The sequence below is a fragment of the Passer domesticus genome, chromosome 5, assembly GCF_036417665.1.
Source record: "Passer domesticus isolate bPasDom1 chromosome 5, bPasDom1.hap1, whole genome shotgun sequence".
Taxonomy (NCBI): domain Eukaryota; kingdom Metazoa; phylum Chordata; class Aves; order Passeriformes; family Passeridae; genus Passer; species Passer domesticus.
This window is the reverse complement of record NC_087478.1, coordinates 23,499,857-23,779,569: the sequence shown is the minus strand read 5'-3', so window position 1 is coordinate 23,779,569 and position 279,713 is coordinate 23,499,857. Positions and strand designations below refer to the sequence as shown.

General features: G+C 37.8%; 2 protein-coding genes and 4 long non-coding RNA genes across 12 annotated transcripts; 4 read left to right on the top strand and 2 right to left on the bottom strand.

Moving 5' to 3' along the window:
• Window positions 1–52,611: 52,611 nt before the first annotated feature.
• TFEC (transcription factor EC) lies at window positions 52,612–142,281 on the bottom strand. 4 transcript variants are annotated; one of them, XM_064422337.1, is made up of 8 exons: window positions 142,039–142,281; window positions 92,250–92,495; window positions 89,997–90,092; window positions 71,771–71,885; window positions 70,862–70,918; window positions 66,667–66,742; window positions 58,392–58,539; window positions 52,612–57,473 (listed from the first exon to the last, which is right to left on the bottom strand). In XM_064422337.1, the coding sequence occupies exons 1-8, from the start codon at window positions 142,237–142,239 to the stop codon at window positions 57,093–57,095; spliced, it is 1,320 nt and encodes a 439-aa protein (XP_064278407.1). In that variant the 5' UTR covers window positions 142,240–142,281; the 3' UTR covers window positions 52,612–57,092. The 4 variants fall into 4 exon arrangements, with proteins under 4 accessions (XP_064278407.1, XP_064278408.1, XP_064278409.1 ...); XM_064422338.1 differs by having other exon boundaries at window positions 70,862–70,915; XM_064422339.1 differs by lacking the exon at window positions 142,039–142,281 and adding an exon at window positions 110,093–110,227.
• On the top strand, window positions 100,895–153,007 carry LOC135301852 (uncharacterized). The gene is made up of 3 exons (XR_010363583.1): window positions 100,895–100,965; window positions 147,045–147,182; window positions 152,776–153,007. It is a non-coding gene; the product is annotated as an uncharacterized LOC135301852 (long non-coding RNA).
• A 15,504-nt stretch (window positions 153,008–168,511) lies between these two features.
• LOC135301287 (uncharacterized) lies at window positions 168,512–179,175 on the top strand. The gene is made up of 3 exons (XR_010363026.1): window positions 168,512–168,647; window positions 177,333–177,396; window positions 178,868–179,175. It is a non-coding gene; the product is annotated as an uncharacterized LOC135301287 (long non-coding RNA).
• Window positions 179,176–202,011: 22,836 nt separating this feature from the next.
• On the top strand, window positions 202,012–229,296 carry TES (testin LIM domain protein). Of its 2 annotated transcripts, none has more exons than XM_064422335.1 (7): window positions 202,012–202,172; window positions 212,895–212,980; window positions 220,874–221,126; window positions 222,270–222,605; window positions 225,939–226,154; window positions 226,676–226,834; window positions 227,836–229,296. In XM_064422335.1, the coding sequence occupies exons 1-7, from the start codon at window positions 202,146–202,148 to the stop codon at window positions 228,025–228,027; spliced, it is 1,269 nt and encodes a 422-aa protein (XP_064278405.1). In that variant the 5' UTR covers window positions 202,012–202,145; the 3' UTR covers window positions 228,028–229,296. The 2 variants fall into 2 exon arrangements, with proteins under 2 accessions (XP_064278405.1, XP_064278406.1); XM_064422336.1 differs by lacking the exon at window positions 202,012–202,172 and adding an exon at window positions 205,772–205,807.
• Window positions 229,297–247,666: 18,370 nt separating this feature from the next.
• Window positions 247,667–256,072, top strand: LOC135301848 (uncharacterized). Of its 3 annotated transcripts, XR_010363580.1 has the most exons (5): window positions 247,667–247,749; window positions 247,852–248,071; window positions 249,282–249,318; window positions 250,930–251,197; window positions 253,866–256,072. It is a non-coding gene; the product is annotated as an uncharacterized LOC135301848 (long non-coding RNA). The 3 variants fall into 3 exon arrangements; XR_010363579.1 differs by lacking the exon at window positions 247,667–247,749 and having other exon boundaries at window positions 247,762–248,071; XR_010363581.1 differs by lacking the exons at window positions 247,667–247,749; window positions 250,930–251,197 and having other exon boundaries at window positions 247,762–248,071.
• A 13,321-nt stretch (window positions 256,073–269,393) lies between these two features.
• Window positions 269,394–277,853, bottom strand: LOC135301286 (uncharacterized). Its single transcript, XR_010363025.1, has 2 exons — window positions 277,640–277,853; window positions 269,394–269,584 (listed from the first exon to the last, which is right to left on the bottom strand). It is a non-coding gene; the product is annotated as an uncharacterized LOC135301286 (long non-coding RNA).
• Window positions 277,854–279,713: the final 1,860 nt, after the last annotated feature.

Below are 279,713 nucleotides of genomic sequence, written 5' to 3'. Positions count from 1 at the left end.
TGCACTGTTCATTACAGCTAATAATTTGGGGGAGGATATGAATGCTGATGCTTATTGACAATCCCTGTTACCTTCTATTTTACACAGCAAAATATTGCTTTTTTATTCTTGAAGTTGTGTGTCTTCTCTTTCCTCCTCTACTAAGGCTTTCTTTGGTGGGCAGGGATTACCACTTACCATCAGCTGTATGTCACAACTGGCTTCATCCTTACTGAGGCCTCAGCACAGTTCCATTGAGGAGAGTTAATAGGCAGTATTAACTCTGGGGCATTAGCATATGTAACTCAGTACCAATCTGAAACAGTAATTCTTTAGATTTTTCGTAAGAGTATGACAGAACCAACTAATGAAAAGTATACAGCAGGAAAATACTAAGATACAATTACACACAATGTAATGGTACATAATATTGCACAATTTAATGGCAAAATATATATTCCTTATAGAATTGCTGTAAGTACTGTCAGGTCTAATTTTGAGAAAACAGTTACAGGAGAAAAATATTAGAATAAAGACAATGAAAAAGTCTTAGGCTGGGGGAGGAAATTTTCACAGAACAGATTCTCTCCTAGGCTGATCCCGTGAAGTACAGGGAAAGGACAATAAAGTTTAAGTATCTCAACAAATAGAAATGTTCATAGGTTTGAGTAGACCAAAGCATGTTGATGTCTCTGTATTCTAATCTATGGGGAATATGAGAATATCACCTTTGGAAACAGTAATAAAAGAACTGTTTACTGCAGATGAGTGTGAACAGATACCAGCAATTCTTCCTATTTTCACATGAATCTTAATAACACATCTTCACACACTGCTATTATACCACGAGGTTTTCCAACCAAGCCATAAGAAAGGCTTCCAATGGATAAAAATTGTCAATTTCTCTTAGCATTGTCATATATCAGAAAAGCTGTTCCTGGAAGTGATGATTTACATCAGCACAGGACCCTGGGAAAAAAAAAAAAAAAAATCCCAAAAAAAAACAACAACAAAACCCCTGCTTTTCCAACCTTAGACATTTCAAAATTCAGATAAATAAAATAATAGGAAATATTAACAAATCTTACATCTTAATTTTGCCCTATTGGTCCTGGTCATGATTACCAAAAGTTTCTTCTCAACAGGATTTCACAGGGAGTGTAGTTGGCTTTGAGTTGCTTGTGTAGGTGCACAGAATCGGAACCGTCCTTGTTTCATTCATTGTGAAGCTTCTTGGAAAAGCTCTGGGCTTTCTCAAATTGGGCTGTGCATCCACAAAAAAGCTGCACCTGCAAATGAACAATGTGCCTTTCTTTTTGTATTATGCCGATCACTCCAAATTTGTTATCACAACCAGATTCAGATGGTTTTCTTTTACTTGCATATTTTCCTGTAAAATTGCTGTATTGAGTCCACCAGTTTATATCAATGTTCACTTTCATATGAAACAGAGGGTGTTCTGAAGTGAGTATAATTCTGCCATGAGTTGCTGGAGATGTCTTGCACATAGCTGTGAAAACTGAGGAGCTTAGAGAGGACTCAGTATGTGATGGATATTTAACCATTAAGAGTCTTGTTGCCAGGATTTTTAGTGAAAAAGCCTCTGCTAGAATTTTCCTGTCCTGAGGAGGTGAGAGCCTCAGGAAAGAAATGTAAACAATATCTGCTGCTGTGGAGTGCCACAGGTGAATCTTCCATTGATCCATGTGGATTGGATTGTTTTCAATCAGTGACCAATCACAGCCACCTGTGCCAAGGCTGTGAGCAGTCACAGGATTTTTGTTATTCATTCCTGTTCTATTCTTGTCTTTGTAGCCTTCTGATCTTTTTCTCTCTGTTCTTTTAGTATAGCAGTAATGTAGTATTTTAGTATAATATATATCATAATAAATCAACCTTCTGATCAACATGGAGTCAAGCCTCGTGTCCTCGCACCAGGGGTGTCAGTCAAAGCAAGAAGTCTTAAGCTGAATGTGGAGAAGCTAGAAAGAGAAACAAAGATCCTTGAGGATGAGTGGAAGAAATTTCTCAATGAAACAAGGTTAATTTTAAATGCAGAAAATGAGAAGCAGCAAGAAGGTCAGTGAAAGAGAGCTGAGAAGAGACTACAGAGAGGAAAGGGAACAGGAAAAAGATAAGTGAGGTCTGTAAAGAGATAAAGTTGACAGCAAGGGAAATGTGCACCATGAATAAGACTCAGCTGAGAAGCAAACATTTGTTGGCAGAGCACATCAAATCACAGAAAGGTGAGTGGACAACAATGAGGAAGAACAGCCCAGCAAATGGAGACATATTGGAAAATGCACATTTTTATGTGCACTCTTTCTTATCCCGACTTTTCTGCCAGAATTACACTTACAGTTATTGTAACAGATCAGATTTAGAATATGCCATAAAAAAATGTTTTCTCTGATGGTAGGTCTCAGTGACACAAAAGAGGAAAAAATTCTTGGTTTGCATAACTCTGAGACAGAGTGGCAAGTGTAGGGTGACAAACTAATAATGATTTCTGGGATGAATGAGGAATTTTGTAATATAGCTATGTGCACATTGTGGGTAGTAGATGATTTGCAACTAATTAAGGTGTTTGATTAGTTACCACAGAAAAAAAGAAGATGCATGTATAGGAAAGAAGACTGTCGTTGATACAGAAATAGTAGCAACATCATCCTACCAAAAAGATCTTGGTTTTCTGAAAACAGTTTTTAGTGAATATCTCCTACTTTAAAGTAACAACAAATTGAGGAAAGGAAATGTTGATAACAAGGGAATTTTTTTTGCAAGTTTTCCATTTTACTCTGGAGAATCCTTCTTCTAGGTAGCATTTTACCTCCCTGGGACGATCATCACAAAGCTTTCTTCTCAGCCTTGGGTAAAGGAGCCTACAGATTCTGGCCCAGATTCTACTACAAAGCAGATCACCTGTCTCTCTCAGCTGAGTAGTTTATATACCTAAATACCTAGGCAATATATAAATAATCTGAGGCAAAATCCTCAAAAGTTGTAAATGACAAACATCTTTCTGCATTCCTGGAAATAAGCTGATTAACTGTAGTGTATAAATCTGGCCTGTTCAGTGGCAGGAAGGTAATAGAAATAGAAAAGCTACTTCTATTAGCTATAGAAAGCTAATAGAAAACATCCCATTTTTGGGAAAGGTGCAAGGCATCAATGCCAATGCAATTTCTTATTCAGGACATTTCTTAATTTCTCAGAGAGCCAGCTGAGGGGTTAGAACTGCAGCAATACACTGTACTACACTGTTAGCTGGTCAGTGTATTGCTATTTGTACTGAAGCATTTCCCAAGCATAAGAGGAGGACATTTTGTGATTAATATCTATCTACTATAAATATGAGAAGAGTAAAGAGGATATGCTACCACAAAATTTTTGAATGCAGTCCTGTAAGACCATCTGGACCTTTCAGTATTCTAAAGAAATGTCAGTCAATGAAGGGCCTTGAAAAATAAGTATTTTATTTTATTTTGTAGATAATTGTAATTATTAAAGGTGTTTGAGAAAAGTTTAAACAATTGTGGCTTAGGAAAAAAATGTGAATGAGTATATTTGAAATGTATCTCATACTTTGGGGACAGCATTGTAGTATGTGTGGTTAGTTAAAGTGAGACATGTATATTTATATTCAACAGATAAGAAACATGTAAATGTGCCATTCTGCTATCTAAAAGTTTCAGCCTCTGTCACAAATAAGATGTACTCAGCACAGTAAAATATGTATGGCTGTGAACAAGTCTAAGCCTCACAGATAAAGAAACAAGAAAAAAATGTGCTTACTCATCAAACTATTACTTGTGCTTACTAAGAGAAAGGTGTGTGAGCCAGTGCAGTATGTTTGAGCACAAGCATTTTTCTCTAAGTTGGAATGCTCTGGACAACCAGAATGAGGTACATGCAGTGTCAAACTCTGGAATTGTGCTCCTTCCAAGGTTTTATAATTGGGAGGTTTTTTAAATTTTCATTACTAAAACTACTTTTTTGAGTCTTTGACCCCCAGAAGGGTAGGAAGGGCATATGAGCCCTTAGAATCAAGTGCAATTGGATCATAACTCTTTGTTTTCCAATTTTTCCTTCCTCTTCTTTGTTATATTTTTTATAGCTGAAAACTGTTCCTCCTCTTTCAATTTGCCTGTTATACAGAGCAAATAATTTTAAATCATTTTTGATTCCATTATGTAAATGAAATTAAAAATATAGCAAATTGAGCTGGAATTTGAACAGTGATGCTAGAGGAATTTCCATCTAAATCAAGATAATCAGAATTATTTTTATTTAAGAATAATTTTTACCTTTCAGATCCTTACCTTGTGTAATTTATACAGTGCTGGCCTCTATATCTTTGTAAAGATTTAATTGCTCTTCAGGGGAGCAGTGTAGAGCAATTATACAAATGATACCAGATATCAACGATTTAGGTTATAAGGAAAGACTGAGAAAGTTGAGCATATTCTCAGTGGAAAAGAAGAGACTTCATGTAACCCAATTGAAGTTTTAAAAATTATGGAGAAGACTGATAAAATTGATCCAAGCAGGCTCTTTACATTTGCAAGACCACAGAAGTTAGAAGACATGATCTAAAAATTAGAAAGTTGGGAACAAGAAAGGAAATGCTAAGGCATAACTATCTTACACAGAAGGATTAGAAGTGTGTGGAATAAATTACTATAAAGGGCCCCTGAAGCAAGAAGCATCATGGAATTCAAGAGGGAATGAGATGAATTTCTAAACAAAAGGAGCGGATAGAGGGGTGGTAGGGGAAATATTCAAATGAAAATATGGGAGACAATAAGAAAGAAGCAAGGAGAGCATGAGACCCTTTTTTCTCTTATTTCTCTGATTCTTACTGCTGATATTAATTTTTGGAAATTTATTTACTATTATCTAAAATAATGCAGGAACCGTGTAGTACAAGTCAGTCAGTCTTTTGCCAGAGACTATTTTAAACATTTTTATGTAATTAGGTGGTTCCTGGATTCTGGACCCTGTCATCTTTGATCATAACTTTAACTAGTTACTGACCATAGCCTACTTAGTCCTATTGGACAACTATGTATCAAGGAACCACCTGTCAATGAGACACGGTCGTACAAACTGATCAGGAGATCTTTTCCTTTCCAGAGTTCCAGCTACTGCTGGCAAGTGCAACTTATTGAAATACCCAGCACCCCTTTCCTGGGATGTTGTTCTGCTTAGGAGATGGAGTTCTCAGAGCTGTCTTTTACTAATAAACACAGGGAATGCAGCAACATGAAGTTTTTGGTTTTTTTTGTAAAAAGGCCAATTTATGAAATTCCAGTTTCCAACCATGGCTACACATTTCAGACCCCACGTGATAATTTACTGTATTCCCAGGAAGCAGCAGTAGAAATTTGAGGTTATCTTACAGATTCTGATTATATATGTTGTTTTAATTTTCCTGTGACTGTGCAAACCAATAGGAAATAGCAAAAGCTCTGAAACTGTACATACTCAGGAAGACATGATTCCATTGATTTACTTTCAGACAGGTGTATTCAGAATGACAGCTTTAATTACACAGGAATGAATGGCTAGAAAGCCCACATGCACCTAAGAAAGCTTCTTGGGTTTCATTGTTGACTGATACCTACATCCACTTTTGAATCCTAATTATTTCTCAACAATATTAAATATTTAAAACCTAATTATTACTCAGTTGCTCCATTCACTTCTAGTCTCCTCTACCTGTTTATAATTTTTACATATCATGCACGTTATCATGTCAGAAAAAACCCAGCATGTGAACAATAACGCATTGAAATCCTAGAGTTTGCCTAATTAATTGCCTTATAGCTTTCAGAAATGCACCAAAAATGACAAAAAGCTTGGTATATATGGTAAATAGTAATAATATAATCTTTTTTGTTTTCTTGGAAAGTGGGGGATGTTGGAAAGGATTAGGCACTTTCAACTTACAGCTTGAATTTTTTTTCTTGAAGAAAATGTACAGTTTTTTTCCTCTGCATTTTAAACATTAATTTCCAAGGTATCAACGGCTAATTATTCAGCAGTTACTTTAATGTTTCAGATAGGGAATAAGTAGCCTTGGGGAGAACATATCCTGCTTTTAAAGCTAGATATAGTAAAGGATTATTACTAGAAGATATCCACTGCATATAGTCATTGCTATTTCTTGCTCTGTTCAAAGATGGAAAGCAGTGATAAAATCAAATTTCATTAGAAAAAATAAAAACAAATCAACCAAATCTATATGTTGCCCAATATCCCTATGACCATAGTTGTTGTTCTGAAGTACAGAAGGATTTATTACCATCAGCTGTCGACCACACCTCATGCTGAGGGCGGTGGAAAGGGAAATTCATTTGCTCTTTCCTACCTGTGTCACACTTCAGAGTCTTTCTTGACCCACCTTCTCTGGTCTTTGGTGAAACCATAAAATATTAGCTGGACAGCTGGCAGCAGCACAGCTTAGGGCCCTCAGGGAAGGCTTTGGAACACCCCAATAGCAAGTTCTCTAGGGCCAGGAGTACCAGAGGATTGGAAGTAAAGAAGAAAACTGAAATAATATTTCAAAGAAAAAATGAACACTTTCATGTGCTTATATCATTGATTAAAGCCTCCCACAAAAGTGAGCAATCCAGGTGGTCCTTTGTTACATGTGCCTGTTAAAAAACTGTTAAATGAGAAGTAACACACATCTAAATTCTGTCCAACAACAATCCTATTGGATTGTTTCCATATGAAAAAAGGAATGTCAAATGACAGTGACAGCAGTCCTCACTAGGAAATGGAATAATTTTTCACAATCCTTGTAATGGACAGCTCATGTCTTGTCCTCTCCATTGCTCTGTCAGACAGAGAAAACAGCAGTGACCATGGCCCAGCTGCAGGTTCTTGATCAAACTGTGCCCCCTGATTCCATTTCCACTACATAGCTTCTGGATCTCCTCTGGAGTCACTGAATGTCATAATCATAAGACATGCTGATTACCTGGGGTGTGCCTTCCTCATTTCAAAGTTCATTAAATAATGTGAATGCTCCTCTGCAGCCTGGCTGACTAGCAGGTTTTTAGTCCAGAACAGGTTACTTATTTTCACACCTTCTTATGTGGGATTAGAACAAGTGGGTCTTTGGAAATTACAAAGATATTTGGGTTGTTTTGGAGGACTGTATCATGGACAAGAAGCTAATCATGTTGGAAATATTTTCATACTCCCTTTTTGGGGTTGTCTCCAAGCTGTGCTTGTTCTAAGTGTCTGAAGATGCTTGGGAAAATGCTAGGTGGCAAAAGTCGAAAGTGTACAATGCCATGAGTGACAGCAGGCCACAATTTAAGTCTGTGAACTGAACCTACTACAGCAGGAACTACTATAAAACCAAGATTACTTAAATATTTTCCTGGAATACTTCTGTGTATTCCATTTTGATATATGGTTTCCAACTTATGTCAGCATTCATTATTGTGTCACCACAAACTTGCTTGAGGTATTTCAGTTAAACATCTGTGAAAGAAAGCAAGCATTATAAGTTTTACTAATAAAATATATTGGTAAAATCATATCTATGTCTGGTTTATAGCAACTGGTTTCCTTACATTTAGCTTACTAATACAGACATAGCCTCTGAGTTTGAGATGGGAGTTCCAACAGAGGAAAAATCTCTGTTCCGAAGTCTTTCCAAATTTGGACAAGGATGTTCAGGTCAGGCTTGGAGCCTGCTTTTCCCTTCTGCTAGACCTTATGTTATGTTTATCATAGAACCATAGAATTGTTTAACTTGGACAAGACCTTTAAGTCCAACAAGTCCAACCATAAACCTAATAGTGCCAAGTCCACCACTAAACTATGTCCCTAAATACCACATCTACATGATGTTTAAATACCTGTGGGGATGATGACTCTACCACTTCCCTGGGTAGCCTGTTCCAATGCTTGACAACTCCTTTTTTTCCAATGCTTGACAACTAATTTTTTCCTAATATCCAATCTAAATCTCCCTGGCACAACTTGAGGAAATTTTCTCTTGCCCAATCACTTGTTACTTGGGAGAACAGAACTGACCCCCAGTTTGCTATAACTCCCTCTCAGGCAGTTTTAGAGAGAGGTAAGGTTTCCTCCTATTATTCAGGCTAAACAACATCTTTCTTGTAGTGAGGTGCCCAAACTGAACACAAAATTCAAAGTGCAGCCTCACTAGTGCTGAATACAGAGTGACAACCATTTCCCTAGTCCTGCTGTCCAATAATTTCTTACACAATCTACAATGCCATTGATCTTCTTGGCCACCTTGGCACATTCTGGCTCATGTTCCCCTAGCTGTTGACCAGTATCCCCACGTCCTTTTCCAACAGGCAGATTTCCAGCTACTCATCTCCCAGCTTGTAGCCCTGCATGTTGTGGTTGTGACAACAACCACAGATGCAGGACCCAGTACTTTTCCTTACTGAACCTCATACAGCTGACCTCAATCCATCAATCCAGTCATTCCAGATCCCTCTGTGGAGTCTTCCTGCCCTTCAGCAGGTCAACACACCCACCAGCTTGTTGTCTTCTACAAACAGATGGATCATCCATTTGATCCCTGTGTCCAGGTCATTAACAAAAATCTTAAACAGGACTGGCCCCAGTGTATAGTCCTGGAGAACACCACTGGTAACCAACAATCAGCTGTACTTAACTCTGTTCATCACCATCCTCTGCACATTTTAATAGATATGTGCCCTTAGCTAATCTTGGGTCTCAGCTTGGGGGCTAGTGAAGACTCTTTTCATTGCAGCAGATGTTGCAGAGGAATGCAGGAGGGTAACTGGATGTCTGTAACTATCCTGTGATTCCCAGATTGTGGAAGAGGCCAGCAAGGGGTCACCAAAGGACAAAGAAAAGTGGTAGGAACGATCTTACACATGATGTCAGGAAGCAGGGCAAGACTGTTCCCCTCTCTGCTCCTCAGTCCACAATTAGTTGGATTCATACATCTAAAGCTTGAATAGAAATTTTGGTTCGTGTTTTCTTTTCCTATGTTTTCACATCCATTCCTTCTCCCATTATAACCACTTATTAAATGGTGTAACTGTCCAAATTACCATAATCTAACCAGTAGAGTACGTTTCTAGTCTGAGAATAGACACATTGATATGTTGGTCTGTTTCCTTTTAATTACCTGAGAAAGAGGAAAGTAATGACACAATAAATGTAGAAGAAGCTGAATTTTTAGGAGTACTGGTTCTCCAATCTATTGTTAAGCAGCACATGCAAGTGTTTAGTGTATGCTGAGACTAATTTTCAATACACAGCTTCCCTTGGGATATTTATATTCTTCCAATAAGCATAGAACTGTCCATCAAAAGTAACTTTATATACCCTCACAGCACACAAACATGCAATCATTGCCACAAACTTTTTGGGGTTTCTTCTCTGAAGAGCTGCAAATATGAGTAACATTTTCTCTGCACAATGTCCTGTTAAAATACGTGGGTGCTCATTTCAACAGGCAATTGTAACAGAAGTACTCATTTTTTTCATTTCCTTTTTTTTCCTGCCTTTCACTTTTGCAAACAGTTAAGTTAAAAATCTCTTTTTCTGAGAGGTAGAAACTATTAATGCAAAGAGGGAAAAAATAATTTCATAAGAGATGCTTTAGAGTCCAGCCTATTTTGGTTTTCTTACTCAAATCATTTACTTCTAATTAGATAAGAGAACAAAAAAAAAATCCAAAGGGGAAAATACTTTTTTTTTCCCCCACAAATTGCTTCCATCGTTTCTGAACTCTGCTAAGCATTTTTAATAGATATGTGCCCTTAGCTCAGCTTTTGCATGCTAACAATTTAATCTGAATACCAATATAGACACAAAATAAACGATTGTTTCCTGCCAGAGGTATCTGCAGAAGAAATCTTGGAGTAAAACATTGTCTTTGCAGCTCATTGTGTCTCTAATTAGACTGGAAGGAGGCAGAAGCTTGCTGGTGTCAGTCTGTGTTTAGCATGCCCTGGAGCTTCAAGCTCCTGTGGGTATCAAAGTGCACTAATTAAATGAGGGGTCCACAATACCGCACTAAACATCAGAGTGAGAGAAAGAGTCCAGTGTCCTCAGTGCCTTTGAGAATCCATGGCCCACGCTAATTACCCATTGTTGAATTGACTTCCCATTCTGCAAGGAATGAATGGTGCTTCTCTCCCCCCTTTCCCTGTCCTCCCCCTACCTTCCCCCACACCCCCCCCCCCCCCCCGCCCTTAGATTTTACCATCTTTGCTTTGGCCGCCTAATTAATCTTATGGAAATCTCCCGAAGCCAGATTCCAGCAAGGTTGCCCCGATGTTTATAATTTGATTTGTGATGATAAAAGTGAAGACACCCGGTGATGGAACAGTGTCATTTCCAACACTCTTGAGAATCGAAGAGGCTATCAATCTTTCCCACGTGCATGGCAAACTGATATCCTAGAAAATTAACTTCAATTAATAACAGAAATCCCCAGACGCTCAGGGAAGTAGAGACGCTTTGAAAGAGAACCTTCAAAGATGTCTCTGGATTGTCTTTTATATGCAGACTCTTCTTTTTATATAGAAGAGATTCTCAATAAGGGAACGTGTGGTGAAGGGGGGAGTTCCCCCTCTCCCCTTTTAATCTGAGCAAGATGAGGTAACATTTTATATTTGGTTTAGGAAGAAGTTAACCAAAGGTCTGTAGGTTAAATCTGTTTTTATTTCCTGTCTGTAGATAGGATTGAATAGAACAGGTTATGCTACACACATCACTGAAGAAAAGAAATGTAAAATAAAAATGCCTTTACCTTTATGCTCCACCCCCTCCCCCCCACCGCCCCCAAAAAAAGTGCTGTGAAGTTAGGGGTTGGATTGCTTGTCATTGCCAGTTGTCTTTGCCTTGAAAGGTTTTGTGATCTAATGTGGAATATTCTATCAGGAAAAAAAAGACTTGTTAAGGTTTTACATGTTCTAATAACTGCAATGACACAGATAGTAAAGACTCCTATAAAAGCCAGTCTAATTTCTGTGAAACTGTGCAACACATGAATTTTACTCTACAAATAATCTGTCATGTCTACATTTGTGAGTGGCATTTCTATATTGCTATTATTTGGAATAGTTGATTAGACTTCAGACAACTTCAGTACTAGAAAAATAGAAATATAAGTAACACTTCCCCACCTGCTATATCAAGAAACTCCTTGCTAAACAAACAAACAAACAAATAAACAAACAAACTTTAAAACATCATCCATAATAATTTCTGGTTTGGTTTGAAGCTTTTTGTATGTATGTCATCGACAACAAATAAAAAATTCTGATTGACAATTACTTTGAGGTGATGCATAAGCAAAACTTACTACCCAGTATCTTTCCTAAAGTTTATCATCCAAGTAATTTTCAAGGTAGCTTGAAACAAAGCTAAGGTACAGTCTTAGCATAGCAGCAAGAATGGGTTAAGTTTATTGCATTTCAGGTTCTTGTTATAATCGCCATCACGTGAAGGAATTCATGTTGTGCCATTTCTTGCTCTCATTACAACCTTTGTTACGAGAATGAGGTATTAGGGTTTTAAAGCCTCATATATTCTGTGAATTATGTTAGTGTGCTGTACTACTTTGACCTTTTAAGTATTCTGTAATTTGATTGGCTGGTAATTCTAGTCCTTTTCCTGTTGACAGCCTCAATAACCTTTCAGACAAAAGTGGAATGGCAATCCAATCAAAATACAGAATATTTGAGAGTACAAAATATGTGGTATAAAGGATAGTTATAAATCTCTGAGAGGAGAAAAAATTTTAATTCTTCTGGTGTTTAAAAATTGGGAAGTAAATAGAAAACAGAACTTATAATGCACTCCAAGGATAAATGTTAGGATAGCATATAAAAGTGATAAGATGGGAGTTTTTAAACTTACCTTGTGATATCTTTTGATATTTTCTAGGGTAACTCTATTTGATAGATACATGATAAAATTTTTGCACCATATTTTTAATATTTCCATAGCATAAGAAATTTTAATAAATGAAAGTTTTATTTCATGTCTTCAGTATTTAGATCTATGTTTTATTATTTTTATCAAATTTTGAAATCAGTAAGTAAGTATACACTAAGATGGAGCACGTGAATACTTTTTTTACCACGTAGTGGTAAAACGAATCCATACATCACATGCTAGATGTACAAAGTACCATGAAAACATAAAAAAGTAGATGTTTGTTATTCTTTAGTATTATCATCTGCACATTTGCATTTGGTGATTGGAAAAGGTTATCTATTTGTCAGAAACTGCCATTTGGGTCTAGGTTTTTTTAATAATACATTTTGTATAAAAATAGCCCTCAATGAAAAACAGTACTAATTAGAATGAATACACATTTACATTTTCTACTGTATGAAAAAGAGAAAGCAAAATCATTTCACAGAACCTAGTAAACTTTAAACCAAAAAAAGCCAGTTCTTTTCTCCAAATGAATTCTTCCTCTTAATCCCAAATTATTTTTTTCCCTGAAATCCTTGTTCATGAAAAGAACTAGCATTTTTTTTAATAATCTGTAAATACATTTTTTCCTTTTTTTTTAAACTGGTGGTTTGGGGATGTTATAGAGGTTTTTTTTTTCTCTTTGGGGTTTGTTTTGGTTTGGTTTTTGTTTTGTTTTGGTTTTGGTTTTGTTTTTACTTTGTTTAAGGATTTGTTGGTTGATTTTTGGGTTTTTTGGTTTTTTTTAACCTTCAATAGAATTTTTATGGAGAACCCACATAAACATTAAAAATCTTCAGGAAGGTTTCTGATTTAATATCTTTTAAAATCTCTCCAGATGCTATGGCAAACCCAACTTGATATAATTTGAGGTTGACTTGCTGTAACTATACCTATAAGTAGATACAGTTTGTCTTTTTTTGTTTGTTTGTTTTGCTATTTCAAGCACAGGGGTTTTTTGATTAGCAGTTGTAGCTAGCTTTCAGTTTTGTCCATGAACTCTGTATGAGGGTTGAAGTGGCATACTGTTTTAATGCCACTTCAGGGAATTCTTTTTTTTCTCAATGAAGGAAATAAAAGAATGGATTCTTCTCTTTTCCATGAGGCCACTTGCCAGCTTTGTTTAGAGAAGGAAGGATCCTTTCAGGATTTGTAGATGAATGAGGTAGAAATTTCCAGCCAGCTGAATTTTTGTATTCTTCTACTTGCCAAAGAAGAATTTAGGTCAGCTCCAGGGACCACAGGTTAAAAATTTGAGGAACATAAAAGGGTATACCATTGATTTCTACAGTCCACTTCTATGAAGAGAAAAGCTTCAGATATATACCACTTTCATATATCCCCTTAGTATGATGTGGCAGATTTCACACAGCATAATATGGAGCCAAAATAAGACAGATACACAAGTTGTTCAGTAAACTTTCAGCCCTAGTTTTCTAGAGTTGTTGGGAAGCCTCTGAATAATAAGCAGAATTGTCAGTAATAGAAAATATTACACAATATTATCATCTGTAAATTGTGGAATTTTAAAAGCCTGATCAATATTTTCTGGTATGCTAATGTGACTAAGAAGTGGCAGAGAAATCATACTTTTTTTGTATTCAATGACTATGCTTTTTAGTATTGATGGAATTGATTCTTTTTTCTATCTAAAACATGAATTTTCATGTCCAAATGCAACATTTTCACCATTTTGCCAGCAGGAGGTCACCTCCACTGAAATTAAGGCCGTTTAATAAACTGAAAATTAAATAAAAAGGATAATGTGTTGTAGTAAAAAGCTTTATATTCAGTAAGATAACCACTGTACTGCATGTACTCCTTCTTAATTTGCTTGTTCCTGTCCTTCAGAGGTCACCTGTAAGTAGTCTGGCAATAATATTCTAAACTTCATAATTTGTTCCCTTAATAACTAGCAATTTATGTATTTTTCTGTGCTGATATGTGATAATGCAAATCAGTTCCATGTACATAGTGGGAACCTGGCAAGGAAGTCTGGATCAATCTTTCTTCTCAAAACTGACTATTGAGAGAACTTAGAGTCAAGTAAAGAACTTTAGAAGTCAGTGAAGGCAGAAGACTCAGAATAGAGAGAGTGACCAACAAAACCAGACTATTCAAATATATTTCCTCTGACAGAACTGTTGGCTTCACTCTTTTTCTCATTTAAATTTGGAACCAATCCACTCATGTCATTGAAGTTATACTAATAAAAAAAAAACCAACAAAACAACAAATTTGACCTTTCAATTGGCTTCAAATTGGACCCTAAATTGTATAATTTATTGTTCCAGGAAATTATCACCTTTCTTTTCATTGATCCATCTGAAGGATAAGTAATACCTCATATTATACTTCAAGGAAAGAGGAAAGAAAACAAAACAAAAAACATTTTACATTTATTAAGAATTGGGACCTCAGCTCTGATCTTAGTTTCAGATAATAATATGGAGATCGGAGACTTTATAGTCAGATAGTTCAGATGAAATATGAAGTTCCTAGATATATAAACAAGTTATCTAAGGGTAACATATTCCTGTGTACCCACTTGGTAACTACAAAAGTTCATACCACTGATCCACTCATGCATCATTGCTCCCTTTGACTCAGTTTCTGAAGGTCTGATTTGTCGAAGTGCATCATTCATAGCTGTGCTGAGGCACACAAGTGGGCTCCACAACATAGTCAGGAAGACCTCATTTTGCGACCTTGTTGCTTTTCAAGGTATTTTCTTCCATGTACAGAGAGTGCCTTTGTATTTAAACCCATGATGTATCCAGAGAACTTACCCAGCTGCTCCATACCTTACACATTCTTCATTGCCTTTCAGAGTGAGAGAAATACCTGAGCCTGTGGGATTAGAAACCCTTGCCCAAGCCTCTTCTGCCACTCTCTTCCTAAAAATATGTGTATCCACAGGAACTACCCCTTTAGGAACAGCTGTGATTCTTTATGTTCTGGGACTATGGACGAGTGAAAACCGGCCAATATTTCTCATTTGTCCTTGAATTTACAATACAAGAGGAAAGAAAAAATTCTCATCAAAAGTTAACAGATAAAACTCAGTAAAGGTAGATAAATTTCTCTTCCATCTACCCACACATAGCAGCACGGAAGTGCCATAATGTCAGAAGTCACACACCATTTTAAAAATAAAGGAGTACATGAGTCATGACAGCTGTGACAGACATTTTCACTTGTACTGATGAAGAATTAAAAGGTTGGAAATGTGGGGGTTTGAGTGTTTAATTCATATCCTTTTTTTCTTTTTTACGATAATTTTTTCAAACTATTTAATACTCTAGAAAATGTGTTGCCCACATAGTGTTTAGTGTTCAAACTGGAGTATACAGCAGCCACAGACACCTCACAAATAACTGCATTCTTGACAGGACACAAAAGAATATAATCACCAGTAAGGCCTACAGGAGGAGAAATGAGGTGAATGTTTGTTAATGAAACAAACATTTTGGTTAGAACTTCTGCTGCTAATCCTTGAGGTATCACTTTCAGGGAAAGTATTCTAAAATCAAGGATCAGAAGAGCTACAAGTTCAGGTGCTTATCACGGTCTCCAGGCATACTCATTCCAACTTGCATCTTAATATGTATGATCCTTAAGTTCTAGTGCATGCAAATACAATTCTTTTCAAAATCAGATCATTCAGTGACCTTATTTTGATAGTTACTTTCATACACTTCTGTATTTGAAACAGCTTGACATTTTTTACTGCTTACCCAAATTCTGCTTCTTCATTGCAGTCCCAAATGGACCACGTTGAAGGGAACTATTTACTTTGTCTTCTGTCAGGAAAGATCTCATCTAATTGCACCTGTAAATGAGATCAAATCTGGCAAAATAAAATCAGTTGGCAAGACCATTTTACCTGTTAGGATTGAAAAAAAATAGCTAAATCTATATTATAGTCATGTGTAAGGTTTGCTGGCTATTATATGGAGACTATAGATAAATCATGATGGGCCAGCTGTATGTTTCATGTTACATTGAGAACACCAAGATATTATGTTTAAAACAGTCTGATTAATCCTGTTTCAGGTTGAACTTTAGAAAGTGGTAAACTACCACTTTATCTTCAGGCAATCCTTGATAAAACCTTTATTACATAAGCAAACAAAGCAGTTAGAACTTCTCAAAAGAGCATTAACTGTCAGGAAGAACAATTATACCTGTTTTATTCCTTTTCTTATGTAGAGTACTAAAAAGTTCCTCTTTTGTGGAACTCTGAGATTTTAATTGGAATAGAATAAAATACTTTAAAGAGACAGTGACTTTAAGATATTCTGGAGGTGCAAAAGGGCAAAAAGGATTTTTTGTTATCAAAATCAGTTTCACTGAAAAAACTACTCTTTGGATTTTTTTTCCATCGTACCATATTGTAAGTTCAACAAGTGCAGTGTAGTATCTCAGAATAGGTCCCCATGACCCATTCGGTTTACAAGCATTATCTTCCTGGTGAATACTTCCATTTCATATTCTCTTCATCTCAAAATGTGCTACTTTTTATTTTTCTACTTTGTCTCTCACCTGTGTGAACTTATTTTTACTACATTTTATCAAATTTTGTAGATCTTCTATTCTTACAACAACTTGCAACAACTTTAAATTTTGTATAATCTTCAAGTATTAACTCTTGTTGAGGCTGTTTAAAAGAATAAAAGACTTTAACAGAATTAAATAGCCTCTGTCTATAAAGTAAAGATCCATGTTTATTAAACAACTCCGTTCTAGTGCTAATGTGATTGAAGAGCAATATCAAACCTCCTACATCTCAATTACAAAATGGAAGAATTGACAGGTCCAGAAAAAGCAAAGCAAATTTAGAACCAGGAGAGTAAGCAATGAACTCAGAATATCCACTACTACTATTTGTTCAATACACCTTGGTGAAATGCAGTCATTCCCAGCTCAAGCACCGACCCATAAAGATTTTTACCTCCAGCCCAGCTAAGAAGAAAGAGCCATGGACAAGGGGGAAGTTTCAGAGGGCTGGTTGTGCACAGATGCAGCAGTCAGCCCCCATCCATGTTCTAGACAAAGCAGCCCACAACAGAAGAAATAATTATACATGTGGCTGGTTTAGAGCTTAGTTACATTAATAATATATTATCAAACTAGCAATTGTTGGCATATGCTTTTCAGAAAACAAGGTTGTTACACATGGTTTTACAAAGAATTGAAAAGAGAAAAAGTTTCCTTCTGAGACTGTAAATTGATTGTAAAATATTCAGCCAATAATCTGCCTTTATATACTATGGCTGTTTTACTTAACATACTGAGATAATAAATATCTTCAGCTCAACTTCATACAAACATGACTTTACCTTTGGAAACAAAAATTAACAAAGTAAATGAAAACTATCCCACAGAAGCACAGTGGTGTTTGAACATCAGTTTGACAAGTACTGTAATTTCCCTGTTTAGGGGTTCTGAATATCATACAGGAGTATACTGCTGCAACACTATAAGAATTCTCACAGAAGACATCTGAAAAAGAAATGTTTTAGTACAAAGCAAAGATGGTAACGGAAGGTGGATGCAGTCTGATGAATTTGAATGATGCTCCAAAACCATGACCTTGACTTATTTCTGTTTAGCACACATCTGTTCTTACCAAACCAGTACCAAACAGAAAGTTAACTCTGTAAGAGATTCACTCTAAGCAGTGCTATGTCATCAGCACACATTTGTATGCGAGTGACTAAAATCAAAACATGTTTAGTTCTAATCTATGCCTTCCTTACTATTTTATGTCTAGGGAAAAGATGACAAAAGTGTGCACGAGAGTCTTTGCAGATCCCTTTGTAACAGAAGCCATGAATGCAAAAGATGACACACATTTTATTAATCTTCTCTCAACACCTTCTTTTATAATGTATTCAGAGTTTTGCTTTTCCATATTTAAATAGTAAAAAATGATTTGGGCAGTGAAGAAGGGCTGAGGCGGGGTGGGGGGGGGGGCAGAGGCAGCTGCAAGCTTTTTTATTCTTTCTACAGAGATTTTTCCTTCTCATTCTGCTTGATAGTGTGCCAAGAGAGAAACTCATAAAGACGCAAGCATTTGCTTCTTCTGCAGCATATCTCAGTACTGAGGGAATAGGCCTTTGACTAAATTAATCTTCATCCTCAGAATACTCACTGCTGATGGCTATCAAAATTTTTGGAGTCTAGTATATATATACATACATGCATATATATATTCATCCCATTTATTATTTCCAGCAATTTGTGCCTTGTGTTAAACCTCATGTCTGAACTTGCCATAGAGAGCACAGTAGCTCTGCAGGCTTTGTGATTCTGTAAGAGCCCAGGAAAAGATGGGAGCTTCCCTCCATCAAAGGTCTCCTGCAGCAGAAGGCAGCAGGCCATTTTTAAACAACACAGTTCCCTGGGAACACAACTGGTGATCTACTTTGCAAGCCGGCATTCTCCATCCTAACACAAAATTCAAAGATTAAAGTCCATCCTGATACTTACAGTCTCCTGCAGGAATGCGGAAAGTTATCTGAGAAGTTCTACTTTCCCCTTCAGAAATAAACACCTCGTTCTACAAGCAAAAGATTGCAAGCCCTGGAAAATGAGGTCTTAAGGATCATGAGAGATCCTGTGAATTCATTCACAATAATCATGTGAATAAAAAGGGGTTTTAAATATGAGGTGTCCATACTTTTTCAATTCACCTGTCCTGAATGAACCCATTATTTTACACAAGTATGCATCCATAGCTGACTAACTTACACAGGCATGCACAAACCTATCTACCGCTTCAAGATTGAGAAAAAAAGGATAACAGAAATGTAGGATTTTTACCTCCTTTTAAAAAGCTAAAAGGGATCCTTGGAGACACATGAGCCATATGCACCTAGATAGACCAATAAACTTGTTGACTAGTTAGATAATATTCCTAATGTTTTATTTTTTCTTGCAGACCTGGGACAAAAGCACTGTTTAAAGCAACACCAAACTTTGTTGAAATTCAGAATATGATGGCAATTGCAAGTGATCATGCTTCATGTTTTTAAAATATGTCTTTGATATTAAAAAAATATTGGCTTACATTAGAAGTAACAGTTTGGGATTTTCCGATGTAAATTGTCTTTCTGAAATTGGCTAAACATTTCTAAGGATTGAAAGCTTTTAAAAATTCGATTTTTTGAATTACTTATGGGAATAAATTATGATTCCCTATCACATTTCCTTATAAAGTAGTCATATGGTAAAATTAATATGGTGCAAATGAAACCTGGCAAGATTTAGATTAAATTCTGAGGGAAACAAAAAGTGAATGAACATGGAAATCAGCTTCTAGTGTTTCAATCCCTTGTAAATTAAGAATGGAACAGACATTTGGAAGAGTATTTAGGAAGCATGTTCTTCATATGAACTTCACTTAAAATCAACAGTCACCATAGAGCACCTTCCAAAGTCCTTAACCATGGACATGAAGGGTCTATCCTTTTAAGAGGCTTCAGTACATTCAAAGAGAAAAGAATGCAACATCTCTGAATGAGAACTTGGTCATTGAAAATAATATGAATTTTAGACCAACAATGCCATAAGAGAATCTGCTGAATCTGTTCATCCTTTCCCAAGTAGCTCAAAGAGCAAAAGTATCATGAAATGTTCTTTTTCTTTCCTTCCTTCCCTTTTCCTCTTCACTCCCCCTGCCTCTTTCCATACCCCTTTTTTTTCCTTCCTTCCTTCCTTCCTTCCTTCCTTCCTTCCTTCCTTCCTTCCTTCCTTCCTTCCTTCCTTCCTTCCTTCCTTCCTTCCTTCCTTCCTTCCTTCCTTCCTTCCTTCCTTCCTTCCTTCCTTCCTTCCTTCCTTCCTTCCTTCCTTCCTTCCTTCCTTCCTTCCTTCCTTCCTTCCTTCCTTCCTTCCTTCCTTCCTTCCTTCCTTCCTTCCTTCCTTCCTTCCTTCCTTCCTTCCTTCCTTCCTTCCTTCCTTCCTTCCTTCCTTCCTTCCTTCCTTCCTTCCTTCCTTCCTTCCTTCCTTCCTTCCTTCCTTCCTTCCTTCCTTCCTTCCTTCCTTCCTTCCTTCCTTCCTTCCTTCCTTCCTTCCCTCCCTCCCTCCCTCCCTCCCTCCCTCCCTCCCTCCCTCCCTTTGAATGCAAAGAAAGATGCTGTAGCTTTTAAATCAAATATAATAAGACTCAAGAGAGAATTGTGGCTTCATTTAAAAGGCGCATTTACATCAGTCTGGTGCACTTTGCTCAGACACCACTTGAAGTCCTGAACAAGAGAAGAGTTGACTTTGAAATGTGGTTTAGAAATATTTTTCTACATTTTCAAGAATCAGGAAGGACTAGAACACAAAACTGATCACATATTCTCTAGATATCTGAAAAATATATTTATACTCTTATTTTTTCCTACTGTAATTTTATTTTAGGACATTAAATTCAGAAAATTACTTCTCTGGAGCATTAAGGTATTGGGACAGCTTATGTGCACACTCTCACTCAACCACAATGCTTTTCCCAAAAGAAAAATCATGCCCACTTTATTGCAGATGCTCTCTAGCCTTTTGGACTGGTCAGAGAGAAAAACTAGGCTTTAGGGTCCTGTCATATCAACAAGAAGTTTGTAAGACTTTTTCTAAAGTAATAATTTCTCTGGAATAAGGATAAGCCACTACAGAGACATATTTCAATAGATTAATAGAGATTTTTGGGCCACAAATCATAAGACTTGCATCATATCAGGTTCATCTAATAGCTCACTATTTAGAAGCAGAACAGAGCTAGACTAATTGCCTTATAATATTTAACAGTTAATATAAATAATATTCTACTACATCAAAGGTGAATTCATACAGCAGTTAAGTATACAAATGACTTCTAATAAAGTGGTAATTTTTCTGTAGTGTATAAATGCAATCATATTAAACTCAAATCAGTGAAATGCTAATTCACTTTTTAATGAGTTCCTTTCCTATTTCATATTTTTAAGCAACTTTCAACTGGTTTGGTTAAGCATAGTTAATAAGATGAAAAGAGTGGTTTTTTAATTAACTCAGACAAAATATTCCATTGTATATATGCAAGTTTTTAAGGCAATGTAAAGTATGATTAGAATTCAGGTTTTATTCTATTTCATCTTCTTGTGAGCTCTGGAATTTGAATACAGCCATCTGAGGCTGTGGAGGAGAGGTATCTTATTCTTCTTCTAAAATTTTTGTTTCTGAAGAAAGCTCTTAGTTTTCCTTTTGGGCATGGCTACATTATTCTTGGCCAGGACATATTCTTCTTTCTAATCCATGAGAAAGTGAAATGACTACAACTCTTAAGCCTGGTTATCCCACAAAACCTAAGTGGGTCATTATGAACTTCTGCCATGACTCTCACATTGTACAGAGAGACAGAAGATAATTTTTGAGGTCCCTTTAAGGCATATGCCCTAGTTCATAGATACTCTGAACAAAAATTGATTTCCCCAAGCTTAGGAAGAATAACTTATACGTGCCTCCACCTGTCTGCTGTCTGCAAGTGTGACTGAAAATTGACCAGAATCAGCTAAAATCTTGAAGGTGATTTTCTTGGGATGTGTGATTATATGACCATTTTCAGTCTAGGGATGAGAAAAACATGCTCATTAATTCCCATTCCATAAACACAAAAATGTCTTTTTTTCATATGTCATTCAGGTCAGGCATCAGAATTGTATCTATTCTTGATTTTCTCTGAACCACGGTCCTGGTCCACTACAGGAATTGCACTGTGCAAGGGAGCAGAAACTCACTCTTTTTTGTTAAGTTAATGCTTGTTGCCAACTATCAGAGGATTCTCTACAGAGAATAAAGTTGGGGTATCAGAGAGACCTGACAGTGTGCAGAGTCTTCCTGTGTTTTCTCCAGCACAGCTGAGTTTAATAATTATTCAAAATAAAATGTAATACTTTAGAGTGAAAACTTATTTTTTCACATTCCCGATTTTCTCATGCCATTTGTGTATGAAGGTTTAGAATCACTAATTCAATTAAACAATAGATCTTATTCATATTTCTCTGCTGTTGGATCTGAATCTGAAGTCCTCCCTGGTCACCCATTAAAGAGTTTTAATGATTTGGAGTTTGAATGAAGGTCATTATATCATATCCCACATTACACGCAGGTAATAAAATTCTTTCCCTGCTTTGATTTTAGTTGAATACAATCTTCTAAGTGAAACTCGATATCAGAATGCCTTGCTTTGTCTAAATAGTAAACATAACCTATTATTTGCCAATTTTATTGTTATTAAATGTTTTTGTTACATAAACTCAATATTGTTTCATTTTCATGCTCTCAGGCAACTGATCAAAATATTTTGGAATATCTTCAAAACTCGGAATATTTTTCCTGCAAGATGAGAGTCAGGATTCATGGTTTCTTTACACAGCAACTAAACTTTGCATGCCAGGAAACCTCAGTATTTTCACTGATTTTCAGCTTCCCTCCCTCCTTCAATCCTCACAAAACACTTGGTTTTAAAAAAAACTCCTTCAGGCTTCAAAATATTAGTATTTATTTGGTTTGGATTCTCATCTAATTCTGAAAAGACAGATGACTCGCAGCACTACTGGCATAATGTAACCACCATTTGAAAAATTCCTAAAAATCATGGTAAGAAGCTCTTTAGAAGTGGCTCTTTCCCCTCCCACAGCCAGTTGGCCCCTAGCATCTGTCTCCCAGGAGCACCGTGGCTGAGTGTTTGGGTGGCACTCTGGAGTCAGCAAACAGGTGAGATAATGTGCTCCAGAGCATCTGCAAAGTATTTGTCAATCAGATCTTCTGTTACCTAATACTTTTAGCTAAACCTCAAGGATTGACAGCTGTGAACCTAAGCCTGCAACTTATGTTATTCCACATCCACTAGATGAATAATGATGCAGAGCTCCTTGTTTATTTGCTTATTCTGAAATCAGATCTTGTTTATTCTGCGCCCCTTTCTAGTCCTGATATATAACTAATTGTTGGCAGATGTGGCAAGTATCTACGGCCAAGATATATTTGTTTGCACAGTCTGATTTTTGAGACTCAACCAGTATCAGGCCATTGCAGCTGGTTTTTATCAAGATTCTGAGCACTGCAGACAGTCCACCTGGCAAAACATGATTTGCCCATATGACCTTCACATGAAAGCTTTAAATACAGGACTTCTGCTCAAAAAATATTTAAAATATCTGAAAAAAACCTAATCAAATTAACAAATTGAAGTGAAATGGTAATCAGTGTTTGTACATGTAAAAATTGCCCTGTGGTTCATATACAACAGGGTGACAGTCTTATTTCTAATTTTGATTTAAAATCTGAACCATATAATAAGGGTGCTAATTGTCTGAGAAAATCTTTCCTTTAGCAAGCTAGCTAGTGCCTACATTTAATCATCTTGCTTGAAACAAAGCAGAAAACTAGCATTTGTCTAATGCTTGGAAGAAAAGGAAAAACAACAGCAGCAGAAAAATAAATCAACATGAATCCAGTTTAGCTGGCTAATATCAACACTTCTTTCTTTTCTGATGAGGATCTCACTCCTTCATTTTTCCCAGATGCCAAATTCCTCTTTGTGAGTTGTTTTTATGACTTTTTTCAGTTTTTAAAAACAAATAAAAGATTAACATTTGAGTTAGCTTGTTTACTTTTAGGTAGAGGTTCTCTGAGCCACAGTAGTATTCAAGTTTTCAACTTCTCATGTTTTTTTATCAGTGGGTAATTGTAGTTGACTTGTTACATCCATCCAAAATATTTTAGGGAAGTAACACTGTGGAAGATTGTTTATTTGAATTCGTAGTGAATAATCTGGAAACTCTGTCTACACAATTGTCTTCACTAATAAAATAGAGAATCTGTATTTATTTTTTGTTCTGTATTTCTTCTGTCACTGTGAAAAGCAAATCTGAGAAGAGGTACAGGCTGTTTAGGATTATGTCAGCTTGTAGAGAGGAAATCCTTCACAATATATGAATGAAAATATTCCATTTATTCTGATTTTAATGGCACCTATAATTTCACTTATCATGCTAAATTTAAAAATTAATTAAAATACCACAAGTGCAGTTAGAGAATCACAGGACAAAATAATAATGTGGAATCCATAAAAGATTTTCTCTTTTATCTTGTACCTTAAGCTCAGACAGCAGTCAATATTTCTAAATTCACTCTGGAAAGTTTTCCCTTCCCTTCCCTTCCCTTCCCTTCCCTTCCCTTCCCTTCCCTTCCCTTCCCTTCCCTTCCCTTCCCTTCCCTTCCCTTCCCTTCCCTTCCCTTCCCTTCCCTTCCCTTCCCTTCCCTTCCCTTCCCTTCCCTTCCCTTCCCTTCCCTTCCGTTTAGAGGGGGAAAATAATGGAATACTCATGCAAAAGTAAGAAAGCAGATCTTTTGCCACTGTATTCCATACATTTCACAACAATACAATGTAAAAGAAATGCTACAGAAATGTCAGAGAATCAGACAGAAAAGTAATTAGAAACAGGCTAAGAATTTAGACTCTCAGTTCATGACTTCTTCACTGATTATAATAGCTGCAATATTTTCCTCAAGATTAGAGCACCACAAAAAAAAAATTGTTACTTTAGGCTTGAGTAACTTCCTAAAGATCCCAGTAGGTAAGTCTGGAGTTCATCAGGGAATTATGATTATCAGGGATGAGTTAGGTCCCTATAGACTAGTACCTTTATTAGTGTCACAAAAGAAGGAAGAATTATCTTCTCCTGGTCTAGTAACACAGCCTAACCTGTGGGAGTTTGCCACCTATATACCAGAAAGGACAACTAAGTCAGACAAAAAGTCATAGTTCCAAAACACTACGGAATTTGGCTTTGGGAAGTTTCCATCAGATCCCTCTCCAGGTACATGAGGTCACTCCTTCATTCTCTCCCCTCCACTACAGAGCAAGCAGTGGGCTTTCCCTGTGACTGCCCAGAGCCAGCTGGCAGCATGGACCCCAGGATCCTCCACTGTGCCTCTAGGACATCTGCAGCTCCTCTGCTTGGCAAACTGTCCCCTGCCCTGGCTTGCTCTGCACTTCAGCAGGGCAGCTCTGCACAACATGTACTTTGTCCTTCACATCCATTTCCCTTGTAGAATATCCCATCCCTCCTTAAACTGCAGAAAGTGCAGCTGACATGTGGACTAAAGCCTTCTTCTATTGCACATTTACAGCAGAAAAACTAGTCTGCCATGATCTGCCAATCCACCTCACTGTTAAGCTCAGAGTAGAGTAAGGAACAGAAATACGTGCTTGCAAGGAAGCATGTTTGTCATTACTTTTCCAATATGTTACACTTTTTTAATTAGATGTAATTTTAAAATATGAATACTTTAGTTCTAACTTCATATGTCTGAGGAAAAGGGAAGAAGTGACCTTCTCCTGGAGGCCTGGACACAATTGGTTTATGTGTTCATATGTGCATAAGGTGTTCATCCCTGGCTGCTTTAGCATGTCTGCCTAGTAGTACGAATTATAGCATGATACACCAGTCTCTGTTTCTAAACCACTGAGTATGAGTGCAATACCACAGCACGTATCTTCACTTTTAATGGATCTGCCCTCATGTATTCCAGCATGGCTTAGAGAATTTCCTCTTTCTCTGTGACTGAAAAAATGAACTTAGTTCACTCTTATGCTAGAAGAAAATAATGCAAGACCTCAGTAATTAAGCATGTGACCCACAGAATTCCTTTTTCTTTTGTGTTTTGTCCACAGTCCATGAAAAATTGATGCTCTTTCAGGTAACATGCTTCTTTTTATCTACATACAACACATTGATCTCCTTTCAGTTTGGAGTTAGCTTGTTCCTTCTACTATCATTCCTGAAGTAACAAATTATATTTTCATAGGCATGGTTAGTAATCAATATACACAAGTAACTGTCATTGATCTGAGTACAACCCTTGATCTAGAAGATCACCAATTTAGCTATTTAAAAGTGATTCAGTTGGATTAGGTGGAACCCAGGGAAAAATATTGCCCTGGCAATTTACCTAATCATGTTAAAACCAAGGCAAAATAATTTAATTAGATAGCTTTTATAGACCAACTTGTAAAAAGACCTCTCTGAAGAGTATATATCTTGAACTTCATGTATAAATGTACAACTACCGTTGCCATACTTAGAAACCTACACAGAATGAAGTCTAAATTTCTTATTAACTTTTTAAATTTGTACTTAATGCAAACAATTCCATGTAAATATCAATATAATTTGGTATATTGCAAACCTCTATACGGAAAAATCTGAGCTTTTCTTTTAAGCTTGAGCCCCCCACAGCATGCCTCATTCTGTGTGTTCCAGCTGCAGCTATCTTGCAAACACATGAGTTCCTTAGACCTGCACAACTCAGGAAAACAGGACTAGAAAATATATATTTCATAACCCTATACAGCAATACAAGCTACGATAAATCACCTGCAAGTATTTAACCATATAATTCACACTCACTTTAAAGCCCCTTTGCCCTGCCAAAGATGTTTAAAGGGGCTTTAATAAAGCAGTGAATCAAGCCCAGTGACCAGCTGTAGTTTGGTATTTCCAAGCTTTTATCAGTTTTCACCACAGCTTTCATGTTATTTTTAGAAACTGGCTGGAATCAGAACTCAAGTCTGAAGTTGTCTGGGTTTGCAGCAACTGATTTTGGCTCCATTTTCTTTATGACTGTAACTAAATAAATGCCACTGATTTTCCTCAGGCATCCTTTTTGTCTTTCTCATCTCCATCAGGCTGCATACATTCTGTAGCCATGGACTTGGTTCCAGGAAGGTTAACAGTCTCCATTTCATTCACCATTTATAGGAGCTATTTTCTCCTTTTTAGCCAATAAATGGCTGCAGGTTTGGATGACACCTCTGTGATCTGTATAGAGTTACACAGCTGAAACACCCACGCACAGTATCCCTTACACGTCCTTCAGTACAAGAGAAAGATGATTTTAGATTTCAGGGATACCAGGGGACCACACAAAATACACAGCACCCTGAAAGACAAAGAAGGATCTTTCTGCAAAGAGACACAGGGAAGTTCAGGGGAATGAGCAAGTAGTTTTGCAGACTTACCACAGGAAAGGAAATGTTTTCCCTTCTCAGCATTGCAAAAAGAAAAATTCCTACACAAAGCCCAGCAACAGGGGCTTTTTGCCAGTTGGGGAATATACAAATTCTCTCTTGAGTATTGTAATAATTCATTACTGAGGAGTGGCCACTGCTGATCATGAGACAAGTGGTCTCACTGTAAACCATAAGAAAAAGAAGAAGGAGGGTGTAAGAGTCTAAGAACTATCGTTTCCGTGCAGCTCTCAAAATATGAAGCAGATTGACATTGCTCAAAACTAACATTTGTTTCCAGCTGAAAAACTAGAAATACTATTTCAGGTAAAATAGTCAAAATATTTCAGTCAAAAAGCTGATCATTTAAGCAAATCTTTTCCTTCTCATTTTTAAAATATATTTTCCGGTTGCTGGTTGCTTTTTTGTTTGTTTGTTTGCTCTGTAATAAATAAAGTAAAAATAGCAGAAACTCTTCTACATCTTTAATATCTTTCAACTAGCCGTGATTCTCTAATAACAGATGCAACTTCTTCCACTTACTTTGCCTCTCTTATTGTCTTAAACTATTACAGACACTATGGTCCAACAGGGAAGATGAAAATCAAATTCTTTACTTAGGCAAAGGCACAAAAGTAGATTAGGCTGAAGAGGGCCTACAAGTTTTAATAGCAAAGAACAGTATGGGACCTGAGAGGAAAACAAGATCTACTTGAACTCCATTTGGAAATGACATACAGATTATGGAGATGATGCTCAATATTTATCTGGTGCAAAAAGTCTTCCTAAGGAAAGAATACATCAACATTAGCCCCAGTATTTTTACTAATTTAGTCTCATCATATCTGAATGAATTAAATGTAACCACCAATTAATTCAAAACTCATGAGTTAAACTACCTCCAGGGATTTTCTGCAGCTTGTCAGACTTAATTGTTTAGGGACATTACTACCCAAACAGCCCAGTCTCAAAGGTGTTTGCTTTCACTTTCTTCCTTTCCAAGCTGTTGATAGGTGAGTTTGTTCTACAAAAAAAAATCACCATGATGTGTTTGACCTGCCTATAGTACCAGTGAGTTTAATAGCATTTCTTGTTCCATGGCCACCCCTGCATTTCCGTTATCAGTGGGCAGGAGGTGTGAGTGCCCAGCTGGCAGAATGGCATCCCTCTCTGCAGGGTCTGGATCAGGCTGAGGCTGTAAGGTGAACCTGAAATATGGTCACACTCCCAACAGCTGGTTATGGTAGTTGTGGTTGCACTGGTGTGAGTGGGTTATAGAAAGAAACTGTAGAAGGCATTTTTCAGAAAAATGCTGGTCCTCAAAAGGCCTTGGCCTCTGGCTCTGTGGGAGGGTATTAACATTAGCTATCAAGATCTCCAAAGTATTACTTGTTTCAGCCTGCTTAGGCAGAAGATCTAATCTCTGAGTTTCCTTGACCTTGTGATCTTTTACCTCAAGTGAAAGTCTGCATTCCATTTTAGAAATGTAAACATTATTAGTGCATATATGAAAGACCACCGCTGCTCTACAATAGAAGATAAATAAATCCAGAAGAAATGCCCAAGGCTTAGACTGAACTACCTGTATGTATCATTAGCCAACATGTTGCCACAAAGCAAAAATATTGTCTTTATTAGGTTATATGAAAACAAAGAATGGAGAGAGTTAAACTGAGAATATTGCTGAGTTAAAAAGTTTTATAAAATTTAACCTAGACACTGCTTTCAGAAACCTCAGCTGCTCACTTCACATGCATATATTCTACCATTTTTATATATAGAAGTATATATGTATATTTAATCCTGTGTTTGGTCTGTCCAACATTTAATGATAATCCATATTTCTTCATTGTCCATCAATATATTGCTACTATTGTAGGTGAGAACTATGTATATATGCATGTGCATCTGTCTAGCTGTCTTTTTACTTTGGTATAAATCTGATGAGTGATCTTTGTTTTCAACAGCTTTTGTTTTTTTACTCCTAAATCCATAACAGTATACAAATTCTGCTCCCAAGAAATCACAAAAAATAAACAAACAAACAAAAAATTAGAGTATTTGATCTCCCAAAGAAGAGGAAAACCAGTCTCAGTGGAGCTGCACCATAAAGAGACAGGGTCCTCACAGAGGCCACTCAGAAAGAGGAGTTCACCTCAGCATCCTACACCTGAAAGGAGATGTTTGAGGGGAAAAGCAAAGGTATCTCATTTGCCTTCACTTCTGTGCAGTCAGCAGTTCCATCAGTGCAGTGCAGATAGCATTTCTCCTTATCCACAGGTATCTCCCATGTCCAGAGGTGTGGAAGGATTGACAAGAGGTAGTGGAACAGGTCCTTGGCCAGAGAAGTTGCTGTGCTGGCCATGCCCTTCCCATCACAGTGAGGCCCCACAGTGCACAGCCCTGCAGCCGCTGTGCTGTGAGTGGCCTGGCCATTACTCAGCTCAGCTCTGCTAGCCAGAAAGGGAACAGTGGCAGAAGTACCTGTGATTTTTCAACAACTCTTCCTAAGGCCTCTTTCATTCTTATTTTCCTGATAGTAATCTCCAGTTGCATTGCACTTACAAAGCCCACTGAATTTGGAGTAATGCTGTAATGACTCAGAGACATTAAATTAAAAAATGGCTGCATTTGTGTAGCGTACTCATCACCATGTCACCATGGTGATATCATCCCAAATCACAGTCTAATCTACCAGTTTGGCCAAGCATCTTGGCATTGGATTATGGCACCAGTTTGTCATGGATTTGGAGAATCATTTTTTCAGTTTTGCTGGGAAACACAGGGAATCATGCAGAATGCTGTAAATACTAAGGACACATACTAAATCGCCTAAGTAGGACCCACCCACTCCAGATGCTGTATATAGCATCCAGACCTTGTTCATTGCCACTTAATACATTTCTGAAGGTATCATTTGGATGTTACCTCAATTTCTGTAAGAGCTGTTTAGGTTCAAGTAGCATTTGTATATTTAATTATGTCACATATCCTTGGTGCTTTTAGATTCAAAACTAATTAGACAACATATTTCACCAGGGTATCTTTCCTCTAACATACAAAGCTCTGCTAATAAAATGCATCAGCTTGGGAACCTGAGAATAGAAAAATTGTTTTGGATTGAGTTTCTAACTTTTTTTCACTTGAGAAATGTTCACAAAATACCAGGTGAAGGATGGATTTGAGGCATAGAAAACCTGACATAGTGGCCATCCTAGTTTGTTTACTATTTTCAGCTCTGTTGTGGAGGAGTCAAAAATAACAGTGCTTCTCTGTAAATGCAATGTTTTGCAAGCCAGGTGAAGACAGAGCAACTCTGTTTCCAAAAAGTTTAATTTCATAAGACATTTTGCTCTTCCAAGTATTCTGTGGTCACTGGCAAGAAACAAAAATGCATCTCCTGCATATCATATTAATGAAGCCAAAAGCTTTGAGGGTAGGGCAGTGCGCCCTGAAAGAGTTTGAAAGTTTAGCCCTGATACCCCCTGGAGTCCATTGAATCTGGGGCAGAAAAGGCAGGGCACTCTCAAGGTTTCAAACCTGGAATTTTTTTTCCTGAAGTAGTGCTTGGAATAAACTGCTTACAGTAAATTACTGTAATACTGCAGGAGTTTTCACTGATAGAGGAATGTGTTTAAGACACCCTGACATAAAAAATAAATCAGCTTTGACTTCAATTATTAAGTGCTAAAAGAGAGAAAAAGGGGTGGGCTTGCTGTTTTTTGAGGACAAATATGTACGAAAAAGAAAAACATCACCATGGAAACCAAAGTATCACCATAGTTTTTCATACAGAAAAATGTTACAATGGAAACTTGTGTTCAGTGCAAAAACAAACAGCTTGAAACTAATTTGAAGGTACTATTACAGCACTGTCAACCTCTTCAGCTTGGGCTCCTTTGCAGTTCATTTTCTTTTATCCGTCTTCTTGTGTTTCCCATCTGGATTACAATTACAATGTCATACTTCAACCTGCTGTCTAAGGTGAAAAGTTTAATATTTTTCCAGTTCAATAAAAGAAAAACTTTAATAAAGATGAAAGGAAGATAAGCATCCAAAAATGGTTCTCTTCACCTGTGTTCAATCATAATAACAAAAACTACTTAAATCAATTTTAAATATTAAGCAAACAACAAAAAATTAAATTAAAGCACTAATCCTACAGGCACAGTTCTTCATGGGTTTAAACTTATAAAAAACTTTAGTTGTGACTTGTGTCTTTGTAATCAGTGAAATGTTTGTGTGACTGTTTATTAGCAAGATCAGGACTTCAATGGATGAGAACACAGAAGCTCAGAGATGCCATTAAATTATGTAGTACATCAGGAGGGAGAAAACAGTAGGAAACTGAATATTAATCTATGAAAACTGCATCCACAAATGCTGTCAAAGGCTATAACCTTCTGTTTGGTATATTTGCCCCACTGAAGACAGTCTCTTTGGTAAACAGAGATGATCAAGCACGTGCTAATTTGGAAGTAGTGTAAATGCCTTTCAGCATGTCTCATTTGCCAAGACTATAAGTCAATTTGCCAAAACACTTTACCACAGCTGGGCAGCACAATGTTGCTAAATCTTACTTTCTTGGAGTCAAATCAAGAACCCATTACCCACAGGCAAGTAATGCTATTCTCCCAAGGAGTCCCTTTGGTTTTAATAGGACTCATTGTGTGAATGAATAATCACAGAGGAATGTGAGCAGGAGGCTAAAAATCTGGCTGTTGAATCTCCTCTTTGCAAGCCAAGCAGACAGCCCAGGTAGGAGTGAGCTGTGGTGTTCTGTGGCATTGTTCCCCAACCTATGAACCCACATGCCATGGGGCTTTTCAAATATCTTTATGATAACTTAGCTGACTTCCTATTAGTAACTATTTTATTTCTTCTGTACAGCATAGGAGTTCTTTGAATTACTATGGGCTATTATTTAAATGCATATTTAAATTCCTGCAGACAGGAGATTTTTAACCCCAATAGACTACAACTGCTCCATTAAATCAGTTTCAGAATTTCATGTCTATTTGGCTGCTGCACATACGGAACAATCTGTGAGCAGTTATGAAATATATTATTTTTAAAATTAGGTTTTGGTTGTATCTGTGTATAAATGACCAGTTGGAAAAAAAAAAAAGAGTTTTCTGGCATTTTCACAATAGCTCTTAAAACTTCTCTGCCTTTAAAAGACTAATGACCTGAAAAATTTAATTTTAATTTTTTTTATTTCATAAACTAAAAAAGGCATTTAATATAACACCATTCCCATATCTTTCATTTATGCAACATCATAACAACTGAATTTTTTTGTTTGTTTGTTTAGGCCAGCTACATTTGAACTTTAGATCCTATAGTGTCATCCCAGAGAAAACTCTAGCTTTGGACTTATACATATACCCAACCTTAATTCCATGAGCTTAGTTTTCCCATTGCAGTTAGCCTGTCTAACAAAACCGAGAAGGTCACAGCATTGCATTCATGCTTAACTTTACTATAAGGACAATGCTGGGCACTCAAGTTAAGCACATGTATATGTTTTTTTCCTGTGCTCGGGTCTAAGACTTTTTTACAGGACTGGACTCCTAATGGTTTAATCATAAAAATCTAAAACAAGGAGTTATAAATGAAAAATATGACATAAATGTACCCAGAGTGACACAAATGGCATCATCATAGTAATCACACTAGATATTTTCAGGAAGCAAAACAATATAATTCAAATCTTTCTACTGAAGAAAGAAAAAGAGTTAACTGAATAAAGTACTTCAGAGGATTGTAACTCACTTATGTTTTCATTTAAATACACATTAAGATTTTTCTAAAAAGGCCAAAGACAGTTTTTGTAACACCACATATGGATGTCAGCAGTGTATGCAAAATGGAGAGAGAGCAGTTCATTCTCATTAGGTTTAGTGCCATATTTTTCCAGGTAAGATCAGCTGTAATAGTGGTATTTCATTGTGATTTTGAACCATTAATTTTCTCAATAAAAAGTGCTAGATTTTTAATAAATGCAAACCTCAGAATGCATGCATTTTCATGGTCAAGTGCCAAGCATTATTTAAAGAAGGCTATTGTAAGTCTACTTTTATTGTTCTTCACAGACCACCAGGATCAGATAGTGTGTGGCCTACAGAGCAATTAGAGATTTACAAAGGATTCTCTGCTGGAACAGCATGCTCAGAAACAAAAGAAAATCTGATTTGTAAACAGCAAATACTCAAGGCAGGAATCTGTGCTGAAGTTCTGTCTCTTTATAGTCCATAAAAATAGATGAAAAATTATTATGTGCAAATGAGAGTGGTTATTGAAATTTTCTTCAGGTCACATAGCAGTGGAAATTGATCATAGTATTTTGAGTAGGGATGAATGCCTGGTCCTTGTGCAGCTGATGGCAGCAGCAAAGTTTCATCTCATTTCCTCCCACTTCTCTCCAAGATCCAACACCAGGCAAACCAATCTGAAGCCTAAATGCTGCTCCCTCTGGTTGACCTGGACAGCTGTACAAAGGGATACATGGTGCTTCTCCAAAGGCTGAACTAGGACATGTCATTGACCCTGTCATCCCTAAATGTGATGATATTGGCTCTCCTTCAGCAGCTGATGCACAGCCAGAACATGCACGCTGGATGTCTCTTGTCCATTTTTATCTGCACACCAAGGGGCAGGCCTGCTCCACAGCCTGGCTGCAGCATTCCTGCATCTCTCAGGAGAACAACCCCTGCCTGAAACAAGAGCCATATTTTTCTGGCAGCGAAGTAAGCCCTTTACACAGACTCTGAAGGGCCATCACAAACTTCTGTAGACACACTTCATCTCATACATTGCTGCTAATAGCACACTTGGTCCTTATCACCATCCCTCAGCAATGCCAAAGACATGGTCTTATGTCACTGGAGGTATGTCCCTATTGTGTTCCCATCAACAGCAACACAAGGGTCTCCAGGAAAATCCATATACCAGTGCCTAATCAGGGACAGCATTTAAGGTGACATCAGAGGGCTGTACAGAGGGGATCATGGGCAGCCCAGCTTCCTACTACTCTCAGTTAAATAAAAGGATTTTAGTGTTTCTTGTAAACAAAGACTTGGGAATACAAACTAAAGTAACAGCAATTCAAATCAAACATCCAGTCTATACAGTTGAGAATCTGCTCCAGTGTACATATTCTTTAAAGGCTGTACCCACCCACAGGTTAAAGGACTGTTAGGGTCAGAATAAATGGCATTAAGGCACCATAGTCTGATGAATGGAATCAAGCTGAAAAATACATGTGGCTTTTAACTGTTTGTTTATATTCCTCTTAATTTAAGTGAAAGTAAAAATTTAACAGGCAGAATTATAGCTGGTATAGATCTGTACAGCTTTGCTGACTCCTGATTTACATCAGCTGGGGATCTGGTCCACACTATTGCATTGTCAAGGAAAACATTTTGTGTTTGCTTGATTATTATAACCAATTCATTTTTTTACAATATGAAAACAATTTCCTTTCCTTTCCTTTCCTTTCCTTTCCTTTCCTTTCCTTTCCTTTCCTTTCCTTTCCTTTCCTTTCCTTTCCTTTCCTTTCCTTTCCTTTCCTTTCCTTTCCTTTCCTTTCCTTTCCTTTCCTTTCCTTTCCTTTCCTTTCCTTTCCTTTCCTTTCCTTTCCTTTCCTTTCCTTTCCTTTCCTTTCCTTTCTCTCCTCTCCTCTCCTCTCCTCTCCTCTCCTCTCCTCTCCTCTCCTCTCCTCTCCTCTCCTCTCCTCTCCTCTCCTCTCCTCTCCTCTCCTCTCCTCTCCTCTCCTCTGTTAAAAATTTCCAGAAACACAAAATGCAACTTGTAAATAATTTTTGTCTTGGCAAGCTCTCATGCACTAACGGTTTACATATTGTTCTGATTAAGCAAGCTAAACATGGTACTAAGTATGCAGACGTGTTTCAACTCATGATGACAGCTTGTGTATGATTTACAACACTGGCTGCTAAAGGCAGTTGTTCTGGTTCAATATTCCTATTTATTTATGCCAGCATTTTGCTGTAAACAAAGCCATTTATGTATCAGATGGCTACTGACAAAGAGTTTTTTTGAAAGCTCAGTGCCAAGAAATGTGCAGACATATATCCACAGTTTAAATAAGTATTCTGGCATTCTTTATACATTTTTGGATTGAAATGAAACTGAAGAGAGATGTTTCTATAGGAATTCAGCAGTTCATTTTGTCTGATTCTCTTTCCTTCTTAAATTTATCTTTAAATATAAATTTTATGCCAACCCAACAGGCTGAAAATATCCCAAACGTGAAAACAATACAAAGTGATGGGTAAAGAGTCTCCACAGTGCAATGGAAACAAGCCATCTCCAAATACTTCCTTTAAGTCAGAATTAATATCATGAGAATTTTGTTTCCTTATATTCACAGTGGATCTCAGCTGTAATATTATTCCCTTACTACTTATTCAAACCTATACATAAACTGACTGATAGTTGGCGTTAACACCCTTGTGAAGCAAAGTTCAATATCCTTCCATTCTGCTGCAAAATTCTAACAGTGTGACCAGAAGGCAATATTCTGCTTTGCAGAGGCAGAATGGGTAACTTCTACTAACAATTAATGTCAATGACAAAATCTACTTTTCTTTAGTGCAAAAATTTGTAATGCTTTCAGCAAGATGGATGAAGGTGGACTCTGTCTCAAGCTCTCCATAGGTATTGGATCTTGGACCTTTGGTGGCCTATCACATCTAGTATTTCCAAGGCAAAGAAGTTTCTATATGCACAGACTTTTTCCTAGGCTGGTAATTGTAAAACTTAACCCATACTTCAGTAAGATGAATACCTGACCTGATCTTGCCAAAATACAAGTATGTTTTTCCCTATCCAGTACCATTTTCATTTGAGCATTTTAATTTGCAAACTTCTCTCTCCTTTTTTTATTTTACAAAATGCAGACGTCTTCAGACCACACATGTTCTCCACAGCAACTTGAGAGAGGGCCTACCTTCTGCTCTGGGTAAAGTGAATTTATACATGATGGCCACCTTCTCAGAAGCTGCCCTTGAACATTGACAGTTACAGTCTTTCCCAGAGATCTCCACCAAAGATATTGTGGGGTCTAACATTCCAAGGAATGTCCTCCTGAAGAAGCAATATAGAAGCCCTTATGGGGACCAACATGTAGAGAAATATCTTCCAGAAAATGGTAACAAAGAGTAACAGTTTGGTCAGCACTGCAGTTAAAGAACATCATCTATAAACCTGCCATGCTGACCAGGTATGTTTTGCTCTATGTAAATGTAACAGAAAACCTAAACTCCAAAAAACCCCAAAACCCAAAACCTTGGAAATCACGGATTCAGGCTCACTGAAAGCTATAGCTACTACTGAGAGCAGGTGAGGGGTCTGCAGAACAAGGACATTTCCAGAGATAATACAATCCTTTCTTATTTTATTAATTTATAGTAATAGCCAAGCCAGAGTCCAGGAAAAGATGAACTAAAAATATTGAGGTCATGGGTCTATTTAATGCAGCAGTTAACAGCAATGGATTTATGAGACAAAATAAGGGGCACATACTCTGGGTCATGAGCTGAAGAAAATGCTGCTCTATGTGTCAGCATGGCAGCTGTGTCCAGCTCTGGCTGCAGATGTGGCAGCCCTTCCCCATCATTTACTAGGCTGGGATGTTTCCCCAGACAGGGAAGGATTGGGCCCTCGGCCTCTGGCGTCACTTTGCAGTCCCTGCTCCAAAGCAGTAGCGGCTCTGCTCTGCCCCAGGAGAGGGGCCAGAGCTACACAGCCTTTTGGGCAGACACTTGTACTTAATGTATTTCTTATCCCTGATGCACACCAAAGGCAGCACAGCCCAGTGAACACACTGTGAATGGGGAAAACCGGATTCTGTGTATGACCACTCTGTCTCTCTGGATTCATTCCCTCTCCCTTCAGTACAAATGAATAATGAATCTGGTCTTTCTTTCCCCTTCTGTAAGCCCTAGCAGTAATGATAGCCCTCAGGCTACAATGATCCGTGTGGAACTACTGTAAATGATGGTGAAATTAACTGCATTGAATGTCTACCAGGATTTCAAAACAAAAATGACCTCCTCTTGCCGAAGGAGAAGATGAAGAAGGGTTCTTAACACCACCTTCCTTCTACATAATGGAAAGACACTTGCAGCCACTAGGCTCAGAGAACTATGCAAACTTCTCAGTCTCATAGGATTTCCATTAGTCAGGGAAGGAGGGATTTACCTCTCCACACTGAGTCAAGAAGGAGTTCAGTGCAGGAAAGCTCCAAGTTTAGTGATCATGCTCTTCTACAAGCTAGTGGTTTTACTCTCAGCGTTGTCTTCCCTGATTTCAAAAATCTACTTCTTTCTTCACTTGAGTAATTCAGGTCATTGAACTACTGTGGTGATGAAACAACAGTGTCTCACCAGACACCAGCAGCTTCAATAAAGTAGACCAACAGCCTCCCAACATGTATCAGCCTACCAGAGCCTGGTCAGGGTGTCTGACTCTGCAAAAGCCTTGCAGTAGGAGAATCACGGTCCAGGTTTTGGTCTATTAAAGATTTGAACACCATAAGTATCCTAAGAATTATGAGTGCATGATGTTCTACTGCTTATCACCTGCACAGTTTTATGTGCTTAGACAAACAGAATGCCACAAGGCAACATTGGGCAGATAGTATTCTACATTCACTCTGGAAATTTGAGTGAACAGTGAGGGAGATGGAGCTGGAAATTGAAAATAAGACACTTTAAAATCTTTGAAAAAAAACAAAAACGTTTTGGTCACTGAACAAGCAATTTGGAATCATAAAAGGAATACTGAGAACCTCTTTGCTTTTTAAAATCCCAAGTGTGATCTCACAGGACTGTAAATAAGTAGTAACTCCTGTGAGATTTCCAGCTGCACTATAGTGGAAGTAGTATAAGTAAAATCAGAATCCAGACCTACACTAATGTTTTAACAATCCCAATAAGATGTTGTGGGGAATATGTACTCGCACTGTAACTCCACTTATCAGTTTGTTAGTAGGAAATAGACCTCACCTTGAATTCTTTCAGCATAGCCTGAATGGTATGATTATGGCCCCATAACATTTCCTTACAGTGCTTTCTTGCTCGTTGCTCAGCTATTTTTGATAGAGTATTCTGGGATTCTTTTTGTCTCCCAATTTTGGCCATGTTGTATCATCCTCTACTTCTATTTCAAACCCCTTTTTGTTTCCCCCCACCTTTGCACAGCGTCTCCTTCTCTGTTTAACAGGAATCTCCTCCCTTATTCCGACTACCTTCAGCATGTTACTGTCAATGATTTGTTGCAGTATGTTCTTCTTTACCTCCCACATTCCCCACCCTGTGCTAAGAAGATTCCCTCCGCCTGTCTTCCTCTACCGTCCTTAGAAATCAGAAAATTCTCTATCCCATGGATCTTTATATTCCCTTATAGCTGACATCAATTTGCTTTGCTGTGCTTTCTTCAAATACAATCTGCCTTGATCATGGGGATGGGGTTGTGTTTGCATTTTGTTCAGTTTGCTTCACGGCCTTTGCTTTTATTAACATAACATTATGTCAGTTGGATAGTGTTGTGCCTTATCTGTGTAGCAAGTATAAGGAAAGCAACATCATCCAAGCATTGAAAACAGTAAGAACATAGTAAACAAAGAAGTTTGATAGGGATTTTTCATAATAAGGTTACAGTAAAAAAGATGACTACCATAGTCAATATCCCACGTTTTGTTAAAAGAAAAATGCACGAGAAAGTGGAAGTAGTTATTCACTAGAACTTTACTGCCAACTTATAGGGAAAAATATGCCTTTTTTTTTTCCACCCGCCCCCCCCCCCAAAAAAAAAAAAAAAGAAGGAATAGAAATTACTGTAACAGGGTTCACATTTGCAATTATGGCATCTAAGTATATACCAGATCCTAGGTGTCCTCATGAGAGTCTGAAGTTTCATGCTGCCTTTTTCTCAATAGTAAGGCCCTTTTTTAACCCGGGCATATTGTCTTATCTGGTCAAATTTTCAGCCTTTTGGAAGCCAAGGTGAAAGCTCAAACTTCTCTGCTAAGGTATATCCATTGTGTATTAAAATATCCAGGATGATTCATTCAGTCAACCCAACATCTACTCATCAGCGGGAGAACAAGCTAAGGAGGCACTATATCTTTCTCCAGCACGCCGCTTAAAATGAGGCATTCCGATCGAAAAGGCAGAATTGTTCCTTTGAGTCAAATAATTACCGGGCGCAGGGGCGGCAAAGCTGTGACGAGAGAGACCTCTAGCGACGGCAGCGCCGCGCCGGCCCGCGCCGCTGCGAACTGCTCCGCACCGCACCGCACCGCACCGCACCGCACCGCACCGCACCGCTGCGAACCGCACCGCACGGCACCGCACCGCACCGCTGCGAACCGCACCGCACCGCACGCACAGTTCCGCACAGTCCCGCACCGCACCGCACGAACAGCTCCACACCGCTCCGCACCGCTGCGAACTGCTCCGCACCGCACCGCCCCGCACCGCTGCGAACCGAACCGCACCGCACTTCCCCGCACGGCCGCGAACCGCATCCCCCTGCACGCATAGCCCCGCACCTCACCGCACCGCTCCCGCCGCCCCGCACCGCACGCGCTGCCCCGCGCAGCCCCGCACCGCCCCGCACGCACCAAACGCGCCGCTCCCGCTGCCCCGCACCGCCCCGCTCCGCTCCGCTCCCAGCCGCACCGCGCTCCGCCGCACCCTGCCCGCGCCGGACCGCGCGGCTCCGCGCCCCGCACCGCGCCCTGCGGAGGGCGCGCGGCCGGGCACGGGGCTGCGGTCCGCGGTGGGAATGGCCACCCGCACCCCGCTGCTGCCACAGGATTTTATCGAGACAAAAGTGCCTTTCTTTCCCTTTTGGGATCTAATTTACCGCATTACGCAGCAGTGCACTGCGGGACGTGACATTGGAAACTAAAGTTGCTATAAATCTCATGTGACTTTTTTAAAATATAAAATATTTCAAGTCAGAGAAAATTTGGGTTGCTTTGCTGCTTCTGTTGAGACCCCTGACCTACTAAAGTGAGGAATTTGGGGGAAAAAAAGGTGATGCAACTTTGGTTCTTGCCAATAAGAAGGTGCTGTCACACCTTAGTAATTCCATATATTTATATCCTGTTGCTTTTCTTGTTTATGGGAGTTGTCTTGTATATTTTTTAATTTCTTTTTCGTCTTAGCAGCCCAAATGACAACTATCAAGGCATTTGCAGCTACAGTCACTATTGAAAGTCTCATCTCACAAAGTCTTTCCTCTGGATGTACTGATCCTGCTGCTGCCATGTCTGTAAGCATGGTGTTGTGTCCATGGGACAGCTCAGCTGTCATGCCCATTGCAAAGAGTTGCCACAATTAGGCCCAAAGTGTGTGAAATCTAGCAAAATGTTAATAATATTAATCAGAGCTATTTTTGGTTTTATAAGCAGATTCAAAATAGTGCAAGGGCAGAGAGAGAGGGGACATGCACTGTGTATTAAGTGCAGGTTATCGAAAAGAAACTTGTCTCTGGATTATGTACAGTTTCACTTGACTGAAGCTTCATGGAAGATTAAGCTTCTTTTGTTCTCTGTGCTGTTTCACATAGATCAGTTGATGATGTGCAGAATAATTTTAACCACATATTAAACAGTGGTTAATCTAAGATAAGGAGATGAGCAAATATGAAGAGTGAATAGTGTTTTTAGTGTTAATGCTAATTAGAGAAGGAGCAAGCAGTTAATCAGAAATTTAAACTCTTTGTGCAGGGTTCTCAAAAATAAAGGTTTAAAGAGAAGGCCTGTTTACTATCACAGTGTTTACCAGCCAGTCTGCCATGTGGTACACATAATTTATAAAGGAATCAATCACTCCTCTCTGATTATGGAGAACAATAACACCGAAGGGACTGATTTCTGGACCTGCTGCAGACATGGAAAATACAATAGACAGAAGGTGTTAAAATCCAGGACACTGTGTCAAAAAGTTTTGAGTATTAAGCTATTTGGGTAGCATTTGTAACAGGAAAAGGAGGTGGAGCTGTGGAGTTCCGCAGCATATAAAAATAACACATTGTATTCTCCCTAATTTATGGTATTTCCAGAATATTACACTTCAGATTTTTGCTGGCTTCACAAGAGACCTCTTCAGTGCCTTTTCTCTTGTAAAGATTTAATTGATCTCTTTTGAGGCTAGGAGAGATCTAACATTTTGCAGATCTATTTTTATTTTCGGCTTTTGCCTTAATCCCCTTCATACACCTTTAATTTCGTCATTTGAATTAATTAAGCTGTCCTCAGATATATGAAGATGATGTGATTTCTCGACCCCATTCATCACACAGGTTATTCACAGTTCTTTCATGAATTTTACCAACAGTTTTCAGCAATTTGCTGAGATAACCCACTTGTTACTTGTGTGTAGGCATTTCAGCAAGACCATGAATTGGACAACTGGCACTTTGGAATTTGCAATGATGGCATTTATCTTTTCTAATAGATTCCATTTTAATAACATAACATTTATTTATATAGCTTTGTTTTCTAGGTGACAATAGTATATCACTGAGGAAACAAGTACATAGTGGTTTGGGTTAGCAAGGACACTAAAAAGGGAGGAAATCCTCAATTTTTTTAAACTTTCTGTTTTCTCTTTCCTTTTGCAAGACAAAAGACAAGTTAATGGTATAGTTTATATGCTGTATTTTCTCCTCTCAGCCACCTGGTTTTGTGTTCTGATCACATTTACTCTTATATGTTGTATCTTCAATTTTAATTTTTCATCCTTCCAATGTTTATTGCATGAAAACAAGTCTTATCAATCAGTTCCTTGAATATATTGCTTATGGCAGAAAAACTACAGAGTCTACTTTAGTGAATAACTTCATCATCTTTGCCTCATCATCTCTGATCAGATAGGTGTCTGGGCTACTTTTCCCCTGTAGGTGGACTCCTCTCTAAATATTATTTAGAGTATTGCTGCAGGTGGTCTACTGCAGAAATTTATTTGGCACTGCAATCTTTGTGCATAAAATATGTGCTGATCTTTTAAACATGAAAAGATTCATTGCTAGTCCTGCAAAAATGTTTAAAAATCGGGGAAACATACCATATTGGGGATGAGCAGGAAGAAAATGGTTAACCAAGTGTAATTTACCAATCATTCCAACAAAGAGGCACATGGTTTCAATTTTCTTACTGAAATTGAATTACTGGTTTAGAACAGGTTGGCAGAGTAAAATCATTTCATATGTAGCCAAACAATACTCTCTCCCTTTCTTTTTAATCTCCAATACATGTGGCAAGTTCACAGATTGTTTCCTGGAATTTAGGAATCCCAAACCAAAGGATTCTCTCACTGTGCTATTTTTTTCCAATTTTTTTTTTTAATTTTCTTATGATACAAACAGATAGAACTTTGTGAACTTAAAATAACAGAGAATAATTTTTCTTACATTTTGAGTACATTTTTCTTAAACATCTGTGAAGTCAAACACTGTTCTTACGTCCCTCAAATGAGAGGAATATGCAAGGGAGTATACTTTTTGTATAACCATGTATGTTATCATTACTTGAATTGTCAGGGAAAATACTTAGAAAATATTTTGTCCTTTTTATCACTATTAAACCACCAGGCACAAATATTCCAGTGTAAACATGAAAGAATGCCTCAGTAATCGTTAAATTTATATTAGTGTTATTGAGCACCTAAAAAATATCTTTAAACATCTCAGCAATATTTTGTGGTATTCCCAAACCTCTGCTCCTCTGTCTCCCTAGTCTGTACGTGCTTCATATGCCTGCACCACGGAAGTGAGACATTTGCTTGCAAGGTGTGTGTGGCTGTTTCTGAGGCCATTGCTGTTCACCTTCCCTACAGCCTCTACAGAGCTTCACTCAAGTGAGCCTGGATTTCCTTGCACCTGAGTCCACTATTGGAATTCCTGCTAAGCCTGAAGACTGGCTACCAATGCTTGAAGTGTGGCTTCAACTCAAATTCCTGTAGCTATTTTGCAAACAAGGTTATGCCAACACACACTGTTTCCTTTCATGAGCATGCACATACCTTCCAAATTCATGGTGGTCCTCAGACACTCAGGGCACCTGTTGAAATCCATGTCCTCCTCCTCTTGGCATTGTTGGTTTAGCTATGGTTTGCAATAAATTATGTAGAGAGGCAAGCTGGAAGGTCCCAGAGAAGAAGGGAAAGGACATGCAGTGAGAATGAACTAATAGTGACAGCTGAGAAAAGACCTCCCAGCTGGATCAACAGAATCACAGAACCACTGAACAAGCTGAGCTGGAAGGGACCACAATGATCCTCGAATCCAGCTCGTGGCCCTGCACACAACACCCCCAAGAGTCACACCAAAAGCCATAAAAGAATAGATGGAGCAAAGTCATTACTGCACAGGCTTTATTCCCTTACATCCCTGACTCATCATAACAGGTGACATCATAGAGATGATGGTGTTTGAACTTCAGAATACAAAATCAGAATTTTTAATGGAAATAAACAAAATAGAGCAAGGAGAAAAATAAGATCATGGCTCACAAACAATAGATTGAAAGCTGAAGGTTTATTTTTCAAATTTATTTCTTTATTAATGCCACTCAATATCTATATGAATAAGTTTTTCTTCATAAACTACAGAGTGACTAATTAATAATTTTCACTAATTCAGTCTGGGAGCAGGAATAATTATGTCTTGGCAAACAATTGTTGGCATGAAATAAAAGCTGTACAGGTGAGGTAGAACATGTGGGAACAGATAATGGGCTCAAATATATTTTGATAATCCATATAAAACTTGGGAATTACAAATACCACTGTAGAAACCAGGACTATGAAATAATTCCCAAATGAACAAAAGCTAGGAACACTTTTGTGACCAATTAATCTAAGTGATTTGTTCTAATATATATTATTATTTTCCCAGGTAGATTTAACCATATGAAAAGATGAACAAAATTACTTTCATAATAACATACGTCCTTATCGTGATGGATAACATTTCTTATTTACTTCATCTTATACTTCATTAACTCCATGAATGCTTCCAAGTTCCAAAAATTAATGCTTCCCAGGGTTAGAGTCTGTTAGACAAAGGATCTGAGAACAAAAATGAGCAAGTACATTGAAACTAAGAGGGAAAATCAAAGAGAAGGGTCAGGAATAGTAGCCATAATGCAGGTTGCTCTCCTACAGCTGGTCCCATGAGCTGCTGCTGTCACCCTAATGCTTTATCCAACTTGGGTTTGTCTCCTCCTAATTTTTTTAAGTATTAGAAAGTAATTTTAGTTTTAGCTATAAGACTGCATTCTAGACAACCCTGACAATGACTGTTATTTCTGTTGATTTCTGTAGATGTCTGGAATTATTGAAAAATTCATGGATCTTTATACAGGTATATTTTTTTTTCCTGTATTATAAAGCTTCCCCTGTAGTAACAGAAAACAAAATTATTCATAAATATAAATTATAGTGTATTTGAGTGAAACTCAGAAACCTTAACTATATATATACTTTCAAAACCTTGAAGAGGATATTCTCCCTAAAGGTGGAATGAGTATTTATTTCTCAACAAAATGTATTTTCAGCAGCACTTTCTAAATTTAAATAGACTCTATAATCAATTTGAACTGTGGTATATGCAAATGTAAATAGAATTTCATCTCATAAAAAACTGTATTTGGTTCATGAAAACTCCTGTGCATGAATGAGAAGGTATAGACAAATGAAATGCTGAAGTGGAAGCATGAGCAATTCAAAATCTGCCTTCCAGACTGACCCACAGACACAAAGTTCTGCTCTGAGACCCTTAGAGGGAAATTTGCCACTTGTCATATTACAATCATGAGTACTCTTTATTTTACAGCTTTTACTGAACATGTTGAAGATACTCATGAGCTGTTTTGGCAGATACTTATTGATGCAGTTTAAGTCTTCTGTTAGCTATAGTCTTTAGTCATTTTAGTACACTGAGAACTAATATCCAAGTCTGTCAGTCCCATTTTGCATTACAAATCATTTGTAGTTTTATAACTGTCATTTCCAAGGACATCTGGAAAAGATGGATTTATGAAAGGTTATCGTGCATTCTAAGGAGGCCAGGAATTAGCATGACTTTGTAAAGGTTCTTGTAAATTGAGCAGCAGCCATCACTGGCAATAAGCTGTTTTCTGCTCCAGTCAAGTATCTTTATTTAAATATTAAGGAAGAGGTGTGACCTTTGGCCTTAAAGATGACTATGATACAGCAATAGCACAATCTATTAGCTGTCAATGAAGTATTATGGCCCTGGCTCTCTCAAGACACCTATTTGTGGACAGTGTTATAATAACCCTTCCATTAGGCATCCCCAAGGCAAATAACCTTGGCTTTAACAGAGTCAGTTTAAAATTCCTTGGAGTAACATTAAGAGAATATCTGGTTTGTGTCAGTTTAGCATCAACTACCAGCATTAGTCCCATTCTGTAGATTGTAAGTAGCTGTGGATTTATTAGAATTTTCTTATACATGCCCACAGGTAAATATTAAATACAAAGAATGTGAAAACTCATATTGCTCTCTACGTCCTACATGGAATATATATAGATTAATGGACATCTGACAGGTTGGAGCATTTTAAAACAAGATCCATTTTCTACTGTATACATTTAATTTCTTTGGTTGATGAAAATTACACAGTGCCACTAGAATTAAATTACACTGAAAAAAATAAATAAAACAGTAAAAGCAATAAAAAGTAGCCTAGATAACATTCCTGGGAGTTGATATGTTCTGCTATATAAATTGTTAGGTACAATAGGATTAGAGTGCTATCTAAAAAGCCAAGAAATTTTCACATGCCATGTCTTGTTTGCCTCTGCTGCATTTTGATCTCAAGGTGTCAGTATATTTAATTCTCAAAGTTCAGATCAAGACAAAGTATTTTCAAACTTACATGGAATGTTCAGAACAAGACTTTTCTTCATGTCTCCTTTGTTGTTTAGACAAAATTAATCTGATTATTCCCTCTCCATTATCAGCTGAACACCCTTGAAAACTATAAGATATTCTCTCCATATATAAAATCTGCTAAGGTTGTGTTTTGCACCTTGTGCAGAGGAACATCTCTAAAGTTGCCTTTCCTCAGAGGTAACAATCAAGGTAAACTCCATTTAAATATTTACAAGTGCATGCAAATAGTAAAAAAAAAAAAAAAACACTAAAAAATTCCTATTAACATTTCAAATATTTGGGCCAGTATCCTGGCTATAGTGTATCTTCTGAATCCAGCTTTAATATCTTACACAAATGGCTTTGTAACACAAACAGCTGAATGTGCTTGCAGTTCTGAAATCAGAAGCTTGTCTGGTTCTGTAAGTATAGCTTCTGTAAAACTTCATTTTCTGTTGATTTTTAGTGGTGGAATATAATTTCCTAGACAGGAAAAAAAGCATTCATGTGGTGGGGAACCACATGAGCCTCCCCCAGCAAGATTCAGTGCCCCAAACGTCACCTCCCTGTCCCCGGAAGAGCTTTGATGGAGCCAAGACAGTAATGGATCCCCTCCAGCCACAACCCCCAGGAGTCCTCTTCTCAAGGAAGGTTTACACATTGCAGAAGAAGAAAGCACCTGAATTAAAATAACTCAGTGCTAAATTGGCCAGTTCTCTCTGCCAGTTTTGAAGAGTCCCCTCACCACCTGCAGTTCTTGACCTCCTTAGAGGATTTTACAGGAGGAAGACGAATAAAGGGGAAAAAAAACTGTGGAGGCAATAGCCTACCATGCTGTGATCCATCTTCTAATGGGTGCATTGGGATTTATCCCCTTGCCTAACAAAGGCAGACAAGACAACTTGTACTTGTACGTGGGTCAAGACTGGAAACACTCAAAACTGTCAGTGCAGATTCATGCTGCAGCCAAGAATATTTGGCTCTTTTACAAGGGCCATCACTACTCTGGGCAACATGGGCTTCAGGATTAATATTTTCAGCCTGGGGGCTCTGCTTCTCCCCAACAGGTCGTGGCATGGTAGACAGTCCCTGCAAGACATAGAAGATCCTGAATCAGACTGGACAATTCAAAAATGTTCAGCAGGTATTTTGACCCTGACATTCTCAGAGTTAAAAGCTGTGGGTCCAAAAAGTGCAGCACAGTGAAAGATGCACTCACCTTTCTTGTGACTCTGACAAGCTTATCACAAATCAGTGTTAGGGAGCTCCACACAGTTACAAAGCAAACAGTTAAGTTGAGGATTGCAGCAGTTGTTTTCAAGTGTTCAGTTCTCACATATTGCACACCATGAAGGCAATTTTCGCTCTCAATAAAGGGCACTTGACTTTTGGTTCATTCTCCCTTTAGCACTCCTCTTACACTGATATTGGATACAAAGCCATTTTCTTTCATAGGGCAATACATGGCAGAATCTAGGATGTAATTTAAGGTGCTCTATTGATATCATAAATTACAACAAGTCTGCTGAAGCAGTTTATGAATGGCAGTAAAAACCTGAAACTGAACTACATCATTAGAATCATCCATTGCATACAGGTATTATTATTTATAATACAGACCTAAGTATCCCTGCATTTTATAGACAAAGGAGATAATGCAGGACCTTGCACTAAATGAGAACAGGGCTTCCACAGCCTTCTTGATAGCAGATGTGCTCTAATAATGGAATAGAAAAGTGATGTAACTTTAGGAAGTTACTTCATAAGTGAGAAAAGAAACAAGTCTGGGAAGGTGTGATACTGCTGCAAGGTTTTTTATAAGATCAGTTTCTTGTGCTGCTCTCTGGGTAGCTTCTTAGCTCCACATACCAGCAGATTGAATTTGAGAGGGACACTTAGGACCTTGATTATTTCTGTACACAAAATCTGTGTCCATATTTTTCCATATATTCCAAATGTCTGATTTGGCTGTAAACTACATCACTGTCTCTACTTTTAAATTATTTCACTGCTACTGGCATCTGGCAAAAACACTTCTTCAATACAGTTAAGCAAAGAAAGAAAGAAAATTAAAAAGCTACCATCCCCCTGAAACAGTCTATGAATAGTCCTGAATCACTTGCTCTCAGTTTGCTTGAGAACTTAGTTCTTCAAAATGAAGTAATTCATAGCCTGTATTCCAACTTCAGACATCTGCTTCAGGAAATGGACTTTGAAGGGGAAAGTCCAAATAGGCACATTTTTGCAAATATTTTAGCCTGTAACTTATTTCATTCTCTGCATTACTTCACTGTTCAAAGCAGGACATGAGGCTGATGGTTGCAGTAATAACCACATTTTTCTTAACTATCCAAAAAATAATTTTGAAAGTGCAAGAATGAACCCTTATTTAGAAGGAAATCCTCAGTTAAGCCAACATGCTCTTGATGCAAAATCTGGTCCCACCAGCAAGGCTGTCAACAGGCCATGAGCACCTCCTAGCAACAACGAGTGCCTGAAGCCAACAACCATCCAGTTTGGGACTTCAGGGGTCTGAGGGAAGGAAATATCTGTTTCTTACTGGATTTCAATACACTGAGCATCAAAACTAAATTAGTTCTTCTGAAGCAACAAGGCTTAAAGGGCAAATATGTTTATTTTATTCCCATGCTTGGTAGTTTTAAGATCAAGATATATAAAAACCCAATCTGGCCTTTTGAAATAATCACATAAATACTTGTCACAAGTAATGTATTCATATTCTTTCAGAGCTACCAACATGTTAAATCACTGACTGGTCTGGCAGGTTCACCTGGAGCTGCAGCTGCTCCCTGAGGAGCAGGAGGAGCTGATGCTCCTCACACTTCCACCAGCCTCTTAGGAACAGTGAAGAAGGGAGGGGACAATTTACTTTTTATCTTTCAGAATGAGTCCTCATTTGAGGAGGGAGAGAATAATGTGAGAGGTGGGCAATTAGGGGTACTCATAGCTTACCCTAGTGAAAGCTGCAAATACCCTGAAATAAGCTCCCTTCTTTTCCTTTGGGAAGGGACAGGTTCTGCCAGAGCCCAGCCTCCTCTGCCTGCTTCTCAAGCTGATATTTGCCCTTGAGCAGAGATCTTCCTTTGGGTGTACCAAATCCCATTTGTGACATTTTGGGAACAAAAAATGCATCTTCCTTTGTTTTCTGTGCTCCTTAACTTCAGTTGTCTCATGTTTTGCTTTCACTTGCCCGAAAGATTATCTGCCCACTGCAAAAGAGCAAGTCAAATTTAAAGTAATTTGCAGTGTAAATTTCCAAGTGGAAACTCTGCCCCTTGGGTGCTTATTGCAGGAGCCAGTTCTCTGGTCCATGCTTAAAATTGACCATGCTTACTTTACTTTGCAGTAAGACTAAATTGCTTTTTGTCAGTTTATTTTTATAGCAAGCTAGCTCTGTATATTAACTGTTCTACAGTAGAAACTATTTTCCAGAGGAAATGATGAAATGGTATTTCTGCAATTAGTTTTGTTATTGCCTTTATTTTCCAAGTGGCTCTGTAGAAATTTTTTTTTTTGAAGTTCCTCTCCCTAAATGACATAAGGTGCCCATGTCACAGAAAAAACAAATTGATAAAAAGATATTATATTAAGAACTTTTAAGGTTGTCACATTACATTTTAGAAATAAACCTTTCCTTTAACTCAACTTATTGCTGGAATAGTATGTAAAGTACTTTAGCTAATACAGTTTTGTCAAATTCTGAGTATTAAACAGTTTTGAATTTTTGGGAACTGAAGACAGGCTCATTAGAAGTAAATACAATGCACAAACATGTTTTTCAATAAAATGCTTAAAAATAAAAACCAATCAAAACTCCTGTTAACCACAATTAACAAAATTAATGTTCTCAGCAGATTTGTGGGAGGGAGTGCCTTTGGTCTGAGGTTTTGGCTGCCCTATTGTTCAAATCTCCTTGGGCTCAGAAGTGTGGGAGGTCTGCAGAAGAGCTCAAGTTTGTTGCCAAATCCTGGCTTGTATCATGGGCCAATACCAGATTGTGTAATGTCAGTATTATACTTACAGATTTTGAACCTGTTGGATGTCAGCAGGATTGAAAAGTAACCCAGCTCTGGATTTGAGGCAGGATAATTCAGCCATCTGAAGAAGAAATCCAGATGAAAAGGGAGACAGGGAAGAGATGTCCTTCCCTGGAGAGATGGGACCTGGAGAGATGGACTTGTTTCATTTGAATCTTCTGGCAGTGGGACTGGTTGCAGAATGGAGCAAATGCTGTTCCTGCTGCCTCAGTTTCACAAACACGTGGTCCTGAGACATGCCAGAGGTATCATTTTGTGGTGACTCAGGCCACATAAATGTTACATTCTAGAATTCTAGAAGCCTGAAAGTAAATTTCTAATCCAAGGAGTATGTTTTAAGAATTCAAAAGCACTTTGAAGAGCCACTGCTTTTTGAATGGTTCCTCTTTTGCAAGCAAAACATCCATCTAGAAATATTTATGCATTCATTCCAGAAAATTAATAGATATGATATCACTCAAATCGAGGACCTTCAGAGAAAACACTGTTTATTGCCTCCTTTCACACAGAGGAAAGTTTCCAACAGTAATGTGTCTGCTAACCACAGCAATCTGTGGTGTGTAGCTTTCTTGACAACCTAGCATAAAAAAAAACCCAAACAAACAAACAAACAAAAAAAACCCCAAAAAACAAAAACAAACAAACCCAAAAAACCCCACAAAATTTCGATAACTGACAATTAACATCTTAAGTCCCTCCTGCAAATCCAGGGAAAAAGGTCTCAAGTCTAGGTCTAGGTGCTAATGCGAGGACTGATAGGTTTTCCAAGGAGGCAAGATAATTAGCTAGTGAAATCTTTTGAGATTTAACCCTGATATATACTGCTGTAAAATAGGAAAGTAAAGAGTCAGGAAACTTCATAGCAGGTAAGGATGTCAACATCTTAAAGTGCATGAATAAAATCAATGTATTAAATACAACCTTAGGACTTAAGTACATATACTTATATACAGGGATCTTATTTGGGCAGGAAAATGCAGTTTGGGGAGACCGAGATTTTATATCTTAGTGACATTTGAAAAAAAACTCACTGGTTATTTCTGTGATTTGAGGCATTTCCCCTGCTTATACAAAGTGTTGTCTTGAACTCATAAGCATATGAATCTCTTTGACTATACTACTCTTTAATCTGCCTGTTCATAACTCAGCTTCTTATTCCATTATAATGCTTGAATGATTCACATGCAAGGTTTCCAATCCACTTTTCCTATCTTGTGAAACTTTTTAACGAAATGTTAGCATTTGCAGGCACCAGATGTTTTGACATAAGGAGAAGCAATATGTAAATTTTAATCCATGGTAGGAACAATAGCCTGGAGGCACCTTCTTCTTATTACATGAATCATATACTTAACCACAATGTGGTGGATTATATCAAAATCATCACCACTCTGAATATAGAACACTTGTCTTGTGGTTGCCAATTAATGAATCTGGTATATATTTAACTTGATGGGTACCAGTGATTTAACCAATAAGCCTTGGCATACTTCACTGCTGCAGTCCCCTTTATAATTAGACTTTTGATCTGATTATTATCACAACTTCATACATTTTCCTCTAATCTCCCATTGGCTGTCGCCACAAATGATGCTGACATTAAATCTGTTTGTCTGTCAGTTGCAAATGTCACTACTTTTAATCAAGCAGTGTATCACATAGGGCTTTTATCATCTCTGAAATAACTTCTGGTTTTATTTTCTGATGTTGTTTGTTTAATCATTAGGTGTCTGAGTCCTAAACAGGATAAACATTGGCTTTCTATAAAGCAAAGTGGGAGCTTTCAGTCCCTTCACAAAGGAGCTGAGTACCTTTTATGGTCAAATCCTAAGTACATAATAAATATGTAAAAAAGCAAAGCTTCTTTCCATAGATAGTCACTGAACTTTAAATAATATTTAGAATAATATTCAGTTTTAATACTGATGGGGTGTCTTAATGATTTGACAAAATAAAGAGACAGAAGAAATCTTTAGTACAATTAAAATGTTTATCTGATGTACACAAACAATGAGTACTATTTTACATGAAATGATAAACTATTACAAAACTAGTTGAAATTTGTATTACTACTCAACATCTTTTACATCATTTCATGCACAGAAAGCACCAAATATCTTCTAAAGAAGGCAGGACTTTTGTTATTAGGAATTTAAAATGAAATCCGAATCCTTAACTAACTTCCTTAAGTGAGTATCTTTTAGTGCCAAATGCTACCTAATTATCAGCTTTAAAAAATGTTTTACATCTTAAAATACAATATTCTGTTTATCCTAGATTGTCTGGGGAACATCTAGTACATTAAAAGGTTTTTGTAGAGCTTCTTAGTGATTTAACTGATATCATCATGCCTGCTAGCAATTTTGCAACATTCTGAAAACACTTTCCATAAATCAAAGCCTTAGCAGCAGGAATAAGCAGATGGCAGGAGACCATATTAAAGAATGTATCAATTATTTTTATTAATGGGATGCTACTGGATCATGATGTATCATAATGGACTAAATGTTTAGCTGTTGTGAAGTATTTTGTCTGTTGGTTATCTCAGTTGTTCTTACTGGATGCTACTAGATTGACTTTTGGTGGCATTTTTGAGGGTCTGGACAGTGAAGTTTCACAAGGGACATATAAAAAGATGTTTTAATTTCAGTCCTTTAATTATATTCATACAATAAACATAAAATGCCAGCAAGTATAAAATGTAATTGTAAAAAGATTGCATATATAGTGTGCAATAAAGTACATTCTGTCTGCATACAATGACTTAGAAAACAAGATACTATATGGTTAACAATGAAAAATAGCAATTATTATAAAAATATTCTACAGTCTCATAATAGCAATGTAAATGCCTTTACTTATCTAAGAGACTTAACATAATTTTAAATTACAATAATTTTACATCCTCCATTTATATATACAGTTCTATTAAATTCAGAAAGCATTATAATATCAATGTTCTTATTAAGATTAAGCAACTGAATTATACTTAGTTGTTTTATTATATAAAGCAACTGTGTTTCTGCTTGTTAAAACTGTTTTCACTTACTGTACCTTTTCACACTATCCATGCTATGCACAATGAAATAATTTAGTTTTCTTTTCTTAGTATAGTATCTATATCCATGTCATGAATTAAACAGGATCTTAATATTTCAACTCCCTGTCCTTTTGTGTAATTATCAGTTTGTTGTTTTGTGTGTTCTGTAGGAATATGTCCACCGGCTTTGAACAGCTGGTACTGAAAACAAGCAATATCTCCTCATCTTGACAAAAATAGCCAGTTCTTCTACCCCCTGCCCTGCTTGAGGTCAAGTTCTGTTAAGACTTCAATTTTTTTCTAGGTCCAGAGCCACGGGCATATTATGCATCTCCTTCATGAGATTTCACTAAACAGATCTCTGCTGGAAATAAATAAAAAGTGTATTTTTCTTGCACCACAACTCAGCACAATAAAACTTACATGGACAGCAAAGAAATTCTGCCTGACAGAAATGTCAGGATTTGTCCCTGTAGTTAGGAGGTCCCTTTCCTCTGCAGAAGCTGGTAGGACTGGGTAGGTAGGGCTCTGCCCTAGAAATCCTCTCAGCTTCACAGCATTGTTTCCAAGCCTGTGGTGGGAGAGGGAGTGTTTACTCCAGAAAGTCTGGGATGTAACTACGAGCACATGCATCTCCTAAATACCTTCAGTAGCATCTATTAATTCCCAGAATGTGCTGGTCTGGTTTTGCAGTCTGCACCACCATTTAATTTCAAGGGTGAGCCTGTAATCCAGGTTATAATTATTAGCTGAAATACTAATTTTGATTACTTCCGACTAGAAAAAAATGCAGTGTTGGTGAAATACCATTGCCATAGTAAGCACCTAGGAGGATTGATAAATTTATTGTTTACGGCAAGGGAGTTGGGAGTTTTGTGTGAAAGAAGACAGCCTGAATATGTCTAATGAGAGATGCAATACAGTGCCTTGCAAGAAGAACATTGACTATCTTGAGTTTCTCATGCAAGGAGAGAGAGAAAAATTCTTCTGGTGCCTTAGACTGAAGCAATTGTCAGAAGAATGAAAATCAACTTTAAAAAATTTAATGGATGCACTATAATGTTTTTTTAGAACAGTGCTTATAAAAGTGATGAAATTCAGGATGTTATTTAAAGTCAGTATAGTTCAGAAGTATGGTCTAACTCACATGTAAAAGTTCAATGGGAAAATCATGTATAAAATTCATATTTAATTTCTTTTTCTCCATTATGAGCAATCCACATTGGTATATTTAAAACTAATGTAGTAGAAACTGCAGTACAAGGACAAATGGCATTTGATATTAACCAAATAACCCTTTTTTTCATCTGCTGAAATGGACAATACTCATACTGGGCTAGATATAGTATGGGCATAAAGGTTACTTTTGATTCATCATGTTTTGTATTTAGATGTCAATATTAGCAATTGTCTTTGACAAAACTATAACAAAGTTTCTCTTTTAATTAACCCAGTTAAAATGGTGGTCAGCCCTATATCCAGTTATCTTTGGTTAATACTTGTTTGTGTTTCTGATGTGCTATAAAAACAAAACACAAAAAAAAGGCAAAAAAGAACAAAAACCAAACCAGAACAAAAAAAATAAATAAGCTCAACCAAACAAAACAAACAAATAAAAAAGCAAACAAAATAAACAAACCAAAACAAATGAAAATTACCAGAATGTGTCTGTTGTCTGGATTTTTCTCCATGGCATGTGCGTGTATCAAAGCCTCTTCTAATGGTCAAGTCTGTGCTTACAGGTCACCTTACATCCAAGTAGTTTGCACAAACTCATAGAGAACCTTGAGATTCCTGAAGTTATAAATATTCTTGTGAAATTGGACACACCATCCTCTTTCATAGACCTCTGAGTTTGATTTATTATCCAGTTGCTAATTTTCCAATTATGAAACTAGTGTGACACTGCCAGGGTTGGTCAGGCATGTGCTATGGCCTGGCAGGAACACAAACCTCACAATGACTGTTAGGAGGGCCCACGTACCAATAACAAAAGAGGCAATTGTAAGAAACAATTGCTCTCATTTTGGATAGCATGTTTTTAAAAACTTTAAATATGCATGCAAAAGGTAGTCCACTTTAATCTCTTCTTACTATTTCCAAACCTGTGGCACTTCTAAAGTGAGGCTAATACACACTTTTGAAACATATTTTGAATCATTACAGAACTCCTGTGGTGGTTTCAGCTGGGGTCATTTTCTTCACAGTGGCTAGTGTGGGGCTGTATTTTGGATTTGTGCTGGACAGAGATATTTTTGTTGGTTCTGAGCAGGGCTTACACAAAGCCAAGGGCTTTTCTGCTTTTCATACTGACACTCTGGCAAGGAAGTTGGGGCTTCATGGGAGGTTGGGAGGAGACACAGCCAGAGCAGGTGACCCCAACTGACCAAGGGATGTTCCACACCATATTAAATCATACTTAGTATACAAAGTGGGGAAAGAAGGAGGAATGGGGGGACATTTGGAGTGATGGCATTTGGCTTCCTAAGTCACCATTACATGTGATGGGGCTCTGTTCTCCTTGAGGATGGAACACCTGCCTGCCCATAGGAAGCAGTGATTAATTTCTTGTTTTGCTTCTCTTGTGTGCACAGATTTTGCTTTCCCTATTGAACTGTCTTTATCTCAACCAAAGAGCCCTCCAGATTTTACCTTTCTGATTCTCTCCCCAGTCACTCTGGCCGGGCAGTGACCAAGTGGCTGTGTGAGGCTTGGTTGCTGCCTGGGGTTAAACCATAACTACTCCCTAATGGGATCTTTTGGCTTTGATTGAGGAAGAGCTATGAAGAACCTGTTCCAGTTTATTATCCTATGTTTTAATATTACAATTGGAATGATTGCACTTCATGTTCTTTAGGAGCATACATCACTCTCCAGAATTTCACTATGTATAGAAGTGAGTTTTCTGAATGCCCCCTCCCAGCAAGCTGGTTATGAGAGGTAGTGCATCACATCGGTGTTTCTGAATATTGCCTTCAGTTTGACAAGTCTTCCTTTCAAGCTTTTCTGCAGGGAGTCCAAAGCCAAATACAAAATTAAATTCTTGTTGTTTGGAGTGCACAGAATGGGAATCTTGTAACTTCCCTCTGCTTCCAAATGGATCAAAAGCACATGTACAGAGTCTCTTTGGAAAACCTCACTGTGCTGTCAAAGGACACTGAAAGTGTCATCCAGCAGCCCAGTATTGTATCTGAATTCCAATTTCTTCCATATAAAAAAGGACACAGTTTGGATATTCTTGGAATAAGTAGCTGACATAGCACTGTCACAAGCAGTGCTTGTTTTAAATTGTGCTAAGTGTAACATGAAGTGTCTGTGCTGTCTTGTATATCCACACAGTCTTTCTGCTGCAATGCTGTGTCTTTTTCTGTCTGAGTTCATTTGAATCACTGTCATTATGTTAGTTTCCATTTTTCTTCTGTGTCATTAAAATAGATACTTAAAAGAGTGTTCTTTTTCTACAAATGAAATAAAACAAAAAAAACCAAAAACCTAAAGGCATTCCATAGAAAGCTTAATGGATTTTCTCCTTTTAAAGGGAAGCCCACACAGTTTAAACTTCATGCTTGTGTGAAAGCATTACCATCTGATGTTTTTAGATTTTAAAACCTGTAACATCTCTACAGTTCCCAGCTTAAATAGTTCTCTGTTGCTTCACATTTTGTAGAATTTTTAGTTATAAAAAATAAAGAAATTAGCAAATTACTAAATCTCATATTTGTAGCAGAGAAATGTGTGAGCAGATTGAAAAGAGTTTGAATACAGTTTTGCAATATGAGTATTCCTTTTGTGGTAACCATTTTCATAGTACTGAAAAAAGTCATGAAGTGATAGTAAAAATATTCCCAGTGAAGAGAGATTTATGCAAATGTTGGCTGTGAACAGAGAATGAATTTGGGGCAGAGTGATATGGGTTCATGTCCATCTTATTTTCTTGTGAAGTAAGGGCTGATTGAAATCTTTGTCATGTAGTAATTGATTTTTACAGTGTCTCTCCTTAAAATAAGAGCAAACACCATGCTTACATTTAACAAAGTCTTTTAGCAAGTGTTTAGAGAAGTATGAGACCCTTCCTGCTTTTATAAATCATCTCCATCATCTGTGCTAAAGCTGCTTCTCCTGCTGCTCTCTTTTGATGCAGCTGGGGATGTGGAGGACAAGAGTGGGTCTGTTCCAAATGGTGACACTGTGTCGTCCAATAAAATTTCCTCTAGTCGTTGTTCTTCTTTTAAAGCTGCGCTGAAGGACAAATCCGTGAAGTGTGAAAGCGGATCAGAAAAGGCTGTAGATCCATCACAGACATCAGAATTTTGTCCATGTACCAGAGGCATTGGTTGAGAGTAGTCCACAGAGTTCTCCTCTGGGTAAGACTGTTGCTTGATGACCTGTGCAGCTAAATCGACAGCACTGAGTGAAGACATGACTGGAAGGCCGTGTGCACGTGCCTGGATCTCCAGTTCCTAACATTTCAAACAAAAATAATTAGACAACAATTTTAAAAGACAAAACAGTCTCTTCAGAACAATTGCAGAAAGTACACAAATCATGCATGAAAATTTATTATACCTGTTGCTCAGTTCTGAGATTAAATTTTAAAATATTAATTTTTTTATCTAAGAAGAATTGCCAAGTATTTTTATATTCCTTTTTATCATTAAAAATCTATTCTATGGGAACAGAAGAGGTAGGACAGCCTTCCTCTTTCTTTTCAGTATTGCACACTGAATCCAGTGAAGGTAGCAGAAAAATATTGCAACTTGATAGTTCATAATGAAACTGTTATCCAGAGAAAAAGAAGATTCTTTACTTGATAATGCTTATATTATACAGATATATAAGTAAACCAGCATATTAAGATGATCGGTTTTATGTCTATCTACCTATCTACCCATCCCATTTCCATAGGTGTGTGTCTATATTAGAATCTTTTTTTTTTTAAGTCATGAAGGGATATATTCTACCTCTTAGGGTCAAAAGCAGATATAACAAAAGACAGTCTCACAGGGGAGCGTAATGCATTTAATAGTTTGAAAGAGAAAATTAAAATACTGAAGGGAACTTTGTGACCAGTATTGATTTTTGGCAGCAAGAATATACTTATTTCCTTTTTTTTATCTTTGTTTCTAACACATGCATAATGAAACTGTTTGTACAAATACTTTATTATTTTTCCACTGGTTACATTATGTAAATTATAAATATTAAAGACATTTCCTAGAAATCTAAAGAATACCCCCTCCCCATATACACAGAAATAAAAAGACAGTCAATTTATTTTTAATAAACATAATTTGAGGAAAAATTATATCAATTAAGAAAATGTAATGGGGGATAAGTACTGAGAAAGCTTTGTAGTTCATGGCAACGCTTATACAAACCTGAATTCGGAGCAGAAGTCTTCTGTTAGCATGCTCTAATTTCTTCTGCCTGTGTTCTAATTCTCTGGCTCTCTGTTGTTCTTTTTGTAGCCACTTGATGTACTCTACCGATGCTTTTAAAATAGTTCCTTTGTTCCAGCGCATATCACTGCAGAATGTAGAGATAACCTTTTCACAATTGTGCATGTCAGCAGAATTCATAAGAACTTACAAAATCTTTTACATTAATATGAAATAATGATTTACATGACTATTATTCACTCTTAGATATTATTGCTTCTGAATGGAAATTTTAATAGAATAGTTAAGAAGCCCTTATATAGTAAAATTAATCCCAGAATGAAAATAAGTGTCAAAAGAAAGTAATAAAGTGACTTTTTGTGGGAGAGCTAAATGCAATATCATGATTCTACCATTACAGTTTTTATATTTTTAGTGAAAATTGCTTTTATTATTAACTCTGAGATTAAAATCTATGTGCAGTATTTCTGCATTAATGAACTAGGAAATATACATTACTGAGGACTTAAGCCTAAATTTTTAAAGATCATTTTGAATATACTACTCCTTTTACCTGACTTACTAATGAGGTTGCTTTTATGCTTGTAGAGACAAAAATGATCTGTGCTGAATGCCAGTCCTCACTGATGACAGACCAGAAAAATCACACTTTCATAACCATAATGACTAGGGAATTACAAAAATCATGTTCAAAAATCTTGAAACAATTTAAAAAACAAGTTAAAATCTACACCTACATGCAGACCCCAACCCAAAAGAAAAGCTTTGCAAAAAAAATTAGATTAAACCTATGCATTATTCAGGAAATAATGGTTTGACTTCCAACTTACAAGCAGTCTCACTAGCAACCAAACACTTGTTCAAATTAAACTATCCAAAGACTTTCATGTATCCATTTATCAAATTTTCATGCATTCCTTTAAGTAAGGTCTTGGAACAAGAATTAATTTTACTAAAAATATTTAACTTTAATAAATTTCAGTATTTTATGACACAGGATGGGTTCACTGCATTAAATATATAGTTATATGAGCTTTACCCAAGCTATCTACTTCACTGCAAGATTGCTTAGGCTAAGCAGAAGGTTGGTCAAGCTTCTAGTCCCAAACCAACACAAAGCTGTTGTAAGAACACATAAGAATATGATGTTGGGAGAGACAAGCATTTTTTCAATACTTCTTCCAAAGACATATATGTACATGCTGCCATTTATGGAGAAAAAATAAAAAAAAATATATGCCCAGCTATTATCACTTTCCCCTGTTCACTGAATCATAGAATATGCTGAGTTTGAAAGCATCCATCAGGATTAGTGAGTCCAACTCCTGGCATTCACCAAAATTCACACCATGTGCCTGATAGCACTGTCCAAACACTTCCTGAACTCTGCCAGGCATGGAGCTATAACCACTTCCCTGGAGAACCTGTTTCCAGTGCTCAGCTACCCGCTGGGTGAAAACCTTTTTCCTGATATCCAACCTAAACCTCCCCTGACTCAGACTCATGTCATTTCCTTGAGTCCCGTCACTGGTCATGAGAGCAAAGAGATCAGTGCCCGCCCCTCCACTTCCCCTCATGACGCTAAGCACCTTCAGAGATTTCTGCAGTCATTCATCTTCTGAAGGTACAGTGCAAAAGCCAGGCAGGTACAGGATTTAGGAACCCAGACCACTGAGATTTTCCAGATGCTTCACTAGGGACAAAACCTTATGTAATTGATAACTTTAAGACACTAAGAAGAATACACAAAATTAGTCGTGATAAAGCATCACAGTGTTTACCCATGCTATAGAATTCAGGTAATTTGCAAGAGATTTGGGAGTAATGCTTTTTTTGGTCCAAGAGTACTCAAATTGAAATGTTAGTTACTTGTGGACAGCACACAAGCTGTGAAGTTCCTGTATACAGGGACCTCGCCTTCTCTCAGTGCTGCAGGCCAGAAATGCACAGCTTTTGGTGTTAAAGGTTGAGGGTATCAGAGAGAAAATAATTGTTGTCTGTAACCTTACTGTCTACAAAGACAACACATAACATATACATACAACGTATGTATTGTGATTTAGACATTGCCTGGTCAAAAAGCTAGAGCAGAGGTGGGACTGGGAGCCAAGGGCAGAATACATCCCTCCCATGATGGCTGAATCTTCTCTTGGCAGTTCCTCTGCCTTCTCCTTCCTGTCCCTGTACATCTTGAGCAGGTGGGAGGACAGAATTTCTTTCCAGCATCCCATAGGTTCCCTCCTAGGAGAGGACTTTCTCCTCTAAAACGGCTTACCTATGTTCAGATTGTGAAGGTTAAAGAAGCTTTTAGTATGCATATTTTCTGGACAATCTTTGACTGCCATCATTATGTCACAGACTCATTTTCTTCACACCTCTCTGGAAAGTTAGGTAAAATACCGAGTGATCCCAATTTATGACTAAATTTCAGTGGAGTTTGAAAGGCAGTAAAGTGTCTGTCTGTCTATGCCAGACCACTCATGAATAAAGCTAAATAAAATAAATAAAGTTAGCAGGACAAGAAAATTTTCCACTCCCATATCAGGTATGAGCTATATATGCTATATGGAGAAATACAATCTGCCTTGACAAGGAGGATTAGTCCCTAATAAGTGTTAAAAACAAAACTAAGACAGGTTTGAAGTGATGGTCCGAACCTAAAGATACTGTACTATGAAATTAGAAATAAACCCCTATCTGGAAAATGGAAATAATTGAGGAAATGTAACAGCAGTAGAAAAATCTGAATATATCACATATTTAGAAAGTATTTCATGGTGTTTTCACAAAAAAATTAATGAATTCAAAATTTGACAAGACTATTTTTTGTTGTTTTTTCTGATTGACATATGAATAAGTCATATATTCATTACTGCATTTGGAATATTTTTTTATTAAATTCCTTCATGTTACACTTAATATCATCTGGTGATATGGCTTACTTTTAAGTAAGAAACATTTTAGTTCATGTTGCCTTGAAAGTTTTTGTTTTTATTTCTATGGCAATTTTTTTTTTCATACTTTTGAATAAATCTTCACTGAAAGACTAATGCCTGGCTTCAAACTTCCAGAGAGATGGACCTGGTCAGCTTTTGCAGGAGATACATGTGGATAGATATCTGTTGTGGTAATATTTACATATCTGAGAGGGAAAACTGTAATGGAGAGCTAGAATAAAAATGCAGAGGTTACTATTGCTATTTAAGAGACTGTTCTTTAAGCTGTGTACACATGCGTATGTGTTTGTGCATGTGCGTATACCCCACATATAGTTCTACATCTCTTCTCATATGTACATACACTGGTTAAATGAAGAATATTCTTATTAAATGGAGAATATTGAAGTTGAACCTTCCAGTGTCTGAAGGCAACATAGCAAAACAAAGGAACAGCTGGTGACCTTAGAAGTCAACGTGTATTTCACTTTGTGTCTCTCTTTACCAGGATCTAAGGAAAATCCTGAAGGTGTCTGTGCTGATTCTGCATCACAGGCACTCTTCCTTCATTGTAGCCCAGAGACAGCAGTCACAGGACAGTGCTGCAGAGCAGCAGAGGCTCTATGCAGATGTGCAGGGCTGGAAGAGCAACAATGCAACTGGTGAGGATGAAGGCAGATTTGGGCTGGTAAAGGTGAGATTCCTGCATACTGATAGTCTGAAGTGCATCTAGCTCTACATACCAGGCAGGCAAACAGATTCGTCTATGATGGGAAGAAAAAACAACTCGACATTTGAAAATGGATTAACTCAAAGCACAAGAAGTGCATAAGAGGAATTCAGAAATTCTCTGATCAGTTCTTTGGTTTCTGTTATTTCTCTGAAAACAATGAATTCTAAATTTGATATAAGTAAAATTACCTGAAAAGTTATAAAAATGTCACTAGGAAATCATAGTTTTTGCTTTTTAGAGATTTGTAGATTGCGCTTAGAGATAAAAACTGAAATGAAAAACCCTACAAAGACATTTTTAGAACTTTTAAAAATTGAGGAATCACTAGCAGTTGTTACTAATTTAATTGGAAGTTTCCGTATGAAAACAGACAAAATACTTGCATTCTTAACTGGTTTGATTCTAAAAACTTAGCTATAGGCCTACAGATCTTCAGATATGGCAGGAATTCTTCTCTTGATTTTGATCTTTCAGTTCTATTAATTTGCTTTGCTCTCGGTTTTTTTGCTTTTCAGTGTTTCATCATTGTTGTTAGGTTTTTTTGGTATTTATTTTTCTTAGTCATGATTTATATTAAATGCATGCATGGCACTATCCTGTAAATACTGAAATGCATGGGAAATTTTGCATTCAAGCCAAGCCATTTGAAAGCAGTAAGATGTTTTGTCAATCTGGTCATCAGAAATGGTCTCTGCAAAGGAGAATTTCTTCTTTATTCCTGTGTGTCCATGTGGTAGAGCAATTTGAAGTTTCTAGCAATCCACAGATATGTTAGTGAGTTTAATTAACAGATGCTTACCAAAAATAATAAGATTTTTATGAAAAATTTTAAAAAAAAGTAAAAAACACGTTATGTTTTATTAGTCTCTGAATCCTGTCTCCTCCTAACTTTATCATCTGAATCTCTACAAAACTCAAATGCCAAGAACAAAACATGTAACACTCACCAAGCAGAGTTTCCTATATTGGAGAAACTAAACATGGAAAAGAGACTGATCTTCAGCTCATTTCCATTAATTTAACTTTGTTGAAGTCAAAAGAGCTTCACTAGTTTACAGAATCTGAACTCTTGTAGGAACTGAGCACCTGGTCATCTAAGATCAGAACTAATTAGTAAAAGCATTGTTTGAGAGTGTGATAGTTACAGAGTTTGCCAGACACAGGCCAGTTACTAATAACAAATACATTTGCAAAGTTGAAACTGTGTTTGCAGAACATTTCTTTCCCTGTTTTTGAGAAATTATCTTTAAACTATAGAAATTTGCTCAAGGAAGTACTTGGAAGGACTTTGTACTTGTTTTGAGGACTTGCACAATTGTGAAGTGTTTTATTCTGAAAGGGGCAGCAAGTTTCTACTTTATAACAGCATGAGTGTACACAAGATTTCCTTTGCAAGAAATGTGTCTGTGCTGGCTGCTAGAGGGTCTGTCCACAGACAGCACAGAGGTCAGGCACAGGTAAATGCAGAGAGCAAAAAGGAAAGAGTGAGAGAATCCATGCTTCTACCCAAATCCTAAGTAGTTCTTGTAACATTCCAGTTCTGTAACATTACTAGAATTCTTTTTTCTCAGGTAACTTTCTGGCAATTTCAGTCCAACTACCATTAAACTGTTCTTATGTAGGCACTGCCAGACTCCATCACATAAGGAATCCTGTTAACAACCTAAAAAGTTGATTCTGAAAGGTTGAACACAAATAGAAAGGCAGGTATAATTAAAGGAGCAGGTTACGAGTTTTTCAGCAAAATATGACTGAGTATTTCTGGCATTTTTAAATTCTGTTTTTTGATTTTGTTCTTTAAATCTGATTTGCATTTCTGAATCATCTAGCACTTGGATATCTAAGCATTGAAAGTTAAACAAAAGAGTCATAGTTCTTTGTAACTTACACTTATCTTCATTTTCTAATGCTGATGAAGTGAACTTAAAACACCCATTCATTTATGTAATGTAATCCACACTTTTCATCATTAAATTAAGAAAAAAAAAAGAAAAAAAGTGAAAGAATAGAGGTTTAATCCAGTCAAAAGAAAGTCCCTGCAGAAGCTCTGCAGGAGCCAAACAAGTTCACTACATAACCAACAAAACAAAAGTGAAATAAAACCCCCACACAGCACTTCTAAGAAATATAAATCACAAAAGGTTTCCAAATGGCATAAAAAATGTCCTTTTCTGTTTCTGATTCTGAATATAATCTTCTTGAAGCAAGCCATCTGGGACAGGCATGCTCACCACAATGGCTTAGTTATAGTAGTATTTGCTCTTCTATGCAGAGGCTGATTTTCTTCACTGTCATTAGTCTAAGCATCAGTAAGTTTTCTCCTTTTACAACTAAGTTTTCACTTTAAAAAGAATCTTCTAAAATCAATTTGAAGCAAAAATGTTATGTGTAATAAAATGTTACAGGTAAAGTATTGTAAGCCATGATAAATCTCTTTCTTTCAAAGAAGAGGGGGGCAGACTGGGGGCACAGTAAGGTGTGATGAAGTAAAAAGCAAGAACTGAAAGAGAGAATAAGGTTGCTGAGTTATGATTTGGCAAAACAAGACCATACCAAAAGGTAACAATAATTTTGATCTTATCAGCCAACAAAACAATATGTTCAATTTAATATATTTCTGCCTTAAAAAAAATATACAAAAAAAACCCCTACTTACATTTCTTTGAATTAATTTATCCTTGCACTAAGCTATAGCAAAATTGTGTTGCAAACTGGTTTTCAAAAACCCTACAGATTTTGATGCCTATTTTTTTCTTAGCACCAACTTAAAAGCTTTTCAGTAGGGCTGTTTTCCAAAGGAGTACTGATTATCAGCCTTTTGAAGACAGCAGTCTTCAGAATGTGAGATACTTAAGTTCACCTAGTGCTTTTGCAAACATAAACCACTCTGGGTCTGGTCACACTGCTGAACTCAGTCATGGGTTTGCAAACTAAAACAAGATAAGGCAATGATTTCAGAATCTATACCTGAAACATTTTCATCAGGCAACAACACCAAAAACTGAGGGTGAAGCCCATCATCCTCTTACTGGAGTAAAACTGCGGGTCCAGGTAAATCATTTTAAGAACAGCTTAAATGATTAGTCTAGGTTTTAATGTTTTGATTAAGTTCACAAAGTCAACCTGAATCCAGACCAAAATATGTAAGTGAAACACCTTTATAGACAATCAAAAAATGCAACTGGAATTTGTACCCCATGCCCATCTCTAATTGCAGTATAACCAGTTTCTATTTTTGCTTTATAGCTGCAAACCAACAGTGCCATCCACTGTTTTTCTGAGAAATCTTTCCATTACTTCCCCAAATGGTATTGAATACTGAAAGATGCACCAGCAAAATTAAAACACTTCTGAAAGATGCACCAGCAAAATTAAAACACTTCTATCAGTTTCTGCCTGCAATGGATCACATCCAAAACTTTGTTTAGGTATTTAAAGTGCTTTTTACTTTAATTGAGCTTTAACACCTAATTCCATATTAATAACAAAAAATCATGCACATTTATCCAATCTTTGGTGGATGCTACAGAAGGAGCTGAGTTTGTGAATTCTCTAAAATGGATGCAGTATGTTAACTTTCTCTCTGGTGGCTTCACTTCAAATAAAGCCAACCTTCTACTTGTGTATGTCTCACACAGCTTTGTATTGTTGCAGAAATCCTTAATGTAATCAAAAGTTTCTTAGTCCTAAGGTTTAAAAAGCTGAAATATCAATTGATGTTTTCATTTGAAGTATCATGCACATCTGTATTGACATGCAAATGATAAAGACAAAATCTGTATAATCAATTTTATGCAAGTTACAATCATGCTGCTGCATTGTCTTAAGTCTTCCCTGAGAGACAAGAGAAATCTAAGGCTAAAGTTCTGCATTAAAAATCACTCTGAATTGTTATTGTTAATCCTGCAATGGGCTTTTCTCCAAGGCAGCTTTTTTTCTGTTGATGACAAATATAAGCTTTAAGGGAATGCACATATAATTCAAGCAATATGCATTTTGTGTTTCTGTAAGTATATGCATTAGTATAAAATGACATTATTATAGCAATTATAGCAATTATTACTTTTTTTCTTGCATTTTAGGACTGGTGCTTTCCCTGCACTGACTTGAGAACTTTTGAAAAATGCTCAGTCTACAGACTCAAATTGATTTTTTTTTCTCTTAGAGGGCAGACAGTGACAACATAAATTTTGTGTTATCCCACTAGAGGGCCATGGCAAGAGCTGAAAGCGCCTCTACTTCCTTCTCCAGAGACACCACACAATTGTGCTCAGGGACAGAGAGATGGACTTTCTGTTGTTTGGTTTATCTTTTGTTTATTTGTTTGTTTCTTTTCCCTTTAAGTGGCAGTTTCTCTTAAACACCCTGAAATTGCTTTCATCTTATTATGCTTTCACATAAGTTTTTCAACAGGCAGGAAAAATCTGTCAAAGGTTTGTTACTTCAACAGCCTGATCTGAGCCAGTGACCTGGTATGGAAGATTTTGTGTCCCATTTCTCAATCCTATAGCCAGTATACACAACTGTCTCTTTTCTCCTGTGTTAATACTATAAACATTATTATAGGAAAGACAGTTGAACTCACGGATCATTAGACTTGGGGATGAGTGTGCCAAGCTCCTTGATTCGGTAATTAATATTATACCTTCTTCTTCTCTCAACTGTTAAAAAGAAACATTTACTATTTTTATGCTGAAATATTTTTGAAGAAATTACACATAAAACATTTTAATTAGTTAAAAACATGTTAGTCAATGTACAGAAAAATTCTCCCTCAAATAGCAGTCCCAACATGAGCTCCTACCTGTCTCTGACTTACTCTCAGAACAAACTCTATAATTAGTACCATCTGTATCTTACCTTAACTACAGGGTTTTCTCCCATTTACAATTAGATTTCTAGAGAATGAAATAGTCACATATTGTCTATATGTGAGCTAACATTTCTTTTTTCCTAATGTTTATATATTCTTTCTCCACCATGCTCCCACAGAACAGATTTCAGCTTGGTGGAGTCTTGCTGGTGAATCCAACAGGGATACAAGACAATTAATCCAGAAATTGATATTTTGGCAGAACTCCTGTTACAAATCACAAGGTAACAGCTTCACTATCCCTTATTTAGAATTACTAGCATTTAAACCCACAGAGAGTACATAACTACAACTGTATCCCCCTCACTAACACAGAGCAAGATTATGTCCCAAAACCACTTCACCCCTGTACATCTGTTTCCTTTGATGATGGACAGCACAAAAAATATTTATGATAATTTTTAAAACATAGAGAAAATGAAAATAAACCCACCATGGTTAAAAATATGAAATATATTTTTTGGATTTAAATTTATCCTTCTCCTAAGACAAGCTATGTAGGGTATCTTGGTTCACTTTGTAGTTTAGTTAGAAGAAAAAAAAAAGAAAATAAATGTCATTTTAAAATTAGTACCCCCTCTGTGTGCTCTCAGTTCACTTTACCAGCATTGTACTGGTATCCAGGCTTGTGTATGTGATCCTTCAGAAACTTCATATTTTTCTAGGGGATAGGTCCAGAGAACAGTTCATTGCTTTGGGGAATTACTTCTATATAATTCTGACACAGGAAGTGCATTCAGTGAGAATGTAGCCCCATTAGGGTACTGCTGGGTGTCAGACCAGCAGTCTCTACTGCTGTTCTACTGGTGTCAGCTCACATATTTGTCCACTGCCTCCACTTTAACTCAAACCAAATCTCACTGAATAAGCAGGGTTCAGCTTTTCTCCATCACTAACATCACACTGAGCTCTTTCTCTTGTGCTTTGCATCCTGGAAGACCTTACCTTGGGCTCAAGATGCCAAAGCCACTGTACTCTGTCATTCCAGCCTTGTCCAACCTAGCACATGGGCAGAATGGATACATGCTCTGTGTTTGGAGATGGGCCCTTAAAGTCTAATGGCCAAATTTTGAATATAAATACAAAAAGCCCGGTAGAGCTAAATTATAAGTGTTCAGCCAAGGGCATCCTAGTGGGTCTTCCAAGGCTGACTTCAATCTTCTCATAGTCATATGAGCATGTCACTTTCAGCCCCTCCATCTGGATCACTTTTAGTCCTCTTCTTCCTGTATTTAAAATGCTTTGCTTCCTGTCTGTGTGAGGCTCCTAGGTTTGTGTAGCAGTCAGCTGTTTCCTCCCTAGCAGATTCAAGCTCCAGGAACAACCTGAGTGTTGTTATTTACTCTGATTAAGTACTCTGCCTTGGTGGGGTGCATTATCTTGTCTTGCTTTCTATAGAAACAGGAGTTTCACTTAACAAATTAAAGCATCTCAGGTTTTTTGTGTGAATTCACATATTCAGAAGACAGGGTTATAATCCTCCTGACTGTAATGCTCAGTGAGGCCCTGCATCTCATTGGAATGAATGTGCTGGTTCTTGTAGGAGAGCCCAGTGTACAAAAACACAGAGGAACGAAAAAATTTAAAATATATATTTCAGTTGTGTTGGCAAAATTATGTCATTGCAAACAAAACTGAAGAATGTGCTTTAACTACACTGTCCTATGGTAAAATAGCTGCTGTTTAATTAATATTTACACTGTGGACAACTCTGTAAGATATTCATCAAAAATAGTCAACTAAGCATTAGCTATAAAACAAGGGAAAGAAAAAATATCTTTACAAGTGAACACTTGCAGAATTCCTTTTTCTTTGCATTTTTGCATTTTTTTCTGAAAAGAAACTTCCAGTTGTTGTGTCAATGAGTTAGGGAGGGAGATTTTTAAGCTTGGAAACATGTTGCAATGGAACTTTCCTGATGTATGTCTGAAATTTTCCAGAGAGATCCTGAGTTATCAGTAATATTTCAAGAATCAAATTATACATAAGCCAAATCAGAAAATTATTTTTCAAACTGCATGGACAGGATTATAATATAACATTCTCTGTTTGGAAACAAAAAACCCCAAAGTTAAGAAACATTAAATAATGTTTTAAACTCTGTGTGTTGCATGAAGGGGTTCCACTTCTTACATCAAAATCCCTTTTCATGTTTTCATTCAATATAGTCTTTCAAAAGGAACTTTTTTCCAGTGCCTTTATTCCTCCTTGTTATGAAAATGTACAACTTTTCTGCAAAATGTAGGCCTTAATTCAACCTGAAAATTGAAAGTTTGTATAATTCCAATCAACTTTCAAAAACTGATTTTTCAGACCAACACTAAGAAACCTGATCCCCTTAAAAGAGTAAATCACACTGATAAAGCCTTTATATGCAATGCATTATTATGTCCAAGACTTTAGAGCTGTGTCCAGAGAGCCTTTGAGCTCTGCAGAGTACACCTGGAGCCAAGGCAAAAGAGATGCTGCCTGTCTGCAGTGGCCTTCAGTTTAGTTGTCAGTGGTAAGGGAAAGTTCTCAGACATTTCTTCTGTGATCAGGAAGGACTGTGATAAGCCAAAGCAAACAGTGGAGGCAGTAGTAAGACCTGGCATCCCTGATGTAGCTATGATGAGCCTCTCTTTCCCTTTGTAGCTCCAGGTAATCCCTACCCACCCCCTTTCTTAGTCCAGCAAAACTCCCCATTTCTGCCCTAACAAGACAGAGACCAGCTGCATTGGCATTTCAGAGATTATGTGCCAGCAACACGTCTAAAGATCTTCATGGTCTGTCTGTAACCCACAAAAAATTATAGACAGATATAAGGATGCCTTCTGGAAATTCTAAGCAGCAGAATATTGTCCAGTGATTGCTAGCACATTTTGCCAGTGGATGTATACTTTCAGGAATGTAATTTCATGCAAGCCATAAGTCCCTCTTTGATTACTGGAAATCAAATAGCCAGAGAAACAAGACAGAAGTAAGGGAATAAAGATATAAATAGAGGCTATTAATTAATTACTAACTTAGGTTTTGATTTTTAAGGATCATTGAATCCAACTACCATACTATTTCTGTTGGAAGATCTGGAAAGGAGAACTTGAAAATTTTAACTGCTTTATTCAACACTTTTCAAAAAGAATCCTGCAGCCTTTTTGTTTCAAATTATGCTTTAGAGGGAAAAATTGTGTCATTTTATAGGCAATCTCCCAGTAATGAAACTATTCTATACAAATTAAAATGGTTTTTATTTTTGTAATTCTAATATTTAGACACTGAACTATGAATTTTACTGTTCTAAGACTGTTCCTCTAAAATCAACATGCCTATCATCTGTACATATCTGCACTGTTGTCCTTAAAGAAAACAGGAGGGTACCCCAGATGACAGGGGTTATGGGGCTTGTGTGGCAGAGTCAGAACTCTGGTGAGTCTCACCAAGTCCTGTACTGATCTCCTTTCATTTCAATAACTTTAAGAGCTTAGCAACCACTTAAAAGTTATCTGATGCAAATTTTTTTCCTACCCCATCACCCATAAAGAGATACAGCCTCTTGCTTTGGCTCTTCAGTAAAGATGGTGTGAAGACTGGATTTTCAGTGTTGTTTTTCTCATAACCTGCCTCCTTTCTTGTCTGCTTTGCACTGTAATTCTTAGAGAAAACATCAAGTAAAGTGTGTTACTGTGAAAAAATAATAGCAGGAGATTATATGGAAATAAATTAATTGCAATATGCAAAGTATTTTGAAAGTCAGAGACAATAATTCATTTCAATCAAGAAAGCTTTATGGTCAGCTGTTTTTGCAGTCTGAGTTAGCCTGCTGAGAGCCTGGTCTAGGAGAGGAGCAGAGATGTGGTAGCTAATGTATCATAGTTTTGCATTCTCCATACATTTCATTTAATGAGATGGAAGATGAACATATACTTACTGAGATTGTGGTTATCCTTTTTTTGTCTCTCCTTTGCCATTGCTCTTGTATCTGCTTCTGACAGAAAGTAACATTTATTAAAATAGTCCTTAAAATGCAATTCCAGTACTTCTTTCATCTTTTGAAAATGGCCTCTTGTCACAAAGACCAGACTTCCAGTCCTTTTACTGCATTACTTTTTTTATTATAAAACAGATCATAGGCAAATCTTTATTCTACCAGTACTAAATTTTAAGCAAGCCTGGCAGGTTGCTTAACATTTTTAAGGCACTTTTTTTTTAAATTTAAGAATGTAGAAATGCTGTGGAGGGGTATTTTTCTCCAATTTCCTGTATTTTACATTGGGATAAAACTTACAATACACTAAGGTGAATATGGATTTTCTATATCCCATAATGCAAGAGTTAATCAGATTTGTAAGATATTGAATAAACTCACTGTTTCCTCTGAGTGACATTAATAAACTGTACATGATTTTATGGCATTCTTTGGATTAAATGAATGTAACTTTTAAAGTTTGTAATCTACTAATATAACTTTACCTTGAATAGCCTTATTGTAAAGTTTTAAAAGAACTATTTGTTCTACCCTGGGACAAATTTAATGGACGATAATTTATTTATATTGTTGATCAGAAGCCAACATGTGGAAGAATATACTGTTTTCTAAAATATTAAGGTTTTTAGATATTCATAAAAACAGGAGGTAAACATGGTTTCTGAATTTCTAAAGAGAAGAGCAGAAAGAAAAGATTCCTTGCTTATCTTTGTTCTTTTCCTTAAATGAAACCACAGACTGAAAATTCTCAGGAATTTAATTATGGATATCTTTTTCATGGATAAGATTCAACTTTTAAGACACACATCATCACTTATGCAGTTATATACTAAAATCTCAGAGTCCTTTTACCTGTGAGCTCCCTTTTTACTGGTAGATTAGCTGGGCAAGAAGCATTTGTGAGACCCATATTAGCTGGTGCCATTCCCTGGTCACTGTTATATATATCCAAAATGCTGCTAGATAGCTTGAGGGGTAGAGAAGGAAAGAAGAATAAGGAAAAAAATTAAAATAAGTAAAATAGTTAACAGATTTTTAAAAAAAAAACAATGTATGCAAGGAGCAAATATTTTTGTATATGAGTCTGGTTTTCTTTAGAAGGAGTATATGTACATATATCTAAAGAAAAAGATTCCTATTACCCAATATTAACTAAAATTGAAAGCAAAGAATCACTGTCTGACATTTTTGTGGGCTTCAGATCAACAGTGATGACAAGATATGAGCCACAGTGTCTGTTTCTCAATTGCTTCCAAATTGCATTTTCTAAATCCAGTGTTGCTATGTCTGCACTTCAAATATCCGTTAGCCCGAAAGTCAACTTTACCACGCTGATTTTGGCCATAATCCCCAGTATGATTTTTTAACCACAACTCTAAACTCTGGATTGGTACTTCATACAGAGCCTGGTCTAGCAACATATTGAGGGACCTAGTTATGTGTAATAGTTAAAATTAGAGTGGAAAGAACATCAGAGAATATGCATTGAGAAAAGGAACTGTACTCTTGTCAGGTTAGACCAGATAACCTAATGGTTCTAATATGCATAGCATATAACCATGTATACCAGTATCGTTATTCCCTTAAAAAATATAATATGATATTAGCGAAATAAGCCCATAGAATGCACACTAAGTAAGGCTAAAGTATGTGGATTTCAGGTAATTGTACAATTTCCTTTATTTGAATAACTTCACATACATGAAATAACTGTAAAATATGCAAAAGTTTACTGAAGAACAGTTCAGGCTTTGCTCATTTTCTATGACCCTATGACCAACTTTTCAGCATTGATTCTTTGCAGTAAAACAAAAACTTTTTTTTTTTTTTATCATGCATATAAAATTTGTGCTGACATCTTTGGGGTTTTTTTGTGGTCAACACTCAAGGATTTAGAAACTGAGTTTGGGTCCACATGGCCAAGATAACAGAAAATAAATCCAAAAGTAAACAAAAGAAAAACCAAAACCAAAAAAAAAAAAAAAAAAAAAAAAGTGGGTGAAAAATAATGTGGATACCATCACTGACTTGAGACAGAAAAGCATGAAAGGAAATTAAATTAGGAGGTATTTAAGAAAATTGTTTTTCATAGACAAGAAAATGTCTTGTCACAGATTTCCCCATCAGCTATGGATCCTGAAACAACCTGGAATTTTCCAGGCAGGTCATCAAGACACCAGCCATAGGTCTGCTGGGAACCAGCTTTTTTCAGACTTTTGTAATTTCTCTTTTTGTAGAGACTGTGAGCTTCATCACAAGTTATTTTGAATGGAGACAATTTTCTGAATTACTTTCTCATTGTGAAGTTGTTCCATGGCTGTGCTCCCTGTATTTTATATTAAAACTGAAATTTTAAATTAGCTCTATTTTTAAATAATGATTTTGTTAAATTAACTAATAACTTCACTAGATCATCTAATAATCTGGTTTGAGTTAAATTCTCCTAGTTGTATTACATACTATTTAATGGAGCAATCAGAATTCTAATTGAACACACATAAATAACATGCTCATTTTTAAACTAGAGCTTTATTACTTAGGAAAACTGAAAATTCTTGAATACCATTAGAAATCACAACACCAAGTCAGTTTTGCAAATCTGCTTATACATTTGAGCTCTCAATGAAAATACTTTTTAAAAGAATGTTTGGAATTCAGATGAGTATTACTCAGAACAAGCTATGTTTAATATGCAGGATTTGAATGTTAAGAGCATTCTCACTTTAGGTACCTTTGTTTCATTCGAGGGGTAAACTGACAAGTATTACAGAATTCACTGCAGTTTTACCTTTGCATTTTCTTTGTTCCAGTGATAGGATAACTACATTACAAGAGTGAACTCATATTAGCTCTCGTCATATTTAATTACTTCCTACATTCATGTAAATGAATTTAGTTTATTCAAATGATATGAAAACAGAATGACATAAAAAATTGAGAGTCAGTGTGACTCCTACACCTCCAAGTTCTAGAGGTCTTTGGCAAGGATGTTATATGACTTAGGCTACTTTTTTTGTGAAATGCTAGGAAATAGTAACCACTGAAAATAATATAATCTAATAAATAATCTAACAAATGAGAAATACATATCTGTCATTCTTTATGTACTTCAAACAGCTGTGTACATAAGTTCAATAACTTGCATTAAACTGGTGGCAACCTTCAATGTAGTAGATTATCAATGCCATTAATGGAAGCACTAGGCTTGTTAAACAAAGTTTAATGCAAACATGAGATACTTAATTGATTAGTTCTAATTTTCAGACAGAAATTCACATTTATCCTTGAAACACAGTCTATGCACAAAGCTACGGATTTAAATGACAATGCCCAAATCCAAGAGAAAAGTTCATGACTGGCCAATTTAGCTGGCAAGGAAAAAATTATACCAACCTCAAACTCAAACGCCTCAAAGTTCAAAATTGTGTGATAGTTCAAAAGAGCATGAGTAAATTCAACTTTAAAACACAGACAGACATTTCAGCTGAGTTCAGTTACACAGCTGGTGAAGGCAATTCCATAAAACTGCCCAACAATCCTCTCCCTTGCCCCACTAATGATGCTGTGCCTGATGCATCCCAGGACACAGGTGTCCCTCCTGGCTGCCAGGCCACTGCTGACTCGCATTCAATTGGCCATTGACCAGGACCCCAAGTCCTTTTCTGCAGCCCTGCTTTCCAGTATCCCATTCCTCACTTTGTACACACGTGCAGGGTTGCTCCATCCCAGGTGCAGAATTCAAGACTTGTCTTTGTTAAACTTCCTTCACTGACTGTCCAGCCCCCTAATTTGTTTAATTGTTTGCAGAGTGTCTCTGCCAAATGTACCATACTTTGTTTCATGCAGATGCTCTCCAGGATTCTTCCCCTTGTCATTTCATATTTACCAACTATTAGGAAAACAGCATCACCACTCCACATGGAAATGATAAAAATGAAGCCCAAACCCAAGTCATTCAACTACTGATAACAACAAGCCTATCATCTCACTAATTAAAAGGATTCACATAAGCATTACTCCAGAATGGATGGGCAGGGAGGAAGAGACAGTGGGGTAGCTCTGCATTTTAGAGAGTGTTTTGATTGTGTGGAGCTTAATGATGGGGATGCAAAGGTTGAAGGTAAGAGGATAAGAATCAAGGAGAAGGCCAGCAAGGCACTTTTCCTAGTTGGACTTTTTTATAGACCACCCAACCAGGATGAAAAGGCAACTGAAATATTCTATAAGCAGCTGAGAGAAGTCTTGCAATTGATGGTCCTTGTTCCTGAGGGGGACTTCCAACTTCTCACAAGTGTTGTCTGGAAGTACAACAGCCTAGAGAAAACAACAGTGCAGAAGATCCCTAGAGTGTGTGACAGGATCTCTGGAGCTAACTTCCAGACACAGCTGGTGAGCAAACCAGCTAGGGAAGGTGACCGATGGATCTGCTGTTTGTGAACAGACAAGCACTTGTACAGATGTGACACTTGGAGGCCACCTTGGGCACAGCGATCATGAAACAATAAATACAATAAAACAATAAAAACAAAGTTTTTGTATCTTGGGGAAGTGAAGAGAGGGGTCAGCAAGACTTGGATTTGCAGAGGGCAGACTTTGGCATGTTCAGGAGACTGGTTGAGAGACTCCCTTGGGAGGCAGTCCTGAAGGGGAAAGGAGTCCATGAAGGACACCATGAAGGAAATGCTAAAGGAACAAGGGCAAGACATCTTCATGTGTAAAAAGATGAGCCACTGAGGAAGAACTGGTCTGGCTGAACAGAGATCTTTGGCTGGAACTGACGGGAAAAAAGCATAGTGGAAGAAGAGGCAGGGAGCTAAAGAGGACAGCAATGATTTTGTGAGGCTATGCAGGGAAAAAATTAGAAGGCCCAAAACCTAATTAGAACTTAATCTGACCACTGCTGTAAAAGACAATGAAAAATGTTTCTATAAACAAATCAGCAACAAAAAGGGGGATAAGGAGAATCTCCCTGCTTGTATTGGATGTGGGAGAAAATACGGTGACAAAGGATGAGGAAAAGGCTGAAGTACTTAATGCCTCCTTTGCCTCACTCTTTAAGAGTAGTACTGCTTGTTCCTTGGGTACCCAGCTACCCGACCTGGGAGACAGAGCAGAATGAAGACCTCACAATCCAAGGGAAATGGGGAGTGCCGTGCTGCACCATTTAGACAGGTTCATGAGGCCAGGCAGACTGCACCTAAGGGCCCTGAGGGAGCTGGCAGAAGAGCTCACTGAGCCATCCTGAGCCATTGACCAGAAGTCCTGACTAACTGAGGAGGTCACAGTTATTGGAGTAAACGTGATGCCCATCTACAAGGTGGGCCAGAAGGAAGATGGAGGAACTACAGCGGTGTCATCTTGATGCAGGTGGCAAGAAATGTTATGGAAAGTTAGTGCCAATTGCACTATCAACTGTCTCTTTCTTCCGTGAATTCAGTAAAAATCTGAATTATATTGCAATGGCCACTATGTCACATAAGTGGCTTTGTGGATAAGGCCACTGGTGGTTTCCCTTTGACACACTCATTCACAGTTAATACAAAAAATCTCCTATGAATTAATGTGTAAGGAATAATTCTCAGTGTCAGGATTCAGGATCAGGAGAAGAAATAGAGAGTGATTAATGTGACCTGTTTTGGACACTTGAGTGTGTCCAAATGAACTGAATGATCTCTGTCTCTTATTCTTGACTCTGAAGAAAGTTTGGGGTGAATGTTGCAAGCCTCCTATATGTACCTTCTCAGGAAATCTCACTGGGCTCCTAATGTGAAAATTTCAAAATAAACTCTTACTTTGAAAATCACATAGGTAAAACTTATTTTAAAATTAATAATTTTTCTGATTACCAGAGATTTTTATAATATACAGTCAAAAAATGTGTCAAAGTATTTTGCTGAAACTGTCTACCTGAATTTGCTCTGCATTGATATCACACATAGAAAATTCCAAGGAATTTCTTTGCCAATGTTACTGAACACTTAGAGCAATGTTATAGTAGAAAGCGGCCAATTTTGATACAACATGAAGAAACATACTTTTTGTCTGACAAAACAGGAAGTTCTTTTAGAAATGTAGACATCTGTAAGCAACTAATTTTCGAACTATAAAATCAAAACATATAGCACAATATATTATAGAAATTGTGAATCCAAACATATCTAGCTGTTTGGATATGTATCAAAACTCCATACCTCATAATGCAATTTATTGCTTTTAGTGTCATTTAAGCAAGGAAAGTTTTTGCAGAACTGAGACTTCAAATACCTTCCAAGCCTACATTAAAAGATAAGTTTATATATATACATACACATATAATTTCACAAAAATTCAACACAATGTTCCTAAAGGTACAAATCACTTGCACAATTATACAATATGTATACAATTATGATCTTACAATTCTATAGCACTGGGAGACTTGATGAATTCCAAAGCTCTAAAAACCCAGCTGATTCCACCATATCAAAAGCATGTCATTGTTTTCAATTTAGATGTGGAAACACAGGCATTTGGGTATGAAAATTCCTAGGTACCAGCAAATCATTTATCTTGCAGGTGTCATATTGGTTCCCACCTGTGTTGTTCTGAGAAGTCCTTGTAAGTCACATAATTTCCAAACCTTGCATTCATGATACTTATGTATATGTATCTAGGAATGTAAATGCAAGTGGCTTATAAGGAATGAGAACAGAAATATTAAAAATAGCAGAATATAATATGCCATCTTTCCCATTTCTGAAATACAAGCAGCTTTGGACAAAATATCAACAACCTTTAGCACAGCAAATGGTTAACTGGGAATAACCAGTGACAATGTAGTACAGGAAGAGAATAATACAATTTCTAATTAAAACTGCAAGGAGCATTGAAGAAAGCAGGCTGTAATTAACAAAGTTAGCATTTGGCAAGGACACTGGGGTTAACATTCTTCCTTTTGTATAAAGTGTCAGGGGATCTTCAATGCCTGTGTGCTAAGACTGGAACATGAGAATTTTCATTCATGGGGCTCAGTCCTGAAAGATACTCAACTTTGAAGCTTAGACCAATTATAAAAGCAAACTTCAGCTGGACTACCTGAGTGAATACACCTCACAGGCCTGTGACTTTGTGCTTGCTGGCAATGTCCAAGGGAAGTACTATGGAGGTCGCATCGAGAGAAGATTGCCATGTCCAATACTTGGGTCTGAACTGCTGTGCAGGCAGGATTGTGCAGCAAATACTAAGGGTTTATTAAGAGCATGGATGACTAGGAATGGACAGCTTTGTTCACAATTTGCAGTCTCTAATGCCAAGTTTGGGGGGTTTTATAAAGGAAAACATTACATTAAAGGCATTGCCCTATGAAAGGAAATTATGTGGTATTCCAAATCTTATAGTATGATAGTTGTTGCTAAACATAATGTAATTTTAAGGAAGACTTAAACCAATAGCATTTCCATATCTTCCAAGAGAAGGATTTTGAATGCAGCAATAAAATGCATGAATACAGGTTGTCTATGCCTGTAGTCCCTAAACAGGTCTATGCCACAACAGTGCTCACATGCACGATCACCTATTATTTAAGTATTTTTCCATTTTGGCTAATCTTGCATGATGTGTTTGCCTTACAGTAAAATTCAAGTCTGTAAGGGTCATGGTTGTATCACAATCAGCATTACACAGCTAGAAAATAATAACCAAACCTTTTTCCAAACCTTTTTTTTTGTTTTGTTAAAATAAAAAAGTTTTTAAAGCTTTTTTAGAATTTTCTTAATTTGACAATTCTGCTGAAAATTTCAGTGTAGACTAGAAAGCATTTCCTGGATATTGAGTTAATTTAACATATCATTACATATATTCTAGTACATGAGCCAATAATGCTCTGTCTAAAATCAATTAGGTTTCACATCCAAATATTTTTATTTAGAGTATGTAAAAAAAGTTGAATGATTGCAATTATTGTCAAAAAGTTTATCTTTTATTTCCATTTGTAGACAAATTTTATTTTATTTTCTGTTCCTTTAAGACATATGTCATTGTTTAACATCCCCCCCAGGTGACTACTGGGAGTGAGCATAGGTCCTTGAGACTTTGCTTTGCTAATTTGGACAGGCTATGATTCTTCAGACAGACTTCCCATGCAATGATATGTTCTAACAATGGCCTCTCCGTACCTTTTCTGCTTTGAATTAGTTTTTCTGAAGGGTGGACACCTTTTTTTACCAATAGCATTCAAAGAGTTTCATGCCCAGTGAATCCCACACTGGATATTTCCTCATGTCTCTTGCAAATCAGTCTCATGATGGACACTAAGATCATATTTATCTCCTTTATGCAGTCCCATCATTTTGATGGCTTATCGTTATCCCCTGAACAACTAATGTAACTAGATCTTTTTCTGTCATCTCCAGTTAATGAGTTCTCAGCTTACTGCAGACATTCCTGTTATTAGTATTTAAATGAATGACCTTCCACTCAGTACTATTACATTCCTTCCATTTAGACCATTCTGTCATCACAGTCATATAATTCTTCCTCTATGAGATCCTCATCCTTCTCTGTATTGCAATATTTATTCTTTTGCTACCTCAGTGAAGTTTGTCAGCATAAATGTATCTTTTTGTTCCAAGATCACTAATGAAAATATTAAGTAAACTGAGATCAAGGATTGGTTATTGGTAAACTTCATTAATATATTTTTTGTTTTACATAGGAAAACTTTATTATCTCTTTAGCTTGCTCCTTAGCAAGCTGTTCAGTTACTTTCTAAATAACCTGTACTGCATTTTACTAAAATGTGTTCATACACAGGGTTGTCAACAGTGAACCTTGTATATGCAGGACTAGCTAAAAAATATTAATTCCAGGAGGAAACAGCTCTCCATACACCCAAAGGATGTCATTACTCAAGGATGATGCAGGGTGTGTTTATCTTTAAAAAGCAGACACCTGACATGTTCTAGTTGTCTAAAATGGCCAAACTCTAGGATATCAAGAGCCCTTCATCAAAGGTATCTGGACTGTCCTGACAGGTCAAAACAGTTCATCAGCTAGCCTGCCTCCCCTTGAAAAATGTGTATAGTATTCAGGGGGACCCCCCCCCAGAGTGGGAGAGGAATGACACATCTGACTCCATGGATAGCAGAAGGCTAATTAATTACTTTATTATACTATATTATTCTATACTATACTACAATATATTACATTACTTCTAAACTGAATCTGCCAAGCACTCAACTGCACTTAACTGCACAGAATCTTGTGAGTGTCTCATGCCTGCCCACCAACAGTCCTTATGCACACACACACACCCGGCCCTGATAGACCAAGGAAACAAAACACCATCACTCTGGGTAAACAATCTCCATACTGCATTCTGCTTTGGCACAACACAGACACAGCAAACGAGATAAGAATTGTGTTTTCTTTCTCTGATGTTCAGAGAATGTGAAACCCAGAAATATTCTTGGGAAGAATTGTGCCTTGCTTTTCTCTGTGAAGAGAAATGTGGCGACAAACGCAAACAGACAACAGGATAGACTGTCCTGTTATCCAGCTGCCATTTCTCCAAGGGGCTCTCTTCCTCACAGCCACACTCACAAGCCTGAGTGTGATTAGACAGGTCAGGATGTCCCCAGAAGGGACAGAGGTCAGGACCAGACTCCCTCTACCACACGTCTTCATTATGCCTGGATCAGAAGTACTCACGAAAAAAGGCAAGTGAGAAGCAAGTTGCAGGAAGCAAGTTGCTAGCAGGAACTTCCTTTGCTATCCTTTTTTCTGGGGTTAATAACCGCAGACAAACAACCCACCAAGTGTGCCTGTTTCCTGCAGCAGCAGTGTGTGGCATGTTTCCACAGCAGCTGCTGTGCTATGCAGACCATTCTGAGGACAGTTGACACATGGTCAGCTGGCCTGTACTGCACCTGCAGGCTTGGCAAACTTAACAGGCAACCACAACACATGTGGCTTTACTTGTCACAACAAGAGAGCTGCCTAACCTGAAAGGCTGAGTATTGTATCTGCAAGAGAATATTTGTTTTGGTTCTTGGTAAAAATTGGTACTCTCTCAGACTGCATCTAAAACAAAAGATTAGTGAAATATTTTGTCATTTTCCACCCCTAAATATATCCCACTTAAATCATGTTTTCACTAGCTTAATTGATAGCAACACTTCAAGGAACAGTTTTGTAAAATGAGGCTACTTCTTCTTAGCCACAAAAAAATTTGGCACCCATCTATTTCAATGTGTTTCTTGCTTAATCATTTTAATTAAAGAAAAAAGAAATCCACAAAAGTAGGAATTTTGCACAATGTTTACATTATTATCCCATATATGTATCCCAAATACAAAAATCTCAATATGGAATTGTGTCCACAGTTCATTTCACATATGTCATAAAGTTTGTGGTTTTGATACTGGGGTACCAAACATAAAAACAGTTGATTGCTTGTCATGCCTTTACAATTTCTTCATGACAGGTAAACAAAACCTTTTTTCGATCTCTCAAGTTCACAGATTGAACTCAAAATATGCACTGAATTTGGCCAAAGACTGCATTGATCAATAAATTTATATTAACACATATTAACAAGCCCATTTTCTAAATGACAGCACCTGGTATAATGGGTATTTGCAGGTTTTGACAAGGGGAAAACGGGCAGTTCTTGTACCTTCAGTGTGGGTTTTAATAAATTCTGACTTTTCGTCTTTTCAAATTTATTGCAGACAGGATGCATAATCTTGTCAATACAAGTACTAGAAAGACTAGTGTTCAGCTTTCTTTCTCAATTGCTGTGCTGCTTGAAGAAAGTTGAACATAAGCTGTATTATCCTTTTTATTTGTAAGGATGTGTTTACAGTATCAATTGCCAAAGAAGTTGTAGTATGCTGTTCTCAGAATCTAGAAGATCCCATTTAAAGCTAAATATTCTTGGTCTTTTTTGCAACTGCAATGCAAAATACATATATTTGAGTACAAATGGTCTTCACCAATAATGATTCAAAAATGTTCCATACATTATACAAAGAGACTAGCAGAAAATACTATCCTTCTCAGATTTGTTTTCATCTGAACAAATTGTGTCCCCTTCTATATTTATCTTTAACATGTTTCATAATTACACAATCCTCAACCAGGGACTTAATGTTCAGATATATTATATCAGATATTATATATTATGCATGAAAACTGGTTCATTTTTTATAGTCCAATAATGATCATCAAGATGGTTCATTATTCATCAGAGAAAAATGAACTCTCTTCATATTCCAGTCATAGTACATTTCTGCCCTGATCATATTCTTAGAAGTCCATTGTCTAGATAAATGTCTGATCAAACATGACAAAGCAAAGGAATTTTCTGGAGAATCAACCCTTTGCATGATGTATATACTCTTTCAATTACTACCTTTTAATTGTATGTTTTGGCTCTTTCTTACTTTTCTGACCACAAAATTAACAGACACAGTCCAGAAGTTAAGTGATGCTGTGACAATGTCATCATCCAACTTGCAGCTGGAAATCAATTCAAAATACTACTGCCCACTAAACCCCAGGTTATGAAAACAAAAGATGCCAATTAAATGATAGATCTGTTAGCTATTTTACTATTAGTTCACAAGCAACATCAGCTAATGCACTAATCCCTGGTTCCACCTTACTTCAATTTTGTTGGATACAGCATGTAAATGCATATATCAAATCATTCAAATCCTTCCTCTGAAAACAATGAAAAGCACAAAAAAAGAGGAAAAATTAGGCTGAGGGAGAAGTGAAAAGCACATTTACTTATAACATATACTCTATATAATTTATGTTTTATATTATGTCCTCTGAGATATTATCTAACATCTAAGTCTCTAAACATAATGCAGTAAGGTTTCTGTGTTCTAGTGTTTCCACATGGGTGTACCATGCAGAATTTCATTTTGATTGAAAATCCTTTCTATAGTGTTGGATTTCAGATAAATTCACAAATTCATATTTCTAGTGTAAATATAAATATATATAAATATAAATTTAAATATAGAGTAGTCAGCTACTTAATAAACTACTTTACACATATATTAAAGGTCATTGAAGGCCTAGGCTGATGGAAAAGCAAGTGCTAAGATGATCATTAAAGCTGTACTTTTGGATGTGTATTTATCAAAATGGACTTTGAGAAATCCTTGTTTTCCACAAGATAGTTTTGTCTTGCAGTAAAAAGCTTCACTGCCCCTGGAGAACAAAGTAGCCACCGTTGTTGCCTCTGAGCTCACAAGTCTTTTATTCAACCTATGTAAATGCCATTGACAGAAATTCATAAAGTTTTTCTCCAGAAGGCATCATTACCTGTATGCTGCAGACAGCAGTGAGCTAAATATAATCTTCTTTATGGCCTGCCACGTCCTAAGGACTTCAAGTCTTGCATTGCTGTATACAGAGAGCAACGCAAGGTGCAGCACAGGCTTTGGGATAAAACAAAATCTTCTTGGTGGCCCCAAACAGCAGGAATTTGCTGGCAGTGTCTGCTGCACATGGGCTTGGAATTAATAAGGAATTAATATTGTGAGAGTTAGAAACCTGTTTTAACTATCCTTTTCTCTTACTACTGTTAAACTGTTAAATGTTAAGGTCTGAGATAAAGATCATGTTTCTAAAAGGTACTTGCAACTATACAAACAACTGTATATTTTTTAATAATACTTTCATTTCTGTCAGTTTACCTTTTAGAAAGAGAAAAACAGAGAGGAAAAGAAGAAATGTTCCCTTAGTTTCCGAGTTATGGGAACTTTACTACAGTTGCATGAAGAGTGAGTCTTTTGGTTCCCTTCAGCCAGAGTTCTACCCCCAAAATAGAGAAGGATTAGTAGACATTGGTCTGTTAGAGTGCCAGAGACAGAGCTGAGCTTTTTGGTAATTTTGCACTGCTTTTGAATGCTGCAGCTATGTAAAAGTAGATCACAGTTCTTCTCCTGACCCAAAGTAATGCATACTCTGTTCTGTGAAGACCTTTCCTACAGCATGAGGTAAATTGTGCAGGCAAGAGGGCTCTACACTGCCCATTTCCACCTCACACTACTCAATTGTGTGAAATACCAAAAGCAAACCTTCATCTGACATTCGTATGACATTCAAAACAGCAGTGGCAGTGATAACAAAAGATACTTCCAGCTGCAGGAAACAGGCCTGAGGAATTTTGAATTTGTGCTTTTCATAGTTAGTTTTTTTTGCAACTGAAACAACTGAAAGACGCAATTTCTTACCTAACACTTTCATAGTATTGAAGGAAAACAAAGAAAATATTTGCTCACCAGTTTTATTTTTGAGGCGTCTATAATTTCCTCAATAGCTACTGACTGTTCCTTCTCCTTCATTTTTCTTTTTTGTTAAACTTGTAAATGATACCAGAGAGTGCTAGACAGAAGTTTATATACTTAGGTGAACTTTGATTCTTCCTTGGACTTTAAGACTAATCTAGTGTAGAATGTGATTGACAAAGCATTTTCATTGATGTTATGCAGCCTTTTCAAGTTAGCCAACCTAAGCAAATGAAGTTGTTAATGTTTACTCTGGCCCTTTCTCTAAAATGCTTTTGAACTTTAGCAGATTTTATCATCTTATAAGGGTTGCCAAATTACATCAGTATTCACTAAATAAAAAGTACTTGTGATTATGCAGTAGGGGGATGCCTAGGTCAGCAATGCTACATGCACCTCTAGTGGAAAGCTGGTCTTACTTAATGACTGAATAATAGCAGCACTTGTTCAATAAAATACTTTGGAGTATGCCTACTTGAATTTCTTCTTTCTGTATGATTTCTGAGAATGGGACAGACAGCAGGTTTTGCAATCCGTCCAGATGGTCACCATCAATATTTAACAAATAATTAATACAAAAAAAAATTATTAATGTAATGACGAGAAACTGTGATCTCAAAGACCTTATAATAGCAGTGAGATTTTGCAGACAGAGTGAACTATGCTTTTCCTAATAAATAGTGTCTCCCTACAATCAAATGCAGAGTTCAGATTTAATCAGAATTTATACCAGCTGTAGTTAATAGAATCATAAAAATTAAAGAAGGAAAATATCTATCTGTCCTATCCAGATCTAACTTCTACTCCCTACCTGTTTTTTTTTCCAAATGCCAAAGGAGCAAAACAAATACAAGCAAGCCCTGCAGTGACAGGATTTTCTCCACAAGCCCTTTTCCTGCAAGAGTGGCACAAGTGAAGCAATCCTACTGACTTGACTCCCAAGCCGACTGGAAATAAGCAGTGGCTCCCAATCTTGGTAGAACAGTGAACTATGAGTCTATGAAATGAAAGTGAAGCAGTGAAACCTCAGAAGATCCCTGAAGAGGTGACCCATTGCAAGGCACCACCTTTAGAGGGTATTGCCACCTTTCCCCTGGCCAGCTGTTTCTCACAGCTGGCACAACCCCTGACTTCCATCATGCCCAGGTGTTTTGGCTTCCTTTCTCTGGTACTGGGTTAATTCTTCTTTTCTCGACATCCTTGCTGCTAAGGTCATTCAAGGGGATAGTTTAAGAAAACATTTCTTAAATATTACAAATAAATCATAGTATCATAGAATGTTAATGGGTTGGTATGGACCTTAAAGACCATATGGTACCAACCCTCCCTGCCATGGGCAGGGACACCTCCACCCAAACCAGGTTACTCAAGGCCTTAATCAAGCCTGGCCTTGGACACTGCTGGGGTTGGGGCATTCACAACTTCCCTGGGCAACCCGTTCCAATGTCTATCACTCTCACAGTAAATAATTTCTTCCTACATCAGCAAAGAAATAGTTTTTTCTTGGCTTTATTTGGTACTGGATGTGGGAAAAAATTGAATGAAACTGTTTTTCGTGAAGTAGCTTTCCATTTTCTTCCAATCTGAAATTAACTGCTGCATTTAGTTTAGTCATTCAGAATTGACTACTCCAGCAACATGGAGCTGAACTGATTCAACATACCAGCAGCTGGGCCTCTCCTGGTGGCTTTTTGAAATCCAATTTCATGGTAGTGCTGTGTCTGAAGCATTGCTCTGCAAATACTTCTTAGCTCTCATTGCCAGCCATCTAACTGCTACAGAGCCTCTCGCCACAGGCTTCTTCAAAATCAGTGCTGAAAGCTCATGTTTTGTGCACCAGAAAAAAAGACAACTTAGAATCCTTGAAAATGTTCACAAGATTAAATTATTTTTCTTGCTGATGCCACCCAGGTCTGTTCAAGAGAGGCCTGTGCCATTGCAGAACATTAACTTCCTCTCACTTTATTCTCATTCCATTCAACCACTCAACCAGTCTCAACCAGTCAAACTCCTAATGCATTTGCCATAAGTTTTAGTGGACTGCATGTCAAGTAGTGAGCATTATCCCAGTTGTACAGTGATTATTTGGACTGCAACAGTTATTTCTGAATGAAAGTACTGGTAAATTACCAACTGTTTTTATACAGATCTCCATTGTGGTTGCTAGATTACTGGGTTTACTGATGAGTGCTAGGGCTGTATATGTATATATTAAAACAAAACAACATTTAGTACAAAGAAGTGATTCATAACATCACATGCTGTTAAATCACACCTTGAAAAGCACAGTGATCCAATTTTTTAACTCTGCTCTTTCCTCTCTTCTCTGTGACTAGTGCTCTGAACATCTGCTTTAATATGTTTCTTAAATTATTTTCCTTTACTAATATTAAACACAGTGTAGAGCAGAGCTTTTTACTACCTGCCCTAAACTATAAATGATGGTGTAATACACACTTTGTATTAACAGACTTAAACATCTACACTTCCTGTGCTCTGAACATTTGGAAGTACTAATATACTTTAAATTCACTACAGAATGTTAAATAGATTGTAAGGATTTTGAATAAGAATCAACTTCTGATAAGTATTTACTTTTCAAATATCTGTCACCATATCTGACCTACATGACAGTAATTTACTTCTAAAACTCACCTATATATTATTTGTTTCATTTTTTAAATTATTCTTATACTGTCAGGAACAAACCTGCTGCTCCTAATATGATACTTAGAGAAAAAATATTGTCTTATAATAAACAAATACTCTGCTGTCCGTTAATTAAAATTTCCTAAAACTAAATTATTACAACAAGGAAAAATGACTTTAAATTGATACCATCTTCAATGATGTCTTTTTTTAGTTAAATTTTACCTTCTCCATAATGAACAAACAGTTGTCATTACATGATAGTTCATAAGAATAGTTATGATTTTATTTGTTATGCTTTATGAACAAAGATATAATTTGTTTTACAAATTCTTTCAGAGGAATCAAGACCTCTTGCATGCAGGGAAAAGTAGTCTACATTTTAAATGAACTTCTAAAAGATTGTTATAAAAATAGGTTTCTGCCATTAGGGTATTCTGAAGAGCAGTAGAAAGACAGCCAGAATACTCCCTAGTTTAAGCAATTCTTAAGTGACCACCCAAAACCAGACAGTTTCATGAAATTATAAATTTGAGTCCAAACACAAGCCAGATAATCCACCCCTCAGAAGCTGTAATTATTTTAATGAGAGATGGAGGAATGTTCTTATTTTCACTTCTCTGATTCTACTAATGCATAACTGTAATTCATTAATTCAGGGTCAGACAATGAGCCTTTGAGCAATTATTCACATGAGTGGTCTCACAGAATTCAATGTCTTCATTTAATGTGCCATTAAAATGGTACATGGGTGCATTTAACTGAAGTAAACATGAGTTCACTGCAACACACAACAGGTTGCACCGTAAAAAGTGGAAAAATTGCTCAGCCACTGAGTAAGCCATCAAGAACAGTGAGACAGAAAAATGTCATCATGAATTTATCTTTTTCAAGAAAAGATTTTGCTGAAAAACTACCTGAGCCTTTTACTGCATTCTGAAAACCAAGTCAGCCCATTTCAGAATTTCAGAGATTACTCTGCACAGTTTGCAAAATCAAGAAAATCCCATTTAAGGAAAGTCTAAAAAGAATTCTAGAAATACTTAGGAATTATGCTGGAGAATTTTAAAGAGAGAGCAAAAATCAGTCAGATACAGAGGCAACTCAGTGTCACCTGTAATGTCACTTACTCCACGATTGTGTCAGACACCACAGCAGGCACCTTGTGCAGATGTCAGGGCTACTATGGGTCCTTGCTGAAGTGCAGGACAAACCAAGCACATCTCAGGGAAATTAGGTGTTCTCCCATTCTTGATCAAGCCTTCTAGTCCAGTACTCTTGTAATACATACATGTTTGGCTCAGATAAAGAAATTTCTTCATGAAAAACTAGATATAGAAAAATTATTTTCTACCTACATCTCTATCTTTTTCTATTGCACAGCTTATGACCAAAATTTGCTGGCAGATTTAGGATGTTGCCTGAAAGATGGCTTAAAACCAAGTGGTATGAGCTAAATGCCTGAGATCATCTTCACATGGCCAATTCTTTTGTATATTTTTTAAGTACACAATTCTAAAAGAGAAAACAGCAGAAACAGAGGCACCACTCAATTTCCTCACACCGATGCAGTTTGCTTCCCTTGATGAAGGCAGGCTTTATTTTGCCACAGTATTGAACCGAGCAATTTGGAAATTTGTGCTACTCCCTGGCTTACCTAGCAGCCTGCTGCTTTCCTCAGCACAAATGAAAATCCAAAGACTATTACTTGTCCCAGAGGCACTCCAAGAGTCCCAGATCTTTGCAAATACAATACCAGCAAGGTCTAAAAGATATTGCATATTTCCTTCCTCATCAAGAGTAAGGTATTCAATAAATTTTAGAGACAAATGTCCTTCAAGGCTGAAGATAAGGGCTAATGAACCTGGAATTAGGACAGATTAACAGCATCCAATTTTAAAAGGTTTTGAAGGGAGTATGACTTCAACCCAAAACCCAGAATTCATGCCTCTCATCACCATCCCACACTATCATACCAGAAATTATCCTCCCCTGCCTCACATTAATTTGAGCCAAAATATTAATTCACTCCCCGGGGACCATTTCTTTGCTATTTTCTGTACAGACATATGTGTAAATCAGTCCAGTTGCAACAGTTCTGTAGTTGGCATGCAAATAGCAGGTGTTCATGGAAATGTTAATTGGCATTAATGCTGGACTGTACAATGGGCAACAGAGGAGAGTAGAGGTCTTGTCTCCTAAGGTAGTTTTGGGGCGAGGGAAGTTCTGTAAATCGGAAAAAATATGTTCCTCCAGAGGGCGATAAAGAGGAAGCACCTGTGTGTATTCTGATGTGCCCTTGGTGGATTGTCAAAGCCTGTGACAACCCTTCTGCCCTCCCCAGGGTGAAGTTCCCTTTTACCAGTGTACAGTTTAAAGCCCATAGGACAAACAGATCTGGACATCAACTAGGGTAGTAAGGACAACATATATCCTCCTGGAAAGTGCATTACAGGTACTGATATGTATTACTTTAATAAATAATAACATTCTATGTGGTTTTGTGTCCAGAAAAGCTCCATCCCTCCTCTTCAAATATGTAACATATATGGAAACATAAATAGCCTTTGTTAGTCCTCTCACATTTATTCACAAAGAGACATCATAAAATTGACGTTTGTTACATTAATTCTTGTGAAGAAGTAACATTCCTCTTATTTGTCCTTGAAATTATTCAGCTAAATGCCACTTGTCTGTATGAAAATCCAGAACTAGAGCCTTGCTTCAAGATAAGGCACTGGAGAAACCACTGTACCATAGAAACTATTACACGAGGATGTTTTGAAATTTTTTTAGTTGAGGTAGAAGGATCTTCAAGCAAGGCTTTAAACAGCCTTCTAGAGTCCAGAGGCTTTTTATCCTTATTATTTTTAGCACTGCACCAACATCAGTAACTCCAATGGGTTATGCACCAGACATTTCACTGGGCTAGAACCCCAAATGCTATTCAGACCACTTAAAATAATCGTGTCCCACCACACTGATGCCCTTTTCTGTAATAATTATTGACAAAAAGGCAATCAGCTGAAGAGAAAGGAGAACAGTCCACTGATACTATTCCTTAATCTCTGAACTGTGATGTGCTTGAATCACTCAAAGCTTTCTAGTATAAAAAGCAAGATGAAATTCAACAAAATACTTACAGTTCTTTGCATTAGTAAAGGAGTTTCAGAACAACCTATCCCTTCATCATTAAAATTTGATTCCATATTGATTATGTCTTCAATAACTTCTTCCATCTGATAAAATAATATTTTAAGACAAATCAGTACAAATAATAATGGAAAATATTATTTTTAAATATAGAGGAATTCATCTTGAATATCTATTACAGCAATAAAACAACTTCAGAAGTTTATATCTTACAATTCAAACAATTCAAACAATTCTATACAATATTCACATTTTTACTTCTTGTGAAAACAGTTGTGGTTTATCAAGATACATCTTTCTCTTAAACACCAGCCCATGCCAGTATTTAACCCCTTATTGCAGCACCTTGGGCAGATGACAGGAGTGCATTGTTAAGCTGTAACTGCGACCTGTCATCTTGATCAAATGTGTCACATCCACAGTGCATTGCTGCATTGGCGCAGGAAGCCTGAAAAGAACCTGTGGTTCTGCACTGGTATGAGTCACTCAGGGTTTGGTGTTACATGCTGCCCTCTTGGGCAGGTAGAGGTTTCTTTGTTTTCTTTGTTAATTTTTCTTTAATTGTAAGATATACACTGGATATATTCCAGACAGCCTTCTGGTCACACTTTTGATCTAATCTGAGCCAAAACTGCTGAGGCAGATGGAATAGCTCAATAATTACTAGGTATGAAACAATAAGTACTTTGAAGGCTTATAGATACATATAGATTTGGACAAAGTGCAACATGAGTTTTCAATGATAATTATGGTCTGATTCCATTCACAATAAAATTTTGGGACAGATCCCATGATAAGCATGTCACTTTTAACTCTACTATCTGCAGCTTTTGGAAGCTGAAGAAATTGTAGATGGTCCTGTGCAATAAAAGTATCACAAAGACATGGGACCTTTCAACACAGACATTTTTGGCCACGTGGCCTAGCACTGCTCATACATTCATTCCTCTCCCTCTCTAAAACCAGAGAACACAGAACTACTATGCCAGCAGTTGTGCCCAGACTTATCTAGGAAAGCACCATCAGGGGAAAAATCATACCAAGAAATGCTGGCAATTAAGCAATATGAAAGAGTGCAATTTACTGCACCAACCTGGGTATTGGCTCTGTATTATTTGCTGATATATCTATAGCCTACTCTCAACCACGGGGCACACCCACATTAAGAAATTCCACCGTGACAGTCATCCATCCCCCTGCGTCTGAGCAGATATTGTTGAAATCATTGCAAAGCTGCCAGGATCATCCCAGTGCCAGGTATCACCCTCCCGTCTTCACCAGGATGGAGAGCAGTACAGGGCAGGCTCCTGATCAGACCCAAAATGCCTGAGAGCAGTTTCAGCACACTGCACTTTGCCAGCATGGTCACATAGGTGTCCACAAAGGCCATTTAAAATAGCATTTTAAAGTAGTTCCAGCAATCCATAAACCTGACTTAAAATGTCAGTTGTCAATGCAGAAGGAATGGAGAGGCCCCAGATGAACTCTCCAGGAAGCTTTATGGGCTCCCTCATGCTTATCTATGTTAGATCCAAATGCTTGAATGAGTCATGGTGTATTTGTAAGATTCTTCTGTTCTATTAAAGCACAAGACATAAAGCATCTCCATTTCTCATTTCTGTAGGAATTCCCCTCTTACCCAATAAACAGTCTCTTTTGAAGTCTATTGAAGTATTAAAAGCCATAATGACCTATCTCTCATACTGGCTAAGAATCTGGTATTGTATTATAGCTGAACCTCTATTAAAATCAATGGTGGTACTAAAGTTAGCATATCTTTGCCAATTTACTCCAGATAACCCACATAAAAATATAGCAGCTAACTGAAAAATGAATGAGTGATTTTTTTCGATTATGTATTGAAGGTGATCTGTATTTAACATTTTTTACGCAGCTAGGTTAATACCTTCAGACAGAAACAACAGCCATCTGGAAAAAGGATGTTTTTCTTTGCAAAGTGCATATTCAGAAAATGTACAGCAACGTAAGATGTATATGTAAAAAGATGCAACAATACATTTTATCTGGCAGCAGCCTAAAAGCTTGATCCTGCAGTAAGCTATTCACAGGCACACGAGGGAACAACCCACATAACTCAAAAGGATACAGAAAGCAAGTGCCATAACCCCTCGAAAGTTAAGAAAGTCATGTCTTGCCCACTTCTAGTGCAGGGTGGGTGATGTAACATTTTTATGGAAGTAGACAGAGCCCAGTTCCCCTTTCTTTACCCAGCTCTGCCCTACCGCATTTTCGTGTTGGCCGCCGAGGGCCAGCAGCTTGGTGACAGGGCTGTGCGGAGCGCTGCTGGCTGGTGGCATGTGCGCGCTGCGCAGGACAGAGCTCGCTCCCACTGGCTGGACCGCGTGAGACTGGGACAGCGAGAGGGGCTGGCTGCACAGCTTGGCATCGAGGGTCACGTACTGCTTCACCTGGTGCCTCTGGCTCTGCTGTATGTGGTATCTAGACTGATTGTCCAAGTGTGTTTGTACCTGGGAAGGAATAGAAATAATTGCTGAAGTTTCAAGGTGTTAGTATCAGTATTTGTACATATGCTCACTTAAAAATATTTCAAATCAATAGATTCAGATTTAATAATATTTGCATGGCTATTTGGATAGAATGATTAAATTTTTTTCAGTTTTACACACTTACACATTTTTATTTCTTTACTATTTTCCCCTTATGCAGCTGAACAAACACTCCGAATAATTATAAAGAAAAACAGCATTAGAAAAGATATCCATGTTCCTGAGAAATGACCAGAAATATGCTACACATTTTTCTCAATTAAAAGTGATCTTTCTTGAGATCACTGCAATCAAATCCACAAGCATATAGGAACTCTAAAATTAATATTGACTCTTTTGTACATGAAAGAGTAAATAAATGCACAGAGAAATATCATCCAACCAATTTTAAATAATAGCAGCTGTAGACATTCATTCACACCTCAATCCACAATTGTCTCATCTGGTGATAAGTACAGTCACTAAAATGAGGCATTTCTGTACTTTGGCAATAGAGTCCAAGCTGTAGTTCTGAGTGCCTGCTCACTATCCACAAGCTTCTTGAAGCGCCTCTTGAGGACAGATCACTTTTTTAGTGGATTTGGCTTCATAAATTGAGTGGTCATGCCAAAATATGTGATTGAGTAAGACTTTGGGCCATCCTTTGACTATAGAGATTGACAGTTGCTACTTCAAACAGCTCCCATTTCAGATCAATGTCACATTCCTGGAATTTAACTACCAGAGGAGCACTGCACACAAACACGTTACTGTCATTTCAGCCCTGTGGCTCTCTTCTCTTCCTATGGCATGACTGGTAACAAATGTCGTATCATAAATTTTTCTCAAGTGGCCTCTGTAAGTGCGATTAATATTTGTTAAATAATAACAAAAATTGCTTTGAAAACGTTGAGGACTTTATTCAGAAAAATATTTAGTCATTTAAGCAAACTTCTTTTTGATTCCCCTAAAATACATAAGTAGAGATAGATAGCCATAAAAGCAAATTTCATTTGAAGAAGTCATGTTTTCATACAAATTGCAGTACCTACTTTGTTTTTAATCATTATAGTATAATTTTAATTATGTTTCTTTAAACTAGTTTTCCATTCATGTCAAAAGACTAAGCCATGCAGTAATAAATATGAGATTAATTATTTTTATGTAAACTCTAAAGTTATTAAATAAAATTGCATTAAAATATTGGTATAAAATCCTAAATAGACTGTTTGTATTTTCCCCTGATTTATGTCAGGAAGGTATGCATAATATATGTTTGCAAAAATTTAATGTATATTTGGGATTTACTCACATAATTGTCTTAACTTAGATTTTTGTGATAGTTTTAGAAAGTTCATAATACACTGTTAGTTTAAGCTCTGAATTATCATGTGTAAGGACACATGTAAAATCATAAATAATTCAGATACTTATGCATCTTTTTAGTCCTTCACACTTAAGCTCATATTGAAAATTAAATACTCAAGCATTTTCTTAAATGATAATCCAATGAAATCTATCACATGCCAGTTTAACCATAATATTATATCTGGGCAAACTCAAATATATTAAGGGAAAACAAATATGTCCCATTGGATGGCTGGAGGAAGGATTCTCTGTGCACCCTCACTGTCTGCTGCTCTTTCAGAAGCACCCATGGACAATTCATGATTGAGCTGGACTCTTGCTCACAGACTGAATCCACACAAAGTGACCCTACCCAGAGCCCTGCAGTACCTAAACTGATGGAGATCTCTTTCCAGCAGTGCAGAACTCTGCAGTCAACAGCTTTGCAAACACAGACCTTTATGTAGCATAAATGGGAGTTGCATTTCACCCCTTACTAATTTTTTATCTTTAATGAAGCTGATGAACCCTTTGTAATGAGCAATGAATTTCTGACTTAGAATTTCTACCGGCCTACCTGAAGCATAAAATCAAAAATATCATATACCTTCAAATCAAATGGGAAACAAGAAAATTGCAGTGTCCAAGATCTATACTACCTTGTTTTCAATGTGTTTTTAATAAGGAATTTTTATTGGTCTGCTACAAGAAAACTGCTGAAAAGTCAATGGCTTGCTTTCTTTTTCCTCTGGGCCCCAGATTACTAGTGGCAGACCAAAATCTGTGCATCCTGTTTTGTTAGTGAACCACCACAGGGCCATCCCACTGGGCAAAGGGAAGATCTCTGTAAGACATTCAGCTAACTGCTGATTAGGTAAAAAACAGCTTATCAGAAGTGCTTATTTAGTATGATAATCTTTCAGTGATTATATCCTGTTCTGAACTTACGCAGGCAGAAAAAGAAATAAAGCTTTGCTGACAGGATCTGTGTTGCTGTGGTTTTGCAAACCTCTCCACCCTTTTACTGTGCCAGTTACAGTCATTGCAAAGCAGAATCTTTGAGGTTAAAAATAGATCTATGCCCAGATTTTTATCTTTATATATTCTAAATAAGTCTTAATACTCACTGTTAAAATAAAGCACTTTTTAAACTCAAACCACAATGTAAAGACAAAGCAGAATGGGAAACCTATTTCTATAATTATATTGTTAATGTACAATAAAAGTGGGGTGGGGGGAGGGGAAATTCATACCATGAGAAAGGAATATTGAGATTGAAAGTCAAGCTTGCTAAATATAGAACTTATTTTTAAAACTGTGCATGTATGAACTAGGAGTAAAAACTTGAATCCTCATAATTTTGTAAAACCAAATCATACAGTGTCACATTTTTAAGTATTACTTAAAATGATTTATTCTCCATTAGGATGTTGCATGATTTCTCTTATCAGTGGTATGAAGGTCAGTTTCAACTTAGATTTACTGAATATTGCAGATGACTTTAATACTTTTAGGTAAGTATTGCAAAAATTGCAAATGTTAAACTTTGACCTGATTTTGAGTTTCTTTTCAATGATGCACAAGGAGCAGTTAAGCACTGGCACACGCAGTTGCCCTGAGAAGCTGTGGAATCTCCATCCTTGGAGATTGTCAACACTTTTCTGGACAAGGACCTGAGAACCCGAAGAAGTGAAAGAAATCTAAAAACAGGGAAATTTGAATTTATAGTCTATACATCGAAACTATAAAAAACCATTATCAAGGAATGGTGAAAAAAGGATAGTATCAGGTTAGAAGTTCACTGAAATAAATACAAAAAAGCAAAAGACTGAAAGATCAATTCCACATAAAGTAATCTCACAAGTAAAATAACCAAGATCAACACAGACTTAGCTGCTTAGAGACCTTAATCATGGGTATGTTTTAGATCCACAAAACATAATTCTTCTCAAAAAAAAAAAAAAAAAAAAAAAAGAAAAAAAATTTCTCCAGAGTAGAAGAATTTTTATCAGACCAATTTTTCAATTCAGAATCTTTTGAGGAATTCCCATAATCTGTGATGATATTTTACCAGAGTTTATGTGAAATTTTAAGATTGAGATCTTGATGCTGATGCACTTTTTCCTGCCACAACAGTCTGAATATAGGGTTACCTTTTTTTTTTTTTTTGTCTCTGTGGGTCAATTAATATTTAATCCTTTGTGTAAAGCAGACAAGCATAAGGGAAGGCCCTGAAATGGCTTTCAGGATAGTGCATCCAATAATCTGGCACATCTGGGGAATCTGAGTTCACATCTGTGACAAAAATGAAGCAGTGTGATTTGATAAAGCAGATATTCTACCTCTCAGCAGACCATTTTCTATTAAATGCCTTTCTGCCCATCCTATTGGTTTTTGAGATGGATGGCCTTGCTTGTTAGTATGCCTGATTTCTAGGAATCTCTTGCAAAAAATAGGCACTCAGTGACCACCTAATGATCCAGACTCTGACTCAGACAAACCTCAGACACAGCCCAGGACTTAGTGTTGTTCTACTGGTACATCAGCACTAGCCCGTGGTGTAGTCCCTTACCTCACCCTTCCTGCCAAGTGCTCCTGATACCACATCAGCAAAGTGTAACAAGGCGATAACTTGTGCAGATGAAGTGCTGGTTCTCCTCCCAGACATTGCCTTGCAGCAGCTGTAGCCATGTACTTTAAATGCTAATTATCTAAGATTCTCTGAGGAACGAAGGACAGCATAAAATCTAGCAGTTAATAGATTATCCACTCCCTTCTATGCACTGCTTTTGTTTAATATCTGGCTTCCCTAAATACAGTGAATTTAAAGTCTACTCAGAACCAGAAACTTCAAGCATGAAGGGAATCAAAAGCATCCAAAACAAATGCAAATATTATAACTCCACCAGTTCCACAATGCCAATGCAGAAATGAAGACTTTGAGATGGATTTTGTAATCCAGAAAAAGATCCCAATGCACAGGAAACTGGCTGAACTATTTCTATTTTATATCTCACTGACAAGCCAGTTCTGGGAACAAGAACATAACAGCCTTTCAGAATTACAGATGCATATTCAGACTTCTTCAATTGCTCTTTCTAATTTGAGCACACATCATCATGTTGTAACACTGCAGTACAGTTGTGTAACATCTTTTCCCATATTCACACTAAGTTTGCTTTCATTTTTAATATGTCGCACAATGGCATAGCTAGACTTTCAGTTGTTTATTTACATAAACTGTTTTACTTCACAATTTGCTGATGGAATTTTTCTTCTGCTGGTAAAAGAATATATAGCATGTCAAAATTAAGAAAAAATACCTATTCTGGGGACCTAAAGAAGGAATGAACGATGCCATGGATATTCCATTAAGCAGCAGTGCTGCATCTTTCTTGGTGTTCCACTAAGAGCAAGCAGGTGACATCTGTATTCCCAGGCTGCTTAGCCCAATGTCATTCCCGAGAGAAATAATAGGAAAACTGAAAGAGATTCAATTAATAAATTATTAAAATATAGGAATATAATTAATGCTAGTCAACATAGTTCTGTGCAAAATAAGCCTTGTCAAACAAATCTACTTCTGCTCTTTGATGAGATTTTAAGTTAGGTTGCCAAAGGTAACCATGTAGGTATAATACACTTCAACTTTTGTGTGCCTTTTGACTTAGTATCACTCAATATTCTAATTAAAAATATAGCACTGCAGAGTATCAATAAAGCATGTTTTAACTGGATTAAGTGTTGGCTGACGGACACGCATAAAAGAGTGATCAGCAAAGGCTTGGCATCAGAAAGAGGGGCTCTTCAGTCTTGTATTACTCAATTTTACCATCAGTGATTTGGGACTAATAAAAAATAAAACAAACTAAAAAGCATAAATATTTTTAGACTAGTGTTCCTAGTCAAAGTAAGACAAATCTGCATAGACTGGAGGAAGAAATATAGGATGCAACAATGAAGTAAACACCTCAAGCAATGAGTCTGTAAAGAACTTGGGGTCATAACAAGCCAGCAACTCACCAGGAGTGTCCCACTAACTCTATAGGAAGAAAGGAAAAATGCATAAAGAAGGCAGTGAAGGAGCCTGGCTTTACTCTGGTTTTTTTATGGCTCAGGAGAGATTAATAATAGAAGCCCAAAAATATTTCTACCCTAATATTTTTGAAACACTGTTGAAAAGTACCAAGTATGTAGAAAAGAACTATGAAAGTAATTGAAGACTGAGAAAAAGGTATTTCAATGAAAGCTTAAAGAACTTAAAGAAGTTCAGTTATGTTTGTGAAAAAAATTGTGAAATTCATGGGACATACTGAATGTGAAAGCTAGCACAAAAAGTGTGTTAAGAGCCACTAGCCACATATTGAAGTGAGACATAGGAGAAATTGTGTGCATAAAGAGTGAAGTACTCAAAAGGAAGTGCTCTAACTACTGTTTTCTTCAAACAAACTCTTGATGACTTTCTGGGAGAGCTAGAGTGTCCAAATTCAAGGTATACTTTTATCAAACATATTCCGAACTCAAAACTGAGTACTAAGGTAATAACCAAATGCAATACAAAAGTCCACGATTTTAGAAGAATTAGAATGAGAGATCTAATAAGTCTTGCTGAGTTTAGATTTTATGGGGTTTTGGACCTGAGAGCTGGCTATTTTAATGGTAATATTTGATATAAATTAACTCTGAATTTAACAAATGCTTAAATATTTGCTACAAAATAATATGCTTAAAGGTGATTATAGTATATTGGACAGAACTCAGCAGACTTCATTGAAGTTTGCCATTTATACTGGATATTAATTTGTTTCAGTGTTTTTAATAGCTTTTGAAGAAAAATTTTTCACCCTGATAGGATTGCATCATTCATCATCAATCCTGAACACAACACCTCTCTGCAAATGAGTGATGGGACTTCATGTTCTTTTCAGCCACTGTACTAGAAAATAAGCATTTAATTATCCACTCTTAATTATTAAAATGTTCTGTAAGTACCCAAAAAATTTAATTCCATTTTAAGATAAGAAACACAGTCACAACAGAGACTATTTTTGCTCCGTATCTTAGGACTTTCAAATGTATTTTAAAGGTTAGGGAAAAAACACATTTTTAGTTATGAAATAATCCTTTTTAACATCTATTACAAATGAATATCAGTTGTTTGTTTCTCCTGCTCTCTTTGTTAAACTTTTTGAGGAAAAAATATTAGTAAAATTATTTAATAATAAAATGAAAATTCAATTTAACTTAGGAATTATACACTTCTGTTCTATCCCAAAGACTATCACCAAATACTGTAGCTGTTCACTTTAATGTTTAGTTTATAAAAGCATGTGTGATTATGCCAATTAATTACTTAAGCTAAACACAGTAATTAATTTTTAAATGTGAATATTTTTCCTATAAGAACTTTGATCTGACTAGATGAGACCTTCCTATTAATATGCATGAAGAAAGAACACAAAAGACATGTAGTCTAGAAACTTACAGCTATGTTTTGTTGATGCCTTACAGTAGCTTTCAATCTAAGAAAATATTCTCCTGTGACTCTAATGCACTATTTTTCATTTATTTAACCTTTGACATCATATTCATCAGGAACTTGTGAATATTCTTTCAAGGGTGAAGGGACTGAAGAAGAAACATTTAAAAGTTCATTGACAAAGACCATCTCTTCAACAATGATTAATTCTTGTGTCTTTTGGCATCTCAGCGTCTAAAAATAGATGATAAAGGTGGGGTAGGGTGGGAAATTGGAAATTCTCCATCTCACTTCCAAGTATTATGAAAAGCAAGAGGAATGTGGGAGCAAAACAACTGCAAAACAGACTTTTCAGAAATCAGTGCTGGGTAAGAAAACTTTCTTTGCACAGCATAGGCAGTGTTTCTCTCAGGAGGAGAAACGCAGCAGAGCTCTCAGGGCTGTGGCTAATAGAAGCTAGATCTTACAGCTATCCATTTCCTGACAAATCCCCATGCAGGCACTGGGATTTGATAACATTTCCCCATTGTGGCATTCTCTAGCACTCACTGAACATTGATGGAGCTCAGTCCTTTCAGGTATTCCTCTGTGCTAACCTCCTTGTGCAATCAGAAATGAGTTGGGGGAAGCCAACTACCTGCACTGAGCAACTACAGAGACATTATCAAAGAGAGCACTTCCATTTGCACCCGTGTACCTGAGACACTCTTGGCTTCTTAATTGAACTCCTGCAGTTAAGATACACACAGCTCTGATGGTTCCTTATCCATCACCAGCTTGACTTCTGAAGAAAGGATCCCTAAGGTCTTAAGGCCAGCTTGTCATGTTTTAAAATAACAATGAGTCTCGATGACTTTGTGGTCTTCACTGGTAGAAAAGAATCAAGTTTTTAACATTGCACTATAAAAACATCTTATAAAGTTAAGCAAAGCAAACTACAGGAAGTACTTTTACAAAACCATCCCTTTGATTTAACTTGGAATTTAAGCTGAAAATCTAAACTGTGAATGAAACCAACCACTACAGGGAATAGGCCACACAAGCATAACAATGGCTCACAATCAAATTAAGAAACCCCAGCTAATATCCTTACTTTGACTCTGCACTATGACCCTGTCCGTGCTCTCACTGATTCATGAAATCTGTGAATATAATAAATCTTTAGTGTTCCAGTTCCTCTTTATTGTTGGTGTTATTACAGGACAGTGAATATTACTATAGCATTCAAGAATGAGAAGAAACTTTTTGTATGGTGAGCCACATTTAAAGAGCTAGGTCCTGATGCCTTTATTTAACTACTTGTCTCTGCCTCCAGAAGCTATTCAAATTAGGTCAGTTACTGAGTTGCTATTAAATGGAGAAGAGCATACCACAACCAGATTCAAGGAAAATCAATTTTGAATATAGAACACACAGTCATCTCCTTTTGAATTAAAAATGTTAGTATCAGTGAATTCCCATCAGTGTGTGTTGTTCAGTCCTTGAAGGAGAAACAAAATAGCAACATTAAAAATTCTGTACTTGTCAACTCCAATGACTAGCACAGAACCATAGAAATTAGTTATAGCACCATGTGAAATCTGTAACCAGAATGTTGTATTTTCTTCAGCAGTTCAAGATTTTCTGGTAAGTGTCATACATCTAAAAAAATCTACACCAAAATATAGGACCCATAACACAGGCTAATAGACAATCAGGAAAATTCTTGCAGACACAAAAGTTATATTTTAATTTCAGCATTTTTAACCATTTAGCTTCCAATGAAAGTACTCAGGGAAAACAAAAGATGACTGTATTATGAACACCCATATAGTCTATTTTGTTATCTATCTGTAAAATAGTAATATAGGTCTGACACTGGAGAAATGCAGTTGGTATATGTACTACATTTACGTGTAACTATAATTTTGAAATACTTTGGTTTGTACTTTGATTTCTTATTTTTTTCATGTGGCAGCTATATTTTTTTTTCAATTCTGTCTCACTTTAAAAGTTAAGAGAACTCATAAAGGAGTCAGCCTTAAAAAGTACGAAGAAAGATCATCAAGTAACAATTTTGTCATTGTTTGCTGTGCACTTTTTCTGTCTCCCCAGACTTTTATCTTTTGAGATTAAGTGATGGCAGTAATATCCCTCTTGTTCAGTTACATCCAGCAAAACAGTCCTTGAAGCTAGAACAGCTGGAACTAAAAGGTGTATTTTCCTGGTATGTAAAGATATGGACATCAATGTAATATGGTAGAAAAGTACTGATGATAAAACTGTAAGAGTAGAAATCAGTACTCTCACATTTGAGTGTGTGTCTGAGGGAGGAGTATGTTTTTTTGTCCTTACTTCCTCATTCCTTTGGACTCCATTGGTTTGGCAGTGCTAGCTGAAGAAAATGTCAAAGCCTGAACAAGTAAACTTACCTCTGAGGTGCTATTCTTTCACGAAAAATAAAGTTTTAAAAGTTTATTAATTTTGGATAAAATTGCTGGGTTTGCCTTGTTCTAATATGAAAGATTCATGAATGTATGCCAAGGGGACGACATCAACATCCTCAAAAAAAGAAGAATCTATTGGTTGAAAAGCATGGTCAATTTGTTGAAAGTGGTAACAATTTCGCCACCAGATGACAGCACTGCTTATTATTACCCTTTTTTGTGTGTGTGTGTGTGTGTTTCAGTCCTCCCTCATTTTGACAACAAACTGTAAAGAAATATTCACTCCCCAGCCCATGCACTGCAAGAGCAGAGGAAATAAAGCCAGTGCCATAAGGTGGTTTGGTGAGACAGTCGCATCAGGGAGGCTAATCTGTTGGACAAGATATTTTAAGCCTGTGAAGGGTTATAGCTTCTGTAAAGGCACAGAAAAAACTAGCTTCAGTCTGAGAAATGTGCCTTCTATTTCTATTTCCTCAGCCTCAGAATGATAAAGAGGGCAAGGGGGAAAGCTTTCAAAGTAGGCATCTTAGGTTCAGCTTCACAACACGATTTTTGTGAAGTCAAGGCAGCAACATCATTTTAAACCAGCTTAGGATCTGGCCACAGAGTGTGCTTTCATACAAAGCGAGCATATTAGGTTAGCTGACAGCAGTAGGTGATGTTTCTGACAAAAACACGAATGGCACTTCAAGGATAGCTATATGACAAAAAAAGTAAAAAAAAAAAAAATTCTTATCAACTGGTAAAAGAATTTTTTAAAAAGCTATCTGGCCTATTTTGTGTCCAAATATGTTTTCTGGCTGTAAGTGGCAATGAGTCTGAGTGTGGTCATGCCCCAAGGATGATGCTGACATGCCGTTCACAGGGTTAGCAACAATTACCTTCATTACCTGAACATCAGCCAGAAATCTGTGTACTCTTTTGGCAATACACTTCCACTTACGGACTGAGAGTAGTAGCAGTGGATTTACAATGCATTAAGCATGTGGTCTTGAAACACTTTAATAACTTCAAAGAATTTGTGTTTGTCACTATTCTTAAAAATAAGAGTTAAATGAAAAGCCTATCTGTAAGTGAAAAAAATACCTATTACCAGAAGTTATCATGAATATAAATTTTTGTTTAAAAATTTGTAATTGATTTTGAGTAATATTTGCTGAACTATAATTTTGTATGTTTGGGTCAGAAAACATTCATTTCAGACTAAAACTGATGAGCATCTGCTGAAGACAAGGCGAGCAAAAAATTTATTCGGGGAGCACTTACAGCACGCAAAGCTCCAAACACTTAAGTTTTGCTATACTCTGCAGTTGACAGGGGAGCTCACAAAAATAGCATAATTGGTACTTCAGAACTGAGAAAACAGTCTTGCCTTTTGATGTGTATTTAAACTAATCTTAGTTCACAATATGTTCCATTCAGCACTAACTCAATTAGTAAAAAAAAAAAAAAAAAAAAGATAAAATGTTAATAACATTTCTAATATGCAACGGATCAAAATTCTGCCTTTACATATTGAAATCAGCCTTAAAAACAAAAACAAACTTAGAACCAGAACTGCTATAAAAACACCATAAATAGAATCAAAAGTCAGCCTAGCAGAAGCAATCACATGTGTTTCAGTGTCAGAGTTGTACTCTACAGTATTTTCATCTCAATTTAGGTACAACAAATATTTTTGCACTCAGTAGACACTGTAGAATTGGAGTTGGAGGAAAAATATTAGGCTAAGCTCAAACTACTTAACAGTTTCCAATGAATAGCCACTAAATAAAAACGTTAATTAACAAAAGATGATTGATTTTACTGGGATTAATCAAGAGAAACTCCCACTTAGTTTAAATGAGAGTTCTGTGTGAATATCAAATTAAAGCTTACTACTGGTAAGCCATTATTAAGAGCATTATTTATAAGCTGTATTGTACAGAACAAGTCTTTCAAATTAAATTATCCTAATGTGGAAAGGAATGTACAACTTAAAAAGTTGTTAGAGTTGCCTAGAAAAATTATTGTGATATCTATGTACCTGTGTGAAATATTCTAGTTGAAAGGAAGAACATTTAATAATGAAGCTATTATAAAGATAGTATTTTGCCACAGAACTTTCAGCAGGAAAACGTCACAGTGTTTGCACAGCAACAAAATGGGGTGCTGTGAATGTTAATGCTGATTTAGTAACTGAGTTTACTAGTATTTAAAAATTATTTAATTATCAAGTGAGTTAATTAGCATTTTGCAGCATAATCAGTAGGCCATGGTACAGAGAGACGGCAAATGCTCAGAGTCTCTGTGGTCTGACTTAAGAAGCTGGCAGATAAAACCGTGATTCCATCACACCCACAAAATAAATCGATTAGCCTGATTTTTATCAGGAAGCTAAAAGAACAGAAATATTGATTGGCCAGCATCATCACCTACCTGCAGTGCCTGGGTTTCCATCAGTTTTATCACCTCTACAGAACAGCATCACCCCAGAGCCTGGGTACCCAAACACAGAACAGCAAACAAGAAAAGACTAGTACAAATCTGGCCATGAATAATGGATGTCTATGTATATCCACTCAGTTTGAGGGGAAGAAAGGAAAGAAAGGAGAAATGGTTCATAAGGGCATTTCCTTAACTCTGGCTGGAATTTCAGTTAAAGAGGAAGAAACGATACAGAACTTTAAAGGAAAGAAACCTCCTATCTGTGCCTTAAATGCGCTATTAGCTGAAGAATATGTGCTAGAAGAAATCAATAGCATAACAGTATGGCCATATTAGCAGTTTCCTTCAATCTTTTTGTCGTTCTCTCATTGCTGTTGCCATTCAAAAGCCCACAAAGCCTAAATGCTTTGTGATACAGAACTCTTCCTATCATAGTCGTGTTATTATTGTAATCTGGAGTGCAATAATTATCTTCAACATCAAACACTGCAAGCACTAGAGTTATTCCCAACCCAGTTCACAATCACACTTTATTCAGCACTATCTCAAAGTAGTTTAACAACAGAATTCACTGAGATTTACTCAAGCTCATCACATTTTCATTACCTGGATTCAGAGCATATACCTAAGACAGTTAAATTTTGGTTATACTCTTATTTTTCTCACTCAAGTCCAGATTTTATCCTTACATTAGTGGCCCTCAGGACAATCCTACTGAATTAACAGATGGATAAGTGCTTGTCACAGTGAGGAAGGCTTTCTTACAGAAAACTAACAGAAAGTACAGTATAGGTAAAGGTGGCTTCAGACTATAGTTGTGCAGATCTCTGAGATTTTCTTTCCTTTTTATTGCTTCTTTGACCACACATGCATGAGTGCACAGCCCACAATTAGTCAGGATGATCTCTTTATTAGGCAGGAGTATCCTTCTCTAAAGATTACAAAATCCCACTACTTGAAGTGTAAAATTGCTGCTGTCCTTCCTCACGGCTGGATTTCCAGCAGAAGAATTTAGCTTGTCACATTAATCCATGAGTCTCCAGCCCAGCTAATTTAACCTACATTCTCAATGATTTTCATGTAGACTACTAATGTTTCATGTTCACTTCCAAAATATTATTTAAATTATTGTTGATTTTCTCTCTTCAAAAGCATTTATAGTGTAGTTCAGTGGAAATTTACATTTAACAAGGTAAATGAGAAGGTCCTTTCCAGTTATGTCAGAAAACCCCTTCTACCCTGTAAAGTCACTGTAAATCTTGATAAAGAAACTAAGCATAATAGTATCAACAAACAATTCTCAAGTCCCCTGAGATTTTCAGATGACATTATCCTCCTATTTACTGGGAAGCTTTGAGGCAATGTTCAGAGTAGCTGGTAGAAGAGGATATGCTGACTCAGGATGAGTAGCCACAAAACAAGAACTGGTTTTAATACAATTATGAAATAGGAAAACACTATGACCAATTAAAAATGGAAAATTTAGACCATCTAGATTAAGCTGATAATGTAAGCAGCAAAAAAAAAAATAAAAATAGGCCTTCATAAAAAGCTATCAGAATACAAAGCAATAGAAAAACACATTAAGATCATTTTCTACTTAGAAGGTATTTTGAATCTCCCTCTATTCCTAACTATAATACTTGAGAGCAAAAATAAAGCCCCTGAAAAGAAAATAAGTGGAATAAAATTAATGTCCTGGCTACAGCTGAGATAAATGTCTTCTCAGTAGCTGGTACAGTTCTGTGTTTTGGATTGAGTCTGAGGATAATGTTGATAATACACAGATGTTTTAGTTGTTCCTAAGTAGTATCTACTCTAAGCCAGGGACTTTTCAGTCTCGTGTTCTGCCAGTGAGGAACTGCACAAAAAGCTGGGAGGGAGTATGTCCAGGACAGCTGACATGAAATGGCCAAAAGAATATTCCACGCCACAAAACACGATGCCTAGTATATAAACTGGGGAGATTTACCTGCAGGGGAGAGCCAGTTGTGGCTCAGAGATAGCATCATCCACCAAGAGGTGAGCAACTGCATTGTGCATCACTTGTCTTGGGGTTTATCTCCGTCTCTCCTCTCCTAATATTACAATTATCAAAATTATTAAATTATTGCTGTAATTATTAAAATTTCTTTATATCAACCCATCAGTTTCCTTTCCTTTCCTTTCCTTTCCTTTCCTTTCCTTTCCTTTCCTTTCCTTTCCTTTCCTTTCCTTTCCTTTCCTTTCCTTTCCTTTCCTTTCCTTTCCTTTCCTTTCCTTTCCTTTCCTTTCCTTTCCTTTCCTTTCCTTTCCTTTCCTTTCCTTTCCTTTTCCTCCCCTTCCTATCACTGGGTGGCAGGGGAAGGGGAAGTGAGCAAGCAGCTACATGGTATTTAGTTGCCTGCTGGGGTTAAACCACAGCAACTGTAAAGGAAAAGAAAGATTAGTCTGTCATCATAATGAAAACTAAACAGCCTTAGCAGAATAAAAGAAATACTGGAGAAGAGAAGAGTTCTGTGTATTTGTATAGAACAAAGGGTCCTGATGTTAGACATGAAACTCAAAACACCACAGGACTATATCAGCCAGAAAGTTCTCTGCCAGCATGAGCTGGGGATCATACAAAAGACTACCAGCAAAACAAGAAACAGTCATACTCCCAGTAGGGGTTTTGATCATCTTATGGATCCAAACAATGTGGTTGTTTTGTTGCTAAGTTTTTCTTCAAGGTGGTAAATTTTGGCCAGACAGGGGATGGGCAGGCAAATAATGTTAAGATTTTACTGCTTCATTAAAGAAAATTTCAACCTATCTATCTCATAAACAAGACAAATATGAAATGAGTATGAAAAGTGTGTGTCCACTGTGTAAAAATTACTGTGGATTGGAGGGAAATAGTGTCACACAGAGAAGTCCTGGGCAGCAACTATTTTTTTTTTTAACTGACTATACTTCAAATACTGAGCAGTAAGTGACCTGGTAATTTTGGTTTTTGGCCGAGGACTCAAGAGTCACAGAAAATTCCAGTTAACATTTTTAATCTTGATTCCTGTTTATAGATCTCAATTTATGGGGTGTCCAGTAGTCCTAGGATTTAGACTACAGTAAAGAGAAGTATGTGTTAGAAGAGAGGTAAAAATGGATATTAATTTTCTAAACCTACTTTAAAAATCCAACATTTGGGAGGTCTGATATAAGGCACTCTGGGATGTGACAGATAGAGAAAAAAACATCTGCACAGCAGCAAGACAAGTTAAAATTATTCATGGTGCTCTTGGCTGCTGTACAGTAAAATTCTAAGTAATTTTACTGTAGGCTTCAGACATGGACACTGTCTCTGAAGATAATGTCAGGAGGGTAAGCAAAAGAGAAAGGTTGGTAGGAAGAGAATTGCAGCAAGTGTCCTCCACAGCCGCAGGAAATAGAAGTCTACATATAACCCATCACATGTAGAGATTGTTTACAGCCTGATCACTGACACAAATTACATGTTCTGTGTTACAGCTGAACAGTAAAATCAACCAGTATTAAAATAGGGTATATAGAGTATTGCAGATAAAAAATGGGGCGGTCAAAGGGTTCTCTACTAGTGATCAACAGATGCTGAATCCTCAGCCCATTTCCTTCCACCTATATCTGAATTCAGGAGCTTTAGCAACACAAAGAACACAGAAGGTGGACACAAAAGCAGTAAGTGGTTTGGAGACGGTTAAGAAATAAATGTATTTAATAAATATTAATTCTCAATTATTCCTTCCATTTTTCAACTTTTTATAATTGCATAGATCTTGATTCCACGGATAAATAGGAGGGTTTTTTTACCTACTTATTTCCATTTCCCAAATTTCCCTGTTAAGTAGCAGCTTACTTTATCTCTATTTCCATCCATCTCGTTGGAGGTGGGATGCTGAAAGTGTCGGTTTTGGTTTCATCATTGCTTATAGGTACAAGATATCCTTATCCTTGCTAATACCTTTCTAGGTATCCTAGACTTAGAGTCCTAAGTCTACTACTTAGATCCTACAACTACTTAGAGTTTTCCATTAGAGTATCCTGTGAAGGGCTTTCACTGACTTCAGGGAAAATAGTCATATGGACAATTGCTTGTAGGACTGGAGTTTAATCAGTAATTTTCCAGAGCATCCTGCATTAGTGAACTATGAAACAAGTCTTTAAGAAATGTACCATGCTTCAGTTTTGTGAAAAAGAAGTAATATTCTATCCCTATTTACACTGCTGAGAATTGATCATGCAGATTTGAATAGCCAAACCATATGTATGTCTTGGAAGAAGTAAGACAACTGGCATTTCTTGGCTTAAGTTAACATTTTTTAATCACCAGACCATGATGTGGCTCCACTACACTGTGTTCTTCTTGAATGCAGCAAAACAGTCATGCCATTCACAGGAAAATCACTCTTTCCACAATGCTTGCCAGTAACTTAAATTACAGTGGATTGGCACTCAAGAGTGCTGTGTATTCCCTGCCCTTGCTACATTTTCCCTATACAGCCTTGAGCAAAACTTTGAATCTCTTTTCTGTGATAAATTTGAATAACTGTATCTATTTATCACTATTAGTATATCTTTTTCATCTTGGAAAATTCTGAGGGAAACAATTATTCCAGTCCCCTTGGGACAATGTCATCACCTCTTCACTGGAATCTTGAGCTGAAACATTGCTTATTCTTCTACAGCTATTACTACTACTACCACCACCAAGAATAATAGTACCTTACTTAATTGCAGTAAAAAAACAAAAACTGATTCAGCAAATTTATGATTCAAAATACAATGTGAGACTTTGAGGCTAAATATAAAAATTCAGTCTTTTCTCTTGCATAATAACCCATAAATCCCTGTTACGAAATGGGTAGTTTATAGACAAAAATAGACAGGCAAATGCTTTCTTACCATTGTAAGATTTATTCTTCCAGTTTATTAGAAAATTAATGATTATGTCGCAAGAAAATTCACGGCAGCCAAGACATTTTTTTTCTTTTTTAACTAATGAAACATTATCATATTTTCTCTAAAATACTGAAAATATTTTCATCTATAAGGGCTTCAAAAGAGTATATAAAACTCTAGATAAAGCTTGTCATTTTGTCCTTTTATTGATAGAACATGATGTTTCTATCCTTAACTAGAAATGTCTTCTCTGTTCATGTTTATGCAAAACAGATTTTTTGGAAGAGAAGGGAAAAAAAAGGTACTGTAACATCAGAAAGAAACATCAAAGGACTAGTGGCAACATCTTAAGGCTTTTATCAAAGTAGTGAGGGAATGCATTAAAGCAACAATATATGTAGCGTACAAATGATAGGTCTATCAAATTCAACAGTATGCCTGATGAATATAGAGAACACATTTTTACATGCATTCTTTGATTTAAAAGAAAGAGTTTATCAGTGGCTTTGTTTTCAAAACTGTGAAAGAAAAAAAATTTATACATGAGTCTTTAGGTTGTGTCATCTAACACAGCTGCAGTGGAGCCACAGGAGGCCAAGCCCGGTTACACCTGACGACAAGATACACTTTTCATAGTTTTCAAAGTCTGTGTCTTCAACACACACACAAAATGTATTTGGGCTTTTTATTTTGGGCTCTTTATTCCCTTTTGCTTTTGTACCTATATGAGTGCTGTGTAAGAAACTACTGGGACTTGGCCTAACAAATAAGTGTAAATAGTTCTAGTAGCTCAGAACAAGTCTGTCATGAAATGGTGGAGCATGTCCACAAAATACCTTTCTGTAATTTTTTTCCCAAAAAAATGTTTCAAGTCTCTCTAAGTTGGCTTCACTTATTAGGGAAATGGGGTTTTTACCCTTTTTTACCCTAAAACTTAAATTTAAAAGCTTTGTTTATACAAGCAGCACCACCACATGATAAATTCCACAAGTAAATTATAGCCTCACCTTGACCCTTAACCTCTGTGCGGGGCACAGCTGCCTCTTGTGTTCAAATTCATGTGTTTTGCAGCCTACTGCAGGAAAAAATATAGGTTATGAATCTACCCCAGGAAGACATGGCCCTGCTCCCAGTTCTTGTAGCAGTGGTCAGTACAAGGCCCAGATAAGCTCAGCAACCAGCACCACAGCTTGTGGTCCCAGTAAGTCTCTCAAATGCTCCTAATATTTCACTAATGCTGCCATTAGTATGCAAAAATGCTTAGTGAATTGACAGATAATAAACATTCACAAGTTTTACAACTAAAATAGCTAGGAGTTCCTACACATCTGGTTCAGATACAGTTAAGATTAAAGCCTAGTTCTATGTGCGTGTGCACACCACACATTCATAGATATATACATACATACACACATACATACATACACACACATATATATGTGTGTATGTATGTATGTGTGTATGAATCTATGTATTGTAAAAGCCTAATCTTAGTCACAGTGTCAATAATTCAGGAGCAAGTCTGCCCTTCATAGGAGCAATAGCAGCAAGACAATAGACAAGGAGGCATGAGAATAAATAATGTCCTTAATAAGACACTTTTCCATTTGGTTTATGTCCGTGTATAAAAAATGTTCTAGGTCTTGTTCTGTCAAATTGTTCCTGCTGAATTATCATTACCACAGTTATGTTTTCTAGGATCCTTGAGCCCCAGTCAGGAAGAGCCAGGAATAGCTAACAAATGTTCAGCATCACTAAACTCCCTCTGCATGTTTGCTCTATCCCCCACTGATGTGCCATGAGTGTGTTGCTCTGGGTAGGGTGCTGTAGGGATGCTAAGCAGTTGATTTCTACTGAAAACTTGGAAGGGAATTTCAGGCTTTGTCCCACATCACATCCCACATCATGAGGTTGTTCAGGAGGCATAATTAGCCAATAATTGTAACCACCATATGGTGGTAATACAACGTGTCAGATTTCCTGTTTTTTGAATATGCTGGAATATTTGGGGCTTCTATAGTGAAATTCTGATTTTGCACTAAATTCTGAAATTTGTTTCTGTAATGCTGGTAAAAATCCAATATATAAAACTCTTTGTTAAAACTGAGGAAATCAAAAGGGTTGTGAAATTTAACACCCATTTCTGTCTTCTGGAGTGCTTGATTGTTATTGCGTTACATGTGCATTACACATTTATGAAAGCTGTAATATTCAATACAAACCTGAACTAACAAGAGAACAGAAACAATCTGGGAATACACATTCCATGCCTCTTAATTGCCTTGCTATATGGTCCTCTGTGCTTGGGGGAAGTCATGTTTTAGAAACATTCATGGAGATATCCAGCAGAGAACATGGTATTCTTTTCAGTATTCTAAGTAGGCTTAGTCATAGACTGGAAACAGCTAATGAAATAATGTCAACTTTTTAAGAATATTCAGAGCTCTTTTGTTAATTAAAAAAAAAAACAAAACAAAACAAAACAGGCATTATAATAGCCATCCATTATGCAGGTTGGCACAACCTGTTCAAATTTTCTAACAGATAAAAACAATTGTGTGTAAACTGTTTTGTTCATGAAAATGAGACAGATGTAGGAAGAGGTCAGACAGACACCACAACACTTGCATCCCACCTCAGGCTCCACCTGGAACACCAGTTACTCAGTTACCAGGGCTGACCTCTACAATCCACACAACCTTATGCAGCTTTGCACAGTAGGGCTTTGTGGATAATGGTTAACATAGACAATTTTTCAAAACTAATGGACATTTGTAGACATGCATCTTTCAATGTAGGAATGTTGAAAAATTAATACTCAATAAGGATGAGTCTAAAAAAAACTAATACTGTCCATTATGGGCTAGTTTAAAATCAAAATTTTATGCGAAGTTCTACACTCCCAGAACAAGTGTATCAACAAGTTTGCTGTTTCTAAATGTATCTTAGAGGTATGATAAACACACAAAGAACACAAGGATTCCTACTTAAATGTGGCTTCCTATCTTCTAGGAAAAAAAAAAAAAGAGTGGATAAGCTGCTGTTTATGAAAAAAAGCTGTCTCTAGAAGTTCTACTTTCCCTGCAAAGTGTGACGTTCATTTTTAGATGAGGGAATTCTGAATTTGTGTACATAAATGGATGTAGTTGTCTTACAGCTGATCAGGCAGTGTCTAACTTCAAGACATCTGCTACTCCTTTCCCCTCACCATCCTCCCTTCCAAATGAGAGTTCTGTTCCTGAGCACAGGGGAAAGACAGACAGACATTTAGAGCATTGAAATATTTCATTTATTTTTTTTTATTCTAACTGACAGTTAGTAGTGGGAAAATAGGAATTTCTAAATAAGAGTTCTCTGAACTCATTTTACTTTAATGCTCCATAACATTCAGTTATGAATATTCCTCACTTGCACAAATTGTGCACATTTGTAGGCATATTAAGTAAAGATCAAAATCTTGAAAAATAATATTTATGTTATATTTTTCATTTCCTTCATGCTTTTCCTTGTCCTGTTTGACAAAAATGAGCAAAACAAAAATGGTGACTTTCAGTAGCTGCTAAACATGTATATACTTGAAGGTATCTTATTGAATTTCATCCAATAAATTTGTTGACATTTTACAGATATAAAATCATGACTGCCCTCAGTGACACATAGGTTTTTTTGGCAGTTTCAGGCACAGTCTGCTGACATAAAAATGTAGCATAGCTTAAAATGTAATTGAAATGGTATGAATCAGAAATAGCAATGTGGAGAAAAATAATGAACCAATGGAATTAACTTGAAAGATCTTTAAACATAAAGTCCTTTGAAAAATACTGATAGAAAAATGTTTGTGCATAAAAACCAGTCAGCTTAAACAAGACTCAAACAAACAGAAAATAAATTGTTTCCATTTTTTTCTGACATAATTGATTATGGTAATTCCAGAAATGGAATTTACAAGGATAAAGTTTTATCATTATGTATGAAGAAGTTACATTATTAAATATAACAGGAAATCTATACTTTGACTTTAACCCTCTAGAAAGGCTTTTTATCATTTAAATATGATTTGAAGGAGGGGGACATTCTCCTGCATCTTTCTGTGTTCCATTTCATCTTTAATTTAACCCTTTGAGCATTTTGCAGAATGAACAGGATTCATGTGCATCAAAGAAAAAGATAATTTTGATTAATTCAGTTTGGTTAAAAAGTAGAGGTATTTTAATGTGCTATCATGTTAGTAACTATAAAGATAAGCTAAATTCTTATTGGTGTTTATAACTGGTTGGACATCTTTTTTCAAAGATTTCACTATAAAGCAAGAGAAGCTGCAAACCTGATCAAAATCTGTAGGCAAAGGTAGCTCATACCCTCCCTTTTCCTCTGGGACCCCAGGGTCTCTCAAAATTATTTACTCCTGGGAAGAGAAAGACAGTATTTTGGTTCTGTCTTTTCTTAGGACTTATTTTCAGAAAAGGTAACTCTTTCCAGCTGTTAAACAGCTCATGGGTGCACCAACCAGATGATCCACTCTGAGGGGAGCAGAAAGCACCCCAGAGACATTAGACAGGCGTGTGGCAGAGTCAAGCTCAGTTGCCTGCAGACCCCTAAAGAGAACAGGAAACTCTCACTGTGTACCAGCTTCACCCACCTCAAGACATTACTGCTTGATGGGGTCTTAAGCAGCCAGATAGCAGCAGGAATTATGTTACCCCCAAGGTCCTGCAACATTTCTGGAAACAGAACTTGAAAATTTTTCACACTGCAATGGAAAGTTTTTGTTTTTTCATCATTCAATATATTAATGCTGTTGAGCTACAGATGCTGTCAATTACATGGTTCTAGAGTTATCTCATATGAGTAAGGCAAATGACCCTTTTGAATGCTGGTTACATTGTCTGAGGTCATGACTTGCCATAACTCATTTCATTGAATACTGAGATTTAGTAGCTGAGTATCTGAACCTCTTTAATTAAAGTTTCTATGGCATCATAATTTATACAACAAAGATCTGAGCTGTCTTTACCAAATTTCTGCCAGAAAGCCTAGTATTAGAAACTAAAACTGAACAGAGTCCATCCTTAGTTTGAGTTAACAGTGGACTCTAAAAAAAAGTAGTCTGAGTCATGCCATTATTGCTCAAAGTCATTATACTTCACTTTCTTATTTTTAGTCCTTTTTCTAAAATAGATGTCAAGCTCAGAGACTAAAGATTTAGGAATGTTGAGATGAAAAAGAAGATTGACTTCTTTTATTACAAGATCCACTTTAGAACAGGGAGGCAACATGTACTTGATTCACAGGTTAAATTTTGCGTAAGTAAACATCTGGACTACAGATGTTTTTAAACTTTATAAATATCTTTGGTTTTTATTTCATTCACTACATCATTCCTAGTCTTCATCTTTTAAGTCTGCCATCTCATTCATGTTTGTAAATTATTCTCATGTTATTTCTGCATTCTGTCCTTTTTTTCCCCCAGTGTGAAACATATCTCATGTTGAATGCTGTCAATATAGTCCACTGACACCTTGCATTTACATTTGCACACTGTTTATGATGCTGCTAAAGCAATTGCAGTTCTGCAAAAAACAGCAGAAATTATAAAAGGATGTTTCATGTTTCTCAGATATATTGATTACATTTATGAAATTTGTGAAGAGAAATGGAAGTTATGTTGTCAACAGAATGGAAGATATGAAAAGAAAAAGTGCGAAGTGATATCAAAAGTATTTCCACATTTTGAATCCACAAATTATGTGGTAGAGATTCTGAATTTCGACTTAAAGCACTGTTGTGATCAGTTGATATAATAATCATAAAAACCCAAATTTTCCTGTTTATTTGGCCATTTTCAAATCAGTACAACTGAGAGCATATGTAGTAAAATCTGTTGCTGGTTTGCTGTAGAATTGTGTTTGACTCACTGCTTCTCTTAAACAGTCTCTGAAATCTGTTGTAAAATACATTGAAATTTTTGAAGGCCTGATTATCTTGCAAAATGTCCTGCACTTCCTTTTCCAGAACAGGCTGAGAAATCTGACAAGTCTTGTCCCATGCTTTGTTCTCCCCTCCCCCATCCTAAACTTTCAGCTATTGCTTAAGCCTGTGACTTAACAAGGAAGTTCAGAGCAGTATGACAAAATCAATAACACACACTGGATTAAAATTGATCCAAGATACATGGTGAAGAACTTTATCTTAGGACAGTGAGGGTGTATTCCTATGCAATGACTGAGGGACTGGATCCTTCAGGCAGATGAAAGTGCCTCTAACACAGCTTGTGAAGCTATTTAGACTTAATAAATCTCTAAGTTTTACCTGAGTTTGGGTGGACTTATTTTAATTGAACAGAATTACTCTTGATTTCAAAGTCACAATTCATTAAATACCAAAAAAAAGTGGGAAATTATTTTGCACTGCAATATATCACTTCATCCCCTAAAGACTTTGTAACACATGCAGCCATTGCAGGGAGTTGAAGAGGGGGATCCCACTTCTGTAAAGGCAAACAGCTGGATTGAACACACTCTGAAGAAGCAAGGCTTTGAAATGTGAAACTGAGGAAAACAATAAGTACTTCCTGCAAAATGTCTAGCCTGAGATTTGAGAAGCAACTTCCCCTATCCTAAGTTAATTTTTCCTGAAATAAACAACAAACCAATAGGTTTTGAACACACCTATGTAGTCTCTGCCAAGATGAAAAGTTAATAGATCCCAACGGGTATGGCTGCTTGATCAGCAAGGTTATTTTGTGCTTCACTCTGCTGGGCTTTGCAAGTGCTCCTTTACTGAACCGTGGTATAATTATCGCTTGCAGAAAAGAGTTTGTTCAGTTCCCAGCCTTGTGCTGACAACAGCCTCGTGCTGACAACAGCCTCGTGCTGACAGCAGCCCTGTGCTTTCACAGCTCAGCAGAATCTGTCCCATTGGTACCAGGCCAGTGACGGGCAGATGTAACCACAATATTGACCAGCCCTGCTTACCTTTCATCTAGATGGGCAGCATACTGGTACAGCTCCAAGAAGCTTCCCAACAAAAAAGAATGACTGTGAAACAAATCCTGGCCCCTTGCTCACTTGCTCCTCACTTACTGCTTCAAGGTGGCTTCACAGCACAACCCTCCTATGCCGTTTTGCCAAAGGATCCTCGCAATGTTCCTGCAGCTATTGGTGCAGGGAAAACAACTGCCTGGGAAAGCTCGCTGTCTCGTGTGCTGGCAATACAACTCTATCAAAGTGAAGCAGCTTAGAGAGGCAGATAGAACAAAACACAACAGACAACACACAGCTCAAGGGAAACTTTGCCTTTTACCAACCTGGTTTAGAAACTTCTGATTTGAACCTTTGTTTTCTTAAATACATTACATTTACAATTAGGTACACCCTCACACCTGCATTCACCCAACACAACCAGCCACCCTGGAGAGAATACAGAAGTGTGTCTCTAGTGAGCAAGTATTATTCCTCACAGCTCCTGGTCACATTTGTCATCTCCTGCTCAGCAGAGATGTTGGGCATTCCCGACCTTGGGGAACATGTAGCAGGTTAACATGAAGAGAAAATTATGGCTTCAAATATAACATTGTTATATTTATTTTTAATTTTTTCTGCTATGTTTCTTTCATACAAAATCATGTCAGATTCAGAAGGCAAGCTTTGGATTTTAAAATAAAATAGGGAGTTGTGTCCTGATTATGTCTTAAATAGGCAAGTGATCTGTTAGATCTTGCTTCTGCACAACAACAACTGGCTCAGCCCACACGTCAGTCTTTTAGAATGACACAGATTAGATGAGCTAACCAGAAGCAGCTTTAGTATTTTATTTGAGTTAAATAATTGTGGAATTTTTAAGTTAATCTTGATTTAAATTTAGGCATCTAAATTAGCACTCAATTGTGTCAGTTGCCACGTAGTGCCAGAATACATTTATGTATAGCTCTCCAAAAGTCAGTTGCTCTGCTCAGCATTTCAGGAAGCGTACTGACTTTGATGTGAAACTATACATTCAGGATATTCTTGTGAGAACCACAAAAGTGACTAAAGAATGCCAGTCTCCACTGATCCTATTGTAGATCATGCTCTTAAACCACTCTCAGGCTTTGAAAATTCATTCACATTTTGGACATCCAAATTTGAGAGATTTGTCCATGGCTGTGGAGGTAAAAATACCAGGTATCATTAAATTCTTTAGATACCAAATTGTAATTATAAGTTAGGGGGACAGACAGGCATTATTAAGGTTTTGTTTTAGATCAGTGGGTTTTATTTTCCTTTCCCCTGGGGACAAATTGCCTATATTTAAAATCAAGTTTTTATGGCAGAGAGTTTAGTTGTGAATGAATTTAGCCATCTATACATCCATAAACATGAACTTAACATCTGTCGTTAAAATCGTTAGAGTTCTAGAAAATTATTTAATAATTAAATATGAAATGAATCAGTGAAAGCAGTTAACTGCACAATGAAAAAGTGTGCTGTCATGTGAATATTATTTGAGTAGAGCCTTACTCTGAATTAATCGTCAAAACTTCTACTGAACTCCACTGAAGCTCCATGTAAATAAGCAGTAAAAATCATGTACTCTTTTCTGTAGTACAAGTTTGATTTTATAGAACAGTGAAATCAAGTCTTATTGTCTCCTCAGAAAGCATTTTATTAAGTTAATGGTCTAACTTAAATCCATCAGCTGTGGTACAGCACTATGGCTATAGAAGTACAATGGTTTAATTGTAATGTGGTCCAAATACAGAAGGCATTGAAATAACTTTTTAACCTAGCAGTTCCTGCCACAAAAATACACTGCATCATCAATGGCAGTTAAGATACAAGCACTAAAATTGATTGTTAATGACTACACATTGTTAATGAGCCCTGTTGTGCAGTTGCTGCCCTCACACACACTCGCTCAACAGGCGGGTGCTGCCTGCCAGGCTTGGAGGGATTCTTGGGCTCTCCCCAGAGCTGCCACCACCACTGCAAGGTCTGCATCCTCTCCTGCAGTCCCTGAACCCAAGTTAGCTCCTGCCAGCTGGTTTTCCCCAACACCAAGCAGTAGAAGCGGGTAGTGGCCTCTCCCAGTACTCACCCTAGCTCCCGAGCCATAGCACGGGGGGCACACACGACCATACAGCTGGAGGTCAGCAATGCCAAGAAAAGCAAGCACAGGGGTTTCACAGCTCCTGCTTCCCTTCCCATGAAGGGTGGGGACAAAGTTTGCTTCTTAAGGAACTACTAAAAATTTGCTTCTGTCTTTGACTTTCATAGGCAGTTACAGACAGGGCAAAGTTTGCACAACACTACCTTCTTCTCACAAACAAATAAGTCTTTTTGAAGTGATGTGGAAGTTTTAGGTATTACTTTAACAGTTTAAAATTCTGAAAAATATATGAGAAAACCTGCCCCAGAAGCTATAGCATAATAATGTTCATAATATATACATATCTAGACAAAATTAATACAAGATGAAATGACACTTTCATCACAGTAGGGAGATTCAAGAAAAGAACTCGAATATGGATCAAGGCTTTCTGTATTTTGTAGAGAAACTCTGGTTGATAAGGTGTTGAAGACACATTTACCTCAGATTGTGATAAAAAAATTCTGTGATCAGGATAGGCTCATATAACGCAATTAATTCCTCCAAATTAGGAATAACTAGAAATCATGCTAAGACCCCTAAGCTTTTTTTTCTTTATTCTTACGGTAGTAGTTATATGCTAGAGCCTTAAGGGAGGCACCTTTACCTCTTGAAAGCCTAGTTTTAACACTGTTGTAAGTGCCATGGGCATTTTTGAATCTTCACATTCAAATACTTTCAAACACAGGAGCTGCATCCACTGCATTTTCTCTTGCACTGTATTATTCTCTGTGTAATATTAAAGGATTCACCTAACTCTTCATGAGAGACAAGTATTGGAGGACACCAATAATGGCAAATGAGGTACAATTAGCATGGCATTTTCCTGGTTTAATTGTTCTTTACTTACTTGAAAGCTACAAAAATACTTGGAAAGTTCTCACAAACAAGTTTTTATTGCATTGCACAAAACCAAGCACAAGGAGGCTGATGTTCAAACAGCAGTTCACAATTTTTAGCAACAACACTGGGAGAAGTTAATAGCGTTTCTGATACCACCAAGCAGGGAAGAGATCCAATACCAAAAGTTGTTCAGGGACAAAAACATCAGACAGACATAACATTTGGACACTGAAAGAGAGCTGCTTTCTTAAGTGCTGAAGATGTCATTGCTATCCTCACATCATTGCAAAACTTAAAAAGAGATAATAAGTCATGCACTTGCCTTCCCCTGAGCTCTGCTCTTGACAGGGACAGCTTAGCTCCCCACAGGGCACTTGAAAATCTTAGATGGATTCAAAGGTCTACAAACAAGACAACATTCTCAGAAGTATTTTTTTTTCTGTTTTTTTTTTTTTTTTTTGAGAAAACTCTTTTGAACCTCCAGCCAGAAAAAAATGCTGGCAAATGGTATAAAAACTGTCATGGAAGAGACCAGGAGGCAAAGGACACAAAAAAATTGAAGGCTGGCCCTAGGGGTGGGGGGAGAGATGGGATAGCCACACTCTTCTTAGTTGGGCAAGACACATTAGCAGATCTAATATCTAAAACATTCTCCTCAATTGTTCCCTGTTTCTGTCTTCCACCTCAGTATTTTCCATGAGAAATGGCTGGTCAGGATTCTTTTTGCAGCATCCTTGTGCTCTTCCACATCCTGCCATCCTTTTCCCTGAGATCCAGACATGATTTCTTATTCTTTGTATAAGCAACACACTTTGCAAGGAAGTGCAAACATTACTGACTACAGGGGTCAGCTCCTCTCTAAAGCTAAAAACATTTCCTTTAATCACTGTTAGAGAAATAATTAAATTTAAAGGCCATTACCATAATATCTTCCTGCTATATAAACATTTTACCTAAAAATCTCAAAGGGCTTTGTCATGGTGAATATTGTTATCTTTGGAAGACTTGGTAGTAAATTTGGTATATGAAAGTTTAGGAATAAAGCTTAGATACACAGATTATATTCCCTGAGTCTACTTACTGCCATCCTATGCTTTTCCCTTTACGATACCTAGAGATTTGTGAAAAAAATACTGTTTTCTCTCCCAGACCAATGCAGCCCATATTTTGCTAATAATTCCTGTAAGGCTCTGTGCAGTGCCAAATAAACCATACCAAGTTAAGATAAAAAAATACAGCAAGGACGAATCTGGATTTTGCAAAGTTTACAGCCTTTGAGGTTTCCAAGTACATTATATGAGCCAAATGAAGACCCTGCTTCAGAAAGTATCCAGATCTTAGTCAAAGACATCTCAGGCTGCACAGAAATGCCTTTTCTTTCAGGGAATAGCGATTCGAACGGAAGCTCAGCACTTCCCTGACCGCAAGCCAGCATGAATCCAGCCCCTGGGTCCCTTCCTATGGGAACACTGGGCAGAGAGACCCTTTTCAAAGGAGGTCAGCCTTTGAAACACGAACTGACCTTCAGCAACCAAGACTCCCTTCTCTTTTGCAGGTTTTGTGCACTCTCTATTAGAAAGAAATGCAATGAGTTGTATTTTAATTCTCATCTGCTAAACGTCCTTAAAAGTCTGGAGTTGTTCCTCTTCTCACTAAAAGACAGGAACTGAGCATGTTTGAGAGACACAACTGTCCCTCAGCTCCTGCTCCTCTGCATTTCCTATTTACAGTTCTGCTACCAAACCAAATCCATTTTTAGCTCATAAGAGTAATTTTGAAAATCATAAATTGAAAGTATCATCTCCCTGTGCATTTCAGGGAAACTTTCTGTGGTCCAAAAGGATCCAGGCTGCTGCACAGTCACATGCAGCTTTCTGTTTTTTCTCTGGAGTGCAGCTACTTGCAGGAAAGGGAGAGCAGGGAACAGGCTCCTACTGTTGTCACTTCCATCAGGGAGAAGAAAAGCAGAGGGTACCTGATGGAAAGAATGCCCTCGAGGGGGTCCAAGTCCCACAGTCTAGCCTAGGATCCAGACTTGTATCCAGCTGCTAGAGTCAAAACTCCAACCCTAAATAAAAATATTCGATCTTTCCTAGTCACATAAACAGGGGCTATTTAGTTAAGCCCCACATCATTGAGATATCCAAAGTAAGAATAGCACTTTTCCCTTCAAGAGCATCTCCTTTCTTATGGAGGCTGATAGGTGAGAAAATGGAAAAGTTTCCAATTCATTTAAAATTGAGTGATGGAGCTTTCTAAATCAATATTGGTGCCCTCAAATCTCAGACAAAAAAAAAATCTGTCAAAGGAAGAGAATGGCTGTACTCATCATTCTAGCCATCAAAGTTATTTTGATCAAGTCTGTGTGTATTTTTAATAACGATTTTCCTTCTCCCCCAAAGTCTTGTTATTCACTTGAAGGCAAAATTATACAAAAAGAGGAGCAACTTTCTGAAAAAATGTAAGAACCTCTGAGACAAGATCAATCAGTATTTTGTCAACTCAGGAGCTTGAAATATATGTGTGACAGAAGGCACTTGGAGCACAGCTCTTCAGAATACAAGTAGTTTTTAAATATTTATTTTAACAACATATAACAGTGGCAAGACTAAAAAAAAAATCACAGTTTACTCTTTCTTTGCCATCTGTAAAAGTTATTATTGTGAAGATATATATATATATATATATATTCATGCCATTCATGTCCTAGTGTGAACAGATGGAAAATACTTCCTCGGTGCTATGAAAAGCCTCAGAAAGAACTACATTTTGAACTTAACAATTCTGAAATACTCTCAAAGTGTTTCATGTATCATCTCAGTCATGCTGGGATTTTCACAAGAAACCTCTGCCAAAACCACTTGGAATCACAAAGAGCAGAGAGCAAGCATTCTGACTAACAGCTTTGTCACACTCGGCTTGGAGCACTGCTCCCAGTGCAAAGCAGTGTTTTAAAACAAACATTTAAAGTTTTTTAAAATTCCAGGAAGTGTTGCTTAGAATTTATCAAAAGATAACTATTCAATCTAACAATAAACTGCAGTACTTTTGCCTATAGCACAAGCAAAGCTATTGATAAGGCACATGTTTTAATGGAGGAACTCTCGTAATAGAAGACAACAATAAAGAACAACTGCACGCACATGGGTGACATCACTATTTCAAACAGCATGACTGCACTTAAATGGTGGAGGCTGTTTGTCATGCACCACATTGATGCATTTAGAGCTTCATTTATACACTGGTAATTCAAGTGTGTATTTGAATATTTAATACATAACTGCTGTTCTCTGAAATACAACAAAAATTAAAATGAAATGCCACAAGTTGTGTCAGAAACTCTTTATCTAACTTTATTATTACTCAATATTCTACTGTATTTCACAGTCATAAACATAGTCCTCTTGAAATGAAATTCTGCATAAAGATCACTCAAGCACTTTTAGATCAACAGTGCCGTAATGGAGATCAGAATCTAATCTGTAAGATTTAGACAGAAAATAGTTGCAGACTATCTCCTCACAGACTTTCAAAGTAAATGGGAAGTTTTTATGTTGCTGTGTATGAGAATAAGGAGCACAGTTTTCTATTTAAGACATTTATACCGTTTTTTGTACTTGCTATATTCAGAATAACATCATTAACCAAGAAGAAACATAAATTTACACCTGTTTGTGCTTATAAGTAAGCTTATAAATTTAAACTACTTCTCAAATTTCTCAAATACTGAACCAAGAGGACTGTTTTTAGCCACAGTGACACACAGATTTTAACCACAAATGCAATTGTATTTACTAAAATAGTTTAAAAATACCAATATTTACTAGGGAGAAATGCCCATGGCAAAATGACAGCAGAGAAAAAATACATATCATTCACTCTTTGAAGATGACTGCTCTAATATCCTACTGCTTCTTCTTCTTTCTTTATCAAAAGCCATTCTAATTAATTAAGTACATCCTCAACAGTTATATCAAGCTTTTACAACAGCATTTACACTAGACACAAACAGAACAGTGGAGATTCCATTTCTGATTTCAGAAAACAAACAAACAAACAAACTCAAGCCCTCAAGTAAAATTTTGCAGATCAGAAATATATTTTTATGGATTCAAAATAATAAATTTTTCCTTTACTCCAATGCTGCCAAAACACGGAGAGAAAAGTCTCTAAACTGGTCTCCATTAGTATGCAAATAATGTCATGTACATGTGACACATGATGTCAGGAATTCTATTTCATGTCTTACAGCTGAAGGAGCAGAACATAGATGTTGCTACTGTAATAGTGTTTGGAGCAGAGTTATACGTACCTGCCCATACCAGCTGTATTCCAGCATCGTAACCTCAGCGAACGCCGAGTCTTAGAAAACTCAGAGCAAATTCGTGGATACCAACTGTTTCATGTAAGACAAAGCCTGTGACTATGCTGCTACTTTCCCTTTCAAGGGAGTGTGCTACACTCTACAACTTTTGCTTAGCCACCAGCACTGCTACAATCATAGCTTTGTTGAAGTGTTGTGCTCTTGCAGTTAAAACCTGTTGATAATGAACCTGAACCCATTATTTTGAGTCAATGAATTGAAAGAAATAGGGCAAAGAATGAAAGCCACAGGGCCAATTACCAGCATTCTTTGATGTATTACTTGCTAGCACCCACCAAATCACTTTGTGTCTTTGTCTTGATCCCCTCTGTTATTCATTAATTATTCTGGAAGGGTTAGAGTTCAGATAGCTAATTGCACAGACAGTCTTACTTGGTGGGGATTCTCCCTACACTGACACTTTCCCCAGCTGTGCCCAGCCACCTTGCATTATGCCAATTAATCCAATTCTTGGCATTTTTGTACAGTCCTCCAAGTTCTTTTAAAGCTTTGCCTAAAATGTTTTTCTCAGACTTGTAAACAGAGACTGAAGAAGGTTTCTGAACTGGACAGATAATGTTTACAACTGTCTTGCTCTTTCTTTGTGGAGGTCGCTGGCCCTAGTGACCCTGTTTTCCTCCCCATATGCCTGTCGCTTTATTTACAAGCATGGTATCTAGTACTCTTTTTGCATTTGTAGAAATAAGAATTATTTTACAATATTTCATTTTCATTTTCATTTTCATTTTTTTTCTGTGACCTTACCCACTCTTCACTTTTTTCAGAAGTGATCTTTGCTAAATAGAGGTAGATACCATTTTACATGTCAAGAGACAATTTCTAGGAGTGGTCTTCTAGTCAACAAAAGGAAAATATCTCATTTCTTTGTTGATCTTAGTGCTAGGAATATTTCCATGTACAAAATTTTGTAACAAAGAAGGAATGGATTTTAATAATGAGAATACAAAAAAGGGAAAGAAAACCTTCTGTTACGTGAGGTTAGAGCTCAGGCTCCCGTTTACAAACTCGGAACTGTTGATGGGTTCAAATTTCAGGAAAAGCAACTTAGGACTCATAATTTTCACTCAAAATGGGTCTGTTTCCTTGGCTTGGTCACTCATTATATGTTTGTTATTCTTCTGCCACAGATACACACATTCCTGCTCCAACAACCCTAGAAAATTAGTAAATTGGGACTATAATTTGGGGGCACAAATCAGAAGGGACAGAATTAGGACCAAGCCTAATCACAATTAGATATACCCTATTTTTAAGGTAGTTGCACTGCAGGCAATTTCAGGTCCTCACAGACACTCTTATATGTCTGGGAACTGTGTAATCAATGGCTTTACCTGAAAAGTTGGAATGTAAAGAAAAGAGATCCTCAGAGAGTACTACAAGCTGAAGTCTGCACAGGCAAGAAGTCCTTTAAGAAAGCAGTCACTGAAATAACCAGGAAACAGCAGCTACAGAGAACACCCTCTAATTATTTTAAATTATTATTAGCAACTATGTAATTATACATCCAACTATGTAATTATTCTTTTCCAGAGACACCAGTTAGCTAATAAAATTGTACTGGAGACCTTAAAGCACATACTAAAAATTTATCCCAGGAATGTCATCCTCAAATTACCCTGAACAGATAATACAATGAGTGAAATATGAATGCTGACGTTCAAGGTAGGGAGGAAAAAAAAGGTTTTGTAATAAATCTGTTTTTAAAAAAATTAGCAATGTTTTAGCACTTCAGGTGATCTGACTGCTAATTTCCATTTGCAGATAAGAGAAATCCAATATCCTTCAAGCAACCAGGTCAAAAGAACAGTTCAATAATTACAGGAGTCTTACATTAGAATCTGTAAAACACCCAGGAGCATAGGTTAGTTGAGGAAGATTAAAGAAAGAAAGTTTGTTTATAGATTTCATTTTTCTGCCACAAGAATCTAAATAAGCTTAAAATGGTGCCTCTTCTCCTGTACAAAGTCCAAAGAGAAAGTTACTAACCACAGCTCTGTGTGAAAAGTTATACTTTGCATATGTATTCAGAACCACTCAAGCTCCATCTTCAGGTGAACAATGTGCAAAATATTTCTATTTAAACAAAATACAATCTCCAACCACACTCCATAGACTGACCTGTTGGCTGGACTAATGCAAACTCATTTACTTTTTCCTCATTAAATATAACCTGAATGTAAGGTTTTTTCTCATTAATATGTAATTCAGATAAAGCAGGTATAAGTTAATTTCTCTTGAAAGAAGTGTAATTTTTTATCTGAAAATTAATATAGTTTATACAAATAGGAGAATGCTATCTAAATCCAAAGCAGAACATCAATGGTGCACAGCTGGGCTTGTGATACTATAGACAAAAATTCAACAGACTAAAACATTCCCAAATAATCATTCCTTAAAAAAGAGATTTATGCTAAATCCATAAAATTCACCAAAAATCCATCAAAATTGGTTTTGTAAAATCCAGCCTCCAAATTCTGAATGCCTTGACAAGGGTCGTATATCACATAAATGGGCAGGCACCATATATTGTGTTACCAGGAGCTGTGCTGAGGGGCATTTTCACCAGGCAGACGAGGGTAGGAAGACCTCTGATCCTCTGGCATCTTACCTTAGGATGCTGCTGACAGAAGACTAGAAACATTGCACATGTGCCTGCTGTCTCCCAGTAGTTTCTCCTCTCTCACTTGAAAAACATATCTGCTACAATTCTTACAATGCTGTTAAATTGAACCAATATTTTCAGGGGCATCTGACCACACTAGTTGACACCTCACTCAGCTGGAACCCATCACAGCATTTAAAGCAGAGATTAAATAACCCATTCTAGGCAAGACAGTAGAGAACCTACAGTTTCCGTGCACAAGATAATTTCTATGTGCCAGTTTCCTAAATTTCTACATGCCAGTTTCCTAAATTTCTACATATTGTTTTCTACACTGAAGAAGCCAATTAAATTTACTTTGTACAGAGACCTAATTTTTCAGGTAGATTTCATTTTTATAGGAATATTTTAGAACTTTCCAGAACCCCCAACATCACTGAAGTGCTCCCCAGAGCTAAGGAATGGCTCTTTATTTCAGAGAACTGAGAACATTTTGTTTCAGATATAACTTCAACTATTTTTAATGCAGAAAAGTAAAATATCAGCAAAAGAATTTAAACAAACATCCAACTTCAGTATCTGCACTGAATGATTACTGCTATCCTTTCCACTTTTTTTTCTATACTGCTGGATTTGACATTGAAACTTTTAAAGTTTAAGATGTGCTTTCTGTCAATAAAGCCTTTTAAAGCTGTAAGGCCCTTAAGGAAGTAGTTCGCTATGTCTGTATAATGTTTTGCACACTGGGGCACTGATCTAGTGGAACAAATCAGAATTATCCAATAACTTCTGACTACAACCTGTTTCAGTCACAGTAGAGGCTTCTGAAAATGCTCTGTAGCTGAAGTCAATATCAGTTCCTTACAACTTCCACAGGAGTAGCCCAGTGCAAAGGTCTGTCAGAAGTCCCAAATCACAGGTGGTAGCTAAGTTAGGAAGCCTTCTAGATTCTTTTCTCTATGTCCAAACCTGCATGAAATGTAAATTATTTTCTTCCTGAGTAATCAGGAGGAACAAGAACTCATATTATTATAGTTTATAGATTCATATTCAACTTCTATATCAGGACAATTATAAAAGGCCACAAAGAACCACGACATAAGCTGAACTTGCACTAGATATGAAATACAGCAGGGAACAGACATAGGAGTTGATTGCCTACAAGAACAATTGATTTGAGGTTAAAAAAAAGCACAAACAGTAACAAAACTGTTAGAGAAAAAGTAGCTATTCTGAACTAGATTCTTAACTCTATGTAAAATATGTCACTGTGGCAGACTAAAACCTGAGCATCTGAACCCTGTAAGAACTGAACATCATTAAGCTAAAAAATACCTCTTTGTCCAAAGTGGAAACAAGTCAGATCTTTTGTCAATAATGTGATAAATAAAATACATAAAGAGTTATATCAAACTATTTCTTCATTTAATTTAAAATGCTGCAGTTCAAGGCCAGTCGGGGGTTAAATACAGCAAGATTGATTCCGAAATTAGTCACACTAATTAATCTTTCTACTTTCAGTAATACAATTCAGAAATTGTGGGTTTTTTCCCTGGGAATTACATCGTATTTTAGATCCTCTCTGTTTTCCAGTAAGCAGGATATCTTTTTGAACAGTAGAAAAAGCCTATTGTTGTAATTTTAAATTATTGGTATTGATTAGGAGCTTTGCCTACAGGAATGAGGATGATGATGATGATGATGATCATCATCATCATCATCATCAATATTATATATTTTCCATGAACTTTTCTGCACTGAACAGGACTTCACTGAAGTAGATAAGGGACCTCAAGTGTTCAGATAAAAAGGGTATCCATTGAAATACTGTAAGCTTAGCAGATAAACACAAAACCTGGTTCAAAATTCAACACACCAGGCAAAAGCACTGATTTGTTACACTACCCCAAAAACATGTAGTGCAGAAATAGACACAGAGGATAAGCCTCAAAATGATTGTGAGCTAAGACAGATAACATTGCCATAGTGTGTCTTATCACAAGAATTTTACATTTACACATGAACAAGCTCTCCTAGTGACTAGTGAAACCAATAAACTGCTGTTTCCTGCAGATTTCTGTTGTATTTCCCCTAAAGCTTTCTCATCCAAGACTCCAAGTTACCCAGTTTTGGATTGTTTTCCATGATCGCTGCACTGCACTTTCCAAGAGGTGATCATGTCTCCTGCCAGGGAAGGGAGCTTTCAGCACATGGGCTCCTGAGCCCTCATAAACCCAAGCATCCCCCCTCATCTGCTGCCCTTGCTCATTACTCTGCAGACTCATTAAGAGCTAGCTTTTCCCCTTGTACAGTTTGTGCTTTTTTCCCTATCTGCCTGTGGATTGTCATGACACCTCAAGGCAGTTCTATTGAAACTGGACTGCAGGAGCAAAAACATTGAGGTGGAAGGAAAGGAAGGTTTATGAGGAGCAAACAGACAGCAACAGCCATCACAACATGCCACATTTCTTTAGGAAGCTCTGCAAAAAATTATCAAATACTGCTGCCTTTGGAAAGCAATGGATGTCACTTTGAAACTGAACTTCCTGGAATACTGTTTCACACTGAGGCATATTCAAAAAGTTTTTATTTATTGAATACAGAACAACCTAAGGAAGCACTCAGCCTATAGGAGATAACAACAAAATCTAGATTTCTACAGTATACCCCCTTATTAAAACAAAAAGCAAATATATTTATTGATTCTGAGTTTGCAGGAATTTTAGGAATTTTAATCCAAAACTCTCAATGGATTTCAGAGAAGTTACTAAATCACAATGGTATCCTTTGGATCCCAGAAAAACTACAAGATCTCACACCTACAATGATATGAAGATGAGACAGTATGGAAAGACTAATGCTCTTGCTCTTTCAACAAATATTATTTTTTTTAAATATTGTATTTTCTCATAATGTGAAGAAATCTTGTGAAACAACTCTCCAATTTTAATATTGATTGAAAGGTAAAAAAACAGGTATGATAGGGAATATAACTTCATTGGGTTTAATATGCAGTAAATAGCACATGTTGAAGGTAGAAAAGGATTTAAGCAATGGCATATAGGAGAAAAGGGGTAGCAAGGAGAAAAAAATCTGAGGCAGTAAAACTGATACTAAAAATAATGGAGGGGAAATAAAGTATAAAACCTTTTGAAAATCAGACCTAAATCAGTCTACACTAAAGTGGATTTCAGCAGGTGAACAGAAGTTCCAATCATTTTTTTAAGTTTCTGAAGTAGGGTTTTCTCAAATTATAGCATCAGTGTCTTGTACAATCTAGTTTCTGACTAATATTTAAAAATTGAAATTGCAGTGACTTGTGTACTGAAAGACATTGAATTAAAAATGTATATTGTATTTGTGGAAGTCTTGAAGAACACCATTTAATATTTCACCTGGACATATTCCCTTTTCAGTGAGTATTTCAGAAATACATTCTGAAAGAGCTAACACACATTATGAACTAAAGAGCCACCAAGTAATCCAATGAACTGAATCACTGCATACAGCCAACACTGGCAGCAAGGAAGTTGCATAAAATAATGTCCTTATATTTGGAGGAACATCATGAAGCTAAAAAGAAAATCCACATTCATCTTCCAACAGTGAAAAAAGTAATTGTACAAAAAATAATTTATAATGTTCTTCAGATTAAGTAGCTGAATATTGTTGACACTTTGGAGAGTTTAGGTATTACTGATGAAAAGCAAAAATTATATATTCACCTGTTTGCTATATAATTCAGCACTCACTAATTAACTGAAATCATAGAGACTGCATTTCCTGATCATAAAGGCATTTTTGGGAATATCAGCTTAATGCCTCATCTAAGCACCTGAGCTAGTGCAAATGTATTAAACAGTGTATCACAACTACCTCAACAGCAATCATAGGCTGCTTGTCTGTTTGATTACCAGGTGTTTACTTCTGTAATGAAACATTATGAATAAGAAGAGGTTACACTCTTAGGGAGCAGGCATTTGGGAGCATTAATTCAGTGCTCATATGCATATTTATGGTGTCATATTCAGTGAAGTGACAATGGACCACTCCTCACAGCTTTTGACATCTGTATATCCACTTCCACACATACATACAGAATGGCTTTTAAGCAGGTATATCTATGCTTACAGGGAGTCATAGGTATATTTGTATATTAAGTATACCAAATTATCAGGGAAAAAGGGTTGAAAAGAGCCTGTTCCTTCTAGTAGGTTCTCTTATTATTTTTGAGAATAAAGTCCAGTTAAGCCTCATTTCCTCCAAGTCTGTGTTCCAGGGATAAGGCTTTAGGGTTTTGGGTTTTTTTTAATCAATGGGCATAATGCAGAAAAAGGTGTTTCTATCTGCAGCAGATCATCACATTTTTAGAAGCAATACTGCTGCTATCACAAGAGTGGCCCATTAACTGGAGCACAGCAGTGAGGGAATCACTTCTGAAATGTCACCAGACGTTCTTTTGGTAGAAACTGTGCTTAAAATAGCTCTGCACACTTGATATAAAGATTTCAAATAGGAGCACAGAAAAGGTTCATGGTTTTGTTTGGGTTTTTTTTTTATTTTCCATGTGGTCAATTTTATTCAGAAAGACACAGGGCTCTAAAGACCTGGATTCCCCTTAAGTTTTATTGCCTGTGATCCAAAATAATACCTTCCATAGCACCACCTTCCACAGTTTTTTTTAATAGTGCTTTAAATACAAATAAGCGGAGTGTCTGGTCAGACAAAGTCTCTTGAAAGTATTAGTAGCTGGAATGCTTTAAAAATGTTTTCAAGCTGTTTTTGTATCTGAACACAGAATGATTCTTCATGTAAAATTCTGCTTTTGTACCCTGGATGTAAAGCTCAACAAAGTCAAAAAGCCATCAGTGGGTTTTGAAATTGGTCCCAGGTCTTTTGGCTTACAGGTGGCAATCCTTAGCCAGCCTGCAGGGAAGTGATATTTGTTTTATTTCAGAACTACTGTAGAAAAATTTTACATTGTGGGTATACCAGATAGTTAACACACAACATCTAATATGAAATATTTTATGTTTTATATCAGAAGACATCACATGACCAATTAATCTTGACTCCCAGTGGTCAGTGTAAGATGAGCACAATGTCAGGCAGGTCATAAAGCTGTCTATATCACTATCCTAAAAGATGCTTTGGCATCTCACAGTCATTTGTAGAGCAGTATTTGTTGTAATCCTGCTGTGAAAGAATGAAATGCACATTACTGACTTGAAGGGGAGAAAAGACTTCATGCTTCACTTGGCTATAAGAGAAGTGGACTCAGTCTCTAGAGGAAGATCATCTGGGTTGCCAGAAGAATAGTTCCGTGGTTACCTGTTACACAAAGACATTAAAGACTCAGGTGTAATTTCCCACCTGAACTTGAGTCCCTGGATAATTTTGGGCATTCATCACAAGTGACATTCATCTCTATGAGGCATTTTTCTAGTCTACATTATGAAAAAGTCTGTCTTTTGGACAATAGCAAGAGAAAGAATCTCCAGGAAGTGAATCACTTTCAGATACTCCTGGGAGATTTCATATAAAAGCAGGAATTTTTTTTCATTCCTCTGGACATGCTCCTATCTTATGGTTCATCACAGAAGGAGACTTGGGCAATGAACAATAATTAGATGCCTATTATTTACATTACTAAAAATGCCATGTAGGCATTTATGGAAGCTAAACCCTATACTATGAGGAAACAAATTTGTGTCTCTGCAACTTAAATTTGTTACCTGCAAGATGTGACAGCTTCCTCACAGCTGAACTGTGAGTGGTGAAAATTACAATTTATATGATATTGTCAAAATGTCAGTGGAGGCCAGAAAATTGCTTAACATAAATATATAGAAAAGGATGCTGGAGTCAATGACCCCCAAGTGGTTAGAATCAAATATCTCAATTTGGAATCAGATTTGCTACCATATTGCTATTTATGCATTTTGGTCAAATGATCAGCTTAGACGATCTTCAATATTCATAGGATGGAAAACACTTTCAACCAATTGTTACCACAATTTGTCATTTCTAATGTAAGTGAGTGGTGGAAATGCAGCATTTCAAGCTGTGTCCCCTTTGCTGGTTTCAGTGTTATTCTCCCTAATTTTTCATATCTTCTTTGCTTTTTTCCATGTTTTGATCTATTTGCTTGTTTACTTTGACTTCCAACACTACCAAATCTTATCAATTTTTTCCTATCAAACACCTTTTTTCACATGGATTTTGTGATATTTCAACAACATACAGTTCTGAAATGATTCCTGCATTCTGTTCTCCATCCAGTTTGATCTCAAATGATTGGTTATATCAGTCCCAAGAGTATAATAATGAATATGCTCTCTATGGGTATGATTAAAGACAGAGCCTGCAATTCCCAATGCATAAAATTCTGAGAAATAGATACAATAAAACTTGGAGAAATTCTTTCTTAACTGGTGTTCCAAATACTGTTTAGTCAGGGGTAGAAATTATTTCCAAAGCCACCAAGTCAATGGCCATTTTTCTTTTAATTTCTTTGACCTTTGAAAAAATTCACCATTTGTGTCTTTGAACAAATGTATACTTGATTAGGGATCTGATATCAAAGGGATCATCTCTGTCCTGGCTGGTCTTTGTCCTTATTTTCCATCATAAGCAATTAATCCACCACTGTGTGCATGTGTTATGAGATGTTCTGCCTTAGAAGCAGAGTCATTTAAAAAGTGCTCAAATTCAAAATATCATCTAAAACTACAGTTATCTGTAAAAGGCTAAATGGAAGATTTGGTACAAAATAGGTCCTGGGTTAGAATCTTGTATGCTGTATTAACCTTGATCAAAATTTTACAGTGCAGGTACTTAACCTACAAGGAAAATTTCATAATGGGAATACTGAGAAACCTGTGGCTATAACCAGTACTACTGGGCCCCAGTATAATATTTTGTTTACATTTCTTACAAAGCAATTTTTGTCAATCTTCCTGCATGAATGAAAAATCTCATCCCATAGTCTCCAATTCACTACCCTCATGAACTCATAAAAAGGTCTTTAACCGCTGCTGTGATTTTCAAGTGGAAATAATAAAATGGCAAGAGTTAAATATTAATATTCAGTTCTTACTCTGTGCTTTTCTTTGATACCAATTACAACTTGAACTTCACCTAACTCAAAAAGACTGCAGACTTCTCTCAATTAGCAGTAATAGGATTAATACATAGCTTTGGAATTGAAGATTTAAATAGCAAGAAAAACCCAACAAAACTTGGCAAACGTACACTACATGTACCAAATTAATCTCAAAATAAATATGCAGCCTTGGGTGAAATAAGTGGAATGTGGAATGCTAGAGATGTGGGGGTTATTGTGGTTTTTCTGCTCTCTTGACAACCTCTGTAGGTAGCATCGCTTTGAAAACTATCATGGCTGTAGAATAACAGGACCTTTTCTTCCTTATGTTTATGGCCACTGGAAAGTTGCTGCAATTCACAACAGGTATTCTCCTTTGTAGAGCACCAAAGCTAATTCTGCTTATTAGAGTTTTCTCCATTACCACTTTTTATGGTTCTCAGCTTTGTGAGTTTTAGCAATCTCACAGATTGAAAATATCGTGTTCAAATAGCTGTCTCCTGCGAAGGGATAAAATATTAAGTGAAAAGTGTTAGATTGACAAAAGTGTTTCTATACTACAGAATGAAGAACAGGCAACTGAATTTATGGAACATAATTCTTGGATTTCTTTACTCATGTTGAGTTGTGTGTGGTTTATTTTGTCTTTGTATTTGATGGGCAATGATTGACTTCATTCTCCCTGCATTTTGAGTAACTACCTCTACATTGTATGATACAATGGCCCAAACTGAAGATGACTGTTTTAAGGTACACATTTGATGTTTGAAAAAATATTGTAATATCCCTGTCAAATCAAAAAATACTGATGTCAGTTATAAAGAGCAGTTTATATTCTTTTCTCAGAGAAAATATGAGATACTTAATCATGTTTTACTGGTCAAAGCTCATACAGCAGAACATTTAAAGTGTAACTAAACCAATACAGAACCAGCTGTGAGTCAGGACAGATGGAAGTGACAAGTTTAGTTTTTTGTTTCCGTCCAACTAGTGGAGAAATCAAGATCAAGGTTGACCACAGGTTTCTGTTGACAATAACCATGTGCTTGATTTCTGGAAAAATGCACTTCAGGAAATACCAGAGAATGACTAAGGGCCCCTTTTCAAAATAGGACAGGAAGATGCTACAGAGATTTGAAAACAGCATGAGTTGTTGCATATTTCAGAAGTCTGGCCCTAGAATAATGACTGATAACAAAAAAAAAAAAAAAAAATTAAAGAAAAGAAAAAAAAAGTAAAGAGAAGTACCTTCCTGGGTAAAGTTGAGGTTTGCTTTATACTTAAGTTAACTAGGAAAAATTTTTCCTGGAAGTCGATATAGCAGCAATCATTATGAGGAAAGACTGTAGTCAATATCACAACTGAGATCAACAAATGTTTAGAACACAAGGAGCAGAAACATGATGGGAAAAGTGTGAGATCTCTTAAATCCTATTGGTGTCAGCCTCTCTTGTTTTACTGGACTTGCAGGTAACCACAGATAAAACATAATATCTTGACACTATTCCAATCATATTTCTGTTTGATTTCAACTACCTGTAGGGGCTATCTGGAGCTTCCATTCATTTCAATATGTTGTCTCTCACTCCAACAAAAGAAGTTAGCCCAAAATCAATTGATCTATACATTTTAATGATTCAATCTTTTATTTGTAGCTCAAACTTTTTATGTCCCACCTTCCAAAAAAATATTACTTTCTCAAGTTTTGAAGTGCTGGTCTCCACAAGTTCTAGACCTTTGCTCAGGAATAAATAATGTATGAAAGTTAATTAAATTATAATATAAGTATTAATTAACATACTCTTGTTTGGCACTGCTCAGAAAATAGACAGGATCTTCTGTGGTAAACATACTCAACTTTGGGAGATGGTTGGAAATATTCTTGAAAGAATAGATGAGATACATTGCCACTAGGGCTAGGCTAGTAAACGGTAGCTGAGATAACCAAAATTCTCCCTCTATGCAGAGGGATCACAATGCAGCCCAGAAGTGTCCCCCCTAGCCAAAATCAAAATCTCACTTAATTCTTCCTGGAGTTTGATTTAAAATTTCCCTAATTTCCCCTTTATAAAGCAATCACCTAATAAGCTTTCTGATGTGTCCAGATACAGAAATGGCCAACACATGAAAAATATGGACAATAAAAGTTGATCTGGACAGGACTGAAATCAGTAAACTGCACTTTGGTGAGGAGCAGAGAAGGATGGGATGAACATGCAGGCTCTAGCCATTTAGAGATGGTTGTCATTCTTTATGAAGATTAAGGACTTGTAGCTTTGCATTCCTACATTAATCCAAAGGCAGCCGATGTACAAGCTGCCAGAGTAGAGACTTCCAGACACTGCACTTTTGATCAGAGTCTTGAGCAAAATGAACTCCCATTTCTACACTGCATTCTTCTGGCTTTACTCTGTTAACATTAATGGCAGATATGCAAAACTGACTTTAAAATTCTCTAGAAAACATTTGAGAACAAAAAGAGCAATAATGAGCACGGTCAAAGAGGACTCTCTCATGCAGCCAGTGGCCAGTTTACTTACATAATGAAAGAATATAACTATATGCATCCTTTTCCAACTAAGAAAACTCTTATAGTAAAAGGTAAGAGTCATGCACATATAATTTGCTCAAGAAGATTTACACATGTTTCAGAGCAAATGTAAGGCTCACAGAATTGTTCAGGAGTGTTTTTGTTTATTTTATTTTAAATATCTTCATATTGTTGAAAAGAAAACAAATAATCCTGATTTTTCTAGGGAGGTAAGGGAACCATATGCATTACAGGGAATTTTAGCCTACCATCACCCAGTGATTTACATATTTTTTTATAAAATTTAGGGTTGGTTTGAAGTCACAAGTAAATCAACTGTTGTTAAAATTATAACTTTTCCCCTGTTATGTTCAGGTCTGATCTATGCCATCAGCTCTCACTTCTATGACTAATATAAAATTCAGACACAATTTTCAGTTAGGAAAAAAATAATTCTGCCATGTCTTCTTCCCTTATTTTTTAATTCAATGACAATTCTGATATCCAAAGTGGCAACTAATTGCCTTGACAATTAAATAGTATTGCCACAGTACAGCCTTTATGCATTGGTCCTAATAAATGTCAGAGGAAGCTCAACTACTCACTTCAGCAGTTGCTAATTTAAGCTGAACACTACCAGCTATTCAGAGGGAGAATTTTTCCTTTAAATTAGATTAATCTCAGAAATTAAGCATAGGATTCCCACTTATAAAAAAGGCCATTGGTTATTCATTAAATCTGAATTACTGGTTTAACAAACACATGTATAAGTGTCATTACTATTATCTGTTATGTAATTGCTAATGCGGTGTATAATACTTAATATCTCAGTCAGGTCTCTTCAAAATTCAATTACTATAACTCTTGTCATAGAGACTAGCACTGCTCTTTTAAAGCTTCTTTTTTTCCCCTAGTGACCCTTCAGCTTGACTACTTCTTCCTTGGCTGCCATTTGTCAGTTCAGGAGTAGTATGACTGTCAAGTCAAGTGTAGATTTATATTGGAATTCTAACTCCCATCATGATCCTCATCTTTCCACTGAAGTCAGTAGGAAGCTGGGAATCCTGATATGCTTTTAATCCTGGGCCAGCATTTCAAAAAATGCTGATCTCTTTCCAAGTTTGTGGAGCTTCTCTTTGCTGCAGCTGACACGAAAATGAGCCTTCTTTCATTAACTCTGGAAAAGCCTGAACACTCTCAAGGTAGAGATAGTGTTTGCATCATAAAGTTCTCCACTTTACAATTGCAAAGTCTTTGGTAATTCTGTTTGGGACCTGTTCATATTCTTCATGGGAAGGAAAAAAAAAAGCTTATCTCTTGCAAATGGGTTCCTCCCCTATTTGCACCCATTGAGCAGCACAGGGTTGTCAAAAGAAAATTTTTACAGCACCCTCTCAAGTTATAATTAATTCATAAAATTGATGAATGGTGATGGACACTGAGCCCAGAAGTCATGGAAGAGTTCATATTTTTGTCATTGAAGCCTTTGACAGCTAGAAGAATGCAGCCGTTTGCAAAATGCTGATTATGAATTGTCTCAGGACCCTGTAACTTCCCAGCCTCAATGAGGGGCAGCATCCACAGGCACAGGCTAAATCTGTGCCAGGGACTCTCCTAGCAGGAGGACTGCCTGGATGTGTCTTAGGCATAGTTAAATGTACAAGTCTGGATAGACAGTTCACTACTGCTCAGGGTTCTGAGCTGAGAACACATGGGAAGAAATCAGAACACCCTGTGATTAAACCATGCCTGAGTCTCTTCTTACATCTTTCTTCCACACTTTGCCTCCTTCGTATCAAGAATCACAGCAGACTTTAAAAAGAGCCACTCTTACAATAGACAGCTTCAAGTCTTTAAAAGGTTGTTACCTGCAATTCTAATTTTGAGACAAAAATCAAATTTTGATTTATCATTAATACTCTCTCCAGCTACTGAAGGCAATGGACCTGCTGAACATACTCTGAATTGCAGTGACATCAGTGATTTCCATACCACAGGAATTATCACACAGAAGTGGGTTAACAGCTGTGCTCAGATGTGCAGAGGTGTGTGCAAGAATAGACATAGCAAAAATAAAAATGCCTTAAAAAAAATGAAAAAAATTATGAGGTATATGGGAGAAAGAATAGAGGCTGTGGACTTTAGACACTGTAAGGTTAAAAAGATTAAATCTGTGAAGTGTGAAAAAGAGAAGAAGAGATGTTATGAAAGTCTACAAGATAATGAGTGAGCCTGAGGATCTTACACAGATCTCTCCACTTATTTCCCACTTACTCATCTCTTTTGGTCTCCATTCTGCTCCTTCTCATTCTAGATCTTCCAAATTGCATTTTGTTCTTTTTCCCAATTCCCTTTTCCCTGGTATTTATTAACCCTTTCACATAATTTTCCACCCTTCCTTTTTTCTATATACTTCTTCTCATGATAGTAATACTAATGCAAAATCTAGGTATTTTCTTAATATTAAATGTAAGTATTATTTTAAAAATAAAAATATTATAGCCCCTAGAACTAAAAATTAACATACTTTAAGTGACTGCCATGAAACAATCTGCAGATACAGACATTCCTGCTGCTACAAACTGCTTCAGCAAAAAGTCTAGGAAGACTTAAGTATAACAACCTCAATTACTATACTGTGGTAATTTAACATAAAATTAAATTTTAACCCTCAAGCATTATCTCATAAGCTAATTTGAAGTGGAATCAAGAAATTTTGAGAATTCTATACTTTCTCAGAAGCAAAAAAACATAGAGATGGAATGTATTTGACTGTGTTTATGACAAAATGCAGATACATCCAAGCTAATTATCTAGATTTTTTTTCCAGTCAACAGGGATAAAAATATCACTTGGAGGGTGCAGTCTGTCTTATTTTAAAGTATATGCCTAAGATAAGCCAGATAAATTGGATCTTAAATAGCCTTAATTGCTCCAGGAGAGATTTAGATTTTATCAAGACAAATTTCTTTGCAGAAAGTGCTGTCAAGCACTGGAACAGACTGCCCAGGGAAGCGGCAAAGTCACCATTCCTGCAGGTATCTAGAAAAGGTGTAGGTGTGGCACTTAGCACAGGGTTTAGTGGTGGCCTTGGCAGTGTTAGGTTAACAGTGGACTTGATGTTCTTCAAGGTATTTTCCAACCTAAACTGCTCTATTATATTCCATTTGATTCTATCTTGTTAGTTTGTTTTAAATGATTGTTTGAAGAAAAAGAAAATACTAAAATTTCCACCAAAACTAATATTGGACAAAAAAACACTCCTCGAGAAAACAAATTTTCCTTCAAAGGGAATTCAGTATTTAAGGTGAACTTTCACTAATATAGTGGAACACTCCTGAGGAAAGGGCAGCAGGGTGTAAACCTTTGACCCGTGACTGGTGGAAAGAGTTCCTCATAACATAGTGTCTTTTACCTTATCAGGCATTCCTTCAAGAGCAGAAGTCACTTTTTGAGTTACAAATGGCATCCTACTTTCATCTGGATTTTTTTCAGAATCTTCAATCAGGATGTTTGCTAAAGCCAAAGCTTCTTACTTTATAGAGCTTACAAATACTGCAGGGAAAAATCTGGTGGCTCTTTTACCACCTTGGGTATTTCTACAGGTTAACCTGGCTTCTTGGACAGCACAGGTAACTTCCCTCGATCAACATAAAAATTAATCTGACTGAAGATTTTGTGTCACAAAGAGAGGTCTCAGTCTTCAAACTCTTTCTTGGGCCTTTGCTACTGTTTTTAAAGTACCAAACTAACCCTTTCCTGCTGCTTCTCAAACCCTTGATCTCAAAGACACTGTTCTCAATGGCATTCTATGGTAAATCTTCACCCAAAATGGATTCCCCATCACTTCTTGCTCTGGGCAACTAAAAACTGCTTTAAGACATTTTTATCACTTGACTGCCATGCAAACATGCTACATCTGTGAACACAAGAACTTCTGGGCAAAGAAAATTTCATACTTTCTAAAAGGTACAAGTCTCCATCCTTACATGCTGTTAACCCCAAGATCTCACTTTTTATGTTATTGCCTCTCAGAGTTTTGTAATCCCTCCATTCTTCTCAACAAATCCCTTTCTCCTTCCAAACAGCCAACAAAGACTTTGCTGAGAAACCTCCAGTAGAAAATTTACTCAGTAGCAGTAAGTCTTGCTACAAGGCAATGACAGTGGGTCCCTAACAGCATGCTTGCATCCCACAAAGGTGAAAAGGAATCATGTCTAGAAATCAATCTACCTATAGGTACATAACTTAAAACATCACTACTTAATTATAGATGGGACACAATTTCTTGTCCAAATTCTGAGACCTGCCATGAAAAATACGTCCAGTCTCATGATCTTCTTTGAGCTCTTCTGGACATGTGGCTTCCTATCTGCCCTGATTTAGGTTCAGGAATATTTTCGGTTTCCTCTTTTTTCCTTTGAGACTTGCTTTTCAGTAATATGTGACTTTCCATACCTTTTTTATCTTTTACTTCTTTATCTTATTCTCTCCTCTTATTTATTTTCTCAACATTTTTCCTCAGCCATTCCAGTTTTCCTATCTCCTATTTCTTTCACCATTTCTCGCTCCTATTCCCCCTTGCTTTAAATTTCCTCAGCCCCCTTTTCTCAATCTTTTCCCACTTCTATTTGCATCACGATTTCCAACGTGCAAAGAAATGCTATCTTCACAGGCTCTGCAGCACCCTTTGATCACCCTCTAGCCTCTGCAAGCAAGCTCCTCCAGCAGTTGCAGTGCTCCAGTTAACCCAGAGGTTCCAAGGAGGCTGAGAGGGACTTGCATTGCAGCAGGAAGCAAAGGGGGGCTAGCATTGCCCTGAAAGGTGAAGCAGAGGGGGCCAGTTTGCCAAAGCAGAGAGACTGGCAAGAAAATATGGTGCCAGCCACATGCTGCCTCATTCATGTTCCCCCAATTAAAGCAGCCTGTAGGGAAAGTAGCATGCCACTGTAGTGCACTGGTGTACTGACCCCTCCGAGTGCTTGTTAGTGCTCACCATACTCAGCATTTCCTCTCCCTGATTGATAGGACGATATGTGTGTGTATGGCAGAGAGCAGATTCATTACAGCACATTAGCCAGACAGGCAGACAAATGCCCACAGGGGCAGAAAACTGTAAGGAATAAATAAAAACTTTATTATTTTTCTAAAACTTCTTTTCCCCAGGCAACAGTGAAGAATACTGGAGGAACGGGAGAGTGGAGGGAGCCCAGAAAAGAAAGGGAGTGGTGAGAACTGGAAGGAAAGTTTATTAGCAGTCAAAGAAAGGTTTAAAATATTCATTGTTGGATTCAGAGTTTGAATCTCTATTTATATTTTTATATTTGGTCCCACTGCAAACTAGGAAAGAAAGGTTCAGTGCATCAGATACCAAGTTATCAGAACATTCCTGATGTAACACGTCTGAAATGTCTGAAACCTGGCTGCTCCACTTACTGAAATTTATAATTCCTCAGTTTTAAAAATGAAAAACAAACTAGTACCAGCCTTTATCAACAGCTGCCACCATGTGGTATTTAAAATACCACAGCTACTTTCAAATAGAAAGAAATATGGTGGCATCATCTAATCTGTCCAGTGTCAGGTTTTTAGCCTCCACTCAGTAGCTCACAGCTCACAAGAGGTGATGTGGCTGTGAGGCAGCTCTGCACCCCTGCATACGCTCTGCCAAGGCCAAGGAGCAGATAGCCTGTGCAAAATTGTCCTGGACACCACAGCCACTGTACCAAACCACTTGCCCATCACCCATCCTCGGAGATGGGGAACCAGACCTCAGTCCAGAACTGCCTCAGGCTGTCAACAACAATGCATGTAAAAAGTGCATTCCCAAATGGCTGGTGCCAAAACCTTTTCTGCCAGGCAGAGATTTACCAGGGTGCAGCATCCTCTCTGCCCCTGTCATGAGATGCTGCCTGCTCTGACAAGGAGCAAGAAAGCAAACATGGAGCTGCTGGAATCTGTTCTCACTGCCCACTGGCTGGATCTTAGCCTGTCTGCTGTCTGGAAATACATTGTGGTGTTGAAAGAAAACTCCAGAGACATTCCACTATCCAAGAGGAAGACAGAGGACAAATTGTCAGCCCTGGACCATTAGAGAGTTGATCCAAAGATTGATGATTTAAAGAACATTATTTGAGACAGCACAGGGACAAGACAGTTTAATACCTTGGTATTTGCTTGCTTGAGCCCTATTTATTTTTTTTAGAACATGGTAATTCCAGCAGCTTCATCCTCACCTCTCTCCTGATTTCATTTACGTGCACTCCAAAATGATCTAAACATGTTACAATTAAGAATACCTTTTGGCAGATAACACAACATTCTGAAATCTGCTTTGTAAATATCTACTGGTAGTATAGGTACCTCTGAGATTGCTGGAGCTTTGTCTGATGAAAAGTGTGTTCCCACTGGAAAAAATCCATTGAACGCAGGATACTGTGAAAGTGGCATATGACACTGTGAATAATGTGCATGGGCTTCTTCTCGAGGGTGCTTGTCTGGCCACTTTTGATCCTGTAGCTTTCCTCTGAGCTGAAACTGTAGTCCAGTAAGTGCCTGCAGCATTGCTTTATTTCTTCCCTTCCCACTATTCGCAGAGCTGAAAAAATCACTATAAAACACACACACAAAATAGAAGCAGCAATTTAATTTCTTGAACAATGTACATCTACTATTAAAAAAAACCAAAAAACACAAAACCAAAACAAAACTTCAGTATAAATCCAAATTAATATTATGGTTATTGAGCACCCATAAGAACACAATCCTTAACACAGTACTAGAAAATAAAAAGGAAAAAACAAAAAAGGAAAAAAAAAGATGAGAAGAAACAGTTGGCATTCAGTTAACAATCATGTTTGGAGGTTTGTGACTGACTTTGTTATTCCAAGGGAAGCCAGGTACCAGGCTCTTGGGATTAGGTACAAAGGCAAGAAAAAAGTGGACACGTATGAATCTCAAAGGTGACTGCTGGGTTAATAAAACGGTCTGTTTTCTGTTCACCCACTCTTCCTCTCAGTGTGCAAGTACATTAAAATATGTCAAAAGGAAAGCCATTTGCTGGGGAAAAATAATTCAGCTAAAAGTCCAAATTTCCAGCTGGTGTGTTGCCTTAGTGTGTGCATGTGTGCTAACAAAGTGACCCACACATCTCACTGGATGAAAGTTGGTATCCTCATTAAAGTAGAAACAAACACTTGAAAACAGGAACAACTGCCAGTTAAAAAAAGGACCACAATTGAAATGAGAAGCCTTCATTTTTCCCCATTCTCTTTCCCACTTGCTCTATAGCAGATACTGTATATATATTTAAGTAACTGCTTGAAAAATAATGAAAGAAAAACTGATTTTGTATGCAGTAACCATTCCCATTTGCTGGAGGAATTGCATTGCTAACAACCATTCACATTATCATTGTGTTTAGAAGAAGAAATATTTTCACAGTCCAGTTTCTAAACTGCTACATACAACACAACGGTTGGTTCCTGCAAAGAGCCACCCTTTCAAAAGTGAGTAGCTCTGGGGAAGAAAACCTTATATCAGAATTGCTCACACTAGAAAGTGATTGCAGGATCAACCTCCAACGCATTAAAATAAAAGCACATTTATAGTGGCGTATGCTGCCTTTGCCCCAGGAAACACAATGAGACTTGAACACAGACACTAATTCACTGCAGTGTGAACATTTCATATAACATGAACTGCACGAGACATTAGCTCTTCCTTGGCCCAGGCCCCGACAGAAAGCACTATTAGATAAACAGAAAGCAAAATGAGGGAAGTGGTACACCACAGTGTGAGCAGCCTTTTGTTTATTGATAACATGATTTTCCCTGGGGGTGAAAAGAAAAGGAAAAAAGAGTAAAGAAGTATTCCAAAATCTCTAGTGACCTCAGCAGAGTTTATTATGATGAACCACAGAATCCCATCATGGGTGAGGTTGGAAAGACCTCTGGGGATCACCTACTCCAGCTCCCCCACTCAAAGCAGGTTCAGCCACAGTATGTTGCTCAGGGCTGTGTTGAATTTCAAATATCATCAAGGACAAAGATTACACAGCCTCCCCAAGAAAACTATACCAGTGTTTCATCAAGCATACACAAAAATAATATTTCTTATGAGGAATTAAAATTTCACACATTTCAATTTGTGCCTATTGCCTCTTGGCCTATGATTGGGCACCACTAAGACCCTAGCTCCACCTTTTTTTCCTCTCCATCCAGTAGGTGTTTACACACATGAAGGTACTCCTGAATCTTCTGTTCTCCAGGCTGAACAATGGAAGCTCTCCCACCCACTCATAAGTCACAAGTTCCAAGCCCTTCAGCATCTTTGTGGCCCCTTGCTGACTCTAGTACACCCATGTCCCTTTTGTACTAGGCAACCCAGAACTGGAGCAGCATTCTAGCTGCGGCCTCTCCAGTGCTGAGGAAAAGGATCACCCTTAATGCAGCTATGCAGTGTGGTTTCTGATGTACCCAAGGAGAGGCTGTTGGACTTTCTTTCTGTTGAAGGGGTATGCTATGGGCTCATAGCCCAACAGAGTCTCCAGGACCTTCTCTGCAAAACTGCTTCCCAAATAGCCACAGATAGAACAAGGATCTGGTTTTTTCTGTCAGTGCACCTTCAGTTAAGGCTCTGATGTTACATATATCACAAAAACCACAGCACCCTCTTCTAATAGATACAAGCAAGAGGGAAAGCTGAGGAACAGTCTAGCTAACACATCTGTGCTGATTGAAAATAAAATGCAAGTACTATATTTCCTAACTGCTGATGTCATTCCTTAGCCTCAGAGTTCTTCCACACAGGCTTTGATCCATTGTGCCTGCATTATTTACCAGCTCTAGAGGTACATGCATAGTCAGCTCCAGACTAAAGCTCAGCAAAAACTGACAGCTTCCCATGTGCCCAGAAAGACACCTTGCTCTTGTACCAGAGCATCAGGCTGCCTTAACCATGGGACCAGCTGATGCTGCTTCCCAGCTGTTCTGCAGTGTGAACCATTTCTCTTCCTTACCTCCCTGGCCCTCTCTCCTATTTTGGAGAGACTACTTCAATGTGAATACCTCTAAAGTTCTGAAATGTGAAAAATGAGAAGCTGGCTGTACCTGCACCTTCCTGGTCACCAGTCTTCTCATGCCTGTTTGGTGGTCACACTTGCATACTAAAGACCTAATCTTGCAGTCCTTTTGCAAACTAAACTCCCCATTGACTGATATGTCTTTGTATTAAAAAATTTACTGGATATGCAGAGCAGCAGTTCTGAACAAAGGAATTTAGTCATTTTTCTTTTAGTTTTCCCTTCTAAAAATGCCCTAAGGCAGTCATCTATTTCAGTCAACGGAAGGCTGAAAGTGTTCAATCAAAAAAAAATCTATTTTTGCGCAATAGAAACATAAAAGACATCTAAAAGCTGCAAATATTATTTTTGTACACATTGAGGACCAGATGTCTTCACATTTCATTGACCTTTTTGTTAACTCTTTACTTGCCAACTTTTTTGCCTGAAGCTACTTTTGACAGTGAAGGAATATGTGTTTATTAAGGAATACATACTTATGATTTTTTAGTTACATTATTGGGGAAAGAGGAGGACAGTTATATACACAAACATTAAGTATAAAAGACATACAGAAACTTCAAACATTCTTCCATTTATAAAATATTCATTTATCTCTGCAATCTTACAATTAAAAAAAAAGTTTAAATAATATTTTGAAACTGAAATCCAACTTAACTGACATGGTTTGCACAATATCTTACAAGTAGCCTAACAAAGTAAATAATAAATCCTATTAATTTCTACAGTAATTTCAAATACAGTTTGCTTTATTCAAAAGTGATTAAGTAGTACCAGGAAATTTTTTAAAAATCATGCAATATCTTTTTCTTTTATTATTTATAGTTTTGGGATTCAAAATTTTCTTGTCAGACCACAAATTCAAAGAATTCCAATAGAAACAAAAAAAAAAAAAATTGAAAGCTCTGTTAAAATTAAAGCTACTTATAAATTATTTCAAAGCAAAAAGTATCATAGAAATTTTGCATGAAGGTTAGGTTCAAGTGAAAGGTAAATATATACTGGTTTGGAAATATTCACATATAATCCATTATAGCCTTAACTCCAATCTGTAGCAATGTATAAACATGTATTTATGTTGGTAGCAGTTTAGCACTTACCACTCCAGTAAAAATAGATTGATGTTTAAAAATTCAATATACTTTATGTAATGTGAAGTCTGGCTGCTTTTTTAATTTTTTTTAATTTCCAGTTTGAGTAAAATATAAGATTCAGAAATTCTGAAAAAGCAAAGAAACTTTACCCTCTACAAAGGGCATAGGGAAATAAATAGGATGAGTTCAAATACTAAGTGATGAAGATAATGAGCAAGAAGGCTTTCTTGAGAACTGGAAAGATAATTCACTAAAATAGAATTTCAGCAATGTGGAAATGGTATATGGATGCAATAAAAGACAGGAATGAGAACTGGTCAGATAGCTGCATTTAGGTAAAAGGGAGTACACTGAGGAGATTTGGAAATACAAATCCTGATGCATCACATTATGACTCAGACAAAAGCCCTGCTGTAGAACACTAACACCTAAGAATCATATCTAGAATAATCTAATGAGTGGTACGTACCTTTTTGAGCAGCCTATACCAGAAAGATTAACAAAGTGGAAGGAAATTAAATTAAAGTAAACAGCAAGTGTTAATAAGGGACTTAGGATCTGACCTATGAAGAAAGCTGAAAAGAATTTAATGATAAATACTTCTAATATATATTAACATATATCATTCTACCATATCTACTGTGCTTTTAACATTTATATAATAAAATATATAATATATATCATATGTTTTAAAATATATGTTAAAAACATGCATGCCAAGAAAGAAAGAACTATTAAAAGAAGAAAATAAGTTATTATTGTAATTATGGTGATATTAAGAATATTAAGTAAAATATCACAACAATTTTTCGTAAAAAAATATGGAAAAACGGGGATATATTGTTCCCAAGGAAAAAAAAAAATAAGGTGATATAATCCCCACCACTTGATTTGTTTAAATTGAGACTTGGCAAAACATTAGTGAAGTTATTGTACAGTAGGTCATGATCCTGTATTGGCAGGGGATGGACAAAATGACCTAGCAGGTCTTTTCCCTCTCAAACTTCTTTGATTCTAAAAGACTCTAAGTCAGATGCTTCCATCATTTGTCTACAAGATCAGCAGAGCTAGAGCTACCACAGGGAGAGCAGTAAGGGTGAAGGTGAATGTAGACTGGCTAATAAAATATCAGAAGCCCATAAAAGGCAAGAAACTATTTCTCTGTTATAAATATATAAGTATCTTCTTTTCAGGGTTCAGTGTGAATGACTGCACAGAAAACTAAATTTTAAGACATCGAAAAGCAAAATGCAGAGGTATCAGGCTGGAGTAGCAGCAAAGAAAACGTGCAGCCCCCTGCCATCAAGTTTTTGAAAATGCAAGTCTCAAAGGTAAGGGAGTAGCAAGATTTCATGCACAAACTTTTTTTCTCCTGACTACCATTCTCAAAGAAACAAGCTTTTGAATAAAAGTCCCTACCAATAGTTTCATTGATGCCTATCTATGCTATTTCTAGTTTTTCTTTACTGTTTAAAAGTATTAGAAAATAATACTTGAGAAATAACCTAGAACCAAAGAAAGCTATTTCATTTGAGGATGTTCAGGAAAAACCTGGTGACCCTGGTGACAATTAGGGTTTCTTGTCATGAAAGCAGGAGGTGATGACACACAATAGCAGCCACTGGTTACGAAGACCTGTTGTGGCCTGGGTCTGTTGTGAACACAGAGTCTGAGCACCATCCCTGCAGCTCCCTGAGGGCTTCCCACCTCCACTCTAGGTCAGAAGTGTGTTCATCTGCGTTGGGTGTCAGGCTTGCAGCATGTGAATGGGACAGCTAAATATTACTGCTTACATCCCCATTAAGGCTGTGTGTCACTTCTGCAGAAGTGTCCAGCCTAGTGCACCAGTGTAAAAAGACATAAAGGGCAGCATCAGTAAGTCTCCAGCCATGACACTCAGAAGTGGGGGTGTCTGTGCAGGCAGCTACCCTATTTTGCCTGCTTCTGAAGCTGAAGAGAAAGCCCTGTGATTTGCTGCTAGCTTTATCTGAGGTCACTTACTGCTTTCATATGAGGAAACAGAGAAGAGCATCTCTGGGGAGAGAACATGGAAAGGAGCACATAGGATAAAGTAACAAAGTCTTCCATAAGGTAACACCTACTTTTTATCTTTTCCAATGTATAACAACTAGATATTGTCACCTTTTCAGCATTATCTTAATGAGAAATAGCCTATACCCACTTGTATTCTATGACACTGTTGGTTTTAACTTTTGGCTGTGTTTTTTGAATGTGTGCATGCACACTCATGTAAGAACAAGCACATTTTCTACCTAAACTAAAATGCATCAGAGCCACCATCAATGTACAATCTAATTTTATTAGATAATATATTCTTGTGGTGTAATTCTGAGGAGAGTGTTTATGTCACAGAAGTTCCATGGCCTTTTGGAAGGGCATGTGCTCTTCAGTCAGCAAGGGCGTTTGAAAATCCCTCTTCAGTGCATCTTGCTGCCTTCGGCATCAAAGGCACATTCAAGAATACAGGATATAAGATCCCAGTAATTCATTAAATTAATATTTTACACAATAACAGACATCAGAGACTATAATAGAATTAACAGAGAACCTTGAACCATCAGCTCTAGATGCCCTCAGCTGCCACAGCATTTTCCAGTTTGTAAGGTGTTCCTTACAGTATTTGTCCCAAGGTCCTTAATATTATTCCATTCACCAGACTACCAAAAAAGAGAGTTTTCTGTTTTTTGAATCAAAGGCCATTCAATTTCTTATCCTGAAAAACAAACTAAATTGTCAATATTTTCTTTATTTTTCTGCCAATAGTGTATCTGCATATTGGGTAATTTTGCAATAATTTGTTTAATTACTCCCTGGTATCCTGCAGATTAGCAACAATCCACAGTTCATGACTGCAATACATTGCCTTATAGCGCTCAAAGTGGAAATTAGAACTGCACATGGCCAATTACTATATTCAAATGCTGATTAATATTGTCAATTTTCTTAATGAAAACATTAGGGACTATGAATACTGTGTATAGGTATCTCTAAAAATAACACATTTGCCATAAATCATCAGTCTGGATTATGACATTGAATGCGTAGTTTGATTTGAAAAGTTAATTTTCAGCTTGGGACAACTCTGTTTATATGCTGAGATTTAGGTTTCCAGCTCACAGACCCAAAACCAGATGTAAAAATTGCCAGCACAATGGTAACTCCTCCATGTGAGGGCTTCTGGGAGCAGGTGATCCCACTGGGCTGGGCGGTTCAGCCCTGGGGAAGGGGCTCCTAATGGGTGGATGAGGGAAACAAATTTCATTGGCAATCTGGAGTCAAGATGAACAATGTAACTTTGCAATTTAGGTGGGGTTGTTTTCTTCCATTTAGATGACCCACTAATCAATACAACTAATTGTGTTCAAAAAAGGTAAAATTGTGAACATTTATAATACAGCTTATAAGCTTCTATGCTTGAAGAACTATGTGCCTCCATAACAGAAATCAATACTGACAATAAAGAAATAAACACAAACTCCTTTGATTGGTACACTTTATACTGTCAAGACACAAGAATCCCGTCCACCCCAAACAGGTGGAAGAAGTAACCTCTCTGTCAGTCCACATTTGTGCCACCACATTGTGAAGTTCTTGTCTCAGTGAGGCAGCAAGATCAGTTTCCATTAAATGCCCGGACTGAATATGGACTAGAGATGCCGAGGAAGACTCCATACAGCCCTCTCCATCTTCATCCCCAGAGCTCACCTCACAAGGAACACCACTTTGCTGACAGTCTGCAAGCACCCTGATCAAAACTAGGTGTACTGCCAGCACAGTGACACAGGCACAGAGGCATCTCATTGCAGTCAAAAGGCATGACTGTGGTGCACTCCTTTCCACTTCCACCCAGAAACTTCAGCACCCACCTCAGGCTGCTTCCTCACCCACACTGGGCCTTCTGCAGTCCTTTGGTGTCCCTCCAGTAAGAGCCTCAGTACCTCCTAGGCAATGCAAGGCAATGTTCTCTGTGACCTTTGATAGAATATTTGTCTTTCAGATGAACAAAGAACAAATTCAATTTCCAAGGACCCTCTAATGAAAATATATTCTATCTATTCCTGTATGGAATGCAAATTCAGATCAGATACGTTTGACAGTCTCTCCTTATGCAAAGTATATCTAAAACAGTGCTATGAATCCATTGACTTCAATAAAGTACAAAAAGCATGGTATTTCATGAAATAAATTTTTTTTAATCATTGTTTGGGTTTAAGCTTCTTAACTATTCAGGGTTTTTTTCAGTATCAGAAGAGCCAGAAGCTTTTATTTCTGCATGCTATAATGTATGAGATGCTATTGTATTCATAAAATTTGAGGGAGTGGGACATTAAAAAAAATGCACATAATACTAACAAAATCTCTGTGTTGTATGTACAATCACACTGCTTGTTATGAGCTGCATATGAGAAAAATACATCTGGTTGTATTTTTCCTCTATGTATTAAACTTTTTAAGCTAAGCATTTAGGGAGGAAGTGAAGAGAAAGTAACACATTCAATAAATGGGCATATACAGCTGAAAAAAACTGCCTATGACATGAATAGTTATGGCATGATGTCCCAAGGAGGCTTGCACTCTAATACATTAACTGTGACCCTTCTATAGGAAAAAAATCCCAGGTCTTCATGATCTAGACCTTGGGCTAGCCTTGCAGCAGCCACCCACACAAATTGAGAGCAAGGCATAATCCTGTCAGTCTTATATTTTCTCTGAGAAGTCTGTAACAATGTGTGCAGCAGACCTGTTACCAAAAGCACAGTTGCTACATATTAAATCAGATGAAGAGCACAAAAATTCCTCCGCAAACAGCCTGAACACACAACTATTCACAGAGAGTGTGAGTACCTGCTGCCCAGTTTTAGGTTCCTGATATTTCTCAACTTTTCAATAAGAGACTTTTCTGCTTTTGTGTTCTTCTCCATCTCCCTGTTCCTGTACCAAGGGGAGTCCTGGAAATTAAGATGAAGCATCTCTTTGATCTTCCCTTTGTGACCTTCAGCAGGCAAAAGATCAGCTGGGCAAAAAGTTTTTTCTCAATCTCTGCAAATATATGCTGCAGCAATGCTTAAAGTAATACAAGAGATTTGTTGCTATAGTTTAATTAATCCCAAGAAATTATATGTAATCTACAACTATTGAATCAAATAATATGATATAATGATTCATCATCATCACCATCATCATTATTATGTTCTACATACATAAGACTTTTCTGATCCTCAGTAGACTGCTGGGCAAAGGTAAAATACCATTTTTACCTCATGGTAGAGCAATTGTTTTTCCAATAGAAAAATGGAAGAAGTTTTAATGTTGGCTAGTGTATTTTGACCATAACCTTGCTCTCAGATGTGCTTTCTATACAGAAATATACACACAAAATTTGTCCAGGAAAGAGAACATTTCAACTAAAACAGTCAATAGGTCAGAAACAATCATATGGTTAACAAGTTTAGACAGTCTAAACAACAGATGCTTCTGTCAGGTTCACCAAAATACACAGATATTTTTAAAAGTCTTTTAATGCAGCCCATGTATTTCCTCCTGTTTCAGGATAATTTTCATTCTAATGCAATAACTTCAGACTTTGAGCATCACTCTTTCAGGGTGTCCTGTACTGAAAAATATATTTGCATGTTATGCCTTGCTAGCTTGCTCCTCATAGTAGGTGCTGTTATGGTGAGGAACATGGATGGATAGTCCCAGTGCTGAGTTACTTTATCATGTAAATGCTGATATGTATTTCCTACATTCAGAGCTCACTTCTCAGGACAATTGAGCTCTCATAATTCTCCTTCAATCTATGATGTTGTAAAAGTTATATATGCAGTTGTGTAGCTTCCTCACTAGATAGTTATAATATCTGCAAAAACTGTCAAACTTTAACCTGGGCAAGATTATAAATTATCATTTTGTAACTACAGAAAACTGCTTTAGAGTGAGAAAAACCTGATAGTTTTGCCTTCTTCCTGTTTCACAGGCTTTATTTTTGCCTTCTCAGTTCCAGAAGACTCATGGAATATGAATAAAAATGCCTATTTCCATGGAGCTGAAAGGACTTAGGGATTGTGGACTCCACACATAATTTCTTATCACTCATAGTCAAAACAAAGGTTTACATGCAAGGCACACATTCCAGTTTTAAAACTAGAATATGTGTCTGCAATCTGAGAGAAAGAGAAACAGAAAAGTGTCTGAAACCTTTTTTCTAATATAAGTAGGAAAAATATCTTGCAGTAGATTGGAAAGAAATATAAGCAAATGTCACTTGACTTCTCATACTGGGTACGTGATATGATACGTACAAGGTAGAACTTCTCTCAACTCATCAGCAATCATGAAGTGAAACCCAAAGTGCTAGAGAAAAGGATCAAAGCTTCTGCCTACCCATAGCTATAATATTTAAATGAATCCTGAGTCCTAAGATTAGGATTTTAAACCTCCTTGATTAAGCTTCAATAAATGCCACCACAGATGCATAGTTACTACATTTAAGCTAACAGTTTGAGTAAGAAATTGGCAGCATTAGGCTAATAAGACCAGTTAAGAGAACCTTGTTCATTCTTTTTGTCTCACTATTTGTCTTCCCTCTGAATCTTTCTCTTCTCACTTATTGTCCCTGAGTAATATTTTTCTGTGCTGGACTTGCAGGGATAACAGGCCAATACTTTTTACTCAGACAGCTCTCTTCTTGTTCTTCTTCTGGGATACAGTTTCTTTTCTCACGACTGCCATGAAATGGAAGTTTGGCCTCCTAAATTACTGGATCTCAATGATAAGGCCATTTACCTTCACATATCAGGGCTCCCTCAAGCAATGTGCTGCCCTTGCCTCACTATACTGTGACTGTCTATTAGGTTGCTTCTGTGAAATTTCTGAAAGATTTTCTCCTCTTTCACCTTTCAGTCTTTGAGCATGAACCTGCAGGGCTGCATGGAAGGAATGCACAGAGGGCCCCGAGGACAAGAAGAATTACTCTCAAGGGAAGACTAAATGCCATCCCAACCATTCTCTGCTGACAGAACCAGAGATCAGTGCTCCCAGCTTGAGGGTCTAGAAATTAAGTGATTGATTACACATACACTGTTGTCATAAAATAAACGTCTGGGTTAAAACATATCTACACGCAAACACACACACACACACACACACACACACACACACACACATATATATATATATATATATATATATATATATACAAACTGCTAGAAGAAATATCAGTTACCGAGTTCTGGAGGATTATTCTATATTATTTACAGCTGCTACCTTTTTCAGAATCCTTTGACTTAGGATCCTCCCTGTTCAACTGTCTCAAGGTACCCATTACTAATGTGTTTTTCATGTAAACACATTTATAAATGGCCTTTCCCAAGCACAAAGAATTTCCCTCTAAGAAGGCTGCAACCTGTGACACATGACAGCTTTTTAAAGATAAAAGCAGAACTGCGCAATAGATTATAGAGTGAGAAACCCCATGGATGTGCTGAACCTAACAAATTCATCTGGAATTCAGTTAGGGTATAGTTCAGCATTCCTTACCCTGCTGAAAGCACCATGGAATGGTGATTGCAATGAAACCCAGTGTTAGGGTTTTTGTCATTCAAACAATAACTCAGCAATGTAAAATGTCTCACAGCTCCCTATGGTGGAATGTTATTACATAATCAGCTAATTGTTATATTTAAACATTTCCATAGTGGTGTGCAGCACCTAGACTGTCCCTCTGTAAGCCTCACACTCATTAAACACTTTCTTAGGTCCTGACAAGAACACAAAGCATGCACAGCACAATAATGCAGTGCACTATGGTACATAGGTGTATACATCTTCTTGCCAGGGACCCATCAGGTGTGGCTCATAGAATAACTGAGTTAACATTTTAAGGAAAAATCCAACAGGATGTACTGTATTTAACGCAGCAATATTAAAAGTGGGTGCTGCTACTTCAGTACCAAGAGAGAGACATTTCCTTCAGTACCAGTAGATATTTAGAGTAGCTTCTTAATAGAAAATTCTGTGTGAAAACATCATTTCTAGAATAGAAAAGTCCTGAGAAACCTTTTCTGTTTTATAGGGATTGACCTGTCTTTTTCAAAATCTCCTGTAGTACCTTGCCCAAAATAGCACATAAGTCCACTTCAGAAATATTGCAGACTTTTGATACAAATGATATTTGATAATTTTGATATAAAAATCAATTTTTGTCTGTACAATTGATGTTTGATAAATATTCAGAAGAGTTATATAAATATATTATTTTTTCAAAACATTACTAAAACTTTTAAAAATATGTTTATGTAAGCAAATAAAATATTTGTGAAGATGCTCAAATCAAAATAGAGTGCATACATTTTGATTAAAATTATAAAATATATGCATGAAAGCCATAAACTTATTAATACTCACTAATAGAATTCCAAATAAATACTCAACTAATGTCACATAATGTTATACACCTATACCATGATGCTTTTATAATCTTACAGATATTTTAGTTTATGGATCATTCCATTTTGAAGATGTATATTTGCCATTTAATGAAGAACATCACTTTATGTAAACAAAAAAAAAAATTAAAATACTTGTTTTGTATGTCATTGTGTGTTTTGCTTGTTTTCTTTACCAAGAAACCATATTAACAGAAGACTGGTAATTTAAGCTATGATTACAGAAGAAAAAATATATATAGATACATAAGAGATATATTTTTTTCCTAGATTATACCCCTATATTTTATAACTCTCTCTAAATGTGGGGGCCTTTTTCAAAACTTACATATTTATGTCACAAGAAGACACTAGATATCTGTTGCAGTCAATGAAGTTAGTAATAGGATTTGATGGTATTCAGTTTAGGAACATTCAGTAGTCCTGTTTTATGACAGTTATACAAAAGTTTCCAAGAGCTGCCCACATTTGCTATCAAAGAACCCTACAACACTTTTGCTTTAGTCAGAGAATCATTGATATTCTAATTATAAAAGCATACTTACTAGTCAAACTGCTGCAGGATTTCTGCATCATAGCTTATTCATTGAATCAAAGAGTCTTTTCTCCTATCATGTTGATTTGTAAAACTTGCACTTGTCATTATTGCTCTAGATGTAGTTTGGGATAATTGAAAGCAGAATTCAGAAATTCAGAATCTTCTTTTCCTCCCCTCTCTTTTTAAACATTTATTTTTCAATGCTTTGCTTACAGTCCTGTAACAAATACTGCTACCATGCTGGTTAAAATCTCTATGCATAACAGCTAATTGGCTATCTAAGACATCTTCTTTCAATGAGCAGAGGTTATTGAATAGAATACAGTGGTATTCTTGGAAAGGGAAAAAAAAGACAAGAATAATGGGCACTGGAATGACCATTCAAAAGAGGAGAAATCTCAGATTAGTCCAAACTCCCAGGCCCTAATCACTGACAGAAGAATCTGATAAATCAAGGAAAAAGACATCAATCCATTCAAACAGGATTAAAGGTTTAAACTGAAAACCAACAAACTTGTTAGCCTTTGTGGGAAAAATTTGCATTGGGATTATTTTAGATATGAAACAGACAACTAAAATATTTCCAGCTGCCTATTTAGTACCTCACATAAAAGACAAGGAAACAATACCACAGAATATAAAACCAAAGCTTAAGTAAACAGATTCATGTGAGAATGTTGCAGAATGCAATGAGCAGGCAATAATTAATATTTGAAGCTGTAAGATTATTGGAATAATAATAAATATTTATTACTAAAATGTATTTTTGAATGATAACACATTTTTGTTAACAAATAGATATATGGGGGTTCTTTAGACTTTCAATCTTCAGGTTAGAATGGCATACTTTATGTGGTGGACATTTGCTAGTGCTCTGGGAAAAAAGAGAAACTGCTTCAGTGTAAATTTTTTTCTAACTACAGAAGACAGCGACCAAATTTTTTTTTACTCCTTTAGTTAGTGGCAAAAGAAAAGACAGGTGTTGTTCATTATGGTTTATATTGTCCTTAACTCTCTTGCCATAGTGGCTATAATTTTAAAGGACATGCGACAAAAGGATGAAAATAAAATTTCCATGCCACATTCAATACCATCCACACCAGCTTTATATCATTGTTGCTGAGGATAAAGGCTTTTCCAAATGCATGTTGCTGATGAAGGGCTTTTCGAAATGAAATTTTATTTCAAGCATTCTAAAAATAGAAAGGCCTGTTATATAGCTTTCACTGTTTTAATGAATATATAAGTCATTTTTTAGCCAAATTATTAATTACAGTACCTGATTAATGAACCTTATTTTACATATATTTTTATTCTTTCTTACTGTTAGAAACCTTTGTAAAGGAGGGTTAGAAATCATTATTTTAATATCTATTTCTTTCACATTCTTTTTCATTCATTGTTGATCAGGAGTAAAAACTCTCTAGTCATTTGCTAGTTATTTCCTTTTTTCAATAATTATTGGCAATCCCGATGCCATTCCACTTGTGAGATACCCATAACTTAGCATAATTATTTGATTTACCAGTATATTCTCTTTGCTAATAGTCTCTTCTAAATATCCTGAAGAAAGCTTATTTTACAATAAATGCATGGTAGTACGCATCTTATTTATTAAATTTACAGTGGGTTTCTTCAATCCTAGTCAGCATATACAATATGTCAGAAATTTAAATAATGACATTCTATGTTGAACTTATTATTGGCCTGGGAATATTTGACCTGGAATGCCATTAACTTATCTTATACATTTTAAAATCATGTTTAAAATGCTGCAAAACTAAGATTGTAGTGAATTTAATTTCAAAGTCATTTTGGATGTCCTTTCAAACTGCATGTGGTAATCCTTGATTTTTGCACTGATGCTAAATGTTAATGAACAGACCCACAGTGTACCATTTCACCTAGAGCAATGAAAACATTAAAATCTCTTTAGAAGACTGAATAAAACTTTATTTTATAAATATAATCCTTGTTGAAGCTCTATCATTTCACTGTACTTTTGAAATAAGAGCACATGGAAAATATGGAAGAGTTCCTTTGAGATAGCTAACTAAAGCTACAAAATGAGCACGGTACAGTATTTCCAAGGAACACGGTTCAAAAGTTGTACGATTACTACTAAGGTTGTTTTATTCTTTACCACATTTGGAACAGGAAGTCTGTGTTGTTCTTGAAGAATTCTGAAAAGCAATGTCACAGTCTGATGACCTCTTCTCCTCATTAAAACGTTCCCAAAGACAGCTCTCTGCATGATGTTTTGTAGCTTCAGCAGCCATGAACTAATTTGTACCTCTTATTTTGATCATGCACTGGTGAAAGAACCAAACAATATTTTTCTTTAAACACAGAGAGGTCTTTCAACAGCTCAGCATGCACTTCTACCCTCTTTTTAATCTTGGAGCACCTATTTATTTGCTCTTTTCACCACTAAATCTTCTTTGCTCCTTTCTGCCCCCCTGCAAAGCTGCTAGTTAAAATCTTCAGTGTTTTTTCTTCATAGGCTTAAACCATTAGAAGGGTATTACCATAAAAAGGGAGACAAGGACTCAGAGACATGGTGCACCAGAATTTGCATTTCTAATTTTTAATCCAATTAAACTAAAATAATATTTATTTAGCTACAACCTTTCTATAATGGGTATAAATTCACTAAAGCTAATGGAAAATTTTCTTCCTGGAGGAAATTAGTTGTAGGTGTTCACTGTGATAACTGATTGGTTCTGCATATTGAGTGTCTCCAGATTTTGCATATAGGTAATTAGTATTCAGCTAGTTGATGTGTTTATTTTGCACACCTTCTTTTTTGTGCATGTGCAATTCATTATGCAAGTCATTTTTGCTCTACATAGTGGATTCCGTATATGCAAATTGTTAGTGTCTAAGGGCAATGGTTTTTAATACATACCTGGAAAGAAAGGCTACATGTGTTGGCATATTTGCATTACAACCAAGTGTTGTTTTTTTAGACAGCTTCTGAATAAAAGCTTATGGAATTATTACTTGTATTTCCTTTTCAATCAATACATTTTAATCAGTAATGTATACTTGGTGTTCAAAGTATGCTTTTTGTAAATCCAAACCTATCTAAACTCACAGAGACTCTCATTCTACTTCCTTTGATTTTGGCTCAAGTAAAGAAGACAGGCTTTTAGCCTCTCAGTTTTTTTAGCCAGGATAGAGGACAGAATCCAATTGGAGATAAAATACTGAACCTTGCCTTTAGAGAAAAGCTCAGTGTTCTGACTCATGAGCCCAGGTATAACTGCAAAATGGGAAAATCCTTGCCCAGAACTTTCCCCTGCACTCCTGTGTCCTGCGTGGGCACATGTTCCACAAGGGCCCATCCCATGCCTGAGCAGACCCCCTGAGCACAGGGAGTGCCAGCAGGCTGCCACTGGAGACTGCAAACTGGCATCTGCAAAGATAGCCACCCCCCTGAGGAAAGTCTGCCATAAATCACCATTCTTGCTCTCCCATCCTGACCACCTGATTCCAGGACTTTGTAGTCCAAACTACTAAGGGTACTCACAGGCTCTGGGAATGATAGCAAAGACTGTAACAACACCAAAGCAGCATCCCCTGTATCCATAGCTCCCAGTCATGGCTATTCACCTGCAGAAGCATGTGAGAAAACTGAGCATGAGCATGTATTTCACTCATTTATTTAATATTGTACTGGATATCTTCCTGAAGTATGAACCATTCCATCATCTGGACAAAATGAAGCCACAGCCATCTAAACATTCCTGGTTGCTGCTGTGTATTCTACAAAGCAAGGACATCCATGCTCCGAAGAGATTATATTCTTATCTAAAAGATTATTTTTGGAATTTCATTTTGATTTCTTGGGCTGCAGGGAGTTTCTTAAAAGGGCCCATTAACAAACAAACAAACAAAAAAAAAACCAAAAAAAAACCAAAAAACAAAAAACACCAAAAGCAATTCTCAGCCAACTCCTGCATTACCCTTGGTGTAAATTTTTCAAATCCAAATAATCTGAAGTTTACATGAAATCTTTCTACCTTGTATTGTAAGAGGAACAGACATGCAAATAACAGTTAAAATTTTCAGAAGTCCAAATAAGTAGACAGAGCTATATTCACAATTTCCCTACTTGTTGTATGTATTCTGTGTGCACATAGGGAGCAGTGAATAGTCATCAAGTACGTTCTTGCTTATACATCTTGACCAGTATTTCTACAGAAAGAATAATGTTTTGTTCAGTACTATTCAGAATGAAGTTAAGGCTCCTCTAGCATGTTCCTCAGGAGACAATTCCATATTATAATATGACTCCTCCTGCCTTTATATGAAAGTTTTATTAGAGGACTTCATGTATTTTACTTTGAATAGGCTTATGTTTTTCATTTAAAAAAAATCCATTGAACTGAATTTTATCAAGGGGTGTTTCTGTTTGGTTTTTAAAAGTAAGGCTGAAATAAATAATACAGCCTACACTAAAGTGGCCAAAAAAGTCTGTTTTTTGAACATATCTCTAACATGGACTGTATACCCTGAGACTGGCTCCCCCTTACACTCTGGCAACTCTTGTTATGGCATTTTTCTGAAACAAGACTTGCTCTTGTTGGAGGGGAATTAGACTAGGAAACATTTAAAACATATAGGTGCATGTGACTTAGTAGCACATAATATGTGAAGCCTCTCTTGATCATCTTTCCTAGAAGAAAGCAAATGTCAACCTCAAAGACGGGTAAGAAGGAAGCTATGGGTTAAAACAGACACACACAAGTTTACTGAAGGTAGCAAGGCAGGAGACCATGAAGATGATGAGATGGGTGAAGAGGCTGAAAGGGCTGGGACTAGTCAGCCTAGAGAAGTCTAAATTCCTGATGGCAGGGAGTAAAAAATAGAGCCAGACTTCTCAGTATTTCCCAGGGAGAGAGTGGGCAGAAATCAAAATATAGAAAATTCCAATTTAATGTAAGAAAAACCATTTTTTTCCTGTTCAAACACTGGGGCAGGTTGTCTGAGGAGGTTGTGGTGTCACCATCCTTGGAGATATTCAAAAGTCCATGGGCCCACCTCCATGGGCAGTGTGCTATAGCTCACCATGTTCTGAGCAGGGAAGGTGGACTAGGTGATTGCCAGAGGTCCTTCAAATTAACTATTCAGTGATTCTGTGTTTTTCCAGTGCAAGTGAATCAGAGACACCACGAACAACTTCTGACACTGTGATAAATGCTCTGAATTTGTTTCCCTAATGATGCAATAATCCCAATAAAACTGTAGCTGTCATCCCCTGTTGTTTGGATTAAAACTATTTACCACACAGGGAGAGGTTTCAGTTTCCATCGTGAAATTATAAAAAGCCCTTGCAGTGTGTTGGGAAGGATGATGTCAGGTTTGGTGTGGCTTGTTCACAGCAATCCAAATAACCCCTACTAGGTTAGAGAGATGCACCAAATTTATGAAGATTTCTGTAGCTTTGGGAATAAATTTGCTCACAGCTAAAGAGAGCCCACTTCAGCAGGAATAGGCTGGAATTTTGCAAGGAGAATATCAACCTCACTCTGCTGGAAAATTCCCATGCCTTCCTCACCTAAAATCTGGTATTTATAATACAATCTCCATTTATTATACGATCTTCTGACCAGATCCATACCAGCTAGGTCTAGATTTAAGGATGGAATATTCACCACAATTGTGTATGGTATAAATAATTAAACTAATATTCCAACTTTACTAAGCCTCAAGCTTTATGAAACCTTTCCTTCTGATGAAAAAACACAGAAAAGTGTATGAAAAAACTGAGGAAGTTTCTGAAATCTTTTTCATTGGAACTACTAGAGTTATTGAGGTAGCTATTGAACATGACACAGAAACAGTCCCAACCGGACTGAGCAGCTGCCTCTGATTGCTCAGTAATGGTTGTGTTTCCATGCTGTTTCCTCTAACTGCTGGGATAAAGGAGTACACATTGTTTATGAAAGACAGGCTCTAGGGAAAAAGAAGTAGATGCCACACTGTATATCAAAAATGTAGATCCTTGCTCAACTGCCAGAAGAGATGAGAGGTGCATTGAGCATCTCAAGGAGAAAGGTTAAAGTGAAGAAAAATAAAATAATAAAGGCAATGTCATAATAGGAATATGCCAGAAATAACCTAACAGAAGGACTTAGAAGAGTGTGGCTTGGTACATTTTGGGGTAGCCCTTATTTTTTTTCTTTGCAAATAATAAAAGCATCCAAATGGCACCCTCTTACTTATTCTGGGAGACTTGAATCATACGCAGAAAAGTGTAAGCAAAATAACGTCAGGATGAAGAAAGTCCAGAAGGCTTTCAGAACATATTGAGGACAACTTTCCTTTAGGAAGATGGAAGAAGGCACTAAGAAGTTTGCAGCTCTTTTACAACTGGTTCTAACTAGTAGGAAGGATCTGGTTGAGAAGTTTGAGGTAGAAAGCAATCTTGATTAAAGTGATTACAAGACTATAGAGTTCACAAATCTAAAAAAGGCAGGAATTAGAGAAGCTGAATAAGGACAACGTAGTCCTAAAAAAGCAGAATTCATCAGATTGAGGGAACTGGAATGTGGGGTCTCTTGGGAAGTTATTCTAAAGGGGGAAAAAAAGACTCCAACAGACTTCACAGTTACTGAAAGGGACTATATTAAAGATACAATTGTAGACTCTCATGATGTAAAAGAAACACGGAGCACAGTAAGAGACCAATATGGCTCCATCAGAAGCTCTTTAAGAGAAAAGAAAAGAAAAGGAAAGCAAACAAATCTAAAGATAAGCAAAAATATAATAAGAAATACACAAGCAGGAGCAAGGACCTACAAGCAAACATGTAAGACTATAAGGGAATAACATGCAGTGTAGATCAAAACAAAAATTAATTTCACCTAACAATAAACAAAAAATTCAACAAGAAAAACAGTTTAAGCATGGGAGGACAGCAAGAAAATAATACCTAGTACTTACCAAGGAAAGAAATAGAATAGCAGATAGTAAAGGCTGAAAAGTTAGTATAATCTTTGCTTCAGCACTCACAAAGGGTGAGATTTGATCAGATATTGGTAGACAGTACACTTAGTAATGCTATTGGCACTGTTTTAGATACAATTCTTGCTCACAAAATATAGAAATACAGAGTACAAATTCATAAATTTTGGTAAATAGGTGTGTAATGACCCAAGAAAATGCACTCACAAGGTACCTATTAAAAGTTATCTGCCCAATTGTGAGAAGAAATCAAGTGACAGGCTGCAGACATCCATTGCAGGCTGCATTCAGTAATTTCCTCAATGTCTTGGATGACTGACTAGAGAACATATTTTTCACATTTGCAGAGCTGTTCAAACTAGAACAGGTTACAAATGTTCAGCAGAACTTGGTTCAAATTTTTTTAGTAATGTTAATAAACAAAAGGCACATCTTAAAATCAACATGGTAAAATTCAGTATAGGCTAAGTAATGTGCTAAGTAAGGAATATTCAAGTGATGAATACAATAGGGAAATGGTTGACTATTCAGCCATACTGAAAAAAGGCTTTGGGCTTTCAGTGAATCAGACATTTGATTTAAGCCAAGAATGTGATACATTGTAAAAAGCTATTCAAGGACATAGTTTGAGGAGCATCACATACACAAGAATTGTTTATGTAGGAGACATCACCTAGACTGCTTATTTTTGGGTGTTGTAATGTAATACAGAGATTACTTCTCCTTTGAAAAACAGCCCAATAGTTAATAATACAAAAGAAAGAAAGTATTCCCTCCAAGATCTGTTAAAAGAAATATTCTATTTTTAAAAATATAAATTAGAGGAGATGGGAATATTCTTTCAGTATATGAAAGGGCTTAAGAGATAGTATGAAACCCACTGTTCTTTATCAAATCTGCCCTCTGCAGATTGGATAAAAGCTAAAAGAATTAAGATTTGCTATCAATAAGAATATTTTAGATTTTAAGATGGCTAAGTATTAGAACAGGCTGCTTGGAAACATTTGATTAGAGGTGTTAAGGAGTAGGTTTGCTAAAGAGAATAATGGGGTTGGAAAATTCCCAGTACATTATCTGGTTGATTTTCCCACTATTGTCCTATACTAATTACTCTATCTTGATTTATTATAACAAGATTTCACTAGACTGCTGTTTCATTTATTCTTGAAAAAAATCTATGCAGCATCTCCAAAAACACTTTATGACACGAGGAACATGAAGAAATTTGTAGTAACAATGGTCAGATTTTTCAGACCAATTAGCTAGAATATTAGAAGTGAGTCTTTTAAAGAACAGGGTAAAAAATAGTGACTAGACAAAAATATTGTCAGGTTTTCCATTTTTTAAGAATTAAAAAATGCAGGGCCCACTTTTTCAAAAGGTGCAAGTAACTTTCTTGTCAAGCAAGTTTTTTTCTTATTTTTCCAAGTACACAACTGTTTATCTCCTTTGCCTCACAGCACTCTGCCACAGCACAGTACTTCAACAAATCTGTGACTGAGAAATGTCTGGAAGTTTAGTCAAAATCTGAATTTAGAATATCTGGATTTTTATGCTTTGCTACTCTAATTTTCAAATAAAAACTTTACAAAATAATGAGTTCAGAAAATGTTGTCTTTTTATTGCCTAAGCCAACCATTTTTAAAAAGGTCACAGATCTCCCTTACAATTTCAATGTTTCAAAAGGGACAGGCACGGCCCTGGGATAAGCACCTCACCTGAGTAAACTCCACCTATCTTACATGTGGCTTTAAATCATTGTGTGCCACTTCAATAAACCAGTCCTAAAATACTCACTTTATATTTTTTAGCTTTTGCAATCAGCACCTGATCTTGAATGTGATCCAAGCTACCCATACCCCAGGGAATATATTTTTCTTTTGCTTGATAGAAATAAGATGCTGTTGATGTATCATTGAGCAAATACCTTCATTCTCTGCAATGAGCTGGTTCACCCAATGTTGAAGCTGAGCCTAGAACACAGCATTTAATTAACTTTTTTCCATAAGGAAGAATGCACTGTGCAGCTTGTCTAAAATCTCATCAGTCAGAGTGAGAATTTAAGCCTTTCTCTTTTCACAAAGACACATTAGTCTTGAGTCCTTGTAACACTAGCAGGGGAGTGAACAGCTTGTTTAGCCTCTACCTTCACAATGTCTCCAATTTCATGGGCAGTTTCCCCAGTAACTCAGACAAGAGTTAGAAAGTCTGACCTTGGACATCACCCAGAGACAACCACCTGCTTACAGGACTGACTTCTGTTCCCTTTGATTTAACGGAAGGACAGACTCTTCTATTAAAGAGGTCAACTGATCCAAGAGGGACTCTGCTTACAGCCAGGAAAAAATCTCTGGTGCGATTTTGTCTAACGGAGGATGAATTCTTCTTTTCCAATCCAGTCACACACACACACCCAAACTATTTCTGGTTCAAATGTAGTTTCATCAGCGCTATAAATTAAACTCTCTCAGTGTGAAATACCTGAAAAAAGTCCCCAAAACATAGTATTTAGCTACTTAGTGATGCCAATGGACTTGTTCTCACTGGAGTAAGAGTTGGACTTCAATGTTGTATATATAGCTATATGATGCAGAATCTTGGCAAATCTTACATTTCTTTTAGGCTTAAAATTTAATTTGAATAGCTGTTAGACCTTCAGTACAGATTCTTCCTCCAAAGAGGCTTTTACTATTCACCCAGGGTCTATTAAATGAAGGGAAGATTTCAGAGTATAATTCCTGTAAACAAATAGCAGATAAAGGAACAGTTTATCACAATCCCATAGATTCCAATGCACAAAAGGTTGAGTGTCTTCTTTTGCTGATCTTACAGTAGAACTCCATAGTAATAGTGCCTGACCACACATAGCTCTCACCAGTCTCTGCAAAACAGTAGTCAGGACTGTTGAGAACCTGGCTAATGTAACTCAATTTGTGGGAGAGAAGATTATCATGAGATTTATCTGGAGAGAGGAAGGACACTCTTTTACAATCTAACGAAGTTTTACTCCTGTTTATGGACCTCAATCTACGTGCTTACTTCTGCTTATGCACTCCCTCAATCTACCTGCCTTCTTGAAGACTGTTTTTTAGAATAACTCCCAATAGCTATGGCTAAGGGTTCATGTGCATTTATTTGACTTTTCCTCTTCAGAATTTTGCCATTCTGAAGAATGACCTCAAAAACTCTACGCTAAACTAAAAATCTGTGGCACCTTTCCCTTTATCCAAAGGTCTTTTGATGCACTGAGAATAATATAGTATAGACTGAGTATAAAATAGCTTGCATGTTACCTCTGAGGAGCTGCTGTTTCCTGATTCTATCAAATTTCAGACCCAGAGTAGCTCAGTTCTTCCTTGAGATAGTGGTTACACAAGCTGTGTTTCCCTGCATCTTTGCAGAGGCATTACTGAGTGTCCCTGAGACCACTGCTGCAATTGGCCAAAAATATAACTCTCTTTCACCAACTGAAATGTAAATCGATACATATTGGTGGTGTACTACTTCCCTACAGGTCCTTGGTACAGCTCAGTTTAGCTGCATGCCATATTATGGTTTTCTTCATGGCAGGGGAGTTGGAACTAGCTAATCATTAAAGGTCCCTTGCAACCCAAGCTATTCCAGAATTCTAAGATCATACCATAACAGCTGCCCTCCCATATGTTCTAGTCTGAAACTTTGCTTGGAACTAGAGGTTTCCTCAGCTTTGGCTGCTGAAATCAGTCTCAGACTGCTTCCATAAGAAGTGACTTAGCATATTACAAGCGTACCTGTACACACCTGTGTGGGTTTCTTTCTAAGTGAACTGAATATATAAGTGTAGTGAGATAGATGGCAGGATGGTTATTGTGTTTCTTAAATATTTGGCCTGTTTATAATCATAATGGCATGTCAGTAATTGTTTTGATGCTACTCCCAAGTAGCTTCTAAAACCTGCAGACTCCTTTGACTGGCCAATCTCAGGGAACACTGCTCTCAGTGGTGTCCTTGCAAGTCAATATCCACTGCCTGGAGATTTAAAACTGCCCTGAGAAAGACTAAGGAATCTGAATGTATGTTTGAGGCAGTCAAAATAAGCATTTTTCTTGCTAGTATGGCAGCACAGTTCCAAAACAAAATTGAGTTGTTAGGTCATATAAAAATTGTCAAAGACTAAATGCAATAACATTGGTAGTATGAGTAGTACAAATCCACTTAATTGACTGCTTTGATTCTAAAAAGCCTAAATTCTATTATTCTATTTTAAGAAAGGAATGTTTGAGCTACCTGTACATACTTCTTATAACATCTTCCGTCCAAACATCTCAAAATTAATAAAATAGTTGGCAACTATTATTTGACAAACATAATTCTTGTTTTATGTTAGGCAAGGAATCTGAAATAAATGTAAGCTATTTACTTGCCAGGTAAATTAAACAATCGCGGGGGGAGGAACCCTCCCACATCCATAATGAAATTAAATTAATTATAATATATTATTTAAAAACAACTATGTAGACACAATTGAATTTTCTACAAATAGGAAACAATTTTATTTTGTCCAGAATATTTTAATTTATGGTTTAAAGAGAGCAAGTTCCTGTTCAGGAGTGAAAGTCCTGGTTTTGATTTTAGGGCAACAGCATTTTTAGCTCCGGGCATTTTTAGTATTTTACTTTTTCTCCACTAGATGTCCCCAGCCAGTCACAGTAAAGTTGGCTTCCACTGATCGGATATTCATAATCTGAAAGGGCAGATACTTCCTTTGAAGTGTATATTATTAAGATATCATGATTAATGACTTTCACTCTACAGTTCATTTTATCTGGAAGATTAGCAAGACACAGATCCTTAAGAAGAACACAACAATTTAATTCTCTTCTTAAGATATAGCAGTTTCCCAATTTAGGGAGAAATTAGGAATCACGTATGCTTTCTTCTCTGAAAATATTTAACTAATCAAAGTCTTAAAACAAATGAAAATCCTTGTTGTACAAATCCTTCTATATCAAAAGGGAAGCCTTAGCAGCTTTTTTTTTTCCTCTTACTCAGTTACTTTCAAAGGATGTGTAGGAGTTTCACAGAACCCTTCACAGCTGACTGAGCTAACAGCAGGAGTCTTGCTTAATTTGAGTTTTAATGGATCTTTAAAGTAAAATGGGACCAAAATCTGGAATGACTCTAAATATCATTTTAAGCATTTCCCACCTCCCTAAAATGTAGCAGGTTGGAAACAATATTTTCATGTTAGACTTTTAAGACAGGTAAACTGAGCTAGAACTAATTTTGCCTTTTGTGACATGCAGTGAGCTCTGCGAGGCTTCCGGGCTCTGCAAACCCTCAGCTGTAAGCACTGCTGCAGCACAGCACTGCAGTGGGCTGCTCTGCCTCTTGTTTTGAGGGATGCAATAACAATTTGTAAAAGGCAACAGGGGGTCTTAAACTAGACCCATTTAGCAGCATGTTTCTGACTCTCAGGGGATCAGCAAAAATGTTAGTGCTGTCTACATAAGCAGCTTTGTACCAGAGAGAAAGAAAAACCCCAAAGCAGGTACTCTGGAACTCACTCATTCCCAGGAATGATGGTAAACACCGACTGGGGGCACACAACCTTCCAGTGGTTTCATCAGCAGAGCCACTGGCACTCACAGTGACAATAAAAGGCATAATTTTGCCAATACAAATAATTAATAGATGTGAGAAACAGTGAAACAAAGCCCAGTGCTCTTGTTGCCTTCCATTTGTTACAGTTAGTTTGTTAACTTTGTTCCTTCCAGAACTCAAGTCAAATACTCTTTGCTACCAGCAGACTTCGTCTGGGGTTTTTTGTTTTCTTCTTTTGTGTAAAAGGTTTGAAAGAATCTTACAGTGGAAAAATGGGAGTCTTAAAGGTGAGTTGGCTGAGAAGGCTGCTGAGAGGCTCTTTTTGCTTTTTTTTTAATGACAGAAATCTAGCAGGGTTTGTGTAGGGTTTGATATTGGAAAGTAAAACAATTAAAAGTCTAATTTGCAGGTGTTTCTTCTCAAAGTTTTTTTCTCTGTAGCTCTGATGATCAGTACTTTCCCAAAAAAAGAGATGGTGAAACAGCAGTATTACAGAACTCAGGGAAGCAAATACCAAGCAGTAAAAAGTAGAGTAAAAGAGAATAGAGTGAAATATTTTCAAAACTTTCTGTTGTTTTCTTTCTCTTCATGGAGAAAGGCAACAAAGGAATTCCCCCATGGCAGGGAAAATCTTCACTGACCCCATTGCAGCAGTATTCCTGTCCCCTTACGAGCATCTGGCCCACAAGGAGTTCCCAGCTGCTGTCACCTGCAGTAGTTTGTGCCCAGGGTTTGGCACTAAACACAGGAGTGAATTTTCACTGTCTGAAAACTTTCCCACACCTCCCACTTAAGCAGCTCTGTGGCTTGGCCTCTGGGCTGCAGAGGAGCGAGGCAGGGATGGGGACATGTGCTGTGGGACAGGCCTGGGGAGGCTGCAGCTCCTCCATGTGCTGTGGGACGGGCCTGGGGAGGCTGCAGCCCTTCCATGTGCTGTGGGACAGGCCTGGGGAGGCTGCAGCCCTTCCATGTGCTGTGGGACAGGCCTGGGGAGGCTGCAGCCCTTTCAGCTGGTCTGGGACAAGCCTGGGGAGGCTGGGGAGGCTGCAGCCCCCCACCTGCCCTTGCTCCCACCTTGCACCACAGGGGTACTGGAGCAGAGCTGCTCCTGCTCTAATCGCCCTGACTCACCAAAAGGTTTCACCCTCCCACAGCAACACAAAGACCCAGTTGCTTCTTGCTTAGGCAGAAAAATCAAACACAGGAACATTGACGTCACAAATACTTCAGAAAAGGTAGCCATCTCACTAATCATAGGCCAGATGAGATTCCTGGTTCTTTTTCCTACAATCTTTTATGACTTTAACAACTGGAGTAGTGTGCATCCTCTTCTACATACAGTGCTGCAGTCAGCACTTTGTGAAAGAACTTTGTGAAGTAGAATCAGTTTGATACTTCTTCACTTAGGCCTCAAGAAAATTAAGCTAAACAAATTGTAATAAATGGCTTGAGCATTAGTCCAAAAGTCAGCAACCAAGTTTTACTGCTGGCTTCCTGTGTTACCTTCAATTCCCTGAAGAGCTGCCTCTCTGAGCATCCCTGACTGCAATGCAGAGACAATATGCAACCGTCCTAATTTTGTGTTAGTCTGTGAGAGAGTATCAGCTTCTAGGAGCTAGTCTTATTTATATATTCTCATTGCATCTTATATTGGCTAACAAACAGGGTGAAGTAAGTTACTATGGAGTTAAGGTTTCCCTGAATAATGTGCAAGGGTTGACTTTTACCTCCTCTGTATTCTAAAATTCATAGAAGCATCCCAATATGTCCAAAACTGAGAGCTGAGGTCTTTGATTGTCTGGATTTTGTCCAAAACTAGGGCAGAGTATCTGAATTAACTCAGTGCAAAATTTGTGTGACTTTTTTTGTGGTAGAAATAGTGTTCAGAGTGTTCAGAATGTAACTTGCACACAAGGGATGTTTGACAATGTAAAAGGAGAACATTTCCTCCCTGAAGTTCACGTGGTAGGCTGACTAAAGCTCTCTGGGGGTTCCCCTTCTGCAGACATCAAGCAGGGGAAATATTGCCAAATATATCAGATCATCTCTTTTCTTCTACCCTTTCCTGTCTGCAGACAGAACTCCCCTTTGATACCCCACAGAGTTTATCTGGTGGACAGGTAAAAACCTCAGCTTTTCTTTTTGTCATATGTTACATTCATAAATTTTCCCCTCCACATTCCCAACTTCTCTGCTTTGTCTTCCTATTAGAAAGCCATATGCTTTCTCAGTTGTTCAAGTTCCTGATACTATAAAGAAAGGAAAGTTCATTGACTACATAAGCCCACTCATTATCCTCTTCTACAGAGTTGAGCTCTGCTTTATTTCCTCATCTTTTTCCAGACTACATTCATCTTGCTGAAAGTTCATGTGTGGTCTAAGCTCGCCATCTAGGCTCCTTAATAGAGACATAGAAAATTATTCATTTCATGTCTGTTTTAAAACTTCAGGGGATAAAATTACTCACCTTGGGAGGAGTTTTTCTACTTCTTATCTCCCCATCCTCTTGAGAGGAAGTCTAGACAAAAGTTTAGACTGAATGCTTAACATGCTTTGATGAAAATTAGATGGGATGAATTTCAGTCCCACTTACCAAAACCTTCCCTTTAAGTAGTTGCTCTGCTCCTCCAGCTAGTAGTTTGGAAATTGCAGAGGCATTTCAAGGAGCCTCAAAAGAAAGGAGGCATGTCATGATTTATAAAACTTGAAAAGCAGTTGATCCACTGAGCGAAAAAAGGGCTGGAAATACTATACAAATATTGGAAAAGGTTAGTGTTGCCTGTCGCGTCTGTGCCTCACCGAAAGAGGTGATGTCTGGAAAAAGGGGATACATTACTTCCAAGAACATCCATCATCTCACCATTTCACTGCTCAAAAATTATGAGTTAGAAACCAAGAAAATACTAAGTGAAATTAATTGCACCCTAAAAAAGGACATTCAGTACCATAACTCACAATGCCATTCACAGGCCAATTAGCTAACAATGCATTGTGTTTAAAGTCGTGCACAGGTTGATGTACTCATACAGCTCCAGGGTGCTGGATGAGGAACTTCCAACATGAGTTAATTTTGTATAAATATGTGACACATATATAAGCCTGAGGCCTTTCCTGCAGGAAACTCATAGAATGTTTTACTTGATCCAGAGGTTGTGAAATAGGAGAAAGTGGTCTTTCCTTACAATTTGCTGAACCAGAAGAATTTTTGTACTTATATAGAAGCAGTTGGGAATATCATTTACCATTTGTGATTTTTAATTTCCCATCTTAAAACATCATAAAAAGTTAAATAAAAATTATTAATATGAACACGTAAAGGTAGTAAATACTATATATATTTTTTGTAATGAGTGGCATTTTGTCCAGTATAAACACTTGTAGAGACAGTGTTTTAAAAATTCCCAACTATACTAATATGTTGTATATTTTAATAAGGATTCCTAACTATACTCTTGTGATTAAAACAGTATTATTTCATGATGTTATGAGACATTAAAGTGCATTATGGCACAGAGTTCAGTTGGGATTGTGTGGGTTTCCCTTTAGACTCCACAGTTTTATTTTATCTTTTTATAACTCCTATGTTCTTGAAAGATGAAACTCAAAAAACCTTGCTGTGCATAGGATTTTAATGAAGTTTTCAGAAAAAAAAAATGTTATTAACACAACCTGAAAGATGGTCTGAACCAACACTCCTTCTCCTGTCAGATGTAATATTCTTCCAGAACAGACCATGTTTTGATCATGGATATAAGAAGCCCAGACTCAGGAATATTTTTCATCAGTTGTACAGAAGTTGGTAAAGTTTTTCTGTCTCTCACTCATAACTATATGTTTAGGTGTTGGGGAAATGAAAGGATTCTGAATTTTATTTTCTGGAAAATACATTATTTTAAATTAAAGTTTAGGCTTTAAAAAATTGTATTTATCTTGAAAGTTCAATTTTAACAGATCTGTTAGTTTCTTCCAAATGCAATCATCTTTTCTAAGATAAAATCTATCAGACCATCAGATGTTCTGCTAGACCTCAGGAAGGCTTCAGACCCTGTATTAAATAATTACAATCTGCAAACACCTAAAAAAATGTTAATTTCACTTTTTCACTCTTTTTTTTTTTGTTGTTGTTGTATGGAGATAAAAAATTCCCAAGACCTAAAAGCAGGGAAGAAGAAATTACAGTAATCATTGGGAGCTCCTAAAAGCAGTCCTCAAAGACAAAATGAATGCTTTTTTGAAAGGCATAGCACAGAGAAAATCCTTATGATGCTTGGGATCATAATTGCACATTTTAAGGTATGCAACACAACAAATCCCCCAGGAATATTGCTGAAATCTACAAAGTAACAACAGATCAGAATAATAATCATAACACTGACATAATAACAACTTATTAACTTCTGAGATGTAAAATATAAAACTTGGAGGGAGCAGCAACCTTCAAACACAATCTTATTCATTTTGTATTTGTTGCACAATCCCACACATTTTATATTTGTTGCTGACTAAAACAACAAAGGAGATAGATCTCAGGTTTTCCTAATGATCAAAGAACACAGAATGACAGTGATCCCATATCTCAGTACTGAAGTACAGACCTGCCTGACTACTGTCACATAACATCAGCACTTCTTGGAGAATTGCTGGCAGAGTGGAATAGTAAAATTCTCATCACTGAACATTTTAGCGTGCATAGAATTCTACCACTACTGAAAAATCTTTACTGAACACTGAAGAGTATAAAGTAACCATCAGTACAATCATTAAATAAAATGTAAAAACCTGCACTCATCTACTTTTACACCAGACCACCAGACGTAGATTAAAACACACTGCTACAGAAGTAGTTCAGGAAACAACTGTTCAAAAATCATGTCTATCAAGAGGACTCTTTGCCTGAGGTTCAAGACTAAAAGACACCAGTCTGAGCACCTCTATGAAGAAATCCTCATTGCATTAGGAATCTAAGCTTCCGTTACAGTCAGTGATTTCAAAGTAGCAACACGAGAGTAATTTAGTTCCCATGGGAGAAACCAGTCAGTTGAATCACTCTCCTTGCAGTTCTGACCATATTGACCAGATATCCTTGGAGGTCAAGGGAGTCTAGCTCACAGGTGGACAAAAGCCTGTCTGAATCCCAGGGCAAATCCCATCTCTTTAAAGGATTTTAAAACATGATATTGTGGAACGTCCTGAGTAAAGCATATTGTTATTCTGTTCCATCTGCTTCCACTAAGTAGAAGTCTGGTCCCTGGCTTGGAAGAACAACTTAAATGCTGTTTGAAATTGATCTTCTTCTGCCCTTTGTGTATGAGACACAATATATTACTTAATTACAATATCATAACATTTTCTTTCAAGACCCTCTTTGAGAAGAGAAGCAGCCTGATGGGACACATGATAAAGGAGAATTTAGACACTGCACAATTGTTTGAGATCTCCTTCCATGGTTCTCATATGCTTTACAGAATCTATTTGGGAGTATTTATCCTGTTCTTTGTGATCATATTCCTCAATGATTACTTCTCTCTCTCTCTCTCTCTATGAATCTCTCTCTGTCTCTCTCTACTTCTCATTATTTTTGGTAGGCAAGTGATTTTTTCCCCCTCTGATTCTAACTCAAAGCACCTGAGAAACAATTTAGATGTAGAAGCTGGATACCACAGTTCAGCCACAACCCTATGAAAAACAGACTGGAGGGAACTGATCTGTGAGGCATTCTTAGACTTGGAAATCACTGACTTCAATGAAAAATGGCAGTAATCACATTGAGAGTAGTAAAAAAAAAACAGTCTCTAGACATGATTTCTTTTTATTAAGAAAATATAAGATGTTGTTACGGTGCTCCAGCAACTGTTCAGGACCTCCTTAGGCTTCTGAGGCTGAAATGAACAGCCCATTACTTTCCAGGAGATTGCCCTAACCACACCACAGATTTTCATCCCATGTTTTACACTGAGATAGAGCTCAGCCAGGCCCATTGATGAACACTGTGAGAAGGAGGGGTAGAGGTCTTGGTTGGGACCCAACTCAAGGGCCTGTTTATGCATAATGGAATAAAACATCTGTGGACAAAATGTTCAATTGGTTTCCTTAGCAGGGACTAGCCATTTTTGCTGTCAGGAAAAAAAAAAAACAAAAAAAAAAACAAAAAAAAAAAACCCACAAAAAACCCCCAGACTTCTGAAGACCAGTCTTACCCACTGCTCTTCCATCATTTATAAGCACATTTGGCTCCTACTCTGAAGTACTTCAGTAGTTTCTGCCATATTAGAATGATTTCATAGAGTTTTTTAATCCCTTTTTCAAGTAAATGAACACAAAGACCTATAAATAAGTTTTAAATTACTGTCTCTATCACACACTGCTGTGGAGGACATAAAATCTCCTGGGAGTTTGATCTGTGTTAATTAAATAAAAAAAAATCTCCATAAGGTCTAAAGCATGCTTAATGAATTAACATGGAGGCCCCATTGAGCAAAAGCCTTTTAAACTCCAGTGAAACAAATCAACCCACATTTTATTATTATCCACTTAACAAATTTAATCTGTTGCTTTATATCATGTGAGACCAGTTTTTCATAAATGCTAATTAAAACCATTAAAAATGGAAATCTTCTTCTAAGGGGCTTATGCAAAGTGTGAATATTGATGCAAAGAGATAGGCCTGTTTGTCGTTCTGAAGGAAAGATAGTGCTTCTGCTGTACCCAGCTGTGCTTGGGAATCCTGCTGGGAGTGAGCACAGGTGCCTAAAGCAATTTGAAGCATGAAGGGGCTACAAAAAGCACCCTTTAAAGGAAGCTGGTATTGCCATTTCACTGACAGGGTAGCACCAGTTTCAATGAACGCCGTCATACTTGAACCACAGAAAGCTAGAGAGAGGAAAACAAACTAAAACAAAAAATAAAGCACCTCCTGACTTAAATTCTTAGAGTCCATGCATATTGAAGGCAGTTTAGTGATACTCTTTACCTTGGCCCATGATTGATCAATGTATGGGGAAAGTGGTGCTTATAGAAAAGACTGGAACTGAGTTGGATAGGATGCTCAGAGCATCCCAAGGAATAACCCTCCCAGGAAGCAGCAGAAAGTTAGAGAATCAAAGGCACACAGTTCTTTAGCAACTGGTTTTAATCTACCAGATATTTTTTTCCAAGCACGTAATGAAGAGCACATACATTTGATTGCTGCCAGATTTTCTGATGTTAGAGCCTAAGATGGCAGATTAGTAGGTAAAAACATGAAAAGAATATAAAAAGTTCAGAGTTTAAAAATCTGAATGAAGTTCATGCAAGCAGACATTAAATCTTGCCTTCTTTACACAAATATCTGACCTTTTCTGTTTGTCTTGCACAAACAGAATTTTTGCAGTAATTTTTCTATTTTTTATTTAAGCTCTTCAGACTAATTTATTTCCCAACACTTCAACAAAAATCAGAAACATTAGAGCCTCTCATTCACAAAATCATGGAAAATAACAAGTTGAATTGCCATCAGGAAACCATCTCATCCATTCCCCAGATGTGCTATGTGATAAACTGTATCCATATTATTCCCAATGGATGTTTGTATTACATCTTTTTTAAAAACTCTAGCAAAATAAATACCTACACAGAAAACTAGACACTTCTCAGTAGCAACATGTGTAGCTTCTAGCCTACTTCAGTTTTTATTATCATTTTCTTACTATGTTTACTAAACCAGAAGTCACTTTCTTTTATTTTACTTTTATATTTAAGTCATATTCATATCATATAGTAAAGTATATCAACATATATTAAAATTGTGCATATTACAGTATATTTATAATATTGATAATTATATTTATAATATGCAAATTCTCCTGGATATTTAATTTTATTAGACAAATATGTCTCTCTATTAGAAACAATAAGTGTTTTTTTGAAGCTGCACATCATGATTTTAAGACAGTGACTATTTTCTTTTAATCTCAACTATTCTAACAGCATGCAGACCTACAAACAATATTATTCCTCTATAGATTATACTAGCTTTCTTACTTTACATTAACACCTTCCACACAATAGAATAAATAAGCTAAGTTTACCAAAAAGGGCTGGCATATATTACTGGTAAATGTGATGATATTTTATTCAATTGAGGAAAGACAGCTCTGAGTCATTTTCACTCACATGATGTTCAAGTGCTCACACAGAAAAAATACTATACACAACTTTTTACCCCAGAGACTTTATACCTCAAACGTCTTAGATCTGCACTTTCACTCTAGTTTCACTTTCTGTCAACATAACGCTCTGAGAAGAAATTTTGCCAACATGGAATCCTACCCTCAAACTTGTTTCAAGAGACATTAAGTTGGTTCAGCCATTCCAACATAAGATTTTTCCTCCATCAGTGGATTCCTTATGTACTTTCAAATGAGGTTATTGACTTCCCTCTTTTCCCTAAAATTTAGTTTGAATGGGAAAATAAAAAAACAAAGGAGCACTACTGTGATAGCTGTAGTTGCAAAAAGAGTTTCCAGTGAACAGGCCATATCCAGGACACTGAAAAAGGGACAAAGTGCCATCTTTATCACATCTTTCTGATTCTGTGTCATGAGCAGGTGAGAAATCTGAGAAGACAGAAAAACTCATAGCAGTAAAACTGATGTAATCAGGAGAGGAGAAAACTGAGTAATTTCTGAAAAGCCAGGAGTCAAATTCTGTCTTATTTTCAGTAGGACTATTCAGAAGAAGGGAAAAAGTTAAATAAATATAAATTAACAATTGGCATCAGTAACAATGTTACAAAAAGGAAAAACAGGTCAACCTAAAGGAAAAGAATGGGATATTTCCAAACTTAGAAATTCAACTATGGCAATATTAATTTTAAAAAAGTCAATGAGAGTATTTAGGCAAGAACATGACAGTGACTTCTAAAATGGCAGAATGACTTGGAAGTGGCAGAGTGAAAGCCACAAGTCAGTGCAAACACAGACATCACCCTTAAGCTCTAGTGATAAAATAAAACTGTCATAGATATTTCTCTATTATTAACTGGAGAGTGGTATCTAGTCAGTAACCAGCTGTTTTATTTGAGCAACAGCATCCACAGCATGGAACAACCACTATCAATTTCCACACAGGGAAGGAGACAGATACAACACATTTGGGTACTAACAAAGTCACTGAGAATTTTGAGACCAGTTGAACAAAATACATAGAAATACAAAAAATAAAGAAAAACTGGTATTTCATCAGAAAAAAACTGGCATGCATATACCAGGCTAAATTGTTTGCATAAGGAAATTATACTTATCCTTTTTGATGCTATTTATTTGTATACCTTTATTTATGAAAACTGAGTGTAAAATTAAGTTAAAACAAAATGGTAATGTAAAAATCTATGATATAAGATAAACATATCTTATGTACATATTCACAGTTTATCATTATGCTATTTTATTGCATAAGTCAGACAGCACCTATGCACAAAATAACTTTTTTTCTAGCTTTTCTTCTACCTTCCAGACTCTTTATATCTTTCTCTTTCCCACATTTTCCATATATTAGCTTACCACACAAAAGCTTTAGTCTCACAAAGAACACAGCAAATTATTTTTTGCATATTCTCAGATAAGCAACATAAATGCAGAAACTTGCTGTGTTAGACTGCAAAAGTTAGAGTGAAAAGGGTCATAAAGGTCCCAAAACAATGGTGAGTCATCCAAACACAACACAGAGACAATTTTATGGAAAAACCTACTGACAAAAATGTGGTTAAGAAAAAAAGTTAGTCCACACAAAAATAGCAATAAAAAGAATACTATTTTGGAATTCAAATACATGACATTAAAAGATCTTTTTATATAGACATCAAACTTCATTTTTAAATTAGCTGTTTAGCATCCAGTCCTCCAATAATCTCTTCTCCAACTAACAGCACAGATTTTTTTCAGGTAAAGGCATACATAACCCTGCTTCCTTCTCACACCATGAGGACAAGGCTCCTGATCATGGAGGGTAAGCAAAGAGAAAAGTAGGATTCATGACACTTCCCACCCAAAGCTCCTTCCAAAGCCATAGAGAGCTGGATGTGCTGCACCCTATACACACACAGAGATGAGTATATGCATTCTGTGCCTGTACACCTGTGTATTGCCTACTTCTGCCTATGCATTTCCAGGTATTCAATCCATGTCACAAGCTGGGTGACACTGAGCTCAGTGCTGACACAGTGTGCACATGCACCAAACATGCACAAAAAGGGCAGGGAGCACAACAATGTCAGTGCAGGCTAAACCTCTGTGGCCATGGCACACACATGGAGGGGCACCTCCACTCTGGGAAAATAAACCCTCGGACTCAAGACAGAAATTTGCTTTTTGGAGGCCAAATGCCCATTCTAGATTCCAAAACTTATTTCCCCAGTAGGAATTGGTGGAGAATCATAACTACATTTAGGGTCAATTTTAAAAGGGCATGTTTAAACATCACATGTTTTGCAGTATGTTGAAAGAATTTAGATCCCCCTTTCTTTATGTCTAAAAATACACTGTGACATTTGAAAGAAGGAAGTATGGTCCAAATATAGATGTGGGAGATTTCAGTATTGTCATCTTGTGCTGCTAAAAACTATGATAAAAAAACCAAACACCCATTGTTCCATATACAGAGAGCCATTACCAGAAACTGAGCAATTACAGAACACTGCATATTTTCCACACATTCTGGACATGGTTTTGATGTCTTTGTTCATGTTTAACAGTGCTTCACTTCTGGAGTAGCTCCACTTATGTCAGTAATAGCACTTATGCAATATGAATAAACATAGCCTAAAGTTGCATTATTTTTAAATTCCTCCACTGATCTTTTAAAACATAAGTAGATATAAATACATGCTTCCATTTTTGGGGCTTTACTCTGGAAGAAGTCTCCTTTCAAGGATAAATAAATTGAAACAATCATTGATAAATTTTTAGCCAAGTAAAATAATAAAATTGTTACTTTGAATCATGGTAAGGTATGTCATGGAAATATAATGCTTTTCAGATGCATTGATAAGCTAAGATTTTTCTTTTTTAATTATGGCTATTGATTGCAAAATATGTCCTAAGTACTTTGGAAAATATGAGGGAAGTAACTACTAAGAAAGAAAAAACATCTCAGATTTTTGAAAGCAATTCTAGCATTTCATGATAAATTGTTGAGCATGTATATTTTTATGAGACATCCAGTTCTAAGGACACCCTGGGGGCAGTAGCACATTAATAGGCTTCCTGCCTCTGTCAAATTTGCAGAGCCTGAATACCAATAAAACATCAAGTTTGGGGTTGGGGTTGGGGGTTGGGGGGGGAGGCTGGATTGGTTTTTTTAAATAATGGACTTTAAGTTTAAATTGACCAAAGAAGAATCAGGACCTTGCTACCTCCTCCGCAGCAGAGATTTTATAGAACAAGCTTTCATTTGATTTTTTTCTCTGTCTTTTATCTAGCTTCATTTCTCTCAGCTTGAGAAACTTCTGACAGAGATTACATTCCTACTACCTTGTATCCAGGCCAGCTATTACAAGTGGTAAACAACACTCTGTGTCTGTCATTATGCCATTCTAAAACTTCCAACCAACATCAGCAAGAATGATACACCTCTACATCCTTTGTTTATGTCTACTACTGGTAGCCAAAAGGTGAGAGGATTTCAATGTGCCTGAGTCTAACTAAGTGTAAAATTGTTGCATCAGATTCTATGTCTTTCAAAATCCCACAGCAGATTTGCTGTTCTTTCATCAAAAGTACAACAAAAAATGAAGAGAAGATGGATCAAGGCTCATTAACTATCCTTTCACCTCCACACAATAGGTTTTCTGGAGGAAAGACTTCTGGAGGAAGTCTTTCCTCCAGAAAAACTCATTTGGAGAGGTGTAGCCCCAAAGACAGCGCCAGAGCTCAAAGAATCCTAGAACGGTGTAGAATGGAAGACATCTGAAAGATCATCTAGTTCCAACCTCCCTGCCCTGAGCAGGGACACCTTGCACCAGACTAGGTTGCTCAAAGCTCCATTCAACCCGTCTTGAATATTCTAGGCAACATTCTCAGGGCAATTTATGCCAGCACCTCACCACCATTACAATAAACAAACTTTTCCTAATATCTAATCTAAACCAATTCTGCGTAAATGTAAAGCCACTCCTGCTTCTTCTATCACTACATGTCCTTGTAAAAAGCTTGAACAGGATCGAGCCATCAGCCTTGCCCAGCTGCGGAATGCAGCGGAGAGCAGCACAGGAACAGCCACGGCTCTTCCTCTCATTGCTCTTCCCTTTTCCCACCCTCAGCACAGATGGGGATGCACAGCTGGAGTGAGGACAAGAAGCTGACTCAGACCTGAGCATCAGCCAGCACCAAGTATTGAGGAGTGCACCTGCACACACTGCTGCAACTGTGATTTCTAGCATCACACATCTAAGAACGTGATTCAGCCAAGAACACCAGAACTGTGTGTGAACACAACCTCTGGAAACACTAAAATAGCCATGTACTAACATCAGCGTACTCAGTATATCACATCCAAAATTTATACATAATACGGAACTTCACCACCTCTTCATAAAACAGATAAACACATTGGTGTAAACCTTACTCTCTCCTTCAACACATTCGTTTTCTCACTTTATTAGCACCTTAAACTATGATACAAAACATTTTATGGCAATTAAATTCTTTTCCTGTTTGCCTAATACAATGACCTCCAGCCAATTCAGAACACCTCTGGACATCACTGTAATACAAACACATAATTGAAAAATATTTTAGCTGCCAGAGCTTGCTGCAGTGAAGTTATCTCTTTTGATTTTAATCAGTAAGTAATATATTTCAATCATTAAAATCTGTTTACTTGTTTCTATTTCTTGATGAAATATTCTGAAAAAATATTACCTTCAGTAATGCTGCAGGCACATTATTTGCTGTATGCATTTTCTGTATTGGCTTTTCAGACAACAGAGCGTGTTCTCTTTCAGTTCTAAATGAGTGTCTTTGTCTCCCCTTAGACAAGGGCATGCTATATGAACCAGTTACTTCCTCTTTTTTAAAGAAAACTTGTTCCCCATTTATTAAACAGAGATGTTAAGTGATGACTAATATATAAGTGTAACTATTTTGACTACTGTCAGCCTCTCAAAGAAATGCCAGGATATTACTTTAAGATTAGAAACAAGAAATATTTATAAAACGCCAATCCTCTAACATAATTCTGCTGAATGCATGAAAAATGGCACAGTATCTTTTAGTAAGTGTCCAACACTGCATATGATAAAAAACCAAATACATGTTAGCCTAAAAAATAGCAACACTATTCAATACCAAAACACAAACCTAAAGAAATACAGCTGATCACTATTTTCTTACAAGATCTACTGTATTTACAAAAATTAAAGATGTTAATATTTTAACAGCATTCTAAATAATTGTATTATTTGTCTCTTTAATCACTCTAAGTGTTGTAGCAAATCAATACACACCTTGTGTCATTTTCCAGACAATAATATTTGATCAATTTTTTCAGTAAAGTGTGGGTATGCTTAATAGGCATTGTGATGGTTAGATCCAGAATATAACATTTGCAATTTCATTATTAAAACTCAGGATGGAAAACATATTTCCTGCTCTGCAAATGGCTCTAAATCCAATTTTTCCTCTATTGCATTTGGTGATGAAATATATTTTTTGTCTTTATGAGTTTTAAATGTTTTTCTAACCAATTCAGAAGTTTTCAGGAAATAAACTCTTGATGTCAAGTCTCATTTATTCACTAATCTTATGTGTACTGTACACAAAAAAAAAGGCACCTCTGACTACAAAAGGACTTCATGGAGGTTTACAGACCATTTTTCTGAGTTTGTGGCAACTTTTCCAAAGTTGTCAAGCATATGCATTTCCTAAGGCATGTTATCTTTTCCATAGGAAACTTTTTTCCAGACAAAATTTTCCCAAAATATTTTCCTTTGTTTAGAACATAATATATGCTTCAAAATACTCAAAAGGTAGTCAGGTCTGGATACTTCTGAAGTATGAGGGTTTCTTAGAAACATCAGATCTAGTGTGATCAGGGCAAATTCATATTTATGAAATATGCTGCCACATTAGAAAATTCTAGGATATGTAGTTGTAGAACCCTATCAGCTGCCAGTACTTCAGTGCTCTTCAGAACCTTCTGTTTCATAACTTCTGAGTTTTTAGAGTATGCTTATAAGAAGTAATGTATTTGTCCTGGAAATTCCCTGCTCAAGTGCTTCTATTCTTCCTCTAAATACGGATCAACAGGTTTTGACATACAAACCATTTTGTAGGTCTTCACACCTAGAAACAACATCCAAATCCAAAGGTCAGGAGACCATAACCAAATAAATCCTTTCTAAATCCTTTGCTACACGCAGTTTGTTTGCTGTTTCTAAGTTTTGACATTGAAGGGCAAGTGAACAGTATATACATTGACAGAGTTTTGTAGTTTTGTAGTGCTGTTAGTCAGGCCAAAGCCACAGCCTTTCCACAGGCCACAAAAGGTGCCAGACTGGAACCCCATGAGTGTACAGGAACCACCTGGGTTCCTCCAACCCCTGCTGAGAGTGCACTGGAGGCCACATTCCCATCTTAACATTACATATCACAAAATCCGATCGAATGTGAGTTATAGACCCCCAGGATGTCATTTTAGTTTATTTGCATCCATGCTACCCTTCTCTACTCCCACGATTTCACTATATTGCTTCACTGGAAAATTCCCTGACTAGATGCCCAACTTCCAACCCACACATACAAATACTGTGCCTCGAGATGCCACTGGGCTTGCAAAATCTTGTGAAAGAACTTTAAGAGGAAGCATTCTCCCAACCTCAAACATCCCTTTTCTATAGATTAACCTCACTGCAAAGTCAATACTCATACTATAACAGCTATGAAAAAAAGCTGTAAAGGATTATCAGCAAATGGCAGAAACTGAGGACACTGTTAATAGTACCTAACAATTTCCTTCTTTGTAACATATCTGGTTTGTGTCCAGTCCTACATACAACATCACAATGTATTGTAAGCCTGTAGAGATGAGCCAGAATGTCTAGGTTGTAATATTACACAGAGGCTGCTGTGACAGGACATTTCTAGTGCATTCTCTGAGACAAAGCTTCTGACCACTTTGTCTCTTTTTTCTCCAGAATTTTTGATTGTCTCAGTAATCATATTGAAGTTAGAAGAAGGACATATTATGGACATTTTAGTTACTACCTATTTTGTTATAGGAATTTTTTCTATTCTTCCCCACTTGACTTACTGGTTACTTCCTCTTTATTCAATATGACTGATTTATAAACAGATAGCAACCTAGTTCTTGTTAGAAACTCCCAAGAGGTTCTGCTGTAACAGATGCTGGGGTTTAACTGCTGAGTCATTGTGTCGTATGATTATGTAAAAAGCTACTTCCAAATTTACAGGTTTATATCAAAATTAAAACAAAATCACTAGATACTTGTCAAATGCTTTATTCTGGATCTATATTTGTACAATAAAGCACTCAGGATTAAGAAAATATGCTCCAGACCTTTACAGAGAAGTGGAATATTTAGTAGGACGAAGTGTCTCAGCATCCTAGCCACTACTTGATGGGACTGTGTGTGCCTGTCTCTCCAGAAGAGACCTTATGCTAGGAAAGAGCATTCCTACAACTTAAGAAGGAAGAAAATTCTAGATGTGTAGCCTCAACTAACAGTCCTCAATGTAGAGAACACAGGTGATAAAACATTTTTTGGCACTGCTTTCATTAGAAATGTATTGAGACAGATTTGCTTATTCAAAACCATACATTTTTAAATCAAATGCATGATAAGGACAGCAAATAGAATAATCAAAATAAATAGAAGAAAAAAAATTATTACCAAGACAAAGAGATTATCAAAGTATCCATGACCTCTGTCCCTCCAAAATTACCTGAAAGAACACAGAAACTCCATAAAAACCCTGAAGGCTGCGTGCTGCCACAGGCTCTGTTTTCAGGACAGACAGGCAGAGGGGAATGCAAGATGGAGAGCACCTCCCCAGCACTTCCTGGAGATTGCCTCTCTAGAGAATAAAGAGAGGCAGGAATACAGCCTGCAATAGCTGGACATTTCCAGTATGTACCTACCAGTCCACGCTGATTATGTGCCTGCCTTAAGTAAACTATCTGTCCCACTTTTTCCTTCAAAGATGGAAACCTAATTTTCACCTTTAGATTTTCAACCTAATTTCCAATCAAGGAAATTCTAAGCCTGATGTCCTGTATTAGTTCCCTTGACTAATACATGCCCCATATGCCTCTCCTTAAAAAAAAAAAATTCTATGTGCTCTCCATTGATTTCTAAATTATCCTAGTCTAGGAGGAGAAGGAACAAGAATTATAAGAGAATAATTAGCCATGTTGCACTCAGTCAATTCTATCTTTGATCATGTATTGACAAGGAAATGACAAATTAATCACAAATAAGTTCCTTCTTGATGATAAATAACTGCATGTCATACTAGAACAGGAAAAATAACTACTTTTTGAGATTGCTGGAGTGAAACTTCTACAGTGACATTCATGTTATCCTATTATTGGCTTGCAATGTTATTCATAAGGCTTATCATATAGCTAAAGGAAAAAAATTATCCTGCAAATTCATGTAGCTGAAATACAGCTGTAAACAAACCGCCCACTTCACCACACCTTCCTTCCAGGTAAAGATATGGAAGAGCATTAGACACAAGAATACATTTCTATGACCAGTGTGAAGTCCATGATTCTTTCCTGTCTCTGAGTGTATTTAATATGGGCCATATTTGGTAAGATTTTGGCAGCTTTACCCTAGAGACAGCAAACTCAACTGCTCCCTAACACCACTGTCCTCACCAGGCACAACCAGCTGCAATGAAGACACTGAAAATACTGGGTGTAAAGGCTTAGGGTTCTGGCTTCAGTGGGAGCTCCCACAGGGAGTGAGGGGTGAGGCACCCAGGGCTATTTAGGAGCAATCCTGCAGCAGTGCGCGCTGGGCTCAGCACGGCCAGCAGCCTGCCCTAGCCCGCAGTCTGCCACTAGAGGGAACACGGGCATGCTGGAATTGGGAACGCAGGAAAATCAAACGTTTGCATTTTCTTTCTTATATCCCTTTTTAGAATTCTTTTATCAAAATTGTCACCTACATAATGTTTCTGAAATGTCCCCTACTGGTCCATTTCAAGCCAGAAAAATACAGTAATGAGGTTTTAAAAGAAAGTGATAGGGAAATCGTTTGAAGTGAAAAGAAGTCATCTGCAATTCAACTTTTTGTAACCCAATCTACTCCATTTTCTTTCAGATTTGCGGAAAAGCCCAGCAATATCACAAACTTGTTTGTAAGTTAATCTGGGTGAGGACTTTTCAAGGAAAGCAGCCCAACAGAAAATACTCACTACTTTTTTTTTTCCAGAAAGAAACTCATATTTAGACACAGTAGGTTCTTAATTTCAGCTTCCATGAAATTTCTGTGCAAAGAAAAGTGTAAATTGCAACACCAGAGAAGCCTTCCTTTCAAACGTTCTTGCATCCCAGGTGAGAAGAAGTGCTCGCACATTGACTTGAACTATTTTACAGAAGCTGTTTCTGCTTCCATAAACAAATGAAAAAACCTGTTGAAGCAGGAGTTCTTTCCATATGAGTTCAATGCACTACACTAGAAGCATATTTACTGTTCTGGAATCTCTTTCTACAAAATATTTCTACCTTCTGGTCTATTCTAAGACAACACAGAGCACTAAAAGATCAGAAAATTCTGTATAACAGAAAATGTTTTCCATATTCAGATCAACACCCCCCAACAGCTGTCAAAAACAGTACCATATCTGGGGTTCACTGTCTTTAATGGGAAGCATACTTACAGAAATACAAGAATTCAGCTCTGCTTATAGTTGATCTTTCCTCCCTTGCACTTAAAAAGTCTGTAGCTTTAAGTCTTAGATTGTTTGATTCGTGATTTCTACTGGACCAGTTACCTATATGTTGAAAGACATAGAAGAACCTTACTATTTAATATGAGGATTTGTTTATAATGTGAAAAAAGTTTTACATGATCTTGACCCCTGCTGAAAGAGAAGGGCATTCCCTATGTATGGCAGCCCAGAGTACATGGCAAGACCAATATATCTTCAGAAGATATAGAAGCCATCAACAGATAAGCCTACATGTGTAAAGCAGTATAGTGGTAGGGAAGTTAAAAGCCTGTCATCCAGATTGCTAATGGGGTTTTAAAAATATTAATTTAAGATACTTAAATAATTTCCACAAAATAATTAATGTTTTCATAACATACAAAAAATATACATAATTGAAATTAATAAAAGTTAAAATTATGTCATTTGGGGTGTTAATACTTTCTGAGAAGATTAAGGTATAAAGCACCAAATTAATCAGTTTTTAATTAAAAAGAATTTAGACTTTAAAATTAAAAAAAAAAAAAACCAAACCTTAGACAGGACAGACTTTTTCATCATCTACAGATTAGGGAAAATAATTTAAAGAATTTGCATAATAGTGCTGCACTACTTTTAGGAAAATAAATACTTCACAAGCCCATAAGGTGGCAGCAAACTCCTTTTTAATTGAAAACCGTAACTGTCCGCTCTTTTGCACAGTTGATGCAACTGATGCGTTTTAATACCACCTCTTCATCGTCCAATTAACATTAAAATTAGTACACCAGTAGCATATGTATTCCTCTTATTTAAAAAGCATTATTTCTCACTGTGTAAACCAGATGCTTTAATATTTAATAAAGTAAAACTAAACGATCTTTAGAACCTTGGGGAAAAAAACCAAACAATAAAACCTCCCACAATGAAGGGACAGAATGTGCCCCACTGTGAACTGACTGGTAGCTTCTTTTCATGATACATCAGCTGACCTCTGTGCTCTGGCTATTGAATAAGCAGAACTAACAACATGGCTTATGTAACAGCTCATTGCAACAAAATCCCCTTCCCTAAGTTTTCACATTACTTAGCCCCATGCCTCATTAATACTCAGTCTCTCCAGAAAGCATATATTTTCAAGCAGCTTGGAAAATATGTTACTTTTCACAGACATGTTTACAGCTAAGAAATCTGTCCATCTGTGTGCTAGAAGTTCACTGTCAGAAATGAACAAGCTGAATTGTATATGAAATATTGTCATTGTCATTACATCTACAAGTCTATGTTTGAAACATGATATCTGTGGGGCTGACAAGTCTGAACGAGTGTCTTCTACCAGCCCTGTCCTGTTTTTCAAATCTGGTTGATGCCGGAAACAAGATGCCATATGTTTGGGGCTTCCCAGCTATATTTAATCTTTTTGGACTGAAAACATGTCCAGGCAGAGTCAGTGGTACTGTACATTTGTAAAGGATTGCAAATCACAGAGTAATGGCTACATGTCTAGCCTCACACACATCCCAGGTACTTATAGAATCACAAAAACATTTAGGTTGGAAAAGACTTTTAAGGTCACTGAGTCCAACCATTCAACCAGCACCCAAGTCGTCTACTAAACCAGGTCTCCAAGCAGCACATCCACATGTGTTTTGAACATTTCCAGAGACAGTGATTCCACTGCTCCACTGGGAAGCCTGTTCCAATGCCTGACCTCCCTTTCAGTAAAGGAATTTCTTCTGATGTTCAATCTAAACCTTCCCTGGTGTAACTTGAGGCCATTTTCTCTTGTTCTGGCCCTTTTTACTTGGGAGAAGACACCGACCCCAATCTGCCCATAATATCCTTTCAGGCAGTTGTAGGGAAAAATAGAGCTCCTTCAAAAAGGTATTTCCCCCTCTGCACAGACATTCCTAAACTCAGTACACATACAATTCACCTGGTACTTCTGCAAGTGTTTGATTCACTGAATCTACATTTCACTGATATTTCCATCATTTCATCATACTTTCTGATCCTGTACAAATACTAGCCCATAGCACCCACGGTTCATAGACCACACTAACACACACACAGACAGACACACACAAAACTTAAGTGCTTATAGCAGACATTTAATTTTGGTCATAGCATACGCTAGCCTAACCACATTACTGGATTCTATATTTAACGATATAGACAAGCAAGAGTTTGTTTCTTCAGTTTCCAAATAAAGATGATTTTTATGCCTGCTACCTACAATCTGAACCTGGAGTTTTGCAAATCAAACTGTGTTAAAAGCTGCTCCCCTTGTAAAACAAAGCAAGGCAGAAGACTTGCCTTTATGAGTTGCCAGAGCCTTCCTTGGCTTCATCAACAAATTAATGAATGAACAAGTTGTGGACATCCATTAACAGTAAGACAAAGCAGACAGTGGAAGCAAACCCGAACTAGATCACATTGTCTCAGTCCACAGGGTTTACAGATGCAACTTTAACAACTATCACCATTCCCTTGCCTGTGAATGAGCAAGGAGCATTGAATTTACTGTTTCCTGACTTTCTCACAGGTGTTTCCTATTCCCAGGCCTCTCCTTAGTTCTTGTACATTTCAGTAGGCATTGTTTTCCCTGCTTCTGCTTCCATAAACAATGACTGAACATTTCATTTTGTCAGCTGAGACAAAAGAGATCAATGAACACTATGTTGATAAAGAAACCCCCAGTGTCAGGATATTCCTTTGACCTTCCAAAATAACATTCTTTTTATATGCATTTCATGTATTACTGTGAGCCATCTGGTTTTACAATTTCCTGATCAAATAAGATTGTAGCTTACTTTGTCATAATTAATGCACCAATATTAATGACTATACATTACTTTAAATTAAAATAGTACAAGAAATTAAACAAGTCCCACATCAGCTCATTAAATACAATACCAGAAACTTGTCAGAGAACTGAGCTGATTTAGTCAAGAAGATTTATCGACAGAGCTTCCACATGATAGAACTCTGACCTTTAGCTAGCACTATAATTTTTTCTTTGGAGTTTGATCAAAAGATAAACTAACCTTGTCTCTCATGGCAATGCAAAATAAGCAATAAAATGTCTTCTCTATATAACCAAGAATTCAGGCAACTGGAAGATATTCATGCTTTAACACATTCATATTTAGGGAATGGTTTAATAAAACCTAAAAAATTTCAGTGGTCTGAATTGTTTCATAAATTGAATACAGAAATATTTATACATGTAATAAAATTCATGGCATGAGAAAGATATGTCTTTATTCAGCACTTCTATGAATCAATGACAGAAATAAATTCTATGATGTCATGCAGTTTCTTCAGAGCTAGAAACACATCTTTGGATTGCCTTTTTAGGAATAGAAAACTTTTTTTTTCATAGTACTACATCTTGTATCAGTGGTTCCCTCATACCTCTCCCTTTTTCCCATGTGAGATGTAACAAACTCAAGCTGCTTACATAATAAAGCTTTAGGAAAATTGAGTTTTTTAAGCAAGGCACCTCTTGGGGTTTTTATTTGTATGCAATTTCAAATGAAATGGATAGTACACTTCTAGAACAGAGAACAGCACTGCCAGAGCTGCCCAATACCCTTTTGAGAAGTTACCATCCTCACTCTTTCATTCCATTTTGCTTTCTAGATACCTGTTGAGTGGTGCCAATTACCTTGTTTTCAGAGCCACATGATAAACAAGCTTGTTGGGATCCACCCACGTGGGACATCCATCCTTGGAGATGTTCAAGTCCTAAGAGGACAAAGCCCTGAGCAATCCTCTGGCCAAGAGGCTGGAGTAGATGAGCAGGAGCACCCTTCCAATCTGAATGACTCTGTGAAATACTCTTTTCCCCTCCATCAATTGTATGCTGTGACAAATCATGGGTAATGTCTCCATGAATGAGTGAACACAACTGCAAATCCCACTCTGCAACTCCAAATCCATGCAGCATCAGCTCTGGAAATCTGATTTGGCTTTGAAAGTAAGAATTTCAAATTCAATTCTTACTTTCTTTATAGGCGAGAACCTTAAAAATTCTTACCAAAAAAATTTCTTTTTAGAACAGTTTCACTTCCCCTTGGCTGACCCCCAAATTATGCCCAGATTACAATCTGTGTAATTCTAATACCACTGTAGTTGGTAGTTGCATGATCTGCTACTCACCAGGTTCACTTACCCTTCAAAAAAGAAACAATCATTAATTAATACTCAAAAAAAAACACCAAAAAACCCCCCCAAAAATAAAACAAAACAAAGAAAAACAAAACAAACAAAAAAAAACACAAACACCCAAAACCAAAACCAAACAAAACAAACCCCCCCCACCCCCCGCCAAAAAAAAAAAAAACCAAAAAAACAAAAAAAAAAAAAAAAAAAAAAAACACAAAAAAATAAAAACCCCTGAAATTGTGATGGCAGTCTTGGCAGAATTTTATCCTTAGCTACATTAGAATCTCAAAGCAGAAGGTTTTTTCAGGCTATACTACACGAAGCAATGCAGAGTTTACAATTTAAATAATAATTATCTCTGAAAGCTAATTTAAAATCACTGGCATTTCATAATGATCATCCAAAGACACAGAAGTCTGCAAAGCAGCTACAGCTTTCTCAGGCTTTATAGCAAGACTACTTTTAATGTAATTACAGCAATTAAAACCCTTCTATTAATAACTTTCTTTTCAGATTAATAAGCCACTTATGTAGTACAATATAAAGAGGCTTCTAATTACAGTGACAACATTGTGATTTCTGAAAACTGCTTAATAATGTGTGATAAGCGACTGCCAACTTGCATTAAGATGTTTTAGGAATCCTGCATGAACCTGATGTTTGATAATCCTGTTTTGAAGACATGATTTGAATTGCAAATTGAATTTAAAGGAAAATTCAGCATTCTCCTGCCAAAAGCAGTAGACTCTTTATTTTCAGGGCGGAAGAGACCTTTAAAAACATAGCAATGCTTGATAAAACAATTAGTTGTTGTTTGGTGTAGCTGGCCACCAGAAGCAAGGCACACTGGTGACAGAAAAACTTCGGTTAAAAGTATCAGTGAATCAAAATCTGAAGTGAATGATCTGGTTTAAACAAGGCACTCCTCAATAGGAAAGATAAGGTAATTCATAAGAAATTAATAAATGTAAGTTATTTGACTTAACTAAAATCAGAAAACAGTAAGATGTTGAAACTGAATCTCTATTTAATTGCTCCAGAGCAAGGTATCTATTTCAGGTATTAATTAAGTTTGTCCCTTGCTGCATATAAAGCTCTTGGATTCTTGTTTTTTTAAATCCATTTTTTTTTCAACAGTCATATGGATCTAAGGAAGACTTATTTTTCATATTTTAGACATGAATACTGAGATACAGATTTTTCAAGAAATTAACTTAGCTGACTCTACTTCTGAAATTTTTATCCCCAATACATTATTCAGAGTCATGTATCCTTTTCAGGTTACTGAGCTTAGAGTGAATGGTTGCTAAACTACATGGTATTAATAGGTTTCAAACCGTGACACGTTTTTGAGAACACAATTTTCCAAATGCTAATATTATTATTATTATAAGAGACTTAAAAATTATAATTGCCTTAAACGCTGTTAAGACCACCAAAGGACATTGCCCACTGCAGTAAACTGTGCAAAGAAGAAACTGCTTATCTACAACCACTGACGCTCAACCCTCCAGATACACGCCTTCTGATGTCAGGGAAGTGGACAGTGAGTTAAGCCACCTGACAGGAACTCCAGATAAGATAAAGGCCATACTATTGTCCAAGTATCTCAGGTCTGAGGAGAAGCAAACAAGGCTGGGCAGGCCACAGACTCATTTGCTGAGGCCAGGTTTGCATGCTCTCCTCCCACAAACCGAGGGGGAGCAGGAGGGGAGTTTTTGGGGAGGTGGTGACAAAGCCTCTGGTCTCCATAAAACAAAGAGGTTGAACATCCACTGTTGAAGGCTAAAAGCTGAGATTTGGGCCAGATAAAAAGCAGACCCAGCAGAGACAAAATGGTGCTTTTTACCATGCCAGTTGTCTTCCCTTCCAGCTGTAAAACTCTCCCTCCCACCCTCCCAGAAGGTCACATTTTCACAGGACATTCAAGTGCCTGACGAGAGCAGCAGCTGTCATGTCTAAAAGGTGTCACAAACCACCAAAGACCCAGAAAGCATGCTCCTTACTCACTCCTGAGGCCTTCCACCAGAGGATTGAGCTTGATTCACACCTTGCAACAGATTCATTGTTGCAAAAGGCAGTGTAAAACATCCCCCACCACAGGGGAGGTGCTGGGCATTCCCACCTGTACCTGAACTATATTTATCCACAGAACTCTGTGTTCCATGGGACCCCAACACTGACAAGCTCAGGGTGAAAATGACCAACAGGACGCCCCTGGATCCACAGGGGTGGTGACTCTTTCTACTTAAGTTCTACTTTCTCCTTCTCCCTCCCGCCCTCTCTTTCCTATTTCTTTTTCTCTTTCTCTATTTCACATTTACAGTTAAATAAAATCTGTACTATTGGCTTTGGCATATGGTCTCACTTACATCTTAATTTGAGCAGAGGCATCTCTCTCTAATAATCGTAATAATCATATCATAACAATTATACAGTCATAATTAAATTCATCTGTTCTTTAATAAACATGAAAAGAGAAATCCCAGAGTTATTTTCTGCAAAAATTCAAGTATTCATTGAGCAGATTATAAATATTAGAATTACAGTTGGATACACTTTTGGAGGGAATAATCAATTTAACAAAAAAGCAATTTTACATTCTGTAATGGCATCTATGATGCTGGGCTGAATCTGACAAATACGCTTTATTAAAAAACCCAAACCAAAACAGCCATTTTCAGAGGTCATTTACAAAACCAGAAAAGAAAGGTATATTTTCTTCTCAAACTTTATCCACTAGTGCATAATCAAGTTGCCAGGGAATATAGAAATGGCCCCGTTTATATATTCTAAGTGTGACTGGACTCACAATTATTGCACATTAAATGGAATGGGTAAATATCCCAAAGCAGGGGTTACTTCTTCACAGCAGGGATTCTGCACAGAAAGGGATATATTATAAAAAGAACATTTATTTTCAAAGCTGTTCTGTTCCATACAAAATATTTTAAGTACATACATGATAAGACAGACTGTTGCATAACATCTGAGGTTACAGGATTTGTGTGGGAGATTTGGTATAAAAATAAAAAGTATTAGGCAAGGCTGTCCCATACTTCAAGTACAGCTGAAGGCCATAAACACAAGACTATCCAAGAACAGATCAGTACATCCATTTAGGTTGTTTGCTGAACATAGCCACTGACTTCTATTCAAAATGCCTCCAAAATGAGACTCCAGCTGTCAGAAAAATTTTCAAGGAAACAGGCATAAGAATTGTTAGCTCTGACAAAAGAAAGAAAAATATTCTTCACTATTCATGTTCTAGGAAACATCTTAATTATCTGGCATTAACAGGAAATCAAATAAACTTCTTTCTCTTCTCTAATGTTCCACATCTACCAAAAAAAAATAGCAGTCAACAAATTTTAGAAGACGAATGGAATAATTATGCTATTATACTTGGTAGGAAGTGAAGCAGTAAAGCTTTTATCTCAAATGGCTGATGCTTGATAAAGTTATAACAAGCTAAAAACAGACCCTGTACCAGGAAGCACTGGCTAGCCTTGGCTCTTGGTATTGTATTTTGTCACTGGTGGAAAAATAAGCAATGAAATGAATGAAAAAAAGCATTTGAGAGGTAGGTACATACATGGGCACACTGAATTCTGACTTTCTTTTCTTGTGTACCTTTTTGTATACATTGCCTCAGTAACAGACAAATACAAAATGCTATTGAGTTATATTAAAATACTCTTTTTGAGAATGGAAGGCAAAACATGGATGAGAAAAGTAAACTAAGACTTCAGTTGCTCCATATAAGGGAGTGGGAAGAAGACGGAAACCAAATAACAGAGCAGCAAAGCATAGAAAAAAGGCATACATAGAGAAAAATGAGGAAAATATATGAAAATCTCTAATCTGATGAACCATGTTGTTCATACAACATGGTTCATCAGATTGGAGATTTTAATATATTTTTAATAATGTTTTGTGGTCTTTACCAGTAAAGGAGTACAGTTGTTGCATACCTAAAACAGCTGTGATAAATTGTGTTGTAATTTCATGCCTACTCTACACAGAAAAGAAGAAATACACCATACAGGCGATGAACAAGTGAAAAACTTAAAATGAGATATAACTTCAACAGTTTCTGTTTTCCTCAACACTCGTGCATCATATTCTATCCAACAGCTTTTGAGACACAATATACTCATTGTTCATTAGTACTAAATGTTTGAACCAATGAATGATACAGTTTTCAGTTCTTAGCTTTCACACTGTTGTAATTTTACTAGTTCCTACTGAACAAGCCAGAATCTGGACAGTACTGTAACTGAAGATGTGCAAACATGCTGATAATCTTTGGAACCAAACTCGTTTCTTGGTCTGTGGTATGCACAACAGACAGCTTCCCCATGATACTGTCCAGAAGACAGGAATTCTAGAGTGTTCCTGAGCAACTAGCCCCACATGCTTGCCTCCATCTATTCATCTTCAAGGGCTAATTGCTAGTCCCTTTTGGACATAATTTTGTCACAAAGCTGTCTCAAAGCTGTATTTAACAGTCCTCCCAATTCTACTTCTGCAATGACTTCTCCCATTATCAGTCTCCCTCACTTTGAAGTTCCATGAGAACTTCTCTGCTACCAACTACACCATCATGCTCCTCTCCTGCTTTCTTTCATGTTTGATTTCTTCTTCCATAGCCAGTTCAGGTCTCTAAATTCAGCTCACTAAGAGGACATAAAATTAAATAATTACAAGATTAATACATTTCTTCTGGTTACAGAGTTGAACTGGCTACTCAAGGAATCAGGTAAGAACCAAAGATGACAAGTAAGGTCATTAGGCTGGGCAAAAGGAAGAAGGAAAAATCATATAGAACTTCTGCTTTAGCCAGAAATGGATGTTAGATACAACCAGATGTCTTCTCTCATTGCTCCTCAGCTACACAGCCACCTTTACTAAATTTTTTTAATCATGTGAAAATGCTTTTATTTCTCTCCCATTTGTTAATGCTATGCAAGTCATTATTCCACTTAATATCAATTTCACCATGTGGCTGTGTAAAGCTAAAAGCATAGGCAAACTACTTGCAGGACAAGCCCTAAGAAAGACCAAATTCAGTAAGCAAATATAAGCATCCACCTGTGGCAGAACTTATGCCTCTGTAGGCTCTTTGTCACAGGAAATAAAATCAGATTTTCTGAAAACTTTTGAAAAATTTTTTTATTGGTTGAAAAAGCAGTTTGCTCTGATTCTTGAGACAACAGTTGCAGTCCTGCATATTGAGCCATGCTTTTCACCTGTTTCAGAGCTAGAAAACCTCTACACCCAAAGCTTCCAAGTCAAACAGCAGAATAAAATGGCCTAAGTGAATTATATGCCACATATTTTCATTTTAAATGAAGGCACAGATGTAGGAAAACTATCTCTGTGGCTGACGTATAACTTTCAGCAAGCATCTGCTAAAGGATCAGAGCCTAAACTTGTATTTCAATAGAGGCAGCAAATGCTAGACTCAGATCAAGGCCATATTACATTATGACATTGTTATATGTAGAAGGATTAGAGTGCAGTAGAAAGTCTTCCAGGACTGATAAAAACAGAAGTGGCAAGCCCAAGCAGGGAGTTTACTTACTGTAGTTCAGATAAATGTCCTAATTTTAATTTTTCTTCCTGTATACCATATATACCATCTGAAACAATAAATCATATTCCCTGTAACTAGTCCTTTGACAACCTGTAAGTTACTGAGTAAGAGCTCAAGTCGGTACCTTTTTGGCTGGGCTAAGAGTAGGTTTGATCAGTAAAACAAAGCAAGAGTCTTTGATCTATCAAAGTGGCAGCTTGGAAACCTATGACCCTAATGACAACTTTAGTCCATTTAATAGAAAAAAAATAGTGCTTGCAGAACCAAGACAGAAAATTTTTTTGATGACTCTGAAAAGAGGCTGGTATGCAGAAAGTCTGATCATTAGAGCCCTTTTCCTAAGACTTTACAGGTTTGCTTTTCTCAGATGTGGGTGGCAAGTGTCACAGGATACTGGATTATGAACAGACACATAAAGAATTCATTTACCTATTAATGTTCCTTGGCATCTGCAGTCATAAAAGCATGATCTCATATACTATAACTACTTTCTTTCAATAGCATTAGACAGCATCTCTCCAACCATAGGCTGAAGTTATTAAATACAAATTATAGCAAAAGAGTTGCTATGATTCTATCCAGATGGTACTTAAATTACCCTTCTCTAGACATATACACTCTTTATGTAAATTATTACTAATGGAAAATCTGAGAACCACAGAACCTTTGCTGGAGCTCTCTTGCATGGGAAAGAAGCCAAACAAGAGCTCATAACATTATATTGTCAGCAGAGCTGTATAGGAAATTAGTTCCATTCCACAGTTTTTTTGAGAGCATAAATAAAAAATTATCTCGCATTGCATTGGAACAAAACCAAGAATGTTCCAAGTGAGAAACCTGACAGAAACAGCCTTTATCCTTTATTGAACTAACTTCTCCCAGAGTGGAAGTATTCCCCATGGTTGCAGTCTTCTACGCTGTGACCTAGGCAAAGCAGCATCAGATATTGCACTTCTGCAACTCATGTATATACTTTAACCCTAATGAGATGGATTTTTTTTTTGTGTTCTCTAATGTCATCAAAAATTCCACTCCTAGTATTTGAACTCCTGTAGAAAATTTTGATTTCAAAGAACTGCTCTGTAGTAATGACAAAATAAAAAACTGTTTTGCCATAAAATTTCTAAATAACCATAGTTTTCAAAATTTTTTTCTCTAGATAATGAGACCACTGACATAATTCACAAAAAAACCAAAAAAACCAAAAAATAACAAAAAAAACCCCACTTTGACTTAGATGAAGTCCATGCAGCTCATAGATTAACATCAAATTTTTGCTCTCTCTTCAGATGGAAAATACAAGTATGTAGACAGCTGTTCCAAATTAAAGTATACCTGTTTCTTTTGCCCCAGGGAGCCCAGATCGGGACACAATAAGGCATTATCCAATAAGGCATTATCAGTGGATAGAGGGGAAGGATCACCCCCTCAACCTGCTGCCCAGGATATCCTATGTCTTTTTTGCCACAAAGGCAAATTGCTAGTGCATGATCAACCTGGTGTCCACCAATACCATCATGTCCTTTTCTGCAAAGTTGCTTTTCAGTGGCTCAGCCCCCAGCAGACAATGGTGCCTGGGATTGTTCCTCCCCAGCTGCAGGACTCTGCAATTCCTGTTGAATCTCAAGAAGTTTCTGTCAGCTGGTTTCTCCAGCCTGTCCAGATCTTTCTAGATGGCAGTGGGGACCCCCTGGTGTGTCTGCCACACCCACCTGTTTTGCATCATCAGCAAGCTTGCTGTGAATATGCTCTGCTCCATCCCCCAGTAATGAGGATGCTATTCTCATCTACCAAGCCAGTTGTCTCTTGGATGCACCTCAGGATCATATCAGGTTGGTCAAGTATGACTTGGTAAATCCATGCTGACTACCTTCGTTCTTTATGTGCCTGGAAATGATTTCCAGGATTAGCTGCTCCATCAAACATCACAGGAATAAAGGTGAGGGTGACTGGCCTGTAGTTCCCTTGGTCCTCTTTCTCCTGCTCTTTTTGAAGATAGGTGTGACATTTACTTGTCTCCAGTCTTCAGGCAATTCTCCCAGTCACCATGATGAATCCAAAACTATCAGCTGGTCTCACAATGGCATCATCCAGCTTCCTTGGCATACATGGATACCTCCCATTAGGACCTACAGACTTACAAATGTCCAGCTTGCTTGTGTACGCCCCAGCTTCACCTTCTTCCACCAAAGATATGTCTTCCTTGTTCCAGTCTTTCCCACTGGTATCTGGGATTTCTGAAGGCCACTCTTATGAGTAAAGACATGCCTTTTGCATGTCCATGTCACCAGGGCCACTTCCCCTGCTTTCAGCAGCATGTCCACACTTCTCCTACTCTTCCTTTTGCTACTTGTGTACTCAAGAACTTTATCTTGCTTCTTTTGACATCCTTTCTTAGATTCATCTACAAGTGGGCTTTGCCTTTCATAGGCATATCTTTGCACCAGACAGTGCCTCAGTATTCCTCTCAGGTTACCCATCCCTGCTTCCACCTTCTATAAACTCCCTTTATATGTTTGAATATGTTTTGCCAGGAGCTCCTTTTTCTTCCATGAATAAGTATGGAAACTTACTATAATAAGCTTTTCAAGGAACAAGAAGTGCATCTCTGGTTTTACTTAGTATTTTTCTGGTACCATGCATTTAATTTCTTATCATTTATAATACATTTTGAGTAAGTGTTTGAGTAGGCGTTGAGTAGGGGTTTTTGCCCAAGTAAATTTACCTCTATTAGAGATTTAATAATGCAGGAACCTTCTTCAGGTTGTAACTACACGTTGTAACAGGGACTGAGAATCAGAGATTAAATAATAGAATTAGCTCCCTTCTCCAGTACATCATATCTGAATTATATCCAATAATTGACTTAGAAACCTAAAAACAAGTGACATGCTTAGTTTCTATGCTAGGTGACCTAAGGCACATAGAGGTCATGGAGCAGTCCCATAACTTAGAACAGACTCCAAGCCATGAAGCACACTGAGCAAAAAAGAAATTATAGTCAGCAAACAGCTGTCTCCCAACTTAGCTGAATCACCCATACTTGATAGAAAATATCTCTGCTTGTTAGGAAACAGAGACTCCTTCTATGCCAATTCTTTCAAAGAAAAGAGCACGGCCTACTCTTTCCTTACAGAAGAGGTTTTTCTTATATTGTTTTCTCCCCTTTTCTTTATGCTCCTAAAACTGTCCACAAAGTGGAAAAGTTCAAGTTCCTCTTCTGGTTGAAGGAAGTTTTGATTTTCTCAGCAAGTGTCATAATCATTAAGCTACACCACATTTTTCTACCATTTTGCTTTGCCACTGTTTCAAGAACTGAAACGTCCCAGGCACAGTGTTAAGTGTTCTTTGGATAACAAGCCCTCATCTGTAAAACTGTAAGTTCACCCAAGATCTGGCCAGTGTAGGCCTTGGGAGTGCATAGCCACACAGACAGATCCACTCTGTCACAGCACTTTTCCTCTTATGTACAGTGGAACTACTTTAAAAGCACAGTTAATACAATGTAGCCAAAGTCTGGTAGGTAGGCCACAGTCCTAAAGATGGAAGCTGTAGTTTGATTCCCCATCACGCTGATGAAATCTTAAGACTTTGTATGCTGACTTGGGGGAAGGTTCAATATCTACTCATGCTTTATAGAAAAAGTGGAGCAGAGCCTCTTCTTTCTACATTCTTTTAAAAAGGCAATGGCTGTTACCAAGGCTCTTAACTCAGCCTCTATTTTGTGCATGGTTGGAAACTTCCTAACATAAGAAGCCTGAAATGCTTTTTCAAAACTAAATTAGTGTGTTAAGCCACTTTGAAGCAAGACAGACTCCTTATATTTATATCACACTTCAGACTGTATTTACAGAAAAAGATCTTAAAAGCACAGTGTCATTTCTTCTAACATATAAAGCACTGAGAAAACAGCAAAACTAGAATTTAACTGGAAGCTAGTCTCAAGTATTTGTTTGAAAAGTTTAAACAGAAGAACTGTTTATTAAATAACAGCTTTACTGGAAACAAATTTTCAGCACTGCTCAGTTATGATACCTTCCATCTGAGGATGGACATATAAATCACCTATATAATCTACATATCTAATGTTTGGAGAAATGTAGTTACATTTATCGTTGTAGTATCTGAGTGCAAAGAAAATTGTAAAACCAGGACAATTATCTGACAGACCATCCACTCTCTGCTGTCCTTGTTCCCAGAAATGTATATGGCAGAAGTATTAGCCTTTTCCCGTCTGCCTGTTGGCTTCATGAACATTGCTGTGGGAAAGTTAGTGCTGGGATAGATCATGCTCTTATACTATACTGTAAATAATAATAATACTAATATTTAAAACATGTATTGGATATTTCTCAGACTGTTATAATAAAGCCTAGGTCTGTGCCCTGGCATGTCAATGTTGTTCTCCTGGCAACTTCAGAATCTTTAAGTAGAAGAGTCATACAGGATCATATTCATGGAATAGGCAAATTAAAGCCATAGAAAACACAGAAAACAGTTACGATCTTAAAATGCATCCTTTATTGATCTAGGTCTCAGGGAAAGTGCGTTCCAACAGCAACCTGCTGGTTTGCAAACCAGGTGTTTTATATTACTGTCTGCATTTTTCCTTAGATAGATGGATTTGTAGGCTTCATATGTGAATCTGCAGATAGGAGAGTCATTAAAAGATTACTATAGTCTGGCACTAGATGAAATATGAAATATGACATATTTCACAATTGAAATATGCACAAATCACAACCAGAGCATCTCCAACTCAAGAAGTTTATGAAAAATATAAGCAAATGAAATTATTATTATTAACTAGCAGTGTTATAGCTTAGTAGGGAAAAAAAAGAAAAATTAAATTATCAAAACCATTACTATACTATTATACCCAGAAAGATAAGGATAAGCAAAATACACTTAAGCCATACAAGATTTTCTTTCACTTCTTTTTTGTTTCCTAGAATGCAAATATGGTCCTACATCCATTCCCAAATGAAAAGCATGCAATGATGACTATGATGGTTTAATTTCTCTGCTTAGTATGGTCAAAAATACCTATCTAGTCCTCGTAATTGTTGGCATTCAACAGCACATTTACTGAACAGGAATAATCTCCTGATTACTCCTTTGATCTTAGCCTGAGGAAGTTATGAGGCTTGATGGTATTCAAACTATAGGGTCCCAGGTACACCAACATCAGGCACTTTTAACTTCCCCTTCTCTTTCAGCCCCCAAACCACCAGGAATTAACCACTAAACCAAACAAAACAGAGTGAGAACCAGAAATGAAAACCAAAATGTCAAACCCAACCAAACAAAATACATGCAACAGTTCCTATTGTTCACTTCTAAATACAGCAGCATTACTTGGTAAACTGTGTTCTGTCTTTTTTCTTTTCTAATGATACAGCTTGACCCCACCCTCTCTTAGTTTTTATTGAACTTCTTGGTCAAGATCTGCTGCACAGATTTACCTACAGGAGCTGTTGGCCCATGCCATACACCACGATGCCAGTCCTAGCAGAAAAGTCAGTTTTGCTTTTATTTGCTAACAGACAACAAACAAACAAAAACATTTTTGCTTTGTTGCAAACATCTTTCAACAAGTGGTGTCAGACAAAAAAAATTAAATGCTGAAATATAAGTATCTCTGGCCTCTGGGGAAGAAACAAAATTACCCAAGATCTACTTGAGAAAAGCTGGTAACTAGATTCTGCAAATGAATGAAAAAAAAAATCTAACAAAATTTTCACCATCACTTCCTAGGGTAGCTATAAAGTCTGTATGAATGCTTGTTACTTTTTCCAAATATAAAAGAAATATGAAACATTAAAATATTTATGGAAGTATTCAGTCTTGCAAATGCTTCAATTTTTTGTCATTTTGCATTACGCATACATTATAGGTAAAATACAATTTATATTATCAGTTCCATCCCCGGACTGAAGACTGCATACGTGTTTGAAGACTGGGATCAGAGTTCAACTTCTTCTCCGGCAGGCAGGAAGGGAGAGTCTGGGAGCCAGCCCTTGGGGCACAGCCCTGCCCAGGAAGTCGCTAGGAATTCGGGAGCAGGCTCGGCCAGGCGGGCCACGGTAGAACTTTGCCCCTGCTGCCTCCTGCTCCTCCGCAAGTCAATAAACCACAGAATTGGCAGGGTTGGTAGGGACCTCTGGGGATTATCCAGCCCAATTTCCCTGACAAGGCTGGGTCACGTAGAGAAGGTGGCACAGGAACGTGGCCCGGTGGAATGTCTCCAGAGAGGGAGACTCCACGACCTCCCTGGGCAGCCTGTTCCAGTGCTCTGTTATCCTCCAAGTGACTAAGTTATTCCTTGCGTTGAGGTGAAACATTTTGTAGTTTAGTTTATAGCCACTGCTCGTCATTCTGTCACTGGGCACCACTGAGAAGAGCCTGACACGATCCAGCTGACAGCCGCCTTCCAGATATTTATATGCATTCATGGGATCCCCTCGCAGTGGTCTCTAGACTAAACAGGCCCAGCTGCTGCAGTCTCTCCTCATAAAAGAGATGCTCCAGACCCCAAATAACCTTTGTGGCCCTCACTGGACCCTCTCCTGTAGCTCTTTGTCTCTCTTGTGCTGAGGAGCCCAGAACTGAGCCCAGCGCTGCAGATGCCGCCTCCCTAGGGCCGAGCAGAGGGGCAGGAGCACCTGCTGGCCATGCTCCTCCCGATGCAGCCCAGGTTACCACTGGCCCTCCTGGCCTCGAGGGCACACTCGCGTTATAGCCCAGGATTTCCTCTTTTCTCAGCTTCAGGAGGCTCCGCATTTGCAGCGGTCCGTACCCGCCGGCTGCAGCACCGGCCCCGCGCCCTCACCTCCCGCCCCGGCGGGGCTGACTCACGGCCGGGCCGGGCGGGGCCGGGCGGGGCCGGGATTGGCTGCCGGGCCGGCGGCGGCCGGCGGGGATTGGCTGCCGCGCGGCCTTTGTTCGGCTGCAGCCACTGCCGCAGGGCAGCGGAAGTTTGAGCGCCGCGGAGCGCGCGAGCCGGGACTCCGCCGTGGGAGCTGCCTCAGAGCCCGACCCGCCCCGCCATGAACCTGGAGAATAAAGTGAAGAAGGTAAGGGGGCTGCCTGCCGGGGTATCTGCCGCGCACGCCGCTGCCCGCTCTCTGGGGAGCGGCGGACCCGCCTCGGCGCTGCAGCCCCCGCGGGGGCTGCCCTGGGGTCGCGCCTCGGGCGCCGGGATCAGCCCTTCCCGGCGCTCCCGGCCGGGCCCCGTCGCAGGAGGGCGGTCTGCCCGTGCCCCCTGCGCACACGGCCGGGCTCCCCAGCTGGAGCCCCGGGAGGGGACGTACGGCTGCGCTGTCATGCAGGTAAAACGTGAGTGCGCTCCCCCAGAGAGCCCCCGGGATCTGCTGGTTGTTTTCATGTGCGTGCGCTGTGTATGCAGGTATGAAACGTAAATTACAAGCAGCCGAGTCTCTGTGGTTATGTTAGTGATTAATTTCAGACCTGTGATGTGACTGACTCCTTACAAGTGGTATCAGCGTTCCTATGAATTATCACCTTGAGCGAGAAGCCTGGGCTTGATTTTTCTTTATTTTTAAATGTATATTGACTAGTTAGTTGCATCAAACTGGCAAGAAACAAAAGGTAAGTAAAAGAAAGTGATAGGTAACCCAATTGTATTGAATCAGTTTCCAAAACTAACCATGTAAAACTGACTTCATGTAGGATAATCTTTTAAGTCTTTGCTTCTAGTTCTTCCACAAATTAAATGTAGTGCTAAAGCACTGACTTTTTTAAAATTAAAAATTCATTTGTACTATCTGTTTTGATACTATTTGATAAGGGAAAAAGGGGTTTTATACGTGAACATGGCTTAAATCTGTACATAACCTTCACTGATATGTGAAAAGTAGTCTTTTGAAATGCATTTTGTATGAATGTGTGGGGAGTTTATTCCTGAATTGTTTTACTTAAAGCTAGCAACTTGTTTTAAAATACACATATGCACTTTTGTATACCTGTGTGCTTTTCCAGCTTGCAGGCTAGAAACTGACTCGAGGGTGGAAGTAGTTGTGTAGTGTGGAAAGCTACCTGTTAAGGCTAAATGCTAGCAATGGGTGGTCTGGAGTTACAGCTTGCTTCAAGTGATGTCACCATGTGATAGTGTCACTTGGGTGAGGATCCTGCTTTGGAGGAACTGCCTATCTCAATCCCCAGTCATCATCAGTGTATAAATGGGTGTACTGAACACTATTGCTGTCTTTAGAAGCTGGTTGTGTGCACAGGGTTGTTCCCCTTCTGTGACTCCTTGTATACAGTGAAAATAAGCTTTTTGAGTAGATTTGCTTGTATTTTCTAAGCACAATTTAGAACTTAAACTTGATAGCATCAGAGAGCTTGTTTGCTGGAAGGTTTTTGAAGTCCAGGAGGTGGAAGACGCATATTTGTGGAAGATAGAGCATTCTAATTCAGAATTTAGTCATCTAAAGAGAAAATAAATATGGGGTATGACTGATAAAATTCTGCTGATAATGGAGTCTTGATTTAAGTGAACTTGTAGCTGTTAAACATTTGCTTGAAATTACTCTGTAATTATTGGGTAGTTGTGTGTGTTTTAAATTTATTTGACTATTTTGCCATATTTTTCTTTCTCTTCTTCATCAACTTTGAAGATTCCTGAAGACTTTTCTGAACCTGCTCAAATAGACACAAAAGCTAGTGTCACAAAAGAAATCAGCAAAGCTGTTTTATTAAAGTAGTATTTCTATTCTGCTTTGCTTTAGTGTAAATATGCAGAGATATCTATGATTGAAAACCATCACGTTTTCTCTGTTTCTGCTACATGTATATTGAGAAAATTGTCTATTATTGCACTGTCTCTACTCCCTTGCTCACATCTTCTCAACTTCTTTCTCTTTGTAACTTGGATGAAGCTCATTTTCCAGGAGAATAGAAGAGGCTCTCTGAAAGTTCCTTCAGGGAGAACTGGGAAGCTTTACTAGGTACCAGTGAGTTTGGTACAAAAGTCTTCTTTTTTAACTACCAAAATTTATTCAGTCAAAATGTCTTGAATGTTGTACACCGAATAGAATAACAGTCTCTTGTCAACTTGCATGTCTTCCTTTTCTGTCCTTTAATTCCAATTCTCAACCTGTTTGTTTTATCTTTATGCTTCCCTCCTTTTTTGAGAACTTCCTTCTTTCTTGAAAGGTGGAAGAACATTCTGAGAACTGTCAAGTCAAGATTATCAGAACCAGTGAACTACTTGTCTTTTAGAAGAAACTTGTCCTGAGGTGGAGATGCCTGTATCAGATTTTTAGTCCATCAGCAGCAATGGGTTGCTTTACCACATTCTGTAGTTCTCACCTGTCTTTGTCTTGCACCCTGGAGCAAAATAGCTTGAGTTCTCTTCCAAAATGTTCTTTATGTAACCTTTTCTTTTCTAGTGACTTGTATGTATTTGTTGCTTGGCAAATAACCTGGTAAATATTATGGAATGGTGAGTGGTTAATCTGCCTGTTGGGCAGGAATTTCCTGTAACACTGGGCAGAAGAAAGCAGGAATTGTCATGTTGTTCCCAGATAACTAATTCCATTGCATTTTTGAACTCTGAGTTTAGATGTTGGCTATTCTGTAGCCCTGGTGTTCAGCAGAGCAGTAGGAAATGAATGCCTCTTGGAACAGCATGGGGTGTGGAGGCTCAGACACTCAGCTGGTGCTGTAGAAAAGCTTCTTCCCCTGCTCACAACTGCTAATTTATAACTGTACAGGGTAATATAATGGAATGTTTTCAATTTCTGGGAAACCTGATAGATGAAGTTTCCAAGGTGACATTCCTAAGATTTCTGTAAGTGTCAGTAATCCATGAGTCCATTCTTCATTTTTGAGCTTCTGTATTTTCTGTTTGGAAAGCTACTACATACATTTATATCTACATGTCTAGGTTTGTGCGAACAAAAAAAAGCACTCGGAGAAAGTCTGTTTTCATTGCTGATATTAGGTTTGGTGGGGTTTTTTTCTCCAAATGTAGCAGTACTATCAGAGTCTGTCTGATTGGAATTGCTTCCCTCCAGTACAAGACCACGAGGACTCCAACAATGTACCTGTTCTTTAGCAGGAAGAACTACTGCCCCACCTGCCACAATTTCTAACCCATCCTTTCAGCAGTGGATACCTTACATACTTTGTCTCATGACAGAAAAGCAGCAGCCCTGTTGAACATACTCTTCTGAAGGAAACTTAAGGGCACAGTTACTTTGGCTCAGGCTTTTAATTTCTCATCTGTTTGGTTTCTTTCATGTGTTGTAAAACTCATCTTGCTGTCTTAATAAGTGGCCAAAGGAATCAGTACTGCTGTGTAGCCAGATGTCTCGCTTGGTCTGAAGCCTGGGCTCTGGACAGCCACAGCCTGCCAGAACAGAAATCTCAGCGTGAACTTTCTGCACTGAGCAATATGTATGCAGAACATATGCAAATGTGTGGTCATGTAAATTTTGTACTCGGTTCACCATGCCTTTTAGAGCTATTAAGTAACTGGCAAATGTCTAGGCAGTGAATAGTGTCTTTTTGGCTGCCTTGTGAATACTAAGTCTAAGACTTTCCTGGTCTGTTAGAATTTTCCTTTCAAATTTACGGTAAACTGTACAGTTTTCTCCTTTTTCTCAGGGGGAATGAGATTTGCTCTTGCATTTGAGGATCCTGAAGACAGCATTTGTATAAAACAATTGCACAACAGAGCTGAAGGGTAAGAACAGGATCTCCAGCTTGAAAAGTACTTGTGCAAGAAACAGACCACTGTTTCTCCCAAATACAATATATGCTGTGTTCTCAGACCTTGCTTTGAGGCTATTGGGAACATAAAGATTTAATGCTTTGTGTTGAATACTCTAGCAGAACTTTGTTCTAACAGCCTGGATTCCTGCCCTGTCTGCCACCTCTGTGAACTTGGTAAAATGAATCAGTAGGTCACAGTCCTGCTTTTCAGCCGTGCTGCCAGCACCGTCTCATGCTTCACTAGAGAAAATAAGAATCTGGCAGTGAGTCTGTTCTCTATAAACTCTCACAGTATAATACTTGCTTTATAAAAAGAAATTTGCCTGCAATGGAGAAGAGGCAGGGCAGGTTGGGGGGGGGGGGGGGAGGGTAGAGATGCAACTCCTCTAGTGTGGAATTTGTGTGTGGCTGTTTTTCAATGGCGCGAGACTTAGTGTTTGGTTTTCCAACTGTAACAGAACAAACTGAGTGTTTTAGACATTGCTCCTATACATACTCTATTCACCGTTCATTTATCAAAGATCATTAAGGCTGATGACTTAGCAAAGTCCACTTTTCTGTGTTTTGCAAAGCATGATTTAGTAATGTCTGCTGAGCTGCACTTCCTGTTGAGGTCACTGTTTGTTTTGGTGTTACTGCTATGGAAACCCATTATAGTAGATCTTTTTTTGCTGTTTCATGTGTATCGTAAGATCAAGGAAGTGTACTTTTATTCAGGGGTGAGTTTTGCCTGAAAGTGGAAGAATGAAATCATTTATGTAGATATGAGAAAATCTACTTCAGTTTTGTTCACAAAGAAACTGCTTGCTGGATAAGTTGTGGGGTTTGAGGGTTTTTCCCCCAATCAACATTTAAAAAAAAGTTATGCGAATAATTTTTTGGAGCACCTGTCTGAATCCACACCTCTAGATATTTTTTGTCCAGCATCCCTGGATAGCAGCTTGGCAAATATGGCAAACTTTCTGACTCTTAATCTTTTTTTCCTATAGCAAAAGTACTCCCCAGGTGTCTGACTATAAAATATCATGAAATGCCTGAATAGCAAGTGAGGAAACTGTTTGAATGCAGGACTGCATGACTTTTAAGATCAGATGAAAGTTTCTGTTGTAATTCTGTATAAAAATAGGTTGTAATTATAAACCAAGTATTTTGCAGCAAGGAGGAAAATGAACTTACTTTGAGTTGCAGTATTCTGTCATAAAAGGAACAAAAGTCTGATTCTGCAGTTGTTCTGGGGAAAAAAAGTTTCTGTATTCCTCTAAGTTATAGTAATGATGATTAGCAATTTTCAATGAAATTCTATTAGTAAAAGTTGCTTAAAATTACTTTTTTTACTTCAAGAAAGTATACTGAACATGTCATGCAAATTACTATCTTCTTCCTAGCAGATACAAAGTTCAAATGGTGTAGATGTAAATATCTGTAATGTAGTATATTTTAAAATTGCATTTTACAATCTAAATAGATATGTATGTTTCATTTATGTATAACTAATACTTATGTGTATGGGTTGTGTATATATATCTATGTGCATGGTTTTTTTATAGGGATGTATGTGTACAAGTCCCCCACATACATAGTTTTTGCTGATGACCAAAGTTGACGGGGTTCTTTTAGGTCTTGGAGACCTTCAGGAAGAGCAGAGCTGTAAAGATGAGACCATGTCACACGTGTTACCTAGTATCTCAAACTTGGTCAAATGAACAGGGTAAAGGAGGGAGGAGGCTTCTGTCATGACACTTCCAGAATACACCAGATCTAACTGTACCACAGTACTGCTGTGTATGTGTTCCTGGTTTTGTTGGGAATTTTTTGTTGTTTTTAACTCTTTATTTGTGCCTTGTTTTCAGTGTGAGGTTGTCTAGCTACAGCTTTTAAAAGCAGAAAAAAAGCATGCACTTTCCTGCATGACTAAAGCTCCTAAAAATGAATGTGTAGGTTTCCAGGTCTGCTTCTCAAAACCTAATGTTAGAGGACACAACTGGGTATGAGTGTTGATGTCCAAATAAAATACATGGAGAATTGTGAAAATGCCTCTGCAGTTCTGCATGATGGGTACTGTTGTGTTGGAGGTTTACAGATCGTGTTGTAGTGTGTGTCAGCTGCATTCAGACTTAGCTAGTGTAATGCTGGACTTCTTGAATAAACAGCATTTTTTTTCTGTCCAGCTGAGCTGTCTTTGATAGCTGTTAGCCTTTTGAAGGTACACTATGTAGCAGTGTCTTAAATATTTAAATTCTGAGCTATTTGGTATTTAGTAGAAGATACCACAATAAAATAAATTCCTGGGACTTTTGTACTATCTAGCTACTTCAGCTCCTTGATTTATTCCTCTGCGTGTCTAGATCATCTTCCAAATATTTTTATTGGATGGAACCACTTTTTGGCATCCTTCTTTCTGTGCAAAATGGACTTCTGTACCCAGGGTTCTCAATTCCAGTCAACCTTTCCCTAAATCAAAACACATATTAAAAAAAAAAAACAGGGTCACACTTGCCATCAATTTTAATAGACATGCTAAAAACAAATATAAAGTGATTTCTGAGATACTGCTCTTTGTTACAGATGTGAATTTTTTTTTCCTTCTCATACAGTGTCTGTCAAAGTTTTTTACAAGCATTGTCCAGATATTCCTGTGTCTTTTGTAGTGGTTTGTTCTTTTTTTCATTCTGCATAAGAAGTATCATTGCTCTTCTGTTTTTAAAGTTAAATGCTGTAACCTATTTCAATTTTCCATTTGTTGTGTTTCCCTGTTAGAGAAGACTTCTGATGGTACAGAATATAGTGATATTAGATCAGATCTCAGCAACCGAGCATGCACAGCAGTGAGATTTCTTATGTTTGGGGGGTTTTTTTGTTTGTCCTTCCTGCTTTACCTTCTCTTCTTTGAAAGTGCCTAAAGCACATTAAGATGTACTAGAAATCTGTTGTTCTCTACAGGTGCTTTCCCACTCAAACATCCAAATATATCAATAGTTAACTAATCTTCAAACCAGAACATTCCTAGGATTTTATGATAAATCTAAGAATAGCTTTAGCATGGATCACTTCAATTCTGTGCTTGGAGCACCTTCAAGCACAGGAGAAAGCTCTGCAAAAAGGATAGTGAAGAGGATTTGGTTCTGATCTGAGGCTCACTGTTAATTGCTGCAAGCCATTAATGACAGCATTCTCAGTTAATGACAGCATTCTCACTGTATAGCCGCATCCTTTCAAATTCTGGAGGGATCTGTAACACTGGAAGGGTTTTTGGTCTTTTGCAGAGGCTAAGTACAAGTATTGTGTCTTACTGTCTGTGGCAGGGTGAAACTCACCTGTCTGGTGTTACAGGAGTCCTCTTGGAGTGAGGAAGGAAAAGCAGCTGAAGCCTGAGCTAATTCTGGTCTCGTGGTGGGACTGAGGTGATAAGAAATGTTCAATAAACTTAAGAATATACCCTTCTGATAAGTCAGGTTTAAACTGTTTCATGGAAACTGCTGTTTCTCTTACACTTCTGAACAAACTCTTAGACACTTGAATATGATCATTTGGGTTTTTAAGATGATAGTAAGCTTCTATGCATGACTCCCTCCTTACAGTAAAGTGAGCCAGCTTTTGTCACTAGATTCCTGTGTGAACTGAAGTGGACAGTCTTTCACTAATTGTCACTTGGCTGTAACCACTTAAAGCTTTTTGCCCTTGGGTACTATGGAATATTGAAAGCAGCGTGCAATGGATGATTCTCAGTCATCGTTACATCATCTGTACTCGGGCTGTTTAAATCAGTGCTGGGTATTTTAGTAATACCAGATGGGTTTCGTTAGCTTTTGCTGTAAAATGAAAATTAATGGTGGTAGACAGACAGGAACCTTCGCCTTCTGGTGGAATTCAGCTGACCTATCTGTGCCATTTCTCCCATAACTCCATTTATAGGGAAAATGGGTTCCCTGCTGTTCCAGACATGCATTACCTCTCCAGGGCTCAGCTTGCTCTGTATCTCTGGGTGTTTCTGCTTGGAGCTGGCCATGTTCTGCAGAAGACATGGAGATAGATATGGGTAGCTCTAAAGAAGCATCACACTGAAGTTTTAGGCTTTCTGAATTTCCTAAACTATAGCTGAACTGGCTGCTGAAGAAGAAAGTAATTTCTGAGGCTGATGCTTTCTTACAGCTGAAGGATGTCCTGTTACAGGACTCTGGTGGATAACAATACCCCACAGTGCTTTTGAGTTTGGCTGTTTTATATCTTAATTTTTGGCAAGCAGCCATGTAGTTTCTCTGTCAGAACAAAGGCTGAGGCTGTGTGTGCATCTAGAATCACATCTAGTTTGGTTTTTAATGTGCCTTTCAGTCATGAGCTGAACCTTTTCCATAAGGTGCCCAGCCATTGTGTATAGAAAGGCAATTCCCTTCTTTCTGTTTCATAGCAAACTGAAAAACCTGTTTCAAAACAAGTCTCTCTCCTTTGCTAATTCAATTTATTTGTCTGGAGCTACACAAGCATTTACTTAATGGTGTGCTCTTTATTTCTGGGGAGGGGATATAGAATGCTGTATTTCTAAAGAAATCTGCACTAAGACTGCAGGCTGTGAAAGTGCAAGTAGGCTGGCTGGTTCTTGTCCCTGTAGTCTGCAGAGAGTATGTTCTGGGTGGAGCATTTAGACAGCACATGTTTCCTCTCCTTAATTTGTTTCTGAAGAGTTTTTTTTTTAGCTAAATAAAACCCTTAAATGTTAGGAGGCTTGGAAATTGGTTTTTGCAGTTTTTTTATATTTCTTACTTGAATTTCAGATGCTGCTTTGGGAATTCTTGAAATTCCAAGCTTATTCCTCAGTAGTATAAAACAGTATAAGTGTTACAAGTGATCCTATGTTTCTAAATATAATTGCAGTACTAATGAGTTTATGATTATTTTCCTTTCTTCTCATTCCACTCTTTTTGAAGGGAGAGCCTGAGCATAAAGAAGTAATGACAGTTTGTAACTGAAGCAACAGCAAGAGAGAATGAGTTAATGTTGTCTTTTTGGGGGGGGGGGGAGAGGGCAGATTGGGGTTTTGGGCGAGTTTTGTTTGTTTATTAGGGCAGTGCAATCATATTTTAAGTTTAACAACTTTTTAGAGAGGATGACACTAAAAACAAGGACAAACGCCACCAAATGAAAACCAACCTGTCTTTTCCTCCTTCCCCTACCACCCCCTAAAAAAAAAAAAAGTTGTTTTGTGTTGCTTTGCTGTATCTTCCTTTTTTTCCTTTAGAAAACATCCTGGCCAACATCTTATTCTCTTTGAGTGTGAATTGGGAAAAGTGCTCAGTTTTTTTGTGATTTGTGGTGTGTGTATGTGTATATGGGAGATCTCTGAATTCCAGATGAAAAGTGTCCTATAAATGCTCATCTTCAGTGAAGATTAATTTTTATTAACCAATTAGCTCAAAAGCGTAGTGAATGAAGAACCTAATCTTCAAAGTTATGCTTATTTTACACGTATACTGGTAGGATTCAGGTTAGCACCTATAACATGTGAACTTCATAAGCCCTTAGGTTGGTGAAGATGTCACCATGATCACAGCCAGCTTGTATTTCATCTTTCAGATATGGAAGAAATAATGTCATGACCTTCTGTCCATCCCTGCAGTAGCTTAATAGCTGCCAACATACCTCATTCTTCTAAATAGATCACGATCTTCAGGGTAGTTTTCCTCAGGGATGTCTGATGATTGCTATGGCAGTGATCCTTTTAATTATAAAGTAACCGAAAACATGGTGTTCCCTGCATTTTACCATGTGTTCTGTTTTAAACAAGTGGTTTGTGAATAATCTGTTCTTTATTTTGGACAGCAACCAAGTTGAAATGTTGTCCTGGTTTATATCCTTGTTCATACAACAATAATTGTATGATTTCTCTCAGTAAATGGAAAACTTAATAATAAAACACTATCACCACATATAATTAACTTTGACATTGTGTTGTTGCCAGAACTAAAGTTAGTACCAGAACTTGTCAGTTCTAGCTCCATTTCCATTCATGGTAAAAGCTAAAGTGCAGGCGAGCTGTTTCTACCTGCAGCTAGTTGGGAGCACTCCTCCTGCTGCATGGGGTGTAGGGATGGGTTCCTCTCTGCATGTTGGGCATGAGCCTGCATACCCAGCTGTGGCCACATTTCCATAGTCCTTCATCTGTGTGATTTGAGAGCCGTGTTCCTCAAAGGTTTTAAGTGCTGGAGTGAGACACTTTAATTTTACTGTGTTATATGAATGTGTAAGTTATCATGCTTCATATTTATCACCTCAAACTTACAAGTGGCTGTTACTCAGTTAAATTTGGTGATGTGTTAATATATTGTGTGAACATTTTTACTCTGCACTGTTGTCTGTGATATTTCCTCTGCATTATGAATTGGTCATCAATCCTTTTGAAACCCTTCACATACTGCTTCTGGTCATTGATTTTGCTAACTGTGCTGTTTCTCTTCCCCCCCTCAGAAAGTCAGCTGGTATGAGTCCAGCTGAAATGTAATTTTAAAAGGTATATGTTACACTCAGTCACTATCAAAGTAGCCTCAGATATACTTGGAAATACTAGACAAGCCTCTTAGCTGTTTCCTTTATTTGAGGTTAGTGCAACTAAATCTGGGGTCTGTTTATTTCTTGGTCTCCTGTATTTTGCCAAGTCATATACAGTAAATCACTTTGTCCAGATAGCTGGATTAAGCATCCTTTGACTTGAGGTCTTCTGACCTCACTTCACAGCCTTAGACCTAAGGAAATGCTGAAAAGAATCTGCTTCTTTGCTTGTGTGAAGTTTGTAGAGCAAGCTGGGTTGGGGAGAAACATCACCAGAAAAGTACTAAGGCTACCTCTGCCTTCTTAGCTCAGTCCTGTGTAGAGGATTGAGTGGCCACTGCTACTTGTATAGGTACAATAGGAAGGTGAGTGCACCCCACAGGCTGTCCTTATGTCAGCTTGGTCAAATGCTTTATCTTTTGCTTTAGCTGTTGATTGCAGATTATAAAGGCATCAGTAAGATCATTCATGCACCATAATACTTGAAGCTGACTGTAGTCATCTTTTTCTGTACACAGATGGGCTTGGGCCATGAGGAAGGATTTGGTGCCCCCTGCTTAAAATGCAAGGAAAAGTGTGAAGGATTTGAGCTTCATTTCTGGAGGTAAGTGACACCAAATGTATCCTAAGCTGTGACTCAGCAATGCAGACCTTGACATGTGTATGCAAATGTCTAAGTAACCATTTTTGTTCTCTCTCTCAATTAAACTGTTATGATGTTTCTAAAAAGCTGACATGGTTCAGGGCCAGAAATTCCCAGATGCATTACAACAGTGTATCTAATCACTTGTGAACATGCATTTTATCTGCCCTGAAGTGAATGGTGGTACTTCTACTGCAGCATTTGCTTTAGCTGACTAAACAATTGAAGTAGATTTGTAAAAATGTCTAGCCTTACTGTAAGAGACATGACAGGGAAGAAGTGTGTTTTATCTCTGTAATAAAATGCTTTTTCAACTCCTGACCAAATACATAAGCTTTGATCTGAGATGCTATGTAAAATTATTTTTAAAATATTTGTAACTTTGTACACACCTACAACTTATTAGATGGGGAGGAGGTGTCACTTGTGTGTCACATAAATTCAGATAAATTAGATAATACTGAGCTTTGGATGGTGTACTGTTCCTAAATCAGTGAGCTGATGATCACAGTAAATAGTCTGTCTTTACTTTTGCAGAAACTTTCTATTCCATTAAGAACCTTCTTGCTTTACTGAAACAATATGTATATTTGTATATTAATGCATTTATGTATCGCTGGCCCATTTCACTCATAATACTGGGCATGCTCTAAGATGAAGCTTAGTAATTCTGATTTTTTAGAAAAAAGGTCCCTCTCAAAGGGAAAAGCCTGAAAAGAACAGAAAAATAGCTGTTAATAATACTAGCACATACTATCAATGAAAATTATTGCATTTAACCAGTGCTACCTAGCTGGAGTGAAAGTTGCATTTGCAGTAGAATTTTGTTTTGTTTTATGAGGTAGCTGTAGTGACATTAGGTGCTGATAAGGCCTAGGAAATTTTACATCTTCACCCAAATATTTGACTGCAGATGAGACTGCTTAGAAAATAATCAGGCAAAAAAACCCCAAAACCTAGCAAAAAAGTGTTATAAGTTGATACATAATGAAGAAGCTGTATTCTTATCTGTAATATGTAGCTATAGAAACAACTAGAAACAATTTACAAATAATGACATGGATCAAGAAGTGTTTATGCACTAGTAGGTAAATGTGATCATCTAAAGATAAAAGAAATAATTTATGGACTTTTTCAATATCCACTGCATCACTGAGGGGTCATGTGTAGAAGTAATAGTAAATAAAACAGAATTCATGTAAGTAATGCAATAAAAGAGAATTTTTCAAAAGTGCAACAGTTAATAGTGTTTATCTATTGTTAGATGAGAAATTGTGTTACTTTCTACTGAAAGTAGAGTAAATAGTTTTCAAAGGGAAAAATATATTAATATGCTCTGCATGATGCATACATTTCCTTAGTTCACCACTTGAATGGATCACATTGCTTCCCAAATATCTTTTTACTTATTTGTTAGCCTTTAAATCTGAAACTGTTTTAAGTAGGAACAAACTACTAGCACAAGTGGACAGAGTATTGTCTTGTAACATGAATAATCAAAATCAGTTCAAGTTTACCCACTTAATTGCTACTTGTCTGTAAAAGACACATGTTGAAGTAAGAATTGTAATTAGAGAAACAGTTACACGTTGGGAGAATAATTGGGGGTAGGGATTGACCTTGGTCAGCAGCCATACACCCATACAACTGCTGACTGTCTGTCCCAGACATCAGGGTGGGAGACAAAAAAGGAGAAACAAAAGTGAGGCGACTCATGGGTTGAAATAGTCAGTTTAATGGGTGAAGTGGTGGGTGAGCAAGTGCTGCAAAGGGAATCACTGGCCATCTCCCACCAGCACACTGATGCCCAGCCAGTCTCCAAGCAGTGAGTACTTAAGAAGTCAGAAACGCTGTCTTCATCCTCTATTTCTGTTTTATCACTTTTCATTATACAGTATTTAAACCCTGCTGACCAATTTGAGTCAAACGTGCTCCTTCCCAGCTTTTCCGCTTGCTGAGGTGAGGTGGGGGCAGAGTTCAGAAACAGGGAAGCCTTGACTTTGTGCCAGAAGTGTCCAGTACTAACAAGTCCTATCAGGGCTGTTTTAGCCAGAAGCCCAAAGCACAGCTCTGTAGGGCATTGTGAAGACAGTGACCTCCACAGGAGGCGGATGCAGCCCAGCCAGCGGGGCAGTAGCGCAGCGTGTGCCGGGCGCGGAGCTGCCGCGGGCTGTGCGAGGCTGACACTGCCCTCTCCTGGGGACGGCCGAGGAGCTTCGGCACATCGCGCAGCTCCTGGTCTGATGCAGGAAAAAGCTGCTCCTCAAAGAGCCAACGTGTCATTTCTTTTTGTACTTCCATACAAAAGACCCTCATTTTTTCCTCTAGGGAAGTCAGATTGTAAAGTGCACAAAAAAACCCATGTGTACCTATCTAGTAGCAGAGCTTTACGAGGAGTTACTACAGCCTTCTTCTGTATACTGAGAGTATTTGGAATAGGTCTCTCCTGGGATGGAACATACTGTTTTAAGACATTTGTGCTATAAATCTTGCCATACTGTATGGGCAGGTTTTGTAGGCACAGAGCTGTAAATTGAGGCTAGTATAGAAATAGTGGTAAACCAAGCCTTTAGTAAAATTTATTCCTAAGTTTTGAAGTTCTGATAGCCTCAGTGTTGCAAGCTGAATAAGAAATGAATAAAATCAGAGATGTGATCTACAATAGTAGTTGAATGGTTAACAATTGTCTGGTTTATCTTAGTGTGTTAACAGCTTTTGCTTTTAAAATTGTCTTCATAATCATGCTTCTGTCCAAGCATAACAGCAGCAGAAGGTGGAGAAGGTATTTTTAATTTAGGTGTTAGATTTATTTCAGGCTGCAAAACAGCCTCCACGCATGTCCAGTGGGTCAGGCTGGATGTAAGAGATCGCTTCTCAGTTACATATTGCTCTTTGGGAATGTATTTCCCACTAGAGGGAACTATGGGACAGGAGTGAGAAGTTGCTGAAAACAGAGAAAGTTCTGATTTATCTTGGTTGCATATATACCAGAAAGTGGTAACTGTCCCCTCTGTGACTTCCCAAGATGTTAAAATAAACCTCTGAAAACAAGACTCTTAAGCTTGGGAATGATCATTTTCATCATGTGGCTTCTCTGCACAGATAGAGTATGTGGAAGGCAGGAGAGCCATAAGTTGGCTTTAAGATTTTCTGATACTACAGCTGACAGGGAAGCAGTGAGATGCAGTTCAAAGCAGTGGCAATTACTTATAGCTACATAAAGAGCAAGAAAACATAACAGAAGGAATCATAAAATCATAGACTTGGATGATGAAACAAAGTGCATTCTCACTGATTTCACTGATGATGCAGAGCTGGGAGGAGTGGCCAATATGCTAGAATCCTGTGCAGCCCTTCAGAAGGATTTTGAGAGGCTGGAGAGATGGGTGGAGGAAAACCATCTGAAATGCAAAGGCAAATGCAGGGTTCTGCACCTGGGAAAGAATAATGCCATGCACCAGCGCAGGCTGAAGGCTGACCTGCTAGAAAGCAGCTCTGTGGAGAAGGACCTGGGCATCCTGTGGAATACAAGCTCTCCCTGAGCCAGCAGTATGCTGTGGGGGCCAAGAAGGCCAGTGGTGTTCTGAGGTGCATTCTTCATGTCCTAGTCTGTGCTTCTCAGTACAAGAGAGACATGGAGTTCCTGGAATGGGTTTGGTGGAGGGCAGCAAAGATGATTAAAGGGCTGGAGCATCTTGGAGCAAGTCTCTCAGGAGGAAAGGCTGAGGGAGCTGGGCCTGTTCAGCTTCAAGAAGTGAGGGGACCTCATCAATGTCTATCAGCATCTTAAGGGAGGGTGTCAAAAGGACGGAGCTATGCTCAGCTTGGTGGTGCTGAGCAATAAGACAAAGGGCAATGGGCAGAAACTGCTGCACAGGAAGTTCCACGTAAATATGAGGAAGAACTTCTTTATTGTGTAGGTGACCAAGCACTGGAACAGGTTGCCCAGAGAGGCTGTGGAGTTTCCCTCACTGGAGATATTCAGACCATCTGGATTTCTGATCCTGTAATAGGAGGAGATTAGTCATTCTGCATGGAGGGCACAAGCCTCCAACTTGCCAGGTCTTTGTTGAGGATTTCTCTGTGCTTGCAGCTGCTGCCTCCTGTCACCAGGAGCCAGCATAGAAAGGATCATGATCCATCTTTTTCTTGTCCATACACCAAAACGTAGGCAATCAGGAGGATGACTTATATTTGATTTTGGAGAAGGAACTGGAAGTCTTTGATCCTTCATGTCAGTAGACATTCAGGACACAGGAATTCATCACTAGAGAGAATGGAATCTCCATACCTTTCTTCCTTGTTCTTTCTAACTACTGAAGACCTGCTATCAAGGCATTACCTAATAGACCTGTCTTTACAGCGATACCAAACTTTTCATTCCACAGATTTTGAAGTTTTCTCCCTATCTTCCATGTTTTGAGTGAGAAAAGCTTTTTAAATTGCTGGAATGGGGGGGATGACAGGATGTTGCTGTGCTTTGATGAGGTCCCGAGAGCTGTGAAAACAGAAGGAGGAGTCCCCAACACCTCCTTACTATATACTAGATACTCCAAAATATACAGTCAAAAAAAATTACCAGCCAATCTATTCTAAAGAGAATTCATTGGCCATATACCTTCTTCAGAGGGGACAGTGAGTGACTAATGAGCAGGATTGTGCTGTGGCAGCTAGTGAAGAAGTTAGGACTAAATTGTGAACAATATTGTTCAGGAACAGTTATGTATGTATCAACTGGATATCTTCTTGTGCAGGAAATTATTCAAGAGGAAAGATTATAAATCAGGACAGGATACTTTTTTGGCCTCTTAGCACCTGTATGGACATCTTCATGTGGCTGAGGTCCAGGGGGAATGTTGGGGAGCATGGGAAATGGTAACAGCCATGGGGGATTTGCTGAGATATGCTGACATCAGTTGTGACTCAGCATTCTCCACATTCATTCTGTATTGTTTTGTCCTGTATTGAGAGGCATAATGGTGCACAAGTTCTAATGCCAAGGCCACTATTACGCTTGTAACATATCCCCTGTGACAGCTTCTTGCAAACCTTTGCAAAGAATTATTCATTTCATTTTGAAAGAGCAAGGAGATTTGATTGAAATGTACACAGTCAAATTCTTAATTTCAGTGGGTTCCTAGTGGGGAAGATTAGTGAGTACCTCATTATTTTCAATGCAAGTATAAAGCACAGTAATTTTATGCCAGTTTTCACAGTGAGTCGCAGGAAGGACCTAAAAACAAATTGCATGCTTTCACTTCTTTACCACTACTTCTTTATGAGAAAAGAAAAAAAAAAAATCTCTCACAGATACTGCAGTCAGTGAAATGTTAAGCCTTCTTGTGAGACTAAGAATAATAACTGTAGTGAGTTACAGTGTTCATCTAATGGAAAGTAGAAACAGGATTTCTAAGCTATTCTGAAGGAATACTATTAGGAGTAAAGATGCAATTTCGTGACATAACATGAGCAAAATAAGGTGCTCTTATGACTTTCCCAGCACACATGAAAGTCTTAGGATGAATTCCACCACAGCTTGTAGAGGGTGGTCTGGTCTTTCACTGCTGTCAATGCTGCTTTACTGTGGTTGGATGCTATAGTGGGGGTAGAATGCACAGCCTGTGTCGTGTGGCAGTTGTGACCACACAGGCAATACAGCAGTATGAACTGTTCTTATTGAGGTCTGTCTTGCAAGCAGAGCAGTTCTGGACAGCATGATTGTACTTCAATTGCATAAGTCTGTGCAGGGAGCCAAAGAATGTCTGGTCTTCACCAGTGTTGTTAAATCACATCCTATCAAGACACAAGACTAAAACTGGGTGTTGCTGTTGCTAAGGACTTAAGTTATAAGAGTAAATAAAGTGTTTAGTTTGGATGGACAAACTGCTTCAATTCCAGTGGCCTGTGTGCTTTGAGGCATGGTGATCATGATGTAAATCACTAAATCTGCAAAAAGCAAGGTCTGATTCTGTCACCTGGTATTAGATCTCAAAAAAGATGTGACTGAGAATTGGTAATAAGGTATAATCACATGCATGCCGTAAAAGATGAGCAAAGTGAATATGAATTGCTTTATTAGTATATTAAATAGTCTTTAAGTATTAGCTATGTAAAGGACTTGTGTAGACAGATGTTGAAGATCTTGAAAGATTTTATGTTTCGAGTGCTTGAGATGCACAGTAAAATTTTTAAGCTTAGTGGGAAATGCTAGTTTATGCTGGAATGTTTTGGTAAACTGGGAGATTGCAAAGTGATTAGTGTATAGTAGCTGTTCAGGTAAGTATCAGCTTTGAAATTCTGTACATCTTTCCTGTTGTGAAAATGAGTTGGAAGCTGAGAGTCTACATCTCAGTGATCTCTTTAGGTATTTGTGTTGCAAAGTGAAGTCACTTCTACTTAACATTCTTATTTTTGCATGAGTGGCTCATTTTTAGAGTTTAGGTATTTTTATTTGGAGTGGGCTTTATAACTTAAATTACCACAATGTATGTTTTCTGTGTATCCAAATGACCAGTGCAGCATCCACCACACTGAAATGTTAGTACCCCACATTCTAAACTGGTGTTCACATAGAGAGCATATGTTTGAGGCTGGCTGTGTATCACTTCAGGTTGCCAATTAAAGGTCCTCCTTCCTTTCTCATTACCTCAGGGGCTTGCTGTAGTCATGGCATGGTCTTGTTGTGTTCCTGTGATATATCTTAAGGTACCTAACCTGCCTTCAAGGCCGTATAAAGCAAGATGCAGAACAATGTTAGAGTTTGATGACTTTTGGCAGGCAGGATTCAAAAGCATTTTATAGCTAATAGTTTATTCTATTTGTTGTATAAAGGATAAATAATGGGGTGAAACACTGCTCATTCCCCTTCAAACTCTAGAGATCCAGAAGGTTCGTATGTTTTCTTAGTCTGTAATAAGAACCTTTAGTTAACATCTAGTTTCACTGATTTCTGGCTGACTGCTTTGAACTGAAGTTCTGGAGGTGCTGTTAATAAATAATGAGCTAGCTTGTCTAATCCAAGGTTCTGTTCATTATATGTGAATTGTTTAATTATACTTCAGGTAACAAATTACTTTCTGATATTCGTTAGCCAAAGCAGTTGAAGTATGTTGTATATGAAAGAATATAATTTATATCCAAGGAAGTAGATATACTTCTACCTTTTAAGGCTGTTTTCTGTGAAAAGTCTCTCTGCAGCATGTGCCAGAGTACTTCTGACTTGGTTCAGAGCTGTTTTGAAAGCCTTTATCCATATAAGCCTTTAAATTTTCTTTCATCTTCTCTTTAAATTCTGTGCTTTGAACAGAACTTGGTGCAATTATATTTTTCATATGTCTGCATGCATTTTCTTCCTTTCTTGGAAATATTTGTTTCCAGGCAATAGCAACCCAGTGATAACCAAATATCATGCATACAGTGAAATACATATGAAGAAAATAGCATAGTGCATGTAACTTTGAATGTATGAAGAGCAATTGAAAAACTAAAATCCCAAGCAAATGATTGCTGGGGGAATCATGTTGATGTATGGAGTTATCTTATACTAAATCTGGTAGGTGACTGATAATGGATGTATGCGTTTGATCAGTACTGAGATGTAACTGAAGAAATTACATAACTTCATATGAAAAATGCATTAGTGTAGTTGACTGATATCTATCTGATAACAGTATCTGTAAATAAACAATGTAAATAATACAACAGGACACATGAAGGAGGTGTTTGATATATTGCAGAAAAAGTGTATATTTCCTAAACAAAGCACTGAAAACAAAGGTTTGGGTTCCTGGTGATGTTACTACACACCCAGATGGTGTGAGATTGTAATTTTGTTGCTGTTTCCGTGAATTTCAGGAAAATATGTCGCAACTGCAAATGTGGCCAGGAGGAGCATGATATCCCTTCAAGCAGTGAGGAAGATCGGAAAGTGGGGAAACTCCTTGAGGATACAAAGTACACAACCCTCATTGCAAAGCTGAAGAATGATGGCAATCCCGTGTATAAACGCAATGTTATGATACTGACCAGCCCAGTGCCAGCCAAGAAGAACATAACCATCGATACTGTGACTTATGAGTGGGCTCCTCCTGTTCAGAATCAGACACTTGTAAGTCCAACTCACATTTTTTCGTGTTCAGTGCAAGAGCTGGTGGAAGATAAAGTAGTAGAACTTAATGGAAGGATAACTTTGCCTCTTGTAGTCTTCCTTTCTTTCTCCTCAAAACTGAAAATAGGGTGCCTGTTTAATGAGTCTTGCATCTGTCATCTTGCTTTATGGAAGTTTGTCTGTAGAAATTCTTTAAAACCTGGGGAGGTGAGGTATTTTTTAATACGCAGGATTAAGAGTTATCTACTAAGTCCCTGGAGTCCAGTTTCTGTAACTTGCTCTCTTTTTTATTTCCTTTTTTTCTTTTTTTTTTTTTAATGAAGTTGAAACATTTGCATGGAGTATAGGCTTAAAGGAAAAAAAAACCAATACCTAACACCACATCAATTTATATCATTGTTTGAAGTTAAGGGGAACACTTAGTCTTGCTTATGGCTTTTACTGTATATGGCAAGAACAAGGTCAGTGTTGACATCTGAAAGAACAGCTCTCTTCCAGTATATTTTCAGCTGAAGTAGATGAGATGGTAGATAGCCTTCTGAGGATCTTGCTTCACTTTTCAAACTTTGATTACTCATTTATTTTACCAAAATGTTGTGCAGTCCATGTCAGAATTACATTATCTCAAATTATTCCTTTTCAGTGAATTAATCAAACCTTGTGCATCTATGACTTATTTAACATTCAGTTACCAATTTGATTTTTAGCCTTGTCATGGTTTTATTTAAATTAGGGGTTTTATTTTTTCTCTTGATTTAGCTAGAGTTATTTCTTCAATGGGCTGTATGCCCCAAGCAGATTATTTCAGTTTCTACTTTTCTAAGACTGTACTCATGATCAGTATTCATAGATAGAGACAAGGTGCTGTGTAAATGTTATTTATTCAGAGAAGTAATAACTCTTTTCTGTATGTTGTAAAAGGCTTAAAAAGGAGTCTTTCTCTTACTCTGGGAAGAAGCCAGTTAATGCATCTGCTGTATTTTATCTCTATTACTTTTTCAGGAGCTTAATGTTTATGGAAAAACTTGTTTTTGACAAATTTGACTGTCGCTAAAAACAGTAGAGATTACTTCAGTTGTGTTTGCTTATGAGAACAGATCTGTAGCTGAAGTGCCATCTGATGTGTAATTCCTCCTGATTCAGGCTAAGCAGTACATGCAGATGTTGCCCAGGGAGAAGCAGCCTGTTGCTGGCTCGGAAGGTGCGCAATACAGGAAGAAGCAGTTGGCAAAGCAGCTGCCTGCTCACGATCAGGATCCTTCAAAGTGCCACGAGCTTTCCCCCAGTGAAGTTAAGCATATGGAGCAATTTGTGAAGAAGTACAAAAAAGAGGCACTTGGTGTAGGAGATATCAAGCTCCCTGGTGATGTGGAAGTGAGAGCTCCTGATGAGAATAACTTGAAAAATGGTGGTGGCAGAGGTACCTCGTCTGCTGTTGGAACAATGGAAAAGTCCCCAAATCAAAAAGCATCTCAATATGTAAGTATAAGAAGGGGAACATAAAGCAAGGTGTATTTATAAAGGTATATTATCATCTGATATACCTTCTATTTGGTCATTTTAAACCAATTAGATTGCTTGTTATTTTGGAATAGCAGAAATCTGGGGAGGGAAAGAAGGAACTGGAAAATGTTGTGAATGTCTGCATAGAGCCATGGGTTCTGATAGTATTTAATACATTGCAGCAAATAACTTCCTAGGTGACACTTGCATCCTCAGTGCAAAAACATGTTAGCTTGGAGATAGTATATTAGGGTGGCTTTTACAGAATAATAATAAAAAAGTTTGTGTCATCTTATGGACTAATTGTTGCATTCTTTTCCTCTTGAAGAGTTAGTATAATTTTTGAAGCTTGTTTTTGCCTCTTTTTTGTAAAAGCACTGAAATTACCCACTTGATAAATTTGTGTTTCAAGTGAAATTAAATTAGGGAATAATAAAGTAACATGTCTCCATCTTGTGTCCAACAAGTTGAACCATACATTGGCTCTTTTGACTAGCCTTCTTTTCATATTCAGCTCCATTTTCTTATAATTTTTTTTTTCTTGTGGCATCTGATTTCTCCTTCAAATAGCTCTACAAAAAACAAAGTATATAAAACTACCGAGTTTTCATTGATATTTCAAAAATTATATCCTTAATCAAGTATTTCTGACATAACTACTGCTGTACATACCTCAACTACCAATTACAAATTCAAAATAGGGGTAGGATTACTGAAGGAACATTAAATCAGTTTAGTGGAGGTAGACATTACTTAGGAGTGTGAAAAGCTCTACTATAAGTTGGTTTCTAGAAATGTTGCTAATATGTGTATGAATCCTTAAAAACATCTGTCTGCAGGTTGCTTACATAAAATTAATATACAAGTTCTAGATGCAGAAAAAGGTTTCCTTAACATTGGTTGTAGAATGTAGCTTTTGGTATTATTGAGGGGAGTGATGTGCTTTTTGTTGTTTCTGATCTGACAGTATATATGACTACTGGTGTGAAATATAAAATCAGCACTTAGGTTTTAGCTTTGGACATGACCACTTACCCTAAAAATTTTCAAGCTGTGCCATTTGGTTACCTGTAGCTATTTGGGTTTTTTTTGTTTTGTTTTGTTTTTTGTTTTTTTTTTTTTGTCGCTGTCTTGTTATGGAGAATCTAAGAAACAGGTTATTTTACCATGGCTTGATTAGGTTACTGTCATTCTGTCTTGCATCAGCCTTTCCTGCTGGTTTAGTGTAGTTTCACAGTAGCAATTCTTAACTTATCTCCTCAAGGAAGACCTACAGAAATGACATCTTGCATTGTGCCCTGCTGACAAACTGCTTTGGACTATAATAAGTCAATAGTAGGAGGCACTCTGTCCTCTTGAGTAATTGTGTCAGAAGGTGCTTTGCTTTTTACATTACCCCTGTTTATCACTTCCAAAATTTTCTTACTCCAGTACCTGAGTATTCTTCCTGCAGTTTAAGCCAAGCATGTATTATCACTGTGGGCTCTGATTTAGAAAGAGGCTTGCAGGTGCTTTATAGCATAAGTGAACATTTGGGTTTCTTATCTGTTGTTAGGTACTGAGTTTACACTGGGTTAAATAATCAGGATTTAGATGTTATTTTTAAGTATTTGGCGGGGGGGTCTAATTATTGCAACAAGATTTTGTTTCAGCTGTATGATTTAGTATTATCTCAACTGCTTTTTGACAGTTCAGCATAAATTGTTACAGAAGAGCTCTTAAATGCTTAGCAGAAGAATGCCATCCATGTCTACACTTTTTTTATTGGTTCTGCTTTTTTGCTCATCAGATTTGCTTCTCCTTTGTTTCTCAGACTGAGTTTGAAAGCTGTATTCCTGTAGCTGTGGTAAAAAGAATTTCTTGAAAAATTAATATTCATTAGGGAATAGACTACACTTCTTTGAAACCTGATAAAAAATAAAAAGCAAACCAAACAACACTAACAACCAGGTCTCCACTATTAATGTGAATATACCTCCACTGTTAATGTAAATGTACCTATTTGTAAACACTGAGACAAATTGTCTCAGTGTTTACAAATACAAAGCTTTTTCACCATGACTGAAACCTGAATTAAAGAAAAATAGGTGCTTAGCATATTTTCGTCCTGTAAAGAAGGAAATTTTAATGTACCTTTTAACTACCAAAGCTGGTACAAAGTTGTGTAAATGGTAGGCAAGTGGATCACATTGCCTAGACTTAGGTCTGGGCAGCTACTTCACCTTCCAGTGGATTTCTCTTGGAGTATGAGATCTAAAGTAGAAAGGTCAGAAACCTTTATATACATGTATATTTGAATTTTCCCTTTCATTAATTTCCCTACATCCTGCATTCTGTTTCTGTTCCAGGTTGTTCTTCTGTTGGTGGCTTTGTCTATACTTTGAAATTGTCAGGCATCTGAGATCTGATCAATACGCCTTGTAGCCGAGGCACTTTATATGTATTTTATTTTTATATGAACACACAAAGCCATTTGTGGCTGATGTGAGTCATAGAGGAAAACCTTCCCAGGATGTTCAGCCCAGTCCACAGACCAGCTGGAGTGCAGGAAATGCCAAACTGGTGATTAAACTGTAGATAAAAACATTTTGCTTCAGAAACATAAATCATCTGTGGTTTTTTACTTGATGGCACGACCCTCTCTGTAGGCAGGTACAGGGCAGAACACTGATTGTGAAGTCTCTGGAACTATTTGTAGTGTAGCTGTGTATGTGTGCTGTGTGGTTTATCCATGGTCACTCTCCTGTCCTAAAATCAATAATAACAGACTGTTGGACAGCAGCCATTAGTGACTAGCATCTCTAGAACACAGCTTTAAGCAGAATCAGTTTGAAAAATTCACTATTTTTTTTATTTTCTCCACCAGTGAGGCAGATATGGCTTGATCTTCTCATGACCTATAAGTACAGCCATTTCCTTGTCATGCATTCTAGCCATAGTTGTTAGCTTGGGTGGAGGATCATTATTCTGTCCTTGGTCCTAAGCATGTAAGGTTTACAGAACATAACATGAATTTTAATTGCCTGTTGTTTTCTTTAAACACTGGACTGCAATTGCAGAACGTGAATACAGCAAAGTACAACAAACCTTTTAAGAAGCACTAATGCTATGACAGTGGCTTGAATGGCTTAGTTAAACCTAAACTACAGTACAGGTATATCCTTAGCCACTGCTGTCTACTTGTGGGATTAAACTAATGCTTTAATTTCGGTCTGGAAAGATGGAACTTATTAAATACATCAATAGTATGTAATTTTGATAAATATAGCTCTCAAAGACTTAACTAACTTGGTAATAACCTCTTTCCAGTCCTGCTATCACTGCAAACGGAACATGAAGGAAGGTGACCCAGCTGTCTATGCAGAACGTGCTGGATATGACAAATTGTGGCATCCAGGTTGTTTTGTCTGTTGCACCTGCAGTGAACTTCTAGTAGACATGATCTATTTCTGGAAGAATGGTAACCTGTATTGTGGAAGACATTATTGTGACAGTGAAAGACCCCGCTGTGCTGGATGTGATGAGGTAGGAAATATCCTAGTCCTTTCTTCTAGCACAAAAGTTTGCTCCCCTGATAAGTGTTTAGGAGTTTTAGTAAAACATTTCAGTGCAGGAAGATGATACGCCTTCACCAGTATAGTTGATATTTTAGTTGCAAAGAACTGAAACCAGTATGGACACTGCACATTCAGAAAACCCATGGTTTGCTTTGGATTTAGTGGTGATTTTGCACAATCTATAGGGACATAGGATGTGATATGTGAGGGCAAATTCTTCCAAGAAGTCACACTTATGCAGCTGTTTCCTTATCAGTGACACTAAAGGTCAAACTGACCCTGGGCAGCAACAGGGAACAGTCCTCCTGGGGTCTCTGGCATCTGTGAGCTCTTGGGAGCAGCATGGAGGCTCTCAGGAAACAAACAATGGTGGAACCACTGGGAGTTCCTTGCAAATCACAAAACATCCAGAGGCTAGATTTATTGAAAGGTACACTGTTCAAATGAATGTACTTGTTTACTTGTACACTTGTTTTGTCTTCCTCATAGCTGATATTCAGCAATGAATATACTCTCGCGGAAGGGCAGAACTGGCATCTGAAACACTTCTGCTGTTTTGATTGTGATTGTGTTTTGGCCGGGATAACCTATATAACAGTGAATGACAAGCCAGTCTGCAAATCCTGCTACATGAAGAACCATGCTGTGGTAAGGTCCTTACAGATGTCTTGGTTTTGTGAAGGAAGGGAACTTAAGTCTGTGGAGCTTCAAACTTTTACTTTTTCTAAATCTGGGAGTATCTGAAGAGTATAATTTGAATATTTAGGCTTGAGTCAGTTATCTTCTTCCCCTTCAGGAAAAAGAAACCAAAACCCACAACTTTAGGCAGGCAAGTTGTTAAATACAGGCCTGTAGTTAAATACTCCAATCCAGGTACTTTTGTTTCGTTTATTTCTACCCACACGTGTTAAAAAGGAGTGTGATGGACAGGATAAAACTAGAAGTTTGGAAAAGAATGGTAGTTCTTGATTTGTGGTTATGCTGAAAACTAATTTAAGATAATGGTCCATTCATAGCTATAAGTTAGCTAGCTACTAGTTGGGGCTCAGTCTAATGTGCACCTAGGTGATTTATATAGTGAATAGAGAAAAAAATGGTCATCTCTAGTTGGCAGTTAATATTCTGAGGTAGGTGTAAGGAATTGGTTTTTTGGAGAGGCTTGTTTTTTTCCTCTTAACTTTCTCAATCTAAATTATAATTTGTGAACAACTAGATTTTAAGATAAATTGCATTCAAGACTTTCTCATAACCCTTAATTATTTGGCATAAGCACAGAGCTGTCAATGTACAGGAAGACTTGCAGCTAATCTCTTCACATATTTAGGTTAATATATGAAGATCTGTGCCATTTGACATAAAAGGTTTTTATGATTATTTGGGTAGTGGGAAATCCTAACCATCATAACTGTCTAAGCTTAGTCCCAGCAGCAAATAACTTGCATGTTCATTTTATTATTCTGTGCCCTCAGCTGAATTTGAATCAAAACACTTCAAAAATAAAGAAAATAAATCTAAAGCTGGAGTCTTTTTTAAAGGCTTCTTTTAATACTTGTCTCTCTCCTCCAAAAACATTTAGGAATTCCAGTTTTTATTGCACCTGAAGAGAGCATGTGTGTGCTTCATTTCAGTGTTGTTTTATTTCTCACCAGACCTGCCAAGGCTGTCACAATGCTATAGATCCAGAGGTTCAGCGTGTAACGTACAACAACTTCAACTGGCATGCTAAGCGGGAATGTTTCTTGTGCTCCTGTTGCAGCAAGTGTCTAATTGGCCAGAAGTTCATATCTGTGGAAGGAATGCTTTTCTGCTCAGTGGGATGTAAGGAAAAGATGATGTCCTAAAAGAAGACATGCACAGAACTAATCAAGTATTGCTGTGTTCCAAAGGCTCTTGCATTTCTACTGTAAAATATATAGTGTCAGGGCATTTAAAATTATTGAAAGTATTAAATAGCATTTCCCAAAGATTTTTTTTTAAATGTCTAAAACTTTCTATGTAATCCTCATTTCTTAGCTATAATAATATTTTCTCTTTTGGAATACTGTTCCTGAGTCTTACTTCAAATTACTTCATATCACAGAAATGTAAGAGAAAAATGTGTTACAAACTCTATACATTCTAAGGGAGCTCTTCACTGTGAAGAATCTTTCTGCTGTATCTTGTCTAATGGAACAAGAAAATGTGAAAATGCTCCGATTTATCTTGTTTTGTATGATAAATTTAACTCTTCCACCTCTGGTTTCACTAATTTATCATTTTTATAGGTTTTCTGCTTTCATCAAGCACTTTAGACAAAATGATCAGTTTTACTGCCATGTACATGTTTTCCTGACTAAGTATGCAGGGAGAATGACACTTAAAAAAATTTGCCTTCAATAATTTCTTTGGTTTCGAGATGTGAGTTCTTGGGGAATAGTAACTTCTCATGTCTAGTTTTGAAAGTAACTCCACCAGTAGAAAAATGTTGGCTCATGTTTTTTGTTTTTTTTTTTTTTTTGCAATTGTTCATGTCTGGAAAAGCTTTAATTTTACAAATACTAAAGTTTTGTTATAGATTGGGTGTGCGGGGTGTTGGTGTTAGAAAGTAAGAGCAGGTCTTGCTTAGATCAAAAAAAAAATTGCCAGAAGTAGTGGGTGTCACTTCTAGCCTTTCAGAACTGACTTCTGTTTTATATCATGAATGTTCCTTTCCTAAGTTGTGCCTTCTATCAAGAGGAATGTGGCACATAGTACTGTATGCATTTCCAAGAATGTATTTATGCAAATGGGTCCTGCTTTTGATTTACAAGTTCTGAACCAAAGCATGAAGAAGTCTTTCCCAGAAAACTTCCAGTATTTGTATGAAAACATTCATAGCTGTGTATTAGTTTTGCTTACTAGATAAACCAAATGTGTGGCTCTTTCTTTTATTTAATAACTATAGACCTACAGTGAAGCTTCTTAGATGTCTTTGTGCCAAACACTGAATGGGGAGTCTTTGGCCTGAAAAAAATAATAAAATAATTAATTTTTAAAGAAAAGTCTATGCAAGTCTTATGTTCAGTTCTTGTAAGTTTTATGGTGATTGTATTGTAACACCTATAAATAAAAATAGTGATTTTCACTTTAAATTGTCTACTAATTCTGTTCTTGTTCAGTCTCCTTCAGGGGAGGTGAGGAGAAAGGGCAATATTCCCATACTTTAGCTTTGACATTATTCCTAAAAGCTGAAGACCTGTATTATTGTGTAGTGGTTACTGTCTTGTGTAACATTGTTAATGTGCTTATAGGTGTTAATGTGCTTATAGGTGCAAAACAGCAGGTTTTGTTCCAACAAATGCACAACTTCAGAACTCAGTGTTATTTTTTGTTCACATAAACTGTTTTGAGACATTGGATGGGAAGTTTTGAATCCATACTAGTGAGGTCATGTGTTGAGAAAATAAAGTTCATTATGATCCTTTGAGTCCTGTGAAAATAAGACCCACTGAAATACATTGTCATTTTTATATGTTGTCTAAGTTGTAAACTTTACATCCATGTTCTTGAAGCCTGTGCAGCTTTTCTCAGAGATCCTCAGGCAGTACAAAAAAGTATATTTCAGCTCATACCAATAACTTGTATCCTTGCCACATTTGCAGGTTTAAACTGAGGAACACCAGAATGTCTCAGTAAGAGAAGGTTTTTCCGTGTAAGTGCTACTTTACCTGCACCATTTATATACTTTAACCTGTACAGGAAATGCTGTGAGAATGATGTCTGGGGGAGGGACAAGGTCTTATTTAATGGCTATCCATAAGATAGCTTAATAGTTACTGGGGTTTATGTGTCCTGAGTACATCTGTCCACAGCCACTCACTAACATAAAGTCAGCTGCATCTTCTGAAAGACGCCACTGACTTTTATAAAGAACTGTGAAAAGATCTTTTGCACCTTTCCTTGCCATGCTGTGCAACAGCTTTCTCATTAATGTGATTAGTTGGACTGTTGGCAGTCATACTTTTCTCTTTAAATCTTGTTTCAAACAGTTTTGTGTATTAAAATTTATTATTGTATAAACTTCATTTACAAAGCTGAGCAGGAGATCCCTCAGGGGTTACTTATTCCATCAAGACACAATTGCTGAGAAAATTTATGTCAGCCAAACAATTTCAATAGTTCATCAACTTGGACTAACTTTTTCCAGGCTTCTTCTGAAGCATGTTGGCTTGCTGGCTCTAGCTAGCACTCGAGCATCTTCCCTTGCCTGCTTGATCCCCCTGGCTCCCCTCCCTGGTGTTTCTCCTGTGGGGTATCCAAAGTTTAATTTCTGTTCATGCAGTAATTGGAAAGGATCATGTCTTAAGAGCATCAGGTGTAACATACAGGTGATAAACAGAGTAAAGATAGTGCTGTGTGACTTCACAATAGGTCAGAGATGATTAAGAGTGCTGAGCTGTTCTAATGAGCTGAAAAGGAATTTATGTTCCTGCAGATAATGCTTTCTTTCGTTAGCTGAAAGATATGTCAACATAGTGGACCTCAAAAACAAGCATTAAGGAGAGTTCATTCTGTCACTGTCATAATAAAAATATTGGCAGTAAAGTGTTGGGGTTTTTTCTCTTGCATTTTTTGGTTATTTTATTAGAAGTCCCTTTGGACCTATTTATCTTAATAAGCTAAGAATAGAAGCTGGAAGCTTTTGCATACTTCAGTAATAAAAATATATACTTTCCAGATGAAATTTTGTCCTCTCTTGAATGTTGAAGCTCTTTGCTGAAGAGTAGAACTTGGTAATAAAGTGTTATAAGCAGTCATTTTAATAGCTAAATCTTTTTATTTAAGGAAGAAATATCCTGTGTGTCTGTAAAATTGAGGCAGGTAAAGCTTTGCAAAAACTTTAAAAGAACAAAGCTAAGGAAACGCATCTTTGAATTAGTAACATATTTATACATTTTGGGAATAATCTAATTTTACTGAGATTTGGATTATATTTCAAACTTCGTATGGTTATACATGTGCTATAAATAAAAGAAAAACATCTTTTAATCTTTTACCTCTGGAAATCTAAAATTTATGTATTAAAAGACATGCTAAAGAGCAACTAACACAGCAACTTCCCATTTGCTTCCAGAATCATAGGTTTTGAATCTGAACAGAGTTAATGGTGTGAAGCAAAATTATCTGACTTTGTAGTAGTAATGACCATTAGCACAGAAGTGTTTGTTTGCAGAACTAGAAGTACTTGGACACTCCAGACCCTCTGTTCCCAAAACTGGTGAGGGAGGAGTGGCAGAATGGTAACATTTTGCTCAGCAGCCTCTGATAAATTTAGCATGGGTTTGGGATGCTAGAGCTGGGAACGGGTGGCAGGAAGGAGGCTGGCAGTCCATGAAAGGCTCAGCAATTCACCCAGCTCTGCATGGGACCAGGGGCACAATGGCTGTACTAAGAGCAGGCTGAAGGCAGCTACTGCGTGTAGCAGTTCAAGGGCAGAAATTCAGAGTTCAGGTAGGGTGTCCTCAGGTCCTGGGCATGCTCTCCCACCGCAGCAGCATCCCATACCTTGTTGAATCTCAGTGGAAAGCCATTTTAAAAACCACCTCCGCAAGAGCAGTCCTGTGCATGCCAAGTAGTCCTCCTTTTTCAGCCCAAGCAAAACACTGACGAAGATTCCAGTCTGATTCACATCAATATATATGAATGGTTTTGTGTGGTGAAAAAGGGTAGAAGAGGCCAGGAGAAAATCTTTTGCGAGGTCCCCACACCTCTTCATGTGTCAGGACTGGGGAGTGCCCTGTTTTATCCTAGAACTGACAGGAACATACACTCCAATTGCTCCTCACATACCCATCAGTCTCCATTGAGTGCAAATGTTATTTTCTTTATCATTTTCAGTGTGAAACACAAGCAAGACTTGTTCACCTTCTTTTGTGTCTCTGAGTGAGTGAAGTATTTGCTTCCAGAAGTGTGAAGTCTTAATTAAAGGCTGTCCTCAAGCATTTTATCTCCAAATTCTCCCTCTCACCTTCTGGGAGAATATCCCAGCCATGAAGCTGTGGTGTCGGCTCCAAGTAGGAGCTCCATAATGTAGATAGACCAAAGCAACTTCATAGTCAACTAAAGTACACATGATACTATGTGTAGCTAGTACTACACACAGTATAAAAGCTAATTATTTTTAAAGTTAACTGAAAAACACCTTTGAAGTTGTATTGCTATGCTGTTAGCACTCAGTAGTGAGTAGGATCACACAGAAGTAGATTTAGTGATTTTAGTCTTGCAAAGACAAAATCTCTGCTTGTTAATGGTATAAAGTTGGAGCCTCTCTGCACTCATTGCATCTACTACCTTATTTCTTCAAAGTGCTGAGGCTGAAAAAGTCTATGGGCCAGGGCCTTCTATCTCTGCCTTTACTCAAGCCTTCAGCCAAAAAGTAGATTGAGTTTGTTAATTAAGCATAAGGCCAAAAAATGGTACTTAGTAGAGTTAAGTGTACTGCCAAAGAGGCCCTAGAAGTAAGTGCTAAATGGAAAACATATCATTTAATTATCAACAAGTACTGAAAATAACTTGTTCATTTTTTCCATGTCCTTATTAACATAAAATGATGGGTAAAGGAGCTTTAGGGACCTCAACTCCAAAACCATCTGAGCCAGGCTCAGATTGTAGACTGCCACCCTGTGTTCACTGCCTAGCTCACAAAAGCTGAGCCAGAGAGGTTTTATCTCTGGCAAGCACCGAGGCAATACCTGCCTCAGGGTGCCACCACCAGAGCTGCAATGTCGGATTCAGTGACTGCTATGAGCAATCACGACACAGTGTTACAGATCAGTTTCTCCCTTTGCCTCCCCGCTAAACAAGTGAAAAAAAATAAGAGGATGTTTCTGCTACAAATTAAGCCCAGCATTGTTCAGATTTGGATTCATGCCCAGCATTGTCATAGAAAACTTTTGCACCCAGTTTATGAGAAACTATCAAGCTTCATATATTTGTTAACTTTTCATTTGTTAAAAAAAATTTAGTGTCACAATAAAGCATCGAGGCTATTTATTGGCTGCCCTGACTGAGTTGTTTACATGAGTCAAGACTTGATTTTTATGTTGGCAGTAACTGAATTCTTGGAAGCAGGCACCTGGTGTTCCTCAGTCCCCCAGCAGATGCCGTCTGTGCTGCGCTCAGCGCACAGGCAGCTGCATCCACAGGGCAGGGCTCTGGGAAACAGCAGGAAAATAAGTCTTGAACTGAAAGATGTTCTGAAGGCTTTAAGGAGTGAGTCTAGAAGGCAGTGCAGAACTGGAAAAGAGCATGACCAGGAATTTGGATGGGAGAAAGAGGTACAAGGAAGATATTTTAGAATTAACATGAATAGAGCAGGAAAATAGAGGGAAAACATGTAATAAGCCATGTAATCATGGAAGGACTGTGAAATAGTTTTGACTTACTAATAAAAGCTAAAAAATATGGAGTGCTGAAGTTCAATTACTCTAGAAAAGGAAAATTGATGATGCTGTTTGTAGGAGTGTAGGAGAATGCCCCCTAATGGCAGAGTGGCAAAGCTAGCCTTTGTCCCCCAAAAAGGAAAGTAGCCCAGAAGTTTCTCCCAACTATCAGGTGAAAAGCCACCTTATAGGACCCCAGAGACTTCACTAAAACCTTGGGGTCACCTAATTGGATAGAAGCCAAAAAGTCCTGCCTGGGCCATAAGGTAGAAAAGGAGAGAACAAAAGGACCACGAGGCTTTTGTGAACATGTTTTCTAGCAGGAGCAGACCTCTGTACCTGGCTCGGATTTTCTGTTTATTATTTTGCCTTTTATTAAACCTTTTTTGTTTCAAACACTGCAGCAGAAGCCATCCTGCTCATTCTTCGCCTCCAAAGGTAATAGCTAAGCTATCATTGGGTGTATTAGGTTCCCTTTTGAGGGCTCATAAAACCCTGACCCAACAAAACAGAACCTAATAGCTGTTTAATTGCTATGGGTAGAAGTCAGACCCTAAGGGTAAGAACCAGGCTGCAATAATCAAGGTTGTGAGATAAGAAGAAGAGGACTTCAAGATGACAGGTGATGAGGAGAGGTGGTTCTTCAGCCCTGATGAGGCATATCTGGAGTGCTGCGTCCAGTTTTGGTTTCCTCAGTACAAGACAGACGTGGAGCTTCTGGAGTGGGTTCAGCAGAGGACAACAAAACTGATTGAGGAGCTGAAGCATCTCTTATGAGGAAAGTCTGAGGGAGCTGGGCCTTTTCAGCCTTGAGAAGAGACAGCTGAGTGGGGACACCATCAATGTCTATCACTACTGAAGGGAGATTGTCAAAGGCACAAGAACCAGGCTCTGCTCAGTGGTGCTGAGCAATAGCACAAAAAGCAACAGGCAGAAACTGATGCTCAGGAAGTGCAGCCTATATTCACCTGTATATAAGAGAGTACTTTACTGTGCAGGTGACTGTGCACTGGAACAGTCTGCTCAGAGAGGTTGTATTCTGCCTCACTGGAGATATTCAAGAAGCACCTGAACACAATCCTGTGTCATGGGGTCTGGATGGCCCTGCTTGAGCAGGGAAGTTGGACCAGATGACCCCTCTGGTCCTTTCCAGTCTTACCCTTTCAGTGATTCTGTGATTCAGCATTAATCCATGCTTCTAATGTTGCACACTTAACATCTAAAAAGTTACGTGTTACATCTGTATGGTGATTAATAAGTGTGCTTCATTTCAATAAAGCAAAAGTGGTTTTGTGTGCTAATAGTCAGATGCGGTGTGCTGAAGTCTGCTGCCTCAGGTTGGCTTTATGATTCTTCCTAGCAAGGAGATCTGTTTCTGAGGAATTTCACATCTCATTAGGAGGAATTAGAGCACTGGTAACAGCTAAGCAACATAAATGCAAAATCAAGTGTCCATCTTTCAACTGTGAAATCAGTGTTTGAGGGCTCATAACATCACACGAATATTTAAACTGAAGAGACCTCTAGGAGTCATGCGGTTCAATCCTCTGCTGAAAGTGGGATAAAATTTGTGGGTTCATTGTTACTCAGGGCCTTGTCCAGCCAAGTCATAGTCACAACCTGCTTATTCCAATGACAATTGTAATTTAATTCTACTTATCTCCTGGCCTGCTCTGGTTTTCACTGTCACACATCACTGAAAAGGTACCTACCTTTCTCCCTCCAGCAAAGATCATAGCATCTTTCTTACGACAGCCAAAGCTTTTCCAAATACCTGAACCAAAGCAGCTTAGCTCCCAGAGGTTTTGTGATTAATTGACAATCTAATTGTACTATATTAATTTGCAGCAAGAGTTTCTCCTGTAAACTTCAAAGAATCTAATTGGGAAACCATACTTATAAATGTATTTATGAGTTTTATTATCATCTACATTTACTGTGTAGCAGAGACTCCATAAAGGCAAGAACTCTGAGGGTTTCTGTGGCTTAATACATACTCTGCCTAATGCATTTCCCATGATTAGGGAATTCATTAGATCTTACTTGCCCCTGTGAAATTTATGTTGCCTGTTAAGAGTCTGAGGCTAAGCAGAGGTTCAGCATTAACAGACAAAACTTGTTTTGCAAGTTTTTTGAAACTTTTAGGAACTTAATATTAGTTGTCTATCCCTCTGCCAAGTTTGGCTAAGGTTACGGGAGAAGAGGCTCCTCTGTCTCACACATAGACCGCCTACATGGAAAACACATCCACACATGACTCAATCTGAAGAGTCTTTCCAAAAGTACCTTAACTAACACTTCAGTGTGGTCTGCACCCATTTCTATCTGACACTAGCAAGCTTCAGAACAGGCAGAAAAATCCACGTTCAGCATTTGCAGCATTTCCTACTGGTGTGTTTTGGTGGCGTGACCCTCTGTTCAGCATTATGGCTCTAACCTTTACTGCGTTTCAAGTTCTGGACCCAAAAATGGCACATTCTGACAGACAAGATTCAGGTACTGACACCTTTTGGTTATTTTGTGTAGAAATTTGACTCAATGGAAGCTATTGAGGCTTATCTTGTCTCAGTTGGACGCATATTCATCAAAGAAAATAAGGAAAAAAGTCAAGAACATAGCTTAAAGTTCCAGCTGAAACAAGGTGGGAGGTATTTTTAATTAGTAATTTTGGTGGTGTATTCAGGAGACAAATCAAGACTAATCAGTAAGAATAAAATCAGTAAACAGTTCATCAGTTCTTAGAAAACATTTTAATGACCTTTCAGAATAGGGAGCCAGAACATTGTGGGCAGAATGCAAACAGCGTCTCTCTCATTCCAGGAATTCAATGCACTTTTTTTCGCTTCAAAAACTCTCAATATGATAGGCATTCAGAAGTTTTTCAGACCACTTTTGTGGACTTGTATCTATTCCATTTCTTCTCAGTTTTATTTTGTTTAGGGTTTTTTTAATATATTAGGGAAATTATCTCTAAAACTGAATATTCCTCTATAAGTTTCTTAATCATAGCAAAGAGACAGGTTCTAAGCCCACCCTAATTTAACAGCAATGCATGGAAAGTATCAATATGCACTGCTTGGAATCCTTTTTATCCTTTTACCTCTTTCTAAAAGCATAAGGAATTGGCATATTTGAGCAGACTGCAGAGTATGACTGCAAAACAAAAACAGCCAACATCAAATTCCAGTCGCCGGCTGAATGCAACAGACATTGTCTAAATTCCTTGGGCATTCTGTTCCTCGATTCCCATCCTATGTGGGATGGGTGTAACAGCAACTTCACCGTGATATTTTGAGGCCTGGTTCACTCTAACCAGTGAAGTTTATTGAATCTGTAAACTGTATAACTGCAGTGCAGTTCTATAAATGGTTGTAACAGTCTTTTCTGAAATACCTTTTCTCTTCATTTTGAAATTCCCATACAAAACTGCCAAACAGAATCTGGGCTTTATATTTAGGAAGCCTGTAATCATTCCATAAAGTTTAAGAAATCTGGCAGTGATCTGGAAAACTTAGGAGGTTAGAAAAGTGGAGGAATGCAGAAGTGCCTTGTATGGTAGTGGAGAGCAGAAGCAGTACATATTATGATAATACAGCACAGCTTTTGTCTTTGGGGTGGGCCTTGGTTGTATAGCTCTGCCTGCATCTGAAATGCATGGCAGTGTAAACATCACACAGAGATTCTCTTAAACATTTGTAAATAGTTCAGCAATTTTGAGAAACGGGGTGGAGCCTGCAGATGGCTAAAGAAAGAAGCATTATTCTCATGCTTGCTGAACTCACTGTCCCAAGCCCAGTTCTGATCCTAATGTAAACCACTGCCACTTGCCTTGAGGCACAGTAGTACAACGTGTGTCTGACCAGACTTGGAAGGCACACACTGTTCCAGAGAGGGCTGTGCTGCATCCCAACCTGACCCAAATGTGATACCCCAAACTGAGGATTTCTTTCTACTTAGCAAGCAAAACTGCAGTATTGAGTATACTGTAGGTGGCTTGGAGGAGATGAAACTTTTTTTACCAAAAACTAGTTCTGGAAACCAGAAATCCTGAGGTATCATCTTGAGGCTGGGTTTTCTTTCTCTCACTGCTAATCACTAAGAGATAGTGAAACCTTTTCTAGTTCTGTAGTTTAATTTTTTTAATTAGAATGGCAGCATCAATATTTCTGGAACCTTCTGAAATTAATTAATAGTTTTAAAATAACTTGAAGATGAAAGATAGTAAATGTTTACTCCAGGTGACTATGTTCTCAACATTCCAGTTTCACAGAACTCAATATAGAAATTTGCTTGGCTGACAGTATCTGGCTATTACATGTAGGCCTTGAGGCTCTAGTTGCATGTTGCCACTCAGCTTCCCTGCTCTGAATCTTGGCTCAAGGTGTGGTGTCTTTTATTTCAGAAATACCCTGATGCTGTTACTGCAGGTAAATTTTAGTTCTCCATTCAGCCAATTGAACTTGTATACTGAGTTAACTGTAGCTATTTATTTATTTACCAGAAGACAACATTTAAACAAAGAACCAAATCAAATAAAAGTTTAAAAAAACCCAACATCCTTTAATCCAACATAATCCCAAATGGTCTCATTAGGATTGCATGACTAGAATTATTATTTGCTATAGCAGCACTATGCTAGTCTGCACTACTAATCATTCAAAGAACATCTATGGGTGGGCAATCTCATTAGTGCAGGAAAAGGTTGTATCAGCAAGTGCTCCATCTTTCAAACTGATAAGAACAGGTCCCTGCTGACAGCAGTCTGTGGAAAGGGAATAGGATGTGGAATTTTAGGCTCCTGTTTCTGAGGAGCCTGCCAGCAACCTTCATACGTGGTGGTACACAGGTCTCAGTCCCATTAGCAGAGGTAATAGGAAGGCAGAGCTCTTTGGGAGGGGTTCTCTAGGGACTCCAGTAACAGGACAGGAATTAGAAGCCTCTGAGGAATGTCAGAGTCCCACCCCATTAGCTAACCCATATCCTTCACTTTACTTTCATAGGGATAGGGCTGACCTCCACAAGCAAGGCAACACTGAGTCATCAGCGTCATCTAATCTAGCAAATTACTTTCACAGGATTCCCCACATCTCAGAAAGCAAACAAGAAATGTGGAGGTGTAATTTTTTGGTCAAGCATGGTTCTTTCACCCAGGCCACTGACATTGTTTCTTCTATTGTTAATAGTGACCTATACAGGAAACCTCTCAGAGAGAAGATACAGAAGTGAGACCTGGCCAGCTGCCTGCTCATACCAATCTGCAGCCAATTCAGCTGACTGAGAGAGTCACAGAATGATCACAGTTGAAAGAGATCTTAAAGATTTTCCAGTGTAACCATCCACCCAGCAATAGCACTGTACCCACTAAACCACATCACCCAGTGCCACATGCAGATGCCTCTTACACATCTCCAGATATGGTGAGTCATGCACCTCCCTGGGCAACTTATTCCAATCACCCCAACAGTGATTTTTTTTTTCTAACATCTAATCTGAATCTCCCGTCTCAGCTTAAGGCAATTTCCTCTCACTGCAGGCAAGTAGAAGAGACCAGCCACCCCCTCATGACAGCCTCCTTTCAGGTAGCTGAAGAGGGTGATGAGCTGCTCCCTGAGTGTCCTCTTCTCAAGACTAAAAAAACCCAGTTCCCTCAGCCACTCCTCATAAAACATCTTTTCTAGACCCTTCACCTTATTGCCCTTCACTGGATGGGCTCCAGTGTCTCCATGACCTCTTTAAAGTGAGGGACCCAAAACTGAATTGTACTCAAGACATGGCATCACCAATGCTGAGTACAGGAGGGAAGTTCTCAGGTTTTGGAGGGGCTCTTTTCTTTTGGGGCATTGTGTTTTCACCCCAGCCAACAACCAAGCCCTACACAGCTGCTCACTCACTGCCCCACTACCAGGACAGGGGGTAAAATCAAAAGGGTAAAAGCTCATGGATTGAGATAGATACAGTTTAACGGGGAAAGCAAAAGCCGTGCACACAAGCAAAGCAAAACAAGGAATTAATCACTGCTTCCCATGGCAGGCAAGTGTTCCACCATCTCCAGGAGAGCAGAGCTCCATCACATGTAATGGTGACTTGGGATGTCAAATGCCATCATTGCAAACATTCCCCCTTTCCCCTTCATCCTCCCACTTTACATACTGAACCTTATGTTGAATGGTAATACACGGAATATTGCTTTGGTCAGTTTGAATCACTTGCCCTGGCTGTGCCTCCTCCCCACTTGCCTTGAATCCCCAATCTTCTCACCAGCACTGGTCAGCAATAACAAAAACATCTTGACATTATCAGGACTGTTTTCAGCACAAATCTAAAACACAGCCCCTCAGTCCACCATACCTCAGTTCAAACCTGCACATGGACTTAAGTCAGAAAATGTTGTGAGGGAAGAATTTGCTTTAATAAGGACAAAAGGCAAAAAGCCCATTGTCCTAAGTATCTGCATGCAGCTGACATTTCCTCTAGTGTTAAAAAAAAGATTTATAGATGTTCACATTATCAGGACTGTGCAACAGCTTACTTTGAGCATAACACTGAGTCTGCATGCACTCTATGCCTATAAAAGTAGCATGGGACAATTTGTAGTTAAGCAATGATGTAAAGTCTGGAGAATAATAATAGAAAACAGAATTGGAAAGAAGACAAAAGTTATTGTCTTTTGGAAAATGTTGCTTTTGGGTCTCCAAATTGTCTCTTAGTCCACAGTCTCTTAGACTGTGCTAGGTGTTGTCTTACAAGGAGCTATTAGAAGATCCACAGTTTACTTTAGTAAGCACGTAAGAATAAGGTAACTTCTTTAGACTAATAAATGATGCTTCACATTAACAAATAGATCAAGGGAGTAATTTCTCTTCCTCTTTGTGTAAAAAACTGGTTCATCCTTCACAAAATTTCCTTTTTTCTGGAGCACATCTCTAGCACACTGACCAGTCAACATCTGCCAACTTAAGCAGACATTTCACTTCCCACTATGGTGGAAGAGTGGAGATTTAGGCCACCATCTCAGGCAGGACTTTTCTCAGAGTGAAATCTCACCATGATATTTTTTGAAAAATCCCTTCGCCCAGGATTCTTCTCCTGAGAAGAATCCTAAGTGAAGAGATTTTTCATAAATTATCATGGTGATATTGAAGCTATTTGCTCACAAAATATGTGAGTCCATCTTGAATGAGCAGCAATGGTAAACATGTATGTGGCAACTAGAGTCAGAGAAGAAAATGTAAAGTCCTGTTTTGTATTAGCAGCAAATAAGTATGTAAAAGTCTTCAAACTATGAAATGTTTTCTTTCCTTTGTTTTGACTAGATTTGTAATGAGTCAAACAATATAATAAAAGTCAGAGCAGAGCTGCTAAAGCCAATCCTCTCTTTGGCCTAAAACAACAGTAATGCAGGCAAGAGAAGTAGTTTACTCTTTCAGTCATTTTGGAAACTAAACTGGATGGTTAATTGAGTCAAAGTTTAATTTCCTGAATATTTGTCAAAAATTCAGCATTTGTTTTTGCCGGATGATAATGTGCTATACTCACCATGTTCAAAGTCAAGGCATAACATTGTTTAGTAGCTTCTATTTTATCTTTGTGATATGAACATGAATAATCTCTATGAGTTAGCTTCTCACAGTCAAACTGCAACACAGTTTATGCAAGCCACTTATCTGGATTGCTGTGAAATAGTGCTGTAAAAGATGGTAAATACCTCCTGAAAAACATTTTTGTGTTGCTTAGACACAAGACTTCAGTGAAAGCAGGGTTTGCTTGCCAACTTGCAGGGGAGTTAAATGGGCTCAAAAAGGTGCTCTCTGTTCTTTCAATATCTAATTTTTCCATGTGTACTTTATACCTTGCCAGGAAACAACCAGGCAATAATGTTGCAATTAAATAGCAAAATAGGTAACATTGGAGGTTATGGGCAGCTAATCCTGATGTTCCCACTGTCCCTTTGAGTGTCTCTTCCGACTGACTGTAATTGAATCTGGATTCCTAAACTTGCATTTCCTTAATTGCACCTAAGGTAGATGCCTAAAGCAAACACAGTATATCACTGTGTAAACATAATAATTGTATGTTAAATCTATTCCCACTTTAGTGTCTCTGCTTTCCCCTTTTCCTGCTTTTTTAAGATAACAAAAGAAAATAACTTTCAGATGCTTAGTACTCAGCCAGATGTGAGGTATGCAAGCTCTTTTTCCTACACCTTCACTTCCCTCTGGTAAAGGCAGATTAGACAAGTGGTAAACAAATCCTTTCAAATCTGATCCTTACATTTTAAAGCTGTAACTGCAAATTAGAGCAATGTTATTGATAGGAATTTTGAGTGCTAAACAACATTAGAGATACAGTATTTAATCCTGCAAACTGATGAGCACTCTTGACCTGGCCCAGCACTACATTTAAAAAGATGTATGGCAGGTTTTTTACATAAGATTGCTATTCAATGCTTTGATGCATTGGGTGAAAATAGATAATGTCAAGATAAAGTTCATGTTACCTAATTTTAGCCATTTAACAGTAAGATGTCAATCTGAACCTAATCATCAAAGCTCAGCCTGGTTCTAAAGAGAGGAGGTAAAAGCATCTCCAGAGGGTGATTCTATTTTAGACATTTATTTATGAATGACTGAATTTTCCCCACTCATTCCTCTCTTTCTTGTTGGTAGCCCTTTGACTTAGACTACACATGTGACTTTCTGAGAGTCAAAGTAATTCAGTCTAATTACCTATCCATTTCTGAAGAATTTGTAATGGTTTCATTTAGTCAGCTTAAAATATTGATACAATTTGAATGCAAAGATCAGGTCGGTGTCCCTCTGTTATTTCATGTAAGCAGGAAGAGAAAATAAATGCTACCAGCCTCTTGAACTCTTTTTTTTTTTAATATTTCACAAGAATGAAATCACTTGGCCATGAAATTGTCAGAGAGAAATAATTTATTCTCTTTTTTTCTATTACTGTATCTGCAGATTTCTGTCACACCCACAGTGATAAATTTATACCTAGTTCTCTGATGGAAAGAATTCAGGCAGTGAGAAGCCTGTTAGGAGTGGAGCTCTTATCTAGATGTGGAGTCTCAGCTAAAAATGAATTAATAATTTGTTGAGAGAGAAAAAAAAAAGCACAGCGCTTCCATTCTTATATATTAGAAAGTTTTTTCAACAAGTGTATCACAGCTAAAGTTAAAGATCATCAAAAGGCAGCCACACAGCATTGTGGAAAACTCTGTAGTTGAGGTTTGCCAAAGACCTCCTTGTGTGGTCTTGAGATTCTCTGAATTCTGATAAAAACCATTAAAAACTGTGATAATATCTAAGTGCACTAAGTACTGAAAGGAAGAAATTGAAAGCTTGATCATAAAAATCTAGAATGAGTGAAATGTGGATAGGAGATGAAAACTTTTGCACGGTACCTGGCTTTATTTTAATTTCCATGTAGTATCAATAAATAAAACTCATCACAAACTTGACACAGTATATTTTTGAGTGCAGTGAAGGCAGTTCAATGATATGTTCTCACAAGCTCAAGTTAACACACCTTAATTGTCTGTCAGTCAAATGGCAGTGGCTGGATGTGCATGTGCTCCCAGCCCATTGCAAACATGCAGCTTACCAACCTTCATGGGTGACTGCTTATAAACCCAGTTTCTTTTACATTTGTAACAGGCCAGGAACACACTTGGAGCAGTCAGACTCTACCAGATCACTGAAAGCCAGTAATAGCTTGCGATCAAGAAGGCAAATTGAATTAGAAATGGGAGCCTGAAGAGCTATTGATTCTTTCACCAGTGGATTTTGAGGGGGGGAAATGGTAAGATTATCCCTTTGACTACATTTTTCTTTTTTCAGCTAGAAAATAATTGTTTTACAGTGTAAGTCTGAGCCACAGTTTGATTAAATTGTTGTGATTTTCTCCCACAATTTTGGGCTATATTTGTACAAGTCATTGCAATTCACACATATTTCTTCTTAATAAATTATTACAGTGGGGCTGATTTACAAACTATTGCAAACCATTTACATCACCTCCAGGTCTTCCTTTTAATCACACAGAAATGCCTTTTTTTGAAATAAAGCTACTTATGCACCTTTTTTTTCAAGACCTGTGTTTCTTATGTATCTGATTTGAGCTTACGTGGATATCTTTTCTTTTAAAGGTGACACTTTTTCTTTTAAATTACCTTTGTACGTTTCAATGTATTAATTGATGCCAATTTAAATGTAATTTTCCTGTTGGGAGAAGTGACAAAATTGAAGTATACTAATTAAAAACCATACTAATTCTAAAAGGTAATGCACTGCCCTGCAATCTGACTAGCCTGTATGGACTCAGAGAGGTCACTGGGGTTCTTGTGAATGCAGGAGTCAGTGTGGGATGCAGGGCTGGGGCAGAAATATCTGTTTGCTTTACCTAGAAAATAGATATTAAATATTCCTGGGAGGGCTTTCAGGAACTGCCCAGATGAATGTGTTCCATCTTGAAGATGGATCATACTGATAACACACAGATGTTGTTTATTTGTAGAGACCCATTTCTTAGATTTTAGAAATGTCAGGGGTATATTGAGGAAAAAAATTTCCAGTGTGGTGCAGCCTACCCTTGGTAATGAGGAATTTGATCTCTTCCATGAGCTACAGTCCCAGCAACTGACTCACAGAGAGTCTAAGGCAGATAGAACCACACAGAACTGCTTTATCTGCAGGGCCAAGAGATTCTGGGAAAAGGCATCTCTGGAAACTACTTAATAGCCACAAAGCCTACACAGCATCTACAAAAACTTCCAACAGCTCGTGGGTTAGATCTCCAGCTGCTGTCAGAACATGTTCCCCATAACATTATGGCCTCGGGACAGTGGTAGTAGGTCACAACAAACCCCATTTACACCAACATCCTGTCTCCAGCAGTGACCACAAGGCAGTGTCTAAGGAAGGGTCTGGGAACAAGGAAAAAGAAGATATGTCACTGAAATTCTTGAGTAATTTTCAATTAAAATAAACCCTAAGTGCAATATTGGTATGTTGTAGGCTTCATTTTGGGTGTTTCTTGGGTTTGTTGGGTGTTTCTTAATTTGGCCCTATTTACTGATTTCTTACCCATGGGCTTGTCCAGTTTCCTTTTAATGCTCTGTAAACTTTTACCATTCACAGAACGCTGTGGCAAGCAGTTCCCAAGCTGAACTATTTAATGAAGAACAATAATTGTGCTCTTTGTTTCTCATCTATGTCCCTTAACCTAGAGACAAAACCATGGACAATTGTGGCAGTCCATTGAGATTTTTCACAGTGACACTCATTAAGACAGTACTAAGCTCTGCAGCTGTTTTTTCACCTTTGGGTCCTGGGGTTTTTTGTTGTGCTTTTTTTTTTTTACTGATGCCACTTGTGTCCCCTCCTGAGGAGTAGCTGGGGTCAGTTCCCAGCTCTCCTGCAGGATGCCTCTGCCCTCTTGGGTGACCTTATCTGTATAACCAAGTGTGGAAAGTACTGGAAGTTCAATCCCTTAAGCTTAATTTCCACATTCTTAACAATGGTTTGCTTCCCCCACCCTTTGCTTATCTTGTATATATACACAGAATGGTTCACTGGAAGCGAGTCTGCTTTTTTCTTAGTATACAGAGACCCCAAACCCAGAGGCAGGACAAATAAACTTTCAGGTTGACTTTGAAATTGAAATACTTAAATGAAAAAGAAAAACAATCTGTCTTCTTTCTAGTCTGCATCTGGTTATGAACTCTAAAAGTCTTCCTTCGCATTATGTGAATTAGAATCTTTTTTTTATTAAGCAACAGAAGAGCCTCTCACATGGCACAAGAAAAATCAGGGAAAAGAAGGCTTGAAAAACACCAAAAATCTTGAAAGCTATAATCAAATCATAAATATCACTAACTACAATCACTTTATCTTTACACAAAAATGGCATGTTATTTTTCTGTTTTATTTTTGACAGTTGCTGGTCTCAGGAGGATTATGCTTCTGAGGAAAAGAAACTGGAAGAGTAAAGTACACTTGTGTGTCTGCAAGTAATTTTCTCCTTGGTCTAGCTGTATTCATGATTATTTTACTGCAAGATAGCTCACACTGTGAAGTTCAATAGCATTTGCTTTGGGAGTATTTCAGGTGAAGCCACACTAAAATTGTGGTCACAGTGGTGTGTCAAGGTATTATCAGGGTCAGAGTGAAGAATCTTGGAATGTGCCATAAGTACATTCTTCAAGATAAGCACTTTATGTCTTCTGTTAAGTCAATAACACTATAGCTTTGAGAATGAATTGGGGTCTAGTCAAAGATGCATTGACTTCCAACAGAAATGAAATCAATCTTCTTTCATGTCAAATAATGCATCTCTGAATTCAGACCAACAAACATGGTTTCCATCATTTTATCTCTCCCTTGATAGATAAAAACAGAGTGATGAAAGATCTGTCAAGATATCACCTTCAACTGAAACCATTTCCCACAGCTGATTGTTTATCCTGCCTGCAGATCCCAGTGAAAAGAAAAAACCTGCAGCATCCTTTGGTCATCTGATGTCACTCATTGACCATACACTGCTAAGCAAAGCACGCTGTTTGCTGACAACCACTCTCAGTTTGGTAATTTGGAGATCTGCTAATTAAGGAAGATCTTTCTTAAGAAGGAAATTGTTCATGGAAGCTCTTATTGCAATGCCTCCAACCCAGCTAAACTGATTGGGCAGTCATGCTTTATTTAAAATTAATGCAAATATTTTCCCATCTCAAACTTGAAGACTTTGAATACCCTAGAAAGTGCTGATTTGAAAGAAGTGTGGGTTACTTTGCAATGTACCTTTTCAAGTACTTAGCTTGAGGAACTAGTGCTTTTCTAACTTTTCTTCCTAGCACAGCCTTCCTCAGCCGGGGCTCTTAATAAACCAGCACATTTATAACGTTCACAGCGTGGCAGCACAGAAATGCACTGAGGACAAGAAGCTGTCTCCTCATGGGTGCAATGTTCAGAGTCCCACCCACACCAGGGAGGCTGGTGTCCCCCTCATGGAAAGGGCACTGCCAGCCCAGCCTGCAGGGCCCCACTGCGGCTTCCCTGGGCACCCAGGGCTTCCACAGCATGTGAAACCTTCTGCTGGCTACATGCAGAAGGGGAAAACGTTTAGAAATAGCCAGCTTAGAAAAGTATGTAACAAATGCAGCTCTAGTGAGGAATAATGGTTGTTGGCATTCCCTGAACATATTGCAGATCATTTACAGGTCTCAGCAAAATTCCTACAGAGCGCCAGGCCCAGGAGTGAATTAGTGTGCTTCATGCTGGTGAAGCTATTTTCTTTAAAAAAATACAAACTTTAGGAATGGCAGAAACTTTCCAAACAGTGTTTTCTCCTTATCTGGATAATGAGCAGTAACCAATTTATAATTTCTGGTTAGTTATGCTTAGCTTATTCTAATTTCTTTCAGCTCCAATATTATTGAGCAATTTCTAAATGTATTTTAAGTCTGTTAGGCAAATTGCTGTCCTTGAGTTGCTCACCAGAGTCCCTGACTGCCATCCAAATTTTTTTTCTTGTAATTTGCATGAGATATGTCTGTAATCTGGCAGGATGTACTCTATCCAATAGCCAGGCATGTTGCAAAAGCTTCTTGTTATTTTTGTCCAGCTTAGCAGTTATTCGAGGAACTTTCAGTGCCTTAATGTTAAATGGTTATCTAGGTATCTGTTAAAAGGGAACAGTGTTTCCTGACTGATTCTACAGCGTATGGATTCCGCTTTATTTGTCATAAATAGCTTATTTCTGCTCATGTAAAAAGGTTCCTTGGACCAACTGGAATAATAATGTGGCATGCAGCTACAGTCCTAGCAGCCAGCCAACCAGAGCATGATTCTTTATCATAGTTTTGCATTGTTCTGCTAACTGCATGATGCCAAAAAATAATAATAATAAAGAGAAATCCTTTGTTCCCTTTCACTAACCTAGAAGGTCACAAAACAGACAGTTCCTTCTTGATTACACTAAATAAATAAAAGTCTGATTCATAGAGGGGAAACAATCATCTGCCAACTGCCAAACCCTATAAAGGGTAAATCTGTTTTTACTTTGTGAGCCAGATTGATGAGTCACCGAGGCTATGACTACTACCAGCAGGAATTAAGATGTACCCAAAAATATAACCTCCCTTTGTGCTACACAAGGGTACCTCAAGAGCCCCAGAGCAGGCACCACCCCAGCATTCACTCTCCAGAACCAGAGGCCCTCCCTATCACAGCTACTGACATACTTTTGCTTTATTCACAGGCATAAACTCACCAAGGGAGATGAATAATTAAGTTCTTCATTTGGCAAATCAGCCACCATGGAAATAAACACCCACCTCTCCTCCCTCCTCCCTGCCCTGGGCGAGCTGCCTTCAGAGCATGCCATGGCCAGAGGTTCCTCCCGGTGACGCGCACTCGGATGCGGACAGGAGGGGTCTCAACAGGGAAACCCAGGCAGCCTCGTCCAGGGAAAGACAGAGGTAAAGACTGGGGGGATTTTTTGGATCTTCTTGAAAAGCATACTCTCCAAGAGGCTGAAGAAAACGGGATGAAATTAACTGGTCACTTAGTATTTTGAACATTACGCAACAAAAATGTTAAAATAATGACAACAAGAATAAAAAGGATTTGTTTATTCATTTCATTTCTTTAAATGGGTGAATTTGCAAGTCCATTGTAGTCACTGACAAAATTCCTGTTGATGGTAACTGTGCCAGAATTTCACCACCTGCACTTATCCCCTAAATGCATGTTTTAGTAACTTATGAAAACTAATGCTGTAAGACTTTTAAGTACAGATCTTTCCACCAAGACACATCACAACTCAACAGAAACAGTCTTCAAAAACATAAGGTAAATCTTTGTCACTTTTTAATTCAGCTATGTTTTACTTCAAAAATTAACTCCTGCATCCTCAGTCATGCATGCTCAGGGTACACAGATAATCCTTAGAAATTACACAAAAGAAGAGTCCCCTAAAGTAAACTAAAATGAAATGAGGAAAAAACAACTCTTGCCTATGAATGAAAGTAGTTGTCAATTCTCAGGTAAACATCTATATTGTCAGCCTGGCATTTGGGACCCCTTGCAGCAAGACTTATCATGGAAAATCATAGAAATCATTTTGGTGAAGATGTACCAGTGAGAAAAATAGAAAGAATGACACTGTATCAAACACTGAATCATTAACAGGGAAGAATGCAAATACCTGCACACTTTTTTTAGGCCTTACATGAATCTAAACAGCAGAATAATGTCAACCTGTACCAGAGTGGAAGAGCTGCAATTAATGTTCAAAGCTGGCTAGAGGAGGTACTTCTATGTTCTCTATTGCACCATAATTCAATGCTGTAACTTTGGAGAGCAAGGTTACAAGTGCTGAACTGGAAAAGAGTACCCTATTTTTATTGAATGTTATTTCGTTTTATTTAAAATTCCATATATTATTACTTTTTCTAATCCAACAAAGTGTTTACTTTTTATTTAAATCTTTTAACTTAATTTTATTTTTATTGCCACTTAAAGCATGAGCCTGTTAAAGACAGTGGGATTTTATGACTAAATTTTGAAATTCAGCCCTTAAAAAATTATATGCATAGCTCCATACATTTGGTAAATTTTTATTGGGACACTTTTCTTGGGAACCCAGAAACTTTATATTAAAACTACTTTTTTTCTTTTTTTTTTTAGTGCTTTGATCTTGAGACTGAAGAGAATGAAGAAAAAGGTATATAATTCCATGTTTATTCTACAATTTCAATCTTTCACCATTATTTCAATCTTCCACTAACAGTGACAATTGGATATGTAATTAAATATAAAGAAATATGCAAAAAAGCACAGAAACATATTTAGCCTATGCAGTCACAAAAAGGTAGAAGTTCAGATTCCAAATCCACCTGTCTTGTCAGCATCCGTTTAGATATAAATATCCACCTTTTTTTTTTCCTGGTGGTTCCATCAGAACAAATTAGCATAAATCCCTTGGGAGAGCAGGGTTATAAGCTGCAGTCATATTCCTGTCTATGAAACCTCTGAATAATACATGTAATTTGTGACTCATATGCCAAGAATCCCAATTCAATGTATCTATCAGCAGTACTAAGAGTTCTACTTTTTTTATTAAATGAATGAAATGTTATTTTGTGTGTATATATATATCTGTAAAAATGGGGGAGGAAAGTCAGTGAAATGGAAATGGGGCAGAGTCTGAAAATCCTTCCCTAACCTTGTGCAAGTGGCTAATTTTTCTGCATCTCAGTTTGCCAGACACAATAAGCTCCTAAACATTCTCTGCCTTGGAGAAGTGTTGTGATGACAAATCATGTTTATATGAGAAGTTTATACATACAATGATGAAGGCAGCCATGAAAATAAGCAGGCAGATAACAGTGATTCACTGACTGAAATAAAATGGTGCTTGTTAAATTAATTTCAAATTTCATCTTCTTGTCTGTGTATAGAGACCTATGGTACAGGAAATAAACCATGGGTTTACTGCTGAGGAGTTGACCTGAAAAGAAACCTTTTTCTAGTTTCCATTATTCTGTTCATCTTTCTTGATCTCAGTCACTTGACTTCATTTTTCCATGTTTCACTGGAAATTTCAAATTTGTTTCCGTCCCATCCTCTCCTCCCAAACTAAATATCTGGACAGATGTGTGGGCTGGGTGATAGAGCAGGGTGGAGCACGACAAGGCTGTGAGTCTTTAAAGGAGCAGGGCTGTGCCCAAAACTCAAGAGTGATTGCAGGGGCAAGATCACAGATGCATAGAGATGCACAGAGGAATCTGACTTGAACTTAGAAAAGGCCTGGGAATGGGGAGAGATAAAGCCCAAAATACCAGTAATAGAAAAAGTTATGTCCTGTCTTACAGCTTTGTATGAATGGTGACCTACTTCTACATCACAGTTGAGACAGCCACAACACACGGAGTATCACCATACAATTTCAAAAAGCTCAGAGCATTCACCCATACAGAGTAACACCTTATTTCATCAGAAGACTTCAGGCATCTGCCCACAAAGAATAACACCATATCACTTCAGAAGCTTGCAACCATTTACTCCTTTTGTTATTTAGCCCAACCTTCTATACCCCTCATGTTCATGCATTGCCCTGTGTGCCCTCTGCTCCCTGTGGTTGGTCAGTGCCCCTGGGCACTCCATGGCTCATTGCTGTCAGTGCTGCTCCCCTGTTTCTCACAGCTGTGCCCATTGGGGATGAGGCTGCAGCCCCACTCCCAATTACCACAGACTGTGTGCCTACACTTCTATGTTATTACAGTGAGGATTAAATTGTAGGTTTTAGAACTTTTTTGGCTACTATTTGTTTCAGATGTCAGAAGCCCCTGAAGAGCTGCACTGTAAATCCAGATAATGCACAAAGCTGCAGGGCTTCAAGCTCTATGCTGAAATTGTCACCTGGATAACACCGAGTGTCTGTGGCTCAGAAGCCCCAGGCTTCCACCAAAAAGAAGCAAACAGAAGAAGAAAGCAGTACATGCAACCAATGTCTAAATGAGAAAAGCAGGAGAGCAGTGTGGATCAAGGGAAGCTGAGGAGTGATCTCTGCATACAATAACCAAAGAGAGGCAGCCTAAAGGGTAATATAAGTAGAATAATGATTACTGCAGCATATATAAAGGAAAAAGAAAAAATAAACAAATGGGGACACTCACAAACAAAAAGACAAAAAAGTCCCCCACTGAAATTGTGCCAAACAAAATTTAGCTAGATCAGTCTTCCGTCTGCAGAACTGTAAATTCCACCTCTGCATGTGTGACACAGCAAGACCCCAGAAATCTTAATCAAGCCCAATAATCAGAGAGGAGAGCTTGGAGTAACATTCACTAGTGGTAACAGTATAAAATGTACAGCTAACACTGAACTAATTGACTGCCTTGAAGTTCCTTTCTCTTTTTTCTTGCTTTTGTTTCTCCGTTGCCTTTGAACAGTTTGTTGAGACAAGAGGATTCTTTTGGGATGCTTAGAAAATTAAATAGGGACAAAAAGGGGGAAACACAGGGTGGCATATCATATTCCTGACTTAAGTAAATGAAATGGAAACAGGCACATTAGCTTTCTGAATTGTTCTGTACCACGAAGTTGTGAAATTGCAATGGAAATTAAAAGAAAGGTAAAAAAATGAAGAGTTTTCACACCTTCATTGAAGGGTCTAGCAGAAGAGAAAAGCCATATGTCCTTAATATGTTCTTTAAAACATTAAATGCAAAACTCTCGACAAAAGAAGATTCCTACATATGTAGTGAACACAGAGATCAGCATGACGCCAAACTCAATCAAACTATTTCTATAAGCAACCAATATATGTGATTCATCCTTTTGTAATGTAACAGTAGTGGGATGAAAGTTAAAGAACATTTAGAGGAAAAATTGAGCTGTAGCTGTAGGCAAAGAGAGTGGTGTGGAAAAGAATATGGACTATTCAGATCACTGTGTACATGTGAGAAAACATGAGAACTGGAAACATATTGCAAGGGCTCATTTGAATGGACACTACCAGAAACATAATATGAAAAAGGACTGATTAATAAGGTTCAGATTAGGCCCTGGCACAAGTAGAGGGCAGTGGCAAGGAAAGAAAAAATAAATTTTAAAGCAAACAGAAGGAGCAGCAACAGCAGTGTTGAAGTACTAACAATTTGCCTCAAGAGAAGAAAAGAAAATGTAATTAATTAAAGCCAACTTTGAATAATATGATGACAAAGCCAATTATTAATAAAACAAAATAAGCTTACATATTACTGGTTTTATTGCTATTTTTAATTGGGCTGACTCCAACCAAGTATATTTTCAAACTTGATATTGGATTTTTGCAGATTTGATCCATGGTATAATTTTTGAGTCTAGATTATAGTGGCAGGGGAAGAAGAGCAGAAAGAAGAGCAGATCCTGAGCATATTTCTGCTTTTCACTTTGACAAGCACTTTTAAGAACAAAACCAAGCTCTGAACAAGGGCAAGCTACTGCTGGGGGAAGAAATTAGGTGACAGGTTTCTGCAGGGAAAACACAGACATTGATTACTGGAGCCATATGTGTTCAAAAACCCTGTCTGTACAGCAGAAACAGCCAGGATGAGAGAGGTGAGCAAGCAAGTAGAGTGTGACATAGGGGGAAAGGCCAGAAGAGGCTTATTTTAGAGAAGCTGCACACTTTAGAAAGAGAAAACTGTCCCCACCTTGTTCCTCACTGATTTCAGGATTACAGGATTTTTCATGCAGTCTTTGCAACCAAACCAGACTTCCATTAGTAGGTACCTAACTTTCCAAAGGCAATAACTAGAGAGGTCTCTAAATACGTCAGGTCTGGACCAATGTAATTTATTGGCCCAAATCTTGCATGTAATGCTGCAAAGCTTTGTGTAAACTCATAAGAAGACCGTTTATATGGAATTTATTCTCTGCAAGGAACACCTTTCAGCTATGTGTGATTTACAGTTTTAAGAGTATCATGCCATTTTTGAAGACTTATGCACAGTTTATAAATTCACTTGTGAGTGCTCAGCCTCTGCCCACTATAAACCATGGACCTATACCAAAATCAGGGTTATAATCTGGAGTTCCTGATTAATGGGAATCATGTTTCAATATTTTTTTCATTTGTGTAAGCCACGGGTATGTGTGTGTAACTGCTCCAAAATAACAGAGGATGAGATCTTGGAAAAATTATTAATTTACCAGCTCTTCAGTTTAAGGAATAAAGATTTCTGTCTTTAGTTGAAAAAGACACAGGCTTATTTGCTGACGTTAACCAAGGTAGATTCATGCAGCCCTGTCTGAAATCTAGTGTTCTTTTCAGAGAACAACAAATCACTGGAGATGGATTATACATGAAAAGCCAGAGCCTTCACCCCATTATGAAAAGTGTTCTGAGGAATGAGCCTTGTCACAAGCACTTCACAGAAATCTCGCCCTGCTGAAAAATGACACTGCCAGCCTTTTGCTACTCTTTGAAGAACTTTGTTCTTTATGTGTTTTATTTCAATAACCTCTAAATGTGAATAAAGCCATAGACAGTCAGTCTGAGGTATACATTCACCCACATATTGTATGGAGAAGAGCAAAATTAGATGCTGATCAAAAAAGGCAAGAGGGAGAGTAAAAGTAAATATTCTGCAAAGAAAGGACACTGCAGTGTGGGAATCCCAGCAATAGTTTTTATTCTTTGCCTTCATCTTCAAGTTATTATTTGATTTTTGTTGGAGGAAATCTTTCCTCCAGTCTCACCATGTGCTTTCTGTTCTGTTTCAGAACGACAGATTCAAGCCCTGGCGAAGAAGCAGGAGGATAGTGCAAGAGCTTATTCTACAATGAAAATTTTTATTCTAGGATGAGAAATAAGACAGACTCAACTGCTTTGGTATTTGTTGTAAAATTCTGGCCTAAGTATTTTTCCTATTAATCCATCTGGCAGCCTTCAGCAACAGTTCCTACACCTTGACTCAGCCAGCAAGGGTGAGTCAGCGACCCACAGGGCAGGAACACGAGCGAGGAGCTGAGCATGTACCAAGTGCACTTGTAGCCAGAACTGAACTGAAACCAGGCAGAAAAGAAAAGCTGTTCACCTAACATGGTCTTCTTGTTCAGCACATTTAAACATCCCTGTTGGAAAAGCTCTATCTGTGAGTCAACAAAATGCCTTAAGCACAGATCACTGGAGGAGCCCTATTTAAGTAACAACTGAAAAATACAACGCAGGTATTAGAAAATAACATATGTAACAGTGATGATGGAAACTCTGAGGTTAGGGACCACAAGATGAGTGGAGAAGAATGGTTTTGTTCTCGTAACTGATATATGGGTTATAAGCCTGCAGCCAGCAAAGCCAGCCTTGGGATCAGTGAGGGCCCAAGCTGCTGATGGTGGGACTAAATCCTGAGCTGTCTCCTGTGGTCTTTGGCTAGTGATGGGAGAGTCATAAAGAAAACTTCTTTCAGCTCTATCTCAGCTGTCAGGCAGTGAGCTCAGCTGGCAACCTGCATTCCCCGCACTTGTCTCTGACCATGGTTATTTGGTAAATTGTGTATTAGTCAGACCATGTCCTTCACGAGAACCAGCTGTTGCACCAGTTTGGGATATAGCATTTATCCACAAAGTACCACTACATTCAGAAATCTTAATAATCACCCCAGAAGGAGTTTCACTAGAATTATAAACATTCCATGAGAAGATGAAAATTAATCTCAAGAGCCAGGTGTTGATGTATATTTCTTATGGAGAGATGCATTGTTTCTTGTCAGGTGCCATAGTACTAGCTTGTCCTCTAGATTGCAACATATATATTCAAATTATAGTGTAATTCATGGCAGAGAAATAAAAACAAAAGGGACAAGGAGTAACAGAGGCAGCTTAATTAATAAAGCCCTAATTACAGATATGAGAAAGTTTTTAACGGAAGAAACATTCCAGCAGTCCCTGAGGCTCCTTTCTTCCTCAGGATATGGCTGACAGTGCTCTGGGCAACACTTAAGGTGCCCTTCCACTCATCATGACCAGGACGAAGGACCTGAGCACCTACTGCCTGAGCCTTCCCTGAACACAGGGCAGTGCCTTCCTGGCTGGGGATTTGTGTGAGCAAAGCACTTGTGTTCTACTCCCACCCAAACCCCACCTCAAGGACACTGGATTGAGATGGAGAGGATAAAAGAGACAGCCCATGTCCTAAGCGCATCTATAAATCTGGGTCACACCAGAGGAGAGAGAACATTTCTACTTTATCACCAAAAAGACTTGGTATTTTGAGAGACAAAAATTTTTTACAGCTCTGAAAGGGCAAACCCTGCAACATTTTCATTTTCCTATTTTTCATTAAATCTCCTCCACTTTCTGACCACATTCCAAATGATCAGAAACAAGAAGATATTAGTAAACAATATCTTTAATGAAAATGCAATTTCCTCTCATGTCAAAATGAAAGATAATCTGTGTAACTTTGGTGATTTGGAGGCCTTTCTATCAGAAAACGTCTTTTCCTCACATTAGCTAATTCAAGAGAACCTTCTGAATAGTCCTCCAGAGACAGCAGTTCCCTTTTATTGCATTCATCTGTCTTTTATGGCTTGCTCTCATGAAAGATTAATAGCTGCAAAGGTCAAGGGCCAGTGTGAACATTTAGTCTGACCTGCATAGCATAGGCTATCAAATTTTACCCAGTAATTCTTGCACCGAATCCCATTAATTGGAGATAAAGCATCATATATCTTTTAGTAATAAATATTTTCTTGATTTAAAGGCTGCAAATTATGAAAAGCCTGCTCCATAAATTTGTTCCATGGTTTATTTACCCTGACCTGCAAATTTTCTCTAGAGCTTATTAAGATTTTTTCAATGAAATATTTTACACTGGAGAAATTTGGGTATTAGGAAAGGAGTGTAGTCCTTGAGCTTTATCTCACCATTTTAATTCCACAAAATAAATAAAACAATAAACAGAAAGTGTCGTATTCCTCAACACATTAGACCCTTTGTTCTGGTTTGCTTTCTGGATGTACCTTTTTCCTCAGTATCAGGACAACTGGGGAACCAGGCTGCTCATGTCACCTGTGTAGTGCTAGGCAGTGGCAATGCTTCTTGTGATGCCTCAGCCAGACCAGATGTTCTTGGACACACTGAGCTGTAACCCCATCCTCAACACGTGCATGTTCCCAAACACCAGCAAAACCCTGCATTTTCTATCAGTCCTGTGATCCTACTTAAAAGTGCCATAAATCCCATTTGTGCCTCCTGTGTTTGGAGTGTGGCTCTGGCCTCAGGAAACTCATCCGTTGCTTTCAAATAAGCCACACAAAGTCAATCAATCTGGCAGAAGGTTACAGGCTCGTAGGGGCAATCCGTTCACTTTCTGGAGAAGGGTTTGGTCTCAGCCTGCTGACAGATGGACGGCAAGCCTGAGAGCCTCTGGCGATGTACAGCCTGAGCTACACAGACTAGTTTGACCTGTGTAACATACAGACACTGGAGTGATGATAGTACTGTCACAGGTTTGGATTACTTTACATCCTTTCCCCACAGATTCCCTTTCCCGTGGAGCAAAATTCAGTAACAGGAATTTATCAGAGCGGCTCTGACAAGGTTTTCTAACTAATTTCTTTCCTCTCTGTAATATAAACCATAAGCTTCCAGATATAAGAGCTGAAAATCTCAAAGAAAACTTTTTCCAACAGATAGTTTAGATTCTATAAGCTGAAGTTTCAAATAAAAAATATGTATTTTGCATCAAATAATCTTCAATAAAATTAGCATAATGTCCTCTTTTAAAATAGTATAATTCATTTGTGTATCTTTAAGATTTTTTATTTTGTAAATACATTTTTATATGTAGTCAATAATACAAAATACTTTTTCAAAGAAATATACCAAGCAGCTTTGCACTAAAACATTCTTTTATTGAAAATTTTTAAAGTTTCTAGTTTACGCAGTGATGCCAAAGTTCCAAATATTACAATTACAATTTCTTACCTCACTATGACTATATTTACGTATTGGTAGTAGAAATTTGGACAACATAAATCTCACTAATTATATCACTGTGGTAGAAGATAATGGAAGCCATTTCCTCAGATTCTTGCTCAGAGACTTGTTGGACAGACATAGGAACTCAAGCACACTCTCCACCTCTCCCCATTACACAAGGATCTTAGGGAAGAGGTTCTCCTAATCTTGTCACCTCTGCTCATTGGTTAGCAGAGGGAGAATGAGTCCAGGTCCAAGTGCCCATGGTAACACAGAATGCAACACCAGAATGAGACACAGAACCTGTGAGTTCAGGAACACAGGCACAAAATTTACAAATTTAGAAATAGAAAATTCACATTTAAAAATACCAACTCATATCATTTTTAAGCAATGCTTCTTTTTGGCACTTTATGCATTATGTCTTTTTCTTCCTTCCTTCTTAATAAAACATAAAGAAACCAAAGATTTTGTGAGGTGCTGTGAAAACATGATAAATGAAAGTATCACAGCAAAAGTGTTCCCAGCTCAATGCCACAGAGAAAAAGCAGATTACAAATGATGATAGCAAGACCACAAGAGTGAGGTCTGGTGAGCCAGTAAACACATTTTGGTTACAGCCATGAACACACCAAACTTGTTTGGCCTTTCGGTTACATTGGCACCTCAGATGACTTTGAATGGGAATGTTCCTTCATGACAGAGGTGCCAATAGCAAGCAAACTATGTTCACTGTTTTGTAGATTGCAAGATAGAAGGTGATCCTTGCAGATGTCAAGCAATGGTGACCAAATGGTGAGCAAAACTGAACACTGAAATGAATTCTCTGACATAATGAAAACTGCTGGGACAGACCTCCCATTCAGCTGCAGATTTTCCTTTCTGTATCTGATACTCCTAACAGCTATTACACTGGACACATTCTCACAGTCTATTGTTAAATTTGAATGGTAGTTACAAATACAAGCATTTTCAAGAACTTCCTGTTTTTTGGCAGTTCAATTTTCTCCTTTTGTTAATGAGTTCTGTGGTTATTTTTACGGTGCTTATTGTCTCAACTTTTTAGCATCCTATTTGAAGACAGTAAATGATTAGAATTCATGCCCCATTCTAAAAACTTGTCATTCATATATGTGTGCTGCGGGATCTGAAATCTATAACATTCTGTTGGAAGAGAAAAAGCCTATGTAGTTGCCATGAATGTATTGGGAAGGCAGCATTTGGCTGAACCAGAAAAAGGCTCCTTTTGATTCTGACTGATTCAGAATCAAAACTGAACTACCAGACTGATTCACTCCAGAAACACAATTTTGAATTACAGTAACATGGCATAGGTCTTAGAGGAGGTTTAATAATGGGCTTCACATGGCAATAAGACTCCAGAATCTTCTCTGAATATTTCACCTTACTGACACATGGTGTTTTGCACAAATAATATCAGGGTAGCCCTGCCACAGACCTGCTAGGCACAGCTGTAGGCACACAGTTTGTGGAAATTGGGAGTGGGGCTGCAGCAGAACCTCATCCCCAATGGGCACAGCTGTGAGAAGCAGGTGAGCAGCACTGACAGCAATGAGCCTGGAGTGCCCAGGGACACTGACCAACCACAGGGAGCAGAGGGCACACAGGGGCAATGCATGAACATGAGGGGTATAAAAGGCCAAATAACAAGAAGGGTAGATGGTTGCAGCCTTCCAAAGTGGTGTTATGTTAGTCTGTCTGTGCAGACACTGATACCTGAAGCCTTCTGATGTGGTTTGGTGTTACTCTGTATGGGTGAATACTTAAAGCTTTCTGAAATGGTATGGTGGCACTCTGTGTATTTTGGCTGCCTGGACTGCAACTTATACTGTGACATATAGAACAGGGATGTTGCAGCAAAGCCTGCCACTGCTCTCATTTACTCAGTTTGATTTTGGGAACTTTTTACATAACTTACTACAAACCTGGCTTTCTGACATAATCCAAGAATTTGAAGCTAGAAGGTGAGGGTGCTGTTGAAATGTATTGTTTATCCATGGAAATCACTGCTTTAGTCACAAAGATGACAATTACAAATCAAAACTATTTGACTTATATATCTTACCAGATTATCACAATTATTTAGGAGATGATTGTTCCTCATTTTGTCTCTAATATCCAGGTCAGCATTATACTTGTCTTGAGTCAAATATAATTTTCGTAAGTGCAATAGCAACAGCCTATAATAAAACCACCATTTTCTTAATCTTTCTTTTATGATATTTAGACTTATACCATCTGTAAGATTTTTACTTCTGCTGTGACTGGAAGCACTAAATAGCAGCTCTGGCTCAAAGCTTGATGATCCTTCTTTGTGCTGTGCCATGGACTGTTTCTATTTAAGGCTACATGATGTCCTCATTACAATTGTTTGTACAAAGAAATAATATTCAAAAATTGTTCCACTGTTTTCAGTTGACTTTTAACATGTTTTTAGATCTCTAAGAATACTTGATACTGGGTTGTTAAACACCTACATATAAAATAACAAGGCTTCATGCAACATTTGATTTGAGAACATTGGTTGAATTGCAGAAATACTATAAAAAAACCTGTCTGCTTAAACACAACAATTTTGTTTGTTTGTTCAGCCTACAGAAGGCCTCATTACTGTCTTCAAGGCCTTCACAAGGTGAAGTGGAGGGGCAGGTACCAATCTCTTCACTCTCATGACCAGTGACAGGACTCAAGGGAAAGGCATGAAGCTGAGTCAGGAGGGGTTTAAACTGGATATCCAGAAAAGGTTTTCACCCAGAGGGTGGTTGAGTACTGGAAGAGGGTCCCCAGGGAAGTGGTCACAGCACCAGCCTGACAGAGCTTGAGAAGTATTTGGACAACACTCTCAGACACATGGTGTGATTCTTGGGGTTGTTCTGTGCAGGGCCAGGAGTTCAGCTTTGGTGATTCTTGTGAGTCCACCCCAACTCAGCATCTTCTGTGGTTCTATGACAGCTGACAAGCAGGCAGTTTGGTCGACAGATCTCTATCGTGTAGAAGGTATTTAATCTGTTTTCAATCCAGGAAGACACAGGTTCTAAATGATATCTCCACTGACTGGACAATAACCATACACATCTTCTGTGTTGGTTTAGGGTTTAGATTTTCTAGAGCTGAAAGTGGCAGGAAGGTGATTATTCATACACATGACACAGAAGGCTCCTTATGACAGGTTAGTTCAATCCACTACAAAATTACTTATTTTCTATTTTTTTTCCCTGAGAAAAACACTAGCCTTGAAAAAACAGCATGTTTTTGCCACACATGGGCATAAACATCTTACTGAAAGACATTCCTGGTACTAAGAGGCCAAACACAACAAGAGCCAACAGAAGAAGGTCAGACAAGTCAAAAGAAAAATGTAGCTTTTGAAAAAAATAGTCTAAAATCAGGACACATAATTATTTAAAGAAGTCATCACGTCAAGTGATAAATTATCTGTCTACATCTGTAATCAAGATTGTATCCCTTTCAGTACATGCTTCAACCAAAGACAAACTGTAGGATCAGTTGCAAAACAATGAGAGAAAACACTTCAACCTGTGTTAAGGAGGACAGTTTTTCTGGGGCTTTCTTCTGTCCCTAAATGCTCATTATTCCTTTAAAAGCTGCTCAGTCCTTTATTTTCATATTTTGTGATTTTAAACAGAAAGGTGCTTGTTCAAAACTTTGGGTACCAGCCATCACTCACAAACAATATTGCACAATAAATAAATAAAACACCCAACTTAAATGCGACCCAGTAAAGCTATAAACTAATGTCTCATCCTTTTTTGACTTTATGAATACAGTTGTTTATTTGCTTTTGCTCATGTCTCTTGGATTGGTACTACAGCACTGTTTAACACCTAGGTGGTGACATGACAGTGGGATGGAGTGCCTGCTCAGTAAATTTGCTGATGACACCAAGCAGTGTGGTGCTATCAACATGCTGGAGGGAAAGGATGCTGTGCAGAGAGACCTGGATAGGCTTGAGAGGTGGTCCCATGTGAAGATCCTGAAGATCAACAAGGCCAAGTGTAAGGTGTGGCACCTGGGTTGGTGCAATCCCAGTCACAGGTACAGGCTGAGCAGAGAAGGAACTGAGAGTAGTCCTGAGGAGAAAGACTTGGGAGTGTTGAAGGACAAGAAGCTCAACATGACCCAGCAACGTGCAGCAGTTCAGAATGCCAGCCATATCCTGGTCTGCACCAGAAGCATTGTGGCCAGCAGACTGAGGATTCTGGGATTCTGTCCCCCTGTTCCACTCTTGTGAGGCCCCACCTGGAGTGCTGTATCCAGCCCTGGGGCCCCCAACTTAAAAAAGATGTGGACCTGTCAGAGCAAGTGCAGAGGAGGCCACAAAGAGGGCTGGAACACCTCTCCTATGAAGGCAAGAGAGTTGGGACTGTTTAGCCTGAGGAAGAGAAAGCTCCAGAGAGAACTTAGAGCACTTTCCACTATGTAAAGAGGGCCTTCAGGAGAGATGGAGAGGGACTTTTTACATGGGCATGTAGTGATTGGGCAGGGGCAATGACTTTGAACTGAAAGAGGTTTAAATTCCATATTAGGAAGAAATTCTTTACTGTGAGGGTGGTTAGGCACTGGAATAGGTTTCCAAGAGAAGTTGTGGATTCCCAATTTCTGGAAGAGTTCAAGGCCAGGCTGGATGGGACTTTGAGCAACCTTGCCTAGTGAGTGGCATCCCTGCTCAAGGTAGATGGGTTGGAACTAGATGGTGCTTAAGGTCCCTTCAAACTCAAACCGTTCCATGATTCTATGATACTTTTTTTTTTCTATTTTCCTAACTTTTAGAGGGTTTCTTTATTGACTGACTTATTGTTATTGACTGACTTTTGCTTGTTGTAGCAAGTGGTGATTATCTCTTCCTGCTTGATTTCTGCACATGGCAGCTTCATGTAGGAGGGATTCTATTCCCTTGCCATGGGACCGGCAGTATACAAGTTGTATTTGTTCTCCATCATAGCTTGCAGCTGGGAAAATCAATCCAAAGTGACTCCTAACAAACTGAAAATGGGTGATTGCTCCAGACATCAGTGCTTCCATGTCAGCTTTTTTTTTTTTTTTACTTTTATCTGGAGAGTCCTAGCTTCCAGAATTACGTAGTTTGTCCATAAGACTCTGAATTCACTTTTAAGAGGAGGTTTAAGACCAGAGAGGTCTGACAACTTGATCTAAAGCCTGAAAATGCCAGCTGAAAAAAAATTTAAAAACCCTAGCACTGCTTCAGTTTTAAGCCAGTCTGATGTTTTTTGCTGCTTAACTCACATTTTTCTAACTCCAACTATGCACAACACCTTGCATTGTGCTTTCTCATGGGGTCCTGGTTAAGAACAACATCAGATTTTGCACTGGGTTCCTCTCATTGTCATTTTGACTATAGACTACACAAGTGCTTTTTGAGTGTGAAAAACATAGCCCTTTGTGGGCAGAAGGTAAATTGAAGCAATGATGAGCAAAGGATAAATTCTTGCCTTTATATATCCAGGCCATTTATGGAGAAGCAAACAGAAATGCTGAGGCACATGGCAGGAACCAAGGCTGTCCTGGCTGGGAGGAGTGCTGCAAAGAGCACAGTGTTCATTGCTTCCTCTGTGGAGGTGGCTGCATGGTGGGGGTGGAACAGTCCTTGTCATCCTTCCAGGACAAACCCTCAGAAGCAGGCAGCTGTAGGCATGCTGTCCCTGCTCCTTCTGTGCACCTCCCCACTGGACACCAGCACAGCAGGGCAGCCACAGAATCAGCCTCCAAGTCCTGCTTCCTAAGAGGTGATCTCTGGGCAAGGCAGGGAGTGTTTGCCCAGCTGGTCATTGACTTCACAGAGACAATGTGATTTTATAAACAAGGTGCATATCTGTTAGACTGTTCATGGCAGTGAGACATTTCCTATTCCTTTTCTATTTGCTTTCCTGAACAGAGATTGTTGTTGTTGTTGTTGTTGTTGTTACTAATTGGAGAGCAGTTCAGTAAATAAATATGAGCTTGTGACTCAAGCTCCACTAGCCCTCTGCAATGGGAAATAGGAGCTCTGAGCACTGATGTGTCTATCACTCCTCCAACAGTCAGGACAGCCTCTTAGTCACAGTAACGAGTGGTATTTTTGACCATAGCACTGCTTTTTATAAATGCATCTGGGCTGTTTATCCCAGGCTAATCCCACCCTGGATCTGAGGAGTGCCAGAGTCCAGCTACATGCTGCTAATCCTCCAAGGGAAAATGTCCCTGAAATTGTTTAAGATGACTCCTCTCACTAGATTCTAACACTAGTGAGTGAGAGGCTTTCAGGGAACTTTACAATGCTGTATCCCCCTGGGATGTAGCAGGGACAGCCTGTGCGGGATGAATCAGCGCCATACGTCAAGCACTGTTTGTATGTTTCAGAGTAACCAGGCAAAGTCTTTTAACTTTCCATCCTACAGCCCGAGCAGTACTTTCCTGAATGTCAGCCAGGAAAATTTTGTAGATTTGGCAGTAGGACTGTGGGAAGCCTGGTTGAAGACCAGCCCAGAGTGCTGGAGCAGAGGCTTTATATAAAGAGAGAGAATCCAAACACCTTCCTTTGTTTCATGCTACAAATGAATACAAATGGAGCCCTGAGATTGCAATCAGGCTCCATTGTATAAGCACAGGCCTTTCCATTACTCCATTACAGCTTTTTGGCATGAAGAGCTTCATTATTTTTCAGCTGGAAAACTAATTAAAATGAATTCTTTTTTATTTATCGGAGTGTTAATGCTTCAGTTCTCAAGTCTCCGCTGGCTTCCAGCCATTTAATTTTGGTCCCTAGGGCAAAGCCTGACAAATTAAGATAAAGCCATTACTTAATGTTCCCCTCCTGAGAGAAAACAAGAAGTATTTCCTGTTCCTATTAGTTGCACAAAGTCAATTTCCATGGTAAAATTTCAGCATGATCAGAGTTTTTGCACCCAGCATCTCCCTCCTCCCATGCTCCCCACTCAGCTGCAGCGGCTGAGGCGGGGAGCATTGCCAGGCTCCAGCTGGGCTTTCCTCAACACTCTGAAAACCACGAGGTGAACAAAAGCTTTGCTCAGGTGCCTGACCTTTGCCATTTGGAACCACCTTCTCCAGTACCTCCTAGGTACTTTTGCTTCAAGAGTGCTGCGCTTTACCTCCAAGGAGAACCCAGCCCTGGGGATCCTGGCCATGCCAAGCGGGTTAGTCAGAGCTGTGGTATGGGCACTGCCCAGTTCAAGTGCATTCAAAGCTGCCAAAATCCGCCTTCTTTTTTTTTTCCCCCAGTGTGTGTATCACAAAAGTTCACGCACTTTTCCAGCAGTGTGTTGATTTAACCGGGACCTGTCCTCGCCAGCTTCGGAGCCTGGTGCAACAGGTAACAAACAGCCCCTTCCCATGGCAACAGCTTAACGCCTGTGCACCAGGGCAGAGGGAGGACTCCAGCAGCAAACGAGGTGCTGAGCCTCAGCTCGGGAAAGCAGCCAGCATGATGCAAAAAGTTTAGAGGGGAAGCAGAAAAACAAACAGAAAGGAAACGCAGCAAAGTATCGGCGGTTGTGAGGGGACAGGCAGAGAGCAGCAGCACCACTGCTTCCCTCCCCGTCAGCATCCCTGGTACACACCTCACACCCCCTGGCCGCCAGAGCTCTGCCCAGCCTTGCTCTTCAATGCTCTCTTCATAACATTCTTACATTTAAACAAAGCTGACACCACTGAAGGCCAACTCCATAGCAGAAGTTCACCCAAATATTTTCGTAAAGCCAGCTTCTTTAGGGAAAGCCTTGGCCAGACAAGGGCACAGCTTGCCGAGTGCTGTTGGATTGCAGTATACAAAATGTGTTGCCAGGTTTGGGACTGAGAGCAGATATTGCAAAATGTCTGTTGACTCCCTAGTAGCAGCACAGGGCTGGCACACTGGGCTGGGCTGTGCAAGTGCCCCGGAGGAAGGAATTTGTTCTGTGACCTCCCTGCAGGGCTGGGACACCTTGCTTCATGGGCCATGCCGGTGCAAGCCCTCACAAGGAGCCAGAAGCATCTCGTGCAAGTGCCAGCACACCTCTGCTGTGCTGACATGTGCCAGGGCCAGCAGCTTCTTCCCATGCAGGGACAGGCTCTGCCTTCCAGCTTCTCCCTCTGAGTCAAAGCGAGATCCTGCTGCCTGGCCAGGACTGCCCGGAGGGGACAGGAAAACACAGCCAAGGCCACCACTGGGGCTATCAGGTCCCCAGCGCTGAGGGCAGGAGGGGAAGGCAGGGAGAAGATGGCTGCTCCACAGCAGCTTGGATTCGGGAGGGGACAGCGCTGGAAGCTCCGTGCTCCCGCGTTCCTGGGGCAGGCACAAACACAAACATCCTCGAGGGCAGATGTTTGGAAAGGAAGCGAAGCACGCAGCTCCACTTCTGCTAACTTATGCCAGACCAGGAAAGCAGCTGAGTGAGGCATGCAAGGAACAAAACCTATTCACCAAAGACCTTCACACTGCCCCAGTGAACAGCAGTACACTCCCTGTTCACCTTACCCTCTCAAAATCAACTATTCTTTGCTGCTTTTTTAAGTGTTACTAATTTAAAAATACACATTGGATTTGAAGATGTCCTTTTAATTACTTTTTTTAAACTTCAGCATTTTCAGCTGAATTATTATTGTGTATTTACAGTTTTGTACAGAAATTCATTGCACAACCTCAGCTTTTCTAATCTCAGCACAAATCTCTGATGGGTCATCTTGTCCTACCACCTATTCCTGAATTCCATACAGCTTGAACTGTACTGGGGCATATGCTGTTAAAGCAGTAGGCAAAGTTATGAAGATTGCAAAAAATGCATCCTGATACCACGTGAGATGATTCAATGGATTGAAACTCAGAAGTGAGCAATAGGGAGAGTCTGGAACACATTTTGTGCTAAAGTGCCTCGGTTAGGTTGCTACACACCATTACAGAAAAACTTGTAACAGCCAGTGCTATGTGAAAAACACTTCTTAAATCAACATGATTCAAGTAGTCATTTTCACTAACTATACTGAGAATTATATTAAAAAGTGTTATCATTTTGAAATATTTTTGAGGAAGATATGAGAGGCCAATTTTGCCAATAGCTTAAGCAGATGCAGTTATTGTGCACTTTTAAGTCAATAGGGAATTTGATCCTTTTTTAATTTTCCACATGCAAGCTTTAAAATCCCAGCTGTGGTTGTTGTCCAGAATAAGGTCAAGGGAAAATACATGTTCTCTCTATGTTAAAGAATTTTTTAAGGTATTTGTATTGAGAAATTCTTCTGCTTGCTTGGTAGGAAGGAGGGACTTGAATTTAGCAGAAAGGTAAGAGGTAGGATGTACATTTTGAAGTCCCTTAGAAAATCACTAGTACACCGTGTTACAAACCCCTGACAAATTCCATTTCCCATGAGTCCACAGAGTTTTATTGGGACTTAACTGTAGTTTTTTCATTGGCTCCTCATACTCCCATAGGTCTGGATGTGAAAGCTGTGTGCATGTTAAGATCCCACTGCTCAAATGCTTGGGATCTGAAGGCAGGGTCGAAGCAGTGACCTGATGGTAGAGAGCTGATAATGAAAGAGCAGTAACAAAGAATTATGTGAGAAGGAGAGTTGTAGTGCAGCAGGCAGGAGCAGAGACGGGCATGGGAAAAGAAAGGAGAAAAGAGGGAAATGAGCTGCCAGCAAGATGACTCATCTAGAGTGCAGGAAAGAGGGAAAACCTAATTTCTGGTCCTTATGGCTTCTAGCACACTGTGTTGCACAGATTCTTAGTCCTTCCTCACCCCACCCCTCTGTGCAGTAACACAGTTTAAAGAATAAAGGTAAAATGCACTCCTGCCTTCTCCCGTCTCACATAACACATGGATTGGCTGTAGAGATGACCCCCTGAGAGTACCCAGCAGAGAAATACCATTAGGTATTTCTCAATTAGTAATTGCTCAGTCCTGAGACAGATGCCAAGATGTTTTGCATTTGCACAGAAAGCCCCTGGGGAACCTTGGAGTAAAAAAAATCAGCATTCAGTGGTGTTTGGGCATCCACAGTTTAGGCAGAGTTTAGGCAGCTAAACAGGAAAATTCAAAATCTGCTTTTCATCTTCCACATCAAGGGTCCATGTTAGAACTTCCCTGAAATGGCTCCAAACTCCCAAGTGTTTCACATTGCATTGCTAGCTGGTATTCCATTAACTTAGGTATTTATATAACATTAATATGAAACTATGCTATTTCAACCTGAGTTTAATAAAGACAGGTATTATTAACGCTATTATTTTGCTTCTCTTTACAATTTGATAAGAGAAGAGGCAAGGCCTCCTGGACTGATAAAAAGGTAAAAGCTTTTCTACCATCAAAATGCCACTTACAGCCACTTTTAAATATATTATCCTTAGTTTTTTGTTCTATAGAAAAATGAGGAAAAAAAACGGTTGGGCATTCTGATGAGTATATCCAAAGTCACAAGGGAGAAGAGACAGCACCTCTGTTTTGCCATCTTGGGAAGCCTTATAGCTTCAAAGGGCACAGTCTTCAGTAGGATCCAATGTTTTATCATAGGATCAGGTGTTTAAATTAATAATTTTGTCTGAATTGCTGCTAGCCATAAAAGCTGAGATGATAAAACATATAATAAATATGAGCAGGAATTATGGTAGGACACGTAAGCAGTTTTCATGGGCAACCATAGGAGGAAAGACATAGTAAGTAGCCTTGGATGACAGAAAATTGTTAAAGCATATTAACGTCTACACAGCCTTGGATTCTCTGCTGTGGTTAACTGCATTTGATTTTTATATGGAAAGACAGCTAAAAGCTTTCACCACAGGCTTCTATTACCTCCATCTGGGGGAAAGGTAAGCTCCTAACATAGACAGATATGATGTTAAAAGTGTACAACCACACTGTAAATTGCACTACAGATTTAAAAAACAAACTAACAAATAAAAACAACAACAAAAAACCAACAACAACAAAATAAAACAAATAGGCAGGCTCAATGTGCAGTATTTCTTGAAAGAGGTTAACTTACAGTAAAAGACATTTAAGGTCAAGATAAGTGATTAATTGCTGAATAGTTTGTGGTCCACAGAAAAATGCACACATGGAAACATAAAGACATAAAATATGACACTATCAAGTTCACTTTCTTAATTCATTTTGTTCTAGTACTTATTTTCCACAGGGAAGTTAGAAGTGAGTGGTTTTGTGGATGGTTTAGAAAATTTAGAACTTATCTGACCACACAAACTCAGGTTTCAAATAATTTTCTCAAAGACATAGTGTTTTCCCTCATGATGGTTCTTTCTTTAGATGAGGGATACTTCTCTTTTTTTAGGTTGTAGTGTGGAGCTTAACCTGGAGCAGGATCTGCAGCAGTGACCCTGCCATACAAGGGCACTGTGAGAAGAAGATGGGTTAAACACCTTTCTGGACCTGCCAGATTGCTCCCTGAGCAGCAGAGGGTGTGCCCCTGCACAGAGCACGGGCACTCAGGTGATCTTAGTGCTCTGTGTGTCCCTGGTATAAAACCTTACAGGGCCCACTTCTTGAATGGTGTGGACACTTCTGATTTCCCAATCTTATAAAGGTATAGGAGAACTGGAAAACAAGCAAAGAAATGCTACATGTATGATCCTAGCCTTAGGGAATATCTCCTGTATCAGGAATAAAGACACTTAAATAGACAAGCAGAATTCAGCTTGAGAACAGAGAATACTGGTGGGGTTTTGATAATTGTCCTACAGACACCAGTGTTAGAGAAGATGAAGAGGAAAATGCCTTCCTGAGCTATGAAAATGCTACTGCAGCTACAAGTTTACAGGGGGTTAGAAAGGAACTAGACAGATCACTGGAAGACCTCCAGAAGAAAAGGCCAGCCATTTCAGAGTCCAGTCTGTCTCCATAGCTATTTTGTGCATTTCAAGCACTCCAGAAAACCCTATTTCTATATAAGGCCACAAAAAGCCTTATAGGCCTTGTTATTTCAACATGCAAGACAAAACTTTTCCTACTCTTTCTATCTTCCAAAGCAAGCCCAGCAGAAGAGCCCACAGGCCAAGATTGTGCCCTTTTCCTTTGCTAAACATCAAGGAGGGCAATGTGTTAACTGCAGGAGCTGCAGTAGGCATCCAGAGCAATTCAGAGAGCAGGAATTGAGGACAGCTGGAAGCATCTGGGTTCTCTCCAGCTTCTAAATCCAAAGCTGTACCTGCAGTTGCAGGATCCAAATAGTTCAGTGATGAATTCCACCCTCTGGAAAATCCCCATCCCGTAAACGGAAAGCAGTGTGTAGGTACACACAGAGGAACACACCCGCAGAGGAATGATGAGATACTCATAAAGGTATTTGAAAATCTTTCTCCTTACATTTTTTATGGATACACAGAACAATCATTTTCCTCAGAATAAACCATTTGACAGCTTCTTCTCTACGTTGTAGCAGTGTGCATGCAGCTGTTGTCTTTGAACACTGGGTGTTTCCTCAAGAGTCATATTTTCTGTCTTATTCTTCTCTGCTTATAAAGAATCCTAGAAAAAATCACATGAGAAAGTGAGTAGGTTTTATTTCTGTGTGTGCTCTACAATATACTTTCATGCATTTAAGCTAAATCAGGCCAGTTGATAAAATCATAGAGTGCTGATGAGAAGGATAACAGGATACTATTTGACTATTATGAATAAAATGAATGACTGTAGAAAGTAAAGGCATTTAAAAGTGTTCTTATGCCTTAACTGAAATCCCAGGAAGCAGCAGAGAGAAACTGTAGTAACTGTCCCTCTAACCCTGGTGCTGTTTTCTGAGTCGTTGATTTAGATATCCATATAGGCAAACAGGGCTCTATGATAATTGAATTAAGAATAAGCATACCAAACAAAAGTTCATCACCTCCAAAAAAAAGACAAATTGGAGTGCCTTTTTTTTTAAATGCATAATAAAAATGGGTCCTTTGTTAAGCTTTTAATTAATGAGTTCTATTCATGAATCACCCAGGTGCTATAAAATTGCTCAAAGCTTGTCTGTGTACACTTTGTCAAGTGTAAACCCATAATGTTCTGGCACAAGCCATTTTGTGTCCAAACCAGCCCAGTATTTGCTTGAAAATCTCTGCCAATTAAACCCCCTCTCCCTCAGGGCTCCCTGAACAGCTGTGTGCAGGAACAGGACACTGAGCTTCCAGGGAAAGCTCCAGCTGAATGCTTTCTGAAAAACTGAGGCAGCTTTAAAAGGAAACTGGGAAGTCCCTGGAAGGGTAATTCCCACTAGCAGCTCCTCTGAACACACAAACAAAATTCAGTAACTGCTGTCACCCCTCCAGCAGCACTGCCATGGCTCCCACCATCCTGCAGCAGAAACCCAAGCAGCAAGATATAATAACAAATGATCACATGCATTTTAAGAGGAGCAAAAATATTAAATGTAAGACAAAGCACCTTGAAGAACAATGTTTCACAGTGATGGAAAAAATGATTGCAATGAATGAAACCCATGAATCATTTTGAGATCTTCAGTCAGATTGATAAAATATTATTATTATTATTTCATGTAAGTAATGATTACATTGCTTTTGAAATAGCTTTGTAATTTCCTGTCTGATGCTACCCTTAGGTCTTTTCTATATTACTGCTTTTCAATTATCTTTTATTTTTCTTCTTGAATATATATGTTTTGAATTATTTTTTCATCTGATGTATCAGCCCACTCTTCAGATTGAATCTTATTTTTATATTTCCTGCCCACATTTCTACAGTTAGGAGTTTATTGCTTTGTAAAGCTGAAAAAAAGGAAATAAATAACAAAAATAAAATAAAATAATGTGCATGTCATGTGTTGTATTTATATCAGAAACATATAGTCCTTTCTCTAAGCACTTTTTAAATATCTTAGGGCCCCAATTCATTATTGTGCACATATCCGTGCATTCAGATTGGAAAGAAAATCAAAGATACCCAGACTTTATATTCATATATTGCTGTCTAAAAACCCTTTGAATTGCAAGGCATATTCATGCTGAAAGGAGGTGGGTGAAATCCAGCCCTGCCAGGTTAAGAGATGGAGAATTTCAAGGTCAGGGTTGCTCCAGGAAAATTTTCCAGTGTTGCTGTTTACTCATTGCAAAATTAAAGCACAATTGAAGAGCACAACCATAAAGTTTAGAGGGATGAACCCATACAAAAAACAGTAGCAAGGGCAAGAAACCCCTCAAGAGGAAGGTGAGACCTCAGAGCAGAATCCAGGCGTGGAACAGTGTGCCAGGTAGCACCAGCCACCAAGGGGACCAAGGGAGCTCCTTGGCCACCACCTCTCTACAGCATCTCAAGCAAAGCCAGCCCTGAGTGACCACACAGCCTGACTGCCCTAAGCCTGCAGATCCAGACACTGGAGATTGCACCCAAGGAGCTTCCCTTAGCTGCAGGACACATAACAACTATTGCATGGAAAAATCTGCAACTTCCTTACCTCTACATGCAGCACCTTCATGTAGACTTCAGGGAGGTTGTACACAACCAAACCTGATTACAAATCTTACAGGGACTTCTCCATTGCTTGGTACAATTGGCATTATCATCATATCATCATCAGGCTTGTGGTGTGACACTTAGGACTGTTCTGTGCAAGGTCAGGAGTTGGACTCAATGGTCCTTGTGGGTGTCTCTCAACTCAGACTATTCTGTGATTCTGTGACCCCGTGGCCCATCCCTTCGGTCACTTTCCAGGCTGAGCTACACTGCTCATCTCAGCAAAAATTTAAATTTATTTCTAAAAAAGTCATTTCCATTTAGCTGGTAGTGACTGAGTTATAACTTGAATTGTTTTACTATTTCTATTAGTGAAAAAGACAAACAAACAAAAATATTTTTTTTCTGTTTTCTCTGCAGGGTTTATTTTCATCTGGGTTTTTTTTTAATTAAAACTAAAAAATATGTATTATAACATTTATATAGATTTAAAAACCTATAACTTGCTTAAAATGCATGCCATTGCAAGCAGATGATAAGTAGCACTTAAAAGCAGAAATTTTATTAAAACATTTCAGAGGCTATTAAACTGTGACACTCTCCTGTCTGTGCAAGGATGTTGAGCTATATCATGAATTGCCTTCCTGCCTGCTTCTCAGTCATTTTAAGTGTACTGAGGCTGGGATGGGCTATTTGCCTTTCTCAGGTTAATTTTTGCTTTGTTTTCATCAATCCAACAATTTCTGTGTATTCTTTCATTTTCAAGGCCACAGGTTCCCTAAAGTAGGGTACTAATTTAGTAGCACCAGAAAGAAGTTCTAAAAATCCAACTGGCTCTCCTGGGAATCACCGCAGAAGTTTAATATGCCTCAGTTTTCTCTTACTAATCTAAAATAAGACTTGGCACATTATATTTGCCAGCTGTTGTACATTTACTGCCTTAAATGCATTTTTTATTGTCAATGAAGCGCTAGGAAGAGCCCATTCATAGCCTTATTTGGATTAAACTTTACACCAGCCATATCAGATCTCTTTTTTATTTGCATGTCTATTTGCTTTGTTCACTTACTTTTATTGGACCCAGATATGAGCAGTGTTCTTTAATCAGTACAAGTCATTATATGCCTGCAAAAATCAGATTTAGTTCTTCTGTGGTGTGAGACATTTTAGAATATTTGCAAGTCAAAATGTTGACACAAGAGTGTTTCCCCACCCTAAAAGAATTGCAACCCCTGTTTGTAATTAATTTCCATATCTCACAGGCTATAAAAACTGCCACACACTGCAGCTCCAGGATTTCTAAGGTGGACATTACTTAGCTTTGCATGGAAAACTTGCAGCTGCAAATCAATCACATTTCAGCTATTAAAAAATCAACTCCTCGGCTTTATACCAGGCTAAATCCCCACCCCTTTCAATGAGCTTTTATAGCAAGACTCTGCACACTTTCCCTGGAGTCCCTCACTGAAGAACAGGTCTTCCATCAATCTGCAGCAGATGCAGCAGCACTGGGAGAAGCTCCCTCCTCGCTTAAGGACTGGGCACCTGCCCACTCCTGCTCTGCACCCTCAGCTGATGACAATATCCTGCTTCTGCTACAAGAAGCAAGACTTCAGACCTCGATCACATCACTTGCCCTGATATTAATCTCTAATAATCCATAAGAGGGACTCAGGTGTCTCTGTCCCTCCTGTGTCCCTTGGGAATGGCTCCTTCCCCACCCACCTGGAGCTGCCTGGCTCCCACTAGCATGGTACAAGGGGAGCCCAGCATCTGTTTGCCCGACTTTTGCCAGTGCCTCAGAGGCAAAGCTGCTGCATTCATGTCCTTCCTCATGTTTGTTAGAAATGTCTGTGACAGTACCCAGTAACTGGGAAGATGCTGGGGGCACACACTCTACAGTAGGAGCAAGGGGCTGATGTTGGAGTGTTTGTAGACTTATAAACACAACAGTCCCACAGGGTCTGAACAGATGTACCAAGGCCAACCAAAACTGCAGGCTTTGAGATTCCAGATCTAGCATCCTACATGAGTTTCTTTCCATTAGTGATGACTGATTGAAGAGTGATTAGTAATGATGAGAAGAAAACCAAATGTCTTCTTTTAGCTCAGTTCAGATCCTAAGCCATCATACCTGCTCACAGAGCAAAGGCCTCAAGAGAAGTACAGAATTCAGAGTACATTCTCCAATGTACAAAAATAACATTCAACTAAAACAAAGAAGAAAGCAACTGAAAGGGCGCTTGGACAACTATACAGTACCATATCCTTCATTTTGTGTTTATGGGCTTATGATTTTATAGACGAGGCTCTTTCCTGTGAATGCAACTGCAAATATGTGGGTGAAAGTAGTTACCCTCCCCAAGTCCCTGATGATATTCATTCACAGTGAACAATCTGTAAGAACATTGTGCCTTTTCCAGAAAGGCTGGATCAGTCAAGGTAAGTGTAACACGTTGTTAATGAGAGTCAGACGAGTCTTATTGTCTTGTGGTTGTTAGAGAAACTGGACAATGGACTAACCATATTTATTCCATACAGTTACTGTTGCTCTTAGAGCACAGCAGGAAGAATGTGAGCTGCTGTAGCAGTGTGGCCTGAAAACAAAGCCAAGATGGCCTGGTAAAAGACAGGGTCCTCCTCATGCCCTTGACCAAAATCCTAAGCTGGCTTGTCATTGGCCTTGTGGTGACAGTCACAGAGGAAATTCTCAGTTACCAGCCATCTGAGGCCATCAGGATATAAAAAAAATTACTTTTCACAAAAGATCATTTCTGGTCCACTCTTCCAGATCTTCCCAAGATATAAACAATATCTCTTGAGAATAAGGAATCAAGAATTCTCATCTTCTCTGTTACTAAGCAGAGAATTGTTAGCAGCCTTGCCCAGCCCCCAGCAACTGATTCCCTTGCCACCAGGTCCCATGACATCTGAGAAGGCTGATGAGAAAGTGGGTGGCAAGTCCATATGTCAGCCCACCAGTCTGATGTTATTATCAGTGCCAAATCTTATTTCCTTGAAGTTTCCTTCAGAAAGTTCAAATGGGAGGCTGCAGAATCTGAAATATTTCTAAATTACAATTTTCTGAATCAAGGCCTGGAAAAGCAGTGACCTTTAGCATTGCTTGTTCTTGGATGTGCCTTCCTCTTTGCGAGTGGTCTATTTGGGTATGTGAGAGACCCGTGGGAGATAGATATGCAAAGAGCCTTTAGAAGGCAAGCTGTGAGAGCAAGGGATATTACTGATGAAGTGTCATGTGTGAAAACCAAGTGGGTCTTTAAAATTGGCTCTTTCTAACACCAGATATGATCTAAATGTAAAAAATGTAGAACAGAATCTTTCTCTTGTTGAAGGCTTTCCAAGAGATAGGATTTTAAAAGCCCACCAGTATCTTCTTCTCAAATGTTCCAGACTGGGATCCAAGCCTAATGGCTCAATCTGATCCAATTTGGTGACCTGCACTGTGTAAACACTTCAAACTGATTGAAGCTGAGGAACAGCAATCCAGGACAGCCTATAAACTAGTTGTCAGATAGCTCATCCTTTATAAGCTGGTAAAATGTTCCCTCACATAGTCTTGCTTTCTTCTCTTTCCTTTTCCCTTAAGTAGCAGTGACAGAATTCCAACAGCAATTCATATTTGCAGAATCAAAGAATTATTTGTGTTGGAAAAGACATTTAAGACCTGTAAAGAGGATTGTGGGAACAGGTGCTGAACAGTGTGGGGTTTAGTGGGGTGGCATGTGTCTGGCCATATCAGCTGTGCATGGCAGCACGGCCACATCAGTGCCCCAGATCAGTGGAACTGTACAGTCACCAGGATATGCTGAAAACACTGGGGTGTGGCCCACTTCAGCTCCCATTTCCTGTTTAAGAGGAAAGAAATATGGAAGTAAAGGGAGGGTAAAACGGCAAACTACAGATTATATTTGCCAAATTAGAAGAAATTCCTTAATTTAGTAAACACATTTGTCTATAATCCAATTTGGATTTGGGTGACTTGATGAAAATATAATATCCAGGAGTATCTGTTGTATGTTCTGCCTCTCTTTGTGGTATATTTTTTCAGAAATGCAGGTTCAAATATAGACAAGATATACAGTAGCATTCACTTGGCTGCTTAGTTGAGCTTGATACATGCAGTGTGCTATATGGAAATAGGCTGAGGGAGTTGGAGCTGTTCATCCTTGAGCACAGAAGGCTTCAGTGAGACCTCAGAGTAGACTGCCAGTCCCTAAATAGATCCTGCAAGAGAGCTGGAGAGGGACTTCCAGCAAGGGCATGTAGGGATAGGACAGGGGAGAATGGCTTAAAGCTGAAAGAGGGCAGGTTGAGATTAGATATGGAGAATAAATTCTTATTTAGAGGATGGTGAGACAATGGAATAATTTGCCCAGGAAAGTTATGGATGACCCATCCCTGCAATGTTCAAGGCCAGGCTAGATGGGGACTCAGAGCAACCTCCTCTAGTGGAAGGTGTCCATGGCAAAGGGGAACTAGATGATGTGTAAGGTCCCTTTCAACCCATTCTGTAATTCCATGATTCCATGTGTGTATGATTCTATGATTCTCTGAGCAAGGCATGTGCTTTCAGATAGACAGATGCTGCTATTTCTGATAATACTGCTTGGAGTCTTCCATAACTCTGTTTTTTTATATCACTAAACCAAAGTGAGAAACCAGTAATTCTGAGCTCTTTAAGGGAAATCATCAACCCCCCTCTGCTGCCATTGGAGTGTTTACAAGGAAGTGGTTAAAGTGAAGAGTGGTGTCCAGGCACACTGCTCCTACAGATGGAGCCTCCAGCCACTGCTAATGACAGGGATCGTGTTGCAAGCAAGTGCACACACTTTAGCAAAAGCAAAACATTGCCCTTGAGTAATACTGTACTTAGAAAATAAATGTGTCACAGACATCACTAATTTTAAAGCAGGAAGGAATTCCATGTATTTCTCAAAATTGCAACAGAGGATCTGTGTTCATGGATACACATAGACACAGATACACAAGTTATGAAATGCAGTTAATTCTGCCATCACTCATTACTGGACTAAATAACACTGATATACTTGACCCACACTCAGAAAATTCTCATCCATTATCTTAATGTTTTAAAATTCACTTATTCAGCTTAAAATGAAATGCAATATTTCCTCTTCCTCCTCATTTGGCAGACATTTTGGGTGAGCTGGTAGAGAGCAAACAGCCATATATAATAGGCTAATTTAATCTTTTTTGTGAGAAAATTTTAGTTTTACAGCAATCAATGCTAAAAATGGCAATAAGTCAAAATATTAAGATGTAATATGTGACCAGAACTCAGTATATTAAGATTCTCCATAGAGTTTATGTGTTTTACTTTAGTCTGCTCCACAGTAATGTTAACCACTAGCATTCTGCTATTGAATCTGGGACACTGACTCTGCCAGAAAACCTTCTGATTTACACTGCTGTATAAGGAAACTATATTATCTATTTCTTCAGCAGTTACAATGCATGACTATATACCCCTTTCTGACAAAGCTAATCTTCAGCCTAGAAGTTTCTCCCTTCTCCGCTCCAAATATTTTTTCTGATACTATTTCTGCTGATTCCTTTAAAATTTATGTTCATTGATGACAAAAATACCCAAGAGGACCTTTCCAATAAGTTGGTCAAGAGAAAACCCAAAAATCTGCTGTGGAAGAGAGGGCAGCAGCTGGACATGTGCAGCAGCTGTGTTCTGCATGGCTCTGCAGGGGGACTGGAAGAGTGTGATGCTATTGCTGGTTTTGTGGTGGAATTTTGTGAAGTCTCCTTTTTAAATGGTTTTTCTAGTCATTGATGCTAAGGAAAGAAAAGCCAGCATTTACACACAGCATCTCTCTACCAGAAGAGAGATTTTAAAGCTATGGACTAAACAGAGAGCCTCCCATCTGGAAAGTAATATCTTACTGGAACAAACAGTTGTAACAGCTTATTTGTTCTACTTTCATAAGGCTAACTCATTAATTAAAATCTCAAAGAGTTTAGGGAATATTTTACTATTACATTTTACTGTGAAGTATGAAGAAAGTAAAGTCAGCGGCAGAATCTGTGGGCAATATTCTCAAACAAGTACTTTGAAGCAAAAAGCATATGACTCACGTCCTGCTGAAAAACTGGTCCTTCCCTCCTGGGACACCACCACTGATGTTGTTGCAGCTGCTTCCCTGTGGCATTTTCTGGACCATTGCTTTATTCCTGATAGAATAGTTCTGCTGCTGTTGTGGTCAGGCTGAAGTGCCTGCAATTAAAAATGTGAGAGCAGCAGAGAGGAGTCTCTGCAAACTGTGTCACCCAGCCTGGAGCACCAGGAGGAATCCAGCCAGAGAACTTGGAAAGACCTCATTCATGTGTCTGGGCTGGCAGGGCAAGTGTAGGAAGACTTCTCTCCAGGAGGAGGCTCCTAGCTCTTTTTGTCCTAACACAGATTTTACCTACATACTAATTTTCTATCAATCTTACCAGGCTCAACAGAATTTTTACCAGCATGTCATGAAGAGATGCTTAAAGTACCATATTCACTGCAGATAGAGAGGAAAAAGCAGAAATGTTTGGATCTGTGTTGGAAGGCTGGGAAACAGCAAACACTCTTGACTTAAAGAACAGAAGGGGAGAAAGAAATTCTCCTTTATGAGACTTGAAATGTTAGTGGAAATTGAAAATTAGTGGAAATATTGACAATTTTTGGCAACAAAATAAATGGATTTTTTAGATCCTTTTTTACTTTTTTCTTGGGGACACTAGCTGCAGGATGGATTTCCAGAAATTAAAAAGAATAAGCAGAAGTAAGAATCATGGAAATTATAGAATGGTTTGGGTTGGGAAGGACACTAAAGATAACTGGGTTCCAAGCCACCTGCCATGGCAGGGATGCCATTTACTACTTCAGATAGCTCAGGGTCCCACCCAAACTGATCTTGAACACTTCCAGGGGTGGGGTATCCACAGCTTCAACCTGTGGTCAACCTGTTTCTGTCTCACCTCCATCTGAGCAAAGAAATTCTTCCTTACATCTAACCTAAACCTGCCCTTTTTCAGTTTAAAACCACTGTCTCCCTTGTCCTGTCACATCTGTCCCCCTTCAGATACTGGAATGCCATGTGAGGTCTCCCCAAAGCCTTCCCTTTTCCAGGCTGAACCAAGCCCAGCTCTTTTGGTCTGTCTTCATAGGGGAGGTGCTCCAGCCCCTGGATCATCTCCTCTGTCTTCTAAAGTAATTAATGCATATTGTCTTTCCACCTTTAAAGTTCCAGGCCTTCAAGGAGAAGGGAACAAAACAACCAGCCCTTTCAGTTGGATTGGGAACTAGAAAATGTATCACACAGCACGAAAAAAAGCTGCATTTTGTAGATGTCCTGTCTTATTCATGACTGCATTGATTTGACAGTTTCTACAAGACAGTAGAGCTAATTAAAAATTTTTGTCCTGTGAGAATAACTGCCACTGCAGGAATACAGACAGGACAATCTGAAGACAGGAAAGATTTCTTCATTCTCACACAACATTTCTGTGCAGGTGATCTGGCTGATGACACTGAGTGCTCCCTCTGCAAATCTGGAGCAGGAGACACACAGGTGACCAGCTACACCTTCCTTCTGTTTGGGGCAGAGCTACTGCTCAGCCACAGAATGAGTGACAAAGTGCCATTTCAGATCACTTACTGAGAGTGCCAAACCAAAGCAGAAATGATGACCAAATAAAGGATTTAGGAACAGTCTGAACATAGTCCAAATATCCAAGTAAGAACAATTAACAAACAGAACTGCATCTAGCAAACTGTTGTTACTTGAAACCCTAAAGCAATCTTTAATCTCACAGGAAAGGGAAAAAAAAAAAAAAAGAAAAAAAAATCAATTATTAGCAGGCATGAGCAGCATACTAAGAAGACAGTATTACATCAAAACTGCCATAAACTTATTTGGTTCCTGAAGCAACTCTCCTGCCATCACCATAAGCCAACAGATACTCTAAGGACCTAAACTTCATTCCATGGCTTCTTTGAACAATTTAAAGTAGTAGAAATCCCAAATATTTTACAGGATTGCACCTAAACTGGACTTCTGAAAAATAAACTGAGATCAGACTAACAATACTGCTGTTCAAGAAGACGAAGATTTTCAACAAGGTACAAGAATTTCAAACCACTGGGTTTTGCAAGGCCATGTTAATTGTGACC

Bases quoted from the DNA above. Each gene is read 5' to 3' on its own strand.
- TFEC (XM_064422337.1), bottom strand. From the start codon at position 142,239: ATGCTGCAGGCACTTACTGGACTACAGTTTCAGCTCAGAGGAAAGCTA. The intron at 71,886-89,996 runs GTAAGTATTTTG...CTACCCCTCAAG, and splicing joins CTTTACTAATGCAAAGAACT to CTATCTAGCAGCATTTTGGA. The intron at 66,743-70,861 runs GTAAGTATATGT...TCTTTTTAACAG, and splicing joins AAAGGATAACCACAATCTCA to TTGAGAGAAGAAGAAGGTAT.
- TES (XM_064422335.1), top strand. From the start codon at position 202,146: ATGAACCTGGAGAATAAAGTGAAGAAG. The intron at 212,981-220,873 runs GTAAGTGACACC...CGTGAATTTCAG, and splicing joins TTTGAGCTTCATTTCTGGAG to GAAAATATGTCGCAACTGCA. The intron at 222,606-225,938 runs GTAAGTATAAGA...ACCTCTTTCCAG, and splicing joins ATCAAAAAGCATCTCAATAT to TCCTGCTATCACTGCAAACG.